We start from the raw sequence: 288,358 nt of genomic DNA, 5'->3' as shown, positions 1-288,358 counted from the left end.
CTTTTTGCTATAACTCTGGAATCAATGAAAATAAATACCACTTATTACATATTGTTGAAAAGTTCTGAATGAGAGCTTATTACTGCAGTTAAGAAAAAGTCCAAAATCCAATTATATTTTTTGGATTCTAAGCTTTTTTGGACACTTTTGGTTCACTCGATTGCAATCAAAAGTGGAGGTGCACAACTAGATGTTACAACAGTCCTAAACCATAAATTTCAATAACCTACGTTTAATGTTTTTTGAATTATACGAGATACATACGCACATAAGCACTAGTCAAAATTGTTCAGGATGATCAAAATGGATATTTCTGTTGAAATTTGGAAACCGAAGTTTTTCGCGATTACAATACTTCTTTTATTTTGTACAAGGAAGTATAAAAATTAATTAAAAAAATGTAATAGATCAATTTTTAAACCATATTTTATATTGTTTAAAATAAATATAAAACTTAATTATTTCAGATTCATAGTTTTTTTATATTCGAATTAGAATGTACACATAAAAATAATCTAAGAATTAAAAAAAATTGTAGCCTTGATCCACATAAAATTAACAAGCAATAATATTTCTAATGGTGGAAAAAAATTATTGGAATGACAACTATAATGCAACTAAATGTTGGAATTTAAATTACCGTTCTAACAAGGTAAAAATAATAAAATATGACATCCTACGACAATGTTATAAATATGTAATTTTATGACATTTTGAGATGATCCAGTTTATTTGAATTGTGTAATGACATAACTGAGCAAGGTAACTATAAATTTGTATAAGCAACGTAAAAAAAACTACAAACCAATAACAGACTAAACGACTTTCTGTTTCAGAAGTATGTGGAAAGTTTTAAAATTCCCCTGAAAACCGCTTGCATATATCAAAATAACCGACATTAAACTTCAGTCTTTAAAATTCAAAGTAAATAGTCTGATTTATATTAAAGTATTAATATAAAATTAAGTCCAAACTTGATATCTATCTGTATGTTTTGTAAGTCTATACACGTACATGTTCGCTAAAAACTAGAGCCGCTGCACCAATCTAACTGGTTCTTTAATGGTTGTTCTAAACTTTTCTGTTATTATGTGGTTGTTAATTATCACGAATTCATCATTAATTAGTACACAGAAAGTCACAAATTTAGTCGGCTGTAAAATATAAAAATGAATTATTTGTACAGATCAAGCTCGGTCAGAAATAATTAATTTGTTGTTCTCGTTATTAAAACTTTACAATAAACGCTAAATTTCATTATATATTTTAGTTTCGCGGTAGTAACTACAACCGGTAGTAACTACTACTTCCTTTATCAACTGATAAAGGAAGTTTTTTTGTATAACTATTTTTGCAATTAGCAAATAATGAAGTTCATTTTTTAGTAACAATATTTATATCTCTCTTCATATATAATTACTGCTACTTCTGTAAACTAGTATGATGAGGTTTGAATGTTATTTTTTAGTTGCGAACAAAATTAATTTAAAATACCTTTAGGTTAGGAGGTTTCATCCACTAAAATTTATGTTGATAATACCGAATTTTGTTAAACTGTTTGTATGGTATACTGCAAAAGTGGCGTAAAAATGTTTAAGAATTAATTTTATTCATTTAAACTTCTTTCTTTTTTTTTTCCTGTTTAGCCTCCGGTAACTACCGTTTAGATAATACTTCAGAGGATGAAATGTATGAGTGTAAATGAAGTGTAGTCTTGTACATTCTCAGTTCGACCATTGCTGAGATGTGTGGTTAATTGAAAAGCCCAACCCCACCAAAGAACACCGGTATCCACGATCTAGTATTCAAATCCGTGTAAAAATAACTGGCTTTACTAGGATTTGAACGCTGGAACTCTCGACTTCCAAATCAGCTGATCTGGGAAGACGCGTTCACCACTAGACCAACCCGGTGGGTCATTTATATAAACTAGACTGAATAATTTATACGAATGAATTTTCAACAAAACCGTTAAAACTTTCTAACAGAATATTAAAATTTTTCATATGCTAATACAAATATAATATAAAACAAAATATTCGGGTATAATTTGGTAATGATAAAAAGTTCTCATATTTCTGAAGACATTTTTACATATGTCCTCTACTTTTTGATTTCAGTCCTTCTTCGGTTTTTGATGATTTTTAAATTAAAAAATACTTTTCAAGGAGGCAATATGATATATAATGCATGTGAATCACCGGACGTGCTCCAACACAAAAATACATATAAAAAGTGTTAAACTTAAAAGAAGCCCGATTTATTAAAATTTTACTAAAATAAATTATAGTTTATTGGCAAACACTTACATAGTAATTTAGCGAACATGTTGAAAAAGATGTCCATCCACTTTTATGAACGTGTCAACAAGTTTGTCCACATTCCTGGCTGTTCTTGTTAGCTGTCCCCAAGCTATTTCCTCGATGGCATTAGTAATGTTTGTCTTAAATTCCAGCAGGATGTTTGGATCGCTCCTATAAACAGTTCTTTTAAGTATCTCCACAAAAAGAAACTTGGACTAGTCAGATCAGGGGATTTTCGTGTACACAATCCCTTAGAAATGATTCTTCCACCGAAAATTCCTGTAAAATTTCCATAATAGAGCAATCAGTATAGCAAATGGTATTTTTCTTTTGCAATTAGCAGTCACGCTTCTCCTCTTGCAATAAGGCTGTGAACTGTTGGGTAATTTCTTGGTAGACGGCAGCGTTTGTACTTTTTGAAAAAAAGGGTCCTATTATTCTTCATCGCCTTGAAACCGTATACCATACGCAACATTTTTGTGGATGTAGGGGAGATTCTAAGAAAATATGCGGGTTTTCAGAATCCCAGGTCCAGAGGTTCTGACTGTTAACATATCCACCAAAGTGAAACTACGCTTCAATTGTGAAAAACATTTGATCTAAAATGCCAATGTTGCCTCTAATGAAGTTCTCGAACCATTGACAGTAGTGAAATCTTTTAGCACAGTCAGCATTAGTTAGCTCATGGAAAATCTGCATTCGTTACGGATAACATTTCAGCATTCTCTTTACTGTATGCGGAAAGAACCTAGTGAAATGGTATTTTCCTGATTTAATCTCCACAAAGATTTATAAGGAGATCCTGCCACTGCCGCTTTAATGTTCTGAACGACCTGTATCCGGCGTGTTTTTGGTCTAATAGCGAACCTGTTTCACGAATTTTTTTAACTAACTGGCGATTCCTTTGCAAATCTCTCCCTGATCTTTCGTCAACGCACAACATGAGATTTCGTCTCTAAATAAGTTTCCATTACGAATACACGCTCTTCAACAGTTAACCGAATTTTAATTAACTACCCACGATTACGCAACCTTGTTCAGTAGCCAATGCTCAACACAGTCGGCAATACTCAAATGTGCAAGCAATAAACAGTCGTCTATAGTCCAGCTGCAATCGTATCTTCTTGATTATTTTACCGATCTAACACGAATACATGCAATTTAATAAAAATATACATTTAATAAACTACTTAATGATGAGGCCTATTTTAAGTGAACGCTTGTAGTATAACTATATTACTTAGTTTTAAAAATGGCCGCCTTTTTACTTTCTTGTACGAAGTAAAGTATCATTATGATCGCGAAAAATTCTGGTTTTCAGATTTCAACGGAAATATCCTTTTTGACCATCCCTGAATCCATTTGGACTAGTTTCGGCATGGTGTCTATACGTACGGTATATACGTATGTATCTCGCATAACAAAAAAAAAATTAGCCTTAGGATGTTGAAATTTTGGATTTTGGAGGACTGTTGTAACATCTAGTTGTGCACCTCCCCTTTTAATTGCAATCGACTGGACCAGAAGTGTCCAAAAAAGCCCAAAATCCAAACAAATTTGGATTTTTTACTTTTTCTTAAATGCAGTAATAAGCCCTCATTGACAGCTTTTTAACGATATGTCATAAGTGGTACTTATTTTCATTGGTTCCAGAGTTATAGCCAAATGAAATTTAAATTAATGAAATATTTGGATCCTAAAAGGGCACATCGGTTCAAGCAGACTTCACCTCCTTTTTTTAATTTTTTTCTTTTAATTTAAATATACTGATTTATTAATAATTATTAACCACAGATTGTAAAAAAAATTACGATAAATATAATTCATTAACAACAATAAAAAAAAAAAATGAAAAAATATCAGACGTTATTAAAAAAAAATAAAATTTTATGTACCTTTCATTTTAAGAAAAATATATATATGAAATTCAATAAGCGAACAAGGAAGTCATTTGGTGGCCACATCAGATTATTTTCTTTTAAATATTTATTACTCGGTATGTCGCAAGGCGCCAAAAAAATACAAATCAGGGGACTGCTGATAACGAAGATCATTCGAATACACAATACACATTTAAATATTTTTTTTGCAAACATACAGCAAACACTAGCTGACTAATGGTTCAACATTAAATAAAAAGTATAATAATAATTTTCAATTAATGAGTACTAAAAATGAAGGTACTATTCTGATATCATTTGAACACAAAAATTTCGGGCGAATATTTTGTTACATATTTGTGCGAGTTCAGCAAACTATTTTTCTACTTTGAATAGGTTGAAAATAATCAATATTGGGATTGGTTGAGTTAATTATATTAAGCGACGTAATTTTACAAAGTGAGCGTTATCTAAATGATGTGTATAATTACATACATTACCATACATGTTACAGACTATAACATTAAAACTAATACTACGATTTAAGAGATTGACAAGAATGGTATTATTTAATTAATATCTTCACGTTCTCTAGTAGATTAATGTAAAAACGTGTTTTCACTATAATGGATTTTTTTTAAATTTCAATATCACTCTTTATAAGAACGTTATAAATAAATAAATCTGCTTTATCTGGAAATTGTAATTTAATACTGAAATCGCATAATTATCAGCAAATTCTTCAATTAAACCTAGTCGATCATTCATCTTGAAAATCAGATTTTTTTTTTCATTTATTTTCGCTTTAATAAACAGTCCTGATGACAAATATTTGTATTTTATTCATCTTCCTTCTGTTAAATAACCAATTTCTTTTAAGTGAATGACAATAAAATAATAGGGTCTTTTCTTTTAAGTTTGCGAATAACGAAAGTTAAAAAAAATATATTTCAAACACTTAAAAGTCAACAGTTTTTGTTTTTTTTAAATAAAAGGAAAATAGTTTTTATACAGAAATAAAGTTTGTCGATACAACCAGAATGTTATGGGGCTCAAATAATAAGCAGGAGAAACATTCTAAGATGACCCTGAATGATACCGGTCAATTATTTACCTTTTAATTAGAAATAGAATTTCAACCCATTCTTGGACGGGTAGCCGAGGTATTTTAACTCAAATATTTTAAAGGTAACACCCTTTGTGTGATAATCATTTTAAAGACAACAAAATGGTATATATAAAAAGCGATGTCTGTACCCAAAATGACGGTGGGATATAGGTTTGATTTTGAAAATTACTACATTTATTAGGTTCAAATAATGAAATGAAATAAAAATATATTTAAACTGAATTAAATTAAAATTTAATTTAATAAAAATTTATTTTAAAAGTAAAATTTATTTTTTAACAAAAAAATTGTTTTTGTTCAAATTTAATGAGTAAATAAAAATATCGTCACTTAATCATGCTGATCAGCTGATCACTGATGGCCTCATTGTTGCAGAAACAATAATATTCAGTCTACAGTGTTTAATTATAATACTGTTAGTTTCTTATGAAAATTTATTGTGATCGGATGGCTAATTGATTTTACCTGCCTTTACCGCATTTGTAAGCCGCTTTTCTTATTTGCATCTTTTTTGTAATTGTTTTTTACTGCATGTAGTTTATCTGTGCAACCTGTTAACACGGCTATCAACATGTCACTTAGTGAACAGTAGAGTGTCAAACTTTTAACCGTGAGGGATGTTGGTGATAAGAATTAGGTCGTATAATGAAGTTTCAATTTCAAAAGGTACAGTGTCAAAAACCATCAAACGATTTGAAAGAACAGGATGCATCAATAATAGAGGAAAACCAGCCTAAAACTGCAAGAAATAACAACAAATTGTTAGAGATTACGTAAGAATTTATCGAGAATCCTCATTCCTGTAATCGACCAGCAGCACGAAAACATAAAATTAGCCAAAGTTCAGTGAATCGAACATTAAAAATTTAAAACCCTTAAAAATGTTGGTCCAAGAATTTAATGAAAATGACTACGAACGAAGCCTTGAGTTTTGTGAGATTATGATGAATAATATTAATGCAGATCCTAATTTATTAAACAATATAGCTTTTGGTGATGAGTCCACAATTTTTTTAAATGGAAATATAAATCGCCGTAATTGTCGACACCGGACTGATACTAAGCCACGCTGTTATCGTGAGACACAAACACAGTTTCCATTCAAATTAAATTAATTGGTGGACGATTGATAGGGTTTATATTTACTGATGAAAATTGAAACGCAGTGAAATATGAGACCTTGCTTCTCGACCAGAACGTACCAAACATTCAATGGCTCCAACTTTAAAAACATTTGGTTTCAACAATATGGTGCGCTCCGTCTCATTTCGATCTTCAGATAAGTGAAATTTTAGGTGCATTTTTTTCCTAAAAGACGGACTGGCGGAAAGGTGAAATAGGATGGCCAGTAAGATCACCTAACTTGTCAACATTGGATTATTTTCTACGGGGCCGATTAAAAAGTATTGTTTATCATAATAAGCCCCAAAATATCAATGATTTACAAAATAAAATTCGAGAGTTAGCACAAAATATCACTAGGGAATCATTGAATAATGCAGTATCAGCCATTTATTTGCAGTCTCGTCAAACAGAAAGAGGGCATTTCGAACATTTATTAAAGTGAAATGTAAGGGAGTAAGCAAATTTTATGCTTGAGAAATAACTGTTTTATAAATTTATTTATTTGCGGTAACAGTTCCTTAAATTATAACGTAATTGTTTCCAAAATCCAAAATTTATCCTGCCTCCATTTTGGGTAAAGACATCTTCTTATTTTAAGATATCTTATTTTAGGTAAGGATATTTTATTTATACCACTTTTCTTGAATTAAAGATATCTTTAAAATGATGTATCACACAATGGGTGTTACCGTTGAAATTCTATTTCTCATCAAAAGATAAAGTAGTTGACCAATACTTTATCCTGAAATTTAGAGTATTTTATGTGGAACGGTTTTAAAGTTGTTGAGGGGTTTCCATACTTTTGACTCGCTGTATAGTCTACATATACTCTTCTTTTTCTGTCTAGCCTCCGGAATCACTAAGTTATTACTTCAGAGGATGAATGAGGATGATAAGTATGAATTTAAATGAAGTATTGTTTTGTACAGTTTCAAGTTTACCATTTCTGAGATGTGTGGTTAATTGAAACTCAAAGAGAATACCGGTATCCACGATCTAGTATTCAAATCAATATCGTAAAAGCAACTGCCTTTACAAGATTTGAATCTTACAAATCTTGACTTCGAAATCAGCTGATTTGCGATGACGAGTTTACCACTAGACCCAAGGGTTATACTATATTATACATTCTACGATCATTCAAATATAAACCAAAAACAATTTTAATAATACAGCGAAAAAAGTATGTTGTTTTATTAGATTTAATTATCTTATTAAATTAACATATAAGAATTTATTTGTGCATCATTAATGAGAATAAAGCTAATATCAATGAGCAAATAGTAAGTCTATGCTGGGAGCTGAACTCCGGAATATGGTGTATATATAATTAATCTTCTTTTATTACTATCTGAAATACCGAAGCGATTATTGAAGATAAAGATATGATCGAGAACTAAAGCGGAAAAGAAAGGAGTGATATTCGTACGTTGCAGTCATATATTATAGAACAGGCGTATGAAGATCTAACGACCTTTCCTTTTCTGCAAAGGAACTGAATATTCCCGTTCACTTTCCACCACACTTCTTCAAGGTCCATTAGTTATTTTAACAACATTACATTTTGATATACACTACATCATAAAATATAACCACAGATATTAAACTGTTAGTCATTTAGAAAAATAACTTTTATAAATCTAAGTTTCGTAGCCTTTCTTTTCGCAAACAAATTTTATTTTAATCTGTGAAGTGATTTTGAGTAGTAATTATATTACTCAAAATCACTTCGCTCCTTTTAAATGTTATAAATGTTTTTTTTTTTTTTGTTTTTTTTTTGGTTCCTGACTCTTCTCTTATTTTATTTTTTTACTCGTAATTTTTCCAATTTCTCCGTTGGGATCATAGAGACAAAAAACAAAATTATGTTTTTACAATAATACAAAAAAATCTAGAATTTTTCAATTAAATTACTTTAAAAATTTTAATTAATTTACTCCCTAAAAGAAATTTATTCAACTGTAAAACATTCTTGTTTTTTACTGTTTTTGCATTTTCTACCGTAATTTTTTATACTTATTTTTTTCAGTTTTTCTATCTTCATTAATAAAGAAATTACAATCTAAGTGTATACTTTGGTGTTGATTTCAGAATATATAAGTAAATTTAAGTAGAGCATTAACTAAATTAAACGAAAATTATCGCCATTAAAATATCAATTCAGGGCATAGAATACAGTAGCAACCGTGAAAGCTTTTCTTTTCCGGCTGTTATATTAGATTATACATTAGAAACTTAACTTACTGCCATACTTCTCGGGCTTAACTTTTAATACCTTCCGTTTTGTGATACCAAAGTTTATAAGTATACGAATTATTATCAATATATGTATATTGATATGTTTGCGTCACTGATATGTGTGTGTATGTTTATATACATACATATATATATAAATGGTGTGTGCGTGCTTTTGTGTAAAAGTATATTTGGCAAATATTTTGCTCTATATTAAAGAAAATTTTAAATTACAATCATAAAAATAATCTTTACTCATAATAATACATTCTTTTTTTGAGAATAAGAATAATAGGCTTATCATCAGATTTTTCAAAGTGTTTTAAAATAAAATTTCATAAAACAGCCTTTAATCTTATTAATTTTAGTTTTATAGAACCTTCTACTAATTGTTAGTGTACGAATCACTGACACGGATTTGAAAGAATGTAAAATCCTCTACAGAATATAAATATCTGGGCTTCAAAATTTCGCAAGAACCAAATAGTAACAAAGGCACTGATCATAGAATTATGCTTCGTAAAGTAGCAATTCGTTAAAGGGTGTAGTGATATGAGTACTTGAATACAGATACAAAAAAAAAAATAATTATTTATAATGCTGTTATTAAAAATGTGATGATAATGGAACAGAAATAAGGGAGGTCTCCAAATGAAATAAAGAAAGAGACAGTGCTGAGGTGGTGGTTCTGCGTGGGCGTTATCGGATATCAAGGTCGAACTGAAGCAGAAATGAAGAAATATGGTGCTGAATAACGAATTGTCTTTCAACAACTCACCAAGATACTGCACTACAACAAATTCAAAAGTTAATTTATCAATCCAGCGTAACGAAACGATCATTTTAAAATAAATGATCAATATAAAATTTATAAATTAGCCGGTCAGGGATCCACCCTTTGGATCCCCGACGTGTTCGTCATCCTAAGGGTTGTGAGAGTATTAAATATTTTATAGATATTGATTTACTTCATTTTATTTCTGTTGCCATGAAGTAAAAGGATTAACTTTTGTTTCTTTAATAAATATCTTTACCCTCAAGGAGGCTAGGGTCTCGATCTCAAGCTTAAAACCTTTCCTGGAATGAAACGAATGTATCCTGAAAATTTGAAAGCAATCCCTCGGTTGGTTCTCACGGGATGCTTATGCAAACAAACACAACTTTTGAATTTATATATAAGATTTACATTTATTTGAGAAAATACTGGAGTTGTTCTGATAACTAAACAGATAAAAATACCACAGTATAACTTAGAGCTAGATAACCCAGGGTTGGATTAACCAGTAGACAAATAAGATAAATGTTTAGGGCCCGTAATTCAAAACGACTCGGCTTCAATACAAAAATAAAAATAATAAATTTAAAAAAAAACAATTATTTTTAATAATAAGGAATGTTATCTTATTTTTAAATACAACAAATAAATGTCATCGTAAGAATTAACAAAGTAATAAAATCGGATTAGTGCGGAACAAGGGGGCTGTGGGGTCCATACCCCAATTGAAGGTTAACAGTATATTTAAAAAAAATAAAGTAATACCTTTAAATTATTTTTAAAAATATAAAAAAAAGTTTCTTCCATTTAAAATCAAATAAAAATATGAGAAACATTGTTTTTTTTCTGATGCCGAAAAAGGAATTTCCCAACTACCCCTCAATTTTTGTTTTGAAGTTGTCCACCATTTATATAAATGGGATCCCTTCTATTAACATTTTGTCTAGGGCCTAGTAGAGGCTAAATCCGATACTGCGGGAACCAAATAGAAACCGCGGGTCTACTAGACAGGTTAATCAGATAGCAATACACTGAAGAATCACTTTTAAATACTTTCCTTTTCAGAGATTTTGTTTTAACTTTTTTTACTGATAATTGAGTGTGTATACGAGCAAATCGAATGTTTGTTTTTTTTAATTTTCAATTTCAAAGGTGCGACTGTATACAACGCAGCAGCTCAATCAATATAACCACTGTTACTGTATGTGTGACGTGACTGGCTGCACCTGTCTCCGGTTATTCAACAAAAAATAAATAAAATAAAAGTAATTAAAAAAATAAAAATAAAAAGAATGAGAAACGAAGTGCGGTCATGTAATTGTGTTTTTCAGGTCACGCTAAGAACCAGGAAAAAGAAATTTTTACCCGTACGATTAACAAGTTATAATTAATATTTTTAAGATGAAGGCCGCCTGTTTTCAGACTCACATTCTTAGATCACTCAAAATTTCGGATTCTGTAGTGAACAAACTGTTTCTCTGAAGAAATTACAATACACTGATAATTTTTATAAAATGAACAGGCTTTAATTTTTATTTATCATTATTATCCCACAAGCATGAGTTTATTGAACACAACGGGGTGCAAGGGTCAGAATCCTCTAGCTAGACAGGAAAGACGGGCGAACCGAGTCATGACCGGCTAATATCCCCTGACTGCCACAGGAAACATAAGTAACCATATATAGAGCGAGCGAAACCGGGACAGGATGCTCTAGTTTTTTTGGCTTGCTCAGATATTTATTTAAAAACCATTTTTTAGGTTTTTGAAGTTCAACTGCTTAAGAGGCGCGACAGTGTACGGCGCGGCGCGGCAGTGCGCAGCCACTGTTACCGTCTGTGCGACGCGACTGGGTGCACCTGCCTCCGGTTACTTGACTAAAAAATATAACATAAAAAAAAAAGATTGACCGCCGTGACGAGGAGATGCTAGTTGACATAGATAAAGATTCAGAAAAAAAAGCATTCAAATTTTTAAAAAAATCTTGATACAACATAGCCTTCATAAAAATAACAAAACAAAATAAATAATTATATTCAAAACAAAATTACCAAACCAATAAAATGTCATTGAAATAAATTAACTAATCTGTTTTGATTGCGCAATATTTTACATCGGTCAAACGGAACGTAGCTTTAAGCAGGTACAATGAACGTACGCAAATTTATAGAAAACGTATGCAACAACATAGAATCCTTCTTACCATTTCATGGACACAAATTAAAAGACCACTAGCATTGAAAACAGTCTCAATATTCTACAGGTACGTGAAAAATGACCACATCATAACACTTGAAAGCTATAAAATATTTAATAAAAAATACAAAGATACATTAAATTATTGAATAAAATCCAAATTACACCACGCACTTTTCGACCACATCATAATACGTGACTGCCTAATTAACAAATTAAAAAAAAAAATTAGTAATAACACTGGCTGACGTCAGAGTGAAAACAACAGATACTGAAAATGGTCGCATAGACAAATGAGAACATTTAAAGTAAGATTTTAAATAAATTTATTACTAAATTTCGTGTGATATATATATATATATATAATTCACTTTCTTGTGGACACGATAACTGTCGCAATTTTGCGCCAATCACTTTCAAAACGTATCTTAAAAATAACTCGATCCAAAATCTTGTTCGGGTTCGTTAATGGGCAAAATCGGTCCATGGGGGGAATGGTTTTATTTTTTGAAAACGCAAAATATCACTATAACATTCTTATTAAGAAACATATCGAACTCGTTTAAAGTTCCTACAATTCTTTGGATAAGGGCCTAAAACTTATCTAAGTAAAGTTTTTTGATATCACCAACCATTGGTTGGTTGGTTAATGTTAATATTAGTTAAATAAAAGCTTTTTAAAAAATAATTTTTTATATGTAATCAAATACATTTTTGTATTTTTTTTTTGTATTTTTTTTTTAATATGCAACCATTGCCGTCTTGAGTAAATTCGAAATTTTTCTTAACTTTAAGATGGAAATCTTTTTTATCCCCTACTTAGCACCGGTGAAATCTACCTTCACCTTACGGCGCGGGCCGAAAAGGATTTTTTTTTGTTTTAATACGAATATTAAGACAGAATACCTTATGAAAGGATAAAGTTTGTACTAATTTTGAGACTGTTTAATTACATAATACAGTTATTTTTCTTCCAGTAAACAAAAATAAATAAAAATGATTTTAAACTTCCTCACTTCATTAGACGTTTAGATCTCCCTACATTGCCGGGAAGTTTATAAACATTGTCAGCTATTTTTTACTTCCTTATGAAAAGAAAACAAATCGCAATAAAATTACATAAAATTAATCTTCCTGCGTAATAATACAAATATTGACAGCGAACGCAAGTACTCTAAATACAAATAGTTAAATGAATATAAATTAAGAAAATACATAGAAATGATTATTTATAAAACACACGGACGCACGTGCGGAAGTAACTACAAAACTATAAGGATGTGTATTTATTTATGTTTGTACATGTGTTGTCCGGTCAATCGAGTTTTTTCTCTTCCTGAGTTAACAGCTTTCGCTTATTGGATAATGAGTTGCACCAGTTCTTTAAACTGCATTAATAATATAATCTCTGTTTAGCACGTTATTTTTATATTTTTCATGTGACATCCTGACAACCAGTAGTGATTAACTCACCGGTCTATCTTCTTATATAGCAAACATTTACTATACGCATTTTAACTAATAACACTAAAGGACTGGTAGCAAATGTCAAACAACAAATAACGGAACTAATCATTTGGTATAATAACATATATGAAATATTATGATTAACTGATGGAGAAGAAATTTTAAAATGTTTGTTGTTTACTATTAAATACATCTAGAATAATTACAAAAGAGATTTCACCACATTTATAAAAAATAAGAATGAAATGAGAGTTTGATTTATACATATTAAAAATATTATTCATTTCGAAACGATATTGAGTTCCATTCAAAATAAAATTTCTCCATTTTTAGGTAATTTCATGAGAAAGTAACCTATTGTAATGGGTACCACGATTTGACTTCCGGAAAATTTCGATATATCTTCGTTTCACATCTCCCACATCCCAAAATCACCGTCAATTCAAAAGTTATTATATATATATTTCACTTTCTTATGGACACGATAACTGCCATAATTTTGCGCCAATCACTTTCAAATTGATACATAAAATATAACGACCCAAAATCTCGACTGAGTTCGTTAATCGGAAATATCAAACCATGGGGGTAGAAATGGGAGGGCTTTATCGAAAAAATAAAGTATCGCTATAACTTTACTATTTAGTAAAATATCGAATTCGTTTAAAGTTCCTACTATTCTTTGGATTAGCGCCTGAAGTTTATTTAAGAAAATTTTTTGATATCACTAACCATTGGCCCAGGGGTTGGAAAAATGGGGTTTCGAAGATAAAAAATAATCAAACCTTTTTTAATAGACAAAGAATCGAATTGGTTTAAAAAGATGGTTAGTCCTCTTAAACATTACCTAATTTTTTGTGTGAAACAAGTTTTGAAATGATCGGCAAGGGATGACCAAAATATTGCTGGAATTGTGAAAAGATGGGGCTAAACATGTGAAACATTTTTTTAACATGCAACCGTTGTCATATTGAGTAAATGTAAAGTTTTTCTTAACTTTAAGAAATCTTTTTTATCTCCTACTTAGCACCGGTGAAATCTACCTCCGTCTTCCGGCGTGCTGAAAGGGATTTTTTTTTCATTTGTTTTTCGTCAAGAAATATGAAAGGATTTCTGTTTAAAATCATAAACTAAGTAAACACAACGCCTTGAAAATTAAAATTATGCAGTATTATATAAAAAATAATATAAATGAATTATTTTTACATAAATTTACAGAGTATATTTAAATAAATAAATACTTTATACAGATTAAAGCAAAGATAGAAATTAAATTTACTATTTACAAAAGGTTCATAATTTTCCTGGAAGAATATACAAAAAAAAACCGTGAAAAAACATTTGATGTTAAGAAGATTAAAAAGTAAAAAAATTTAAAACCTAAAAAAACATAATTTATAAAACAATAGCAGTGAAATTAGGCGAATTTTAATAGTTAAACACAACTAGGTAAGTTATTATTACTTAAATAACCAAAACGTAAGACGCACTAAAAAAGAGATTTAATTTTATAAGAAATATTTTTAAAAAAAGTCCAATACGGGAAGAAATTCAATGAAATTAAACACAAACCAAACAAGGTTTATTTCCAAGAAAATGCAAAATTAAAAACAAATTATTTCTTAAAATAAATAATCTTTAACGTGTTTCAATATAAATTAAAAATAAGCAGGATAGGGGTGTGAAAAGATTTTATTACTTAAAAAGACGAAAAAACAACACTTAAAAAATAAACAGCGGGATTTAGACAATCTGTAAAGTTGCAGACCATTTAAACAGTGCGTTCAAAAAATCGGTATGCAGTATTCTTTAGAATTATGTGATGCATTCTGTTCTTTCGGTGTTAGGTTATTTATCTTTCGGGTTCGTTGGGCGTTTCTCAATAACAAACAAGACGTCAGTTGTTGAGTTGTAATTGAACGTGTTTCGTTTCGTTTTATGCTATTTCGTCCATCGGAATCAACAGTTGCAAGAAAAGTAATGCTTCTATTGATAGAAGAACGCATTTTTCTCGTTGAACACGTCTTTTAAGAAGGTGAAAAGTATAATGATTTAGTGAAGCACAAGTTTTCTGAAAAGTTTCCAAATATTCCTGATCCTTGCCGTAATGCAGTTGGAACTCCTATCGAAAAATTTCGGGCAACAGGCTCTGTTGAAGATACTGACCAAAGTGGAAGGCCACCTAAACTAAACGAACAGAAGATGCTTGATATTTCTGATGCTATGGCTGAAATTCCGTCAAAGTCGATGTGTTAAGTTGGCACAGCAGCAAGATATCGGACTTGCTACCCACATAAAGCTGTAAGAAAAGGACTACTACTTTTCCACTACAAGTAATGTGTGTTCAAGAACTGAAACCTACAGATCACGCCATAAGACTAAATTATTGTCAAACATTCCGTTGTTTCCCCGACATTATACTTTTTACATATAAAGCGAGGTTTCATCTGGGAAGATAACAATTCACAAAATACACGATTGTGACCGATAACTAACCCTCATGAATTCCACGAACCATCTTTACACCAAGCGAAAATTGGATTGTCGATGTGAGTAGAACACGCATTGTAGATACAATCTTTTTTGAAAATATAGTTATAGTGATCCTTATTGTGATGTTAACAAAAGTTTCATTAGTCAGTTAACAAAAGTAGAAATCAATCACCACGGTTTGTTCCGAGAGCATGGCACCGCAGTGCACGCATTTAACAAGTCAATCAATTTTTTACGAAATATCTTCGAAACGAATCATTTCGAAGATTTTGTGTCCTGAAGGATCGCCCGATGAGACTCGTCCAGATTACTTTCTATGGAGGCCAGCGAAACAAGCAGTATATCGTAACAGACCAAGCAGGATTTACGATGTTAAAACAGCATACGTACGAGACATTAACATCTGTTGGTTAAAGTGTTCGAAAACAAATTGAAACGCATGCGCATGCATGTTGTATTGATGTTGAAGGAGATCACATTCAACACCTTTTATAAACTATTCCAGTAACTATAATACTTGTTTCTATAAAATAATGAAATAAAAGTACAAAGTAATAATTAATAAAATTTCCTTAATATACTTTCATAATCAAGTGCACACAACTTTCCGAACGTACTGTATTAACGTTTGTAAGCGACCTGTTATGAAACCAGTCACTCCAAAGATGACGCCAATATTCACATGACCTCAAGCATCCTATGCCAGACTCTCATGGGAATAAGATAAATGATGTGATACTAACGAATCGGGATTTTCCGCTGGTGATCGGTACATCCCGGTGCCTACCTTTTGGTTATAGTTCACTATTTTATGAAGAAAAATCACATAAATAAAAAAAATATATTATTAATATATATTTCGCATACATATATATCGATATATAATAATGTAAAAAATATACACCACGAGACATATACTAAGGAATCGGGATTTTCCGCTGGTGATACGTACATTCCAGTGCTAAGCTAAGGGGAACGGATACACACGCAGACAGACACCACACATACAAATTCCCTTTAGTAGAGTAGGAAAGTTCTTAGGAAAATAAATAAATTACTACTATTTTAATAATCATAAAACAGTTCAATACATTTTATTAAAATGCAGTTCTTCAAGGTCTGTCCTTTCACTCCTCCCATTCCAACATCTTCTCTATGATATACTCACTTTCCCAGGACACTTAGTATTGCGAACACATATAATAGTAAAAATTATTTCAAGGCCATCAAAACCATCCGTATCAGTGACATATTTTTTCGTCTGTCTTAATTAACGGGAAATCAGTTTAACCCTTTCCAATCTCTATATGTTTTTTCATCCTAATGTGTACGTTGCAATCTGCTGAGCTAGTGAACAATAAGCAACCACCCCACCACAAGGCCCAACGAGATGAGGATGATATGTTAACACGTGTAAATGAGGTGTAATCTTGAACAGACTCAGGCCGATCATTTCTGAGACGTGTGGTTAAATCTAACCACCAAAGTACACCGGTATAGTGCCTACAACTAGTGACCTATTCGCAAACGACAGGTAATAACCTCCTCTCAACGGTTATTTCTGTACGAGGTGCTCCACGGTGACACAGTGATTTTAACTGGGTGGAAGTTACTGTTCATGATAGCATTCCATTTCCTTTGCCACTCATCATGAACCACCTTCTTCAGGAAATAGATTATTCCAAGCGACGCAATTGGTGAACGGAGGCTGAAAACAAGCTTCCTTGTCACAACATCGCCTTTGCGCGCTCATTGCCTGAAATAATAAACCATTTATATCATTCTGTAAAGAAAATCTCATTGTACCTACGGAATGCATCCAATAAAAGACATTATATCAAACGATTTCAATTTAAAGTAACAAAGAGAAATTCTTTCTCTATTTTCTCTAGCACTAACTTGCAAATAATGCAAAGCAAATAAATTCATTTAAATATACAAGTTTTTTTTTTGTAAATTATTAAAATTATAAAATATTTAAAACAAAAATATAAAAAGCTATAAATACATGCTTGCAATAAATGTATTTTATACATTGGTAACCAAATGTTTCTATCTCGTTAAAAATTAACTCTAGTGAATTACTCTTAGTATAAACAAAAAATAATGTAATTATAAGACACATACGATCTATATGTTTTTAAAAGTAAGTAAACTTAGAATGTAATGCATTACCGGTTTTTCAACAGTTAACATTCGAAAAACTAGTCAGGATTACCTGACTAGTCTTCTTTTATATTAATAAAAGAAGGTTACACTTTAAAAAAAAAAAAGTTATTTTCCTTAACTTTTACGATCTAATCTTATTTTATGTATAATTAAAAGTTAATGTAATATCTTTCACATATTACATAAATTTTATGATCATCTTTTTTTAGGACGAATTTTTTCATTTTTGTGAATTTAATGCAAATTTAAATAGAATCACCTGATCACCACAAAATAATGATAATTTCAGGTAATTAAAACGAGTGTTTTTTTTTTTTTACAAGACTGCCCAAAAGTGAGTAATGTATTTAGGGTGTATGTACATATGTATGAGTATGTATGTTTATTCCAGCGTAGCAGCTCAACGGCTGAACCGATTTAGATGTATGATCCCGCGTTGGAATCCTTACGTTACCAAGAGTGTGATATATATTTAAATAAATTTATAATGATAGAAAAACAAATTATACTATATATTTAAATACTACACACAAAATTGTCACCCGCACGCTCTTTAATTATCGTATAAAAGTTATACTTACATTAAAGAACAATAACAAACCAACATACTTGGCGTTTATAGACCTAGAAAAGGCATTCGATAACGTAGACTGGAATAAAATGTTCAGCATTTTAAAAAGGTTAGGGTTCAAATACAGAGATAGAAAAACAATTGCTAACATGTACAGGAACCAAACAGCAACAGTAATAATTGAAGAACATAAGAAAGAAGCCGTAATAAGAAAGGGAGTCCGACAAGGATGTTCCCTATCTCCGTTACTTTTTAATCTTTACCTGCATCTAGCAGTTAATGATGTTAAAGAACAATTTAGATTCGGAGTAACAGTACAAGGTACTGACAAATCCTACTTACAAATCCTACGATTTGCTGATGATATAGTAATTCTAGCCGAGAATAAAAAGGATTTAGAAGAAACAATGAACGGCATAGATGAAGTCCTACGCAAGAACTATCGCATGAAAATAAACAAGAAGAAAACAAAAGTAATGAAATGTAGTATAAATAACAAAGATGGACCACTGAATGTGAAAATAGGAGGAGAAAAGATTATGGAGGTATGAGAAGTAGAATTACTAAAGATGAACGAAGCAGGAGCGATATAAAATGCCGAATAGCACAAGCTAAACGAGTCTTCAGTAAGAAATATAATTTGTTTACATCAAAAATGAATTTAAATGTCAGGAAAAGATTTTGAAAGTATATGTTTGGAGTGTCGCATTATATGGAAGTGAAACTTGGACAATCGGAGTATCTGAGAAGAAAAGATTAGAAGCTTTTGAAATGTAGTGCTATAGGAGAATGTTAAAAATCAGATGGGTGGATAAAGTGACAAATGAAGAGGTATTGCGACAAATTGATGAAGAAAGAAGCATTTGGAAAAAATATAGTTAAAAGAAGAGACAGACTTATAGGCCACATACTAAGGCATCCTGGAATAGTCGCTTTAATATTGGAAGGATAGGTAGAAGGAAAAAATTGTGTAGGCAGGCCACGTTTGGAATATGTAAAACAAATTGTTAGGGATGTAGGATGTAGAGGGTATACTGAAATGAAACAACTAGCACTAGATAGGGAATCTTGGAGAGCTGCATCAAACCAGTCAAATATGACTGAAGACAAAAAAAAAAAAATAAAGAACAATGTTTTTGTTTTTGGCAGTCGTTTTTTTTTTTAAATTTTTTATCTAAAAAGTTAATAGCAAAAAGGAATAAATTTAAATCATTAAAGTAACGATTAAAGAAATTATAATGAGACCCAAATTTAAAATACAACTCAAAATTGGTGTAAAACATTCTTAATCAAAGGTGCACTCGTATATTTTCCAGTAACTGAACGATAGATATTGTACTGTAGCAAACACCAATAATATGATTCACAGCCACAAGCTGGCTGGCTACATGAAAATGTTATGAATAATTCACATTCATTTCGATATCATATATTGAGAAGAATCAAATTTATCTTTTACATATCAAAATTTTAACATTTGTTCATGAATTAGATTTCTAGCGATTTATTTTCTTGTCCTTTGTTAAATCATATCCAAAAGCAAGAACCATTTTCGAGGGGTCTGATTATTATAATTTTGATTAAATTTTGTATGACTTTAAATTAAAACAAATTTTATGAGAAAGTACAATTTTTTATTTTTCCAAAAAAGGCAGTAGTGGAATGGAGTTCCAGCACCAGTACACCGTTAAAAATAATAATCATAACTATAAAAAAATTTAATTAATAAAAAAAACCTACATATACAGTAACAAATATATACAAATACATCTATCAGATAGAAGTAATATATTTTTCGGACTAGAATGTAAAAATAAATTTTATTAATGATAAAATAATATTAAATATTACAATAAAATTCAATCATTGTACAACAAATTAAAAAAAAAAAAAAAAAAAAAAAAAAAAATTGTAGTTACATCTAAAAGAGCGATTCCGAGTGTAAGATTAATTCTGCCGATCTTCGTGGCAGGTTGGTAGCGTCTCCACCTTTCATCCGAAGTTACAGAGTTTGAATCCCGGTGAGATACTTTTCATACACAAAAATCCATATGCCGCGGACAAGCTTCAAGCTTTAGCGAAATAATCCAGAAAAAAAAAATGGTGTCAACTTCCAAATAAAAATAAAGAAGGAAAACGTGAGAAACCTATTAACGTCAATTAATTAGTATAAATTCTCAAGAATTACTAGATGAAATAAATATATACATAAACAAATTTACTCGATATATAAACGAAAAACAATTATTTAGTAGCAACAATTTAACTACAATGAAGATTTTCATGTCAAACCAGCTCTCATCGATAAGTACTAATAAAGATCTCAATCGATACTTTACAGATGATCTATAATCAGAACAAACCAGATGATCTCTGGCTTGAATGACAGCTTGGTAGTTAAATCGGTAGATAGATTAATACATTTTCGATAGATTTATCGGTTTGTTTATTCCTTGTAATTTCTACGTGGCTAGGAAATGTAAGAAATTAATTTTTTTTGGCTGTTGTAAAGAATTGGAATTGGTTTGCACGTACACAAAAGAAGGAACAATTTGTAAATGTTTCGAATAATACTTGGAAAGAACTAAATAAATCTCAGTTCAGAAAGATATAACGGTATATTCATACATCTGTGATATAGGACTTGGAAGTGGTAGCGTCTCGGCCGTTTATCCGGAGGTCGCGAATCCCGGTCAGTCATGTAATTTTTCACTCGCTAAAAAATTCCATTTAGGTATCCCACGCAAACTTTAATCTTCTATGGTGATATCATCAAGAAATATACAAACTTGCCTTTCAGAAGAATATTGAAAAAGATAAATGTGATCCGGTAGTACGTAAGCATCAAAATACCGACGCAAAGGTTCTGTGGCCTGTAATCCTTATAATATTGAAAAAATTTGGTAATTATTTAGTTGAGGTTCCCCACCCCGAAATCACAAAAAAAAACTCAAATCGTTGTAAAATCTTTTGAAATGTATTTTCTGACGGAAATGAAGTGTCGGAAAAGTAGATATTTGAATATTGATACACTCGATAATGTAGATTCTCACCTCTGGATAATGTAGAATTCTTTCTTATTCGCTACACTGCTTTTATTATTTATATCTTATTCATTACATTACATTGTTGTCTCCTATACTCACACGGCGTCTCAGTTTTCTGAGTTTTCTTTATAGAATTTACAGCGTTCAGTAAGTAAATAGAGTGAACTACAACGGATGAAAATAAAAAATCTGCTGGACCTGAAATGTATATGTTAAAATTATACATTTACATTTATTACACTTATTGAATTCTCTTAGACGGTTGATAACGTGAGACAATTTTTTTACAATCATGGCATTTTGGCGAAATACAGACAATGTTCATCGTGCAATAACGAAATTAAACTGATTGAAGATCGACACATTTTCCGTTGTAGAAAACGCCTTTCGTGTACTCAACAAACATAAGTAATACGAAAGTAAACCGTTTAACGTAGCCGTTTCGCAATACATCGATACATGATTAGCCACCGCTAGGTTAGGTTATATAAATTTTTATTAATTTTCTATTTTCCGACACCCAAAATACATCATTAAATGAATAAATATAAATTTTGAATGAATATGATATGTTTTTTTGTAATTTCTGGGGGAAGCACCTCAATTTAATAATTACGAAAAATTTTTTCCGTATAAAATACCTAGTTGATATCTGCCACATTTTGATATGTTTCGTTTTTAATAAGCTTTAAGGTTGCAATTAGTTGCTGTGAACATTATTCATACCATTTTACTCAGATTCGAATTCTATACAATTTTTTGTTTAAAACCATTTATATGTATTTTACCAATTTAACTAAGTTATTTTAAGACAAACATAAAAAAGATGTGTTCGACCCCAATTTTGTCTTTTACCTAAACTTCTCAAAGATTACTAAAAATACGGTTCTGGGACGTAATTTTCTTTTTTCAAATTTCCGCTTTTCATACAAAACCACAAAATATAACCATTAATTTAGGTCGCAAGAATTACAGTCTGCCCTAATTTTACCAAAGACGCAGAAATTAGGACCAAATATTTCATTACCCGACACTCAAAATGAAGGGTTTCTGAACCTTTATTTATTCAACTTTCTTTTTAATTTTCATCAACAGAACAAGTCGAAAAACTGTTACTTTTTTCGAGAATACTGGCAATTTATTTTCATTTTTTTATTATTCATTAATAAAAATCATTATTTAGATAAATAAATAAATCAAATGAATAGACTAGAATAAACATAAAATTCTCTACTGAATCCCAATTACTACACACAACATCGATACTTAATTGGAAATAACAAAACTGAAATAGGTACAATAACAAAACTAAGTTAGATTAACAACCTTTAGCACAGAAGGCTTCGTGTACAATTTTGTCATTATTTTTACTTTCTTGTACGATCTTTCAGATTTCAACGGAAATATCCGTTTTGACCATAATTGAATCCATTTTGATTAGTTTCGGCGTGACGTCTGTACGTACGAACGTACATAGTAGCTCGCGTAACTCAAAAAACGATTAGCCGTAGGACATTGAAATTTTGGATTTAGGACTGTTGTAACATCTAGTTGTGCACCTTTCTTTTTTATTACAATCGACTGAACTAGCTTTCTTTTTCGGACACTAAAAGTGTCCGAAAGAGCTCAAAATCCAAAAAAATTGGATTTTGGACTTTCTATTAACTGCAGTAATAAGAGCTTTTGCATTGCAATTCAATGATTTTTGCATTGATAGCAGTTCAACGATATATCATGTGTGACTTATTTTCATTGGTTCCAAAGTTACAGCCAAATAGAATTTTAATTAATGAAATATTTGGATCTTACAAGGGTTCGAATCGGACACATCGGTTCGAATCAGACTTCTCTTTTTTATCTTTTTTTTTAATTTAAATATATTTATTTATTAATAATTATAAACTTATGATTGTAACAAAAACATTTACAATAAATAATAATAAAAAAAAATTATGAAAAAATATCAAATTTATTAATTTATTTCATTAATTTTATGTACTTTTTATTAAAAAAAAAAAAGAGTATGTGTAATTTAATAGGCGTACTAGGAAGTCATATATGGTGTCACATCAGATTTTTTCAAATAAATCAAAAAAGTATAAAATATACACAAAATATTTCCCTCTGGTATTTACTAAAAGAGCTGGGAAATTGAAAAAAAAACAATAACATACATACATTAATTTTTTGCATTTATAACCAAACATTTAGTGTGGTTTGGTACGTAAAACTTGAAATATGGGTAAAAAAAAAAAAAAAAAAATCAAGAAAAGAAATATTATGATTTCTGAAGAAATTTTAAAAGAAGTTAAAGAAAAATATTATAAATTTATAATTTCTTAAATAAACAAATTTTAAGATGAATCTGAAAAGAAAGACATTAAAACAGAATTTACATTTATATAAATCATCCAAGATTTTATAAGATAATTAAAACCCAAGAAGATGATATAAATTATTAAGGGAAAGAATACATCAGAAACAATTAGAAAATAATTACGGAAACTGATAATGCAACAAACAATAATAATAATAAAATTTAACAATTATAATTAAAATTTAATGAGTTAAATAATAAATGAAACACTTTTACCGAGTTACAATCTACATTAAATTTCCTGATTATAATTGTAAAATAAAAATTATAATGATTTCTACTTCCCACACGCGTTAAACCGGTAATACGTAATTTACAATAAATTGTTGGTTATAGTAACATATAGGATAAAAGAAATCTACAATTATATTAATTATTTGAGGAGCAGCTCTTCAGTTAACACAATTATTAACTGTGACAGTGCACTTAATAGCCCCATACATTCTCATTCTAACATAATAGCCTTAAGTCATGAACTTATTTGAAGAAATGGCTTTTACGAACTATCAGTAATATGAACTTTTATTAAAAAACCTTTCTCTTAAAACAATTTAAATTCGTTCGCCATTATTTTTATAAAACACACACACTTCACGTACACCGACCCTAACATAAAACGTTATTACACTGCCGATAACACTTTGGGTATTATTTCACCCAAGTTTACATAAATATTTCCTGGTCATATAACGGGACACCGGGCTAGTCTAGTGGTAAACTAAACCACCAAACCGTTAACGGTTACCTGCTTTACAGCTTATTTTTGAAGTGGAAGGTCCTGAGGTTCAAATCCTAGCAAAGGTTAGTTGCTTTTATACGAATTTCAGTACTAGACACTGGATACCGGTTACTTCGATGGTTGGGTACAATTAACCATACATCTCAGGAATGTCGGCCTGAATTTGTACGACTACACCTAATTTACACATCATATAAGTGATCCTTACATAATTGAGTCACAATGGAGGGAGGGCGGCGTTCCTTATCGTTCACTAATTGAACAGACTGCAACGTACACATTAGGAAATAAATAAAATAAGATGACGATAAAAAATTACAAACAGCGAGATGTTATTTGTGGTATTTGAAGGCCAAAATATTTAAGTTTTATATGACAAGATAAATAACTTTCAATATAAAAACTATCTCTAGAAAATTGGTTGCAATAGCAGTAATAATCATCAGTTTTAATACGCGAATGAATACACAGTTATTTGGAGTCAAACATAGAAAAATTAATCTGTAGGCATTTCAGTTGAACCATGGTGTTTGATCATGCCGTCCAATCAAGTTTCTTGATAAAAGTTTGACGCTTTGAAACGGTCAAAATTGCTTCTCAGCCATGCAATCTTCAAATCAATGGATATAAATCCTCGTTAAAAACGTTTAGTAATGTTCCAACTGATGCCCAATAAAAAAAGAGATAATTCTAAGATTAATAACTTCATACAACATAATTTACAAATGCATTCTGTTTCCTTAATTTGTACTTAAGATATCATTGTAAAAAGATTTTCTTTAACATGAAATGATTAATAAAACCTCAGTTTTTTCTTTTTTATTAATGTGGTTTTAAGTGCAAAGTATATGTAATTAAATTTTATTTTTTTAACTATTTTCTTTATGATATTAAGGACTCAACTGCTATGGTCATTAACACAAATGGAAATTTGTAGCGTATGAAAAATGCAGTGCCTAACCGGGATTCGAACCCGGGATCTTCAGATGAAAGGTCGAGACGCTACCACAAGACTTATCATTTTCTTTTTTTTTGTTGATTTCTTTAAATACCAACCCCGACAGATGACCAAATGTCGTACCTCGTTTACATATTAACTGAAACATATTTAAATTATTTTTGTCTATTTTTTTACTTCTCTTTTATTAATGTGGTTCTAAGTGCAAAGTATATGTAATTAAATTTTATTTTTTTAACTATTTTCTTTATGATATTAAGGACTCAACTGCTATGGTCATTAACTCAAATGGAAATTTGTAGCGTACGAAAAATGCAGTGCCTAACCGGGATTCGAACCCGGGATCTCCAGATGAAAGGTCGAGACGCTACCACAAGACTTATCATTTTCTTTTTTTTTGTTGATTTCTTTGAATACCAACCCCGACAGATGACCAAATGTCGTACCTCGTTTACATATTAACTGAAACATCTTTAAATTATTTTTGTCTATTTTTTTACTATTGAATTAACCTAATATAAATAAATTTGTTTAATTCTTTTTTTAAAATTCTATATGCATATAGAAGTAAAGAATAAGTACTATTATCATTATTAGTCGATCTCCGTAGCGTTTCTATACCTTTTAACCGGAGGTTCCGTATTCGAGTCTGTCAAGCATGGCATTTTTCACGCGCTACAAAATTCATTATCATCCATCACGGTAACTGTAATTGGATGTCAGCCTATTGTTGATGTATAAATAAATAACTAAAATATTCCTCCAGGCGCTACTCAACTATACTGAATCTGAAATTTTTAGTCGAATTGCTTACGGAAATTTTTTTCTGGATTCATAAATGTTATGGTCGAATGCAGAACCTCTCTCTTATTTAAGATAAATCAATGCTAACATATAACGAAAGATTGAGAATTTACCAATAAAAAATACAATAAACCGCATCTCTATTTGCAATCAGGGAACAACTAAGAGTAATTCAACATACGCACGCGCAAGCACGTGGTTGTTTTCACGCAATGAAATTAAACTGATGGCACGCAATTACAAGGTTTTCTTTTATCAAGACGAGAACACAAAGACGCGCACTGTTTAAAATTATGAAAATTTCCAATAAAATTTTGGCGAAAAATATGAAAAATGTAAAAAAGATGTTGAAAAATTTAATTTTCAAGAATAACGGTATGTTTAAAAAATCCCTTTAAATCCCGGAAGGCGGAAGTAGATTTTATCGGCGCTTAAGTAGGGGACACAAAAGATTTCCACCTTAAAATTAAGAAAAACTTGAAATTTACTCAATACGACAATGGTTGCTTGTGGAAAAAAGTTTCACATATTTACTATACGACAAGCCCCATCTTCTTACAATTCCAATAACATTTTGGTCATCCCTTGCCGTAAGGGTTGGTCATATCAAAAATTGTTTCAGACAAAAGTTTTAGGTAACGTTTAAAGTTTTAAACCGATTCGATACTGTACCTATTGAGGGAGGTATCGCTTCATTTACACTCAAACATATCACCCTCATTCATCCTTTGAAATAATACCTGACGGTAATTCCCGGAGGCTAAATAGGATAGAAAAAATCTAGTGTGCTTTGCCGACCTCCGTGGCGCAAGTGGTAGCGTCTCGGCCTTTCATCCGGAGGTCCCGGGTTCGAATCCGGTCAGGCATTTTCACACGCTATAAAAATTATCATTCTTCTCATCCTCTGAAGTAATACCTAACGGTGGTCCCGGAGGTTAAAAAAAAAATAATAATTTAGTGTCCTTCAAATGCAGATGACAGAAAACAACTTCTTCACGATTACTGTCTCCCACTTCCAAAGTAATACTCTAGATTTATTTGACGTTTATTTTCAAAAAAACGAAAACTACTGGAGAAACTATATGAAAATAAGGAAATTATCCAGAACATATAAATAAACCAAAAAGATTAAATGAAGAAATAACCTATTTCCCTTCAATATTCGACTTTTGAAACTTCTCAACAGAAATATAAATCTTAAAAATTACTGAAGTAATTTAATAACATTTTTATAAAAGTTATATTTCCATTCTGTAATAAGTAAATAAAAGTGATAATTCTAATTTCAAAAATCTGATGTAAATTTTTAAATCGTTTTAAAAAAAAATTAATAAATAAAATATTTTCGTGCCATAATTTTACTATCATATAAACAGACATCTTTTTTGTTTGTTGCCGACAACCGCGAACACTACTTAACCAATCATTGCACAATTTTAACTGTATTTGTTTATGACCCCCCTCGGAATGATTACCACAGTTCAAACCTCAAAATCTCCTTACTATATATCATGAATAAAAAAAAAGTATAAACAAATAAATAACCTAAAACTTCTTTTACTAAATTTAATGTCATTGCCTATATCGACCACTGTATATGTAAATACCTACTTCTTCAGACAGTTAAGTGTATTAATAAATTTAATATCATAGTCTAATCTGTTAACGATCCACGAGAATCCATTCTCACGGGAGGAAAGTAGCACACTGTAGATTTTTATATCCTGATTTAAGACGTTCCATTAGTGTTACCACACATATAATCGTTATAAATTCGACTTTTTATTTGATTTTAATACTTTCATAGCGCCTAGGTCGGCAAGTTCACAGTTAGACGAACTTCTACAGTTACTACAATTTATGATCGTAGACGATGTTTATTTATACCAGAACGTTCAGAAAGACTTGAACAGCAACATATACGCTACGCTCATACATCATTATCAAAAAAATATTTCCAATTTTTGACATTTTTATTTTAGTACCGGGCGAAGCCGCGACGAGGGATGCTAGTCATAATTAATAAATAAACGAAGAAAATAGGTAACACATTTGTTAGTTCTAACAATAATAAAACAGTCCTCTAATTAAGGAAAGTCAAGTACGAAAAAGGCAAATGATTAATACTCCATAAAAAAATGTAATTTAAATTAATTACATTTAATTTTATATAGGAGTAAGAAATCTTAAAAGTTATTTCTTTAGAATTTATACGTAGTTTTCAGCATAAATGAATACGATTGATTTAAATCATGATTTAATGAATATGGTATCATTTTGTCTAAAAATTTTAACATTTTAGTCAACAATATATTTGATAGAAGTAATTATCAAAATATTACTATTTAAAAATTTATACGGTCCCAAATTTGAAAATTTCCAATCATTATGGCAGAGTTTAGTGTCTCGGCCTTTCATCCTGAGGTTCTAGATTCGAATCCCGGTCAGACATGGAATTTTAATAGGTTACAAAATTCAATTTCTATATTTTACGTACAACCGCCATGCGTATGTGGTGATATCAGCAAACAAAAAAAATAAATGTAAAATCAGTGAAATATTTATCACATCATAAAGAATTTTATAAAAACATATATTCTAATATTAAAATATTTAAATCTGTTCTTGAGATATAAATCTCTGTATGATCTATGATCTAAAAATCAATCAATAAAAATTGATTTCATAACGATTGAAATCGTTACAGTATGAATAAACCAAAAAAAATGTAATAATAACGAACAAAGAGATAAATCTACGTGTAGATAGAATAAAAGGGCAAGAAAGAATACTGTTTTTGAGGTTAGGGCATCGAATCTCTTTGGAACAATACCATTGTTATTTATCTAGTAAATAACTGTCTTAAAGAGCAATCATGGAAATGTGAATTGATCAACAGAGCTGATATTTGATAAATAAAAACCTAATATCATTAGAACATAACGAATTCATTTTATAAAACCTACAAATATTTAGTATGCATATTATTAAAAAATTTTCACGTATACAAAACAAAATAAAACAACGTAATAACATAACAAAAGATAATAAAATTATTTTACCAAAATAATCAGTAATAATCTTTTACGTAATTTAACTAGTAATTTATTTTTTTCTTCGGAAAAATGATCTTAAAACAATAAAATTATTTTTATGAGATTACCGCTTACCAAAAAAAAAGAGAATAAAAATTTTCCACTTATTAAACGTTAAAAATAATCTTCTGAAGTCGTGCTTTTATTGTAGTCATGCAAACTTTTCACCTGAAAAATAATAATAATAAGTAAATTAAATACGTTATAATTTAATAACGTTAATTATAATGTTATAATTTTGATTGTAATACTTTCAAGATAACCATATTTACTGTGCCGAAAGTGGAAGCGTAGCAATGAGTTGCTTCAGTACTTTGCGTGTATTATTCGTGTGAAAAACATTTCCACCCTTTTGAATTATCACAATTGATTTGTGTTACGCTTATAAACTATATTCATAACATACATTACATACAGACCTACATGCATAATAATATCTTTAATAATATTCTTATACAATGCTTATACATAATAAATTTTTATATAATATTCATATGTTTAATATAGAAATTACTCATTATTCTCTCATTTTATATTCTCTTTGTCAACGGTTAATTCTGAAATTTGTTGAACTGGATATATCTAATTATAATTATATAAATAACCTTTAATAAATTGAGTATTAAAATCACGATATAAATTTTATTATAATGGTTTAAAAATAACAATAAAAACCGTACGTAATGATAAAATTCAATATGAATTTAAGATTCTTCTGAGAATTATAAAGTGAAAACTAAGTAAAATGGTAAATGGAAATATATGGTTTTAGAACAACAATGTTGTTATAATAAAGAAAGAGAAACAAGGAAGAATGGATGTGTGGAGAACTTGGTGATGGTGCTGCAGTATGGGAGAGTTTAGACATTGACCTCGCTCTCGAAAGCGGACCAGAGCAGAGAGATAGGGTACGTTTTCATTAGAGTCAAATTAAATTTGTGAATCTGTTTCTCAGTTTTTAAGTAAATCAAGAGAAAAAATTGAATGTAAGACGTTGTTGCGAACAACACTTGTTTTCTTGGTATTTTTGGTGATTAAAGACTCAATAAAGTCCGAGTGCAAAATCAAAGTTAAATATAGGAAACGTTTTTGTGTGAAAACCTTCGGTGTTAGAGGAAGACGCGGAGATCGCGCTTCCACGAATCAGTTGCTTTAATAGTTAAGGATTATAAGTTATGTTAGGTAGTCGTGGTTGGAAAAGGCCATACACGAAGGCGATGGTAGGTTGTGTAAATACACTGATGGATGTCTGCCGAAGCATTTGCATCGGTGACATCCTGCCAGAGACCAAACTGATGAGACTGTGTTGTGTTACCAAGTTCAGAGGGTCTAAGATAAGATCTCCGGTAAAGACCATCAGAGCTAGGAACGGAGGGGGTGGTGTGGTAACCGGGATCGTCAAAAGGCGGTTCGGAATCATGATGTTCTTATATAGAGGAAATAATAATACATGAAAATAAACCAAAAGAAGTTTTAAAAAATTCCGTCCTCAATATTGCCCCCAAAGCTTTTTTTGGTTCACTTTCACTATTATTATACCTAGGGAGGCATAAAAAAAACACTTAATTTTTTTTTTTCTTCAGTAATTTGACTGGTTTGATGCAGTTCAAAAGATTCCCAATCTAGTGCTAGTTGTTTCATTTTGGTATACCCCCTACATCCTACATCTCTAACAATTTGTTTTATATATTCCAAATGATGCCTGCCTGCACAATCTTTTCCTTCTACCTGTCCCTCCAATATTAAACCGACTGTTCCATGATGGCTTATTATGTGGCCTATAAGTCTGTCTCTTCTTTTAACTATATTTTTCCAAATACTTCTTTCTTCATCAAAATCGGTTAAATATATGTAATTAATAAAAATATACTTTTTTCGATTTTTGGTGAAAAGGGAAATGAGGAAAAATCTTTTTAAAAATGTTAAGTTAAGGATGCACACGAGTACTGAGCTTAATATAAAGTAGGAGTTATGTTTTTATAATTTTGAGAAAATTGACCCCAAAAAAACTAAATACTCCACCCCTGGAGATATTGACCCCAAACAAATTGCCTCATATATATGAATCTCTGTACAAAGCCTTATAAAAATCCTTACATTTATTCTATTTTTTGACTGATTATCATACTTTACTTCTTGTAGCATAGCTGTAGAACTATGATGTCAGGAATCCTTTATTCTGATCATATATAATAATAGATTACATAAATCATGTCAGGAATGGGTAAATAATCCACACATTGGGATAAAAAGGAACTATAACAGCATTTATTTGGATGGATCAAGGGAAATCGTGGTAAATATTTGATCAGAGGAGTCGAGCCGGATGTACGATATATATATATACACACATACGGATAGAGTTCCATGATTCTTTCGTTACTTTGATAATAAATTTCTTCTTCTATAATATTTTTTCTATAAAAATACGTAGAATTTTTTTAAAAAGAAAGTTAAAAGTCTTAACTAATAATCTAAGAATACATTTCTTTTGACATAATCGTTTATTAGAATTTGTTGTAACGTACTAACAAATAATTTAATCTCATTTACCTACATTCCAAAGTATTTTCATCAAATAATTTAAGAAAATTAGTTTAAAAATTTAAGGGGAAAAATTACAGTTCATAATTTAAAATTTCAGAATTTTAAAGTTATGCTCTACCTCTATGAATCATGAGACCTTGCTGATGGCGAGGGGGGGTTGAGTGCTCATATAGAGTAGCTGGACCGAAGTTGCAACCATATCAGAGGTTTCTGTTGATAACCAGACTAAGGAATGATTCCTGAAAGAAGGAAAAATCTTAACCAGAATTCTATACAGAAGAATTGAGAGGAGAGTGGAAGAAGTGTTAGAACAAGTCCGGTTTGGTTTCAAGAAAAATATAGGGACAAGAGAAGCAATTTTAGCGCTCAGATTAGCTTTTTCAGTAGTTTTTAAGGGCATAAGGTCAGAAGGACTTAAACGGCCATAAGGAGAATTTTGTGGTACATAAATTAAAATCTAATAATGTTAAATAAAGATGGTATTCCAATTTATAATAAGAAAGAAAAGGATAGGTGGGTGGAATATATTGAAGAGTTAAACGGAGGAAATGAATTAGAAACTGGTGTTACAGAAAAGTTGAAGAGGATGAAAAGGGAGAGTTGCAATACCGAGATCGGAATTTAATAGAGCATTAAAAGATTTGAATGGCAGAAAGTCTTCTCGAATAGACGGAATACCTGCAGAATTACTGCGCAGTGCAGGTGAGGAAGCGATAGATAGATTATACAAACTGGTGTGTAATATACGAAAAGGGGGAAGTTCCGTCAGTCTTCAAAAAGAGTGTTATAGCCATGATACCAAAGAAAGCAGGAGCAGATGAATGTGAAGAATACAGAACAATTAGCTTTACTAGCCGTGCATCAAAAATCTTAACCAGAATTCTATACAGAAGAATTGAGAGGAGAGTGGAACAAGTGTTACAACAAGTCCAGTTTGGTTTCAGGAAAAATATAGGGACAAGAGAAGCAATTTTAGCGCTCAGATTAATCGTAGAAAGAGATAAAAGAAAACAACATACGTAGCATTTATGCACTTAGAAAAGGCTTTAATACCGCAGACTGGAATAAAGTATTAAGCATTTTAAAAAAAATTAGGGTTCAACTATACAAATAGAAAAAAAATTGCTAACATTTACCGAGACCAAACTGCAATAGCAATAATCGAAGACAATAAGAAAAAGCTGTAATAAAAAAGGGAGTCCGAGAAGGATGTTTCCTATCACTGTTACTTTTTAATCTTTACATGGAACTAGCAGTTAATGATAAAAAAAAATTTAGATCCGGAGTAACAGTGTAAAGTGAAAAGATAAAGATGCTACACGATTTGCTGATGATACAGTAATTCTTGCTGAGAGTAAAAAAGATTTACAAGAAACAATGAGTGGCATGGATGAAGTTCTACGCAAAAACTACCGCATGAAAATAAAAAAGAACACGAAAATAATGCAATGTAGTAGAAATAATGTAGATAAACCTTTAAATATAAAAATAGAATGAGAGCAGATTATGGAGTTACAAGAATTCAGTTATATGGAAAGTAGAATTAGTAAAGATAGACGAAGCAGGAGCGATATAAAATGCCGAATAGCACAAGCGAAACGACCTTTCAGTCAGAAATATAATTTTCTTATATAAAAAATTAATTTAAACGTCAGGAAAATGTTTTTGAAAGTATACGTTTGGAGTGTAGCTTTATATGGAAGTGAAACCTGGTCGATCGGAGTACCTGAGAAGAAAATATTAAAAGCTTTTGAAATGTGGTGCTATATGAGAATGTTAAAAATTAGATGGGTGAATAAAGTGAAAAATGAAGAGGTGTTGCGGCAAATTGATGAAGAAATAAACATTTCGAAAAATATAGTTAAAAGAAGACACCGATTTATAAGCCACATATTAAGGCATATAAAGCCCTGAAATAGTCGCTTTAATATTGAAGGGAGGTAGATGGGAATAATTGTGCAAGCAGGCAACGTTTGGAATATGTAAAACAAATTAAGGATGTAGATTGTGGGATATAAACCTAAATGAAATGACTGGCACTAGGTAAATAATCTTGGAGAATTACACCATACCAGTCAAATGAATGAAGAAAAAAACGTTATGCTCGATTGTCATATATTTTTTTTTTACATTGTTTCTGTACACTATTTCTTTATTATTATTAAGACTGAGGTTTCTTGTAATAGTTTCTTTCAAAACGATTTTTAGATGGGCACTTTTTTCCTGTATTCAGATTTTTTAACACAAAGTACAATTAAGAAATTTAAAACAAATTAAATTGAAAATAATAATAAAACTGAAGAAAGAACGCACTAAAAGTTATAAAACAAAAAAATTATTTCCTTCTACTACGTTCTGTGCCCAAACGTCAACAAACAGTATTTTTTGTCAAAGTTTAGAAAGCTTCAGCAGTTAGGTGCGCAGTAGATGACTACCCGGGTGTCATCTAAAATGGTATTGACACTTTTAATAATACAATGAAAGGGACAGGGTATCGCGACATAACATTATAGATAGGATGAACCCAATCGAAGGTCGAGCAATCAATCCCTACCTTCGCGTCAACAGAGCTTTCTAAACTTTGACGAATAATATTTTGCCGATTTCTACAAATTTAAATTTTAAAAACATGACTAAAATGGATTATTTTTTAATGTGGACTCTTTTTTTTATAAGCCGTCTTATCTTTACAAATTTATTTATTTTTTCTGGAAAAATAAACGTAAAATTGTAACATTTTGCATTTCACATGAATATTTTGCTTTGTTATAAATTTATACATGACAAAATCCAGATAAATATTTGATACAATTTACAATTTATTCTAATAATATAATTTGGTCAATATCGGAGCAAATACGATGTACACCAGCATGAAATATCACAACAATCATCACGTATTATATTACTTCGACAATTTATTTTGTTGAAATGATATATATATATATATTCTTATAAGGTAGACTAACCAGATACTTAGGAATAAATTAAATAATGCTAAATAACCATAAATTCAATAATTCAATTACATAATAGAAGATTTTAACTATGTATACAATAACTAGGTTCACATGTTCTTACACACACACACACACATACACACACACACACACACACACACACACACACACACACACACACACACACACACACACACACACACACACACACACACACACACACACACATCTAAATAAAATCTGTTACAGTCATTGCACTTTATCTCTTATTTGTAAATGCATTCCAGTATTCCAGTCAGATTTCAAGAGAAGTCACTTTATTCACTTTCACTGAATACCATAACAGGGTTGTAAAACTTATACCAGCATGACGTGTGTATATACAACACACAAAACACAGAGTGAATGTATGTTTATTATAATACAGATTCTCCAACGTAATGTATTAATTACTTTTTTACTTTATAATCTATTTAATGAAGACAAAAACTAGAAGACAATTTTTTTTTGTGACTACTTTGTGACCCAAATAGCATTAAATACAATAAAAACCATCTTACTGGATGCACAACTTACCAAGTATAGTGAAAGCCAAAAGTGAAACGATTTATGTTAAGAGATATGATCTGAAAACAAACTGGCAGAACTGATTTTATTGACCTACCATAGAATTAGTTATTTTAAAAAAAAAAAGAATAAAAAACAAGATAAAATAGTTTGCAATATTTGCTATCAGATGGGATTATTATTATTATTATTAAAGGACAATGATTTACATAAACTTTTATGATTTACTGCATGCATTCATAATTATGCTAGTTAATAAACCAGAATCATACTTTATTTACTTTAATCACTAGGATTTATTTTTTGTTAAGCCTTCTAAGGATTACACAAAACTATTTCAATTTTTATCTTTTTTCTTCCACAACTTTATTTTATGACTTTGGACCATTCCGGCCGTGTCCGAACATGGCAATCTCCGGGACATCTGCCGAGAGGATCCTACTCCACAGGGTACAAGAAAAAGGCCTCATGCCGTATTAAACGAACCACCGTGAAGAGGCGGTACGAGAATCAAAAAATGACAAACCAGGCTTAGGAGCCTCCATATCGCGTAACCTATAAATGGAAACCGCGCGAAAATTCCGACCGCGAAAGTGACCGTTTTCACAATTAAATTTTCTTAAAACTATAAAAACCTATACAACACACCACACCGTACCACGAAGAGAACGCAATTTAATTCAATCAGCATATGCGACTCCTTCCGGAGAAGGAGGCGCATTGCTCCCTCCAAATAAGTTGGACCGCGGTAGGCGTATTCCTTATAGCCCATAAGGTGCTGGTATCAAAAGGACTTCAGCGGATGGACTGAAGGGGAATCACGCCGGAAGTACAAGGCTCAAAACCTTAGTCTCCCACGGTCAGACTCAGTAATGCCCGACTTGCTGGCTACAGTCTGGAATGAAATTGACTTCAGATGGAATCTCAAATGGGATGTTTTGTATTACAAATGGAAGCCATATCGAATCAAAGTGAAAATTGGGGTACTAACTTGATTTGATAAGTTTATCAATGAAATTAATCCTCAACCGAATCTGTAAGTTTATCTCAATAAATTTTAATATGCTTTGAATGTTGTGAAGTTCTTTTTAAATTACCCGGTATTTTACACTAATGTCTTCACATTACATGACTTTTCATGTAGGTTTGAAAAAAAATATTTAAAAAGGTTAGTTTTCTTTAGTTTTCCATCTTTTTTTTAAATAAAATATTTCGGTGATAAAATGAAATTGGCTAAGGCAACAGAAAACTAATTTGAGAATATAATAACAACAGTTCAATTAACTGTTCATTTTAACAGCCGTTCAAAATAACAGTTCAATTTTTCAGCCTTATTACTAAACTTCAATCGCATCTGTGCATATATAAGTCGAAATAGTTTTGTATTAGCTAAAATATATTTCATGGACATATTTTAACTTAAAAAAAGCTAATGAATACATAAATGAAAAAAAAAAATAACCTTGATGTTACAAAATAATTTATTTACGTATTACGAAAATTTTGTATACTTTTTATTAGTATCATATAATTATATTCATATAAAAGGATTATCCATTAATTTTTTTTTTCAATTTTATTCGGTCTGATCATGTAATATAAATCTGTAGATTTTTCTTTTATTTCTACGCTTTATTATTAAATAAAAAATTAATGCCTACGGTTTCATATATAGAAAACTATTCTTTTCATAAAATATGTTTTGTTAACACTGCAAATGAGAAAAAATAAATAAAAATAGGATCACAGACGTATCGCGCACGCGAGCACACAAAATATCAAACACTAATTTAGTCCATGTAGCATACACAATATTATAGGCCTGTCAATATTCAAATAAGTAAATGTTACTTGTAAATATATAATAATGGTAATAATATTATTATACATTTTCTCTTTTCGCGCAATTAAGAGTAAAAAATTTTATGCAAGGATTATAAGTTAAGAAAATATTGTACAAATGAATTATTTCTAGATCATTGCTTTACGGTTGGATATTTACGCACGAAATCATTAAGGAATCCTTTTTTATATTTCAGATTAATGTTAAAAAAAAAGTAATTTAAAAGATTATATATTCCATACAAGAACTTAATACAGCAAGATTATGAATGGTCATTATGAAATAAAATATACTCTATTTATATTGTAAGATTTGTTGTACAATAAAGAAAACAACAGGAAATCAAAATTCTCATTTTAGTATATAAAACAACAGAAAAAACAATAATATTGTTAAATTACATATATTTTTGTGTTCAGATATTACACAAGACGAACCGTGGAGAAGGTGAAATATTTAAAAATCTGAAACTTCTTTTAAAAAAACACTTAAAAATAAACAATAACTATTTTTTTTTCAAATCATTGTTTCAATTTAGAATTTTAAATTTCATCCCATAAAAGAATTATTAATAACTGATTAACCCTTAATTTGACATCGAATTCAAAAACCTTAAATAAATAAAAAATTAAATAGCATTTTTTTTCTTTACATTTCAGTCTGTTAATTATCAGGTTAGTTTTATTTTTATGAAAAATGCGGCAGTTAACAAAAATTCTGCCCGTACAAAAAATCATTCTTTATCTAAAATACAAAACGGTAAAATTTTTCTTTAAAAAAGACTGATGTGAACACCATATGACTTTCTTGTACACCTATTAAATTACATATACACATTTTTTTAAATGAAAAGTACATAAAATTTTATTAATAAATTCTGTTATTTTTTTATTTTTTTTATTGTTAATACTGATTATTATTTATTTTAAATTTTTATTTACAAGAGGTTAAAAATTCATTATTAATAAATAAATATATTTAAATAAAAATAAAAAGGAGACAAGTCGAATTCGATCCAGTCTTCCCCTTGTATGATCCAAATATTTCATTAATTAGAATTTTATTTGGTTATAACTCAGGAACCAATGAAAATAAATACCACTTATGATATATTGTTGAAAAGCTCTCAGTGAAGGCTTATTACTGCAGTTAACAAAAAGTCCAAAATCCAATATTTTTTTTTATTTTGGACTTTTTTGAACATTTTTGGTTCAGTCCATTTCAAGCAAAAGGGGAGGTGCAAAACTAGATGTTGCAACAGTTCCAAATTCAAAATTTCAACATCCTAGGCTAATCGTTTTTGAGTTATGCGAGATACGTATGTACAGACATCACGCCGAAACTAGTCAAAATGGATTTAGGGATGGTCAAGATGGATATTTCCTTTGAAACTTGAAAACAGAAATTTTTTACGATCACAATACTCCTTTATTTCGTATAAGGAAGTAACAAATTATTTCATGCAAGTTTAACACTGGAATAAAAAATCTGACAACACAGTTGTAAACAGGACTTCCCGCCAAGCTGCTTTTTTCGGATGTACGTCTTACACACATAATTAAAAATATTTATCATTTTATTTAAACATAATATTTTTTGTTTATTTAATTCAAAGATTCTAACAAAGTACCGTATTTCATTCGCGTGGGTGTGGCGGTAGTAGCGGCCACATTAAATACTTTTTTACACTTTAAATATTATTCATCTGCCGGCCTCCGTGACGCGAGTGGTAGCGTCTCGGCCTTTCATCCGGAGGACCCGGATTCGAATCCCCCGGTCAGGCATGGCATTTTCACATGCAACAATAATTATCATTCATGTCATCCTTTGAAGCAATACCTACCAGTAGTATTCAATAATTATCAGACGTTATAAAAAACATTATTCATTTATTTAATTCTAACTCTCACCTGTGACGTTACAACACAGTTGGTGTTGGAGGCTAAACAAAAAAAGAAAGAAAGATACAGCAGCTGTACGTCAGTGCTACACTAGCACTCCTTGTGGTGAAAGAGGGTACTAATGACACATTGTACCCAGTTAGCCACTAGTTTATTTTTTAGGTGGGGGTGTGATTATGCAAAAAATGTTTTTGAAAATTTTATTTTTTTAATTTTTAACAAATGTACCTACGAAAAATAAGACCTTAATTAGACGAAATCTCGAGACAGTGAGGGCGACCTCAGTATGAGGACATCAATGCCCCATATAAGTAATCTGACCAAGTTTGGTGAAAATCTGTCTAGTAGTTCGGGAGATATAAGATGATTTATAGACCAACACCTTGAACTCACACACATACATATGAAGATCCGGAAAATTTTCATCCGGTTTTTTGGGTTCCTTAGGTGTCAAAACGTAAAGATCCGGTGAAAACCGCATACAGCCAAATTGAACCCATTACCGTGCTTTACATTCTATATCTATAGCAATAGGCGGGAAAGTAAAAATAAAGAAATTACATTCAGATCAAGGATATTTAGTACATCAATTTCACAAGCCGGTTAGTTGGTTAAAGTAATCTCGTACCACATCTAAATGATGAACAGTAATTACGAAAAAATTTATTTGGAATCAAAGCAATTCGTTTTTGCAACTATGTTTAAAAATAACAAAACGTTAAAGAAATCACTGCAAAAAAAATGATATTTACATGCAGATATAGTATATGAGTTATAAACGGTTAGTAAACAGCTCTCTTGATTTCAAACGTCAACTGACTTGTTATCGTAAACTAATATACGTCACAAACATGAAAGATAATTGCGTAAAATTTAACTTTCTGGTTATATTTCAACTAAAAAATAGAATTTCAACAGATCATGACCCGTAATTTTCTACTGTAAAACGAATGTTTCGGTTTTATAATCGGGATAAAAAAATACAATCTATGTCTCTCTTCTACTCAGAGGACGGAATTTTGCATACAAAAAATTAATTAAAAAACCTAGTGTTTTATCCAATTTACAGAAAAAAGTTTCCGTAATTTTTTATCATATTTGTTGCATTATATCTCTAATAGCATACCACAATACTGATTTTAAGTAAATGTGATATGGAATTAAAAATGACCGAAATAAATAAAAATCACTGTATCAAATACCAGATTCTGAATGGTGTTAGCTGATTAGTATAATTTTGAATAACCTCACATAATTACAAACAGGAATTTCTTACAACTCCAATATCATTTCATAATTGTTTATATTAATCTGTTATTATTATTACTTGATTGAGTCTTTAAAATATTATCCTCATACCAAGAAAACAAGTGTTGATCGCAACAACGACAATTTTGTCCTACAACTCAATTTACTCAAAGTACTCTTGTTTTACTTAAAAATCAACAAACAGATTCACAAATTTAATAAGCCTCTAATAAAAAAAATACACTATTTCTCTCTAGTATGGTCCAATGCATAACTAGCATAACCATATTTTTATTATTTTTATAAATGATATCGGGGATCTTTTGACGTGCAATTTTCAGATGTTTGCGGATGACGTCAAAATATATTGTCCGATCAGGAATAGTATGGATCACCTGTTGCTACAATTGAATATTAACAAGGTTGTTGAGTGGGCTGACCCCGCAATTGTATGCCCTTAAATTTTCGAAAGACCAAACATTTGACTTTGTCTCGTAAGACGTCGAGCTCTGTTTTCAGCTATAGGATTGGTATGCACGCTATTGTCGCTGAGACATTGGTTGAGAACCTCGGGATTTTATTTGACACGAAGTTGTATTTTCACGAATATGTTGCTCGGATTGTCAATAAAGCGCGCCAGGACCATGGTCTTGTCCTTTGGATTTGTGGACGGTTTAACAATATTTCCACTTGTAACCTGCTGTACAAATCTTTGGTGAGGAGTCGCTTGAAGTACTCGACCGTGGTGTGGAATAGTACACGAGTTTTTCCCTCTGATCTGGTTGAGGGTGTTCAGAATAGGTTCTTGAACTGGATGCGTTTTAAGTTTAGAGATTGTTTTGTTGGCGCTAGTAGACAGGATATGTTGAGACGGTTAGACCTTTCCAGGTTATCTGATAGAAGAACATACTTTGACTTGGTTTTCTTTTATAAAGCTCTGCACAATAAACTTCCGCGTTACCATGTTGTCTTACAAAACCAGGCAAGGTCAGTGAGGTCTTTTAGACAATTTGTGACACCGGTTGGTTCTACCGTGTCTCCGATTGAGCGGTGTACCAGTGTTGCAGTGGAGTTCCAGGATAAGCTAAGCTTTTGGGAAGATGAGATGACCTTCATTAAAAATTTGTGAGGGTTACGTGCCGATGGATTATTATCCTTGGTGTAAAACTAGAGGCGACACATAAGGTTATAGTTAAAAAATTCGTGAGGTAGTAATGCACACTTTTATGATTTTAAAATTGTTGTTTTTTTAAGGATTATTACTTATAACTTGTTTTATTTGAAATGTATTAGTAATATTGTGTTTTTGATTTTGTATGTTTTCATCTATGTGTGTTTATTATCACTCCATAGCTACCGTTTTTAAAGTTCTAATTATTATTTTTTTGTATTTGACTGTATAATTATTATTATTGTGTTTGGAATATTGTATTTTTAATTTATATGTGGGTTGTTGACTTGTGGCTGTTCTTTTGTGAATTTATGTGATATTGTGCAGCATACAAAGGTTTTGTGTAACTGTTCTGTTGCACAAATAAACAAATTATTATTATTATAATTACTATTATTATTTCCTTGAATATAAATATAAGACCCAATGGCGGCTCGTAGCTAAAATTAGTACGGGTGCTGCTCCAGAAGATATTTTTGGCCATGGTTAAAGTTTTCTGTAAAAATAAGAACCGAAAAAATGAATCAAATAGAATAGCTGGAAGAAGGATAATAACCTAATTCTGTACTTTATCACATTCAAGAATATGGCATGCGGTTTTTAAGCACTGTATTCGGATAAATAATAAAATGTCAATACAGATAATATTATTTAGTACTATTAGATAATAACTTTAATAAAGTGTCCGCTTAAAAATACTATAGTCCAATGGTGCTTAATTTAAATTTCTACGTAGGCAGAAACAAATACATAATTGGTTTTTACTAATTACCTTCTTTTTCGCCCTTCCGGCGTGTTTTTGAACAGATTTGGTAATCAAAGAGCCCTTGATTTCCTCCATCTTCTGATCACTACTGAAAAAAAACCTAAACCGCTTTCATATTCCTTCCACCGATAAAACTAGAAATGGGAACGAACAAGGAACGTTCCATTCAAGCACGGAGTAAAAAAAAACTACCTTCTCCCAGCACGCCAGGGTCAGCATTGTAGGAGCCACAGTGCTCTCTTCCTCGCAGCCTGCGTGCAGCTTCCTATGTGCACAACAGCTAAACATCACGCCGAACTGTGAAGCGCACAGTTCCGTACAAAGATTTTTTTATAAACTGGGGTTGGCTACTGACATTAAGTTTAAGGATTATATATTGTACAAGTATAAAGAAAGAATTAAAGAAAAAAGGACTCATTATATTAAACGTTATCGATAATGTCAAGTTGAAATAGGGGGTGCTGGAGTTCCACAGTGCCTACACGCGAGCCGCCACTGATAAGACCAATACTATAAAGATCTAGGTGTTGAGCTTGAATTCTTTTAATTAATCTTATTTTAAAAGATTTATTTAAAAATTAAACACCCGGTATTTAAAAATAAGGATTCTGCTAGGTACCAAGAGGTTAATTATGTTTTATTCTAAAGCACGGTTACCGCAATTTTAAATAAATCATTTCGTTTTTACGGTACAATAAGTACTACGGCAAAAAAAATTAAAACAATTTTTTTTTTAAATTAAAAACAAACGTTATAATTTTTTAATTAAAATTAAAACTATAGTACACGTAATCCTTTCTAAATTAATTATTTACGTAATAATAACTATTTCCTATATTCGAACGCATTTTTTATAATCGCTTGAATTTAGTTTTAGTGTAATCAAAGACTTTTGTACAACTGACCAAATTTGTTGATCTAAGTAGGATCTTGAGCGAGATTATATTTGAGATGTCTGATCCAACTGGTCCCATGAACACAAACACAAGGAAGCTTGTTAAAACTCAGATTGTTATAACTTGCCTTACGTAAGTTATTTTATCCTTCATCTCTAATAATTTGACAGATAGATACACCGAATGAAACAGAATCCTTGTCGTTTTCTTAAATCAAAATAGTTAGCAGTTTATTCTAAGATATTTCGCAAATCGTTAACATTTAAATCATTTTTACGAATGTATTAAAGATTTGATGTATGGTGAAATTACGGATTTTCTATTAATTGAATTTATATTAAAAAAATAAAAATAAACGTCAAATTAACATTAAAAAAATATTTAAGTTACGCTTTACACTTTTCAAAAACACGGAAGTTCATCCAGACAAAATGTAAAGCCTCAAATCAAAATCAAAATTTTTTTAATGATGCTAAAGATGAAAGAATGATAGTATAACCTGTACAGACATTAATTGGCGATGAAAATAAATGATATGAAAACTAAAATAATGTGGTTTGGAAACAATAAACTAATAAGTATTATATGAAAGAAGGAAAATTTTAAAAAGTGGAACAGTAAAAATATATAGATATATTTAACATATTAAATATTTCAGAAATAAACCAAAAATATCGACGGTTAAAGAAATAAATAACAGAAAAAAAAACAATAATCATGTAGTAAGATGGAGATGAATAAACCCTTTTTTGAAATCTTATATTTGGTGTATACTTCTAAATTAATGTGAAACATTAACACTAAAAAATATAAACTCTAAAGATATTTGAAATGTAGACATAGAGTAAATTTTTTGTTTTGGTTTGTTTTACCTCCGGGTCCGCAGTCAAGCAATTAATTCCCCAGAGAATGAGATGAATTGTAGCGTGTGTGAAAAATGCCATGTCTGACCGGGATTCGAACCCAAGACCTCCGGGTGAAAGGTCGAGACGCTACCACTCGCGTCACGGAGGCCGGCATGGCATAGACTAGACTGGAAAAGATTAAACTGGTAAACAAACCGAGAAATTAAAAAGTAACGAATAAAAAGAGTTCGAACAATTCAGATTAAAAAAACTTTATCATGATAATATTTGATTAAAACAGCACTAAAAGGATCAGTAATAGATTCAAAAATTGGATGTGGGAAAAGAATAACAATTATATACCTAAAAGGAAATAGAAACTATTTTAAAATTTTAACATGGACATGGTGCGCAAGGAACCTGCCTAAGGGTACCATATGATGATGATGAAACTAATCTGAATAGTATTAAATTCCTTAGTCTTACGGTGGACAATTGACATTGAAAAATTATAAAAATAAACTGTTTCTGGAGCATACAATCGAAAAAAAATAGTAGAATTTTGTAGCAATTCTATCCTAATTATTATTCAGCATAATTTAATAAAATAAAATTTATAAAAATAAGAAGAGTATTGAAAAAACTAAATTAAAATGTAAAAGAATAGTTGTTTCCAGAATTATTTTTTTATTTTGGTTTTTTAAAATCGGCGCCAACTGAAATCTAAACTACCACCAAATTTTTAATTGTTAATTTTATGCCATCAAAAAGTGAAATTTAAACATTATTATTTTTTGTTAAGTACGCATTTGTATGATTTTTGTTTTTTTTTAAATAAATATAGACATATATAATAATAAAAAAATCTCCATTCATATTAGAAATAACTCAGTTCACAAAAAACGTAAAATAGAGAAATCTATTGTATAAAAATAAGAAAAATGTTGCAGAGAAACTAGATAGAGAAATCCTTACTGAAAGTGAACAAATGATCCTCTCTGGAATGCTATTAATGTTAAGTTTATTAATTAATTTTCTTCAAGTTCTAGTTAGAAATACTGAATGTCATAATGAAGATTACGTGTATATAATTATTACACTTTAATAACCTAACACTAATAATGACGATGACAAATGAATTTTCAAATCGTCAATGAAGAACCCATTTTGTTTCAAAACAAAATACCAAAGAAAAAATCATAATAGTCTGTAATTAAATCTGCATTAGAAAAAAAAGCATAAGCTTCGTAGTGAAAAACGATTTTTGTTGAAGTTGGTTTTAAAAATATATAAATATTAAGAAATAAAACCACGATTTCCAAAAAAAAAAAATGCTGATAAACATTGCTCTTTAATATAGGATATATATACATACAAAGGGTTCCACGAAGAGGTACACGCTTTTGATTTAGTATCACTCGACCACTCCCCCACCGATTTTATTGAAACTCTACAGACCTTTTAACGAAGGTTCTAGAAATATCCTGTGAAAACAGATGATCAGCTGTTCAAACTGAATAAAACAAGTTAATAACCCTGCCTAACAAAAAATTTTTGGTGATTGCTTCCTTCACTTCATGAGTCAAATCTTACTAATTTGGGTGGAGAAAAACGAATATGACAAAGAAAAAACGTTTTATTACCTCTAGTTTTTGTGATATACAATAGGTGGAAGTATTTTATATTAACGGATTAAGCGAAAACGATACATTTTAATTACATATATCAACAACAGTTGATATATGTATATATCAAAGTCAAAGTATACATATAAAATGTCAAAGTCCATTTGGCATTTTTTTAACGTGTTACGTTCTAAGCTTTCTTAATTGATGGAAGAATACTTGGTAGTTGGTTGGGTCTGAAAAGAATCATGTGGTGACTTCATGAGATCGTTGTCTTTTGGCTTTCCTCTTGTAGGTTCCGGAGCATCCCCGCACACAGACCAGCAGTAATCCGCAAGCAATACTTCATTCCAACGGCCCTGATATCTTTGTTCCATTACAGAAATATCCTGATGGAATTTTTCTCTGTTTCATCACTAACTCCACAACTAGGAGGGAAAATATGTTGTTGTTTTCCACAACAAAGGACATGTTGCATCAGAGTTGATGGTATTTTGGCAAAAGTACTCTCACCGAATGACTATAGTTTTCATTTCTTTTGTTGCCTAAAAATCCATGAAGACTCCCTTTAAGGCTTCCCAAGTTTCCTCTTCTTGCCCATCCAAAATTCGGTCTAACGCAGGATTCCTTTACAAATTGTCGAATTTGTGGCCAAACAAAAATACCTTCCTTAATTTTTGCAACACTTAATGTAGAAAATTTTTTCTTTAGTACATGAAAGCCTGTCCTTCTCGGTTCATACTTTTGATAAAATTTTTCTTCATACCCAGCTTTATACGAAGGGGTGGAGGAAGAACATCTTTTGGGTTCACAACAAGCTTGGCGACGACATTTTTCTCTCTAAAGTTAAGATTTCTTGCAGGCCAGTCTGCTTGAATATAATGTGATTTTCTATCTCTTCTGCCCCACATACATAAAAATCAGCAATATTTAGTGTATTCCAGTTGCATTTCTAAGAGTACAGCGATGATATTCAGATCACCCCAGATTTTCTACTTGTGTTCAGCATATTTGATGTCAGTCTATGAGGATTGCCATGAAGTCTCCTTCATGTGAATTGCATGACCAACAGGAAAAGGAGGACAGACGGTTGCCATTGTGAAATTAAACAACTTTCAAACTAAACTTGGAAAAGTCTATGAATAGCCTCAAATGAGTTTGATCATGATTCAAATTCAAACATTTCATCACGCCATTAACGTTGCAGCAAACAAGTAAATTGTTTTTCTTCACAAAAAAAGAAAGTTAAGATACCTATAACGATGTTTGTATTGCGAGACCCTGACATCACGTTGGAGAAGATTTCATTGCTGCAGTGTTGACCCTAGAAGTTCTGCCTTCTCTCCTTCGACAAATCAAGCCCTCGAATGAGATCACTTAATTCCGCTAGACTCAGTCTTTGCGGTTTATAATTTTTTTCGTCAAAATCAGGATCATGAGATGTGAAAGGCTTATTGGGTTCTTCTTCTTCCACATTGTCTTCATTTTCTACTACTTCAAGCTCATAATTTTGGGGTGGAATAGGAACTGATAAACTATCTGAATATAGAATAGGTCGAATCCTGGTCCTCCCTCCTTAACTTGCATACCAAAAAAATGCTGATAAGCAGTCTTTACAAGTGGTGTAGTTTGTGTTTCTATGACGAAAATATTGTTTCACCACAAAAATAAAAAAATTATTCACTGATTTACACATTTCCGTGGCATTTTTATTTAACAAATTTTTCACTTCAAAAGAACTCGAAAACCAGAAATTCTGCATTGATTACAACACAAACAATATTAAACTCACAGTCATAGCAACAATAATAATGTTAATAACCTACAAACAGCTGGAGAACTGTGTTTTGTCATTTACCAGGCGTGACAACTCTAAAAACAAAATTACCCGCAAACTAAAAATGTAGATCGCGTAAAAAATGACATGTCATCGTATCTCCAAACTAAGAGCTAATCGGTCATTTTTATGGTGATTTTAGAATTCAGCAGATATAAATACATAAGAATAAGCTATTTTTAGGTCCGAAACATTTTCATTGTTGAGCAGTGTAATTAGTCATAACCATGACTAACTGTCTTCAATGATCCTAGTTCAAATTATAATCTGTTTTTAATCATTTTTACCAGCTATTTTGTAATGAATAAAAAAATTGGTTTATTTGACATTGATGTTCTTATTTGAAAGCTGCCATTTTGTTTCTATAAAGTTTAAAATTTTCAATCGACATGTTTAGAACCTTCGTTAAACGGTCTGTAAAGTTTCAATAGATTCGTTGGGAGAATGGGCGAGTGATATTAAATCAAATGCATATACCTCTTCGTGGGACTCACAATATATATACATATAGCCTATGACACCCCCGGTTAACGTAAGGATTCCAACATCTAAATCAATTCAGCCGCTAAAAGCTGCTACGATGGAACTAGAACATACATACACCCTAAATACATTACACTCCTTTGTAGGCAGTCGTGTAAAAAACGAGCAATTCTTTTTATCTGGAAAGAAGTTATTTATACAATGTATTGAAGCGAAAAAAATTAATTATTTAAAATCGATATTGGTTTACTTTATTCCATAAACGATGAACGACTTGGTAAATGTTTAAGCTAATTTGTATATTAATAAAAACAAGTACTTACATAAAAACTTTTGGGAATTTTAAAGCTTCTCTTTTAAAATTTTATACATCAAAAATTAATTATACGAGTATGTTAATTTTATAACATACTTTAATGCGCCTTTCTTTTTTTTTTTTGTTATTGTATAAATTAAGAATTATCAGAAGAAACAGTAAAAAAAAAATATATATATATATATTTATATATATTATATATACATAAAATTTGTAAAAATAAAAAAAAAATCCTAAGTTATTAAAAGTAACTTTTGATTAAACGTTATCTGAAATATCATCCATTACTTTCTCTGTTTCCATCAGAAACTGTTTTCCGTCATCTATGCATAATCATAATGCTTATACTGTAAGTTCTAGGAGGTTCTTGCTAATTTTTATAGTAATTAATATAACAAAAAAAGTTCATATAAACATGAATTCGTAAACACTTTGTTTTTAAGATGCGGCCAGCGAAAATTTTTATTCTCATTTCTGCTATTAAGATAAAACACGGTTATAAAGAAATTCTTTAAAACATTGAAGCAAAAAATGATAAAACCCATACAATTTTGAAAAAGTTTGATTAGAATATAAATATAGTAATTTGTAAGACAAAGTGATGTGCATAGTTCAAGAAGAAATAGAACCCAGCTCTTAGCCAGAACATTTAGATGGATTATCTTATCGGTACTTCCGAGGTTACTTAATACAGATAATCAAATTAACGTTTATAATCTAACGTTACATTAATTTGACACAAAATTATAGCCCCTGTAATTCTTTGTAATTTTTTTTTTTAACTTAATTAATGTTTTTTTTTTTTTAATTTCATCTCATTATTGAATGAATTAACTCTAAATACGTACGAAGGTTATTTTTTTCAAGGTCCGATCGGTCACGAAATTAAAACCACAGTGAAAATAAAAATTTTTTTTGTAAGAAGTACTTACATAGTTACGCTATTTCTCTCTATAGTCGCCACTCCGATTTAGACATTTGTTGTACCGTGGTACCAACTTCCCAATACCCTCGTCATAGAATGGAGCCGCCTGTGTTTTCAGCCATGTTTCTACGCTGGTCGGCAGCTAAATGTCTGTGCCAAAATGCTGTCCTTCAAGCCAGCGTTTCATCCTCGGCTTATTCTTAATCAAACAAGAATAAGCGGAGAGGAATGTTGTCATCAGGCATTGTCTTGCTCGATGACAATCCTCGGCCGCACACTGCAGCTGTAACAAAGAAGCTCCTGCAGTGTTTTCGTGGGGTAGTGTTCGATCACCCACCATACAGCACGGACTTAGCTCCATCCGATTTTCACCTTTTTGCACACATTAAACGCTGGCTAGGAGGATAACATATTGGCACAGACATCTCTAACTATGTAAGTACATGTACCAAAAAAAAAAAATATTTTCACTGTGGTTTTAATTTCGTGTTCGATCGGACCTTGAAAAAAAAAATTCCTCGTACTCTCACCTTGTGATTGGTTAAAAAACAACGAATACGATTGGTTGGAATTTTGTGTCTGATAATAAGATTTACTCTCACCTTATGATTGGTTAAAAAACAACGAATACGATTGGTTGGAATTTCGTTCATGATGATGATGATAAGAATTATCTCACCTTATGATTGGTTTAAAAACAAGTATACGATTAGTTGGAATTTTGTGCCCGATTATGATAAGAATTACTCTCAACTTATGATTGGTTAAAAAACAATGAATACGATTGGTTGGAATTTTGTGCCCAATAATGGTAAGAATTATTATTACCTTATGATTGGTTAAAAAACAACGAATAAGATTGGTTGGAATTGCGTACCTGATAATGATAAGAATTACCTCACATTATGATTGGTTAAAAAACAAAGAATACGATTGGTTGGAATTTTGTGCTCGATAATGATAAGAATTACACTCACCTAATGATTGGTTAGAAAACAACGAATTCGATTGGTTGGAATTTCGTGCCTGATAATGATAAGAATTACTTTCATCTTATGATTGGTTAAAAAACAAAGATTGGTTAGAATTTCGTTCAGCTTATGTATGGTTAAAAAACAAAAAATACGATTGGGTGGAATTTTGTTCCTGATAATGATAAGAATTAGGGGAGGGTTATTTTTTTCAAGGTCCGATTGGTCATGAAATTAAAACCACAGTGAAAATAAAAAAAATTTTGTATTTATAAGAAGAACTTACATAGTTACGCTATTTCTCTACATAGTCGCCACTCCGATTTAGACATTTGTCGTAGCGTGGTACCAACCTTTCAATACCCTCGTCATAGAACGGAGCCGCTTGTGTTTTCAGCCATGTTTCTACGCTGGTCTGCAGATCGTTGTCTGTCCCAAAATGTTGTCCTCCTAGCCAGGGTTTCATGTGAGCAAAGAGGTGAATATCGGATGGAGCAAATTCCTAAATCTGTACTTGATACTAGCAAATTTATAATCTATAATTAATCTCTAGTTGCTAAATATTATAAATATTTGAAATCAAGAACGGTTAGAATAATGTTCTACAGATTAAAAAAAAAATGAACTGTTGGAGTATTTAGTGAAAAACTCTTGGAAAAAATAGAAAAACTTAATTAAAATAATATTTATCCAATCCCCGTAGGAGAAGACACCTGCCTTGTGACGATCCCGGTCACTCCCCCTCCATTCAGAGTCCTGATGGGCTTTACCGGAGGTCGTCTTTTAGACCCGATAACAATCGTCTAAACCTGATTACACATAAAAATCATCAGTTTGGCCTCTATCAGAATGCCACCGATGTAAATGCCTGCAGTCATTTCCATCAGTGTACTTTCACTACCTACTATTGCCTTCGTAGTTCCTCTTCCTACCACACGACTACCTACCATAACATACAACCCTCAACTATCAAATTAACTGATTCGTGGAAGCGCGCGATCCCCGCGTCTCCCTTTATCACCGAAGGTTTCACACAAAACCTCTTCCTATATTTAACTTCAATTAGACTATGCACTCAAATCATTACTTCGTTTAGTTTTTAAATACCAAATACATTATATTCATACCAACTAAACAAGTGTTGTTCGCAACAACGACAATTTCGTCCTACAATTCAATTTACTCAAAGTCTTCTTGATTTACTTAAGAACCCATGAAACAGGTTCACAAATATAATAAGCCTCTAATGAAAATATACTTCTCTCTGCTCTGGTCCGTTTTCGGGAACGAATTCAATGCCTACACCCTCCCCATACCGCACCACCGTCCCCACACATCCATTCTCATCCTAACAGCGAATATCTCAGCTAACCGGAGCTCGATGCAAAAACGCCTCTCTTGGTGAAATAAGCAACAAGACGGGCCCAAGCCAACCGGGCTGCTTTCTACGTGTGCATCTATAACATCAGTCCTCCTCAGCCATCCTCCGTAGGGCTAAGAATCTAATTATCAGTAACTATCTTCCATTCCCTTTCGGTTTTCCAATTAGATGAAAATCACAATTGATCCTCGCAAGCTCTCTAGCTACTTTGGTACGTTCAGCTTCGTACCTGGGGCAGACATATAAGACATGGCGAACATCATCAATGGCTCTACACTCTAAATACAATCCTGAGCAGAATTAATAATTTAAAAAATTGTAATAGTTTATATTTTACATATAAAAATAATCATATATGAAGTAATAGAGGTGAAATTTTAAGATGCTAAATAATTAAGTAGGTTCGGAAAAAGAAAACAAAAATATTTGAGGGCGTTAATACTTAATATCTGAATATAAATGTTAAAAATTAGGATGTAAAAAATTCTACCTTATCTAATTAATGCTATCTAAAACGTTATATTGTTTCTATAAAAGGAAATCTTTTTAATTTAATATTAAATAAATTGGTCATAAAATCATTCAGATCATTAGATAATTTATTACAATAGTAATTGAAGCAATCTAATTTAATAAGGTCCTTTCTTGTAAGCCGAAGTATTGTGCTGTGTAACGCAAAAGTAATTCTGTTGTCTGATTTGATGTAAGTGTATAATTATTTATTTTCCAAATAAATTACTAATCTTTTTTCTTTAGCAAAGGTCATAATATCATTGGTGTAATGTGTTATCAGTGTTTCTTGTGAATTATCTATTCTTTCTAAATGTAAAATAATTAAAATAAATTTTCAAATTTTTGAGTATTTTATTTTTTTTATCTTAATATTTAACTAAGAGATATATGTTTTATAACGTGCACACACACACACACACACACACACACACACACACACACACTCAAATAAAGAAATATAGTATGTGATTTATAAATACATATCAAAAATGTTCATTTTATAAAATATGAAACGTACGATTACTTATGATAATTGATGACATACCATTAATATATATTTTAAAAGAGAGCGTCTTAATAGCAATTTGAGATAACGTTTATGTCATATCATGATTACATATATCCGTAACATTTACTTTCTATACACAGATAAATAAAAGACTTAACTGTACAATATAATTACCTATTGATAGACAAAAATGAAAAATATAGAAAGTTAATACACTAAAATAAAAATACATTACCATACACGCACTTACATACCCATAAGTTTAAAATCACGCACATACATCACTCGAAAACAAACCACTTCAAAGAAACCTTTTGAACGTGGGCGAAATGTAAAGAAAGATTAATACTGTTGTTATCTAACCTATTATTTATCTTAAACCTTTAATTGTACTTTCTCAATATATATCCCAGTTTTATAAATAGATCTAAAATATTAATATTATTTAGAAAAGAAAATTGTAACAGTTCAAACAAAGATTAAAAATAAGGATACACAATCAGTATTTATTATCTTTTATGTATAACCTTTCAGCTATTGGGTTACACCCAATTACAGCTATTTACGAGAAATGAATATTATAAGGTATTAAAAACATACGCCTGATTGAGATTCAAACCCAGAATTTTTCAAATAATAAACATGAGATACTATTATTATTCCAAGTATATTTATAATATTTTTTTATACAGAAACATTAATTCAAGTATTAGATGTAATTGATTTAAAAACAAACGTATAATCACACATATACAAAAGAATTAAAAAAACAACTTTTGAAAATAAAACAAATTATTGGATAAGCCCTTCTATGAAGACATCTGGAACAACACCAGGAAAATATGGAGTGTGACATTGTACTGAGAAGAAACATGAACTTTAATAATGGGCGTAAAAAGACTAGAAATATGAATATGAATGCGTAAAAAATGTAAATTAATAAAAGCATAGATAAATTAAATAATGAAGAAGTGGTAAGCAGAGCTGGAAAACGAAAAATATTTTTTAAAAACTGGAAAAACACTGGTTAAGAAGAAAATGTATACGAACGGCAGCTGTAGAAAATAAGATGAGTAGAAGGAAAACTATAAACAGAGGATATATAAATAAACATTATTATATTTTTAAAATAAAAAATAAATTTAAACAGTAAGTTGGTACAACTGTCAACAGCCTTAATACTAGTAGTAAAAAATTCAAATAACTCAAGTACTAGCAAGTTGATTTATAAGAAATTTTTTATATGACCATGCTATACAACAACATTAGAGCAAATATTATTTTGTATTAACTGATGATGGATCATTAGTGATCGAAAGAGCGCTATTACAAAAAAATATAATATAATTCAATTTAAATAATAATTTACATAAGTTAATCAATTTCTACTACACACACACACACATATTATGCAAGAGATGATTTTACATTATTTTATATAAATATATAAAAACTACAAAAAGGAACTTGATTCGGTAACTAAGAAAGCCATTATAACTGCATTGCATAACCAGGGAATAAACACAGTCTACATAAACTTGCTACAATCGATGTACGGGAAATCAAAAGCTACCATATGTGTCAACGAACATAGAGATAAATTATTATGTATAATATATATAAACTGCTTACTTATATATTATTCGATTCCCTCAAGCGCTTTCGACTACTCTGCCACCTTCAGGAAGGATTATTATATGATTGAAATATATAATAGTATAAAACTTACATATTTAGATTTTATATATATAATTGATCGTCATTTTTAAAAGTTAAAGTCTTAAGCCAAAGTTACTACGTCTTCATTGTAATAATATCGCAGCTGTTATGTTGTATTATTGTCCGTATTGTATTTATATAATACGGGCGTAGTTTTACAAAACTTTTACAGAATGACAATCAACTGGTGTGCATATGATTTAAATATGTGAGTTTTATACTATTATATATTTCAATCATAAATTATAATCCCTCCTGAAGATGGCAAAATACCCGAAAGCGCCTCTTTTGCCGCACTGTTCGTGCGCCCATTGCCTGAAATTCCTATATGGCAATACAAAAAGCTCACTTTTGTATTGCGTCTAGTCATTTGGGAAATATACACTAAATCTTAAAACAGGATGTGTGAATTGAAGTATAATTGTCAGCAATTGTCTGTAAAGCACTCATGGAATTGAGCAAACAAGAACATGTCGAAATTTTGGGCTAACCGTATGTAAAGCCTTATTAATGGCATACAGTTCTGCAACGAAAATACTGGTGATGCTGGGAAGGCCAAACATGTATGTTCTGTTGCCAAACGCAAAACCACAACCAACAGAATTAACGTTTCTACAGCCGTCCGTGTAAACTGTAACATCATAATTCATGCTATTTATAATATTATAAAATTCGTTTTGAAAGATAACCGGATTTGTGTTTTTTTTTTTAATATTACATTTACAAAGATAAAAGCAGGAATTAATGAGAGAAGGCTGCCAAGGACAGTAATAACATAGAGAAACAGTAAGAGCTGGAGGTAAATGTATATTTAGAGCCGAGAAAAGGCGGTGAGTTCTGATGCCTAGCGGAGCAGTAGATCTCGGCTTTTCTTTGTATCGGATCAGATCTTGGTTATAGAACACTGTGTCAAAGATTGGACTATTTCATTACACTTTAATACGACCTACGTAATTGCAGATAATTTGGAAAGGGAATGATCACCAGTTTCCACCAGTAAACTTACCACAGAGCTTCGTCCCAACCCCGTAGGGGAAGACACCCTCGTTCCTAGCTCTGATGGGGTTTAACGGGAATCATCTTTCGCCCTCTAACTTTTTACATCTCATAGTAACATGCCAGACCTCGTTGGGATGCCACCGACGTAAATGCCTCGGTAGACATTTGCAACGGTGATTTTTAAACTCAGCTTTTACCTTCGCTGCAGGCCTCATCCGGACATCTTGAATTTCCTACGTCGTTTCCCTCTGAACTAGCTGACCGAGTTCGCGGAAGCACAAACTCCGCGCCTATTTCTACATTTACAGAGCCAATTTTGTAAATGACTCATAATAATCGAGGCAACAGAATAATAAAAACCCCACCAAAAATGTTATTCGCAACAACAAAATTTAGTCCTAGTTCCCTTGGTGAACTTAATATTCAATTCATACCCCCGACTAACCACAGGGCTTCAACGAAAAGCACCTGTAAGAAGACGAAACTGAATGATGGACTACATATAGCAATCTAAAAGCTGTGGACCGAGTGGACGAATAACCCACACAGCCGTAGTCCAAGCGGGAACGAATTAGAGCTCGGTAGAAGCGCAACACGCTTACTAGATCAGTTCCCCATCGAGTATTAGATAAAACTCTCAGCAAGTCCAACATATTTTCAAAGCTCAACACATTCCTAAAAATCTAACCAGTATGCATGCTTCAACTGGTTCACCAAATAAAAACACTTGAGGGTCAGTATCTTCTCTCGAAAGGAGAAAACGAATGAATTTCGTTTTCTCCGGAGAAAACGTGAATCCAGTCGTTTTACACCACGATTCTAAACGGGTTATTGTATTTTGGAGCAACATCTCGCTTGAAGCCAAAATTGTTGATGTTACGTGAATTGAAAAGTTATCAACAAATAAAGAACACGTAACGGGTTTTCGCACGCAGTTATACTATTTATGGCACGCGCAAATAAGATCACGCTTAGGACACTTTCCTGTGGTATTCCGTTTTCTAGCGTGAAACGTTTTGATATAATCGTTCTAACTCGAACTCGAAAGGAACGACTGCTGAGGAAACCCCTGATAAATGCGAGGAAATTTTCTTGTATACCCCATTCATGAAGTTTATTTAGCAGTGTTCTCCTCCAAGCTGTGTCGTACGCCTTTTACATACCAAAAGATACCACACCCAAGCGTAGGCGAAGTAGGAAGACGTTTTAATTAACAGATACTAGGGAAACTACATGATCGACAGCCGATCTAACTTAGAGGAAACCCCATTGTTCGGGGGCAATTAGGACGTTTCTATCAAGGTACCACACTACATCACGGTTTATCATACGTTCCATCAACTTGTACAGCGTACTGGTCAAGGATTTAAGGCCAATACCTTACGGATATTAGGATGATACCTTATTTTTTCTAATTTTCTTGGAAACTAAACAATTCTTCTGATCTATTTATGGGAACATTTTTCCAACGTAATTCAGAATTAAATATAAAAAATAAATTGGAAAAAGTGTAGATAAAGTTTCCTGGAATTTGAATAAAGCTTATAATTTAATCCATCACTTAATTCTTATGGGTATTTTTATTTTCAAGATGTGGGAACATTATGATACAGCTATTTAAAAGAAGCTATTTAAAATATTTATAAGGTATTAAGAAAGATTGCCTGATCGAGATTCAAACACAGAATCTTTCAAATGAAAGATAGGATACAGTTTCATTCCACGTACACATATAATTCTTTTTTAAACAGAAAACTTAATTCAAATATTACATAAAATTGATCTAAAAACAGACATACTATACAATGTAGGAATTTATATTGTTATATCGTATCACGCAATATAAATCTCATTAATCCACTTTTTTCATGAAAAATATTCTGCAATGATCTGTTAAACTAATAAAATTTTATACAAAATTAGTAGAAATTCAATCATGGGTTAAGGTAATTTGACTTACAGCATCACAGACCTTCGTTAAAAGAAATATAGATGAAAAAAGTTTGATCAAATTAAAGAAAAAATAAACAAATAATAATTTTACTTAGGCATGGCAAAAAATCATGCACGGGTATTATCTTGATGAAATACAAACCCTTACAAGCACAGCATCCTCTACTATCTCCAATCGCCTCAAGTTAATGTACAAAAAAGACACCTATTCAAAAGCAAATAATCACATTCAAAAATAAACAGATTGTTAGTAATTTACTAAAAATGTAGTAATGAAAAAATCATAATAAAGTCCTTGCTCGTACGTCAAATCATTGCTCTGAATAACTAGATAGTAATTAAAGGGGTGCTGAATATTTTGTACCGCTGATTTCTATTTCTTATTATGCTGGTACTGAATTTAAAATCTTTTCAAAATCAATAATTATAATTCACTGATTTCCAGCTACTCCTGTAAATATCTAAAACAAAAAAATGATCAATCAGAGATTACCAGATCTTTCTAGGGATTTCCTCCTGATTCCTTTTAAACATCAGATTTCAAATCTGTTAAATCTTAATTTTCATACGATTATTTATGAACTGGAAATTTACGATGAATATTAAAATAAATAATATTTTTTATTAGAATATAGTTAATGTAATACGACAATAAATAAAGTTTACAAGTAAGATAGAGTCCCGATAGAGGGATTCTTTTGAGAGTTTCCCATTAGAGGGAAGGCATAAAGACCGAGCCCGGTGGGGGGATCATTAACCAACCGAATTGGTCTAGTGATGAACGTCTTCCCAAATCAGCTGGTTTGGAAGTCGAAATTTTCCCGCGTTCAAGTCCTGGTAGTCAGTTATTTTTACACGGATTTGAATACTAGATCGTGGATACCGGTGTTCTTTGGTGGTTGGGTTTCAATTAACCACACATCTCAGAAATGGTCGAACTGAGACGGTACAAGACTAGACTTCAGTTACACTCATACATATCATCCTCATTCATCCTCTCAAGTATTATGTGAACGGTAATTACCAAGGGCTAAAAAAGAAAAAAAAAGAAAGGTGGGGGGAGATCATTAGAGGCATGACGCCTTAAAGACAGAGTCCCGGCTATCTGGCGGGAACTTTGTTCCCGATGAGGTAGTTAGAGGCTATGGCACCCCTCGAAGTCGAGTATGTTTAGTTACAGATCCGGCTCCGAGGGGGAAGGAGAAAAAATAAATAAATAAAATTTACAAAAAAAGAAAAAATAATGCCACAGTATTGAAACAACTTATACTAATATAAAATTTTGGCAATTGGATATACAATTTTTATCTTGTTTCCTTAAATGGTTAAACGGATATCCAAGATGCATATATTCTGCTTCAATCTAATTTTAATCAGTTTATTTATAAACGTAGTCATAAAACTTGTACATAAAAAAATTGATAATAATGAATAGAATTTTTACTTGTTTTTCTTTAACTCAGAATGTTTTTTACATGTTTATCCTCAAATCTTGCATTCTTAATTTAACATACACCCTGACATTGCCGATTGTAGAATTTTACAGTTACTAAGATCGGGTGACAATACAATATTCCACCATTACTTTCGGAAACATCCTCCCCGTACGGGGGTAAATTTGTAAAATGTATGAAAGCGGCAAAAAATGTTTTATTAATTTATGATTATATTTTAATAATAAAAAACTTCATTATTTCCTTACTTTGTGTAGTAAACGTTTGATTGAAAGTTTGTTTTGATATTTTAAAAATATATTAGAAATATCAATTTATGATGTTATCTTTTGATCCGAATTAACCTAAGAATTAAACTCATATAATATATTATAATAATTTGATTAAAAAGTGTAAAACAAGTATTTACAAATTTTCGTAATATTCTTTTTCTTTTTTTTTGGCAGGTTCATGATTAATACATTTATACGTAATAAGATGGATATTTTTGAAGTCTTTTGTAGTCTTCATTCGGTTCGGAAAACACAGCTAAAATATCTCTGTTGCTTTGTTTTATTCAATTGGAAAGTACAACTCAAGGTTGCCCATAACTCTGTGTAATATCTAATATACTTTCGAATTGTATACCAGAGAATAGATTCTTTAGTTTTATCAAAGCCAATATGACGACCTACGCAATGTATGTGACAAACAAATAAACACTATAATGATATAAGACAGCGTGCCTAGAGCTATTTTGAAATGTTCAGTTTAAAATTCATAAAAGACGCGGATCCATTCGACTAATTTTGTAATAATAATGAAATCTGTTTTTTATACAGATTTATTAGAAATATTTCATAAATATAAACATTAAGATTGAAAATTCAAAAATAATGTGTGACAAACAGTATAAGTACAAAATTAATAATCAATCGGCTAAGAATTGAGCACACAGATCCGTATATTTGGCTTCCTCAACAGAACTGTGAGGTATGCAATGTAAAATGGTCCGTAAACCACTTAAAATAAAAAAAGAATTGCGGTGGTAATTAAACCTGATAAAGAAAATACAGGTATTTTAGGTAGATTTTATAAGAAAGCTACCTACCTATTGTAATGGGTACCATGATTCGACTTCAGGAAAATTTCGACTATCTTCGCGTATCACATGCCAAAGACCCCAAAACTACCGTCAGCTCAAAAGTTTATATATATATATATATATATATATATATATGTATTTCAATTTCTTGTGAACACGATAACTGCCGTAATTTTCCGCCAATCACTTTCAAATTTATACATAAAATATAACGACCCAAATATCTCGGTCGAGTTCATTAATGGGCAAAATCGGACCATGAGATTGGAAACGGGGGCTTTTTCGAAAAAAAAAATATATCGCTATAACTTTTTTATTAAGTAAAATATCGAATTCGTTTAAAGTTTCTACTATTCTTTGGATAAGGCCCTAAAACTTATCTAAGTAAAGTTTTTTGGTATCGCCAAACACTGGCCCAGAGGGTGGAAAAATGGGGTTTCAAAGACAAAAACCATCATACCTCCCTTAATAGGCATAGTATCGAATCGGTTTAAAACGGTCGTTAGTCCTCTTAACATTACCTAAAACGTTTGTCTGAATCAATTTTTGATATGACCAACCCATACGGCCACGGGATGACCAAAAAACAGTAAAAACAAAATATCGCTATAACTTTTTTATTAAGTAAAATGTCGAATTCGTTTAAAGTTCCTTTGGATAAGGGCCAGTGGGTGGAAAAATTGTAAGAAGATGGGGCTTGTCGTATGCTAAACATGGGGAACTTTTTTCACAAGAAATTTGAAGTAAATTTGAAGTTTTTCTTAAGTTTAAGGTGGAAAATTTTTTCTATCACCTACTTAGCACCGGTGAAATCTACCTCCGCCTTCCGGCGTGCCGAAAGGAATTTTTTTCTAGTTATTCCTTTTGGTCGTATATTTATTATTGAGATAAAGTTGATTGCTCCTATAATACATGTGTCTCCTAGATTGCGCAGTGTTTTCGTTGTCAATTAAATCTGGGTTCAAATGTGAAAGGTTAGCTCAACCGGAAGGAATGCATCAAACGACTGTTGCGGTTACTCTGTGTTTCTAGTGGGATGAAGAACTCAATTTAGCGGTTTTTTTAATGTGAGATTCGTTACGGAGTACTGGGTGCATAGCGAAAATAGTCTAGTGGTGTTGTTCCTGTTTCAACATTTTTTTATTCAATGTTTGGTGTTTATTTCCTAATTACTTATGAACACTTAACTAGTCGCTAATTACTCTTTTTGTAGATGCGACTATAAGCAAATAAAAAAAATAAATAAATCATTCATAAAACTCCGAAAAAAATTAATTAACATGAAAAAAATTATTAATATCTCCATTCTGATAATGTTACATTTAAAAAATAAATTCTTTAAGCCGATTGATTGGAATAATCAAATTTTTGAAAATGGCCTGAACAATGAGTCGGGTTTCCATGCATACATTTATTTTCTTGTAAACTTATAAAAATATCTTTATTTGAATTTTATATGATAATTATTGATATAAATTACATTTACATACGAGTATATAAATTTAGAAGAAGCAATCTGTAAATGTTTAGTACTCGTATATTGAATTAATTTGTGAACGATCCAAAAAAATGGCATTTTAATAACTAAGCATTTATTTTATGACTGTTTTTTAGTTCTTTGTACGAAGTAAAGGAAGTATTCTGATCGCAAAAAATTTCGGTTTTCAGATTTCAACGGAAATATCCATTTTGACCATCCCTGAATCCAGTTTGACTAGTTTGAACGTGACGTCTGTATATATGTATCTCAAAAACGATTAGCCGTAGGGTGTTAAAATTTTGTATTTAGGATTGTTGTGAAAGCACATCCGGTTCAAATCCGACTTCATCTCCTTTTTCTAACTTTTTTTTTTTTTTTAATTTAAATATATTGGTCTATTAATAATCCTCTGATTGTAAAAAATTACGATAAATAATAATGCAATAATAACAACAAAAAAAATATATCAGAAGTTATTAATGAAATAAAATTTTATGTACTTTTAAAAATGTGTATATGTAATTTAGTAGACGAACAAGGAAGACATGTGACGTTCACATCACATTTTTTAATGTAATGATAGCATTATAATATGTTAACTACAAGAGGACTCGTTATCGTAAAATTAGATTTTTAATTTATAGATAAACCAAATTTAATAAAAGCTGATTATCACGGAGTAATTAATTTACTGTTCTCAAAGTATCTTAATTCTCTTAACTGTTTTACTTCCACAGATATTTGTGTCTTTAATTTATTGAATGACGCTCGTTTCTTTTTTTCCAATTATTTTTATACCCAATTGTTTTCCTGAAGAACGATTCTCATATTAAATTTATATTTATTTTTAATATTTTTACAATATTTAAAGTAAATTAAACCACTGGGTTGGTCTAGTGGTAAAACTCGTCGTCGTAAATCAGCTGATTTCAAAGTCGAAGTTCTCAGGTTCAAAATCCTAAATAAAGGAGCTTTTTTTCGGATTTGAATACTAGATGGTAAAATACCGGTGGGATTCATTGGTGGTTGGGTTTCAGTTAACCACAATTCTAAGGAATGGTCGGCCTGATATTTTTCAAGACTGCACATTTGTACTGGTACAGTTACATTACACTGATAATTCGCAAATGACTTTAATTATTGATTCGACTATAATTAAATTTAAAAAAATTAATAAATTACGAATATTTTTTTCAGTTTTATAAATATTTTTCATGCATTACTATTGTTAAGAAACCACACTGTACTATAAAATAATACTTTCTCCGAATGTATTTTCTCCGAAAAAAATACTGGTGTCGTTCAATTGTTATTTAAAAATAACTCTACAAAATCATACACTACAAAAAAGAACTAATAATATCGATTATAGGACTGGTCTATAATAAATATCTTTTCTAAAATTTTTGTAAAATGGTATTGTCAAGAATTTTGTTTATGTAGCAACCAGGGTGGTAGTATATCTGCCTTTCATCCGAAAGGTTTTGGGTTTGAATCCTGGTCAGGCATAAGTCTGTCGATGGTTTGGATAGTAAAAAAAAATATATATTGACTAGATTAAGATAAAATTAATTATTTTTAACATCGATTAGAACGCCGCTTACATTATATTAAGACTTTTTTTTTTTTTTAATTGCCTTAAGAAATTTATTTACGTTTTATTTATGTTCAAGTTTGTTTTTTTGCCTCCGGAACCACAGTTTGGTATTCCTTCGGAGGATGAGATGAAATAGCAATTTTGTAGAGCGTGTGAAAACGCTATTCCTAACTAGGAATCAAATCCGGGACCTCCGGGTGAAAAGCCGAGACGTTACTACTCGCGCCAAGGAGACCGGCATGTTCAAGCGTTCATTAAGTTCAAACGCACATTTTAAAAATTTTCCCTTTTTTTGTTTTTTGAGAGCAAGTTCTTCTTGTGTTCCTATAGAAAGTATTTTCCATACATCTAAGTTTTCATGTATCAAGTAAATATGTTTTTGAACAAAATTTACATAATAGTTTTTTGAAAACAATTTTATTTTTTATTATACAAGGTCATAATTATAAAAAATCATTTATTCTTAAATCAATAATATAATTATTATTATTGTTGTTATTATAAATATATAATATACCTGATGACATTTTGAGATTCAAAGAATTTTTACGCGAAAATTGAAGAAAATATAATTGAAAAACTTAGTAGTGTTTCTTTTTTATTTTTCAAGACCCAAGGTTTGTCGGATCTTAGCCAGAAGACACATTAGCGTTTCTTGCTAATGTTTGTTTTTCATACGGATAACATTTTTTTTTAAACGCACTTCCATACTTTAAATAAAAATTTAGCATTTAAAATAAGATTAACTTATAAAATAAAACTTACTTAAGGACCTTAGAATTAAAAAAATAACTTTTATACTAATATTTTATCAACTTTTTTTAAACTTCGACTTTTTGACATAATCGTTTAGTAAGTTTTTGTAATTTTTTTTAATTTTACACTTCTAAAATTAGAAGAGAGGATGGATGACACCAAGAAAATTATTGATGTAGTGGAAAGGAGACAATTTCAGTGATACAATAATGATATATACATGGGTACATGAGACGTTTGGGTAAGGAGAGCCTTTCATTGAGAGTGTGAAGATGAATATCTTTCAGGCGTAGAGTAAGAGGACGTTCTTGGTTGAAATGGAGAGATTAAGTTGAGCATTTTATGAATAGAGAGAGGACGTAATAAGTAGAATAATTTGGAGGTTGGGATAGAAAAGGCTCTGAAATTTTAAAAATTCTAAAGAGGTTGATAAAAAATTATTTTTATTTGTCATGGTCATTTTTAAGCCTATCTATTTAAGTCTATTTATTAATAATTTTTTTTTGTCATTAAATATTATTACGAAGCATTCGTCTTCATCTAATATATATATACTATTTATGATAAAAATTGATTCTAGAGATTAAAATCAATGGACAGAAGGATAATAAAATTTTATTGCAAAACTATCAAAGAATAAATAATATAATTTCATAAAAGCGAAATATATATATTTGCGTTAATAAATTCTAACAAAATATAATGGACACACACATACACATATTTACACAAATTGTATATATCAATCATGTTTTACATTGGCCATGAACCTGTATTACAAGACAAGAGACCAGTCGTCGGTGTTTCATACAATGAAATGAAATGATATAAGGTGTACATAGTTGGAAGAGAGGGGTTTAATAGTAGCACATCTCTCTTTACTACTGGAGAGAGAAGAAAAGGAGAGCGAGAGGGTTGGAATAAAACGGATAACGTAAGTGGGGAGAAGAAAGGTATAAAGATCTTTGCTTTACCTACACCTTACACATTTACTTCTTTAGATCTGGATTGGAAGAACGTAACTAACAACATATCAAGATGGTCAGTAAAATATAATGTACATAATATTATAGTGTGGGTACGTGTGTAGTTGTGTGTGTGTATATATATGTAATTATTTATTTAAATGTTTATATTTATTTAATCTATTGTTGAAAGAAAGTTTCTTAAGTAATCTGCAAAAACATCTCTAATTTTATTAGCAAAACAAACATTTCACAACCCAATTTCTTTTACAAGTTTATGTTAAAGGACATAATTCAATAAGTACAAAATTTCATTTAAACATTTTTTTAAATGTATACAATTTTCTTAATTTTGTATTAATTTCCCTACAATAATACCAGAGGTTTATTTTTTTAATTTTATCTTGATATTAAATTATATTACAAAATGCAATTTAAAATAACAATATATATTTTTTTTAGTGACCTTATAATCATTTTGAATTGGATTCACCTTTCAGGTATTTTTCCATTCACATTTTTGTTCATTCATTTCAATTTTTTCTGTTAAAATATGAAATAAAGAGATTGTATTGTTAAAAAAAATTAAATAAAAAATGTCTTTTTATTCTAAAATAACTTAATTATAGCTTAATCTAAACTTGAGATTTCTAGCATTAGAATGCAGATAAAATCGGTATTGATGCTAAACAGCCATTCGAATGGTGAATTAAATGAGTTTAAAAACTGCAATTTATTTCTTAAAAGAACTTTTTCTCAAATTTAATTTTTTTTATAAATCAATCTGTACATACCTGATTAAAATATAATTTTAAATTGCATTACTTACAGATAATTCACAGCTGTGATTATAGTTTGCAATACAATACTACGGAAAATATTAACAATAAACATATATTTTGTGTTCTAAATTAAAGATTTACAAACCCTAGGTTGTTAATTATATTTTTGTTTCGTACAGTTTATATAAGGAATCAGAACTTCCATAACAATATTATTCACATAAATATAAATTTATTTATTCATAAATAGTAACAACAGGCTGAAGCTTAATAGTCATCAAAACAGATAATATAATTTTGTAGGATATAAAAAATTCCTGACCGGACTCGAACCAGGAACCTCCGAATGAAAGGCAAAGACATTATCACGAATTATTGTAATAATAGCAATTTCTAATCCAAACAAGACTCTGAATAATAATTAAAAATAAAATAAAAATAAATTTTGAAACCTGAATAAATAAAACTTACTAAATCTATAAACTTATAAAAATACAAATATAAGTTTTATTTTATAAATCACTCGGCAAAAACGTATTCTGTCATCCGGCATGAATATACAAAATATTACATAAATATTTTTTTATATATTAATATATTTATTTTTATTTAAGGAAAAACAAAGTAATTTAAAGAAGAGATTAAGTAAAACGTAATGCTTAATCAACCCTTAATTAACATTAACAAAATTAATCATTAATTTGTTAATTTTTTCCTGTATTTTTTGGTTTTTTTTTCGTGGTATATGGAATGAGAATTTTCCACCGTATAAAAATGCTATACCTGACAGGGATTTAAACCTGGAAACTTCCGGATGAAAGATGAATCGCTACCATTCCACCAGCTACAGTGATGAACGGAGGAAATGTATCCACTTGAAAGGGCGAATATCACTTTCTTTTCGGCGGGCTTGATACCCTGATATTTAACAATATATTGTCTCTATATGGAGAATGCAACGGTGAACTATTTTATTATCTTCTTTCCTTCTTTTCTAGCATGAGATGTTTGCTATTCTTAGGAATGACTGTAACATTTTGAGCGTTCATTCTATAGATAAGTATCAGGTATCCTACAATCGTATTTTATGGCATCAAATATGCATAAAGATATAAGAATTAAAAAAAGGGTTTTATTTCACTCACGCGTTAAATTCATTTTTTTTCGTTAAATTTTTTTATGAAATTATAGAACATCAAGTATTCTAACTTCATTGAAAACCGAATTTTAATTGTTATCAAACTAAAAATTTAAAAAAAGCAGCATAAAATGTTAAAAATTTATGTAGAAGTTATTTTACTGATTACAAATGTACTTAAGAGAAAATGTTTGATAAATATGGAAAATTTAAATTTTGTTGAACCAAACAATTTTTGGTATAATTTAACTTGATTTTATGGTAAAATAATAACATTATGAAAAAATTACTGATTTTAACGCATTTCCTCCGAAAAAAAAACAAATTGAACAAATTATTACAAATTTAAAAAAAAATATTTCAAAAGGTAATATCAGACTTATTTTATTCAATAAATAATTCAGCGAACATACAGAATGTACTGTTCTAGAGATTCCGGTATTCTTAGGTTGGAGAACTTTTTTGTGACATTTCTTAGGGTCAGACCTGTTTAATTACGAATACAAATCCAAGGGAAAATCAAGAACTATTCTTCTATACACTTGTTACGCCATCTTCGTTTGGATAATTATGACCAACATTCTTGACACCGCGTGTCACGCTCATTCGTTGCAGCACAGTTCCCCGTAGATTACAAAGCCGAATTCTCTCAGACGTACTTCCCTGTCCTGTAAGATTCTGTCACATACGAATACTGTGTACTCTGATTTGTCTTCCCTTCTTCAATAATCGTATTCAGCGGGAGGTCTCAATCTCCACTCGCACAAGCGTGCCTTGATGTTATAATGGCCAAAGCTGATCAACTTGTACCCCAATTTCCCGTGAAGCCATCTCTTCAGGACCGGGATCAGTCTATGGATCCTTTATCAACCGATAGGTTAACAGACCTTACAAGGTCATATACTCAAAGAGCGACAAATGGGGAGGAAGGAATCAACATAAAAGAAAAGGGGTGAGTATAAGAAAGGACAATCTATTCTTGAAAGAACCTCAATACAAAATCTCACACAGAGGAACAATCAAACAACCTCTAAACAGCGGTTGCTCATCAAGCCCACAACGCTTCGAGAAATATGATTTTTTTTACGTGAAACGGGAGCAGAACGATCAACGATTTTGAGTCGGCCATCTTTAAGCTGGCTAGCTGCAACAAAAGAAACTTTTCATCCAAAAATTAAACACCCATCCAAGAACAGGTAAAGATTTTACATGCTCACCAGAAATTGCCTATCTTCGAAACTGTCTGCTCTGTGGATTACTTAACTGGGTTAAGTTTAAACTAAGTGATACCGATAATACATAGTTTAAAGGATTACTCGGAAGAAATCAAAACTTTTAAATGCAAGATCCAAAGAAAACATTAATACAATCCATTTACGACTAAATTTTATTAGGTTAAATTTTATAAAACTGGCTGCAGGCATTCCGGGAGGGTTGCCCTGGTGGGCGGCATCTCAGAATGAGACGCATTTTAGTTACAATTCATTACATTAAGAAGAATAACAATCACGTAAATTAATAAAAAATATGTAAAAAAAAATTAAAACACCACTTAAATTAAACGTACTAAAAGGAAAAATCAATTTTAGGATGTTATTTCAGAATGGATTTGACAACAAGCTTTGATTGTGATAGTAAGATTATGTAAAGTCATAACTTCAAATTAAAAATTTGATGTTTTTGCCAGTTTTTTCTCATGCGTGTTTGCACCCTACTCTTTTATGTCATTCATCACGCATAAAAAAAAAAATTGCCAAAAACATCAATTTTTAATTTGAAGCTATGACTTTCACATAATCAACATATCAAAGCTTGTTGTCAAATCCATTCTGAAATAACATCCTAAAATTATTTTTTACCTTTTAATTTAAGAGAAGTGTTTTAAAATTTCTTTTATCTATTTTTTATTTTCTACTTTTTAGTCTTCGTAAGTTTATACTTTACAGCTGCGCTAGCGCACAGGTTTGAGCGTATTTCAGGTTTAGCGCACAGGGCGAGCGCAATCAAAACATAGGACTAAACGATTTAATTTCCGAATAACCAAAATCCGGCCGATCAAGAGTGTACCCGATGCGTTAAACACTTAGCGCTTGACCTGCTGATACATACGTCGTTTGAATCGTCAAAATCGGACGACCGGTTGCAGAGATATTTCGGTGGCACCTCATCGCACCCCTCCCCAATTTCCGAACAGCGCCCCTGGGGACACTAGCAAATATTATCATCCGACGGGTACCACTGATAGCGGGTGGGGTCAAAAAAGTTTTTTCAAAGCGCTGGGACCGACCGTTTTCGACATATTTGCGATTTTCGACTGAATATTCGGATCCGGTTAAACAGTACTAAATTTTTCCCAAAACTTCGATATATATTTCGCATATATATATATACGGTAACAAGTATACACCTTCTTTCTTTTTTCTGTTTAGCCTCCGATAACTACCGTTTAGATAATAACAAATATACACCTGACCACCACGAGATGTACTAACGAATCGGGATTTTCCGCTAGTGATCGGTACATTCCGGTTTTTAAGCTGAGAGGGACGCACACAGACACACATACAAATTCCGTTTAATAGGGTAGGATATAAAATCGAATTCTACCTATTTGTTACTTAACAGTAGCGTGTTTTGATCCACGTACCGTCCGAAATTCAAACAAATAACCTCATCTAAGTTTGTTTTGCTTGTATTCAAGCCAGAACGGTAAACGCAACTTACAAAGTGAGTTTCAAGATTTTAAATCTAATGTATTAGATTCTACTATTCTATTTCAATCGAAATTATTGATAGGATGTTCTACCTCCCCTCAAAATTATTTTTATGAAAGCTTATTTTTAAATATTAACTCGAAATGCCACTGCTTAAGATAAAAAGAAGCATTAAACAAAAAATCGAAAAAAATATTATAATTTTGAAAACGGGCACCAAATTCTCATCTTATATTCAAAAATATTTTGTGTGAAAATTAAATAGTTATAATTTATAGGCTTTCACTAGAAATTAATTCAAGAAACAAAAATTAAATAAATAATTTTGTTTGTAAAAAATTTATAAAGGGAGTTCAGTTAATTTTTAATTTGCTTGATCGAAAAAAATTTTAAAATAAAAAATTGAATTTCAAAGAAAAATTTTTAATTTTAAATTCGGTAATTCCGGTCGTAAAAGTAGATAAGAAAATAGGTAATCCTATTTAGTAATACAGAAAAAGTAATTAGTCATTAATAAGTAATTCTTGACTGAGGAATATTTTGTAATTTGCCTAAGCTATCCGTTGCTGCTGAATGGTAAAATTGGGTGGACTAAATTAGTTTGATAACTTCTTATGAATAAGATGTACCCCTAATGAATTAATTATAAATTTTATTTTTTATTTTTTTGTCTCTAGTCATTTGACTGGTTTGATGCCACTTTATCCACCCATCTGATTTTTAACATTCTCCTATAGCACCACATTTCAAAAGCTTCTAATCTTTTCTTCTCAGATACTCCGATTGTCCAAGTTTCACTTCCATATAAAGCGACACTCCAAACATATACTTTCAAAAATCTTTTCCTGACATTTAAATTAATTTTTGATGTAAACCAATTATATTTCTTACTGAAGGCTCGTTTCGCTTGTGCTATTCGGCATTTTATATCGCTCCTGCTCCGTCCATCTTTAGTAATTCTACTTCCCAAATAACAAAATTCTTCTACCTCCATAATCTAGTAATTTAAGATAATAATTATAAATTAATTTAATAATAATTATAATTTAATTTAAGATAGTAATTATAAATTACTATCTTAAATCTAAGCCAACGGAACACAATAACAAAACAAACAATTTTTTTTTTACTTCACCATTATAATCCTGGAGGAACCTTTCCATCCCAATAAGCCTTTATTCTCTAATTTGAGATGCACTTCACACCATTCCGGTCACGCAGCATCCAATATACTCGAATATTCAAACATCTCGTTCTTGGTCAACCTCTTTTACATTTTCCCTTCATTTCTACTCTCAATAGGTTTTTTTAGTCTTCTACCCTTACCACATATCCTAGCAACTATTCTTCTTACATAAAGTCTTTGACAACGATAAATCTAACTACATCCTAGTTACATTTTATTTAAAATTTATCGTTTAGCGCAAATAATTTTCTTTTATTAATTTTATTTAAACATTATAAATTTAAATTAATATAAGTAACTATAATAGGTGTAAAAATTTATTCGTAAGGTTTAAAATTATAACCAGTTCTAACGGATTAATACACCGAGTTCTTCATTAAGGAAATCAATGTTCAAGAAACTCATTTATAAGCACAAATAAAATTTAACTTTATAATTAATTTACAGTCTGTAATAAAAATTTTAATTAATAAAATCTTCCTTTTCTGCTTTCTCCATATCATTTCATACAAGATTTATTAATTACTTTTTGTAAACTAAAATTAAATACGTGTAAAAAATATAAATCGTAGATATTACGAACGAAAAGGTTTTCTTACTTGAATATTAAAAGCGTTCTAAATTTAAATATCAATGAATAAAATTTAATAAATATATACCAATAAATAAAATACATTTCCTCGTTATTTTAATTAGCATTCTAATTACTATATATTTTTATCTATCTATATCTTTACCGATAAGTTAGAAGTTTAATAACTCGCTTTATAATACCGGTAAATAATCGAAGTCTAACTTTACACCGAAAACTATACACGATTTCATTTCATTATTGCAATTTTTTTTTATAAAAATCAGAATAAAAAGCATAAAGAAATATCATTTTTACAATGCTTTATTTTTAGATAACATTACGCTGCGGTAAAAGATACGAAAAAAATTTTGTAAAATTTTCCTACTATCAAAAGTCCAGTTTTGCTACTTTTTGGGGCTAAAATTTTTTCAACAAAGGAACATTTTTTTTAGCAATCAAAACAAATATTAAAAAAAATTGATCTGTTTCATTTTGATACATTAAAAATTGTCTAGAATAAATTAAAAAATAATCATTAACCGGACGTGAAAAAAAATTGTATTTAAAACAAAAACTCTTTTAAAATAATTGCTACATTAATTGATTCAGACAGGAAGTAAATTAGTATAACAAACATATAATAAATAGTTCTTACAACGGTTACGGTGCTCTACTGTTCATAAATAAATGCCGGATAATTATATTATTGCGAGAGTTACTGTACAACGCCAGAGCGGTAATTATTTTTATTCAATTGTTTTACTTAACCTTTTTGTAAAATTAGTTGTTTCTAATTACAATATAAATTTTCGGTCTTCTTTGTTATCGTACGCCACTTTTTTATGCAACTTCTTCAGATTTAATGAGCAAATTTAAGATGGAAAAAGTACATTTTTTAATGAAAAATAAAAAATTACAAAACAATTATGTTGACTCCTTATGAGGAATCGTACGTATACCAACATATCCAAACCAAACATTACCTACGCTCGTTTCGCTCGTTAACCTCGTCTAATTAACGTTAAATAGCTTAATATATACGTACATAACGTTAATTAGATGATGTTAGCAAGCGTAGGTTACGTTTGGTTGGGTTATGTTGATATACTAGATCGTGAATACCGGTGTTCTTTGATGGTTGGGTTTCAATTAACCACACATCTCAGGAACGGTCGACCTGAGACTGTACAAAACTACACTTTATTTACATTCACACATATCATCGTCATTCATCCTCTGAAGATTACTTCAGAGGAATCTTACGGTGGTTCCGGAGGCTAAAGAGGCAAAAAGAGCGTTATGTTGATATACGTATGATTCCTCAGTACACGAAGTTAACCCACCGGGTTGGTATAGTGGTAAACTCAACAACATCAGCTGATTCCGAGATCGAGAATCCTAGAAAAAAGTAGTTACTTTTATATGGATTTGAATACCAGATCGAGGATACCGGTATTCTTTGGTGGTTGGGTATCAATTAACCACACATCTCAGGAACGGTCGACTTGAGACTGCACAAGACTACACTTCACTTAAATTTATACTTATCATCCTCATTCATTCTCTGAAGTAATTCCTTACGGTGGTTCCGGAGGCTAAACAGAAAAAGAAAGAACACAGAATCAACATAATCTAAACAAACAACCTACGTTCGCTTTCCTCGCTAACATATTTTTTGTTTAATACATTGTAATAATACGTTTAAATACGTTGTTTTTTGACATAGAAGATGCATAAAAAAAGTGAAAAAATTTGGGGGTGGAGTAACAAAGTACCAAATTTTCTTACTCGGATTATTAAAATAAACATATCAGTTATTTTAACTTCTAAAAATAAATCATTCCGGATTAAAATGTTTTTATTAGGAAAATTACCGATAACTGAAAAACCGTCAATCGAAAAACGCCTAAATTTGTTGAAACCATAAAACAAGATTAATTATTACTGGGTTAACACATCATGTTTATATAACTCCTCTTCTGTTTTATACATGAAAAAAAATTGAAATAGATTATTAAAGAGCAATCAAAAAGGATACTTTCTTATATATATATATATATATATATATATATATTGTTTTTTTTTTTTTTTATAGAACTTTTGGAAATGAAATTACCTAATAGAAAAATTCATTGGAAAATAAAACAAGAGAGTCTGGTTTTCTACTTCGTCTTTATTTATAAGAAATAATTTTGTACTACTCTCGCCTCACATTTTCATTGTTTGGCTAATTCCTTGTACTGTATGCCGGTTGCTTAAGAAACAAAGTAAACAAACATTTTTAGGTTGGACTGTAATTTTAATATTATTTTGAGTAACTTTAATAATCAGACTATAATAACTTTACTCTTCGATTATTTAATATACTGTTTATAAAATAAATTAAGATTCATTTTAATTTTATTATAATTTATGATCCTAATTAAAGTTAATTCTTTTAATATGCAAGAAAGCTGAAACAGAAAAATACGTTCGTTAAATATAATTTGTTGCAAAAATAATAAGTCAAGGTTACGGGTTTAAAGAACTCTTTACGTAATAAAGAAGAAATCCACACGATTTCATATTTGTAGAAGTTTATTACAATTTTTATTTTTACAAATAAATTTTTTATTCGTGGCGCGAGTGCTAGCGTCTCGACCTTACCTCCGGAGGCCCCGGGTTCAAATCCGGTTAAGCATGGAATTTTCACACGCTACAAAGTTGTCATTTTATCTCATCCTCTGAAACAATACCGAACGGCTAAAAGAAATAAAAGAAATAGATTTATTCTACCGACATAACAGAATCAACGGCTTTATGTACAACACCCACAACCGAAACCAGAAGAAAAATTATTGAAAATTTTCTAAAACTCAATATATTCTTTGATAAAAATTGATAGAAATTTTTTAAAGAATAATTTAATTACTTTTATATAAATATTTAACTAAATCGGCATTTAAGCAAAAAGTGTGGCAAAGCCCCAGCATGATTTTTAATTCTATATAACCTTGTTTGAATCTGCACCTCAACCAAATCAACCTGCGAATTTATTGAAAATTCATAATTATCTAATAGAAATTTAAAAAATTATAATAATAATAATAACCAAAGAATTTTATAGACATAAAGTTTACTTCATTTTATTTTTATGTAATAATTTATTTCCTATTATATAACTCTTATAAACATTATATAACGGTAAACAATGGTGATTATGAATTAATATAGTTCCTCGTTACGGAACAATGGTTATACTTAAATTTTGTAAAAAAAAATATATGATTTTAAAGTAGTGACATAATTTTAAATACAATAAATGAAATATACTAAGGTAAACAATGACAATTGCTTTATAGTAAACATATTTAAATGGTGGGAAATAAGCCCGACACACTAATTTATGTCTGTATTGACTTCTATGGGAATATTTTCCTCCCTCACTCTCTCGCCAATAGCCAGTACCTCTATAGAGTTTTATCCTTTTCCAATATTACAATATTTCTACTCGTATACAGTAAAATTTAAAGCAGGGCTTTCTTTTACATTATCAATAATTATTATTATATTTTATAATTCCCCATTAAAAAAATATTATATGTTTGAGAAAAATCTATATATGTATATACTAGCCGGCCCGTCTAGACAAAACCTGGACCCTCGAGGCTCAGGTCAGCCCAGGTGAATTCCGGAGCCAACTCAAGGGCTGCTCGAGGCCTCACCCGGTCAAGGGGCCTAATCCATCGCCATTACCAATTTTCCAGTGAAGCGCAGTGACCCGCAGAGTATGCTTCGGTCGCCATTCCCATCTACCCAGAGGACTCCACCCTCTGGGAAGTTCATCCTCTGGGACTCCACCCACGAACTGACCGTTATCCTCATGTTTGTGAAAATATTGATAAATAATAATTATAGTATTCAGGTTTTATAAAAAATTGAAAAAGAAACTAAATTACAACAAGTAGAGTAATAGTAAATTAAGGCTCATTAAAGGTGTACACACACCTTTAATGACGAAAAATTCCTAACTTATTTCTTTGCCACGGTGGCAAAAATATAATAATGAAGTAAAAGGATTATTCTATTTTTTCCTTAATGAATATTTTTAATTCACAACTTCACCCTTCTTGGGAACGAAGGAATAATGAATACTTTTAATGTCTTAACCTTCAAGGGAGCTAGAGCCTGGCTCGATGGCTTAAAGCCTTCCCTGAAAAAACACAAATGTATCGTGCAAATTTGAAAGCAAACCGTTTGTTAGTTCTCGCGTGAAGTGTTATATATATATATACACACACACACACACACACACACACACACACACACACACACACACACATTTCCGAATAACCGTGATCTGTTAGATCGAGAGTGTACCTGATGTTTGCAGAAGTTAGCCTTCAACCTACTAACAAATACCCCGTTTGAATTTTGAAAATCAGACAATTGTTTTGCAGAGATATCATCATAAGAGCATCCCATTGCACCTCCCAAAACAGTGTTCACCACCTATCTAGCCTCACAAGCAGTCCCCACAATAAGCCCATTATTGTTAAACAGAAATTTTTAAAATTTATTTAATACCATTTTATTATACGTAAATTTAATTCTATTATTTTTGTTATATTATTCATTCGATTGATTCGAATCATTCAGTTTAAACCCAGTTCACACACTGATAGACTCACAGTTCACAGTTCATTAGTTCAATTTATTAAAATTTGTGTTTCATCCGGCAAATCTCCACTAAAACATAGTAGTGTAAATATATATTTGAGAAGAAATATATAAAAATCTTCTTAGTTATGCCAAGAAAAATGGGTAAAAATTTAATTGTAATAGATTAAATAGTTTTTTGTTTACCCCAAATAAACAAAAATAGTATAAATAAAGGCGTATAAAAAATCTACTACAACTTCTTATAATCTTAAATTTCATACTGTACTAGTAAAATCAAGCACAACTAAACAGTACCAAAAAGTACAATAAATAATAATAGGAAATGGGTTTTATTTCAATACAATTTTGGTCCCATTTATTTTTTTTTTTTAATTTTAAAGGAATTTAAAAGATTAAAGGTAAAAGAATTTAAAGTTATACATTAGTTACCAGAAGAAAAAATTCTAGGATAAGACATCACACGAAAATTTATCCGTATAAATGCAGGAAATCTGGCATCATCATAATAACAGAATCAATCTTTAAAATAATCTACAATAGTTAGACAAAAATATTAGTCTAAGTATTTAAATTGTATTATCCATAGAATGTAAGATTTTAATCCATTACCATTATAAATATCTTTTTAAGTCGACGGTAAGACAGTAAACTGCATTTCTTTAAAAAAACTGATAATTTTACAATACCTGAAACATCTCAGGGAGTAGTATCCAAAAATATTGTTGGGAAGTAAGGTAAAATGTCAACAGATAAAGTTATGCTATGTTCTACTGATTATTCTGCATTCACTGAAATTAAGAACTAGGGTGGAATTCATCAGTTTATCGAATACTGTTGGCCTCATTTAATGGTTAACGATGCCAGGAATCAATATTACTTTGAATATAACTAAAAAAAAAATTCATTCACATACTGAAGAGGTTTATCCACACCGCTTAAAGGTATAACAATAAAGCCAATAGTAATAATACTAATTAATGTCCAAATAAAACTGCAATAATTACTGGAAAAAGAATTTTAATCTTCTAACATTTAACCCTGTGTACAGGAATTATGCTTTCCTTAAATACCACTCTCGTTTTCTCTTTTATCCTGTTTAGTCTCTGGAACCAACATAAGGTATTACTTCAGAGGATGAATGAAGATGATATGTACGAATGTAAATGAAGCATATAGTCTTGTACAGTCTCAGGTCAACAATGGTTGACCTGAGACTGTATGCCTGAGATGTGGAGTTAACTGAAACCCAATCACCAAAGAACACTGGTATCAACGATCTAGTATTCAAATCCTTAAATACCACTATGGTATAGTCAAAAACATCTCAGATTATGAAGAAAATTTTTTTAGCTACAAGAAAAAATGTTTTTCATTTTATTTAAATTAAAAAGCCTTGTAATTAAAGTTAAATGTCTACCCTTTTTTTATTAACAATCTTTCATTTGGACAATAGTTTCAAATTTATTTTTTTATTTCAAGCACTTACTCAGATAAACAAAGGTTTACCCACAATTGCAATCATCTTTTTTTATGATAAGAAATGGATTTTTTAGTGAATGGAGAATACAAAGTTTGACCTGAATTAAACTGCAGGATGAAAGGCAAAGATATTATCTTGGTTTATAGATTAAAAGAATTTTATCGTAAAAATATTTCAAATTTCAATTTTTCCTCTTTTCTTTAAAAATAAATCTGAGTTGCACAACAAAATGTTTTTATAAGTAAAAAAAAAAAAAATCATGCCCAACTGATAATACCAACTGATAATAACCAACCAACTGATAATATTCAATCCCATTCAACATGTACAAGTTTACTATTTTTCAGTTTGATTTAAAAATAAAAATGAATACCTTAATTCAAAACCAACAACAATTAAACTTTAATTGCATAATTATACACTAAATTTTCTTTTGCCAGATATAAAGACAAATAAATGCCAATGTATATACATATAATTATTACTCCTAATGTGTATTTTGCAACCTGTTCAACTAGTAAACAATAAGCAACCTTCCCCCATGACCCAATGACATGAGCATGATATGTATGACATGTAAATGAAATGTAGTCTTGTATCAATTCAGGCCAACCATTCCTGAGATGTGTGGTTAATTTAACCCCAACCAGCAAAGTACACCAGCATCAATCTAGTATTCAAATCTATATAAAAGTAACTAATTTTTACTAGGATCTGAACCTCAGAACGTTCGACTTTGAAAATCAGCTATTAAACAAGTGATCTGTAACGACGGTTTACCAATAGTGTAACCCGATGGGCCAAAAGTAATCCTTCCAATTTTTTGCATTTTTCAATATTTTTTAAAATTATTTTTGAGTTAGATTGAAAAGAAAAATTTTGTAATAAATAAATTTTATTGTTTTTCTCTATTCAAACGTGGAACATAAAAAGATTGAAAAATACAAATAAATCTGGATTGATTACTTTTATAAAAATACTTTCCCTCTGTTCTATACACATGAGAAAGTTATATTCTCTATACATATGAGAAAATATTCTTTATATTAAATTTTATATCCCCATAAAATTATGTTTATTCAAATAAAAGAACATTATAATTTAAATTAAATATATATATCGATTTATTATTGATAAAAAAGAAATCAAGTTCTTTATCACATTATAATAATATACTTATTTATTGAAAAAAGTTTTATTAAACAACTGTGAATTGAAATATAAAAATATCTAATAAAAAGATCTATTAAATAAAAATTGCAAAAGAAAAGTACAAGAGAGATTGAATACCATAGGTGAGAAGTCAACTATAGAAATATATTGGACAAATATATAATATATATATATATATATATATATATATATATATATATATAATATTTTTTTCTAAGAATATAATCCAGATGACAGACAGAGAAAATAATAACATAATATAACCAGTTCTTCAATTATTCAGGAGTATAATACTATAACAATAACAATAACATCTATATTTCACTTTCTACCATTTAAACTACTTTTATTAAAGAGAAAAAACTTTTACACAATAATTTTATAACTAAACATTATTATTACACTTAATAACTTAATATAACACATGACAATTTTAGAAATTACTGTTAAGACAATGTTATTAACTCACACACTCTCACTCTCTCTCTTTCTCTCAAACTCTCTTTCTATCCCTCCCCATGATTAAATGTGTGTTTCAAATTTCAAAAATTTCTAAATTATTCTTATAATCAGTAACACAAATACTACACCTACAATTCAACAAATGGTTGGTTGTATTAGATACACCTACCTTTCTGTTTCTGTAAGCAGTGTAACGTTCCATAAATATTTTTTTAAAAGGCCTGGAAGCTTTACCTATACGCATCTCATTATATTCATTACATTTAATTTTATATAATATTCCCCTTAAACCCTCTCCATCATTTTTATTATTACTTTTTCTTAAATATCTTATAAATATTAGTAATTTTTTTCTATTATTTTGTGATATTGTCTTGTTGCAATTTTGTAAAACCAAATTTTCTGTTTTCTCAAAAACAGAATATATAAATCAAATATCATTTCATCAATACCAATATTGACTATATAACAAGAAAACCCCTTTTTTTTAGTATTAATAATAAAAAGTAAGGGGTAATTATAGTGAAAGAAAGAAAAAGGTGCTTTCTCCTTGTAAGAAATGTAAAACATCTTAACTATAATAGATCTATACAAACGAACCAGTTTCTATTGCATCCTGCTTATTAACAAAATACATACATAGAGATTTTTATTAATCTAAAACCAGTTTTTTTATACACAGTTTATTTATGTATGATATAACATATATAAGGCTTTTATTGCCATCCAGTTTGTAAATATATTGCCCATTCACTGGCCAAACACTAGTTTAAAAATGTCATTCTAATTATGAGTAAATTGTTGTTTTTTCTTCTTTCTCACATTAAATATCTTCTCGCCTTTCATAGAAATAATTTTCTTCCTGTTGAATGATTCATAAATCATATGATTTTTTTTATACTTTCTAAATAAATTAAAGGAATTAACAATTTCAATATGTTGAGTTATATTCAAGCCATGTTAAGTTTTATCATTAATAATTTTTTTTTATTAAATTTATAAGGCAAGGAAACAATGTTTTGATATAAAAAATATTGAAAGTTGAGTCTGAGTACTTTATGAAAGCAAACAAAAACTCATTTTTTAACTTATAGTTGGATAAAAAAAAATCACAATAAAAATAGTTGAGTAAAAATTACTACCAACTTTGTGCACTTTGTATAGTTAACCATATTAATTGTGGGATGGATAAAAAAACTTAATTACTCCAATGTTATGTTTACCAATTCCACTTACTGATCCATGAACAAAGGAGACCATCTTAACTCTTCATAATTCTGATCAAAATCCATGAAAATTAAATGATGGAGAGCACATATTTTCAGCAATATATTTAAACATTTTAACTATGTTACTATATAATAATTAGATTTTTTAAATTCAGTCCAGTTTTATTATTTTACTTTTTATGAAAGTGTAATATAATTTAAAGTTTTCTTTTTCAGATACTAAAAACAAGTTTAGTGACCATTATGTTGTTAGCAATGTGTTTTGGACAACAAACACATGTACAACAATCAGCAAGTGGATCTGCATCAGATAAACAAGTTAGACTAGAAGATATTGAACGTGATACTGTACCTAATTCACAACAAAGATCACAAACCTCTCAAACGCAACATCAACAAACACAGCAGCAACAGCAACATCAACATCAACATCAACAACAACAACAACAACAACAACAACAATACGGTTTAACACAACAACAACTGGCTGCATATCAACAACAATTATTATTACAACAATTACAGCAACAATATTTTGCACCTCAACCGATAACATATCCAAGTTATAATGCTTTACCACTTATGATAATACCTGGTAATCATTTAGGGGTCGGATCACCAGCTCTTCCATTACAAGCATACTTCTTACCAGATCCAATCATTTATCAACAACCATCAGCTGCTGCACTTCAAACATCACAACAAGCTGTATCATCGCCTGCTAACTCATTATATCAGGTAAAAATCATTAACATGTTTAATCTTAAAAAAATAACCTAGTTAAATGCTAATCATAAAATGTTCCTCGTTCTGATTATTATAAATTTATTTTCTTTGAAACTCCCTTTTAATCAAATCCGCTTGAAGTAAACTGTTCAATTTTTTTTTCCTGGTTCTTAATGTATAATAGAAGGAAAGTAAAATATTAAATCTCAAACAAGGTGCTGTTTAGAAAGAATGTTTAAAATGTTAAGGTGTGTGCTAGTGTCTGTATTATTATTAGGAACAGTTTAACTACAATAAAATTTCATTGAGGTAGCATTTATTAGATAGACGTAAGTAAATTCAATTTTGAAAAAATCTGAGAGGAATATAAAAGGTAATAAGGAAATTGTTACATCTTAAAGAGGATTGTACTTGAAAAGTTTACAAAAAAATATTGAAAATCTACTTACAAAAAAAAAAAATAAGATTTTATCATCCCTGTTATTTCTTAGGTTATAAAAAATAACTCAAGAAACAACTAAAAATTATACAAATCAAACACTTTTTGAAAAAAAAATTATACAAAAATACCACAAAACTAGGAATTATATGATTATAATTTTTAAATGTTTTATCAATATGAAATAATTTCTTAACTATGCGAAACAAAGGTGAAAAAACTATTCAATCGTTGTACTTGAACAACTCAAATTATACCAACACTTAAAAACAACATTCTGGAAGAACAAATACACAATATAAATTATACACATACTATTTCAAGATAAACAACAAAAATCGTTTAAATTCCATTGAAATACCAGTACAACACCCAACAGCAACATTATCAGTCTTTTGAAATTTAATATAGAGCTCAGATCCAAGTAACATCAGAGCTAGCTGAGAGATCGGTTAGTTTTTCTTAATAACCTTTTCGTTTAAAAAACCTGTATTATAGTTAATTTAAAAATTAACTTCAATAAAAATCAATAATATGAATAAACAGTTTCGCTGTCATATTGGTTATAGATTACATTATAAGATATGGTTAAAAAAAAATTGTTTCAATATTTATGGAACTGCCATTAAAATTCAAGCAGTCACAAACTTTAGATAAATAGGTGCAATTTTATTTGTATGTTTTTCAGATACATTATTTACTCCTTTATTTTTTTCAAAAACTAATATTTATTATTTAATGAAATCTGGGCAAGTTGATTCAGGTTTAAGCTTCACAAATATCTATAATGAGAGCTATTTTTGAATTCCTCAAAAGTACAATAATATAATTAATCCTAGAAATTTATTTTACCTCATTAATAAACAATTGCCAAAGAAAATTTAATATATATCGCAACTCCATTGCATCTGATTTTTTGAAATAATAAAATGTAATTATTTTGTCAAACACAAAAAACAATGCGGCATAACAGTAAATCGATTATTAAGATACAGTGCTCACTTGACAATTATCACATATGTCACTAATTTTTTTCAGCGCTTAATTTTTCAATATGAATTTATCAATATTTTGTCTGTTTCAGGTTCCAGCACAACAATTACAACCGACAGCTCGTTACCAAAGCCAGCTGTTATCAAACCAAGGATATCGTGTACCTCAACAAACACAACAACCGATCCATAATTTTGTATATACATCGACCCCACCACAATCTTCTCAGCCACAAGGACAGCAATTTTTATATCAACAACAACAACAATTACAACAACCATACAATGCATATAATGCAATATACCAACAAAGACAACAGAAGAATTTATATTCTAGCGGTGTTAAATCAACACCAGCACCACCAGGTTTATTGAAGTCTGCCAGTCAATCTTCTCCATTAGCGTATTCACAAGCATTTCAAAACAATGATCAAACAGCTAGCAGTTATATTAATTATAAATCATTTTAAATTTTGAAATTAATCGCAATAAAATATCATACCGTAAATAATTTCATTACTATATCATCAGTAGGATTTAAATTCATTCATATAAACATTAAAAAATCATACGCATTTCTGTAAAAAAAAAAATTTACCTTTTACTAAGGTTACTGCCAATTTTCTTGTCTTCTTTAACTTTTTTCTTTATTTCTTCATTTTATAATCATTTATTTTTTTTAAATATTTTTTTAGTACAATCTTTGCATTAAGTTTTCATTTTTAAATCACTTTCAATGATCTAATTGTAATAAATGTTACCTTCAGATGAGAATACTCAATGTGGAAGTACATTGTAAATTGCCATTACATACTTTTTTTTAATACTTTTTCATTAAGTGAATAACAATGTTATTTTATAAATAGAAAGCACATTTATATAAGCATAAATGATCCACATGAATATAAATTAACATTTCACAATAATCGAAGTGCTGCTGTAGGCAATCATATTTATTACTATAATAATATTTCTTAACAACTTCAGTTTTTTTCCAAATACATTTTTACAATGTTCTTTTGTCAAATTTCAAAAAAAAATTCTTAGGAACCAATTTATTAAACAAAGATCCTATTTTTTGCATGTTATCTTAATTTTATATCCTTCTACGTTCCAGATTATTACTTCCCAATATATTCCAGATGAAATCAAATTATTAAATTATAAAAGGAACACATTCATTCTAGCAAAAACTAAATTTTTTTTAGTAAATAAAACATTCACATTTGTAGATCTATAAATACAGTAAACATTAGTTCTACTTGATGAAAAAAAAAAAAAAAACGTTATTAAATTTGTATGATTATATATAACGTTTATTTTTTATTGACAACAACCAACAATGGATTTTATAAAACAATCAATGCTATGTTGTTTAAATCCATTTTTAAGTTACCATCTTCATTTTTATCTATTTGTACATTTTTTTTTTTTAGTTTATCATGTAACCAACTTATATGCCTAAAAAAAATACCAATTAATAGTGAAACTGCTTTAAAAACACTTTTTTATTGTCGTAAAGTTACCACTTTTAAATTAGTCTCATTTGTAAAGTTCCATGTTTTCTAATTAAATATTCTAAACGTAAATTAATAAAAAATTCAGAAACTTTTTTCTGTAATAACTAAAATTAACTTATAAAACATTTCAGTAATTAAAAGCTCTCATTATTAGGAAATTCAATTTTCTTGCAGAGTAAACAAATTGAAAACAACCAATATATAGAGCAATGATGTCTGAGGGGTAATCTCTCATGGGAGGGAATATTCCACTTACAATTTATACCTTATTCATTACTCTATAAGCTAACATTAAATAAATATATTTAATTGTAATGCTTATAAAAAAAGGAAAAAAATACAGTAAAATCCTTTATATATGTTATCTATCATAAAAGTTGAATATACATTTTTTTTCTTTTTTAATCTCTCTTTCTATCAAAGAGCAGGTTCATGATTATACAACAGCATTTTCTCTATTTCTCTTTATTTAGAATTCTCTATTTTAATTTGTTATCTGTGCCCATATTTAAAATCATTCACTATGTTTAGTTCTTCATTTTTTTTTTGAATCAGCAAGTTAACTAGTTAGATACTCCATTCAATTCAGTTCTCCTTTAAACCTCCACAACTGATATATCCTGAATCCTCAGTTGTTTTTAATACTTCAATAATTTCTTTCTCCACAGTGAATCTATAACCAAATATACTAAAACTTGATGTCTTATTAAATGGCTAAGTAATCTACTATATCTGTTTACAAGATCCTTCCATAAATTTCACTTGTTCATATTAAGATCTCTTAACTTTGTACTTTATCACCTCTCCACATTAACGATGCATTTACTTTAATGCCACAATAAGGCTTTTGAAAATAATTTTCAAAGGCTTTAATCACTTTCCAATTTTATTATTTCTATTGCCTATATATCTCTATCATACAGCATTAAACTCCATACCAATATTTTTAATATCTTTCTGATTTTCAGTTTATATTAGTATACTTCTTTCTTTGCAGAAAAATATTTATACTTTCTTTATAATAAATATCTCATTTAATTAATTTTTATTTTAATTATTTTTGCATTTACTTTCCACAGCATTCATCATATAATATTTTATTTACCCTTTACTCATATTTTCAACAAATTCTTTTACTATATTCATTTTATTTATCTATACGATACTGATAAATCATGACATCATTTTCACTTATTTTAAAATATATATATATTTTTTGTTCTTTCATTTCTTTCTACAACCTCAACATATAATTTACATCAAATGGTATATGAGGTTAATTCAAAATAATTATTATAAAGATCTATTTCAACCACGTAAGGTTTAAATATTAATTTATTTTTAAATAAAATTTCAATACATAATAGGATCTGAACCGAGGATTATAGAAGACAACATTATTTAACACTGTTACTTTTGAAATTCATGATATATTTTTAGCTTTCATTATTTTTCTATTCTAAATCATCATCTACCATCTTTTTTTTTACATTATTTCATCCACGTACTTCATCTTTTTCATTTATTGCATTATACTATAACATATAAATTAAATATTATCATATACACTTTTATCAAATTAATAATGCATTATATAAATGAAACATATATAAATCGAACATCATTCATTCTGAAGTAAATTGTAAATATACTATGAAATTTAATTTTTAAATATTTAAAAATTAAATTAATTAATTACCAAGATAATTAATTTGTAAATACGATTTTTAATATTTTTATTCTGCATTATTATGGTCTTGTATTGTTAACTAGTCTTTTGTAAATATTTTATTTTATTACAACAAATTTTTTTATGTGATAGTTATAAGAAAATATATGACTGATAAGTTTTTCAAAAATCTTTGTTATTTCATTTCTTCTAACCAAACCATTAATGACACCTTCCTCAACAAACCTTCTAAGTTTAATCTGAAGTTTATATTCAGTTGAATTTAATTCAACTAAACTTGAATACAGGTACACAAAGTTAGTCATTTAGAAATATATTACATTCACACAAAGTGACATATAGTTTAAAAAATTATGTCAGTGTTCTTATTTCATTCCTTATCACTGGGGATGAAACTCATGGTTACAATGGGCCTTGATTTCTTCTATTTATCCATAGCAAAATAAACTGAAAAAACATCTTTACAGCTACATTTAAACTCCTGTAATACTTTGCATGGACACAAGAATGTATAAAATCTATTTTTTCATCATATGGATAATAAGAAAAATAATCTTATTAAATAATTAGCATAATTCTAGAAGGTTACCAATAAATAAATAAAGTATTGCTATACCTCTGAAACAATGTTATAAACATTTATAACACCTTTTAACAAAATTCAAAGAAAAAAATATATATTTTCTTCTTAAAATTTTGATTTTTTCAAACTGGCATCAAATTTAAAAGTAACAACTAATTAATAATTAATTTTGCAAAAAGTAAAAATTTAAAGAATTCAACAGTATTTTTTTTTTTGCGGTTATTTATTTAAAATACTTAGTTATTCTTCTATTTAAAATGTTAATAATGTCAGCTGTATAAAATTGAAAGTAACCAATCACCTGAAATTCAAAGAAAAGAAATCACATCTTTATAAAAATTTTAAAAAAAATGTAGAGAAATAACATTAACTACAATCAGTTGTTTTTTGTTTTTTTTTTTGGAGAAAATCGAATTCACGTTATCATTGCTCGGATCAGAAATTAACCAAAAAACCCCCTTCTCAGTTGTTAAAATATTAACAAACTAAAATTAAAACTAAGATAGTAAGAATATTAAAATTAAATAATAAAAGAAACGTAACCATTAAAATAAAACATGAAACAAAACTAACAAAATAAAATTTATGGTTTATTATCATTAAATCTTATTAATATTAATTCTTCTAGGAGTACCAATACATGGTCTAGTACATTCTTATCATATTCCTAGGATGTGCCAAATGTCCTTTAGTAATTTAAATTTGCGACATAAGGTCGCGTAACATATGAAGTCCACAAGGATGTGGTGCACAGTCAAGCAACAGTCACATCGTATGCATAGTGGTGCATTTCCAGATCTGTGTATCTCTGGTATGTCCTAATTGCAATCGACTCAGGACCAATTCCTCTTCATGAATTTTTCTGCGTGAAGAGTCCCATGGTAACAGAGTAACTTTGATGTGTTGGAGTTTATTATCCGCTGAAGCAGTCCAGTCACCTTGCTAACTTCTTCAAAGTGTATGTTTAATGTTATTAATAATATCGGTAGTTGTAACTCGAGGGGCAATAGTAGCAGAATCCGCACGTCCGTTACCCTGGATTCCCACATGACTAGAGATCCAGCAGAAATTCTCTTGTGTGTTGTGACAATTCAATTCAGTGATTGTATTATGAATTTCGGTGATGATAGCATAACCAGATTACAAATCCTCTAAAGCTTGGAGAGTACTACACGAATCGTTGAGTTGTGCAAAAAGGCTACAAAAAGTGTAGGAATTTGTATTATTTATTAAACTCAAGTTTTAAAAAAATCAGTTTTCCTAAAGTTTAATTTGAAATTACCTAAAACTTTTGATTTAAAGTTGTACGTTACTATAGTTTGAAATAATGATAATTATTAACAAAAAAAAGATCTTCAAATGATCATAATTTTTTTTTTTTTTTTGATGAATGGCTTATATATGGAAATGAATATTTACAGCATATAAAATATTTCATGCCTGAGATTTGAATCCAGAATCTCCAGGTGAAATATAATTCTTTGTTTAATAAACTCTTCCACCGTGTTATGTGGAAATAACTTATTTAAAGGAACTTCCTCTGTAATAAAAGTGAAATCATAAAAAAATAATGGGCTCAATTAGGAACTTTTTTAAACTTAGTAAATAATATCTTTTTAATTAAAAAATAAAGTCATTTTTGAATAGAAAATATAAGTATCCAAGAGTGAATAAATAGCCTCATTGAAGGAACTGTTAAGATTGAATAAAATAATAAACCAATCGATCATCAAATAAAAATTAAGTTTGGATAGAAAAATATAAAAAATCTTTTACCGTCATTTAAATCTTATTTATAATATTTGTAAAGTATTTTTAATTATACATGTGTAAACAAGATATTTGCTTTTTTATAAAGGAAAATACAACATTGCGTTAAACTTTTAATCTATTTGAAAGTAATTAGAGAGAAAGTTAATCAAAGTATATTGTCATAGGCCAAGTTTCCAAGCCATTAGACCTAATAAACTATGAAATTACTTAAACAACTTCACCATAACTGTCTAATTACCAGAATGGTTTTAAGTAGAGATCACGTCTTTGAATAAAATATTGAAAGTTTGTATAAAATTTTGAAAGTATCAGTAGTGACCTACTGATACTTTAATGTTAAATTGTTAATCAAATGATTAATTACGATATCTAATTATTTATTACATTGCAATAATGGCTATCATAGTCACAAACTAGTAGCAGCATAGAAAGTATTTACCACACAGTTCAAGGATGATGTCAAAATGGAATCAAATATAATAATAATAATTTCTTGCTAACTATGAGAACTGGCACATCTAGCACTCTGATTTACACTTAGCAAAGAATTAGCTTAGCCAAGAATTATACACTTAGCTTAGAATTTAAATGAAATTGTAAGATGATGAAACTATCAAGTTTATTATTAAAAAAATCTTCATTGAAAATAATGAAAAGCTTGTATAAGAAGATAAAAGTACCTTAAATAAAATTTGTTCAAGCAAAATTTATTAAAGAGCAAAACTTATTATTAAATTTTAATATTTCAAAGTTTTATGAAGGATACAAAATTTCAAACGATCACTATTTGTCTGTGAACTGACAAGTACTATAAACTTTACAAAATACAAACTTATTTGATAAGTTTAAAGTTATTACAAGACAGAACTATTTAATGCTATAACTCATAAATGAATGTCACTGATCGCATGAAAAGAGCAAAAAAAAAAACTGACCACAATAAAACTATGTAATATTTGAATGATGTTTTATGAAAATTAAATAAAATAATGTTATACTAATGAAATTAGGGTAGTTTTGTTTTTCAACAATTAATTTCCAATTCATACTAAATAGTTGCATGTCAGATACTAATTCCAATTATTTTTACCAAATTTTCCAGGGATATAATATGGCTATATGTAAAAGAGTCTCAACTCATAAAACAAAGAAAGTATCAATTATCTTGAAAATTTCTGGTATACTGTACAATTTACTCACATTAGATAAACCCTTGGAAAACGAATTCAGGTTCACTTTTATTAGTACGGAACTAATTCCTAATCTTACCATAATGTTAATAAAACAATAGTATTACTAACTCCTAGAAAAGATGCCTTAAATTGAACTGCAGAACCCAAACAAAATCAATCATATGGTGTTACGTTTTAAATTAATAATTCATATTAAAGTACAGAAACATAATCTGAATGATCTTCAAGATCATGATCTCCAATATCTTCAAACATCTGACAGATCTTTGGAAAACCACATCAACATTTTTGCTAAAATAAAATTTTTATATAAAATACTATTCAAATTAATGTACTGTACAATTCTTTTACTATTTCATGTTGCGTTTTATGTATTGGGCAGTTTTTATATCTTTAGTGCTATTTTTAGATTTTTAATTTATGTGCTGTTAAATTTAAATAGATAATTTTTTATTTTAAAATACAATGATGCGCAAATGATAATTTTTAAAAAAGTTAGGTAATTTTTAAATGTACTGAAATTAATAATGTAAAATAAGAAAAATTTAACAGAAGATTGCAACCTTAGTAATTCTACTGAAAAACAAAAATAAAAATAGTTTTTTTACTTATGAAATTGTGTAAAAAGACGGCGGTATTTACAAAGAGGCCTACTGACTCAACATCAACTGGCTTCAAGTTGATTTTGAAGCAAAATTCTAGGTGGTAGCTTGGAACTTTCTCACCAATCATTTTAATTTTCTTCATTAACAGAAGAGGAAGTTTGAATCATAATAATAAAATAAAAAACAATCAAAAACTATTATGGGTGAATTATTGTTTTATTAACTGTGAAATAATTTTCTTCAAAATGATTTCAGGCACAAAACATACATAACTGGGGTACAAACATGAATAGTTGATATACTTGTTCGATTTATCAAGGTGCATGAAGAAAAGACTCCACATCACATATTATTGTGAATTTATGTGGCATAATAGTTAAAAAGGTATCAACAATTAACAAAAGAGATAAGTCATACAGAAAAGCCAAGACAAAATTATATAGAATTTCAGACGACTGGTATTAAGAAATGATTTATCCAATAAATTTCTTACACAAATTGACTGTAAAAGTTTTATATAGATTAATTAATTTCATATCGATTTCAGAAGTGACACTAGGTATCTAAATAATTATTCCAAAATAAAATACATATTGAAATTTTATTGTTAAAAAACTGTAAAATCATCTACCAGTTGGGATATTAATTTGTCAACACTGATCAATTGTTATGACAGCTCTCCAATTCTAAAAACCTAGTTTTCATATAATTAATCTTACAAATACTTTTAAATTGGATATGAATATTGATTAGTGACATATATTCCAGACAAACTTTTGTTTCTGAGATTCAGTCTGCCATTCTGCAAATGACCAGAAGTAATACAAGAGTGAGCTTCTGCTGAATCCTGAGCTGTATAGGAATTTCAGGCAATGAGCGAGCAGCTAGTGTAGCAAAAGAGGCTTGTTTATAGCTTACTTTTATCAACTGCATTGCTACTAACAATCTTGTCTGTTTCCTGAAGAAGGTAGTTCATGATGACTGACAAAATGAATGGGATGCTACGATGATCAATAAACATCTCCTAATTAAGAACACTATATCATATCACCATGGAGCTCCTCAAGCAGAAATTTAATCGTCGAGAGGAGGTTATTATCTACCATTTACAAATAGCACAGACTAGGTTCATTCATGGATATCTGATGATTCAAACGGATGCATTCATTGTGTTTGTTGCGACTGCCAACTAACAGTGCACCACATCCTTGTGGATTGTATCTGCTATGCAACATTATGTCGCATAGCGACATATATAACCTAGCGGCTAACATACAAACAAATTTAGGGGATAATGAAACAAAGTTATTTCATGTTTTACGACTCCTTAGGGCCACCTGTTTATATTCAAAAATTTAAATTACTGCATTTAAGACATTTACGCCACTTGCTGTAAAGCAGATGGTAATTTTGTTATCTTAATTTTTCATTTTAAATATATTTTAATTGTTTTTAAAATTGTTTTTGTTTTTTAATTAATTTTTGATTGTGAATTTTTAACATTTAGTTTTTTTTAAAACAAATACATTGTGTATGGGTAATGATAACGTAAATTTTTTTTCACAAAAAATAAAATAACATACTTTGATTTTTGAGTGCAATGCACTATTTCATGTGTGGTAAATCTGAATATAAATGAAACCAGATGGGGAACCATAAATGGACTTTCAACATGTATGTTTTTAAATGTATTTTAAATATAAATCTATTTATAATTCATTAACATTTTCTGTACTGATATTGAACAGGCTGCCTGCATTCAGAAGAGATTACAATTTCACCATTATTGATATTCATTTGATGACGTGTGTCATAGATAGATTATACAAACTGGTGTGTAATATTTATGAAAATGGGGAATTTCCATCAGACTTCAAAAAAAGTGTTATAGTTATGATACCAAAGAAAGCAGGGGCAGATAAATGTGAAGAATACAGAACAATTAGTTTAACTAGTCATGCATCAAAAATCTTAACTAGAATTTTATACAGAAGAATTGAGAGGAGAGTGGAAGAAGTGTTAGGAGAAGACCAATTTGGTTTCAGGAAGAGTATAGGGACAAGGGAAGCAATTTTAGGCCTCAGATTAATAGTAGAAGGAAGATTAAAGAAAAACAAACCAACATACTTGGCGTTTATAGACCTAGAAAAGGCTTTCGATAACGTAGACTGGAATAAAATGTTCAGCATTTTAAAAAAATTAGGGTTCAAATACAGAGATAGAAGAACAATTGCTAACATGTACAGGAACCAAACAGCAACAATAACAATTGAAGAACATAAGAAAGAAGCCCTAATAAGAAAGGGAGTCCGACAAGGATGTTCCCTATCTCCGTTACTTTTTAATCTTTACATGGAACTAGCAGTTAATGATGTTAAAGAACAATTTAGATTCGGAGTAACAGTACAAGGTGAAAAGATAAAGATGCTACGATTTCCTGATGATATAGTAATTCTAGCCGAGAGTAAAAAGGATTTAGAAGAAACAATGAACGGCATAGATGAAGTCCTATGCAAGAACTATCACATGAAAATAAACAAGAACAAAACAAAAGTAATGAAATGTAGTAGAAATAACAAAGATGGACCGCTGAATGTGAAAATAGGAGGAGAAAAGATAATGGAGGTAGAAGAATTTTGTTATTTGGGAAGTAAAATTACTAAAGATGGACGAAGCAGGAGCGATATAAAATGCCGAATAGCACAAGCTAAACGAGCCTTCAGTAAGAAATATAATTTGTTTACATCAAAAATTAATTTAAATGTCAGGAAAAGATTTTTGAAAGTGTATGTTTGGAGTGTCGCTTTATATGGAAGTGAAACTTGGACAATCGGAGTATCTGAGAAGAAAAGATTAGAAGCTTTTAAAATGTGGTGCTATAGGAGAATGTTAAAAAACAGATGGGTGGATAAAGTGACAAGTGAAGAGGTATTGCGGCAAATAGATGAAGAAAGAAGCATTTGGAAAAATATAGTTAAAAGAAGAGACAGACTTATAGGCCACATACTAAGGCATCCTGGAATAGTCGCTTTAATATTGGAAGGACAGGTAGAAGGGAAAAATTGTGTAGGCAGGCCACGTTTGGAGTATGTAAAACAAATTGTTGGGGATGTAGGATGTAGAGGGTATACTGAAATGAAACGACTAGCACTAGATAGGGAATCTTGGAGAGCTGCATCAAACCAGTCAAATGACTGAAGACAAAAAAAAAAAAAAAAAAGACGTGTGTCAGAAAACAACTAGGAACTGCACAAATAACTTTGTGGAAAATCAAAAGCAAGTCTCAAAATTGACTAACATTTTATAACTGAATTACACATTTATAATTTAATTGCAAATATGGTTATTATTTACAATGATTACAAATCCTATACAAAAATAAAAATTTACATCTGATTAAATAATGACAATAACATAAAATACGTAAATAATGTATAACATCCTTAAAAAAAAATGGTCTCTTGTATTCTGGAATGAAAGGAAAAATTTCTTAAGTTCTATATTTTCAATAGTACTCTTACTGACCTATTTTTAGGTTTGAAATGTCAAAAGAACAAATACACTGTTTAGCTCAGCAAACTAAGTTATACCATAATTTAAACTAGTAAGTAGAAAACTGAAATTAGTCTAGATCAATATTTTAAACTGATAATGAGGGGTAAATGATATTGCAGGATAAGTAGTGGATGATAGCAGAATGATATATTTCTTTCATCCTATACAAATAGTAGATTTTAATCACAACCAGATTTAGAGATTTTATCACTTCTAGGCACTGTTTTTAAGGTCCTGCAGCCACATCTATCCACCCATCCTCTTTCTTAAAAGCACGACTAAAATTATTGTGCCCTTTTGTTTTTCCATGTATCATTGTATTTTCAATTACTCATGTGATCAATTACGTACTTGCACATTCACTTTTTTTTACTTTCATTACAGTAATATTTATTTATGAACGAGTACTTTTCATTTTAGATTGATATAAATTAAATCAATTATGTATAGTTTTGGAGAGGGTTTGTATAGAACAACAAACTGATTATTAAATTTCACATTATTGTAATTCATTTGCTTCACTTCAAGTAAACTGAACTCTTTTTTATTTTATAATTCATAACACTCTGAAATTTGTTTCTATATTGACTTACTTTTTTAATAGTAGTCTTTGACAGAAGCATGTTTGCTATTAATTTATGTGCTCAACTGCCTTCACTTAGCTCAATGGGAAAATTATAGTATTTTAAGATTTGAGATATTAAAATCCCACCTCATGGCACCACAGAATCTGTTGCCCCTAAGCATATGCAAAGTCAACTAACATTAAATTTGGTGGATATTTTTCTTTTAAGGAAAACACAATAAAAACTTTACCTACCAGAGATAGTTTTGCACCACATTAGACCTCTTTATATATTCCTGAATGTTATGGGTGCACTGGATTTAATTTGATTTTGCATTGGTGTTTAATTAGATTTTGAAAAAGCCATTGTTATAAATTATATATCCAAAGGATGTGTGTGCTTATTCATTTAGATTTTGTTGTTGTGTATTTATATATTTCAAGTTGCTCAAATGGGCCTAAGGTATGTTTTGTCTGATGATGTGCTGGTGATGTCTGAGCATGTATGTATGTAATACTATGGCTTGTTCCAATCAGGTAGTTTACATTGGTGGATTAGCAGTAAAGTACTTCTATCTATTCTTTTTATTCCTGTGAAAACCTGTATCTTGTCTGTTCAATGCAGAACTTATTACAATTAAAGTTTGTTGACCTCAGTTAAATCAAATTTGTCTGACAATGTGAACTTCCTTTTATAATGGTCTAAATGAAATTTTTACCTTGTCTTACTGAATTTTTGACCAATATTTTCAGTGTGATTGTTAATATCAGTATATATTATAAATTTGATCTTATTGTTGATCTTCTGTTTTTTTATTCTGAAATATGTGAAGCAGTTTAACTTTCAGTGTTATGTTTTATCCATTTTATTTACTAAATAAATACTTTACTATGTACGGTTTATATGGTACTTTTAGTGTAAGTGAAATGATATAAATCTGTGTAGAATGGTATTATGTAGAAGATTACAAGAGCTGTGAATGAGTGTTTCAGTTGTGGTTTGAGTGTGTGTGTTTATGTTTTGTGATTGTGGCCTTCTTCCAACTTCTTGGATCTTACAATTAGAAAAGATGAGCACTGAAACACATTCAAAATTTAAAAAAACCCAAGACATAATTTATGTAACAAAAAAAAAGTTATTTGCCTGTGATATACATATTTGATTGTTCTATAACAAGTTCTATTTAAAATCCACACCTTTTCACAATGGTACAATGAACACTTTTACGTATTTCACTCCATCACTGAATAAAATTTTACAGACCATGTCACTGATACAAATCACATGTAATAAAAATGTGAGCAACATGGGAATTTTGTACATAAATTACAAAGGATGCAAAGTATATATACACTTGATAACCTAAAATTTTAGCAACAAACAGAACAATCTATTATTCACAAACAGAACTTAATTATATGCGCTCCTTCAACACATCATAAATACCAAAGATCCTTGTAAACCCAATTCAAACAGCAGCACCACATCCAACATAACCACACAAGTCAATTGTTCTCAAAAGCAATCTAAAGAAGTTTAACGAACTACGAAGCCTAGAGAAAGAAACTTTTCATAAGTTTCATTTTTAAATAAATGGTACTGTAATTGATTTTTCCAAATAACTTGCAAATCATACTGCACATACAGGAACGGAAAATCTGAATAATCCTTAAAGTACATTAATATTACACACCATAAATTTAATTTAAGTGAAGATGAATAAAAAAAAAAACAAGCAAGTATTCTTGACTTATCACAAAAAAAGCAGTACGAATAGAAAGTAAGCAACATCAGATAAATTATAAGTTTTTGAACAATGAGGTTACACAAAAGGTAGTCTCACTAGAAGATCATATAGAAGTCAATAAGTAGTGTATAAAAACTGTGTAACAGTACATCCATAGCTTTCAAAAAAATAAAACAAATCACTTAACATAAAATGTACTTAAAAACCACACTGCCCTATCAAGTAAACATGATGCTGCTTCAAATAAAGGATACAGAAAATTCATACATCGACTCTTCCACTATAAGTTAAAATTATCTTTTACTAACCACCTCATAGGAACAAATAAAAATATATATACATTCAAAGTAAAAAATACAGTAAAATTTTAAAAACAATTTAATTATTCAATAAATACAAAAATACCGCATCACAGCAGATATTAAAAAAAATTAAAACATAACAATTAATGAAGTCTTTGAAGTCTTGAAGTTAATAAAAAAAATAATAAAAAAATAAAAAATCTAATAAAGTTTGAATTTAGTTGGATTTGTCACTAAAATGGATTATTTTGAATTATTTTTACTAGTGGAGAATGTTAGACAATTTGAATGTTAAGAGTGAGAGAAAAGGCTGAAAATGAGGAAAAAAAAAATTTACTTGTACAGTTTTTATAGACAGTATTCACAAGAAAACCTTACAAATACTGATGTTTTTTTTTTTTAAAGTAGGTCGGTAAATTTTATCTTCGATTTTGTGGATTAGAAAAAATTCGATTTTTTTCTAATAGAATTCATAAAGGAATATGTAGGCTAGAGACAGAGAACATTTACTTAACACATCACTAATTAAAGTTATGTAATGAATAGAAATATACATATGTATGCAAAAACACACACACACACACACACACACGCGCGCGCGCGCGCGCGCGCGCACACACAATGGTCATGGAAATAAAATTAAACTTAGCAGTAATTTTACAGCACTATCAATCACACAATTAGCTAGATACCTTTAAAGAATCATCAGGTAACTGATAAAAAAAAGAAAACAACTAATTGATAAGATCAAGGATTGTAGATTCCACAAATTCTAAACCTATATCAACAACATACTACATATCTCTACACAAACATACAATGTAAGAAACTATCTGTGTATTAAAAGAAATTTTAAATAATAATATGTAATCAATAAAATTCATAATAAAAAACAAATTATAATGATAACACAAGCTGCAATGGAGTAAAACAATTTCAGGCGTAATGAACACTGCAGTAAACTATCCTTAATATAAATGGGTACACCCATTTTTAGTTTTTACTAGTAAAATGCTTTTATAATACTCTCATAAACAATGAAAACTTATAAATTATATCATGAGCAATCCAAAGTTGACATCATCAAACTTCTGTATAAAAATATAACTCACAATAATATCATATTCTGTTATGAACAAGTTACATCCTAACATAACAATGTACTCTAGAACATGAACTTAAATCACTCGACTTAATAGATGTTTCTAAAGAAAATAATAAGCATATTTTCAAAATACAGTGGCATTTTTTTTTTTAAATAGTTAATTTTCTCAGAACAACAAAACATCAAAAATTGATTTTTATAATAAAACAATTAAAAATATTAAAAGAAAAAAAGAAGAAATTCAACATTGTGTGTAAATAGAGCTGCCGTTCCAGAATATTTGAAGAGTTACAATGCAGTTCTTTGATCAATAGTCTTACTGATAGCATAGATAAGGTACATCTTGAAACGATTACGAAAATACTTAATGTGTTGTTATATATTAAACTTTTTCTATGCTGGCAAAGAATTTTGTTAAATTTTGTGTATTAGTAGATTTTTTATCACTGAAGTGATAAAAAAGTTTATTGTAAGATTTTTAAATGCTATTTCATCAAGTAATCTTATTTTATTTTGTTTGTGATTCTGAAAACCACAATATTTTCTAAAAATTATTCTTTGTATGAATTTTGGTATTATCAATTCTGGTGTTATTGTATTTTCCATCAATATGTGTTTTTGTATTACATTTTGTATTTAACATCTAAAACTCTGCAATTGTTTTGTAACATCTACAAATTAAGGGTGAGTAGTTATTAACATGCTGAATATTTCATTATCTTTAATATATTTTGATCATAATCATATAGTGTTCACATTCTTCAAAATTTTCTCCCATCCCCTTGGTTATTTTAATACTGGTTTATAATATAAAAAGTCAGATTTATAAAAGAAAAATAAATGCGTAAATTAGCTGGCAAATTAATCTGAACACATGTTGTTTAATAAAAAGTAACTTTATTTAGAAATAAAATAATACCAGTACAATTAGTGAATATCTAGTAATTAATATGCCCTCCTCTCTCCTTTATTCTTTTTTTTTTTTTTTTTTTTTTTAATACTTTTATTTATAGTTCTATCAACAATTAAAATCATTAGTGACTTATTGTAACTGTACTGGTAAATGTATAGTCTTGAAAAACTCAGGTCGACCATTCCTGAAATGTGTGGTTAATTGAAACCCAACCACCAAAGAACACCGGTTTCCACGATCTAGTACTCAAATCTGAATAAAAGTAACTTAGGATTTGAACTTGAGAACTCTCAAATTCAAAATCAGCTGATTACAACGAGTTTGCCCCTAACTAGAGCACCTGGTCGGTTTCCTTTATTCTTGATCACTTCACATATATTATTTGGCATAAATTCTACAAGTTTACAGAACATTTTTTTTTAATTTCTTCAACATGAAACCATATCAATATTATTACATTAACGAGGTCAGTTTTTGTGATTTGTTTTTTAACTATTACACAAAAATTTTCAATTGGGTTTAAGACTGGGGAATTACCTGGCCGAGGGAGCACTTTAATTTTTTGTTATTTTCAAATTTTTTCCAATTTGTTTGATAGTATGGCATGGTGCCAAATCTTTTTGAAACACTCTGTTGCATTGTGGGAATTTGTTTGAAGTTGTGTTGCAACCCTTCCCTTCAGAATCTTGATGTATCCATCACTTTTCAACATATCATCTAATGGAAGTAATGAACATGGGTCTTCAAATGTGAAACAACCACAACAAATTTTTTTCTGGGAGTGTTTAACTGAATATTGAATATAAGTCTTGTTGCATTTGATATATAAATATTTTTATCTGATTCTTTTCTAACATACGGAATCCTTTGACCCTGAACATAAAAATTTGGCCAGTCAGAAAACATATCATTTTCCAGTCTTCTTTGGTTAAGTTAGGAAGTGCTCTAGCCTACAAGCGCCTTTAGGATATTGCTAATGTTAAGAGCTGTTTTAGCTTGCCGAGAAGCTTTCTGTCTAGCTGCAGAAGTCTGTATCAACAGTTTTCACATGTAAATCTCTCTTCCACTGGCTGCTAATTCTCAATTTAAGTTCACAGCACGTAATTTTGGATCAAGTTTACTTTTTCTCACTAATAACCGATCCTGTGTTGGAATATTCTTTCTTTTACGGCCACCTTTCCTTTAAGGTGAAAAGGAACCAGTTTCTTTAAGTTGTTTTAAATTAATAATCTTTGTCCCTAGTCCAGCACCACATTCAGAAGCTATTTGTTGTTGTGTCATACTGGTATGCTCAGAAAGAAAAACAATTTTCAAATGCTTTCTTGGAGTTATGTCCATTATTATACAATTATATTCAAGACACACAGAACAAAATATACAAAATATGATTTTATAATAAAAAATGAAATAAACTTTCACAAAACACTATTAATAACATGAAAATAAAGAACATAACCAAAGAACAATAACCTCACATGATTAAATAGACAACTTAAAAAATGGGTGTGGTGAAGCAGTGTCCCACTTCATAGAAAATTTGGTATGTTCAGATTAATTTGCATACTGCTGTAAAACATTGAAGATGACTTCAGACAGAAAAGGCTTTCAAAAATAGCCTTTCTGTTTAGAAAGTTAACAGATTGGGGCCTATCCAAATCAGTTAAATTTTGATGATATTGTTCTACAGCTCTACATCCCAGCAATCATCTACTTATCATTGAATTCTAATAAATATAACACATTCTAGCTCAATGAATCAATGATATGATATAGCTGTACAGTAGAGTTTCAGTTCATGAACTAATTTCTTAGGGATTCTGTAGGTATCACAGAGGTTTTCATATAATCATATGTTTCATTCACTTATAATAAAAGTTGACAGATAAGAGAGGCAATGGCATAAGAATAGAACATAATATTTCAGTCACTTAAAAAATAAAAATCACATGAAATACTAGAAGGAAATACCATCCAGAGAGGGTAAAGACCAACAGTTTAAACATTTACAAAATATTTAAATTGGAGAACAAAAATAACGTTTTTTTTTTTTTTATAAATTAACATCAATATGGTTCAATAATATGATGTAGTAGATATTACAGCAATAAATCTTTTGTTTAGTACATTGACTGTAAAAAATAAATGTTTGCATTAATGCTGTAAAGAAGATTTGTTTTTTCTGGGCGAATAACGCTTTCTTGTTATCAAAACCCAGGTCAAAATAATAACAAACGGCACCTTCTCAGATATTAAAATATTAGTAGAATAAGATTAAAATAATGATGAAACTAAGATAATAATAGAATAAAATTGAAATACTAGTAAAAGAAACATAACAATTGGAATATATGTATCACAAATAACATGAACTTCCTCTCGGTGAATTTTCCTGGATGAAGAGTCCCATGGTAACACCATATTTTTTGATGTGCTGGAGTTTATTATATACTGTAGCAGTCCAGTCACCTTCCCATCTTCTTCAAAATGTTTAATTTTATTAATAAAATCGTAAATAGTAACTCGAGTGATGGAAGATGGTAGGACAGGTGCATCTTTAGCAGCAGAATCTGTACGTTTGTTACCCAGGAATCCCACATCATGGCTAGGGATCCAGCAGAAATTCACTTGTGTTGGGACGATTTAACTTGATGATTGTATTATGAATTTCAGTGCAGACTACAGAGTAAAACAGAGATATTTAAGTAAATAACATCTGATAGTGGATAAGGCAGTTGTTTTGTCCTGCAAATTATAAATTCATTAGAAAATTATACTACTCTATAATAAATTTGATAAAATTTTGGTTTTATTAATATTTATAATGGGTAATATAAGTAAACACATTTCATAATGGAAGAAACACATAATGATTTAAGAAAATGTATGAAGTAATGATATAAGTAAAATGCAACTAATAGCCAAAGTATTGTTCAATAAACCATTTTTTGCAAATTATAAAAATTAAATACTTTCACTGAATGCTTTTAGTACTTTTGTTTGACAATTAATCACACCAATTAATGCCATTTAGAAACAAAAAAGTTGTCACATCGTTAAAAGAATTTCAAATATTAACAACAGTGTAGTACTATTTATTTCACAAAACCAATACACGCCTTACATAAAACAGAAATATTGCAAAACAATTATGTATTACCATTTGCATAAACAAGAAACTGCAGGCATCACCTACAACTAGTGCTATCTTTAGTCCATTTTACGAATTAAGTTAAGAGTTCAGAAATTTTGTATATAATTATTTATTTATTTTTTGGTTGATGAAATTACATAGAAGCTTTTGAAGCTTGTACATGGAATATCAAAATTCAAAATTGAATTTTGTGGCGTATGAAAAATGACAGGAATGCCTGACAGGAATTCGAACCCGGGATTTTAAGTGTTTAAATTAATTCACTTTTTTGCTTGTAAAAATACGTTTTTTTTCTTCTTTAAGAAAGAAAAATTTCAATAGATTTTTTTCTTTTACTAATTTTTATTCCAATCTTAGGTTTAAATTTTAAATGGAAAATATTTCACATAATTTTTACAACTAGACGAAACTTTCTTTTACGATTCGGATTTAACTTCATTAACTTTCTTAACTACTGAAAAAATTTTCTGACTTTCATAAAGAACAGATAATAAATGAGATACAAAAGAAAAATACGTTTTTACAACAATGATGATGAGGCCTAGTCATGTCGTATAACGATGATTGTGTTTTGACAGCTCTATCTCCCAGCGACCATTTTATTGGTGGGTTTTAATTAAAATCACATTCCAGCCTAATGAATCATTGATGAAATAATTAACAGGCAATTTTGTTAGGAAAAAATATCGGAATACGATTAACCTACCTATTACATTGTATTATTACACTACAATAATACAATACCACAAAAAAAGAAGGAAATTACCTCCACTTCTCATAGTAGAGCAAATTTTTTGTTTAATTTAAATAAAATTTTCTCGTGATTTATATAGAAAAACGAAACCACAAAGACGTTCCTTTAAACAATTTTTTTTTTAAATCCATGGATTAGATCCATTTGATATGGCATGAATTATATTAATTAGATCTATCCAAATTAATACGAAAAATTAAATCAATCTGGTGGTTGACGACAAACAACTGACACTTAAAAACGTTGTACAAAGAGTATGATGAATATTTGACTTTGTAATACTTAAATGATGAACAGTATTAGAAGAAATTATGGGCAAAATTTTGTAAAAAATATTAATAATGAAAGTTAAAAAATATTCAATTATAAAAATGAGATATAATCAATAGTGATTAAAATATACGTAATAACAAATTACCAAGACAGTTTAATTTTTTTTTCAACAGAAAAAATTTACCAAATTACGGTTATTTTTTCTACCTTTTTTCATTTAAAATAATTATTAATACATCACATACCAGTAGGGATCTGTTTACGGTTAAGAACCACTGAACCATTAACAGAAATAATGCCGAAATCAATAACATCATTGGCCACAGATTCACTTAAAACCCTAATTATAAAAAAAAATCTCAAAAAAAACGTACTCACTCATGCATCTTAAGAATATAATAAGGAAATGAACATGTAGTGTATCAAAATTAGTTTCCACAGTGAAAGTATAGTTAGCAGTAAATCTAAAATAAATTGATAATTTGCGAACGCACTTCCATTATGTATACAGCAATCGTGTTTAACTGATTATCTCTAATCGAATTGAATTGTTACGCTTGAAAACTCAATAACATACGGATTACGCACACTAATTTCTATTAGATAAAACTACTAACCAAAAATGAATAGTTAATATATTTTGATGCAATCAGCTGAATAACCGTAATTCGTAAAGTTGTCGAATATTTTACCATAAAAATGGTTAATATGGCTTGATCATTAATTTACAACTATTAATTCTTATTTGATATACTAAAAATCTTCCGATTAGAAATTTTAAGATTTTAATTAAGCCGAATCTATAGTTTGACATAAAAAATAAAGATAGTAAATTCAACCGTACAAGTGATGCATTCAATCTGCTTAAAATAAGGACTGACTATTTCTTGAATACGATTACGTTCAGAGGAAGGAAATCTTGAAATTCATAAGATTTATATACGTCACACTCACAAATAAAAACTGAAGAACATATATTTATTATAAAACAATGCATTGGAAGAACTAGCAGGAAAAATAGGCCTAAGAATATAATATGAAAAGACTAGAATTACGGCCATAAATCCCCTGGTATAGAAACACGTACATACGGACATACAGTCGAGCTAGTTGAACGGTTTAAATATTTAGGAGAAGATATCACACATGACCTCAAAGAAAAAATAAACTGAAACGAAAGATCAATGAAGCTCAATTATGCACAAAATACCACCAAAACAACATATAATAAAAGATGCATCTCAATAAATACCTAACTCAGGCATTACAAAACTGTAATCAGATCTATAATATCATATGGAAGCGAACTACTCTTCAAACTAAAATCCAACATTTCCTACTCAGCAGAGATGCAAAGAATAGAAAGAAGAATTCTAAGAACATGCATAAATAAATCACGACTTACTGATGGGGGAGAATGGAGACTCATACCAAACTGAGAGGTACATAAAGACGTAGAACCAGCTCTAGACTTCTTTAAAAAGAAAAGAATCTCCTTCTTTGGACACATAATAAGAACAGAACAGAACAGAACATAATAAGAACAGAACAGGATCGTCAGGAAACTAGTCGAGAAATACTGAAAAATATCCAAAACACCGACCTGGACGGTAATCAGGTATATTGATTGTCCAACGGAAAAATAAAACTGTTTTGAAATGATTAAAACTAACCTTATTTAAATTTTTTTTAAATTAATTAAACGATAAGAAAGCATTTTTGAAAGTATATGTTTGGAGCTTAGCTTTATATGGAAGTGAAACTTGGACGATCGGAGAACCTGAAGAAAAGATTAGAACCTTTCGAAATGTGGTGCTACAGGAGAATGTTAAAAATCAGATGGTTGGATAAAGTGGCACATGAATAGATGTTGCGGCAAATTGATGAAGAAAGAAGCATTTGGAAAAATATAGTTAAAAGAAGAGACGGACTTACAGGCAACATATTAAGGCATCCTGGAATAGTTACTTTAATATTGGAGGGACAGATAGATGGGAAAAATTGTACAAGCAGGCAACGTTTAGAATATGTAAAACAGATTGTTCGGGATGTAGGAAGTACGGAGTATACCGAAATGAAACGGCTAGCACTAGATACGGAATGGAGAGCTGCATCAAACCAGTCAAATGACTGAAGCATAAATTTTTTTCTCTAATCTGCACCTCCCTCCAGTTCACAACACTCGTGCTCCTCAAATCTCCTGTCACGTCCTTCAGCCATCGATTTTTGGATTTATCCATTATTTTTACGAGTAGAATACGTTATGAAAGTACTGAGGTAATGTTGCGATACATCATTTATACATTTCCATCTCTAAGTAAAACCTAAAAAAAACTTTTTATTTTTGTTACATTTTGTGTAGTTTATACATATGTAATGATAATTACACACCAATTTATTTTCATGCTACATATTTATATATTATTAATATAGGATAGTAAAAGTTTAATTGATATATCAACACATTAGAAATTATTTAATAATGAGTTTGTTGTATAGGCTTACACATAATAATTTTTAAATAGCAATGAAAGTTCTCTGTATAATCTATCACAAGAAAGCTTAAAAAAGTAATTTGTTAGGAAAGTAGTTATTTTTATCGCTATTATTATTATTATTATTATTATTATTATTATTATTATTATTATTAAAAGAGTGTAGGTGGGCGGTGAACAAAATCTCCTATAATTATTGTTTGAGTTTTATTAACTGAAGATTATCGCTTGGATGACCATAGTGTGAATAAATATACCTCGTGCAATATTATATTCTTCTGTTTTTTTTTTTCAATAAAAGCTTGACCTAAATGTAGAACATTGTTTCGTATTACCACTGAAACTTGTCGACATTATAAATTATTTTTTCTTAAATCATTCGGTTACACAGATTTTACTTTCCTGGCATCATGTGCTCTGTAAGAAGGAAACTATGGGAATTATCATTCAAAATATGGGGTATGAGGTTTTTTCTCGACTCAGGAATCATCTCATGACTCAGGAATCCCCAAAAAAAGAAAAAAAAGTGGGAGGTAATGTTCGTAATGTGTTGGGCGTATTTGAAGCTAAATAAATTTAAACTGGATAAACCGATTTTTAAGAAATAGTACTACTCTGTGCATATGGAGCAATTTCTGACTAAAGCTAAAATTTTCGGATCAACATCACCTGGGATGAAGTAGATACCTTTTAGGGTCAATTTTCTCAAAAATTTAATCCCACTTAAGCTTAGTACATGGGGACTTTTTATCTTACTATTTTTTTTTTAATTTGTCCCAAAATTGCCCTTCACCAAAAATCGATTGCATATTTTTTAACCGAATTTTTTAAAATGTTTTCTGAGGCATAGTAGTAGCGCAAGTGACTCCCAAAAAAATACTCGGGACAATACTGGGAGTGCGGGGGAAAAGATAATTAAAAATTTAGATTTTTTTGAGTTTAAAAATTTTTTTTTTGTTTATTTTCATGTAATATTATTTTTCCACTACAATAAATAACCAATACGAGGAAAGTATTACAATTTTGTTGTTATATTTTATATTAAATTACGTCGTCAAGTTTTGAAGAAATGAAAAAAGAAAAGAAAGATTTTTGTTTTGTTGTGGGGGTGAACAAAATTTCTTAATGGAAGTTTCAAAATTAAAGAAAAATTAATATAAAAAACTGGATATCACAAAAATCTTTAATAACGGTTTAGGGTTAGGGGTTTGTCGTTTATATAATACATTATTTATCTAGTAAATTTTACTGTTTAGCAGTCGAAATTAGAGGGAGAGAATTTCCTTTTTGAATATGATGTCTTTTTCCTAATATTTTTCACATAGGTAATTATTAAACTTGAAAAAAAAAACCTAATAGAGATCTAGCTCCCTTTGAACAAAAACAAAAAGCAAGACACCTGCCTCTTGACAAAATGCAAAGAAACTGCATAGAGTAACATCAAGTGTGAACCAAGACCAGCTCTAGAATTCGGAAATATATGTTTAATATACTTTAAATTTTTAGCAAAAGGATATATCCAGCTGAATTGCAAACTGTACAGCCGTAACTTCTTTAAAGTTAAATTAATTAGGAGTATCAACAATCACAGTTTTAGTAGAAAATATATGTACTCAACGGATTGAAAGTATACCACTTTTCAATAAAAATTGGAAGCGACATCGATGAAGTTGCTAAGCAACGCATAATGTCAGCCAACTCTACATCCGTATCACTTTAGATCTCAAGAATACATTCTTTCTAGTCACTATCATTAATATAAGAAAAAATATGGGTGAATATATTTAAACTTAAAATAATACCAGAAAAAATTTTCATAATTTTTCAAAACTTGCTTTATACTTTTTAGTCATACTTTAATAAAATTATTATCATACATTGCACGAGTTTAATTAGTAGGTTAATTTGGATTTCAAAAGATAACAACATCATATATTGAAATTTATAATATATTTATAAAATATCAAACAAATTTTCAATCAAACAATTACTGTACAAAGTAACTAAATAATGGAGTTTTTATTTAATTTACTTAATTAATTATCACAATTTTCGACATACGTTTTTATAAAAGATTTCTCATATAATCCATCTCTAATAATGCATCATTATTTCAAGGTTTTCGTCCTGTTGTCCAATTCGTCGATCTTAAGTCCATCGAGAGATCTAAACCGCCTAGGGCTGACATAGGCTTGACCTTCAAGTCAAGTTTTTGTCATTTTGTTGATTTGTCATTTTTTTGTTCCATTCCAAATTTGTTTCATTCAACGGTTTTGGTTTTTTTTTTATGTCAAACAGCTATCGGATTTGTCACTTTTTTCAAGTTTTGCAGATTTTCCAATTTTTTATACCCGCACCCTTAATTTACCCGCATACGAGGAGATGTTTGCAAAAGTAATGGTGGAATATTGTATTATCATCCGACCTTAGTAACTGTGCAAAATTTTATCAGTCGGAAATGTCAGGATGTATGTTAAATTAAGGATGCGAGATTTGAGGACAAATATGAGAAAAAAAATTCCTTTCGGCACGCCGGAAGGTGGAGGTTGATTTCCCCGGTGCTAAATAGGGGATAAAAAAGATTTCCACTTAAATTTAAGAAAAAATTCAAATTTACTCAATACGACAACGGTTGCATGTGAAAAAAAGTTTCACATGTCTAGCATACGACAAGCCCCATCTTCTTATAATTCCAGAAACATTGTGGTCATCCTTGCCGTAAAGGTTGGTCATATCAAAAATTGTTTCAGAGAAACGTTTCATGAAATATTTAGAGGACTAACGATCACTTCATACAGATTCGATATTGTGCCTATTAAGAGAGGGATGATTGTTTTTGTCTTCGAAACCCCATTTTTTCACCCCCCTGGGCCAACGGTTGGTGAAATAAAAAAACTTTACTTAGATAATTTTAAGGCCCTTATCCAAAGAATAGTAAGAACTTTAAACGAATTCGATATTTTACTTAGTAAGAAAGTTATAGAGATGTTTTGTTTTATTCAAAGACCTCCCATTTCCTCCCACATGGTCCGATTGGTCATTAACAAACTCAACCGAGAATTTGGGACGAATTATTTTTAAGAAACAATTTGAAAGTGATTGTCGCAAAATTACGGCAGTTATCGTGTCCATAAGAAAGTGAAAAATATATATAAATGATATATAAACTTTCGAGCTGACGGTGGTTTTGGAGTCTAGGGGATGTGAAACTCGAAGTTATGTCAACGTTTTCCGAAAGTCGAATCATGATGCCCGTTACAATAGGTAGCTTTCTTATGAAATCTACCTAAATATGCCGATCGAAATAACTCGTTTAGAGGGAAAAAAAGAATTGTTACCTGGACTTTTATACGTGGAAATGGTAAAGGGGCTTTTAATAAACGTAAAAAAAATAAATGCGCGAGCAGGGGTGGTAGAAGGTTGATTTGGGGGTTGAAAAGAGGTGAAAAATGTATTATTACTATTTCCAGCGAAAGTAAGTGAAACAAATTTTATTTAAGACAGAAAGACATAATTTCACCAAATTTCATCAAAATTAAATTATTTTGCAGAAATGAAAAATAAAAAACGAAAAAAAGAAGATTTTTCGTATTTTTCAAACATTGAGAGTTAAAGAAAAGCAAGTAAAAATTATGATATTACGTATTTACTTATATTAAAAAAAAAATCTAAAAGGAATGAAAATATATTTTTATAATGAATAATAGCAATATGTTTGCTAACCGACGGATTATGTCAGGCTACGATCATTCTTTTCCCCTTGAGACCTCAAGCACGCATTCTTTCTAGTCACATCATTACTTAAAATAATAAATCATATTCTTCGTGAAAATTTACATAAAACATATATATATATATATATATATATATTATACAAAAAGTTTACTAATTTACGAATTCAATAAAGTAAAGAAAGTTTATCCTGTTAACAAGACCAAATTACAAACTATTCTTATTTAAAAAACCTAACAAAAAAAAAACTAACTGAAAGTGATGTTGACAGCGGCTCATTTATTTACTATAAAAATGATAGACATATTTACACATGTAATAAGTACATTTTGTTAAAACGAAAAAAAAAGATTTAAGAAGCTTGAACACACAAAAACCCAGTTTTGCACGCTTTGTTAAGCTTACATTAGTTAAAGCGACGACAATGTCCATCCACTGATTATTATGAAAGAGAATCCTGTCCTGTCCTCTCACCTCGAACCGTCGAGGGAAATCAACTTTACTTTTACTATTATAATCATTATCATCAGCGGCACGGCATCATTATCTACAACTATAGAACCAATCATCGATTCTCGGACCACTATTCCCGTTATAACTCAATTTTCATCACTTTCCATAATGAAGTCGATAATATTTATAGTGGAATAACTAATCTATTGATACGCTTCCTGTTAAATGATTATTACCAAATATACCGGTGTAATATTATTATAAAAATTGTATAATAAAATGTTTCTTATAATATTTTTGTTATTTAAAATACACAATACCTATTGGTATTTTATGTATACGATTTCCAATGTATTTAAGGCTTAATAATACGATTCACAATTATAGCAAACGGAAAAAATCTTTATTTCATTTTCCTTTCTTTTTTTTATTTTAAGAACTGTATAAATCCATTTCATTATGAAAATTTTCTTTTCTATGGAAAAAAAACAGTACCGATTTTTAATTATATTTAACCAGATATATGTTGGATATTTTAAACTAAATTTGATATCCGTATTGAACTGGTAAAAACTTCTATTCTAATAATATACTCTATTAAAATTTTAATTTTTTCATTATTCTAGTTCCGTTTTTCGATGAACGGTATTCTACGTACTTATAATTTTTTAAATAATAGAAAATCTCTAAGTAGAATAATCATTGTTAATATTATTATTATTACTTTCCTGGTTATACATCTATTACGACTATATACAGCGATATATTTTTTCCTGGGCGTTTAAAGCAGAGTGATTCCACCAACGAAATGGGTAAGTTTAGAAGGAACAACAAACTCTCTCGCAACTCTGACTGATGATGTAATGCAAGATTTTACAAAACTAACCATTTTTTAAGAAAACTTGACCTTCCCGACGAATACAGCAAGAATATTAAAGGGGAAAGTACAGTGATCATGTAAAAAATGGGACATCGGGTTTTTTTTTGTAGATCTTTACTTTTTAATGACAAACTCTTTTATCTAAACCAAACAAATATATATATATATGTATGTATACATATTTATGTCGCGTCGTACTGCTTTTGGGCTTATATCTGAGGATTGGCCGAACCGATTTTCTTCAAATTTGGCTCAAATATTTCTATACGTGGAGATTGATCAATTTTTTACTTCCTTGTACGAAGTAAAGGAAGTATTATAATCGCGAAAAATTTTGGTTTTCAGATTTCAACGGAAATATCTATTCTGACCATACCTGAATCCATTTTGATTAGTTTCGGCGTGACGTGTTTGTACGTACGTATCTCGCATAATTAAAAAACAATTAGTCGTAGGATGTTGGAATTTTTGGATTTAGAACTGTTGTAACATCTAGTTGTGCATCTCCCCTTTTAATTACGATCAGTTTAACTCTAAAAATGTCCAAATAAAAACTCAAAATCCAAAACATTTGGATTTTGTACTTTTTTTTAACTGCAGTAATAAGCCCTCATTGAAAGCTTTTCAACGATATATCATAAGTGGTACTTACTTTCATTGGTTTCAGAATTATAGGCAAATAAAACTTTAATGAAATATTTGGATCTTACAAGGGGAAGGCACATAAGTTCGAATCCGACTTTTTTCTTAAATTTTTGTTTAATTTAAATATATTGATTTATTCGTAATTATTAACCTCCGATTGTAAAAAAAGTTGTACAATAAATAATAATTCAATACAAAAAAAGACGTTATTAGTGAAATGAAATTTTATGTAATTTTCATTTAAAAAAATGTATATATGTAATTTAATAGGAGTACAAGGAAGTCATGTGGTGCCCATATCAGATTTTTTTCAAAATTCGTTAAGGGAGTGGGAAGATCGCGAAAAAATCAATTAAAATTTTTTCAAATGTATCTTAGAAAAAACAGCAAATCTTTATCTACATATATAAATAATCTAAAAATATTTTTTTCATAAACTAAAACCCCCCTTCTTAAAATTGAAATATATATGCCCTTTTGTTCTATCTCCCGTCGGTTTAAATATTTTTTAAAAACTTCTTTGAAAGTTTATTCTTCATATATAGTGTTATCAAGAAATGTCTAACATTTTTTTTTTGTTTTTAATAGACCTCGGTCCTAAAATGTAGAAAGTTTTTTGGAAAATTTATTTTTCTTATTTTAGTCTTAACTGAAAAGGGTGTTAAATTTAGAGAAAACTTCTTGTAAGCAAATTTGGTAAGCTTATATGAATATGTTGAGAAAAGTTTTTCTTAAAATTTATTCCTCCAAAAAAGATTTATTCTATTTTTTTTTTTTGCTGTAAACTTTAAAATTTGTATTATTAATGGCTGGAAAAGTCGTGCAATATTTTGCCACCTTTTTTTGAATATTCGTTTAGAATTTGAAACGATAGTTAAATAAAACTGAAAATTATAAATTAACCAGTTAGAATTAAGAATCTTGCAACCATGCCTCGCAATAAGTTCTTAATAAACAAAATTAGTCGATATCATGAAATGGGTAGGCATATGTTAAATTTTAGGGTATTTTAATAAACAATAATGTTAAAGGTATATACAGGTGATTCAAAGAAACGGGAAATTTTGAAAGTTGATAAGGCTGGCGCCACTTGATAAGTGGCGCCAGCCTCTCTAACCTAACCTGCCATTTAGTTGTCATGGATCCTTGGAGTGGTGCGCAACGTGCATTTGCTATCAAAGCATTTTACAAAAACAATGACAGTGTGGAGGGAGCGCGTAGAGAATTTCGCCGTCATTTTAATCTGGGACGGCACGACCGTGTTCCATCAGCACATGCAATTGAAACATGGATATCTAGTTTTGAGGAAACTGGATCGGCAATGAAAAAGAAACCTCCAGGCCGTGAGCGACCCGTCCGTACACCACAGAATGTTCAAGCTTTACAAGATGATGTCACACGAAGTCCACATCGGTCAATCCGTCGTCTCTCAGCATCTTTACAATTGCATAGTTCAAGTGTTCGAAGAATGTTAGTGAAGGACTTGCAATACCATCCATACAAGTTGCAGATCGTCCGGGAACTGAAACCGAACGAAGATAAATGATAACGAAGAGTTTGTTCACGAACTGTGGATGTCAGACGAAGCGCATTTCCACCTCAGTGGATTTGTTAACAAGCAAAATTTCAGATACTGGGCACAAGAAAATCCTACGCAGCTACACCAGCGTCCGTTGCACAGCCAGAAAGTGACCGTGTGGTGTACTATGTCATCTTACGGTGTTATAGGCCCTTATTTTTTTGAGGATGACAACGGTCTTGCGATTACAGTGACGTCGGCTCGTTACGTAGCCGTGTTTGAAACTTTTGTTGTGGAACAACAAAAGAGATTTCCACCGATTCTTAACACAGCCTGGTTTCAACAAGACGGAGCAACGTCACACAGCACAAATATCGATGGCAGCTGTACGCCGATTGTTTAGACAACGTGTCATTTCACGAAACGGTGACATTAGATGGCCTCCCAGATCGCCTGATCTCTCAGCTTGCGATTACTTTTTGTGGGGTCACCTTAAAAGCAAAGTGTTCCACAGTAGACCTGCTACAACGGAAGAACTGAAGACAAAGATCCGAGGAGCGATTGCGGAAATTCCAGTTGAGATGTTACGTCAAACCATGAACAATTTAACGAAGACGCTTTGTGAGTGTTTACGTAAAAGAGGAGGTCACCTGGAAGATGTCATCTTTAAAAAATAAACTAAAATGTATGTATCCTAAAATGGCAACATTTGTACAATTACATGAAATAAAATTCATTTTCTAAAAAAAATTTTTCATTAACGTTATTTAATTTTTTAAATTTCCCGTTTCTTTGAATCACCTGTATAATAAGAAGAAAATTTTAGTACATAATTTATAGGTCTTTTACACTTTTTATTACATAAAAGGTACACAAGATGTAAAATTTTACTAGTAAAATTGTATCATTTTTAATTTTTCAATTCTATTATTACAATTTATCTCTAATGTAAAGACCGTTTCCTTGTAAAAAAACATTATTCTGAAAATTTATAAATATTTTTTATTTCTCTTAAACTACATACCTTATACTGCTTCTGCATTGTGGTGGACACCATACTGCATACTTTTTTTGTCGTGTCCGTATCAGCATTTATATTAGTTTATATATTAATTTTGCTTCACGTCGCAAAGTGTGTGGTGTAAGTGAGAACTTGTCAGATCTGTAACCATGCACACATCGGTTCGAATTCGACTTCACATACATATATTTTTTTAACTTTATTTTAATTTAAATATATTGATTTATTTATATTTATTAACCTCTGTAAAAAGTTTTGAATTAAAATGAAAAAGCACAAAAAATTCTATTTAACTAACAACTTCTGATTTTTTCTTTTTTTTGTTATAACTATTGATTTATTATTTATTGCAAAACATTTTTACAATCAGAGGTTAATAATTATTAATAAATCAATATATTCAAATTAAAAAAAAAATGAAATGAACTCTGATTTGAACCGATGTGCCTTCCCCTTATAAGATCCAAATATTTCAATAATTAACATTTTATTTGACTATAACTCTGGAACCAACGAAAATAAGTACCACCTATGATATATAGTTGAAAAGTTCTCAATGAGAGCTGATCACTACAGTTAAAAAAAATTCCAAAATCTGGGCTTTGTTGAACACTTTCGGTCCAGTCTATTGCAATCAAAAGGGAAGGCGCACAACTAGATGTTACAACAGTCCTAAATGCAAAATTTCAACATCCTACGGCTAATCGTTTTTGAGTTATGCGAGATACGAGTTTGAGTTGTGCGTACGTACATATGTACGTACGCACGTACAGATGTCACGCCGAAAATAGTAAAAATGGATTCAGGGATGGTCAAAATGGATATTTCCATTGAAATCTGGAAAACCTAAATTTTTCACGATCACAATACCTCCTTTATGATGTACAAGGAAGTAAAAAACTAAAAACCTAGTTGTCATTATGTAATTAAATAACATTGCATAGTTTAAGAGAAAAAATAATGAGTAACAAAGACTATTCTCTTTTTTTAACTTCATTACGATGTAGTTTATTAACCCCTTCAAACTCATTGGTTAAGATATAACGGCGATTCCTACAATATCGTGCATGCACGTACACATAAAACACATCAGTAAACTGATTTAGCTGTAATCTTTATGAATTATTGCACTATTTATAAGGACAGTGAAACGCAGTGAAAAATAATAAAATAATAGGAGATTTATTGTGATTTATGTTTTATATATATATATATATATTACGACTGATTCGCTAACAACTTAAGAAGTAATAGTTACATATATAAAATATAAAAATATTTAACTTTAAAAACATTTCTTGCGTATCGATATAAATTTATAAAGCTTTTTTTAAATATTTTAAATAATTCTTTAAAAGCAGATTAAATTTATGTTTGCATTAACACTTTCACTTAACATTTTATAAGAAAAAATAATATTATTACACAAAAAGAACTAACCTCCATTTGTTTACTTCGATGCGATTTAATTTTTATGATTTTAATTGTAAGCATTACAGAGATCTATTTTCAAATAAAATAGTGTTACCTTTTGTTAAAATATATTCAACTGGAAAAAGCAAAGCAGCCTTAGTTTTCAACTAAAGTGTTCAAAAAGTGACGGAATCTTAGGGAAAAATGAGTCGACTACAATAACTGTTGAACGTGGCCTCAATTATGCGATCCACATAATTCAATACGACATTGCAAGCTATTAATACACGTAACGTTTGTTGAGGAACTGCAGCGACACATCGTTTAATTTCACTCTGCAATTCATGAGAGGTAGGAGGATGAGTTTTGTAAGCAGCATCCTTAAGGCAACCCCACAAGAAACAGTCAGTAGGGGATAAATCCGGAGTCCGAGAGGGCCATAACCCCCTTTAAAATTACTTGTCCATGAAAGCATTGATCCAAGAAAGTCATACTGTTGTTGGCTGTGTGAGCTGTAGCATTATCCTGCTGAAACCTTTTGTACTCAAGCCGTTTTGCAGATATAGTGTTTATAAATTGTTGAACCATCTTCTTTCTGCAGCGCTCACTGTTCACTGTGTCATGAAGATTCATCTACGTGATATTGCACCCACTTTTTGTTCCTGCAGAGGAGACTTGTGTAGTTGATATGGATTTTCCGTACACCAAATGCGGAATTACACGTATTCATCAAGGTGGAACTATGCCTCGTCGGATCGAAACCAATTATCGAGTTCTTCTCAATCTGTCGTTACAGATGACATGAACCGCCGACAGAAAGCTACACGTTTTCCAGTGTCTGTAGGTAAGTGAACAACACTAATTGTGTACGGATTTATCTTTAAATTGCGCAATACCGTGTGGCACTACCGCGTTGATCAACTTTTCTGGTATTACCATTTACGGTCGACTTACTTTTGGCTACATCTGCCACATTCCCTTTCTCTTGGAAGTTGTTCTGCCGCTTTTTGGAGAACTTGTTTTGTGCATCCACACCGTATTTTCTGTGAAGGTATTCTGGATCTGGGCGTAATTAAAACAAACAAGCGAGCTAAAAATAACAAAAAAATTTTTCACGTCCACTTCCGACACAAGATTTAAAATTTGTTTATTTTTTTTTTTTTTTTGTTCTGAAGTGTTTTTTATTTTTAAAAAACCCACAGAATAAGAAGTAATAAAAAAATGTAATTTAATCAAAACATGTTTTTTCCGATTATCAAACATTAGAAAAGTTATTCTTGTTCATTATTCCCTCCCCACCGCCCTAATCATATCCAAATAAATCTTAATACCTCGTAAAAAAAAAATAAAATTAAATCTTGCTTCATACCTAATTATCAAATTAGAAGCCATATAAAATCATTAAACCTATCAATAAACCATCCGATATCAATTTATTAATTCATAATTCATTAAGCTTACCAATATTAGATCAATTTATTGTGGCAACATACAAACTAGACTGAAATAAAAAAAAAAACCAGTGACTTACAAACTAAACACATTTTGTAGATTAGAAAAAAAATACAGAATATCAGCAGATGAAATGCAATTTAACAATTATTAATGAAAAATGAAATAGTGTAAACTTTATTATCAATACTGAAAACAGTTCGTTATTATATAATGCGCGATAGTAAGTTACTTTCGTTTAATATAAAAAATTCGTCATACAATGAAAAATATTTATCTTTAATAAGTAAAAAATAAAAATATAATAAACATTAAAAATAAAAAGATATGTAATACTTTTATAGGTAAATATACCTTAATTAATATTACTGTTACATAGGCACTAAAAACGATCCCACCGGCTTGGTCTAGTGATGAACGCGTCTTCCCAAAATCAGCTGTTTTGGAAGTCAAGAGTTTCAGCGTTCAAGTCCTAAAGTCAGTTATTTTTACACGGATTTGAAAACTAGATCGTGGATACCGGTGTTCTTTGGTGGTACTGAGACTGTATAAAGACTCTACACTTAATTTACACTTATAAAATCATTCTCATTCACCCTCTGAAGTATTATATGAAAGGTAATTACCGGAGGCTAAACAGGAAAAAGAAAAGGCACTGAAAACAAGAATACGTATAGTTTACATTTTTCATTCTGATACTTTTCTGGGAGTGAGAAATAATAAGCAAGATCTGTAAAAGTTTAATAAAATCGGATCAGCAGTTGTTACACATTTTAGTTTAATGAACATAGAAAAAACTGTTTTCACAATTTTAGAAATAATAATCTGATAAAATTACAAAAAAAAAATCTTTAAAGATTTATTTCATTACAAAAAATAATTGTACAAAAATATAAATTTCATTATATTTTTAAAAAACTAGCAATTTAAATACTTTCTTTATTAAAAAAAAGGGCAAATAAATAAAAAAATTGAGGTCATATTATTTTATTAAACTAAATCCATCAAAAAATAAACAGTTCATTGTTCTGTAACGGCTACCGTGTAGGTGGTTTTAAAAAACGAACAAATTAGATCAAACAATAATGTATCACGCAAAAAAAAAAAACATTCCGGATTCAACAAGCGTAGGCTGCGTACATTGTTAAAACATGATCTATCAACATAAACGTTATTATCAATATACTGTGTACATCAGTGTCACTTATTTGACATGGAAATTACTTTCTCTTCTAGTTAGTACATCCTATATCATTTTGTTAAAACATTTAAGTATCATCCGCATTCCTAAAGATAAATATATTTGCCGTTATTTATTTTTCTTTATAAATTGATCTTAAGAAAACGGGCCTCTGAAAGAGACATTAAAAATACAATACTATAAGTTAATCAGATTTATTCTTTCGTATTGTACCATATGAGCTGACAGTTTTACCAACGTAAAATTTATTTAAAAAAAAATTTAAATCCTGTAGCGTCTGTAATGACAACATGATCGAAGCGACTTGGGTCAAGCAAGCCCAATAATGTTTTGTTACACTTAATGAACGAATGAACGTTATAACTACGTAAATCCTAAGTTGAATCAAAATAAAACTTCATTTTACTAATTATGTAATAAAATGATTATACCATATAAACAGATAACTAAAAGCTTTTGTATTATATACTTTAAAATTTTTTGTTGGTTTTACTTTTAGGTAAAGTACAAGTACTTTACCGATAATGTAATTAAAATAGGCTAAAAAAAATCATTAAATCGGAAGGAATTGTAAATTTCGACTGATTCGTTTATTTTTTAATTTGGATATCGTCTAGGAAAATTTACATCTTCTATAAAAGAGTTCAGGAGTTGGACGAGAAAAATACATTAACTCCAACACGAGCCAAGATATAATCCCAGGCCCTCATATCTTTAAAAGGTGACTATGAAAACTTTTAAGATTTTTGGTCTAGTCAACCCCCAAATGGTTCATAATTATTAAAAAATATCTTTTTAAAAAGATTTTTTTATAAACCCAAATTATACGTCTTTTTTATTAAGTGTATATACAGCATGATTTCGAATTGCTCGGCAATCTCTCTGGAGATAATTCTGTAGCCAAAAATAAGAAAAAATATAAAAATTGGGTCAGAAAACGATTCGTTAGCGAGTTTCGACTCGTGAAACATTTATCCCTGTTTTCTGCTCCCTCTGTAAAATTAAATCCTATTAAAATTCTTGGGGTACAAATCGAGGGGTAAATCAGAGGTAGGTTCTTTATTTTTTTTTTTTTATCTAAGAGAATGAATAAGAGTGATCCCACATATCTTTCTCATTAAGGTTTTTAAGAAAAACGGGGTAAAACACGAAAAGGTTTTGTCGGAAAATACAAAAATTAGGTTTGGAATAAAATAATCTTGTTAATTTACCAATAAACAAACAAAAATATCTTATTAAATTTGTAGAGAATTTAATTCTGAGTAAACTGATATAAATACAGTCTATTAAAATTAAACAAAAATTTGTGAAGTTCAACTTTAATTGGAAACATAACATACAAATTGGATTGGAAAAGTGATACGATTAAAACAGAGGAATTTTCATCAGTATTTGAACAACATAATGTAATTGAAAACAAATATAAAACTTATCAGTAACAGAAAAGATTAATAAAGAAATAGATTATAAAAAATAAAAATCACATACTTTTTGGTTTTTTCTAAAAGTAATTAAATATCAAAATGGTTACTTGATAAGGCTGCAACAAACATTTCTTCACAACAGTCTCTCAAAACAGCCGCCATTCATTTCAATGCAGAGTTCAGCTCGGCAAATCTATGCTAGCAGAGCACGTCTAATAGCATCATTATTATTCCGAATAGTAGCTACTTCAGCGTTGGCATCTCTCACAAAAGTTCATGACAAGCATCGAATCGTTGTGGTTTAACCTTACCTGTTTCTCAAATTCACCTCTCCAAAGTCTCAAATGTTTACGATCCGGTACACTTCAATCTGGATAATTTTCCCGGTATTCATGCGTAGTACTACTCAATCCATTTTTATTTATTTTACCGTAGTTTAACAACATGTTCATCAACTCTTCAAATGAAAACAAATTTATGTTATCACCCATTGTGAATAATGGCCGAACAATGCGGTTATTGTTCGCTCAAATGAATATTCAAATTCTAGAGACACTAAAATTAATTGTTTATCAGCTATTATTGCCAACCTATTAAGAAATATAAATTTTTAATTTGTTTTCGAAGGATGTATTTCAATTTTATTTTTATAATTTTTAGCATTTGTACGTAAATTGTTCTTTTAGGAAAATTTCATAGAAAAACTAAATATTGTAATGGGTACTATGATTCGACTTCCGGAAAATTTCGACATATCTTCGAGTTTCACATTCCCAAGACACCAAAACCACCATCAAAAGTTTGTATATACATTTATATATATTTCACTTTCTTGCACGCGATAACTGCCGTAATTTTGCGCCAATCACTTTCAAAATGTTCCTTAAAAATAATTTGTCCCAAAATCTGGTCGAGTTCGTTAACAGTCAACAAAATCGGACCATGAGGGTAGAAATAATCTTTTTCGAAAAGAAAAAGCTATCGCTATAACTTTCTTATTACGTAAAATATCAAATTCGTTTAGTTCCTGCTATTCTTTGGATAAGTGCCTTCAACTTACCTAAGTAAATTTTTTTTTATCACCAACCATTGGTCGAGGGGGTGGAAAAATGGGGTTTCGAAAATAAAAAAGTCATATCTCCCTTAACAAGCGCAGTATCGAATCTGTTTAGTGGTAGTTATTCCTATAAACATTACCTAAAGATTTTGTGTGAAACAATTTTTTATATGACCAAACCTCTTACGTCAAGGGATGACCAAAATGTTGCTGGAATTGTAAGAAGATGGGGCTTGTCGTATGGTAAACATGTAAACAGTTTTTCACGTGTAACTATTATCGTATCGAGTAAATTTGATGGTTTTCTTAACTTTAAGGTGGAAATCGTTTTTAGTTCCTACTTAGCAGCGGTGAAAAGTACCTCCGCCTTCCGACGTGCCGAAAGGTATTTTTTAAATCGTATCAGTTTTCCGATCCGGTTAAAGTGTTTCTAATTAAAGTTGAACTTCTTAAATTTTTGTTTAATTTTATTAGATGTTATTTACATCCATTTTTTTCAAAATTAAATTCTCTACAAAATTAGTAAGAGTTTTATTTATTTATTGGTAAATTAAAAAAGTTATTTTATTCCAAGTCTAAAAAAAGTGTATTTTCCGACAAAATCTTTTTGTATTTTATCCCGTTTTTCTTAAAATCTAATAAGATAGAGGTCTGGGATTACTTTTATTCAATTTCTTAGATAAAAAACCATAAGAAATACACCTCGATTTCTAGCTCAAGAAATTTAGTACAGTATAATTTCACCGAACAGCAGAAAACAGGGCTAAATGTTCGCGAGTCATAACTCGCTAACGAACCGTTTTTTGACCTATGTTTAAATGAACTTTTTTTCTTTTTCTGGCTCTAGAATTATGTCCCGAGAGTTTGTTTTGCAATTTGAAATCACTTTGTATACACATTATTTAATACATATACACACACACACACACACACACATACACAAAAGAACAAATTTTACGCCTGCTTTGTGTTACTCGATGTTCCAATACCCTTTCCTTACAGTCCAAAACACAATCCCAAAAATTAAAAGATTTTTGGCTCGATTAACATATTTTCTCTTTCATAAACACTCTATAAACCTCCCGAGGATAAAGTAAAATGTAAGTAATAGAGTAAAATGTGATAAACTATCACATGTGTGCTTCAAATGTGATTAAATGAAATTAAAATAACATAATTCAAATAACGCCCACATTGTGAAGTTCACGATAATTGAGTAATGTGCTTCAACCATAACATGAACTATAAATTTCCACGCATAAATACAAATATTTTTTTAAAAATATTTAACCAACACAGCAATATTTATACGAAATTTTTATTTTGTGTTATTCACAATAAGGAAGAATTATGTATATCTTGGTTTAAATCATTCCTTAAAAATTCTGAAAATATTTTTCAAAATTGTCACAATTTATTTAGACAGATCGGCAATTTTAGAATATCAGACAGGTTTATTTTTTAGAATTTTTCCGGAATAAACACGCAAGTAAAATTTTATCACCTAAAAACAAAAAGAAAATATTAAATTTGAAATCTAATAAATATGACATTTACTTTAATTGTAATTCGTTAACAAGAAAAAAGTAAAAACTTTTCAAAAAATTCATTCAACAATCAAAAGAAAATTAAACAAAAAAAAGAGAAAAAATTACCAAGTAACTGAAAAAGACCAGCATGAAAACAAAATCTAAAAATAGGTGTTTTCGACCAATCATCTCTACCTTTCACTCGAGCGTCCTGGGTTCGAATCCCCCGGTCAGGCATGGCATTTTTTATACGTTACAAAATTCAATTTTCATATTTCCATGCTTAACCAATTCATCAAGCAAAAAAAAATGCGTTTACTATTTTGATAATAATTATCTAATAGAAATAGGAGGTTTCTCTTAACTGGTTTACAGTATATTACAGAAATTATTTATTATTTTTGTTTACACAGTACCTTTTTATTAACATTATAATGTTATACTATTAAGATAAGACGTAATTGATACGTATTTGAATGTTAGAACAAAGTCAAACTTTACACCTAACTATTTATCTAAAACCAGCTGAATGCGGAATTGTTACAAACATCACAGTTGTTTCTTAACTAAATTATTGCAAACCCCAATTATTTACAACCTAAAATTGAAAAATAAATGAACTTTATGAAAACAGATTAAGGACTTTTTTTTTAAACCCCTGAAACCAAAGTGTGCGACTCAGCGTCCTGTGAAACCGCGACGTTTTTACAGGACCGCTTCGAAATATTAAACAATTTTCAAAATTTTATTTCCATTTTCAAGTCAATGTCATAGGAAGCGATATCTAGCAGGTGGTACAAACTCAGTTAATATTTGTGAAAGTCTCTGTGAATGGTTACACCTGGTAACCATTCCCGGCACTATTCCTTCGATTGATTTAGAAGTTGCTGAAATTTTTTGGTACTTTTTATTCACATATTATGGAAAGAAATCTTACATTTAAAACCCCTAACAAAAAAAAAAAAAAAAACATAACTAGAAAACCCGTACAAAATGAGACTTTTGTGTGTTTCTACCTTTAAAATTAGAAACTCGCGAAAAAGGAGCTAAGTCCACCTCCCGGGAGGATTTTCATCCTTTAACAGCTTCCAAATTTTACATTTTAATAAATGCAAATATCCATTTTGACTAGTTTCGGTGTGACGTCTGTACGTACGTACGTAAGTACGTATCTCGCATAACTCAAGAACGATTAACAGTAGAATGTTGAAATTTTGTATTTAGCACTGTTGTAAAATGTAATTGTGCACCACCTCTTTTGATTGTAATCGACTGGGCCAAAAATGTGTATACAGTCAGACCTGTAAATAAATTGGGATTGTGGACTTTTTCTTAACTACAATAATAAACCTTCGTTGAAAGCTTTTCAATGATATATCATAAGTGGTACTTATTTTCATCAAAATTAAAATATAAATAAATTTCATGTCCTTTTTTTTAATTTTTTTTTACTTTAAATATATTGATTTATTAATAATTATTAACCTCTGATTAAATAAAAATATGAAAAAAATCCGAAGTTATTAGTGAAATAAAATTTTATGAACTTTTCATTTTAATTCAAAGATATTTGCAATCAGAGGTTAATAATTATTAATAAAAATATATTTAAATATAAAAAAAAGTTAATATATGAACGAGTATATGAAGTCGGATTCGAACCGATGTGAGCGTAGTTACAGATCGGACACGTTCTCACTTATACCACATAACTACTTGAATGAAAGGAAACAAAATTAATATATCAACTAATATAAAATGCTGATACGGACACCACAAAAGAATGTGATGCAATGTGGTGTCCACCATAATGCAATAGTGTAAATGTACACTTTATTAAATAATTGGAAGATCGTATCTCACTTTCAAATGAAATAAGTTTAAATGAAGTGAAGCAAAAAAGTGTTTATGTAAATTTAATAGGCGTACAAGGAAGTCATGTGATGTCCACATCAGATTGTTTTTTTTGTAACCAATCTAGGTTTGTTATTGCTTCATTAGTTAATTATAAATAATCAATTATTTTTTTAATGGAAAGTTGATTTTTATAATACAAAACAAAGTAAGAATTCCGCTACATTTAAAAACTTTTTCAACATTTTTGTGAAATTTATTTGACATTCCTTAACAAACATCCTGAATTGTGTTATTTTTATAAACGTCAAATACATAAATAAATATATATCTCTCCTATTTTTTGTTGTTGCCAAAACAGATTTAATAAAAATTCTTTTTTAAAAGTTATTTTTGGCTAATTTAATAAACATTTATTTATTATAAAATACCTTCAGTATTTTTTTTTCTTTTTTGTTTAAATTATTGAAGAAATAAACGGTACTTTCCATTTTAGAATGTAAACAGTACTTTTGAATAAAATCCACGAGTAGAATTTTTTTAAAGATGAAAAACTATAATAAATTAAATTGCTAGTAAATATGTTCAAAGAACTTTAATATCATCTACTATTATTCCAGCACGATATTTTGTTTTTACTTACATCAACTATTGTTTTGTTACATTATACATTCTAATCAGAATAAAATATATATATTTATATATATATAGTGAGTAGAAAATTGCAATCTAGTTTTTTGTTATAATTTTATACAAATAAAAACTACTAACAACCATATTAATAAAAAAAAAGAAAACTAAAAAAAAGAGTCATTTAAGCAATGTTAACATACTTGACCATCATAGAGCATAAAACATTATGATTTGTAATCATGAATAAACATTACAAGTTATTTCACTCAAAAAAATTAATGAAAACCGGTATATAATTAAATAGTTAGGTCTAATACTTTTTTCTTCAAATAAACTTCCTTAATGCACACTTTCAAGAACTAATTTATACATTAGTTCTACATTACAAGAACAGATGTAAAAAAATTAGAATCTTAAACTGTTTTTAAAAGTTTTTAAATGTTTTTTTTTCTTTTTTAAAGTCTTTTAGGCTATCTGTATACCGATAAATTACCTAACCAAATAAAATATCTTTTAATTTGACTAATTTCCTGCCTTGAATCCTTTTATACATGTTAAAAATTATGAAATTCTTTTAAGTTAAAAATTCTTAAACCTTAAAAGCACAGTTAAAATACAATTTCAAAATATACAAAAGATTAGCTCAATTTAGAGTACTGATCCAAAAATAAACCCCATTTTACTAGAAAATAGCTATAAAATATCTAACACAACATAACTCATTGCGTCACTCCCACAAACAATAAATAAAAATAAAATTAAAGATAATGGAGACAGAAAATATATATCACATTAACACACATTCATGTAAAGTTAAAAAGCAGTAAAAATAAGTATATTTTTTATTTTATTTTTAATAAATTAAATAGATAAATAGAAAAAATCTGATGTGAACACCAGATAACTTCCTTGTACGCCTATTAAATTACATATAATTGAAATCACATATGTTTGAAAGTAAGATACGACCTTCTAATTCTTTAATAAAGTGGACAGTTACACAATTTCTAAAATATTAGTTTTTATTAACATGAGATATTATTAGTTCAACAATCTTACATGAAATATTAGGATAGAGTTAAAGTCCCTTTATTACTCGTATTACTAGATCAGTATTATTTATATCTTCGTTTATTGCTGATTAACAAAAGTTTCAGATTTCGTATAAATAAAAGTTAATAATAATTAAACTATTCCATTTAGTGAACTTCTGTATACTAGTTAAAAAACGTTAATTTCGACCTTACGGTATAAAATATTCAGTTTTTATTATTGGGTTACTTGATGAATAATCAAAAATGAAAAAACCAATCATACAGGAAAAATAAAGATAACATGAAGATATATATCTAAAAAAAAAACGAAAAGATGAATATCAAGAGGAAGAAAATGTTAAGAACAAGTGAAGAATAAAAAAATTACGAGAAGATGATAAATATAAAGAGGAAGAAAATGTTAAAACCAAAGAAAGAAAAACCAAAAAAAATAAACAGGAAGAAAATGTCGCAAAGAAAGAATAAAAATATTAAAAGAAGATAAATATAAAAAGGAAGAGAACATTAAGACCTAGGAAAGTATAAAAAGATTAAAAGAGGATGATGAATAAAAAGAGAGAAAATTTGAAAACTAAAGAACATGTACACAAATTAAGATCAGAAGAATTATATCGAACCAAAAGAGCGATTAAATGATTGACAACAAAAAACAAATAAATGAAATGATGCTCAACTCCGACTTAGGGAGAATATTTTAACTTCATAATTGGCGCTCAGTTGCAAGGACATCAATGGGCTTAATACCAGAAATAACAGGATCTCTCTTTAAATTTTTGAACAGTTTTAAAGATAACATTATAATAATTATTCCTGTTAAGATATTTATTTCTTAAAATTTAATAAACAGACGAAAATATATATGTTAAATAATACACTGGAATGTAAAATTCAATGTCCAGATAAAACCTCTTCCTTCGTATACAACTTCAAATAATTCATGCAGAGTAATTTAATATGAAAATTAATCAGAAACACTGATTTTTATAATAATTAGAGAGATGTAAAAAAAATCTCACGAAGCTTCAAATACAAAAAAAACTACACTAATAATTATGTTATATTACATGTATATATATATATATATATATATATATATATATAATGAAAATAAAAATGAATAAAAATCTTATGCGAATTAATAATATACAACCGATACAATCAAGTTTCACTAGTGATAAGAGTTTAATCGGTATTTGGTATACGGGAAAAAAGGAGATTAAACAAAGAAATAAATAAATAAAAAGGCGGAGCAAAACTAGGAAAGCGAGGAGGAGTGCACCGAACAGTGAGCGATCAAAGAATAATCACTGTTATGATTTAGTGGCTGTTTTAACGATGTATTATACATGTGTGGTAGTCGTGCGATGCAGTTACACTTGCGTAAACAACAAACCACTTTCATAAAAAAAATTTTAAAAAACATCTGTAAACCTGTGTAGGTATAACTGTATATATACTGGAGTATCTACTTATTTATTAATAATACACACGTAACCTACATGAATAGAACGACGTAGGCTGCAATAAATTAAAGTGGATTGTAGGATAATTGCTATTCTCGTCTAAGCTAAAAATAAAAACAACAGAAAACTTACCGAACTATAACATACTATATAGTAAGAGTTAATATTATTTTTCTATCCACACCTCACTACCTATGTCATTGATTTAATTAGAACATAGTATTAAACATATACTGAGATATACTCGTATTATTATACTAATCTGATTACAATCTTGTAGATGAATTTATAACTTAATAATTCGCAACATATTAACGATAATAAATCTCGAATAATTTTCTTCCCCCAATCAGTTTACTGTTAACCTATAAAATCTTACAATATTACTGAAATATTATTGTTAAAAAAAAAATAAAAATAACAAAAAAATTATGTTTTTGACTATTTTTAACTTAATGCGATTTTACGTTTGCAAAAAACGAACAGACATTTTTTTATGTTAGCACAATTAATTGGTTAATATAGAACTTTCTTATTATACTAATCAAATTTGAATATTTTTAGACGAATAATTTTCCCTTTATAAACCACTGTAATTACGAAAAATGTCGGTTTTCAGATATTAACGGAAATATCCATTTTGACAATCCCTGAATCCATTTTGACTAGATTCGGCGAGACATCTGTACGTACGTATGTATCACGCATAATTCAAAAACGATTAGTCGCAGGATGTTGACTTTTTCGATTTCGTATTGTTTATCTAGATGTGCACCTCCCATTTTGATTTCAATCGACAGAACAAAAACTGTCCAGAAAAGCCCAAAACCCAACAAAAATTTGGATTTCGGACTTTTTATTAACTGCAGTAATAAGCCCTCATTGGGAGCTTTTCAACGATATATCATAAGTGGTACTTATTTTCATTGATTCCAGAGTTATAGCCAAATAAAACTTTAATTAATGAAATATTTGGATCTTACAAGGAGAAGACACATCGATTGAAAAGGGATTCCTGGGGAGGTTAGGGACGGTTTGTTAAGGCCGGAGTCCCGGTGAGGAGACCCTTTGGAGCAGCCCTATTTGAGGCATGGCAATTAAAGGACAAAGACCCGGCAGATCAGGTGTTACTGCTGAGAACGGCAAAGCCAGGTCCAGTTTGGGTACCTGTGATGTTAGAGGCTAAAAGGCACTCCTCCCAAGGCTGAGTAGTGCCTGATAGCGGGGACAGTCTTGGAAGATAAGGGGTTACAAAAAAAAAAAATGGTTTTAAAACAAGGTGCACAGGATAGTATCAAGGGCTCCATGGTTCGCTAAAAACGACGAGGTTCACGGGTATTTTGGAGTGCCATGTGTACGTGCGGAGATAAGGAGAACCAGAAAGGAGTAAATTTGAAAGCTGGACACGTGTGTGAAACATCTGGCGCTGAATTTATTTGACAATTGTGAGGAAGAAAGATGACTGAGAAGGCTACATGTACTGGACCTCGCGGGTCTTTGAGGGCATACGGTTATTATATTAAAAATAGTTAAATTTGCCTTTATCTGGCTTTAATGTTTGTAACTTACTTGGATTACTTTAATATTTTGTGACTTTATTATTATCATCTGTTACCTACGTTATCAGTAATCTGTTTTTATTAACTAATTTCTTCGTTTGTGTCATGACAGGTGATGCATATTATTAACAATACATTTGAGATGGGACAACTTTGGATGATCTGATTCGTTACTCTTAGCCAAAAATTTTACTTATGGTCTCAATACTTTAGACGACCGATTGTAAAAAAATAAATTGTTCAAAAAAAATATTGTATAATTTGGAGAAGAAAAGGTATTGTACACATAATATATCGTTCATAAAACAATGATGAGCTTACTAGTAATTTTCTTGTGGAAGTAAGTGAATATCCCCTCGAAAATAATGATTTTTTAATTAACACAAATGTATAAAATTATTTATTATTTTCTTATACTCGTTATCAATCTGTGTTAGATTATGAAAGAATATGTTATTTCTTCTAATTTAACTGCTTATTCTTAACTTTTTCGTTTAAATTAACAACATATTGCTTCTTTAAATCAACCTTAAAACTTTAAAGAGAAAAGTACTGAAACAATCTATTCCTACACAGTCTTTTTAATTGTTATTCTGCACTGTTGAACATAAGACAAACTGCTGGAGAATTATTTTATTGGGAGATTTACTTTACATTACTACATATAGCGTAAAATATTTATTAAATCTTTAAACATTAAATTTTTTAAGTGGTTCTTAATATAAAACAAACATACCACTTTATTTCCTTTTACTTTTTAAATTAATCAGACTGAAAATGTTATTTATTACTCGGTCAATACAGAAAAAGCTTCAAAATTTGGCGCTCAGAAAAAATACTTTTTTTATATTATTTTTTACGCTTTTAAACGTGTGGAAATTCAAGTAACATTAAAATATTAGCCAATAATAAGAACGTGTCTATTTTTTATTCAGTTTTTAAGTAAAAGCACTTAAAAAAATGCTTTTACTAAAGTCCTATGTATTACATTATTTTTATTAAACATATATTTAACGTATTATATTTCGCTAATATTTTTATAATTTTATAGCTGTGAGCAGCTGTTAGGATTATTGATATAAAAGAAAACATTAAGGACTTTCTGATACCTGTGTCAATACTTTTTTTCTGTTAATCATACAAGTATTACAAAAATTTATTTCTCCTTAGATGGCAGATATATGCGCATTTCGAATATGTGAAAAGTCGAGTTATGTTGAAAAGTAGTGAAAAAAGTAAATACATCACAGGTTTTATTTTAGTTAATTGATTGAATATTATTTGATTTGAATATCAATTGATTGAATAGTAAAAGACTTTAGAAATGAAATAAAATTCTATAATTTAACAGGGAATTCATCAGGAATATAAAGCGAGTTATACGTTTTACTAACTTATAAGTAAATATGTAGTCTCGCCTAATACATCAAATAAAATTTCGATATTTTAAATTTATTCCGATACAATATTTTCATACATAAAATTTAACACGTAATACAATATAAACATATCACACAAGAAAAAATTATATATACAGTTCCTTTATAACATGACCTTTACCGGAAATGATACTATGAGAAAATATATAAACGGAGAATATATTATAATAAACTATTACAGCGTTAAAAAGTTGATTATTAATATTAAAACAAGACTGGATAAACTGGCCAGGTCTGTAACATTTTACGTAAGTACGATGACAATCATAATAATGATAAAAAAATGCGACGCGTTAATACTCAAACACGAAACCGATGAATTTCAACAAAAATATTTTTTTTAAATACAGGAAGTAATTTTTAATACAATAAAAATCCATAAAATTGTTATAATATTTAAAAAAATAATAATAAACAGAATAGTGAAATTTTTATAAAATTATTCTAATAAAATTTTAATTTTTAATACGCATGAAAGTTTTTTTAAAAAGCCTACTATTAAAAAAGTCATTAATAAAAAAATTCATTAATAGCTCTCCTAACTAAAAAGTAAACATTAAAAAATTGAAATGTCCTCCAATATTAAACCAAACTGTTAGATTACGTAGTCAAAGAGATGATTTGTGTAATATCTGTTTTGTAATACAGTATTTCTGGCCCAGGTTCATATTTAATAAAAAAAGGATAAATTATTAGTTAAAGGTATTTGTATCTAATTTATGATTTATTGTTGCAGTAATATAATTTTTTTGAATCAACCGTCTCTTTCTTTTTCTGTTTAGCCTCCGGAACCACCATAAAGTACTACTTCACAGGATGAATGTAGATGATATGTATGAATGTAAATGAAGCTTAGTTTTGTACAGTCTCAGGTCGACCGTTCCTGAGATGTGTAGTTTTAATTGAAATCCAACCACCTATGAACACCGGCATTTACGATCTAGTATTGCAATCCGTGTAACTTCCTTTACTAGGATTTGAACCTTAGTACTCTCGACTTCGAAAACAGTTGATTTGCGATGACGAGTTCACCACTAGACCAACCCGGTGGGTAAATTAATAACATCACGGCTAAAGAATGTCACGTGATATTGTGGTTAAAAAAAATATAATTGTAATTTCACTTCCATTCATTTTTAAGATAGTTCACTCGTCAAACAAGTAATTTTTTAAATAAATTCGATCACACTGTGAGATTAGGGGGTGAAATTGAATTTTCTTTACGTTTTAAAGATATGAGGAGTACGAAAATACAATTTAGTTAAAATATAATTTCCTTATATATACAGAGTATATCACGAAGTTCTTCCGGAACTTTCATAACCTATTCGACTCGTGAAAGTAATGGAAAAAGTTCATATAAATATATGTCCTAAAATGCTTCTTTTGTGACTTTTGTGGCTAGTAAATAAAGTCATACTGAAATTTTTAGGACGTTCCTTAATTGGCAGAATTAGTGAATTTTTATGGTTTTTGGCCTGAAAAATCGAATAAAATAGGTTTCAGAACCGTATCTCTTTTATATTATGTATGTGTATATATATATATATATGAGATACAACCGTGTATATATAAGATTTATGGCTCAAAAATCTCCAGAACTACTAGATTAATTTCATTTAAATTTAAATATGCTGTAGTAAGTGTCTATCGTTGTGCATATGAAAATTTCATACATACTGGTTGAGTCGTTCTTCAGTTATGACCCAATTTATGGAAGAAAAAATTTTAACGGGTCAAGATATAAGATTTGATAGAAGAAAAAAAGGAGACAAAATTAACGAAAATTAGGTCTTCTTGTACAGATATATGTTTTTTATTTGCCTTCAGTCATTTGACTGGTTTGATGCAGCTCTCCAAGATTCCCTATCTAGTGCTATTCTTTTCATTTTGGTATATACCCTATATCCTACATCCCTAACAATTTGTTTTACATATTCCAAAAGTTGCCTGCCTGCATAAAGTTTTCCTTCTGCCTGTTCCTCCAATATTAATGTGACTGTTTCAGGATGCCTTAATATGTGGCCTATAAGTCTATCTCTCCCTTTAACTATATATTTGCAAATGCTTCCCTCTTCATCTATTTGCCGCAACACCTCTTAATTTGTCACTTTATCCATCCATCTGATTTTTAACTTTCTCCTATAGCACCACATTTCAAAAGCTTCTAATCTTTTCTTCTCTGGTATTGCTATGGTCCAAGTTTCACTTCCATATAAAGCGACGCTCCGAACATATACTTTCAAAAACATTTTCCCGACGTTTAAACTAATTTTTGATGTAAACAAATTATATTTATGACTGAAGGCTCGTTTCGCCTGTGCTATTCGGAATTTTATGTCGCTCCTGCTTCGTCCATCTTTAGTAATTCTACTTCCCAAATAACAAAATTCTTCTGCCTCAATCTTCATTATTTCTACTACATTTCATTACTTTCCTTTTGTTCTTGTTTATTTTCATGAGGTAGTTCTTGCGTTGAACTTCATCCATACCGTTTATTGTTCCTTCTAAATCTTTTTACTCTCAGCTAGAATTACTATATCATCAGCAAATTGTAGCATCTTTATCTTTTCAACTTGTACTGTTACTCCGGATCTAAATAGTTCTTTAACATCATTAACTGCTAGTTCTATGTAAAGATTAAAAAGTAACGGGGATAGGGAACATCCTTGTCGAACTCCTTTTCTTATTGCGGCTTCTTTCTTATGTTCTTCAATTATTACTGTTGCTGTTTGGTTCCTGTAAATGTTAGCAATCGTTCTTCTATCTCTGTATTTGAACCCTAATTTCTTTAAAATGCTGAACATTTTATTCCAGTCTACGTTATCGAATGCCTTTTCTAGGTCTATAAACGCCAAGTATGTTGGTTTGTTTTTCTTTAATCTTCCTTCTACTATTAATCTGAAGCCTAAAATTGCTTCCCTTGTCCCTATACTTTTCCTGAAACCAAATTGGTTTTCTCCTAACGCTTCTTCCACTCTCCTCTCAATTCTTCTGTAAAGAATTCTAGTTAAGATTTTTGATGCACGGCTAGTTAAGCTAAATGTTCTGTATTCTTCACAATTATCTGCTCCTGCTTTCTTTGGTATCATGACTGATGAAATTTCCCCTTTTTCGAAAATATTACACACCAGTTTGTATAATCTATCAATCGCTTCCTCACCTGCACTGCGCAGTAATTCTACATATATTCCGTGTATTCCAGGAGTCTTTCAGCCATTCAAATCCTTTAATGCTCTCTTAAATTCAGATCTCAGTATTGTTTTTCCCCTTTCATCCTCTTCGACTTCCTCTTCTTCCTCTATAATATAATTTTCTAATTCATTTCCTCCGTATAACTCTTCAATATATTCCACCCACTAGTCGAGTTTACCTTTCATATTATATATCGGTGTATCATCTTTGTTTAACACATTATTACATTTTAATTTATGTACCCCAAAATTTTCTTTAACTTTCCTGTATGCTCCGTCTATTTTACCAATGTTCATTTCTCTTTCCACTTCTGAACACTATTCTCTTTAATCCCCTGTTCTTTTGCTAGTTTGCACTTCCTGTTAGTATTTCTTAACTGTCGATAGTTCCTTTATAAAGCAGTTATTACAATAATGGAAATTCTTTTCCAACAGTTGCTATTTTCTACGTCAGGGGTGCCACAACTTCAATATTAAATAGTTTTAGTTTATTCTTAAAATAGCTTTTCTTTGTTGCCATTTGTCTCTTTTATTATTGAACGAACCACGAATATTGTAGGTTGTTTAGCTAACAGCAAGGATGATTGTCGATGTATGAGATTATAAGGAATTTTTTTCTCTTTTGTATTTTACAATTTTTTGGTTAATATACGGTGTTAATATCATCCTATTATAATGTGTAATCACCCTATGTAACTTAGAGTGTGACCTCGGGATTAAAACATTATTTGAACAACAAGGAGGCAATGTCAAAGGAAGAAAATAACGTGTATAAAATATTCCGTTTTAGGTTAAGTCTATTCTTCTGTATTTTTAACCGACTGCAAATAACTATTACATATTATTAAAAAAATCCCTTTCGGCACGCCTGAAAGCGGAGGTAGTTTTCATCTCCGCCTAGTAAGAGACAAAAATAACTTCTCCCTTAAAGTTAAGGCATTGGCAGCTGCAAGGCGTACCAAGAATTTTCAAAAAGTTTTCAAGTTGTTTTGCTAGGTTCAGCTAATCCTGGAAAAGTGGATGAACTAAAAATCTTAGCGATGTATTATCTGATAAGAAATGGTTCTGAATCTGTCCTCCAAGCGGAGTATCTTATTTGGTGCAAGGAGATTGTAATTAAATTCAAAATGCGATCTAGAAGTGACTAAAGTATTGGATCGCTGCAATAAAGAATATTTACCGAATATCAAGTAACTCTTTTAAGTTTTAGCGACTCTTCCGGTAACAAAATGTATTAATGAACGCTCGTTCTTCACAATGAAGGAATCCAAAACGATTGCGTATAACAAGTCGGGGATGGAAGATTAAGTTCGTTAGTTTCTTGGTCAGTGCATAGAGATATTACTGTTAATCCTGATCAAGTTTTAGATATTACAGCGAGAAAGAAAAATCGACGAGTAGCTAATAATTCATTAACTTTTATTGGAGGGTAAATGTATGAGTGTGTATCAATGTGCATTATGAAAAAAAATTATATCTAGCATTATGATTGTTATTTTCGTAGTAAATGATGTATTAAATCTAAGCATATGTTTTGTATTTTTTCAAATGCAGTAAAATATAAAAAAAAACTGTTTCAATAATAAAATGATTTTCATTATTATTATTTTATCATGAGCATCAGTCCCCTTAAATCATCGGTAAAAAATTCTAGCTAGGTTCGTGAAAATATATATATACACATATGAGAGAGAGAGAGAGGAGTAAGGAGAAAGAAGACGTTTCACTAAATTGCATATCGTTCAGCTATGTAGTTTTACTGCTTGAAAGTGTTTTCTTGGCGTCTGTTTAAAATTATCAATAAATTACATCTACGTATGTACCTTAAGTATGTTTTAATTTAATTACACCTTGTAATAAGATAATTTATAATTATTATTATTATTATTATTTAAAAAGAATGCGTATTATTATTATCATACTGTTGTAAACGATATCGTGATCTTTTATACATAATTTACAAAGTTAATTCAGTTATTAAAATAAATAGATGAAAAACTTTAAACCAATACATCTCTTTTACTTTTCACTTTTTATTTTTTAATGTTTAAACGCTACTTCCAAGTAAAAGGATCATTATGATTTATCGCTATGTCCTTTATATAATTTTATGACCGTTAAAAAGTGACAAATAGATGTTATATGATATTAATAATAACATACAAAAATTAATAATTCTATTATAGTAATAAAATATGAGCATTCAATGAATAAAAGAAAGTAAATTTTATAAAGTAGCATTAATAATTGCATTAAATATTTAATTAATATTTAATTACATTAATTAATTGCTTATTTGTTAGCTTTAAATACATAATTAAATATTAATTGTAAATAAATTAATTAGCTATCATTACGCTAGAAAATTAATTCTGTCAATACCAACAGTAATAAAAATATCTTCAATAATACATCTTTCAAAAAATTGTATTAATATTATGATACTCAATTAATCCGTCACTCAATACCTAACTGTTTTTTTTTTAAATTATAATAGTCAATAGCGTAGGAGTATTTTCATAAAAGTTTTTATCAATCACCTACTGCTAAAAATTTTACGATTTTAATCACATGTAGATTGTGAAAGGTTCATTATCATTGGTCTTTAAGCAACAAATATGGGCGGTCAAATCTTCTAGTGTAGGTAAATTTAATAAATGGTGGTAGCATTATTATTTAGTTACTTCAAATGACCCACTATGAGAAGCTAATGTTTAATATCAAATTCCAGATTACAGGACTAATTATCGGTCCTAATTGAAAACTTAATCCCAATTAAAAAAAAGTAAATATTTTTAACAAATAATTATTAGTATTATCAATTTTGATTGTCGTTCTTATTTTTAATTTTACATGTTCTCAAATTACTTTTTTTTCTGATTGATAGATTATATCCACCTTGGTTAAATTTTTTTCGTTTGTCATTTTACAAACCCGAATTATTTTTACGTCTATTTTCCTACTTTCCACCTAATGAACTCAGCCCTAAGGAAAATTCAGAAGGAATTACTTACTCTTCCACTTCCTTCACCTTTTTTTTGAATGACCTTAACCAACATCGTGGACACAGATGCCACGTTCGTTCGGTCTACAGCATAATGTCCTCCTCTGGGGTAAGTACGCTGAATTTTCTCCCCGGCATATTTCTCTATGCTGCTGGAAATGATCGGACACGAACACCGTATGTTTTCCTCCCCGAAATAATTATATTTGCGGAAGATTTCTAAGTCCGCACGTACAGGTATACCTTAAAACACTAGTCACCGGTAAGGAACTACGTCAAGTCGTATACCAGGTACCAGTATTTCCGGTCCAGTTATCTTTGAAAGTCAGGGAAGCCGTCTTTGAAGGCAAGATGTCCCGAATTCAAGCGTCTGAAGCACTTTGCTTCCTTCTCCCGTCTGGCAAAACGGTAGCTACCTAACTTTATTCGGATCCTGCCCGTATGAGCAGCATCCACGGGCAGCACCACGGTTGCCTTTTGAAAGTTGCCGAAGGACGACCTGAGGAACGTGACGTCACAAAGTGCATTCAAGACAGCGTCTAAGTCCATCACCCGGACGAAGGCCTTCTATCGTCGGTCTTCCTCTGAAGATCATATCAACTTCCGCGACCTTTCCTTAATGATCTCACAAAGTGATTGTCATTGTTTTATTTTTTTTTTTGCTTTACACATTTTCTGAAAAAATAAAATTAACTTGAAATTTTTGTGTAATCCATATTAGTCTGCCCACTAAAATAACTTTTTCGTCATTCTACTTGTTCCGTTCTGTTGGTTAAAAAAATAACTTAATTGAAGAAATAATTAATTTTATCAACAGATAGTAAGACTATATATATATATACACGAGTATGTATTACTTTTATTACTTAAGGTAATAACTTACTGTCTAATTAAAAAACCCTCTTTTTATCAATGAGATTAAAGGAATTATCCTAACATGAACCATAACATTCAAATTCAACAATAAATATCATTTTATAAGATTATGATATATTACGTTACATTTACTTACAAAATATTACGTTAATTAATTTTTTTTTTGTTAAGAATTAGAATATAAATACTTACAACAAAATCAGGATCAGCAATTATTCTTCATTACACAGTGATTCTGAAACACGACGTTCTGTTACACCTGTAAAATTTTATAAATTATATCACTAACTGTGATCATCTTACATCACACACACACACACACACACACACACACACACACACACACACAGAGAGAGAGAGAGAGAGAGAGAGAGAGAGAGAGAGAGAGAGAGAGAGAGAGAGAGAGAGAGAGAGAGAGAGAGAGAGAGAGAGAGAGAGAGAGAGAGAGATACACACAAAAGGATTGAACCCTAATTAAATAATTAAATATAATAAAATATATATACTCGTTTATGTATTTATTTATTTCCTTCTACCAACAACAATACAAGCAACACTCTGTTTAATGTTGCTTATGATTTTTGAATTTTGTAGCGATTAAAAAATGCCTAGCTAAACTGGATTCGAACCCAGAATCTTCCGGGTGAAAGGCAAAAAGCAACCGCTTCGTGACGGAAATCGAGGAGTAATAAATATATATTTACTATTATGAAATATTACTTTATTATTAAAAGACACTTAGTAATTTTATTTTCTTAAAAATTTAATAAAATATTAATGTTTTGAAATTTATGTAATAATTTAGTTTAAATAGATGCATGACAAAATATTCACACGTTACCTTAGTGGAGTTACTTTAATACAAATATAAATCTAATAGATTATAATTATAATTCTATTTTACATAATTTCTATTTTTTTTCTCCCTTCTCGTAAATTAAATATTATTCCCTAGTTTTACCAATATCTTGCTTGCAGATTTATTCATTATTCCATAACTGTTAAACTAGGACTGTCTTAAAATAATTATTTATAACTATATTTTTCAACCACTATTTTCTAATCGGGTTTTCTTTCTTATATTTTGTAAAAGACTCGGAAATAAAAAAAAAAAATTGTATATGAGAAAATTATAACACTAAGTACTAGAAAATAATAAATAATAATATCAGTAAAAAAATAAGTAAAATCATGAAATATTTGAAAAAAGTAAGATCACGTTTTCTGATTCAAAAGTCAAGCAATAGAAACAAGCCAAATAAAAGAATTTTTCATTATCTAGACCAACATAGATTTCATATTAATCACACTACTCCATTTCATTCGTAAAGAGTAAATTATAATAACGACAGTAACAAGAGAAAAACATGAGATGTGAGAAATGACATCGAGAAAATTATTAACAGATAAAACTAGTCACATTGACTCAAGACTTCATGCTTCTTTAATCTTACTTCAAACTGATCCGGTTTCAAATAAAGACCATTGAAATTCATAAATTTCAATTTTACAATTTGATATTTTTAGGCATTTTACTTCCTTGTACGAACTAAAGGAAGTATTTCAATCGCGAAAAAATTTGGTTTTCAGATTTCAACAGAAATATCCATCTGACCATCCCTGAATCCATTTTGACTAGTTTCGGCGAAAATCTGTACGTACGTATGTATCTCGCATAACTCAAAAACGATTAGCCGTAGAATGTTGAAATTTGGGATTTAGGACTGTTGTAATATCTAGTTGTGCACCTCCTCTTTTTATTGCAATCAACTGGAACCCAAAAAAGCCCAAAATCAAACAAATTGGATTTTGGACTTTTTCTTAACTGCAGTAATAAGCCCTAATTGAGAGATTTCAATAATATTTCATAAGTGGTGCTTATTTTCATTGGTTCCAGGCTTATAGCCAAATAAAGTTTTAGTTAATGAAATACTTGGTTATTACAAGAGGAAGGGACATCGATTCAAATCAAACTTCATTCCTTTTCTTTTTAACTTTGTTTTTTAATTTAAATATTTGATTTATTAATAACTAGCAAACCCAGAAATGCTTCGCTATTGCTAGATTTGAGTATATATGTAAATTAATTAAACACAATTGAAAGTTTGATAATACATTAACAAAATCGAACATTATAGAACTTCTCCCCTTTTCCGCTTTTCCCCATTTTACTTTTTTCCATATTATCTTTCTCTTTCCACTTTCTATTTCCCCCTTTCCTCTTTTTCTTATTTCCCATTTTCCCATTTTTCCCCCGCAAGATAACACACATACCAGAAACATTGAAATTGAATCGTAAAATATTTAGTAAAGCATGTGCTGCTTTTACGTCCGATATATAGCGCTGTTTAAAAAAAAAAAAATGTTTTTACCTGTCACAGGTGTGACATCTTAGGTATATAAATAGTAGGTATATAAAAACATGTGCCTATTCCAATGCAACGTTGTGTCAAAATTTCAAAGCAATCGGTGAAGACCTTTCGGAGATTTAAGATTTTTAACAAACGAACATTTACATTTTTATTTATATAAATTATTAATCTATGAATGTAAAAAAATTTACTATAAATAATTCAATAAAAAAATTAAAAAAATAAATTCATTATTAAAGAATTGGAGGATCGTATATCACTTTCAAATGAAATAAGCTTAAATGAAGTGCAGCAAAAAATGTGTATATATAATTTAATAGGCGTACAAGGAAGTCGTGTGGTGTCCACATCAGATTTTTTAAAATCAGCATGAGGCACAGGATGAGATGTACATTACTAATAAAAATTCGCTTTAAAAAAAAATTCAAATTTTCTACTAAATAAGTCATTTAAAATACTGTACATTTGTCCTTTAAAATTTAAAATACTGTTGTCTTATAAATACGAGTATTATTACAAATACTCCTTAAAACAGTAAGCCTACTGTTGTTTTTAACACGCAGATACATTTTCGCTTTTTTAAACTTGTTATTCTATTTTAAAAATTTTCAATAATTTAAATTAAAATCAATTGAAACTTTTATAAAATCGTCCTATTTTTTTTTAGTCAAAAAATCTTCAAATCAAAACAATATTTATTTTGGGGAGGGAATGAAACCTGAACGATTTATTCATTCTGAAAAGTTAACGCGACAAATAATTAGAGTAAAAAAAGTTTTAAATGTATTTCTCTAACAGTTAACAAACATTATTTTAAAAAGAAATATGAATATGAATACTAGCACAAAAAAGTAAACAGTATTCCTGTAAAAGATAATCCTTATCTCTATATAACTTATACATATTTAAATCTTCTTTTAAATTTAAGAACATAACTTTCTAAACTAAATAATTTTTTAATAAATTTAAAAAGATTTTTTGTATAAATTATTTTGCTACCTTAAAAATAGGTAAAAAACTGTAACTTACAACAACTTTATGTACGCGTATTTATGAGCATTCACTTTCACAGAAATATGACGTAAAATATCTTGCTTAAAAATTATAACAAAGAAAACATTGGTTCGACCGTTCAATTTTTTTTTTTTTTTAATTTTAATTATTTATTAAAGATATACTTATCCAAAAATAATTTTGTGTAAAAAATAAAAACCTATAAAATTTGTTACAAACTCTATAAATACCTATGTATATAAAATAACATGCGAGTCATTCACAAATCAACCCCCAGAAAAAATAACTACAGATAAACGTATGAAAATTTGTATCATGTTCTTCTTACAGTGTAAGTGCAATAAATAGCGTGGCGCGAGTGGTATTTTCCCCATTTCTGTCTCTACTAAACGATATATTCATTATATGTGGGCTTGCAAATATTCTTCAGATAAATATATCCGGCCTCCGTGGCGCGGGTGGTAGCGTCTCGGCCTTTCATCCGGAGGTACCGGGTTCTAATCCCGGTCAGGCATGGCATTTTCACACACGCTACAAATCATTCACCTCATCACCTCATCCTCTGAAGCATACCTAAACGTGGTCCCGGAGGTTACAAAAAAGTCAATAAGAAAGGATTTTTTAAATTCCGAGTTTAGGAATGGAATGGAATGCAAAGTTGGCGGGAGTTTATAGATTCTCCCTACGGATCGCAGAACCTGGACAGTGTCCCTTGCTGCTGGATGATTCTATCGGGCGTATTTTTAAAGGTTTATTTTATATGACTGGTCTAATTTTTCAATTTGTTGTCTTATTTTATATTTTGTATTTTTAAGGACGGATTTAATTGCATTCCAATACGTTGTTAACCAGCGTTATCAAACCCATTTTATGGGCCGACCGCGGAAGGCTAGGCTTATGAAACCTGTCCTCCCGACGTAATTCCCCTTCAGACCGTCCACTGAAGTCCTTTCGGTGCTAACGCTTCATAAGCTAGCAGGAATACGCCACAACGGGGCACTAACTGTATGGAGGGAGCAATGAGCCCCCTTCTCCGGAGGGGTCGCAGTTGCTGATTTAATTTAATTTAATTGTAAGTTTTAAGTAGAAAGGAAAGGTTAAGTAGAAGCTCTTCATCCACTTCTGTGATGGCTGCCTTTCAGGACGCATCTCTGCTGGGCTCTTTTCCGGACTCCTGTCCGTGATGTTGGGTCGAGTAGAGGGTCTTCCTTCTTTTCTTCTTCATCTTCTTCCTCTTCTTCTTCCGATGATCTCTTCATTCTTCTTTGGCCTGCACTTTCCGAGAATTGGCAGTAACCGAAGTTACATACCGTTAACCTTGGAATTCCCGTGGCCCCGAAAGGCTGAACGGGGGAAAGTGCAGGTTTCTTCTTTCTTCCATGCTGTCAGTGGCGCTGCTGGGCAGGTGACTGCTGGGCTGGTGATGGCTGCTGGGCTCGTTCCCTCATTCTTCGTTCTTGAAAGGAAAGGGAATAGGGAACTTACAAATGTAGTGATACCTATTCGCGATCGCGGTTTTGGGGCGGCAATCGCCTTTTGAGAAGAAGCAAATAGCAGGTTCTTTACTCAACATAATATTAATCTCCAGACACACGTGTGTCCCGGAAGGGTTTGGGGGGACCGCGTGGCCGCAGTGAAGAAACCATTTTTTGTTTATTGTGGTGGCTGCTGTGAGTATCTGCAACAAAAAAAAAAAAAAAAAATTATTTTCTTTTATTATTTTGGGATGGCGGGATTAAAATGAAAGGCGTTTCCCTCTCTATTTCGGTGATGCTTAGCCAACGACCAAGACCAAGTGGGCACGAATCGCTCCACACGTCTCTGTAACAAAAGAAATAGATCACACACGCGAAAAAAAAACAAAAAAAAATGCTCATTCCCGACGCCAAACGGGCGTTTGCTCTTACCCTCAATATTGTGGCAAGGTGGTTCTACGTTTGCAGAGTTGTCATGGCGGAAGTTGTATCCGAGTTTAAAGGATTAAAATGAATAATAATGAAATTTACTATTTTTAATTTCTCTGTAGCAAATATAGATATCAGTTTGATTTTTGGTGTGTGTGTGTGTGTGTGTGTGTGTGCGCGCGCGCATGTAATCTTTATATGAATATTTAAATGTAATTTCTAGATTTTTCAAAATTCCTAGCTGAAACAGTTAAAATGGATTATTGTTTTTTTTTTAACCAGACTTTTTTTGTAATTTCTTGGTAACAAATGCAAATATCAAACTTAATTTTAGTGTGTGAAATTTTTATGCGAATAGCTAAAAACAAATTTCGTAATATTACGAAATTCAACCTTCAAAGGTAAAAAAATTTAAAGAAGGATTGCAAATTTTCCCCATTTCTGTCTCTATTAAATGATATATTCACTACATGTGGGCTTGTAAATATTCTTCAGATAAATATTTAAAAACCGTTTACGGGTGTTTTTTAATTTCAATTTTTTAAGGGTGCGACAGTGTACAGTGCTGGGTTCAACCAACACAGCCACTGGTCACTGTTACTGTACTTGCGATGTGACTGGCTGTACAAGTCTCCGGTTACTTGACTAAAAATTTACATTTTTTTTTTTTAAATTGAGAAAACGGATTACGGTTACTTCCTGGTAGTGTTTATCGATTAACACTTAGAAACGGGCAAAATACATTTTTATCCGTACAAAGAACGGATAACCAGCTACAACTAGTATTTTTAAGACAGAATCTGACTATTTTGAAACCGCATTCTTCAAATAACTCAAAGTTTCAGATCCATTGATAGTTTTTAAAAATTGAACAGGCTTTAATTTTTATTTATCATTAACATTCTCATAAGCATGACTTTAATGAACACAGAGAGGTCTAGATAGCAGAGACCCTTGGCTACCGAAGCAAGCAATGACCGGCTAAACATTCCCTGACCGTGACGGGAAATAATTGATGAAAAAATAATTTTATAGAAAATATTTTTAGAACTATTTAAAACCGGAACTCAGTGTATTTTGTAAAAAAATTATTACTCTGCAATTAATTACAGAAAAAAAAATGAATAAATAAATTGTAATTTATTGCTCTGTAATAAATTTCGATTAGAAGAACTGAAATTCTATCCCATTTCGACAAAACTGTACTTTAAAGCTTTACTCACTGAGGATGTTCTTAATAAGTTTTTTATATTATCAGGGCGCACAACGAGATGTCGTTATCAGCGCCCGAAAAGTTTCAGATCTTACAGATCTACATAATTATAAAATTATGATGTGTTTGAAATCATCTACCATCTTGGATCCACCGCATTGAATCAAACCTTTTTTTTTAAATATGAAAAGAACATGTGATACATGATTTTAAATGTAATTTTTTTCGAAAAAACAAACCATGGTGAAAATCATTTCTCGATAAATATTTTCGTTTTTGAGTTATAAGCAATCAAAGTTTCAAAAACGGAAAAATCACTGTAAAATAAAACGAAGTAAAATGGTCCGTAATAGCGTTTTTATTTCGTATTATTTTCAGAATTATATCCAATAACAAAGTTTAAACAGTTAATATTGGAATTAGTGAAACACTAATAATAACAACCTTTACAATTTAATAATAATAAAAGAGTATCCCTCCATTTTGAAATATGAGCCGTTTGTTTCCATACTGTAATGTCGTCGTATATATTTAATTAATTACAGCTATTTCTTCTTCTTTTTCTTTTTAGTTTCCGTATGTAAGGTATTAATTAAAGAGGGTGATGTTTATGAATGTATATAAAATGTAGGTCTTGTACACTCGCAGATCAACCGACCATTCCTGTAATGTGTGGTTAATTGAAACCCAACTACCAATGAACACCCACCGGGTTGGTCTAGTGGTAAACTCATCATCGCAAATCAGTTAATTTCGAAGTCGAGAGTTCTGGGTTCAAATTCTAGTAAAGATAGTTAGTTACTTTTATACGGATTTGAACACTAGATCGTGGATACTGGTGTTCTTTGGTGGTTCGGTTTCAATTAACCACACATCTCAGGAACGATCGACCTGAGACTATTCAAAACTACATTCACATCATCCTCTGAAGTAATAATACCTTACAGTGGTTCCGGAGGCTAAACAGAAAAAAAAAACAAAACACCATCTCTAATATTCAAACCCGTATAAAAATAACTGCTGTTACCAGGATTTGATCCTAGAACTGACGACTTCGTAATCAGCTCATTGGTGATGATTAGTTCACCAATCCGGTGGGTTATAATTATAGTTATTTTACACATCCGATGTATTAATTAAACACACTGGAATATATTTAATGTAATTTATTAGGGCTATGAAATAGGGATTAGGCATATGAATACTTTTAGGCTTATAATAAATTAACCAAATGGAGGACAAAGAATGCTTTACGATAAATATATATTTTATAAAATAATATGTAATACTTCCGAAACAAAATTATGATAGCAATAAGGAAGTTTTATAACTATTATGATTAAAACGGAAAACTACTTTTAAACTAATAATTTATCAATATCGTTTTTAGCAGCACTAAATTAATTGATAGAAATATAATTTTAACTATAAAATATTAGATAAAAATAAATAACTTTTGATTATAAGTAATATTTTATTACGTTTTACATCTATATAAACTGGAATGAAAGATAAAAAGGTAGGACTGATTCTATTTGAGAAAGTTTTTAATTACATTAAATTGCATTAGTTATATAATTAGTTCATAAATACGAGTATAACGTAAGTATTTATTTCTCCCAACAAGAAATTTTCCTACGATTATACAGACTGCAAGTTTTATTCTGAACAAGTTTATTAGAAATCAAAAAGAAATATATGCGAAAAATTTGTGAAAAAAGCACACCATGACAAAACCCCACACTGAATTTATATTTAGTTCAGTCGTTATATCTGTAGAAAGAGTAATTCGTAAGATTTGAATACATATATAACATAATTAAAAAAAGAAAGAAAAACAACTATACATTATTAGCGATTTTTTTTATTAAGGAGCGTACAAATATATATATATAAATTATGCCCTCTCCGTGGAGGAGTGGAAGCATCTCGGTCTTTCATCTGGAAGTCACGGGTTCGAATCCCTGTCAAGCACGGCATTTTTCTTACGCTAAAAATTTTAATTTTCATATTATCATGAACAAGCTCCATCGTAAGCATCTGAATTTAATTAATTCATCAATAACAAAATAACCATATCATAAAGAATTAGAAAAAAATAATTAAAATCTTAAAATTATGAAACTTTCAAAACTACAAAGAAATAAAAACAAACATAACTCAAAAACCATTAGCCGTAGGATGTTGAAATTTTGGATTTAGGACTATTGTAACATCTAATTATGCACCTCCCCTTTTGATTGCAATGACAAGGCCGAAAATGTTCAAAAAAGCTCAAAATTAAAAATAATCTGAATTTTGGACTTTTTCTTAACTGCAGTAATAATCCCTCATTGAGAACTTTTCAACAATTTATTATAAGTGGTACTTATTTTCATTGGTTCCAGAGTTATAAGCAAATAAAATTATAATTATTGAAATATTTGGATCGTACAAGGAGAAGGCATATCGGTACGAATCAGACTTCATTTTCTTTTTTTTTAAATATAAATATATTGATTTATTAATAATTATATATATGTATATGTAATTTAATAGGCGTACAAGAAAGTCACGTGGTGTTTACATCTGATTTTTTTTTTGGGGGGGGAATTTTGGATGGGTTCATAACTCGAACCACCAAGTTATGATTATAGTAACAAGAAGCAGGCTCAATATAAATTTACGTAACTAAACTGAACGCCTTAGCTGTGCGAAAAAGGGACTTTCCGGTCATCTGATCTAGAATCTCCTGATTTTTTTTGTAGTATAGAAAACAAAGGAGTCTATCCAATCCAATTAAGATTCGAGGAACATCTTAAGTAATACATAACAGTGATATGCACGTAAACTAATGAAGATGTAACGTTAATGAAGGTAATTCGTAACAATTTCTTACTTAAACAACGTATTGTCAAAGAAGAATAGGATATTAAAAAAATACGGTGATTACATTTCATAATTACACATTGTACTTTTTTTAAGTAGAAATTATATAATTAATTAAAGGATATTATATAATAAAAATATATATTTATGAATTTGACAATTTTTACTATTTTATAGCGTCATTAATTACACAGATTTAGAGTTTGAAAATATTTTCGCCTTTTGATAAAAAGGTCTTCAATAAGAAACGGTATTTTAAATTCCGCGCAATTTTCCATCTATAAAATCCTAAACCGCCATATTTCATACCTGTCTTAGTGAGACAAGAGGTTATTAGAAATGTCACGTTACATGTGAGAGCAACGTTTATTTATTGCAAAAACTCGTTAAAAAAACGGAAGAGTTTAGAGGAAAAATGAGAAAATTACGTACTCATTTCGGTAGACACAATGCTCCAACTTGGTTAAATGCTGAAGGGTTGATTAAAATAATTAGAACATACATATTCGCTTAAATATGATACACCGCGTGAGAGTTAACGTTCCTGCCGTTCTGCACAAAACTTTGTTGCAGTGAGAGATTGTAAAAATTAATCCTAAAACTTCAATACGCCATCGAGCATTGAACATTCATCAGTTAACATTTCACGGGTTACAATACAACGAATGCTAACAAAAAACTTTCTTTTTCATGCATCCAAAATTCAACTAACGTAAGATCTGCTTCCTAGAGACCATTAACAATGAAGAGACTTAGTCAATCGAGTTTTGGAACATAAAGAAGAGGATGAAATTCAGAGGAAATAAACTTTTAGTGACGAGGCCTATTTCCACCTTAACGGCTTCATGAATAAAATATCGAATTTGGAGGTAGTAAAAAATGCAAGGGTAGTTCACACGCATCTATGCATCTACAAAAATTGACAGTAAATTTGGGCTGGGAGAGTGATTGGGTTCTATTTCTTCGAGAACAACGCTGGTGTAACTATTATTGTATTTGCTGTTCCTTATAGTGTAATGCTCAAGAATTTTTTTTTGTCAGAATTAGCAGATAATTGACGTGGAAGATACGTGGTTCCAGCAGAAACCAAATACAAATGGTACAATAAAACAATCAAATAACTGCAACCCAGATTTATAGATCGTGGAAGCTTTCGTCTTGAATATTTGAACTGGTCATCGATCCCAAACTTTGCGATTATTTCTTATGGGGATATTTGTGTATGCAAATAACGGATCTTCCTGGAGTTGAAGAACGAAATTCGCCGCTGGATTGAAGAAATTGACATACAGAAATGTGAATATGTACTTGAAAATTTTATAAAAACAGTCGACACCTACCGACAAAAAAAAACATTACAAAAAATTAAGTACTTTTGATAAAAGTTGGGTTTGTTCGATGGTATTGTCAAATAGGCTTGAAGCTTGTGCGTGGAGTATGGAAATTGAATTTTGTAGCGTATAAAAAATATCATGCCTGATCGGGATTCGAACCCGTGATCTCCGGATGAAAGGACGAGACGCTACCGCTCCACCACGGAAAACGGTTCTTATTGAGACACTGTACATTTAGATGCGTCTCTTGAAATTTGTTCATTTGTAGAAATGTTTTTGATCTGGTTGTGAATCTATGTCAAATTGGCTCAAAAAAAAAGAAGTCAAATTACTTTAAATTCACGTAATATACTTTTGTAGTGTAACTACAAAGCCTACAGATAATTTTAATTATAAAAAAGATATATAGAACATTAAAAAAAACTTCCCAAAAAGACGATAATTCTTTTAGAGAACCGGTATTAAAAATATTAACTTCAGTCGTGACCTACGGATTACAGACATAAAATTTAACCCCAAAAATAATAATAGATAAAACGAGAAAACATAAAGAAAAATAAACAATTTTTTGAAAATTAAAGATCATGTGAACGCTCAAACAAAAGACGACAAATACATAAAAACAATGATTAACAGTATTTTTATCTCGACTATAGGATGTTAGGTATCTTGTGAAGGATGAAGGACCAGTTGTATGACATTGAACAATGAATGAAATTTGTTACAATCAGGAAAAAAGTGAATAAGAAGGACACAAAATAGACATGTTTGGTGAAATTTAAAGGAGACATACAAATATAAACATGTGAAGTTAATCGGCTGAAAGAGGTGAAGATTAAATAAGACTATAAAATTTGCATAATAATACTATTATAGCTGCAGCAGCAGTAGCAGTAGTAGTAATAGTAACAATAATAAAATAATATTTTACATTTTTAAAAAGATATTGAAATAAATATAAATATTGAGAAGACTTTCTTCTTACATTTCGTAATTTTGTTTTACATATACCGCAATCAAATATTAAATATACATCTCTTATCTCATAATGCAATTATAAAAATATACTGACCAAACTATGACAGTAAGGATAACACACACACACACACACAAACACATACACACACACACAGAGGGAGAGAGAGAGAGAGAGAGAGAGAGAGAGAGAGAGAGAGAGAGAGAGAGGGAGAGAGAGCTGTTTTGATCGAGGCATCGATGGAATCGTAAATCGATGGAATCGATGCACATCATTTAGCTCGTAAAATACAACAAAACGGTTGAAGCATTTACAGAAACATATTAGATGTTTATAACAGAATGTAAAATTAGAGATGACCTCCCGAGTTGGTTTTTAGGCTTTTTTTTTAATTTTTTTGATTTCATCTTTTGTATTATATCTTTATTATATTTTCTAATTATTTTATTTATAGTTTTTAAACTATATAAGTTTAAATATATGTTATGATTAATTCGAACCCGAGATCTCCGAATGAAAGGCCGAGATGCTACCATTTTGCCCCGAAGATCGATGAATTTTTTTTTTTGAGAGTACGCTTTGTTAATTAAATTAAATTACCGCAATTAAAATCATTGAAAGGACAGAAAAAAGTAATTGAAATTAGTTAAGTTAAAAAGGGTTCAATATGTGTTGACATTAAAGAAAAAAAAATTACCTTTCTCTGGTTTATCTACCCATTTATCGTCATTGTTTTGACCTTCTTTTCCTTATAATAATGATCTTCGCTTCCGAATTGTCGATCATTTTTATATTCTTTCTCAAGCTCTAAAAAAAAAATTCCTTTCTTTCCATGATCAATCAATTATCAACAATAATTGTGTTACTACTATTAAAGAATAATTCGAAAAACGCTCGGTTCAAAACTTTGTTCTCTATCCTAAATAACATTTTTTAAGAACAAATTTATACATATATAATCTGTTTTCTAGGAAAAATTAATAGGTTGAATGTTTGTAACAGAATTAAAGGAGAGAAAGCCCTAAAGCAATTCCTCCATACAGTTTTATCTGGATGGCATCCTGTAACAGCTACCAACAGATGATGATGGAATGAATTTTGTTTTTATAACGTGTGAAAAATGTAATGCCTGACCGATACTTGAACCCAGAACCTCCGGAAGAAAAGCAAAAATGCTACCGTCCGCTATCACGAAGATTCTCATTACCTTAATAGTTAAAATAAAAAAGTAACTTATATGAAATATGTCTTAACTTTAAAAAATATATAATAAATAAATCTATATAATTAATACTAAAAAAAAAGAAGAATCAATGTCAAATGACGTAAGGAAAAATGGTGGCGGTAGTAAAGGTAAGGAGTATACTATAATAGTATACGATAGAAAGCTTCTCTCCTTCTACTGGAACGTGATATAAGACGCCGACACATCAGCTGGAGAGCGTTATAATTTTACCAATAGTGCCACAGGATAGTCATGTGCCGGATCAAAATAAAAACATGCCGAATAAATGTAAGTAATTAATTTTTTAATTACTATTTATTAAATATCTGATATTTAAAATAATATTCATAAATAATTTATTTTTATTATATTACTGGCTATTAAATACTCGTACGTTTTAATATCAGTTTTAAACATATTAAAAAAAAATGGTTAAAACGTTTTGGATTCTTAAATATATTTATAAGTATAAACATACAATGTATTAATATTAATAATAATAAAACTAAATTAAAATAAAAGATTTTAACTTTGGTTTCCGTAAAGCAACGAACCATCACATGAGTTAAAAATACAGTGAACGTAGTATTATAGTATATATAGCATTGCAGTATATAGATCATTATTATGTATATAGACCATTGAAATAAAGTATAAAAATAATTTTAAGTGCATTTATATTTAAAATTATTTATTATGTTTATTTTACATGAATTTGATTTTTTTCTTTTTACTTCCTTGTAAGGAATAAAGGAAGTATTGTGATCGCAAAAAAATTCGGTTTTCAAATTTCAACGGAAATATCAATTTTGACCATCCCTGAATCCATTTTGACTAGTGGCGTGATGTCTGTACGTACGTATGTATCTCGTATAATTCAAAAACGATTAGCCGTATGATACTGAAATTTTGGATTTAGAATTATTGTAACATCTAGTTGTGCAACCCTCCCCCCCAACCCTTTTGATTGCAATCGACTGGATCAAAAGTGTCTAAAAAAGGCCAAAATCCAATTTATTTTGGATCTTCAACTTTTTTTTAACCGCAGTAATAAGCTCTCATTGAGAGCTTTTCAATGATATATCATAAGTAGTACTTATTTTCATTGGTTTCAGAATTATAGTCAAATGAAATTTTAGTTAATGAAATGTTTGGATCTTATAAGGGGATGGGGCAAATCTATTCGAATCGGACTTCATCTCCTTTTTTTTATTTAAATATATTTATTTATTAATAATTATTAACTTCCGACTGTAAAAAAAATTATTATAAATAATAATTCATAATAAAAAAAAAATATATATATATATATATAGAAAGCGACCGAGGACGCACAGATCAAACCAGCTTGAATGAAACAACTGAGCAACGGGAAATGCAATTAGGTTTGGGGGCGCAGCTCCCATGTCGGTAAATTAAAAAAAAAATGGATTTTCTGTTATCAGATAACGTATATAAATTGCATGAAATTTTTTCTAAAAACATTAAGCTCTTAACTTGGAGTAAAGTTGATAACGTCAAAAATTTTTCAGTTGAAAAAAGAACTTTGAAAACCTGGAAAACCAAAGCGCCGAGAAAAGCGAGGCCTGGCTGGGAGGTCCGGCGAAGCCCGGCCGAGCGGCTAGTTAATAATAATAAAAAAAATATATATATATATAAATTATTAATGAAATAAAAGTTTACTTTTCATTTAAAAAAAAAAATGTTATGTAATTTAATAGGCGTATAAGGAATTCATGTGGTGTCCACATAAGATTTTTTTTTACAAATCTGTAATTCTACCACCGATCTTTAAAGTTATTTTTTAAATGAGGAACATCATGAAACCAAGAGAATACTTCTCACATACAGTACATTGCCCTATAGATTGATTTCTTCTAAATTGAAGTTCAGTGAAATGCTAATGGGCTAATCTTATTTATTATTATTATTATTATTATTGTTGTTGTTATTATTATTATTATTTATGATAACTCATAAAGCCCATAATTCTTTGTGAATGAAATAAGCTGAACTTTGAGGAATTTTATTTAAAAATGTTCCTTTATTTTAAATTTTCTTGATGTAATAAATTATATACTTTTTTTGTCTTCAGTTATTTCACTGGTTTGATGCAGCTCTCCAAAAATCCCTATCTAGTGCTAGTAGTAAAATTTATATAGATAAACTTTATACAATTTTAGAAAATAGTTTACCCGGTGACACTTAGTACTATTTTCATTTAAAATAACATGTAAGTGAAACATTTTATATCTAAAATACATAATACGTACGAAGTCATTGAAAAAGGTTGTAGCAAATTTAAAAAATCGTATCTCAGAAACTAATAGAGGAAATCAAACGAGTACTGTTTTAAAAAATTCATCACCCAAAAAGATTTTTTTTTACGTACCTTAGAATGTTTCAGCATGAGCTCCACTGTCTGCAAACATTAAGCGACTTCTTTCCAGGTCCGCTGGATCATCGCAGGCGTAAACTACGGCAATAGCAGCGGTGATCCGTTGTCTTAAATCTTGTACAACCCTGATTTTTTCACTACAGATAATGTTTTTAACATATCCCCGTAGAAAAAAGTCTACGGGTATCAAATCTGGGCTCCTCGGAGGCCAAAGCACAGGGCTTACCAATCCAACGATTAGGAAATCTTTCATTGGGTGCGTGTCGAACGGGTAGGCTAAAGTATGGGGGCGTTTCCCCGCAAGTTAACCAAACTGAACAAGAAAGCAGCGTTTCTGTAATGTTTCAACAAGATGGTACACACTTGCTATTGCAACAGTTACCCCTGCGATGATCCTACGGACCTGAGCAGAAGTCGATTATCGGCTAGATGTTTGCTGAGCGACCAACAGAGCTTATATTGAAACATTCTAAGGTACGTAAAAAAAAACTTTGTGAGTGGTGAAATTTTTAAAATAATACTCGTTTGATTATCTCTAGCAGTTTCTAATATATGATTTTTTAAAATAGTTGCAACCTTTTTCAATGACAAGTATTTTAAAATAAAATAATTCATTCTTTTATGCTTTTGGTGATCGATTAAACAAGAAAAATACTCGTATTAACAAACGATTTTAACCTACAACTATAAAAAAATTACAACTTTCTTTTTATTTAGAAAATTATTTTTACTATAAAATGAATTACTTTTATAATAGTAAAAGAAATTCAGTTTAGAAGAAATGCTTTAATATATTTTTTATTGATGAATTAATTCACCATAGAAGCACACAAAGAAGCTTGTACAACGTAATATGAAGATGGAAATTTTTAGGATATGTAAAATGCCATGTCTGGCCGGGATTCAAATCCGGCATCTCCGGATGAAAGGCTGTGAGATTACCACTCCGCCACGTAGATTGGCATCCACGTGGATTTTATTTTATTTTTTAGAACATTTAATTAAAATACTTAAAAAAATATAATTAATATACATTATTTTTTACCAATGCTTTATCATCAGTTAAATAAAAAATATTGAATACTCGTGTCATACTCAATATGACACGAGTCATATTTTTTTTTTTTTTTTTTTTTTATTAACCTTCGGGACCACCGTTAGGTATTACTTCAGAGGATGAGATGAATGATAACTTTTTTTTTGTAACGTGTGATGCCATACCTCACCGGGGGACCTCCGGATGATATTATAGTTTGAACTACATTATGTTTATTGTATAGAAATAAAAAATAATTTATATAGTCTATAATCTATGTAATTCTCTACATCCACGAATAATTTTAGATAAGTATGGTAAATTTTAGTTTTCTAACTACATTTTGATATGTAGGGTTAATTACCAATCAAAAAGTTTATAAAGATTAAGATTTTAAAAGTCTGAAATTTAAGAAACGATTTTATATTAATAAATTTTATTTTTATAATGTTGATGAATGCAGTGGTAAGGAATTTACTATAAATATAAATAATAACCTGCTAGTATGGACTTCTCAAAAGATAAGCTGTAATCTAATCATTTTCTTGTGAAAGTTGCTCTAACTTGACCGTACCTATACAAAAATTTGTCACGATAATGCTTTTATTTATGTTTTTGTAAAAAAAACGCGTCATAATGAAAATTGTTTTTCTTTATCACATACTAGCTGGTCATGGTTCGTTTCGTTCATTCTTCCCGTTTAACCAGGGGATTCCACCTTCCTAGACTCCTGCTGTGTTCGTTACCCTGATGTTTGTGAAAATAATACCGATTAATAAACAATTAAAGCCTAAAAATCTCTTTCCTCCAACGTTTCCCTCATTCTTAACATATAATCTGCTATTGTAGACGAACATGTTTCCCATCTGGTTCCTCTTTCCTAGAATACCTTACATCTTGGTAATATTCCCAAGGTAGAGGAGCTGAAAATGTTATAAAACGCATAGTCTGTCATTTTAGGTCAAAAAAGATGTTAGGCTGTCGTCCAAGACCAAAAATTCACCAACTTAACCCCCAAGTGGTCAAGAGCCTCAGAATTATGGTTTAAAACCTTCCCTGTGACAAAACGGATGTATCCTGAAAATTTAGAAGTAATCGCTCGGTTGGTTTTCGCGTGAAGTTGCAAACGGACAAACCGCCATAAACTTTCGCATTTATGTTATACTTTTAACATATAAACACACCAGGGGAAAATAATAAGTTGTGAAATTTTCAGAGAAATCGGTTAAACAGTTTTTGAGTAATTAGAGCACACACAAAACGAAGATTGTATTTTACTTATGTAGAAATATTTTCTTACTCTGCTTTCAATATGAATAATTATAATAACATCCTTTGAAAAGTGATAAGCAACTAGAAAAGCATATTTAAAAAATACGCTAAAATATACTAGCATAATCAGAAAAGTCTAGTATACAACTAATAAGGCCTATATTTAGTGATTTTTATTAAAAAAAAAAATGTTTTAGTGGTTATAAAATTAGATGGGCTTAAATTCGAGTAAGGTATAAGTAATCTAAAAATAGTACTTTCATTGGTTTTTTAGCATCTTTTTAATAAAACAAAATAATAATGAATTTAAATCGCTCACTTTTACAGAAAAATGTCTAAATAATAAAGTAAAACTACCCTAAGTCATTTATGGTGAATATGAAGCGAGTTTTAAAAATTCAAATCTATAGGTAAACATATTGCGCGCGATTAAAGTATAATAAGTATTTGTGTGGGTTAAAATTAATTGATTTTTATATTAAATTATAAACTTTAATATAATGATAAATTAATACTATTACGTGTCTTACTTGAAACACGTTGTAAACTAGTTCAGCTTTTCTCCTGTCCTATTACATCCGTTAATCATAATAATAAATAATCTATACTTCCTACACTAACTAAATTTATTGATAGTTCATGTAACTAAATAATTAAACAACGAAAATGAAAGTTTGAAGGAAATAAAAATTAAACGATCGTTAAAACAATACTCGCAAAATGAAAATATCCACTAATAAAATAAATCATAAATCTTATGTATACTGTTGTTAAAATACCAGTACCATAAAGATCCTAAAAATTAGTTAAAAAAAAAAATTAAAATCTACAACAAGATGCGCATTTCGAGAGTTAAACAATCATCATCAATAGATGAAAAGGAATTAACCATTTTAATAAAACGATAAAAAAAAAATAATATAAGCGAAAGAGTATTAAAAAAAATGTATTTTTATAATGGAACATCCTAACACGCTTTATTCCCCCTCATTTAATTGAATTATTAATAACCCCTTAAAATAAATAAATAATTAAACCAAACATCCTAATTCTCAAATGTTTATAAAAAATGCTGTTATTTAAACATTTCTAATATTTTACAAATTTAGAAAATTGTTTACTGTTTAATTCCTTATATTCATGAAAAGAGAATTGATATAATTACAACTTTTTAAGTTTTTCTCCTTTTATACTAGCTTCTAGAACTGAAAATTCGAAGTTATTCTTGAAAATTCTTTAACATTACGTAAGCCTTTCGCAGTTCTAGAGAATTCATATTCATCTTTAAAAAAAAAAAATTAAATTTAAATTACCAAAAAGATTTAATTTCTTAAAAAAAAAATTATACCAATAACTTTTGAAATGGCAAAAAGGCACAGATATTTTCAAAAATTAACAACCATCCCCGGCTTAGGAAAAATAAGAAGTGACGTGGTTTTTTGTTACATTCTTTACTCTTTACAGAGTCTATATACTTTCCCATATCACTATGTTAAACCTACACTGAAACACTGTGTGTATGTGTGTGTGTGTGTGTGTGTGAGTGTGAGTGTGTGTGTGTACACATACAGCACAAACCTACGAAAAATTTTACAAATGCACCTTCTATCTGGATCGAATTCATTTTAAATGCCACTTAAAACTAATCCTATCGTAAAACATAAAAGATGAAAAAATGATATTACATTCATTGATCGATATCAAAAAAATTATCATCAGCTCTTGGGTCGTGATATTTAGACAGATTTTTAAAATTTTATAATTTGTACTTCGTCTTATTTTTTCTAAATTAGAGGACATCAAATTAACTCGGAGATATGACCGACTGATTAAAGTATTTATCTTAAATATTAAACGATTCAAAATGTTTTATAGCCTTCACATTTTAAAAAGTTAAAAAAAAATGATTTATACAGAAAATAAGACATATTCACTTTATTATAATATTTAAATTAATATAAGAAATTATGAAGAAAGAAAAAATATCAAAAGATAAACATCTTACTAAAATATGTCTGAACTTTTTTTGTAAATTAAACAACCGTTCTTTTGGTGATTGTATCTTACATATGTGAGATGAGAAAATAAAAATATTTTGAAGTATAAAACAAATCTTAAATAACAATTTTTTCCTCGACACTATGTTGAAACCCTGTCCAGTCGATAAAAGTTCGGATAACCAAGCTATACTATATTAAGAAAATCTAACTTACGTTTTTTCTTTAACAGATTGATGGTAATTATTAATTACGGGTAAATCATGGAAAATTAAAAAGAAAATCATGTAGCCGAAAATATTTCAACAATTTTCTCTTTAACATTAATATACTGTGTTTGTAATCCACCTTAAAATCAGTTGATCTAAAAATATAATTTACGCTTTTGATCATATACTATTCAGCATACGACTTTTTTCATATCTTTGTTTTATGTAAAAAAAAATCTAAACATTTTTTTAGCTTCATCCATTTACTGAGGTTTAAATAAAATCAAACATCAAATACCACCTGACAGGATATAGCTATCCAAGAGGAATTTTTTTGTTTTTACCTTCTCCCGGACCGGATCCTGCAGTAAATATTACACAGTCCAGAGGAGTGTCCTCTACTCTAATGGGCCTCCACGTCTCAGCCCACCGGTCGGATCTTACTTTGCGCCCGCCTCAAACCCCAGAGTAGGATCCACCAGGCTCGACTATGCCGTCCCTGGGTCCCCACTCCGAGAGCCGGGACTCTTTATGCCAATGCCTCTAACGGGGGGACACCCCAGTAGGCCATCCTCGCCGGGACTCGGTCTTTTTCGCTCGGAGGTGCGAAGAGTTCCCGTGCCTCATCGCTACCTTCCACTCGTGCAAGTACGTGCGAACGGCAGCTCCGCAGAGAGCTCATCCCCGAGCCCCCGATCCTTCTCCTGAAAGACCCTCGCCCCGAACCCTGCGATGGTATCAAAACTCTTGGGACTATGGTGGCGATGATGTTCACGCTGAGAGGTCCGGTAATCGATGAGCAAGCAAAGCGGTATTCATCCCACAGCGAGCACCAAAACACCACTTGTTCTGGGGTATCCGGGTCGCCGCAGTAAGAAGGGGTCATCCACTCTCCTCCTACTACACAGGTAGGTGCGGTAGACCCCATGGCTGGTCAGCAATTGCGTGAGCCAGTAGTTCAGCTCACCAAACCTCCGACCGGCCCACGGCTTTATATCCGCGATAAGGCGGTGCGTCCATCTGCCCCTGGTGAACGTATCCCACAAAATTATGTCATATTTACCTTCTTAAACACAATTAATAAGTATCACCCCGCCCATTATATCGATCGTGTCCAAAATTCAACGACATCAATGCTCCCGTAGAAATATCTTAAAACAAAATTTAATCCAAATTGATTAGAAATAAATAAAAAAACAAGACAACATTTACACATACATAGATAAATACACTTTCGTTATATTCAATGCTAACAATTGTGTTTTTTTGGTTAGAGGTCATGAAGCGAAAACATTTGCAAAAACTTCGACATGGAAAACTTGACCCAATTAGCACGTAGTATACGTTTACTGGGCAGATGTGCAGTATGTATGATTGCATAATCCGGAATATTAAAAATGTTATGAGTAGGTTTAACTAGACTTCGTAAAATATTTATTTTTCTTTTTATGAGGTTACTGGCTCTCTGCTATGGTCATTAGCCTAAATGGAAATTTGTAGCGTATGAAAAATGTCATGCTTAACCGGGATTCGAACCGGAGACCTCCAGATGAAAGGTCAAGACGCTACCACTCCGCCACAGAGATCAGCTAATAACCTTTTACTGATTTTTATTCTTTCGTTCTATTTTAGCAAAATATTTGAAAGATGACAAATTAAGGCACGTGCTACAGAAACTGAAAACTTTTTTTTGTACTGGAGTTGCTTCGTAGAAGCAGCTCATATTTTATCCACCTTATAAAAAAATTGGTGTTGATCACACGATACTCGTGGAAAATCTATCAGTTTCCATTGTGTGAGCTTTATGAAGCATCACTTTAGCAGAATGGATGGTTGATGTTTGTAGACAATAAACTGACATATTAAAGTTAGTTCATAACGGATAATTCAAAACCAACTTTACAACTTCAATAGTATATAAAACTTTATTGAAATATCTTACAGCTTTGGTTGTGGTCCCATTTCATAGGAAAACACATCAAGTTTTGACTCACGTAGTTTATTAGTACCGAATTCGGCTACCATCGTTGTCACCAGTGTTGTTTAAAATGGATACATTTACTGGTGCCGGAACGTACTCGCCGTGTGTTTTCGTTTGACGATTTGCAGTCAATAACTGAACTGCAGTTTAACGTAATTTTCGTAAAGAGTATTGAGGGGCCTTCCCAACATATGTAAAATTTACTCTTAACATCAAACCTTTGTTGAAACAGCTTCCATACATAACGGTTTGTTCTTCCAGGAGGCAACCGGTAAATGGTATCGTTTATATGGATATCCTTCCAAATTTTCTAATCCCTCACTTAGACGATGATGACCAAAATGGTCGCCCTTACTATCAGCAAGACAGAACACCACCTGACTATCGCCTTGAAGTGCGAGATTTTAATGCTTGATTCCCAGGTCGGTGGATTGGTCGTGAAGGTCGAATCGCATGGTCACCTTGCTCCCCAGATTTGACCCCGGTAGATTTTTTTCTTATGGGGTTTCAATAAAGATCGAGTTTATATAACACTTTGACTACTGATTTTGTTGAGCTAAGACTTCGAATTAAAGCTGCAGCTCCAGAAATAACGTCTGACTTACTGGTTACAGTCTGGAATTAAATCGACTTCAGGTGGGATGTAAGTAGCATTACAAATAGATGCCACATCCAACCAAAGTGAATGTTGAGTGACAATCTTGATGTGTTTTTCTATGAAATGAGACTTCAACCGAATCTAAGTTATTGCAATAAATTTTTATATCTTTTTAAAATTGTGAAGTCCTTTTTGAATCACCCGGTATTTATACGAAAGTATAGGGTAAGAACATTTTTCTTAAAAAAAGTCGTCCGTAACTTGAGGTACACCAACCAACCTAAGTTATGAATCTCTTATCTGTTCTAGTCCTAGTCTGTCTTGTTCTGTCATAGTTCAATATGCCAGCTAGATAATTATCATGTAACGTTGGTCATATTCTTTTAAATTATGTACATTATTACGGAGAAATTAAAACTAGTAAACAAAATCAGGACATAGTTAAAAATATACATTCTTTTTAAATTTTAAAAGAAACATAGACTGACATTGAAATTTTTAATTATTTTTTCTATTCTGCCTTTTTGTTTTTAAATCGCTCTGAATTTAAACAAATCTCATATTTCTTATCTTAAATTTTTTTCCATAGACAAGTACTTAACGTAGACATGAATTTATTTATTAAATAAAATAAAACAATTTTTTTTTAGCACATGTCTTTTCATTACAATTTTATAATATTTTAATATATTTTTTGGTGATTTTGAATAATGGATTATTTATTGTTTTTGAATAATTTTGTAATAATTATTTTCTTTATAAAAATTTCAAAGTAATGGCTTTATACTACTTTGCAATTTATGAGCTATAAAATTTTTAAAATTTTTTTATCATTATATAAACTACTTAACATTAAAAAATCTACGTGAAAGTTTAAGTAAATGCTAAGAAAGTAAAAATTCATAATAGTATTCAGTTATCTTACGTATTCAGTTTTCTTGTTGTTTTATCATACGTTATCTTATAATGTATTTATTTTTTTTTATTTCCCCATAATGAAATTAATTTTTTCTCATTTTTTTTTGATTATGAATTTATTATATTTTATTTGATTTCAATGTAAACTTAAATAATTTTACATTCTAGTTCTATGTATTTTTTTAACTTAATTTTTCAATTTTAATTTTACGTTTTTTTTTATTTTTATGTATCATGCACAAAAATCATGTATTTTTATTTAGTTAAATATTGTATTTTTAATTATTCTTTTATTAATCATCCTATTATAATAGCAGCAACTCGAGGGTAGTGCTAAGGTTTCTTTTGCTACCTGCGTCAAGGATAAATATGTAAAATTATATTGTATACGTAATTTTCAATTGACAATAAATAAATAAATTTTTTGAAAAGTTGCATACTTAGCTTTATTTCTAATATTTTAGAAAAATTTGCTTTTTATTTCACTGAACCTTTTGGTTGATAACGTTTTTGATTTTTCACTTTTTAACCCTCATACGTAGGTGAATTTTGGATAAATAGATTCTAGATTTTCTTTTTTTAAATGTATATCCATCCTATTTTACATTATTATGAATGAGCAGTTGATAAAATTTTGGGAAAACTAAAAACTCCAGAAGTAAAATATGTTAAATTTCTTTAACATAAGATCGAATAATTTAGAAAAATAGATGTAACGAACTTGCCAGTACACATTTTTATTGCTCTTGAAATAATTGTAGGATTAACATTATAAAAATGATTGAAATAAAAAAAATTATGAAAAAGTAAAATAGTACTATTATTTATTTCCCTAATGGAACGTTGCAATCTGGTCAACTGTGAACAATAAGCAACCACCCCCCTCTCCCACGACACAATGAGATGAGGATACGTACGACATGTAAATAAGGTGTAGTCTTGTATAGACATGTGATTAATTGAGCCCCAACCATCAAAGTAGACCGGCATCCACCGTGAAGTATTCAGATCCATATAAAAACAACTAACTTTTACTAGGATATTATTAATAATAATCATGTCAAATAATTTTCTAAGGTAAAAACAGTACATAAATTTAAATATATATATATTTTTTTAATAACAAAAAAGAAATAAACCTAATAATACCGTATTTTTTTTCTTCTTCAGTAAACTTTTTCTATTTATAATTTGTATTATGATTACACTTTCACGTAATTTTTTTTTTACTAAAACATGTCTCCTCCATTGATGTCAACGGTAACTGAACAGTGTGATTGTTATAGTTCAAATCATGACAAAATCTCTTCCACTTACTTCAAGACTATACTTTCACAACAGCTTAAAATTTAAGTTAAACAAATCAATGAATAAACGATTTATTTTATTCTTTTATAAAAATTATATAAACGGAACAAAATTTATTTTTTTATACATAATTAAGTAAGTAAAAAAAACCTATTGTAACATTTTCTTTGAAAGAACTTCTTAATAGCTTTTACCAACAAATATTTTTAAAAAAAATCAATGTATAATTTTAATAATTTTATTTATGTAATAAAATTTGCAGATATTTTAGAGACCCCCATCCGGTCAAACAAGTCAAACGATATTTTCTGGAAGGAATTTTAATTTTTATTTTAAAATAATAATAATGTAAAAAAAAAAACAAAATTTTAACTACTTTAAATACAAAATAACCAAAAACGACATTTTAGTATAATGTTCCTTCATTTTTTAGCTTAATATAATTATTTATATTACGTTTATTTTTTGTGGAGGTGTGTTTTAAGAACTTTAAAACCTTGCTTTTTAATTCAATTTGATTATATATCTCCCATTAGAATTTAATTAAGATTGCATCCGAGTATGTGACACCTTTCTATTCAAATGAATGTTAATATTTTTTGTACAAAGTTACAAATTAATTTTTAAAAAACAGTAAGAACATACCTCATTGATTTACATGCATCAACCTCGTTTCAGAATCGACACCACTTTAAATACACTTGCTCATCCAGTAAATTCGGTAAATCGCTGTGCACTGGAATTATGAAATTGAAATGACGAATCTTTCTTAATTATTACTTTTTTATTTTTATTTCTTTATTTTATAGAAACGGATATTACAATAACTGGAATAGTTTTTTATAAAAGGTATTGAAAATTACCTCACATATCAATACAATATTACATACGTTTCAATTTGTTTTCTAACACTTAGCTGATATACTGAAATATCTCATACGTATGCAGTTATTGAGGTTTTTAGTTCGTCAATCGTGCGTGGTCTGTTGTGATATATTGCTTGTTTTGCTGAACCCCATAGAGATATATCTGGGGTAGTCAGATCGAGCGATCGTACAGACCACAATATCCTCAAAATCACCAAAGACATTTCGTAAAAAAGTCATTGACTGTTAGCTGTGTATGCTGTGGCACCATCTTCTAGGAACCAACCGTGATTGATTTCCACTTCTGTTAACTGACCAATGAATTTGTGAAAATAGCAAAATAATGATCACTATTATCTGTATTTTCAAAAAATATATGATCCACAATGCGCGTTCTACTCGCACTGACTGAGACTCCAATTTTCGGTCGTGTGATTCATGGGGTTTAGTTGACCACAATAGTGTATATTTTGTGAATTAATATACCCTCCCAGATGAAACCACGCTTCATATGTAAAAAAAACGTAATATCGAGGATACCTATGGAACTTTGGTCAATAAAACATTTAAACCATTGACAATAATTTAATCTTTTGGCATGATAGTAGGTTTCACCTACAATGATTGTAGGTATGATTGTAGGTTTACACTTTTTTGTGCTGTAGCAAATCCGATATTTTGCTGCTGTGCTAACTTACGCATTGACTTAGATGGATTTTCGGCGATAGCATCCGAAATATAAAAAAGCTTCAGTTTGTTTATCTTCCGCTTCGATCCCGTCTTCAGCAAGAGCCTGTTATCCCAAATTTTTTGATAGAGTTCGAACTGCATTGCGGTGACGAATACCGCAATGCAGTTTTTATTTGGAAACTTTTCAGAACATCTGTGCTTCACTAATTAGTATCCTCTGCCGAAAGAACCATTATTTCTTACAACTATTGATTCCGAAAACGAAAAAACGATTCGAAGCGCGTTCAGTAATAACTCAACAACTGACGTCTAGGTTTATTACTCAATAACGCTCAGTGAACCCACAGGGCAACCAACCTAACGTCAGAAGAACATAATGCATCATGTAATTCCAAAACATACTGCACAGCCACTCTCCGAACACTCTGTATTTGAATCATATCTCTAAAGTTCTTTCTTTTTCCTGTTTAGCCTTCGGTAACTACCGTTCAGATAATACTTGAGAGGATGAATGCGGATGATATGTATGAGTGTAAATGAAGTGTAGTCTTTTACAGTCCCACTTCAACCGTTCCTGAGATGTGTGGTTAATTGAAATCCAACCATCAAAGAACAACGGTATCTACGATCTAGAATTCAAATCCGTGTAAATATAACTGGCTTTACTAGGACTTGAACGCTGGTACTCTCGACTTCCAAATCAGCTGATTTGGTAAGACGCGTTCACACTAGACCAACCCGGTGGGTTATCTCTAAAGTTCTGCACTTGCCGAACATCACTTAATTTGATGAAATGCGTGATTCATCCCACGTCACTAATTTTTTGGGGTTTTTTTTCTGTTCAACAATGTTTAAAACTAATATTAAAGGAAATATTGTTTTGATCAGTATTTATTTCAAATTATACTAAAAATAATATGTTATATCTTCTCCGATAGATTCGAAGATTGATAATATGCTACATAAAAACAAAAAGAATTAAGGGTTACGTTTAGTCTCACTGCATTTTCCAATTTTCTTTTCTCTTAATGTATGTAATTTAATTACTTTAAACTAGTCTTAGAAAACTAAGATAAATTAAACAAATATCCTTCTTTTGACTACTTTTTAATCTAACGCAACATTACGCTAATATTAAATAACCTAATGTGTGTCTTTTAGAGCCTAAAAATCAGCCTTTTCTCATTTCCCTCAATTAATTGTTTCTCTACTTTTCATCCGAAGCTTCCGTGATCAAGTTTCAGTCAGGTTTTACATTTTTACACTCTACAAAATTGTCATTCATCATTAATTATTATTAGGTGTTACCTTGGTGCTGATATTTACGTAAATAAGATAATTAAAGAAAAATAGCTAATTCAGTCACAAATGATTATTTTTTAAATTACAAAAAGTGAAATTTTCATTCTGATAAAATGACCAAGAAAGTGATTAGTAATACAAATAATCATTAATATGTCTAAAAAAATTAAATAAAACTATTATTAAATAAACCGAACAAGAGCGAAATTATTAAATTTTAAGTTATTATGTTAACAAAGTTTGTAGATGAGTTAATAACCAAAACTGATTATTCGGTTCGTTTTTAAATGTTCATAAAATTAAGTTTCCAGCACACATTTAATAATATTATACATTGATAATTTAACTATTAAATTGTAATATAATTACCTAAACCGAGTTTTGATTGAAATTTATATATTTGAGAATTAGTGCTTCCAAAAATTTACAATAAAAAAGTAAGAAAAGATTTCCCTTAACGACTACGATATCCCGTACTTCCTTATCTCCGAATTTCTTGACAATTAATTAAAAACAGAACATAATTTAACAGAATCAATGTCTCATAAAACTGGTAAAACACATCCTAACAAGTCTTAAATCAATCCTTTCCAAAGGTGTTCATTAGGGCAGGTCCTGTCACGGCTGCTGCTCTCCACCTTGTTCTATACTTTGCTAACCTGTTTATTTCAGCAAATTTTTCCTTTTCCATAATCCCATCCCTCACCATCATTTGAAATCTCTTCCTCTTTCTTTCTTCCATTCACCAAACCTATCGAACAGCTTCTTCTCATACAATGTCCCAGCCAGGAATGGTCGAACTGAGACCGTACAAGACTACACTTCAATTACACTCATATATATCATCCTTATTCATCCTCTGAAGTAATATCTAAACAGTAATTCCCTGAAGCTAAACAGGAAAAAGAAAGATCCCTTTTCCATATTCAATCACATTTAGCATTTTTCTGTTCTCCCCTTAATACCTTTTCATTGTTACATGATCATTGTTCTATGCTGTGTGACATCTACCATTCTGCGCCATACCTACATCTCAAAAGCCTCAATTCGTTTTCTGTTTGGCTTTCTCATAGTCTACGTTTCATCTCCATAGAGCACTAAATTCCAAATAAAACATCTCATTAATCTCTTCCTTAACGCTAAGTTTAACTTTCCACACACCAATAGTCCCTTTTTATTAAATACCTTTCTTGATATTCTTGTTTTAACTTCTACTTTGCAGGACAGATCATCAGTTATAAAGAGCTTCCTATGTAGTGAAATTTCTTCACCTGCTCTAAAATTTCATTTCCTATCTTAATCTCAATCCTCTCCTCTTTTCCACCTATTACCATGTATTTTGTCTTTTTTTCATACCCTAACTTTTGTAACCTTCATTTAAGTCATCAATCATTTCATTTAATTTACTTGGGCTCTCCGCGAGTACCGCCATGTAATCAGCAAAAAAACGTACACATTTTTTATTCTTCCTCCGATCTTTATTTCTCTTTTCCCATTAAGAAAACATTTAATTATTTTTTCCAGATATATATATACTAAACAGTGTTGGAAACTGTTTTTTTTTTTTTTATATTCCACCTACTCCTCTGGAACGGATCTACAATCAAGTTTGACTCGCGCCAGAGGAGTGTCCTTTACTCTAGCTCGCCTCCCCGCCCGCCGGCTGTATGTCCGGCACGCGGCAGGTCAGTTCACCGGTTAGCTCTTTTATTTCGTAGGTGGAAATTCCACCTACGACAAGCCGTCATCAGCGAGCGGTTTCTTCTTGACGAGCTTCCTCATCTTTCTTCTTTATAACTGCGGTTATAAACGACGAGATCACATTAAAGTTATCCTCGTTAAGTAGCATTTTATCCACCACATTCTCCGTAGATAATGGCCCTATACGTCTTACACAGGATTGCCTGCTTTCAGTCCAACGGTTACATTCAAATACTACATGTTCAGGGGAATCATAAGCTCCACAGTAAGGACAGTTGTTGTTATCTACCCTTAGTCTCGCAGTGTTGGAAACTTGCAGCATCCTTGCGTTACTCCCCTTCCAATCCCTATTCTTCCTGTCATTTAGTCACCTATCCTCACTTTCATTCTCTGGTTATAGTACAACCCTTTTATTAGGCATCTCTTTCCAGTCAACTCCCTCCTTTTTCAAAATTAACAGTAATTTATCCCATCTAACTCTGTCAGACGCCTTTACTACACCGACAAATGTTATATTATCCTAACGGATTCTTTCGTATCAAAAGAATTTCTAACGAGGAAATTTTATTCCTAATTTTCTATTGTAAATTTTTGGAAATACTACTTCTCAAATATATAAATTTCAATTAAATTATAACAGTATGTTTAAATTCAACAATGTTTAACAAAGAGAAAATAAACAGTATACAGCACAGTCCGTGAAAGTTGTAAAGTACATGTAAATGCAATTTATAAAAATACTGAACACTGACAAATATACAGCAGGTAATAACCAGAAATTTAATCACAATTACAATTTTACATTTTTTAAATGTATTTTATGAATTATAAATTATGTAATTAACAATTAATATTTGAAAAAAGAATTTTATTTAAATATGCATTTAATGAAATATATAATAAATAAATCACATAATTCAAATTAAACGTATTATTTATATTTTATTTAATAGGGATATTTATTTTATTAATGAGATAATATTGCATAATGTATTTTTGAATAAAATATAGATAAAAAAAGATCCAAGAACAAAAACGTTTACTACGTATAAAATTTTCATAATTAATCTTATATACGCATATTTTTAATTTTGGGCTAAATAGCTAAAAAGCTCAGGATTTTTTTTTACTATACTTTTTTAATAAGAAGAGGCTATGAAGATTTTTCTAAGAACGTTTAAATTAATTATTTTATTTTAACTGATTATAGCAACATTTATAAAAGATTTTCCTGGAATTTGCTTCGTTATATCTGTTAAGAAACAGAAACAGCACAAACTAGATTTCGGTCAGTTATTAAATTTTAAATATGCTCTAGGCATGCTCGCTAACATTTCCAGGAAGTACCGTGTGGAAATGTTATTTAGTTATTCCTCGTATTATTTACTTTTACTTCATAAGAAACTTGTAAAAATGTTTATATTAATACCAGCTTTTGAATGTGGTATTTCCGGTAAAGCGTTAAAGTTATTTCCGGATTATATATCGTCTATTCTTATTTTGTACTACATTTCATTTTTCAGTAGTTAATAAATATAATTTCCAATTGGAAAAATATTTTTACTCCCAATGGGTTTTATTTTTCGGGTGTATATTTACTACAGAAAACTTCATTCTTAGTTCCGTTCCTCTGTAATTTTTAAAATTAGTTTATTACTTTATTGTATTTTGGTGAGAACTCCAAAACTGGGCAACCAGGCTTGCCCTCAGCAATAGTGTCGCTAACAAGGATTATTTTTGCATGCGCGTAAACCAGTTGCAAGGTTACCAAACATTTCTGTCAACAGAGATTCAAAAAAAATTTAATTGTTTTCTTGTGACTGTTAATTTCCTAGTGGAAATTCCACAAACTTGTTATATCATCAATTTAGGGAACCGTCCGTGAATCAGAAATTCTGAAATACGAATCTTTAAAAACGTTTAAAGGTTTTTTTTTAATAAATAGCTTTGTTACAATGTAATTTATACTTCCGTACTCATTATAAATGTTATAAATAGCCAAACAGTATAAGAAATATATAATTGTAAATGTTTTTTATTTTTTCTTTAATTTCCTTCACTGTCTTTTTTATTTTCTTTGACTTATATTCAATAAAATTGTATTCTTTTTAACTACATTACGTAAAAGTATATTTTTTCAATAAGAGAATATCTTTTTAATCAAGATGCATTATCATTCTGTTATATAAATTTTATTGTTTATAAGAATATCAAATATTTAGAACAAAGTTTACTATAAAATTAAAAGAAATTTATCAACAATAGGAAAGAGATAGTGTGAGAGAGAAAAATCGTATTGAATACTCATATTGTCTAGATCTGTGTAAATTATTCTTTTGCAAATCATTTTTATGTAAAAGAAATTATATAAAATTATGGATAAAAAAAGAAAAGAATTTAACAGCACAATGAATTATATGGAAAAACCAAAATCAATTCATAAACATAATGTATACGACTTCATGCTGTCACATTGGTAGAGTGTATAATAAAACTTGTGTTTACAGTAATGACTGTAAACTATAAATTCATGGGTACATTCAATTATTTTCTTCTGATACTTATATATTAATAATTTTGTTAGTTAATCGTACATTAATGCGGGGGGTCCCTTACTTAAAATTCAAAATTGTTACCAAAAATTTAAATTTTACGTGAATCCGCGTCAAGTCAAACATTAAACATATCCTAACCCTACTAAACTATATTTGTATTTATGACTGTGTGTACGTCCCCCTTAGCTTAGCACCGGAATGTACCGATCACTAGCGGAAAATACCGATTAGTCTCGTGGTGGTCAGGTGTATACTACTTATAATAATATATTGATATATGTGCGAAATATATATCGAAGGTTTAGGAAAATTTAGAACTATTTAACCAGATACAAATTTTCGAAAGAAAATCGCAATCTTGAAAACGGTCGGCCCTAGCGCTATGAAACATTTTTCCACCCCTCTTGAGGACACCCCATCCGCTCCCGTAGTACCCGAAGGATGATAATATTTTCAAGTGCCGGGGCGCCGTTCGGAAACTGCTGAATGGGTGTTGATAGGGTGTCACTGTAATATCTCGAGAACCGCTCGTTCGATTTTTACAATTCAAACGGCGTACGTATCAGTAGATCAAGGGCTAACTTTTTAATCCATCCGGTACAATCTTGATCGACCGGATCTTGGTTATCCGCAAATTAAATCGTTTAGTCCTATGTTTTCATTACACTCACCCACCGTAAAACGTACCGATCCGATCTCTCGTTAAATACGCTCAAACTTGTGCGCTGGCGCACTTGTAAAGTATAAACTTATGAAAACCAAAAAAGTACAAAATAAAAAATATGTAAAAAAAATTTTTAAAACACCATTCTTAAATTAAACGCACTAAAATGTAAAAAATAATTTTACGACGATATCTCAGAATGGATTTGACAACAAGGTCTGAGGATATGTAAGATTATGTAAATGTCATAGCTTCGAATTAAAAATTTGATGTTTTTTACAAATTTTTCTTACGCGTGATGAATGGCCTAATGTTGCAAACACGCATAAGAAAAAATTGGCAAAAACATCAAATTTTTAATTGGAACATATGACTATCACATAAATCATATATATCACCATCAAAGCTTGTTGTCAAATTCATTCTGTGATACCGTCATAAAATTATGACGGTATGACGGCCATAGGCACGCCCTCCAACTAGTAGAAAAATAAATAAATGTACTTTATTTATTTGTGTACTTTTTGTTATGAGGAAAACAACTGTATTAGTTGAAATGTATTATTTATATTTAAAAAGATAGTTGTACAAATACTATTCTAAAAGTGACTTCTAATAACTATTAAAAATAAACCGGCTACCATAACAACAAGACGTACGCGCAGTATTGCCACTAGTAATAAATATGTCTTGTTATCCATTTATCTGCTGTCCGTTTCTGTTTTTTGTTAAAGAGAGAAGGATTGATGAAATATAGACAACTAAACTTACAAATTTCAGATTTTCAAAGCGATTCCATGAAAATCATAGCAAACAAATGGTGCACGAAAGATAGTGAGCGTTCTACATTAAAATGTAGTACTACATATTACATAAAAAATTTATTTAATAATTCATAAAGAAGATTTTCAACCACCCTTCTTATAGCAGCTTGAAATTGGCGCTTATTAATTACATATAGTTAGTTATTAGTTAAGATCTGATCTCAAAGTTGAAATAGTATTAAGATAACCGTTCGAATGTGGGCAGTAACATTATTCGTACATAGATAAATATTGCACGCAGCTATTTGGATCATATAAATTTAATATAAAATCTGTTCTTTTTTGCTTTATTTTTCTTTTTTTTTACCTATATTTAAAATTTTTAAATTGCCCTTGTATTTGTTTAAAAATAAAAAAAACTGTAGTGTATATTAATACAAAATTACAATTTATTATTTTATATAACGTAACTCAGTTTACAGATTTAATATGTTATATAGTTAATTCAATTTTATGTACGTAATTAAAATATAGAAATTAAATTAAATTTTTGTCAGTAGATATTTAACATATAAGTTAATACTTCAATAATTTAGAACGAACTAGTAATGCTTCGCTACTGCTTCAGTGTGTAAGAAATAAATAAATTTTGTATTATATAAAATAATAAAACAAACAATGCCAATTCAATATTATTGTATTTCAATTAAATAAATCAAAATCATCACAAAACTATGGGATATACGATGTTTTTGGAGATTCAATTTGGCACAAATATAAATAAATCGCTAGGTTTTCTTACACGGGAGCATGCACCGTATAACTGACCATGAGAAAAACATGGATTTTCTAAATTAGGGCACACAGAGAACGAAGATTGCCTTTTATTTATATAGATTCACGACTATATCAATCGATATTAGTATATATAGATACATTATCATAACAATCGATACTATCACAGTCATTCCTGTACGTAACAAATATCTCATGCCAGGCTAACAACGAATATGTGGAACTGATAATGTGTAAACACTCCTGGGGCAAATAATAATAAATTGTGAAATTTTCAGCGAAATCGGTAGAGTAGTTTTTAAGTTAGTAGGGCACACACAAAACGAAGATTGTCTTTTATTTATATAGGTTTTGTTTATTCTTCAAAGAATTTTATTCTTATTCTTCTAATTTAAGAATTAGATTATTCTTTTATGCCTCAAAATCAGAGAGAATCAATTCGTTACATCCTATTAATTTAGACAATCGCCTACTATATTTCTGATAAAAACACATTGTTTAGAGTTTAAATATTACAATATATTGTAATTATTTTATCACTATCATTAAATCTAGATCAGAATAAATTATTCAAATGTCTCCATCTATGATAAATATAATAAATTTGTCATTCTTTTATTTCAATAGAAAGAAATCAGCTAGATAATAAATTTTTAAAAAAACTATCAAAAATAAATAAAATAATACAATGAAATCTATTAGAGTAAGATTAAAAGGAAATTGTTTCCACCGTATCATTGTAGAATGAAATAAAAAATTTCAGTCAAACAGAAATCGATAGACAATAGATTTTTTTATCCAACCATCTTTAAAAAAAATCAAACGAAATCACATAATAACTAAATATTTCTAACATATTTAAAACTAAAGACAGCAATATAAAAGCAGCACCTCATGAAACACTTTTTTTCGTGTTTTTTTTTTTATTATTATTATTATTTATCTTTTGACGTAATTAAAGGTAAATAATTATTCTTCTAAATAAATATACATATTTATATATATTGATATTTTGCTTCTTGTCATTGATGACTTACAGAAAAAATTAAACACCATAAAAATAAAAGATGTAACTATATCCAATAGATACGGAGGTAAAGTGGGAGGTACTCCAATGATAAAGTGGGAATCTCCTTGAAAGATATTACAATAAGAAAATTATTTCCCGAACCAAAAAAAACAGAACATCTGTACATATATCTACTAAAACTTTTTAAACAAATTTACATGACAATATTTAACGACAATAGTAGTGTTTTACATAAAAAAACGCAATTTAAAATCAAATAATACCCACCATTAATTTTTGAATAAACATAATAACACAGATTTCGAAAACTAATTTTATACCTTTGCAAACATATAATAAAATTTATAACATGAATGCTGCTGAGGAATTTGAAAATTTATAAAATAATCTACAATGGGGAAAAACATAGTAACATTTAAAAGACCAGACAAATTTTTCAATTTAATTCTTTCTACGACATACAGCCTTCAGTATAAAGAAATATGAATAATAACACAAGCAGGTTCGCGATTTCTTGGTATTTTTAATATGCACACCTTAATATAATTTAATTTAAATACACAATTTATTTTCAGAATTTGAGATCAATCTCTTTTTTACAAAAATAATTATTTAGGAGAAACTATGACTTTATTTACATGGAACTCTATGGACTATTCCACCTTTAACGTTTATGCAAAAAATGAAATCAAAACACATTCTGTCAAGCCTAAACATTAATTCGATCATATTTCTACTACATGAAGTGTCTTTTTATTTAAGAAGACACTTGTTAAGACATTTGTTTCTATGTACAATTCTACGTCTAAACATATTTATGTTGAGCTACTGATTGTTGCAAACCATTTATACACTAGATCTCAACAAAAGAGACGTGATAAACCAAATGTATCAAAATTTATAAGGTAGATTTCATAAGAAAGATACCTAATGCAATGGGTACCACGATTCAACTTCTGGAAAATTTACACGTATCTTCGCCAGACCCCAGACCCCAAAACCATCGTCAGCTGAAAAGTTTATATATATATTTCACTTTCTTGTGTACACGATAACTGCCGCAATTTTGCGCCAATCACTTTCAAATTGTTCTTTAAAAATAACTCGTCCCAAAATCTCGATTGAGTTCGTTAACGGGCAAAATCGGACCATGGGGGTGGCAATGGGAGGAGGCTTTTTCGAAAAAACAAAATATCGCTATAACTTTCTTATTAAGTAAAATATCGAATTCGTTTAAAGTTCCTACTATATTTTAGATAAGGTTCTAAAACATATGTAAGTAAAGTATTGTTATCACCAACCATCATTAGCCCAGGGGGTGGAAAAGACGGAGTTTTGAAGACAATAAAATCATCTCCCTTAATAGGCACAATATATAGAATCGGTTTAAAGTGGTCGTTAGTCCTCTAAACATTACCTAACACTTTTGACTGAAACAAGTTTTGATATGACCAACCCTTATAGCAAGGGATGAGCAAAATATTGCTGGAATTGTAAGAACATGTAGTTTGCCGTATGTTAAACATGTGAAACTTTTTTCACATGTTTAACATATTCATAAATTAAATGTATATTCGTAAATTTGAAGTTTTTCTTAACTTTAAGGTGCAATCCCCTACTCAGCACAGGTGAAATATACCTCCGCCTTCCGGCGTGCCGCGAGAGATTATTTTTTTAAATAGTATTCTTAATAGTGTTTCGTATCTACTGAACTCTTACTGTAGAATTCGTTGTAGGATAAAACTAATATTTCTTGTATTAAAATGTAGAAAAACTGGAATCGGACGAAGTAATCCGCATCGTTACTCGATTTATTTTCAATCGAAAGCACACGGGACTTTGACCATACTTGACCGGTCTGCCGAAACAGATTGTATAATTTTCCATAGAGTTTTATGTAAAATTAATGAAATTTCTTATTCTGAAATGATAAAGAGACTTTATTTATAGGAAAATTATCGTAAGAAAGTTTAATCCACAAAGCTGCGTGGACCATAAAGCCATATTTCCTCATAAATAATCTTTTTTTGTAAAAAAAAAGAATGATGACTTATTTTGAAAAAAAATCCGGAGACAAATTTCTCTTTTAAAAAAGCGTGGTTGCATGAGTGAATAGTGTTAAATATAAATATTAAATAAATAATGATAAATATTTGACGGGATGTGTAAAATTTTGAGGCTCAAAAATCTGGGGACTACTACATCAGCTTCATTGAAATTTATTTTTGCATTTTAAAATTTTATGAAAATTGGTTGAGTCGTTCCTGAGTCTTTCATGAACGATCAGGATCACCACTTCTGAAGTCAGAATATTTTTAGAGTGTGGGGTTTCGATGCGCTCCAATAAAAAAACAAGAATGTTAATCGAAAAACTGTTTTGCGCAGAAGATTACATTTTTATTCAGGATTCGTAAACACAAGTGATAATACATCCGAAATCATTCTTATTAATTTAATAAAATGAATTTGAAGGTACGGAAAGTATGGAAAACCCCTATTTTAAAGATTATATAGGTAGCGTCGCCGCCTCTCAAGTTGTCAAACTTGCCAGAGGGGACGCTAGCGACGCCCCTCGATACGTAAACGATAAATATTTATTAATCTTAGTATTAATGTGACTACAGCTCGGCTGAAATGCTACGAACGTTAATTTTTTATAAACGAAATTGTTACTAAACGTTCGGTCACACAATCTTTAATACAATCTATATAACAGAAAGTAGAGAGAGAGAAACAAAAACTCAAACTAATCAACAGAAAATTCTACGAACAACAAAATTTGATGATAAAAATCAGTCCATTATTATTGATGTAATGAGGTTTGAAATATTAAAGTACAAATAAAATAAAATCTTATTTTTAATTATTAGCATTTTGATATTGATTATTAAAATCATATATAGAAACTTAATTTCCACGTAGGATAATAATAACAGTTAAACTTATCATTATCACGTTCTTTCTCTCTCTCAATTAAAAAAATATTTAGAAAATTAACTGTACAATGATGTAAAACATAACCAAAGAAAAAATGAATTTAAATACTGAAAATCTGTTCACGGATTCGACTGTTTTACGGATTTAACAATTTTGATAGAAATTTGACCGAATTTCTGTTGAAGAAAATAACTCATTAAGTTATAAAAACATTAATATACTAGTATAAAAGTAATAAAGAGAGAAGGCTAGCATAAATGAGACGATACACTAATATTAAAAATAAACTATAACGTAACGCATTATTGTATATATATAAAATACAATAAAATTTAATGTATTTTTATTATGTAGTTATTATAGTTTAGTAAATTTTTATGAATAAATAATAACAATGTTTAAATAGTTTAATGATTTATTTTATATTAGTAACATTATTTTTATTATTCTTTTTAAGTTTTAGGAGCAACTACCATGATCATTAACCCCTTTCCACATCAAATAGAAAAAAATCTGATATGGACACCACATGAATTCCTTGTACGCCTATTAAATTACATATATACAGTTTTTTTTTTTTTTAATGTGAAAAGTTCATAAAATTTTATTTCATAATATCTTTGTTATTATTGAATTATTTATCGTAATTTTGTTTTACAATGAGAGGTTAATAATAATTAATAAATAATATGTTTAAATTTTAAAAAAGTAAAAAAAAGAAGAGGAGACGAACGAAGTATAATTCGAATGTGGAAGGCACATCGGTTTTCGTTTTTTTTTTTTTTATTGTTATTATTGAATTATTATTTATTGTAAAACGTTTTTTACAATCACATGTAATATATGAATATATGTTAATAAATCAATATATTTAAATTTTAAAAAAGTAGGAAATGAAGTCGGATTCGAACCGATGTTGCCTTCTTCTTGTAAGATCCAAATATTTCATGAATTAAAATTTTATTTGGCTATAACTCTGGAAAATAAGTTATCATTTATGATATATCGTTGAAAACTTTTCAATGAGGACTTATTACTGCAGTTAAGGAAAAGCCCAAAATCAATTTTTTGGATTTTAGGCTTTTTTTGGACACTTTTGGTCCAGTCAATTGCAATAAAAAGCGAGGTGCATATCTAGATTTTACAACAATCCTAAATCCAAAATTTTAACATCCTACGGCTAATCTTTTTGAGTTATGCGACATACGTACAGACGTTAAGTCGAAACTAGTCAAAATGGATTAAGGGATGGTAAAAATGGATATTTCAGTTGAAATCTGAAAACCGATTTTTTTCGTGATCACAATACTTCCTTTAATTCGTACAAGGAAGTAAAAAAAGGAAGTTTCTTTTCCCTCCGAGTTAAAAACTCTAGCGACATAGTTACTAGACTAGTCGTGTCATAACAGACCATGCGTAAATAAACATATCAAAGGACATTATAAAACCCCCAAAGAAATACAACATGACAATGGTGTAAAGAGACCATACGACTTAAAAGAAATTAAAAAAACTTAAAAAAAAAAATTGTTGAGGTTATACCACATGGTAACCGTGTGGTACAACCTCAACGTCGATGAGTCCTACCATCGTAGAATTCAGCAACCGTGATGATTGTAGGTCATTGACGGTCTTCACAAATAAACCCACAGCAGTTTTCCTAGTCTCTTTTATTGGTTCTCCTGCAGCTTCCGTGATCCCGCGAGCTATCACGGAAGGGTTAATTATAGACAAATCCCCTTCTTCTTCTTCATTAGATATCTTGAAATTGATCGAAAGCTCTTAGGTCGAAACTTAGTTCGAATCTTCTTCTCTGTCTCACTGAACTCGACACTCTTCATTCTCTTCGCTTCCGAAAACAAAGGTTCTCCTGGGCGAGGGTCTTTACGTAGACCCTCTACCACGGAAGATGTTGATGTTAAAGCTTCCATAACCTATAGTTTTGTCAGTCAATATGTAATAAGAGGCGGGCGAAGAGACGGTTGGGCGAATCTATGATCCGGCCTGGGTTCCCTCAGTCAGCAGCCTCCCACAAATTTAACCCGGGCCGGGAAACTGCCTGATCCACGACACCGATATTCCAGGGCTCACACGCGCACGTGCGAGCAGTTAGGGTATCTGAGCCCTTATTGCTGTAAGGTCTCAGATATCCTTACCCATAAGAGCCGAAGTGACTACTCACTCTGAACGGGGGAAGACTTTGGGAGAGCTAAGTTCGCAGTGTCCTACTCTCAACCCGGCTCGACAATCAAGAAAGAGATGACGAGCACTCCCCGTCCGCACTACGCTCAGCGTCAGAAAGACAAATCACGTTAAAATCGAGAATCACAACCGAAACCAACTTGGGACCGTCAATCCCGTAATACACGGAGAACTCCTGAGCAAAACGATCGCCCCGTTGGTCGACATAAGTGAAGTTTACCATCTCGTTACCCGCCCCGGACGTGGGCGCAGATCTTATGGATGGACGTGGAATTGGGTTTTTCCGGAACATTATTATTATTATTATTATATAGTGCATTACTAACATTTTAAATCTAATCAAAAACATAAAAGTTATTCAGTGATTAATAAGAGAAACAAAGAATATAAAATAATGAAAAAAATATTAATTATTCACAAACATAATTTATACTTTTGAAATAATTACCTGTAAAATTTAAAAACAATCATTTTTTTACAAACACATTAAAGTTAACTTAGTTTTATAAAGATAGATATTCGATATGTCCAATAGTTGATCCTTATCACTAATAAGGACTGATAAAATACGAAAAACATTTAGTTTCTATTTTAAAGACGTGCTCTAGTTGTATCGGTGCAAGACTATATTTGTACACTATTTTGTAGACCAGTTTTCCATTCGGTAATCGAAGTGTACAGAATCTATTTTGATGTATCTGATAATGAAACAATGTTCTGAAACGCGTCGCCGTTATGGAAATTATTAAGTTAAAACATACGTACAGAATTTCTTTTAACCAACCACTGGTATTTTTAGATCGAGGGAGCTTCCAGGTGTTCAGAAATATACAAATCTGAACATATATACTTTTTTCTTTTATTTAAAAATATAATTTTTCCCTATGAGAATGAATATTTGTAGCGTGTGAAATGATGGCATGCCCGACCGGGATTCGAATCCGGGACCTCAGGATAGAAAGTTGAGACGCATCATATTGTTTTTATTGACAACAATGTTGTTGTCGTATGTTTAAAAGTCGGGAAAGTATATATTATTTTTTTTTTTTTAATTGATTGTAAATTTGTTATTTGAAATAGTAATTACATTCATTAATCGATAAAATAAATAGTAAATACTTGTAAAGATTTTTCATTACATTCAAACAATTACAATGAATTACCACACAATCACAATTGCTAAATCATTAAATTGTGTACTACTACAACTGAGGCATCATTAAAAGGAAAGACACTTAAATAACCCTACCTTTTTGTTTGTTTTTTTTTTTATATCAGAAATCCATAAGATTTAACATAAGCATACGAAGATACTAGAAAAAATAGAGGATGAATAATTAATGTTCAAGGTTACCGACACACATATATAATAAAAAAGTATACCGCTGTGAAAGTTAACTTTTAATTTCCTTGCCCTTTCTGTTTTTTGTTCCTTTTTATACTCTTTCTTATTTATCTATTTCTTTCTCTTTTTCATTCATCATAAACAAACCGCAACGGAATAAGAAACTGTTAATAAACTCATCGTTAAAATAAAACCATTTTACGTTATCTAACACGTGATGTACACTGATTATTATCTTTGTAAAACGTTAATTACCGTGCAATCTGAACTAACACAATTTCACTTATAAATAAAATAAATTTATGTACGTATATAGGTAACTGTTTGTGTATAAGCGTGTATGCATGTATACGAAGTACCACAATAGTCAATATAAGTTGATTAACCGAGCGAAAAAAACCAATTTAATATTAAAACCAGATTCATTCACTTCAATTAATGTAAAATTATTAATAAATTAATCTTAATGAACGTTAATAATGCATTAATTAGAAAATAATTAGTAACACTTGATACCGCGTCCACTTTAATAAGTTCAAATTTAAAAAAATAATTAATTTTTTTTAGTTCTTATGATTGTTTACTTCATGAAAATTCATGGCTGCACTAACAAAAGTCCGTCAATTCTGCCTTTCTTCAGCCAACCCGATCTTTCTCTGTTCGTTTAGCTTCCGGGAATTGCCGTTCAGATAATACTTCAGAGGATGAATGAAGATGAAATGTATTAGTGTAAATGAAGTGTAGTCTTGTACAGTCTCAGTTCGATCATATGTGTGGTTAATTGAAACCCCCACCAAAGAACACCGGTATCCACGATTTAGTATTCAAATCCGTATAAAAGTAACTGCCTTTACTAGGACTAGAACGCTGGAACTCTCGACTTCCAAATCAGCTGATTTGGGAAGACGCGTTCACCACTTAGACTTATCCGGTGGGTTGCCAACCCGATCTAGCTGGGGTTGCCTACAACCCGACTTCCACCAGATCAAAACTAATATTATTACTTACCCAACATCGTTTAAATCTAATCAAAAGTCTCATTCCACCAGGTCTACCAACTAAAACCCTAGCACCTAAGCAACTACTCTTTCATTCCCAATACCGTAACGTGTCCTACCTAACGCAATTTAATTACAACCGTTAACCAATCCTGGTATATCCGAACTCGAATATAATCTAAGTGTGTTCGTCAATTACAGGACCAAATATTCTTCTCAGAATCTCTATTTTCAAAAACTCTAAACTTCTTTCATCCACTAACTCAACGAACAGTAAAATTATTAATATATCCCCATTTTAATTCGTTTATATAGCAATCGAGAGAACAAAAACTTAATCACAGAATAAAAACACGCGTTACCCGAATGCTACTTTTTGTAATTTCCTTAAAATTTTCACTACGGTTTATTAGAATCGTCCCCAGATATTTAATTTCATCGACTCTTTCAAAATACCTCCCATATACCCGAAAACTAACCATATAATTTGAGTTCCTTCCGTTAGCATTCTCTTCTCACATTTATACCAATTTTTTTTACAATTCAAAAATAATTTTGGCATTCTTTCAATCTGCACTTCTACTATCGCAGGTTCAGATCATCCGCATAATTAAACAGTGAACCAGGAAAGTTAATATATATCGAATTTTTGTTTCAAAAATCTTATGTATCTTAGAGAAATTCACTATGGAACCACCAAAGCAATTTCCTGTGAAAAATACACAGCTGAATACATTAAAACAGAAATAATAAAAAATAACAAAATTGTTTTTTTTGAGAACCTTTTAATTTTTTCGTAATCTTAAGTTATTATATTGTAACTGTGCAAATTTTTAAAAAACAAATTTTAGTTATGATAAAAAATATCAATTTGCCAAACACGTAGACATAATTCAAATGTAATACTAATAGATTTTTTTGGCCTCCCAACTTGAAGAAAAAATTGCAATATTTTTGAACTGGAACCGTAGTAAAACATTGCCAAAAAAGTCGCTAATATAATTATGAAAGCTTCCATGTGTAATTGAAAACGTTTTGACAAAAAAGGTCTATATGTATTGTACTAAAAATAACAGATTTAGTTTTTTTAAATTCATAAAATGTTTTTGTTATGTTTTGTTCAGTTTTCTTTTTAATAATAAAAATTGATTATTTTTTGGTTTAAAGTTTCATTTCATCAGTTTTTGAAAAACTCTATAAGTTTGATAATAAAATTACAACACATTTATTAGTAATTTAACAAAAATATTGTACTTCAAACTAAAAAAAAAAGTTTTTCATAACCGAAGTTCTCTTTTAAAATACCCATATTTTTTCCCTAAATTTTAAGAAATTTCAAGTTTGATATCGTAAAAATAATGCGATATGCAATTCTGTAATCTATTTTATTCGATTATTCAGGTCAAAAAACATAAGAAACCATCAAGTTTACCCCTTATATGACTCTTTAAAAATTTCATTAAAACCTCATTTCACCGGAAGAACTGAAATTCGAGCTAACTTATCGCTATCCGTAACTTGATAACAAAGCGTTTTTGGAATATGTTTGTAGGAACTTTTTCTTATATCAAGGTTTAGACTCATTTTCCAATTTGTCTCCCTTTCCTCCTGAATCACTATGAATATTTTATTTTAGAGACGGGGAATAAATTTGTTAGAAATTTTTTTTTTTAAATATTCATACACGAACCTTAAGCTAAAGTAAAGATTTATCTAAATATAACACCCCCCCCCCCCCCCAATAAAGACTAAACCAATAACGTAAACATTTTCTCTATTTAAGGTCCGGGGCTTATAATTTTGAAAAATTGCTGGCCATATATTTTTTTTTGGTCTACAGTCATTTGACTTCAAACCAGTTAAATGATTTATTTCATCCTCTGAATCAATGCGTAACGGTAGATCGCATTTTTTAACGGAGGTTAAAAAAAACTCGAAAGTGATATTTTTTTTTTTTGTCTTCAGTCATTTGACTGGTCTGATGCAGCTCTCCAAGATTCCCTATCTAGTGCTAGTCGTTTTATTTCGGTATACCTCCTATATCCTACATCCCTAACAATTTGTTTTACATATTCCAAACGTTGTCTGCCTGCACAATTTTTCCCTTCTACTTGTCCTTCCAATATTAAAGCAACTATTCCAGGATGCCTTAATAAGTGGCGTATAAGTCTGTCTCTTCTTTTAACTATATTTTTCCAAATGCTTCTTTCTTCATCTATTTTCCGCAACACCTCTACATTTGTCACTTTAGATCGTCCAAGTTTCACTTCCATATAAAGCTACGCTCCAAACATATACTATATATATATATATATATATATATATATATATATATATAACCTGTATTGATTTATATATGCAATGTAGGTAACAAATTTTCCAAATAAAAGGTTTTTAAAAATTTATCTGAAGAAAATCGAAATTGGTTCTTCGCGATATCGCCCCACCCCACAAACAATTTTGAAAAAATTAATATGGTATTTTAGCTAAATTTGAAGAAAATCAGTTCGGTAAATCCTGAAATACAAGGTCTAAAGTAGTGCGATACACATAGGTACCGTACATACTGTTAAGTACGGACATATGAGTAACGTACAAATGAGTCTTTGGTCTAGATGAACCAGTTGGACCCTAAAACTTTAAAGATTTTAAAAAACCTGATACCCCATTTTCGATAAAATCACCATAATTTCCGGTTTAATATAGCTATTTTAGCTATATAAGCCAGGAAAATACGTAAAGGAAATAACGCGCTACTAGCAAATAAAAGCATAATAAATTAACAACTCCATTACTTTACATAGTTCAGTACAAAAATTATAATTTTTTCCTACAAACAATGGGTCAATCAGCAGTTGTAATGGTGTTACACAATAAAATATGTGAACAATAATTTCGCTTACCAACCAATTAATTATTATGTTCTAGCGCTTTCGGAAGTTATTTTTTCATCTTCAGGAACATCTGATAAACTAGTATATAAGTAGTATTCACATATTAATTTGATTATATTAAAATAAAAAGAAGCTCGTGTGTACTTATGTACGCATGTAAGAAGTTATACTTCTTTGGCGTAAATAAAAAAAAGAATTTTTTTACGCATTCAAACGATCGATGACGTAATGATCGCTGTCATATAACAAAGTTCATCCAATATATTTCGATCAGTTTAGTTCCATTAACTCTTCAGATGACGATTGAATAGGCACAAGGGTAATCAGCGGCTTATGTTATGAAAAATATAATACAATAGTTTTATTTTATAATACTGAATTTTATCAAAAATTTTCTTTTTTGTAAATTTAAAATTATTTATGCAAAATCAAGAATTTATCTAATGTGTGCTATTTTCTGTCACTAAAAAATATAATTTTACTCATAAAAAATAATACATAAATATAACGTCAAATCTTGAAACACAATTTTCACAAAAAATAAATAAATAAACAAATATACGCTGCCATATAAAGTTTTATAAATATAAACAACAATATTCAGAGTTTAAAATATCCGTCTCAGAAATCCGTGTATATAAATATATATTTATTACGACTCAATATCTGTTATGTTTACAATACGTGCTAATCAGAGTTAATTGCATTGAACGACTGACTGAATTAGAAACTACACGCATGTGCGTGCAAACTGATCCACTTGGGCCTGCGCAAATCTTCATGGTGTGTTACATCGGCGCATGCAACTTCCGTAACTTGCTGATCAGTTTATCCTAACGCGCCAAAAGAAGTATAAGTTCAATAAAATAATTAGATTTGTAGATTTTAATTTACATCATATTAATATGTGAAGTGAATACTTATATAAAAGTTTACCAGATGTTCCTGAAGATGGAAAAATAACTTCCGAAAGCGCTAGAACATAATTAATTATATAGGTTGGTAAGCGGAATTATAATTTATATGTTTTTATATTATATATACCAACGGGACTATGCTAAATAAAATTATTCTGAAATAAAATATATTTTTTATTCTGAAATAAAATATATTTTTTATTCTGAAATAAAATATATTTTTATAATGTTTTCCAGTTTCCATTATTAAAAAAATTATTAAATTAACAATTAAAATTAATAATTTCAAAGAAAAAATGTATTTTAAATAGGGTGATTATATCGCAACTAATAATAGCTGCAGATGAGAAAACGGCAAACAGGATCTACTGAAGCAAGTCACTGATGACGATGAATTTATTAAGCTATCTTTTTAATAGATTTTTTCTATTTAAATTCAACCTTCATTACACTTACTTCAAATTTTTTAACAGATATTTGAAACAGATCATTTACTTTTTTTTAAAATAATAATAGTAATAAATAGTGTAAAAGTACAGTTTTAGGATTTAGAAAAAAACCTAAATAGAAAATAACAAAGAAAGAAAGAGAAAAGAAGTAATTATTTAAAAAATAAATAATAACTTGATTTAAAACACATATACTTTAAAAAAAAAAAAATAAAGAAAATTAACGTCTTAATAATTAGGAACTAGAGGGATTTAACTTTCAGTTAACCTACACTCATGTATTCAATATTATTATTTTTTTAACTTATTTATAGCTACACTAAACAAGTAGGATACATCTTTTGTGTTAAAACAAATTGAAAGTTTGCTGGTCATCATAATAATAGACTGACTCGCTCTCTATTACGCTAGCCATTTCAATAATACATTGTATGAATCTACTGCGGGTCAATTTTGTTGCTACCTAAACATAATATATTTTTTTAATAGTAAATCTATATACATATATAAATCTATTCATAATAATGTAAAAAGCAATAATAATAATAACAGTAATATTATTGGAAAGTGTATGAAAGTTATTCACTTATTACGAGTTAACATTTAAAAAAACGCAATATGCCATATATGATTTAGCAGTAATTTTAAAAACTAATTTATACGTTTGTTTAAAATTTATCTAAAAAAATTATTATTTTTTTCACAAATTTGGTTCATGAATATAAAATCAATTTTAAAATTTAAAGGTACAAAAATATTTGTTTATATCAATAATAATATAAAAAATTATAAAAGTTCTTTTATTCCGAGTAACATTATGAAATATGATACAAATGATTGTATTATAATTATATTTTCGAAAATAATTACATTTTTTCAAAACAGATCTGTCTTTATCATTTAGGCTTATTTTTGATCATAATACACAATTAGTTACAGGATCAATATTTAGGCATCCTCTACCCATTAGATTCATATAAGGAAATTTTTTCTTTGTTTAACCTCCGGAACACCGTAAGGTATTACTTATGAGGATGATATATATGAATATGAATTAAGTGTAGTCTTGTACAGTCTCAGGTCGACCACTCCTGAGAAATGTAGTAAATTGAAAGCCAACCACCAAAGAACTCCGGTATCCACGATCTAGTAGTATTCAAATCCGTATAAAAGTAACTGCCTTTACTAGGATTTGAACTGTAAAACTCTCGACTTAAAAATCAGCTGATTTACGATGACGAGTTAATCAACAGACCAGCCCGGTGGGTTACAACTCGTTCTACACTAACCTTACAAAGGATCTAAAGAGTCAAATACATGCATTACTAAAGAACCGAAAAACTGGAAGATATGCGACTAATTTACCATTGAAGAAACTGCATTACAAGATAAATTAATCAATAACCTCAGGAGTCCATCCTTACCATAATCAACTGGGAATTCTGAAGGTATTTACCCAGATAAAGAGTAGCACATACATGATAAACGATTTTGCATTGACCAAGTCAAACTCAAAATAAAAAATTGGAAAAGTTTACTAAATCTTGAAAAGAAAAAATTCTGTTAAATGTTGACTAAATGGAGGTTCAGATTTTATTTTTACTTTCCCGTCTAGCGCTATAGCAGTAGAAGGGAAAGTATTGTAATCTGCCCAATTTGAGCACATGCTGTTTTTACATGGTCTTGACGTTTTGACACCAAAGAACCCAAAACACTGTATGGAAATTTTCCAGATGATTACATGTACGCGTGTGTTCGATGTCTCATACCTTCGGGACCGATTAAACTTTGTTAGATTACTTCTTTTCTACGGAGCATTGATGCCATTAAATTTTCAACTTAAAGGTCAAGGGGGTGAGGCTATAGAACAAGGTTACATTCAATATCTCGATATTTCTCCTAATTAAGGTCATATTTTTTTATGCACATTTTTTAATAATTAAAAAATAATATCTGCGAAAAAATATTTTTCAAAATCGCACTTCCACCCCAGAAAAATGCTCCGAACTACTGGCTAAGTGGGTATACTGCGTCAATAGTACCTTCAGTCACCACAAGGAGCGCTAGTGTAGCACTCACGCACAGCTGTACAAAAAATATTATATTTGAATAAAACAATAAATATTTTAACTTAAGTAGTGTGAATATGTGTGTAAGCCGTACATCAGAAACACGTCACGCGGCAAAAGCCGCGTTCGTGCGTTTGTGTTTTCAGTTTCAACTGAAAACAAATGTTTTTCAAAGGAAATATTCCTTGCTAAGTTTCTCATACATTCTTATACGATTAATATCTCATATATATTAGCACCTCGTCGCGGTTTTACTCGTGCTTTATGATTACTTACGTTTCCCGTCGCAGTCAGGGGATGTTTTCCGTCTAGCCAAAAATAAATTTGTATTTTCTGGACCCCTCCCTATGTTCTTAAAACTCATATATGTGAGAATAATAATAAATAAAAATTAAAGCCTATTTACTTTATAAAAACAATCAGTGAATTGTAATTTCTTCACAGCAATAGTTTGATTAGTACAGGACTCGCTAATTGGTTTTTAGATTTCCTGTCGTGGCTTCTTTACGAAATACATAAACACAAAATTACAAACAAAGTTACCAAATCTCATTAAAAATTGATTCAATAGTGGTAGCATAAAACGGGAAAATTTGTGTTTTTTTATCCCTTAAAATATTAAAATTCAAAAAAGCGAATATGGTTTTAGATATTTATCCGAGGAGTATTTGCAAGCCCACAGTGAATATCTCATTTAATATAATCGGAAATAGGGAAAATTTTCAAATCATTGTTCGAAATTTTTTTACCTTTTTTTAACCCTTTTCCAGGTTGAATCTCAAAAAATTTAGAAAATGTCTTTTTTTAAATATTCACACGAAGATTACTCACAACAAAACTTAAGTTGATATCTACATTTGTTACCGAAAAATAAAAAAGAGTAAATTTCATTGTTACTCCATTTTAACCATTTGAGCTCGTAATTTCAAAAAATCCCTTCTTAGTGTGCACTTACACCGTAAGTGCATAAACGTGTATAAAGATTTTTTATCAATTTATAGTTTTTGTCGGGTATTGATTTTGAATGATTCACTACATGTTATTTTATATACATATTTTTTTTTTTTTAAATCTATGAATATAATTTTAAAAATTTCTTACTTTTAATTTTTTTAAATGTTACTTTTCTTAAACTATGGATTAAAATAGCTACTTGTACAATCTCTAGTTATTTAATTATTTGTAAAAGTTTATTTTTATACGAGTACATAACAGACTATACATGTACAATATTACTACTTTCAGCGAATCAGATTTTTCGTTTTGCTGATAGAACTAATAATATTTTTATATTCGTACTTTTTTTCAGATAATGTAAATAATTTTTTGTAATAAATTTAAATGTTTTATAATATAATGTTATATTTCTTATTATTATATTATTGTTATTAAAGTAAAACTTGTATTTCCGTCTAACATATATTTACTCATTAAAATTTTTTATTCATTAAAATTAAAGTAAATATTTTTTTTTAAATTAAATAAAATTTGTAAGAAATATTTTTCTAAAAATATTCACATATATATATATATATATATAGGTTACGCTTAAACAAATTGGTCAAGAAAATTTTTCTCTAAATCTAACCCCTCTTCAGTAAAGGCTACAAATACGAAAAAGAAAATTGTCTGCAATACGAACAAAACAACTTTCTGCATTTCAGGTCCGGAAACTATAATTTAAAAAAAAATTGTAAAAACAATTTAAAAAATTTTTGAAAAATATTTTAACCAAAGGGAGAATTTTAAGAGTGGGGAATTTTTTTTTTTGAAAAAAAAATTTTTTGGGATTATTTATATGCATTGCAGGTAACAGATTTGCTGTAACAAGTTTCCTCTAAACTGCCTCAGAAGAATATAGAATTTCTTTCCGCGATATCCGCCGCTCCCTACAGAATTTTGAAAATATTAATACGAGTAATTGCCCCATATATAAAAATATTCAAACCAAATTTGAAGAAAATCGGTTCTATCAATCCTGATATATAAGACCACAAGCAGTGCCACACACATACGTACGCACATACATACATACATACATACGTATGTTTTTTTTTTATATAAATGAACTAGTTGGATTCTAAAATCTAAAAATTTGCAAAAAAAATCGACACCCCATTTTTCACATATCATCAACTTTCCTCTTTAATAAAAATACAGATTTTCTATCTATATTCGGCAGGAAAATAAAAAGTAATAATCAGCATTTTCTTTTTATTTTCAGTAAAAAAATGGAAGCAAAAAGTCTCTTAAAAAATTACGTTTAAAAAGTAAGGCCAAATGAAACAGATTTAGAATCATTTTTACTTCCTTGTAGGAAGTAAAGAAAATATTGTGATCGCGAAAAATTATGGTTTCCAGATTTCAACAGAAATATCCTTTTTGACCATCCCTGAATCCATTTTGACTAGTTTTGGCGTGACGTCTGTACGTACGTATGTATGTATGTATGTACGTACGTATATATCTTGCATAACTTAAAAAGGTTTAGCCGTAGGATGATGAAAATTTGGATTAAGGACTGCTGCAATATCTATTTGATTTCAATCGACTGAACCAAAGTGTCCAAAAAGTGCTCGAAATTCAAAACAAATTGGATTTTCAAACTTTTGCTTAACTGCAGTTAAGTCCTTATTGAGAGGTTTTCAACGATATATCATCATAGGTGGTAATTATTTTCATTGGTTCCAGAGTTATAGTCAAATAAAATTTTAATTAATGAAATATGTGTATCTTAGGGGAAGGCTAAATTTAAATAAATTGATTTATTAATGATTATTAATCTCTCATTATAAAAAAAAAAATTACGATGAATAATAATTCAATAACAAAAAAAAAATATTAAAAAATATCAATGTTTAAAATGAAATAAAATTTTATGTACTTTTCATTTTAAAAAAAATGTGTAAATATAATTTAATAGGCGTACAAGGAAGTCATGTGTTGTCCACATCAGGTTTTTAGTAAATTTATGACTAAAAAAACCACTCTCTCCTACAACATTGTTATTTAAATGAAGAAAAAAGTTTTTCAACTATTACAAACAAGTTTTACACAGGAAGACCATTCCATTTTTTATGTGAAATAACTTAAAAAATAATAATTAGATGTAACTGATCATTTGTATTTAATATTTATTCAGTAATATTAAGTTGGGAAGAGCATTCAGTAATAACAAAAAAAAATTCAGCCAATTATTTTTTGCCTAAGCTCAAAAAAACTGGGAATAAATGAACGTAGAAACAAAAAAAAAACTTCCGTTTTTCAGGTTGACGGATTATAAATGGTGATAACAGAGTGATAAATTTATCTGCTTTACACGGTAGCTTAAATATTCAAACAAAAAGAAACTTTTCAAACGAAGTGAGGATCTATTTTAATTCGATCTTCTGTTCTTGGACCGTTTGTTAGTGACGAAGTTACAACCAAACGCATTTTCGAATTTTTACATTACGATTTTTTGCTTTATTACCCACAACGACATATGTAAGGTTTTTTTTTTATTAAATTCTTCGTTTCAAAATGGCAGCTGGAATCTTTTATAAGTATATGGATGGTAGGTAACGGTGGAAAGGATATTTTTATCGCAAATCTACAGCTTGACACGGCTTACCTTCCTGATGTCAAATAGTCTGTCTCCTATAGTCTCAAAGGCATAAGATAAATATTTATACTACAAAACTTATTTTTTTATCATTTTACCGTCAAATAACTTATTTACAGAATAACTTTAAAAAAACTAAATAAAAAAAGAAAAAATATAGAGATATGCCAATATAGTTGACCGTTCAGCGACGTTCGGTTCCCTGGAAACAATGCTTACAATTTTGCTAATATAGTAAGGCTATTTTGGCGGTGGATAAAAATCTTCCACAACTAATTACGACTGGCAATTCAATTTTTTTAATTTATATTAATTCTCATTTTACCAATTTAATTTCAATTTGTTAAATTCCATACAAAATGAGTTCACTTCAAGAAAATAATAACGTATAATATTCAAATGATAAATAAATAATATCATTTAAAATTTAAATAAATCAATAAATACATAATAAATAAATACAACGGATGGATCGATGATTAGATCACATATAGAATTACGGATTTCCTTTAAACAAAAAAAATTATCAGCAGTAAATGTTTACTGATAGTTTGTCATTTCCTGTTAAGATATACCGCTCTTATAATATATTATATGGTAGTGAACAGACCGTGACAACATCTTTATACAATATACATTTCGGTGTAATCTTAAATTGAAACTTGACTTTAGTATTAAATTGGAAGGTGCGGAATGGAAGAATACACTACACTGTATTCGAGAAAGTAGTTTAGTTTCGTGACAGGTATATCATCAGACTTCTAAAACGAGGGGCAAAACATTTTAATCATCGTAATGCTCTGTTTAGTGAACTTCCTGTCGAAACGTTATATTAACCAGCCAACATAAATGACCATGATATTGTTAGTTCGTTAAGGATATTAGTTCACTATAATTTTCACTAGGATTATAATTATTTTAATAATACGTAAATTTTAAAAAAATTATTATCTTAAAGTTAAATAATTTAAATTAGTTCTAGGTATTCAAAATTTACAATAAAAATAAATAAATTTAGAAAATAGTAGTACACTTGAATTAATCGATCTGTTTCCTTCTTTTTTTTAAAATTTAAAAAATAAAAAACGAAAATTAGCAATCTTGATTTAGAATATTTTCATTGGCCAGTTCTCCAGGTTTTTAGCTAGAGAGATGCATAAAAAAATAATAAATATAAATATATAAAGTGCTGAAATTTAATAAAATTTAGTGAAAACAATTTTGTTTTATGTGTACAAAAAAATTTAATTAATTGTGTCCAAATTTATCGAAAAGTACATTAAATAAGCAATTTTCCACAGCGCCCGTTTAATGACAATACAGTCATAAAATGTTCAATCATTAATTTATTTATTTACGTAAACAAAGTATAGGCTATCCGAAGTATTCAATTCACTATTTGTCATATAATTTAATATTTATTTCCTAATTATTACTTAACAGTAATTAATTTTAAAATTAAATTAAGACATCAGAAGACTCAATCTTCAATCTAAATCGTAAATAATTCACAAATTTTTATACAGAATTCTTTTAAACTTTTATTTTTTAACATAAATGATTAATATAGATTTTTGATAAATATTACAAAAAAATTTTATAAAAAGAATATCAATTTTCGTTATTTTCCCAAAATTTTGGTCTCTAATAAAATAGATATACCTAAAATGATGTAAATACAAAACTGTATTAATGGCAGAAGCACATATACTGTTCCACTCAAAAATGGTTTGTTTTAATCAATACTTACACTAAACCATACGCAAAATTAAGACATGCACGAAACCTCATGAATCATAAAAATTCATACAATAAACTTAAAAGACTGAGTATTTGTTATTTTTTAATACTTCAAGTAAACTATTATTTTCATCTGATATTCAAATTTCACGAAAAAATTAAAAAATTTATCTTCTTTGGTAACATTTGTTTCTATCGGGGGAGGGAGGAATTTCAGCAACAAAGATGGGTGCATATTGATTGACACCGATACGTATTCATTGATTGAGATACACAGACGGGTATGGGTGCTAATTAAATAAATGCCGACTAAAAACGTTCTGCGATTTAGTCACTAACATGATATCTAAAATAAAACTCCTAATACTTTGAGTATACCATTATAAGAATTTTATATTTTAGAAATGGATAATCAATTCGGTTCTCATCTAAAAAATCTATAACAAGTTATAAATCTATAAAAAGTTCTGCTGGATTCGGAATAGTATATATATATATATATATATATATATATATATATATATATATATATACTAGCTGCCGTGGGCACGCCCTCCGCAGCTAGGCCATCTTGGCAGACAGCGTCTCCAAATATAAATTTTTTTTTTTTCAATGATGAAAATTGATATCGAAAGTTAAATTAGAAATTTAACTCTGCAAATTGATACTAACGAATCGAGATTTTCCTTTAGTGATGGGGACATTCCGGTAACTACGTTTTGGTTATAATTCACTATTTTATGAAGAAAAACAATCACATAAATAAACAAATCCCTTTTCTGCACGCCGGAAGGCGGAGGTAGATTTCACCGGTGCTAAGAAGTAGGTGATAAAAAAGATTTTCACCTTAAAGTTATGAAAAACTTCAAATTTACTAAATACGACAATGGTTGCATGTAAAAAAAGTTTCACATGTTTAGCATGCGACAAGCTCCGTCTTCTTGCAATTCCAGCTTTATTTTGGTCATCCCTTGCCGTAAGGATTGGTCATATCAAAAATTGTTACAGACAAAAGTTTTACGTAATGTTTAGAGGACTAACGACCAATTTAAAGATATTAAATACTGTGCCTATTAAGGGAGGAATGATTTTTTTGCCTTCGAAACCCAATTTTTTTCACCCCCAGCGCCAAAAAACATTACTTAGATAAGTTTTAGGCTCTTATCCAAAGAATAATAGGAACGAATTCGATATTTTACTTAATAAGAAAGTTATAGCGATATATTTTTTTTTCGAAAAAGCCTCCCCATTTTCACCCTCATGGTCCGATATTGGCCGTTAACGAACGCGACCGAGATTTTGGACGAATTATGTTTAAGGAGCAATTTGAAAGTGATTGACGCAAAATTACGGCAGTTATCGTGTCCGCAAGAAAGTAAAATATATATATATATATATATACTTTTGAGCTGACTGTGGTTTTCGAGTCTGGCGGGTGTGAAACACAAAGACATGCGTAAATTTTCCGGAAGTGGAATTACAGTAACCATTACAGTAGGTAGATTTTATAAGAAATCTACCTAAAAAAAAAAAATTATCAGGTGCATTTCCTGTACTTTATATTTACAGTAATGTTTAGTCGAGCTATCTAAATCTGTCGTGATTATCGTAAAGAAAAATCATTTTATTCTAAATCCAAGGGAAGATTAATTTTAATATACTTTTAAAATTTTTATAAAGAAACCCTTAATGTCTTAATTTGATATGGGTGAAGAGAGTACGTCTAGATTACTGCACCATCCCATAGTGTCTGGTAATTATCCTGGATCATATCCCATCTTTCAGGCAATAATATCAACAATTGAAAGATATTCGTTAATATTATATCAGACTTGCGGGAAATAGCTAGAAGTTCTTCGCTTTACATCCATAACGCTTTTTTATTTGATACGAGTATAATGCAGTTCCAGATGGGTATCTGCATAACAAAGCATCTGTATATAATTCTGAATAAATCTATTGAATTATTATTGGATACTTAAACACCAGTACCAATTTAGGAATATGTCCTTTGATTGATGTACTAAAACATTTCAGACATAAAGTCTGGGTGGAAGAAGAAATAACTTATCTTTAAATATCCATTCAAAAATCATTTTATTATCGCCCCTGGTCACAGATCTAAAGTCAGTTTTGTTTGGTAACTGTTACAATTAGTAAACAGACTTGAGTTCTGTATCATTATCGAAAGACGTTGTTGTAATAAATTTTCGTAAAATCGGACCATGGGGGCTGTTTCGAAAAAAACAAAATATCGCTATAACTTTCTTATTAGATAAAATATCGAATTCGTTTAAAGTTTCTACTATTTTTTGGATAAGGGCCTAAAACTTATGTAAGTAAAGCTTTTTGATATCACCAACCGTTGGCCCACGAGGTTGAAAAAACAGAATTTTGAAGACAAAAAATCATATTTCCCTTAATAGGCACAGTATTGAATCGGTTTAAAGTGGTCGTTAGTACTCTGAAAATTACCTAAAACCTTTGAAACAATTTTTGATATGACCAACCCTTACAGCAAACGAAGACCAAAATGTTGCTGGAATTTTAAGATGGGGCTTGACGTATGCTAAACATGTGAAACATTTTTCACATGCAACCATTGTCGTATTGAGTAAATTTGAAATTTTTCTAACTTTATGTAGGAAAACTTTTTTTATCCCCTACTTAGCGTCGGTGAAATCTACCTCTGCCTTCTGGCGTGCCGAAAGGGATTTTTTATTATTTTTTTTACATTATCTTTTCTTAATTTATTGATTTAGATAAAAGAACAGTCATTATAAATACAGATTTAATAACAGTTCGGTATTTGATTTTCCCAGATTCATATCGGATATACCAGAAACAGTACCATTAATTGAATCTCAATGATAATACTATATTTGTATAACATTGGTACTCGAACCAAACATAAACGTTAATATTTGAACATGGTTAATGGTTAACCTTATAAACAACCCTAGATAATACTAATCACATTATGAGTTGGGAAAAATATTTTTAAATATAGAAAAAATTCTTGTTATTTGAAAAGTTATTATTTAAAAAAAAAAAAAATTATAATCGAATATTATAAGTCAGATCTACACCTTCTGTGAATATAATAAACAAATCATTCACTACTTGATTTAAATTTCTTTTGAGGTCAGTGAAATCGGTTGAACAATATTTTCGAATGAATTTTTCTTTTACTTTTGCTATACATATCCGTAAATGTATGAGTGACATTAATATGTTACACTTAAGTAAATAGGAAAAAAAGGAATGCGCTTTCATCTAAGCAAGTTTAATAATATAATGAATGCACATTGGGAAAAGTAATATAGATGTAACATAATTGTTAGTACAATAAATTCTGTTTTATTTGAAACAACGACACCATTCTTTATGACATTGAAATAAAATGTGTGAAGGTATGCCTTCCATATTACAAGCGATTAAAAGCTACATAATACATCATTTTTAACTCACTGCCTGGCTTCAAAGAATCACCGGTTTCTTGTGCAACGGTTTTAAGGTCGATGCGTAAAGATGCGAGCGCAAATTTTCCTATGTATTATTTTAAAGCTATCTATTTTAATTTACTTTGATCGTTGGCATTATCTTTTAAATTAAAATTACACAATATATAAATTTCAGTACTCGCAACGGTTTTAATAAACTCGTTTGCAGTATATAAAATACTATCTTTTTCCAATTAGATTAAAATGAAAACTTTCTATGCGTAAAAACTGCATACATTTCTTAGATGTTCCGCGCTAATTAATCTTAATTTACATGCGCTATCAACTAATTGTAAAATGCAATATAACATTAAATATTTTGTGTTAATTATTTTTTTAAATTTAATAAAATTGATTAATAATTAAAAAATACAACAGCTTACAGAATTAAAAAAGCTTTTTCTTTAACGATATAAACTGTAATTACCGTGGTTAGAATAAATTTATCCCATTAGCATTTCCAATTTGTGCAGTTTTTTTTTGTTTTAATCGTGCCATTTATACAAAATAATTCACGAAAAATGTAACAAAAATTCAGAACATGATCTACTGGTGAAAATCAAGAAGATTCATATATACTAAACGTAGATTCGGAAACGCTTCGTTAGCGAGTGTTGGTTAACGAATTAGTCCTGATTTCTTCGCCTTAGTAAAATTAAGCAAGACTATAATTCTTAGAACCCAAATTAAGCGGTAAATTTATCAGTTTTATATGAAATCTGACCTGAAAAATTATAAAAATGGGTTCCGAATTGTATTTTTAGTGTTTTCGATAAATCTATGCTAAAATAAAACTGGGTTGGAAAAGCACACTATTTTTTTAGTTTTGTGTAAAATAACTTTCTTAAATGGATGATAAACACATAAAGGTTTAAAAAAAAGTTATAGAGAATTTGATTCTGAGTAAAATTTTATGAATAAGTCCACTGAAACTAAATGCAAGAATTTCAAAACAATTTTTGATATGTTTATCAAAAATTAAACGAAACAAAATTTTCAATATTACAAAACAAAAAAATAATTAAATATTTCAGAAAAATAAATGATCGAAATTAAAAAAAAAAACAAATACAATAATTTATTAGACAACTTAAAAGGTAGTTAAAATTTAATTTTATATAAATTTGTCTAAATAATTTATTTCATAAGCTGGCAATACTAATATGGCTGATTCCAACAATCAAGTTTTTGGTATTGCATTTGAACATCAATATACATTTAAATACGTTAATGGAATAGTGCGTGTATGTCATGATATAACAATGTCTAATAAATCTGCCAATGAAGAATACGGAAAAACATTTTTTTTTCTTTAGTTTTGATCTTCAGATAACCAAATTAAATCTGAGATTAAATAAGAGTAAGCAATCTTATCTTTTCTTTTTTATTTGGTTTAATGAAAACTAATAAAATAAGAAGTAAACTAAATTTTTGGTATAAGCAAGGATAGTGCTTTTCAGAACTTATGCAGATTTCACACTAGTGCTTAATTTTTCATACCTTTTTCAGCTCCATTTTTTATTTTCCTAGCGTCATAGCTTTAGAGATATGCTGCAAAAAGGAAAGTAAGGTAAATAAGTCAAAAAATGATTTACCCAAATGGGGAGTAATGATCCTACGTCTATACCTGTGTTTGCGTGATTGAAGCTTAACTTTAGACTGGATAAACGATTTTGATGAAATTCGTGTATGGGGAAATTTGTTGGTAAAATTTTAAAATCAATATTTCCAGGGGATGGGGGTAGATAGTTTTTTGGGGTAAATTTTCTCAAAATTTTGTAAACATAACCCCATTTTAGATTAAGTTCAGTACATGCGTGCATGATCTTACCATTTAAAAAAAAATTTTGCCCAAAGTTCCCCCTTTCCGAAACATCAAAAAGCTATCCCTAAACCCAAAAGAAGATAAACGTGTTTTTGCATAAAGATAAACCATATTCTCTTTGCATTTTATCTTTTTTTGTTTTTTTATTTACCTTTTACGTTGTATGTAATTTTATTTATGTTTCATCTATCAATTAAACATAAGTCCATTTTATATTAATTCAGTACATTCGTGCATGTATATCTTAACATTAAAAAGAAAATATTTTCCACTTTTTCCAAAAATTAAAAAGTTATCTTTTTATTTATTGCATATATTTCAACTAAATTTTTTTAATGTCTGTAAGCTTAGTAGTAGTGCAAAGAATCCAAAAAACAAATCTCTTTCGGCACGCCGGAAGGCGGAGGTAGATCTAACCGGTGCTAAGTAGAGGATAAAAGAGATTTCCAGCTTAAAGTTAAGAAAAACTTCAATTTTACTCAATCCGATAATGGTTGCATGTGAAAAAAGTTTCACACGTTTAGGATACGGCAAGCCCCATCTTAGAATTCTAGCAACATTTTGATTATCCCTTGCCGTAAGGTTGGTCATTAAAAAATTGTTTCAGACAAAGTTTTAGGTAATGTTTAAAGGACTAATGACCACTAACAGTTCGATACTGCGTCTATTTAAAGGAGGTATGATTTTTTTTTTGTCTTCGAAACTGCATTTTTTCCAACCCCTGGGCCATTGATTGGTGACATCAAAAAACTATACTTAGATTTAGGCCCTTATCTAAAGAATAGTAGAAACTTTAAACGAATTCGATATTTTACCTAATATGAAAATTAAAACGATATTATGTTTTTTCGAAAAACCCCGCCTCCTAATCCCACTGCCATGGTCCGATTTTTCCCATTAACGATCTCGAGTGAGATTTTGGGTCGCTATATTTTATGTATCAATTTGAAAGTGATTGGCACAAAATTACGCCAGTTATCATCTCCACAAGAAAGTGAAATTTATATAAGTATATATATACTTTTGAAGTGACGGTGGTTTTGGAGTCTGGGGGATGTGAAACCCAATGATATATCGAATCGTAATTTTCCGGAAGTCGAATCATGGTACCCATTACAATAGGTAGCTTTCTTATGAAATCTATCTAATTGTTATGCAGTAAAATACGACATGAACTCTCTTTAAGAATTATCTCCTAATAATGGTATTATCTGAATAAATAAATGTAGACAGCAAAACCACAATCAAGTTTTAATAAATCGGTATTAAAAGAGTTATTCAGATGATCCCGACTAATATACGGTAATATCTATTAGTCTAATTAAAAAAATAAAAATAATCGCATAACAAAGATTCATCGGCTGTAACATAATAATCTTCAAATAATTTACTTTGATCGAACTGGATTAATTTATTTATTAATTATGACAAAAACTTTATTAATTAGATACACGGAAAAATTAAATTAAATTAAAATCGTAGAAAAAAAAGAAAAGTAATAAAAAAAGAATCAATCAAAGCGATTGACTGACTGAGCGTCAATTTCATTTTTTATCGATTGATAGAAAACCAATTATTCTAATAGAACAGTCACAGTAATAATAATAATAATAATAATAATAGTGACAGCAAGAATTGTGGGAGATGATGACTAAGCTGGTGATAAAAAAATGAAGTGAGAAAATTCACGATAGATGATGATATTATGAAATGGAAAGCGACAGCAAAATTTTCTTACGTGCGAAAAGAAAGCTTGGTGGTTGGAGGTGGAGATAAAGACCTTGACAGTATTCCTATAAAGAAAAACTATGGCCTACCGTAACAAATTGACGTAACCTGGACAACGTTAAAACATATCTACTAAAAACTGATATTAAAATATATTTATTGTTTAATATTTTTATTTTTATTAGAAATAACATCAAATTAATAACAACTGTTGTTGTTATACTAGTCGCTTTGAATTCGAGTTAAAAAAAAAATGTTATATTTTTCTGGCACTGGTTGTTTATTCTTAAAGTGGAAAAAACATAGATACAAGAGAAAAAGATACCTAGGAATTTTTTGGGGTGTGTAATTTATGATGATGTTTTATTGTAAAATTATCATTATATATTTAAATAAACCAAAGCAAAGTTAAAATTTTTTATTTACTATTTTATTTAATAGATTTGCTTAAATATTTTTAATAGAATTTTTAAAAAAGATTTCAAAAATCTTTATTTTTAATTTTAATTTTTTTTATGTTTACTGTTTAAAATGGAAGAACGTAAAAAACTTCAATGAGAAATATACAACCTAGTGACCTTTTTTTTTTTTGGGGGGGGGTGAATATGATTAAATTTAATTGTAGTATTATTATTAAAGTTAATTATTTAAAATTTTAATAATGTAAGTTTAAACCAAGAAAAAATAATTTTTTTAAATTAAATAAAAACAATATTTTTAATTTTTTATCGGCTCCCCGACTCTTAATATTGTCCCCAAAGTATTTTTGGAGTCACTTGCACAACTACTATGTCTAGTAAATAGACATAACAAAAAATTTGGTAAAAAAATATGCAATGAATAAAAAGATAGCTTTATTCGATTTTTGGGAAAGGGGAAAAATTTTAGAACAAATTTTTTTTTAAATATATGCAAGCATGTATTATAAGCTTAATATAAATTGGTGGTTACGTTTAATCGATAGATGAAACCATTACTTGATGAAAATTCATAACAAAAAAAAAAAATATGTATTTTATTTTCACTAAATTATTTTTAAAAAATCATAATATCTGTTTTGATATACAGTACCTTCCTCAGGTGTTACAAACAGAATAATAAAGTTAAAAAAGTACATACAATAAAAAAAACCAAAAGAGATAAAATGCACAAAAATGGTTTTCCTTTGTGAAAAAACATGTTTATTTCTTTTTGGGTTATGTTTGCAAAATTTTGAGAAAATGACGCCCAGAAAAACTACCTACTTCCTTGAGATATTGACCACAAAAGTTACCCAAAAACTAGCTCCATATACACAAGTCTCTTTACAAAATTTCACCAAAATCAAATTCTTCAATCAAAACGTTCAAAAAGCCAACATATGTACCTGTTGTTACCCATTTTTTTTTTGGTCCCTGGGACATGAAAAGTCAAGAAATTAAAAAATACCATACCCCAATTTTGACTGATTACCATACTTTCCTCCTGGTAGAATATTTATAAAGCTATGATACCCGGAAAGGAAAAATAATTAATAAGATTATTTTTTGAATTTCATCAACGTTACTTTAAAGCAAAAAAAATTTCCAAAACAATCTCTTTTAGGACTTACAAACTGAACTTTTTTTTAACATTATATTGGTTTTTATCTTTAAAGAGCTCTAACAACTAAGGGATTGTCTTTAAGGGAGAATATTTAAGGGGGAGTCAAATAATCATCTCCTGAAAGTCAAAACAAAAAAAATTCTATTCTACAGACTACAATGCAATTTAAAAATAAATTTTTTAGAAAACAGTAACGGAATAAACAAAATTATATACAATTCGAAAGTTTAATTTCAACAAATAACATATGGAAACCTAAACATAATTCAGGCTCTTCATAAAACAATTATTTGTTAGCAAAAGAAAGTGTTAAATATATAAATCTAAAAATCAAAAAAACTGTTTAATGGTATAAAAGAACAAGATTATAAAACCTAAAAACAAACAAATGTTAATAGGTTATAATGAATAAAATATATGGTTTTCAAAAAAACATGAATACATATATATATATATATATATATATATATATATAATAAATTAGGTATAACAATGCAAAATGTTCCTACCAAAAATCGAACATGACCAAAAAATGGGTTAAATTTATAACATTTTTGAACCAAACTTTTTCCAGACACCAGCTAATTTTCAAGTAATAGCTATTTCAGTAAGTAACAATTATTTTTTTAAATAAACTAAACCGGTACACATCTGATTTCATAAGCTTAGTAAAAATATAGGTAAAAAAACTTATTATAACTAATAAGGATGAAGTGGTATTCGTAAATAAAAATATGGTGCAAAATACAGTACGACCCCACTTCAAAAGTTCAAAATAACGTAGATATATTGGTTGTAGCACATAGTGAGGGATGTCCAACAAAAAAAGACTTATCAGATATAAAAAAAACACCATTTTTCTACTTTTTAGTATGTATACAGAAACACTTTTTAATTTTGTATATATATTTAGTAATAAATTGAACAGAATAAATAAATACACTAATACATTTAGCTCTGTGAAACTCCAATATATAAACTCCAAGCAAACGAAAATAACTTTTTATAATTGTCTTAAATGTAAATGTTAATTTACACACATTCACATTCATTTGTGGTGCTAACCCACTAGGTTGGTCTAGTAGTAAATTTATCATAAATCAGCTGATTTTGAAGTTGAGAGTTGTAAGGTTCAAATCCGAGTAAAAATAGTTACTTTTTTACGGATTTGAAAACTAGATCATGGGTACAGGTGTTTTTTGATGGTTGGGTTTCAATTAACCATACATCTCACAAATGGTTGATCTGAGATTTACATTCATACACATCATTCTCTGAAGTAAAATGAAGTCAATGTGTTTCAGTGTGATAGAGTTGATAAAACAGCATGGAAAAAATATTTTTAGTCTTGAAAATAATTTCACTTAAATGCTTGATGTAAACTTCTTGTTTTAATAAAAAATATTAAAAAACACATCCGAACACAGTGGGAAAAAAGTCAAGTTTTTCTACAAATACAAACATATATTCTGTAAAACGTGAGAAACATTGCTACCAAAATGAGAATAACCAAAAATGAGAATAATGTCTTTTAAGTTCACAAAACAAGAGCAAGTTTTTATGCCTTCAATGTTTGTGAAAAAATAATAATTCTTCTGCTTTCCAGATAGCATTACATTTGAAATTTCATAATTTTTCACAACTAATCTGTCAAAATTTGTATAAGTTAAACATAAAATTTGAAAAACTATAAGCACTGAAGATTCTCTTTGATCACGTAGGCCAAGTAGTTGCACACTTAAGAAAACAATCTATTGGCTAATGGGCTTTGTACTAGTTGACAAACAAGAAAACAATCTATTGGCTAATAGGCTTTGTACTGGTGGATAAACATCAATCACAAGAAAACCTTCTGTTATACTGGAAATAGCCACAAGTTTACAAAATATTCTAGAGGAACTAAAGTTAAAGTGTTATCGGCCACTGATTTCTTGAAGCATTTAGAAAAAATTATTTTGACAGAAGGATGGATTTTTACGAGGAATTTATTATTTACCATGAAGCAGATCCTAATTTGTCTAAGTCACAATATCATCTAATCAAATTAAACAGTCATAGTGTTTATTAGTCTGATGAAAATCCTCATGTAATAATGGAGAAGGAAGTAAACATATCTCAAGTTAAATGAAAGGTGTAGTATCGCAAAAAATTAGTACTGAGACCAATTAAAACAAGCAGATTCATACCTTAAGAAATTATGAAATTGTTTATACAATCATGTATTTGACATCAGCCATTCCTATGTTTGGCAGCAAGATGAGTCACCTCCTCACTGTGCTTCATCTTTTAAGCTGTAGAAAATTTAGTTCATTTAGTAAATGGGCAAATCTTAATTGGAAAAAAATGTGTATTTAAATGTTTAAATGTTGCCACAAATGCATAAGAGTGCAAGGACAATATTTGGAACATTTCATCTGATGTTTATTAACATACATTAATAAAAAGCTACTTTTAAGTTATTTATAACTGGATTCTCATTAATAAATTGGGAAGCTGACAGTCTACCTTGTATACATACAGATTAACAAAAATCTGTTGTAATCAATTTTTTCTATATAAGTTATTCAGTTTTCTGTAAAGTAGAATATGAAGAAAACCAATTGAAGAAAAACCCAATAGAAAATGTTGTGAATTTAAGGTTTAAAATAATGAGTTATAAAAACTGTCTAAACTGTAAAAGATGAAGCCCTTGTGTTTAAATTATTATATTAAATAATGAAAAACAAAAATCTTGTTTGTAACTTATTTAGGTGCCATAAATCACTTAAGGTTCTAAACAAACAAGAAATTAGACATGAGTCATTCTGGAAAACAATACATCCATTCCAATGAATAACAAATATACCATAACAAACTGAGGAGGAGAGTAGTTTCCTGTTTTCTTCATCAGTAAACATTTCAACCTATCAACATGATGAACCCACTAAAATAAAGGTGATGATAAACTCTAAGTCCCATTTTCTTTGAACCTGAGGTATTAGAAGAGCTCTGATTCTCTTGAACTTCAGAAGTTTCATATGCATATGGAAAGTAACCACTTTACTATAATATTTTCTATAAATATGCATTGTAAACAACATAACTGTCTAGTGAAATATCATCCTTGGTTAGATCGTTACTGCCATAGAAACAGAAAAATGTATCCTCTGAATCATTCCTCTATGAGTGAACATAATACAATTAAGATATTGCTTAACATTGAAAGGGAACAAAGATCAAAGAATACTGTGCTTTTCTTTGGTCTTCAATGCCGATGGTTGAAGTAATTCCTCTTGTTAGCTATGGAATAATACACCTACTTAGTTGCTCTGACTTATACAATGTCTAATTGTACACCAGTTCAAATTAATATTATATATAAAAGATGTTCACAATGTAGCAAATCTCTTGGGTGAAGGATGTAAAAATATAACAAACATGATTTATTTAATTCATAAAAATGGCTAAATGTTATTTCAATAACATAACGTGTTTGGCACACTGACGAATAAAAATATATTCCTCAATTTTCCTATTTTTTCAGGCAAAGGATATTATTGTACTTTATAACAATTATGCCATTATTAAAAATGATTATATATCTTACCCCGTTATCTTAGCTTACCTATATTTATTATACACCTATTGCACTCACTACATGTTCAATCAGATATTACAATAAAAATTATCTTTGTAAAAAATAATTCAAAATTTATTTATGAATATAATTAATATAATGTAGAAGATAAAACACAGAGTAAATATAAATATATATAATGTTTCAAGGTACAAATATATTAAACATTTCATAAAATTCAAGTTTTCCAACAAAGCGATAAAAGTTATCCATTCAATTTCAATAATTTTTCTACTTTTATCTTCTACCTTAGTTGTTAAAATTGTGATCTTCATCGGTCATTTTCTGTAGATTATAAATAAAAAATTGTTTTTTTTTTTTTTTAATGAGAAACACAAAACTAATTGCTTCAATACTATTCTTTTTTTTTCTTTTTCTTTAATATGAATCACAAATAAAATTTAACCTATGAGCAAACTGAATAAATTTAATACTTCTTTGTTTTAGAAAATTCAAATCCTTGATGAAAGAAATCAGATTTTACTGGCTTTCCCAGTTCTCTAATATGTCTCGATCTATTTTTCTCTTCCTCCCTGCTAGATGACGGATGATTTTTGCTTGTTGAAGGAGCTACTGCAACTATAGTATTATCAGAACTCGTTCTATCTACAAGAAGAGATGAACGTCGTTGTGACACATTTCTTCCGATTAAGCCCATTCTCCATAATATAACTGCCGTTACTTTTATAAGTATAGTAATTAATAAAACTCCGGCCACATTATAATACTTTCTATCAACAAACTGAAAGGTTAAATAATCAGCTATCATATGCTGTAATTCTACAAACCCCATTTTTTTTTTTTTTTTATTTATTAGTTTACTTGTGCAGGATTTAATTTTATTTGTCAGTTATGATTATTCACAAAAGCTACAGTAATTTACATTACTCAAAATTTGGTCTGTGTTTTAATAAAACTTAACTGTGTATGGTAAATTTCCTTTAAAACTTACCGATTTTACCACAATTTAAGCGTGAAAGAAAATTATGGCAAAAAATTTCATTTTTTGAAATATTTCTTATTGTTTTTAATATTTGTGATTTTTTTTACATGTTATATTAATGTTAATTATTTTTCATTATAAATTTTACATAAATGTTAACATGTGAATATTATATTTATCAGTAAGTGTTCTGTACAAGATTAAATGTTCTTATTACTATGGAAACAAGAATTTATGAATTATTAGTGTTTATTAAAAATATTAATTCTTAATAATTTTTTTAATTTATTAATTTATCTATCTTATCATCAAAAAAATAAAATATCAAATTAATTTCAAAGAACTTTATATATACAAATATGGCATTTACCAAGGATCATTATATAAATTGTGATCCCATTATATAAACTCTTAGGGCTGAAAATTTAGATAAAAATAAAATATATAATCTAGATTTAGCACAAAGTAAAGCAAGGTATGGTCAGGATGTGTAACCTAGATAGTGAATGTCATTTATCCAAAAATATTTATTAAATGAAATGATTTATATAATTATGTGGTAATTACAAAATTGAACTGATTTACAGTTATCTACCACACATAATTTAATCACTGCAAAGTAAATGGATCAATAACACATTTAATTTGTTAATTTATACATTTAACCAGGTTTCTATTGCAACATTTGACAATTATCAGTAAAACTGTCCAATCCTTTGAAATTCCTTTCTTAGATAATAACCTTTTAATCCATTATAAAATTTACTTCTTCAAACCCAACTGATGCAATAATTAAAACTTCACGCTCCGTGAAAACAAGATGGGGTAGCAGAATGACTATAAGTGATCTGACAAAAAATAAAATATCCAAGTCAAGCTTAATAAGGAATATAAGGAGTGAAGTAGTTTCCTCTAACCTCCTTTACTGCCCAGAATTTGTTGTTATTATCTATCAGCATGCCAAAATCATCAAATGCAGATAACATTACGCCCTATAAGAAACAATGGCATGTCGTTTAACAAGGAATAGCTTATATAACAAGCACAATTTCTTCTGAAGAAAACAACTGTGATGCTACTTCTGTAGAAATAACTGCTGTTGTTTCTTTTAGCTATGGTGCTTTACAAGATATGTTACAGACAACAAAAAAAAAAAAACAGATAGTGTAAAGTACCAAATTGTTGTAACTTATCAGTGCTCTAGAAACTCTGCTTAATATTACATTAAATTACACACTTCCTCTGCTCACTGAATTTCAAACTTTTAACAACATCCATTAATCATATTAAGCTTTTTAGCCTGTTTTAATGATCTGTAAATAATATTAATGTTAAATAAATGTTTTACTATATAAAAAATTTACTTCAAAATACGAAACAAAAATATTCAAGTTTCATAGTAATATAATCTGATGTTTAATAAAATCTTACATAATCTGTTTTCTTAGTAATGAAAAGATAAATCAATAAATTAAAAAAGTGTAATTGAATTTTAAGTAACCACCTAAAATGAAGAAAAGTTAAAAAAATTATTTTAACAAGAAGACAGAAATGATGAATTGTATTTGTTGGGATAGGAACAACCACTATGAATATAGTGAATGGTTCATTATTGACAATTTACACAAGCATACCTTTTTTTCCTGTTTAGCCTCTGGGAATCACCATCAGATATTACTTTAGAGGATGATATGTATGAATGTAATTAAAGTGTAATCTTGTAAAGTCTCAGGTCGACCATTTCTGAGATGTGTGGTTAATTGAAACCCAACCACCAAAAAACAGTATCCACGATCTAGTATTCAAATCCATATAAAAGTAACTAACTGCTTTTACTAGGATTTGAATGCTGGAACTCTCGACTTCAAAAACATTCAAAGACACGTTCTCCACTAGACCAGCCTGGTGGGTCACACAAGCATACATAGATGAAGAGTAATTAACCATATATGTGATGTTATTAACCAAAGAAAATAAAGTCCTGTTTTAACGCAACCTTTTGGAACTTCATCTGTTTGTGTATGTGACATAGTTTTACAATTTTTATCAAACTTAATATTAATGTTCTATTAGGTGAAATGATATATGTAAATGAATTTTTATAAAATGTTCCATTTTAAAATAGCAATTACTGTCGTCATAGGTAGGGGTGATGAAGAGCTGTGCTGTGGAGGGAATTTTCTAGCATTAGATTGGGAAACCAAACTATCATTACCATATTGCCTTCCTTTCATCCTGATGCAACCTATTCCTGAAATCACATACTGATTATAATCTCTTAGCAATTATGTATGACAATCACTCTTTCAGATTTTACTCCATCTTTAAATCTATAATTCTATATGCTTTCTCAGTGCACTATATTAAACATTTGATCTTACTTTTCTTTTTATTAATTTATTTTTATTGCTTTCCTCTCAGAAATCCAATTACAAAAAAAAATAATTTATTAAAAAATTCAATAAAAAGGAATATAGGTAATAATATAGAATTCCTATGAGTGGAGGCTGATGTTCATTATTATTTTTTGTCGTTAGATCATTATGAACTTTTTCTTTATTTTTTTTATAATATCTTTTAAGTGTCGCTGTATGGACATTACATAATATAGTATGGACACATTATTGAAGAAAAATTAACAAATCATCTGACTATCCCATATGAAAAAAAAATAAATGAAAAAAAAAATAACAATATACAATAAGGCTAAGGACTCAGTTCTCTGATTAAAAATTTATTTACTGTATTGGAAAATCTAGAAATAAGTAATTTTTTATGCATTATCAAACAGGGGGGTAAGATTCTAATCCTAAATAATAAAGAGAAAATGAGCTGTGTTGTTTTGCCATATCTTCATTTAAGTGTTAATACATCTGATCATACAGTCCAATAAGGATCATACATCCAATAAGGAGCTGATAAAAGAATAACAGAGTTTAGAAAATAAATATAAATCTATTTCATAAAATAAAAGGAAACACAACATAAGAAGTTTTTTACCAATAAATTATTACAAAACTGATATAAAAAACAAAGACTTAAAGTATTCTTATTTTAAAATTAATTATCTTTATTTTAATATGATTATTTAATGGATTACTGCTACAAAGCAACAGCCATTGTTAGCTTGGTGATATTGAAAAACAAGACTACAATTTTTTACAAAGATGAGGATCGTACCAAACTTAGGAAAATGATTATATATATTAAACAGAAGAAAAAATATCCAGAGATATAAATATGAAAATTTTTCATATGTCTTTCACATTCTTTATACTTGCATGTCTTTTTTGAAAAATTAAAAAATTTTCTGAAAAATTAATAACTTCTATCCACTTAAAAACTTAAAAACTTAATTCTACTTCTTTGAGTAGGATAAAAAGAAAAAATTTACTGCTTGTATAATGTTACTTGTACAATAAGTGTTGAAAACTTTCCTCAGCCTGATAATTCTTTATTTCAAGAAGATTAATTAACAAATTTTTAAATCAGTAGGTTGAAATTCTTTGTAAAAGTTTTAAAATACACAGTCTTATTTTTATGAAATAAAATAGGTGGCTGTGCAGTTTTTTTTTATTTATTACAAATACCTCTTCTAATCACATTATTTTTTACAGGTTAAAAACATGAACAAGTTAAAATTTTCTTAAGACTAGTCTCATTTGAGATACATTACCCCATTTGAAATTCTCTACAATCCTTCTTCAATCAGGTGTTTTTTAAATTTAACAGACTCAATCCTCTTAATGCACCACATTCCATGGTGTTAAGTTTGGCCTCACCAAACAAAAATACCATAAATGATTATAAACATTACAATACAGTTACTTATATTAGTTATTTTAGACATTTATGCTAAAAATTACAGCAGGAAAAATAGAAGAGAATATGAAAGAAGGCTTGTTCAGCCTGAGAAAGGAGGGCATGTGATGCAGATAGAGGTATGAGGATGTTGAGAAAAATATGTTGACTGGAAGAAAGCATTTCCACTGGAGAATGTTATTGAAATTGGAATGAAAGGTATAAGGAAAGATTAAGAAGCTTAATATCTAGAGGAAAAGAACTGTTGAAAATATTGAAGGATTACAGGAGTGAGATGGATCCAAACAAACTCTAGAAGAAGGATGCCTACCGCTTTGTGTGGAGTTTTGTTTCTATACAGATCTGAAACATTAACAGTAAAAAAGGTTAGAGAAGAAGTAACTAGATAATTTTTAAATTGGTTATAGAGAAAATTAAGAAAGTAAAGCAGACAAGATAAACTCTGAAATAAAGACATACTGAGAAGAGTAGCAGCGCTACTGAATTTAATGAAGATATTGATGAAAAGGAAAAATTCTTGGTTGAGCCATACCCTATGTAAAAATTGTTTTCAGGGAAGGACCTCAAAGGGAAAGTACAGGAAGGAGAGGAATGGTGGTAGGAGGGGATTAATTATAGATATTATGAAGGGAAGTGAAAAGAAACAAAGAAGAATACTCAGAACTTGAAACCTATCAAAATCAGATTTTTCAAAGAAAGCTTTAAACCACTTCTCTAATATAAAATCTCAAGAAATGCCAACATAAACATAGTAAATACACTGGTGTTTTTCTGATTTTATGAATATTAGCAATTAACACAAGTGATAAAATTAAACATGTTAAAACTCCAAGAAGCCATTTGAAGAAACATATCTACTGCAACATCCCCTGGCAGCTTAGAACTAATCTAAGAACCTACTCTTAGGTGATGATACCTATAATAACCTTTTGATAACCACATCAAAATCGGCCCAGCAGTTTTACACTAACACATCTACTGCAGCACCCCCTGGTCAACTATAATCGTAAAACATGTCTAAGAACTTGCTCTGAAGTGATACCTATTTAATGAAAAAAACCACATCAAAATCAGTCCAGTAGCTTTTGAGGAAAATGGTAACAGACATACACATACATACACAACTTCTTACTCCAAACGCATATACAGTCTCTGACTGTAGCGCCCCCTGGTGGATTATAACTGTACAACATATCTAAGAACCTCCTCTGAAGTGATATGTATGTAATGCAAAAAACTGCATTGAAATCGGTAGTCGTTTTTGAGGAAAATGGTAACACAAATGCGCATGCACGCACACACACACAAACACAAACACACACATACACAAAACCTCTTACCTCAAACATTTAGAGCATCTTCGTTCCATCGTACATAATAAATATTTAGTTATTTCATAACTAAATATAAGTTATACTGAACTGTAGTTTAGTTTTTATATTCTTACAACACACATTACAAAAAAAGTTTTACTTTAATATGATAATTTTCATAATATTGCAATAAAAATTCTGTCAATTTTTTTTTCTAGGTATTACAAGGTACATTTGTACTTGGGTTAATACTACAATCAACATTAACAGCACTGGCAATACAAGTAGAACAAACAACACAGTCTACCAAAATAGAAGACAGAAAATCTGAAGACAGAATAGGAGATAATATTGCACAAAGTTCTTCAAGCAGTAGTAGTTTCAGTACTGTAGTTTATCATGATCCTCCAAAACAAAGATATATTAAATCACCACAAGATGAAGCAAACCCAGCTCAATCAGCTGAATCCTCTACTACTTTCAGGTATGCATTTGAAATACTTAGTGTTATAAACTAATATTACTTTAGTAGTACCTTTATGCACATGCTCAACTAACTTTTTTCTTACATTCAAGTAACACACCAACAACCTCTATGAAGGAAGGTTAACATCTCTGCCTTCAAATAGAAGATCCTGGCTTTAAATCCAAATCAGGCACTGTAAAATTAGCATTTCATATTATAACATACTAGCTTAAAGCATAGAGTGGATTAATCATCTATAAAAGCAATCTTACAGAAGCAAGATTCAACAAAAGTCTGGCAAGATTCACACTTTAAAAGTTAATGAGCTTGATTTACATTACATCTAAAAATTTAGATAATTAGAACAGTACTGTTAATTAAAAACAACGAAGAGACAACCAAAGACAGTATCAAAAAAAGCCATTACAATGAAAATATAATTGGATCAGATAGGCCTTGGACAGCATTAGATCAATAATCAGCATTTTGTTTAATTTCAGACAATAATTTCTTTAAAAATATTTAGTGTACTTAAAAAAAGTCTTACTGTGCACAGTAAAAAAACAAAAGTTTATCTAGATAAGTATCTAGATTATTATTACACTCCCTCCATCAAGTGGGTAATAAAATGATAATGTTTATAGTAATAAACATAATCAATACTAACCCATTAATGAGTGGAAGATGGGTGGATAGTTAGTCGATGGTAGGTGGTATTTTTTGAGTGAAAGGTGAGTGGAAGCTCTGAAAAAATGTAAGATAACATTTACTGTACGCATTGTTCATGAAGAGAATAAAAAGCTCCATAGTGAAGTTCATAAAATAGTTAATAACGTAAACGATTTTAGATTTTTTGAAGAAAGAAGCTATAAAGTTAGGAAAATTAACAAACATTTAAATGTGAAGAAAAAACTGCTGCTTGTGAGATTTCAAGATCACAAGTTCAAAAACTCATAGAAGAAAGCAAGATCTTCTTAAATCTAAATCACAGACTTGCTCATTCAACACACCAAAAAAGTATAAACAATCTTCAAAACCAGTTAGTCAGTGGATTAAACAGTCATGATCAAGGCATTGTAAGAAGAATGAGTTTGATATAAAACATAATAAACTGCCTACATTTGATAAATTATGAGAAAAACTTCAAAAGAGTATCCAATTTAAAGGTTCTAGAACTACACTAGCAGCAATCTTGAAAGAGCTAGGGTTTAAGTGGTGATAATAGTTAATAATGTTGATAATATTTAATTATTATTAATAGTGGTGATAATAATTAACCGATGATAATAGAAAACTTTGATTGTGAAAGAAGACATATATTGGAAGAGTATAGAATATTTAAGAAAAATGACTGACTACAGAAGAGAAAATTCTTCAATTGTTAATCTGGATGAATCATACATTTTAACATCCCATTTGCCATCAAAATCGTGATTGGATGACAGTAGTGCAGGAGTAAAAGTGCCGATTAATAAAGGTTAATCATACTTCACACTGGAGGAGAAATGGAGTTCATTCCAAATCCAATATTAATTTGGAAACTGAGTTCAAAAAGTAGTGACTATCACTACAGCACCAACAAAATCAATTTCATGAAGTGGGCATCTGAAAAATTAGTTCCTGGTCTACCTCCTCAGTAAGTAGTTGTTATCGATAATGTGCCACATCACAATTCACTTCTAGAGAAACCTCTGAATTCAAATGATAGAAAGGTAGCAAGATTAATTGGTTAGAAAAGAACAATATTTATTCTGTTTAATAAAGCAATTTAAAACCACAACTGTGACACAATTAAATCACATAGAAATTTAAAAAAAAGTACCATTTTGATGAACTATTAAAAAAACATAGGCATTAGGGTCTGCAACTTCCACCTTACCATCCTGATTTAAATCCAATCGAGATGGTATGATCGGCTCTGAAAATATATGTTAGTAGTAATAACAGGACATTTTTAATATCAGAGATTAAAAAATTAGCTGAAGGAAAAATGAATGAATGAATAAAGATGATTGGAAACCATATTGCGAACATGTATATAGAAAAAAAGCTGAAACTGAATATAAGAAAATGGAACTGCTAATCGACAAAATGACTGATAATTTATCATACATCTAGGCAGTGGTAGTCAAAGTGACTGTTCTGATGAAGACAAAGATGGTGAACTTGCACAGGAACTGGACATATAATGTAAATTTCAAGTAAGTGTTAATAATAATAATAGCACAATCAATAATGAACATAATTGTACAAAAAAAAGGAATTAGAAAATTTTAAATAATGAAAAATTCTAAATATTGTACAAAAAAGGAATATACAATTATAATTGTAAATCTAATTTAATGTGAGAGTGTGAAAATTATTTATTTTTCAGATTCAGTAGTAATGCAATCTCAACCTTCTCCAGTGCAATCTTTTATTTTCATTTGAACAATGAAAATTATACTACACATTGCTTGAATTTAATTAATTTTCTTGACTTCTTGAAAAATTAAAATAACTAGATTAATGATTAAATATTTCCTATTGTAACTAATCTCAGTTGTTAAGATATTCTGTGGTCACAACATCTTTCAAAAGTAAATTAATAAAATTAAGTTTGAGCTGAATTCTAAGTTTTTAAAATTTATATAGACAATTGTGAACTTTAAATAATATTTTTTATGTGTCTAGATTGTGCTACAAGATAAAATAAAAGAATTTTGTCAATAATTTAATTTGATCACATGAACTACTACATTCTCAATTAATTGATTTTATAGTACTGAGGGAGTGTGCACTTGAACGAATTTAACATTTATTAATAAATGGTAAAAAATAGTTCGATAGCAATTCAGTTTTTGTTCCTGCTCAGATTCCTGGCAAATTTAAGTTTTAGATTCCTGCTTCAGCTTCGAAGAAATGAAGTTACTGTAATAATTTTTTAATGTTGCTATATTAGCAACATCTACCTCAATCAATCTACCTGGAATATAGGGAGAATCTGCAAACTAAAGATTTATAGTCTACTTGTTCAAACCTTGTAATCTTCTACTTATCACTCATTCTTTTTTCCAAAAAAATACCATAGGAATTGTGTTTACTACATTTTTCATCCATTTGTACCCTATTCTGGCAGAGTTTCAATTAAGCACACATCTCAGGAATGGTCGACCTGAGACTGTACAAGACTACACTTCATTTGCATTCATACATATCATCCTCTGAAGTAATATCTTACAGTGGTTCTGGAAGCTACAAAAAAAAAAAAATCTGAGTTAGGTGCTTTACACTGATGTGAATTGCGACATTCACATCGGTGGCATCTTGACAACAGTCAAACTGGAATATGTCTTGAAGATGACCTCCAGTAAAGTCTCTAAGGGCTAGGTATGGAGGGGGGTAGTGTGATGGTTGAACCTGTCACATGGTGGGTGTTTTCTCATTCAAGGTCAAGCTGTAATGTATAGGTAAAATCATACTCTTCTTTAATGGCTACTTCTGTCTAATTTTCACTCCAAATTTACACCATCCATTTATAATATGAAAATTTTCATTAATTATAATCCAAGAACAAAATAGACTTTACAATTTTAACTAGTATAACTTTAATATTAGTAATAATAATTTTTCTTTTTTCAGGTTATACCATCCAAAATTAGAAACATATTTAGGTAATATAAATCCAGCATTAGTACAAAATCTAATGAAACAACAGCCACAAACTTTTGATTTATCAAAAACTAAAGTAGACCAACAGACTTCAAACAATCAATTTCAGCAACTACATCATCAACACAACCAATTTCAACTGCATCAGTTGCATAATAATCATAATTATAATACAAAAGAAGAACCAAAAGCTGAAGAGACTGTAACAAAATATTTATATCCACCAAAAAAGTATAAAAGTGTGGAACCCGGAACACAAACAGTATTTAATGTTGGATACAGTATTGGTTTTGGTGGCCCATCAAACAGTGATAAAACACAAGGATCTCGATTAAATTCAGCAACAATTGACAATGAAGAGGTATGATGGCATCCTAATACATATTTTTTTTTAAATTAAAGGCAGTTAAAAAATCCCCTTTAAATAATGTATTAAACAACTATACTTCTTTAATAATAAGTAGCAAAGATACCTAAACTAATTTTTATATATAGTGAATTGTCAAAATTATATCAAAAAAGATCAATCTCTTTCCACCTCTGAAGCTATTATTACATATTAAGGATTGATGAATTAAAAAAAATTTAAATACTACACCATTTATGTAAATTCATTTTGAATCATTTTAAAAGCAGACACTCAAATTAGTAAATCGTCATACAACTCAATTTATAATTCCTGGCTATATATATCTAAGTCTGCAACATACTTCCTTTTCCAAAAGTAATAATGAGTAAATAGATCTTTTTTAAAATTTCCTTTTCTTCAAAAATAACTTAACTACATTTCATGAAAAGAAAAATTAAATTAGATTAACTGTTTTCTTATTTCAAAATAAAAACAATTTTTTGGTAAATTTAAATATTTTTGCAAAATATTTCTTCAAAACACTAGAACAGAGTTTTTACTTTTATAAAAAAAATATTATACCTACACAAATTCACTGATTAGCATCGCAATATTTAAACTTTTTTGAATATGAAATAAAAAAAAAGCAAATAAAAATGAGATAAAAAATACTGTATAAATGGGATCTAACTTGAAAGGATAATAATTACAATTGCGTAAGTATGTTATGGAATAGTATACTCAATTTTTCTCATTTTTTTCATATAATGCAGTATGTCGTTTTATTGAAATATCATTCAATGTTTCAAAAGCACACTAAATTTGACAAAAACAATGAATACTAACTACTTTAATGTAACCACTTCCTAACTACCTTAATATACATGCTCATAATTTTTTTTTTTACAAAGATGACATTTTCATTTACTGGTGATAACACACGTGAATAACTGGTTTCAGCTAGGTATGTTTATAAGTTAGCACTGCCTTCTAGAAATTATTTAGACTAGTACACGATGAATTATTCATTAATGACTAGTTAACCCCTATGTGGAAGAAAATATTACTATATTATCACAGAAAGAGAGAACTTATTAAAGTTACTTAATAAGTTATTTATTAAATTGGACAAAAGATTTTATGTATATGGACTTTGCCAAAACAAATGCCATTACTTCTAATTTAATTATTTACGGTAATATTTACTGTTACTTTCAAAAATACTAGTTATTAGTTAGTTATATTACATATAAACTGATTTTTTCTAGTTCTAAAAATAGACAATTCATTTCAGTATTATTTATTTCTATTCTACATAAAGTGTAATGTTATGAAAATTTGAGGTTACAATTTAACAAAATTATCAGTAATAAAAAAAAGTGACATGTTATTGTAGTATATAAATGGGTTTTATATGACAAATATAGGATTTAGTTATTGTAATAATTTTGTTAGTGTAAGTTAACATATTCGTAAAGTAACTGTAACAAATTTTAAGAAACGTTTACAAAGTAATAAGAACAAGAACTGCTCCTTTTCTAGTGAAACAGTTAGCTTTGCCTAGCTATAAGTATTTATAAAATAAAAAGAGGTAAATTTTACAAAACGAATGAAAATATATACTGACATTTGATTTTAATTTTTTTAGGTAGTTACTGGTAAGCCAAAACAATCATTCCGCATCAGAGTCGAAGGTAAAAATTCATATTGGAAACAACTATCACCAGGAGTAGAAATGTCACAAAATTTACCAGATAATCAATTAGTAACAACATCACCAACAACTCCAAGAAGTCATTTTCAATCGTTACTTGATTTACCAACAGAAGGAAGAAATACTTTTGATCACAATCACGCACTTACACAAAGTAATCCATTTGATGTAACAAATGCTGTTGATCCATATTTTTCAACACAGCCATTAGCGTTACCTTTAACATTTCCACTTCCATTACATGAAACAATACTTCTACCACAACCAGCTCCACAAACCCTACCAGAAACAACATTACCTCAATCGCTACAAAGTTATAGCAATGAAATAAGAGCGGCGCCGACAACACACAGAGAAAGTCGCAAACAACCAAAATTTTTGGATACAAAAGCGACTGGTACAGGAAACTTTCAAGCAGTTGATACAGCACTTTTACCACAGGTTAGTAAAATTTCAGTAACAAAAATTTGTTTAAGTTAATTATTGATGTGTTTTTAACATATCCTAGAGAACAAACAAGTATAACAGTTGATGAGGATAAATTCCATGCAATCAAACTAAATGATACCTCAGAATACATTAATACATAGCTAATAAATTTCGTTGAAGGCACAATTTCATCAGTTCAATAGAATATACAACTCTTTAATTTCTGTAATGATTTTTTTTTTACATATTTTCATTTTTATAATTTTTACATTTCGTAGAAGTTAGTGTGTGTTGTTCATTTAGAATTTTTATTATGGTATCTTTAAAATTTATTATGTTCAATATGACCATTTGCACTTACTTTGCAAATTATGAAGTCATATCAGATTTTTCATGGATATTGTTTTATAAGTTCCTGATAAATATACTATTTAACATACATTTATTATTTAACAGATAATATTATCCACTAACTTATTGAACCCAAATAATTAATAAATGATCAACTTAGTACTTAGCAGAGTAAAAATATCTGAGTGAGTGAGTTGTAATTATAATAATAAAATATGGGTATACCAAACAAACGTTAATGTAAACTTAATAATTTTTTTAATATGAATATATATATATGTGTACTAGTAGACTTATGCAGCTTCGCCCACTCTATATGGTTACTTGTATTTCACATTCCAGTCAGGGTTCACTTCATTTGCCCTTTCCATCAAGTCAGAGGGCTTTGTATGTGGGACCTCACTGTGTTTATTAAACTCATGCTTGTGTGAATAATAATGATTGATAAAAAGTAAATCCTGTTTAATTTATAAAAAAATTAGTGTATTGTAATTTCTTCAGAATAACAGTTAGTAAATGACCTGAAACTCTGAATAATCTAAGAATGTGAGTTTCAAAATAGTTAGTCTCCATCTAAAATATATTAGTTATAACTGGTTACCTGTACGAAGTACGAGTAAACACCACTAGGAAGAGACTGTACTTAGTTTCTCATTTTAATAAAAATTTTAAATTACTTTTATTAAATGTTTTTTAGTTGAGTAACTGGTGGCAGATGCAGCAAGTCGCATAATACATACAGTAACAGTAGATATGTTGGTTGAGCCACTGTGCCATACACCGTTCACATCCCTTAAAAAATTTAAATTAAAAAAAAAAACAAAAATAGTTTTTAGATATTTTTCAAAAGAGTATTTGCAAGTCCCTATCTAGTGAATATATCGTTTAGTATTGTCGGAGATGGAGAAAATTTGCAAGTATTGTTGACTTGATTTAATAACTACAATTTCCAATTTCTGAAATTTTAAAAACTTTCTAAAGTTGATTATGATATTATATACTATCATGCTTTTACTCAGTTGATACATTTTTTTAATAATGCTAATTTATTAAAACTGATTTTTCTGTATATTTAACATCAACTAATAACATTAAAACTGTTATTTTATTCTATATCATTTATATTAATTTACCATGTGCTGACAATTATATTAATAAAGATTAGAACTTTTTTTTATTCATTAACTTTTTACTTTGTAATGCAATTCTGATAAAGATTTTTTCATAGTTTTCTTTGATCTTTCCTGGGAAATACTGGAACAGATCCTGTTTGTTATCTGTAAAATAACATACATCAAACTTTCCCCAGATGACTTACTTATGTATAAGAATGTTACACTCTGAAGAAGTACTTATTTACTGATTAACTGAACCATCAAACACTTAATCATTAATTGTTGATAATACTTTGATACTATCTAATTACAGTACACTTTTTGGTTTTCTAGGTTCATGCTGCTTATAAGTTTAAATATATTTTACATACTGAAACAAGATATTAGTTTTCACATTCATTATCTGAAATTTGATATCAATTAATATATACCAGGATACTCACAGATACATAATTGTATTTTAATTTTAATAATAATTTTTTTGAAAAAATAATTGTTTTTTTAATTTTCTTTTTTATTTTTTGTTTCAGGACAATTTCTTCCCAACTATAAACAACAACATATATAGTTCCCAGACAGATAATCTTTTGTTACCAAGCATGCAACAAGTATTAATATCACTTGGAAAAGACGGTCAGATGGTACCCGCATATTTAATACCAGTTGCAGCCATGAATCAATATCCATTACCACAATCATTTTTCCCACAAAACTATTTACCTCAAAGTCAATCATCCAATAGTGGAATACAATTTCAAGAACCGACAACTTCATCGACTATAGGTGAACCACAAGTTGATCAAAAACCATTTAAACCTTCTCCATTACTAAACATTGAATCACCAACATCGCAACAAACAAGGCAAATACAGAGTGATATACTTAAACAACAGTTTCAAACTGTACCAAAAAGTTTAATAACCTTACGACCACCGGCACCAGAAAAGCAGCAACAACAATCCACAAGTAGCGCATCATATCAATTATATGAACAAGATAACAGACCAAAAGTTAAAACAATATTACAAATACGACCAGCACAAATCCCGGTACAATTAAGACCATCCCGTGATTTGGCGTCGGAACAAAGTATGTTAAATGCTATTTTATCGCAGGAACTTTATAGAAAAAATGCATCACCAGGTAGAGTATCATTACCAGTGATACCGCAAACTATATATGGAGTTAGAAATTATTAACATTACAGATGTATAATAATTACATTTTTTTTTTTCAAAAAGAACGAAAGCAAGTCTGTAGATTACAAAAATGGATTATAAATTACATAATTACAGTTATTTAAATAACAGAAAGATAATTATAAACTTGTAAATAAATAAATATAATTATTTATGCAATAATAGTAATACATACAAACTTAAATAATCTACAGACAATAAAAAAAATGTACAATAGATTATAAATATTAATTAATAAAAACAGGAAATACCAAAGTAATAAGAAAAACAAAGAAATTAAAATGTTATAAAATTTAACAAACTAGAAAGATTACATGGCACTAAATGGATTATATCTACCTCATCGGGTTTTTTCCATATTAATGAATTTGTTTCATTTTATTTGTATGTAATCAATTCTTACTACGCTCTTTTACAAGAATTTTTTAATAAAAATTTGAGTGTACTCTGAGAAAGTATTTAAAAACTTTTTTCCATTTCTAAATATTTAATAGTTGTCTGAACAATAAAACCACCCATTTTGTACTGAATTTAACAAATTGAGCTTTAAAAAATAATTTTGAATAATAAACTGAAAATTAAAATAAACTAAGAAAACAAAATACAACTTGACAGTCATATTATTGGTTACGGAATATATAGCCAGTGCCAAAAATAATCTTGAGACAATGGATAGTCATCAGTCATTCTGATGACTATCCAGAAGGAACTTCATTACATACTTTTTTTGTATTTTTATAAGTTCTAATGATTGCAAATATTATAATAACATACAACAAAGTTAATATTTACAAAATAGTATGTACAAGAACACTCAACATGCAATGACTTAGTGAGTGGGGCTAACAGTCAATGCTCTTTTCACATTAATTGCACTGGCCACCATTTTCAAGCAGAGAATTTTATAATAATTTTGTTAAGCATGGCCTGTTGGTATAAGTATATAATTATGGTTAATATACAAAAAACCGTTTACCAACAATTGAATTTGCCGCATTCAATGCTATCGGAATTAAATCCTATCTTCAGGAACTCTTATATTTGTTCTTTTTATAATATTAATTAAAACTTCATATGTAAATTACAAAAAATCATGACATTTGCTTTAAACATAACAGTTGGTCTCATATGTTTTAAAATAATGTCAACGTAAACATCCTGTCAATTTGATGGCCTCAACTGTTGTGACCACCACACTGACAGGACATTTACGTTGACATAATTTTATAACGTAAGATGACCAACTGTTATGTTTAAAGCAAATATCATGAATTTTTTACAATTTTACAAGTGAAGTTTTACTTAATATTATAAATACAATGAATATGACAGTTCCTGAAGATAGAATTTAATTCTGAAAGCATTTGAACATGACAAATTCAATTGGTGGTAAGCGTTTTTTTTTTTGTTTTTTTTTATATTAACTACAATTAGAGAATTTTATGAAAAATCTTTCAAGTTATTCATTATATACCAAGAAATCTTACTGCAAAATTTGTTAAAAATCATAAACAAGTAGGCAGAATGCTAAAATGTTGCACAACAGTAAGACCTTGCTTCATTTATTCAAATAGTCTTGTTACAAATCTTAAAAATAAGACTTCTTTGTAAACAAAATTATTTAATATGTTCATAAAATCTATTTGAAATCATATTTGGAAAATATTCAAGAAAGTATATATATTTTTTCAAACTTTGTTTTTATATAGTCTGGATGGAGAAAATAATTTTATCAGTTACAGTAAGTTCAGATGAATAAATAAATTTTCAAATAACTCTAAATTAATAATCATATTTTAATGATGAAGTACTGTATTATAACAAAAAATTATCCATTTATATTTATTACTGCAATAATAAATCACTCATCTAGGTTCTAGTTAAAACAATAAACAACATGATGGTTTCACAATACCTCAACTGTCTCAGGTAGTAGCAGTGTGAAGATTTGAAGCAGAGGTATGAAATGACTGAAGCAGCATTTAATTACCCAAGATTCCTTAGATTATTGAAATTAAACAACACTGGGTGCAAATTCCAGTTATACTGTAAGTGAATGAGCATAACAGTGAGATACTAATAAGGGAAAACCATCCTACTGAACCAATCGTCGGGTAGGTGGGTAGTATCACTGATAATCAGCTACAGTTAACGATTACAAGCTTTATTCAATGCGCAGTATCTAAATTTAAAAAAAACTGTACTATTTAAATGTTAACAATAACACTCATTAATTCTATTTCCAGGCCACCAATTGTATCTGGTTCAAATTAACAATACATCTTGAACATACAGTCTAGGATGTATTACTGCTACATATCCATAATCACTTAAAAGAAATTTACCGGAGTTACTTTGAGGTTCTGCTTAAAGAGCTGCAATAGATTATCCTGGAGACTTTTGATGTACTATAACACTCCACTACACCTGACTAATAACAAAGGACCCGAATAAACATCCAGAAAAAATCATCATTAACGTAAAGGCAATGCCTTATTGAAATAGATATTTCACATCGTAATACATTACATTTTACTGAATACGAATCCATGTGATAGTAGTATACCCATGTGATAGCAGTGTATTTTATCACTAAGTATTGAGTTAATACAACCGTATTAGTGTTACATTGCTTGAATCAGATCAAGATTTTTACACAATAATAAAACAATAAATAATAATATAATTTTTTCTAAGTTTTTAAAAATAAGATGATTGATATTTAATAAAATTGATAAAAATACGTACAGATTTTTCATAAAAAAACGATAAATTTTAATTGTTCTTTGTGATATCTTCTGCAGAAATGAAAGTTTCTAAAAAATTTTTAAAAAAATTCAAAAATAAAATATATTAAAAATAACAAACAGTTTTGGCATTAGTGTCATCAATACTGCATTTGTCTTGAGCATACTGAAATTGAAGAGTAACCGAGAGTAAGAAATGTATTCCATTAGCTTTGGTGTCCTACAAAGGGTGTCAAAAAGTATGGTACAAAGGGTTTGGACCTGTTTTCAGGAAAATTGTGGACATTTCCAATACTTGTTAAATATTTTTTTACCGTTCATCCATAAAATTTATAAGTACACAAATAACATTAAAAAATAAAAAAATAATACAGAGTAAAAAATTAGAAATTCCATGAAAATATTAAAATATGTAAATAAAAGAAATGCCAAACCTAGCTGGGAAAAATTATAAAGTGAGATCATTTTATCATAACACGTCATTTGTCTTGAGCATACTGAAATTGAAGAGTAACCGAGAGTAAGAAATGTATTCCATTAGCTTTGGTGTCCTACAAAGGGTGTCAAAAAGTATGGTACAAAGGGTTTGGACCTGTTTTCAGGAAAATTGTGGACATTTCCAATACTTGTTGTTCTAAGACATTACCAGTTGTGCGTAACTACATTCCACGAATCAAATCAAATGTGAGTGTCTGTATTATAGTCTATAATGGAATTATAGTATATAGTGTATAGCGATGTGCACGATAAAATTATCACACTATATAGAAAAAATTCGTAAAAAAAATTAATAGATTAGATAAATAGCTTATTTTGTTATATTTAAATATAATGAAGTTTAATCAAAATGCATTTATAATAAACATAACAAAAAGAAGTCTCTGAGAATCAAACATACTGAACATATTGTACTTTACATAAATTTTAATCAATTTATTGACAATTATAACAACCAATAAATATGCTGTTAATTATTTTTAAAAATTGTCTCCATTTTTTTAAACAGTTTTTCTTAATATTTTCATATCTTAAAATGATGAAAACTAATTAAATTTTAATACAGTTTAAATTTTATGAATCTCACCTTTCTGCTAAAGATGCCACCAAAAATTTATATTTAATAATAATTACCAATTTCAAAAAATAGTATATATCTAATACGAACAAGTCAATAAAACTTTCATCCAGTGAACATAATCTGGTTTTTTACAGAGTGGCAAATTCTTTTATAAAAATTAGTAATGAGCAGTTTTTATTCACAATACTAAAGTGTTTAAAGAAAAAAACTAAATGACCAAAATATTTGTACCACTCTGCGTTTCTGGATGTGTAATTTTTATAGATAAGGAAAATATTACATCCTAATTATTAATGTATATATTTATACAATATTCTAAAAAATAATGATATTTAATATTATTTATGACAAATTAGCAATATTATTTTTGTTAATAATTTTTGTTTGTAAAACATGTAAATAAATTTTTTCTAAAAATTAAAATGTACATTTTTTTATCACTTCCATTATAAAACTTATCTATGAAGTCCATTAACTAAAAACTTATTAATCGAAACAAAGAAGTACAGTCCATTTGGAAGCTACCTGTCATGAAATGTATTTGTTAAGTTTATACATTTGCCTAACAATTACAATTATTTTTTCCAACTTGAAGGAAAACCAAAATCTATTAAAATTTTAAGAAAAATTTGTAAACTTTTTGCAAGTCAGTGCCAAATTAAACAAATGTAACACCTAATTTGATGCTGTCTTTACAAGAAAATAATAAATAAATAATTTAAATTTTGTTTTTTTTAAACAAAAAATATTTTCTGTTTTGTTTTCATGTAAAATAAAATAATCTTCAAAAATAATTCCAGTATGAAAAGAAATTGTTTACAAGAAACACGAAGATCCACTGGGGGTGGATCCTACCTATCCGGGCTTCAATCGCCCTGGCCAGCGGACTCAGCAGCAGGAGCCGGCCCAATGTGGGATTCTTGGGCAGAACCACACCGGTGAAAGACGACCAACACTACAGGGCTCTGGGAGCCACCACTGCCTCGCTGCAGTGGGGACCCAAATATTAATGAGGGGAGGCACATCTGATTTCACTGGACGAACCCCAACTGCCGATTATAGCCGAGTCGGCTTCGCCGGAGACCAGCATCCAGACCCAACAGCTCTTCTCAGAGCAAACGCATAAACAACCATTTTCAGGGTCACCACTCCAGAAAACTCAAATAGCCCTTCTCAAGTTTACCATAAGATTTTAAGGTGCCACGTGCCGTCAAAGCCATTCGACGACAGAACGTATATATCTCACATAATTCAAAAACGATTGGCCGCAGGATGTTGAAATTTTGGATTTAGGACTGTTGCAACATCTAGTTGTGCACCTCCCCTCTTGATTGCAATCGACTGAACCAAAAGTGTCCAAAAAAACCCCAAAATCCAGGACTTTTTTTAACTACAGTAATAAGCCCACACTGAGAGCCTTTCAACAATAAATCATACGGGAAATATATTTTCATTAGTTCCAGAATTATAGCCAAATAAAATTTTAATTAATGGAATATTTGGATCTTACAAGGGGAAGGCACATCAGTTCAAATCTGACTTCATTTCCTTTTTTTCTTTACCTATTTAAATATATTGATTTATTAATAAATATTAACCTCTGACTCTGATTATAAAAAAAAGTTTTACAATAAATAATAATTCAGTAACAACAATGAAAAAATATATATATATAAATTAGAAGTTATTAGTGAAATAAAATTTTATGTACTTTTAAAAATGTGTACATGTAATTTAATAGGCATACAAGGAAGTCATGTGGTGTCCACATCAGACTTTTTTATATAAGTTTTCATAACAAATATTTTTTTTTCGATTCCCTGATGCAAAATTTTATGAATATCAAAATGACATCAGACTATTTATTATTATGCTATAACAATTAAATAATAAGTAATGAATACTAAAAAAAAAAAAAAATTAGTATTAAAAGTGTTTGTCATAAACTTTACACTCTGCTCTTCCCCAAATGTAAAAGTCCAAATGACAAAGAATAGCAAGGCAAGACACTTATAAAAATTATTCAATCAATGAATTAACTTCCTTCTCAGGAGGTTTATCACCTGTCAACCTGTTTGGACTGAGGGGATCATTTTGCTATTAAATAAATAATGCATCATTTATTTTGTCTACAATATGCTCTCAGATGTGTAAAAAAAAAGGTAAGAACAACTATTCCCAGGATTACACTTCTTCCAGATATTGTACCCATACTCCAATCTAACAAACATTTCATTTAAATTGGTTTTTGGAATTCCAAAAATCTGTAGATTGAATGTCAACATCTCATTTTTAAAGAACAGTTTTCTCAACACTGGAGATCAACTCCATGGGATATGCAGGAATACGAAAGGGGATCACAATATTAGCCTACAACTTTACATGTAAACAATAATGAAATCATTTTACAAACACAAAAACCATTTATTATAAAAATTTTACTTACAGTTAAAAGTAAACATGTAAAAAAAATAATTAATTAGATGGTGGTGTTTGTTTTTAATTCAAACGTTTTTCCATTTGTGGATCTATCTTAGAAACACACATAAACAAATTTTTCTCAAGAAGATTCCAAGTTTAGTTTTTAGCACAACCATAAACAAAAAACCCCTTTCATAGAGGTAAGATGTGACGAAAGGGATTAATATTTTCAATGGTTCTGTGAATTTTCATATTCACTTCGATGAGCAAGCCAAAATGTATTTAAATCTTCAGATGTGAATTGTAGTTATATCGTTTTCAATAAATGGATTCAGTAGCCATCCCTTCGAGAAATAATTTTTATCTTCCGAGAAATACTTTATCAACTGAATTTTTAGCTCACCCAAATTGTGGTGAATAATAGTGTCTTCATCAAGATTTTTCTCAATGTAATCGCAAGTGAGTGAAAAAATATCCAAATTTTTGTTTGGAAGGCAAGAAATCCAGATATCAAGCTTCTTAATGAAAGCATGAACTTCGTCTTTCAAGTCATTTAAATGCGAAAGTACATCATCTAACTAACCCAACAGCAACATATACTTATTATTTTGTAAAATCATTGAAAATGATGTTTATTTATCTGGAAAAATATTATTTAATTCATCTTGCAAATCCAACAACCAGGTTAACACTTTCCTTCACAATAACCATTTGACTTCTGTATGGAAAAGAAGAAATTTTTTTCTTTTCGCCAATTTCATCGCATAGTTTAAAAAACAACCTATTCTGTAATGGTCAACTTTTAATAAAATTAACTATTTTTACAGTTTTACAAAGAATTTGTTTAGATTTTCCGGCATATTTTTTGTGGCAACAGCATAGCATGTCTGTGAAGGAAGCAGTTTGTCTATTTCGCCCTTGGTATAAGACAAACTTTTAATTTTTTTCAGTAATTCATTGTTCTTTCCTGTTATCACCTTTGCCATCACTACATATTACAATACTTTTTGTCCAATCTACGTTATTGTTTTTAGTAGCCTCATAAAAACATCAAAAAGACATTGCCTTGTTGCAAGATCAGGTATTAATTTGCAAAACAACATATTTTCTTTGACTGATTTGTTCCTATCACATTCATACCTCACAAACCTGAGAAATGTTTGACACATCTATAGATTCATCAAATTGGATATTAAAATTTTCACTTGAACTTACTTACTGAATTATTTGATTGTGAGCATCGACATCCATGTCATCAATTCGCCTTGATACTGCATCATTAAGAGCTAGAATGTTTTTCAATTTGTTTGCTTCTTCCACGCCTATTAAATCACTAACCATATCAATTGCAGCAGGCAATATGAGGTTTTCTGCAATTGTATGGGGTTTAGACATCTTAGCTATTCTTAATGCTAAGAGATAAGATGCTTCAATTTTACTTTAATCAGTGTAGCTTGATTTACAAATACAAGCTTGTTGATTTCTCAAAGTAACTAATTTTCTTTCGAAAATTTCCAAGGGTTTGCTTTTATGATCCAGATGTTTAGTTTCAAAGTATCAAATTAATTTTCATGGCTTCATGGTTACATCAGAGGGAACTTTAAAGCAAACAAAGGACTGTGGCTTTCCATCCAATGAGGTAAAACCATAATTTAAATAACTGTCATTGTACAATATTGTCTTTTTACCAATCGATTCACTGAATGAAGATGGGTCACTTCATTTTTTTAACAATTTATCTAATTTGCATCAGAATCTAATTGAAAAAAAAAAAAAAAACGTTTGACCGCACATTTAAAAACCAAAACTTCAATCATAATTATTTTCAATGAAACTACACTTTTAAAAACTTAAATAACGGCACCTGTTGCAGGCTTTAAAACTAAACTGATTTCCCTTATGTTCTGCAATCCCTTACACCTCTTTTATACTGCTGAGAGCATGATGTGTTCTAACGTATCATATGCATGTATGAACAAGACACTCTCAGAACGAATATTATGAAAGAAGACCAAACTATAAGGAGCATGTACATATCAAGTTTAAAAGTGTAAATTGGTCATGTTTATACACTTCATACATTCATGTTAACACCTATTGATATCAACACAGCTAAATATAGTTTTAGCTAGGTTTCATTGGGTTGTGGTTGGGGGGGTTCCAAGTATTCATTATAGTATATATATATATTTTAGAGCATCTTGGAAGTTGAAAATCACTGCTATAGACTACATAGCCCAAAATAACTTCATAATTGCTTTTTTGAAAAGCCGGGAACTGAAACCAATTGATACCACATTTGGCTCTAAGAGTCTGTTATATTCTATTGTTGAATCGCTTCATTTTATTAAAAAATAGTTTTCTTAGTTCTTTTTCTGGACTACTTTTTGTGTCATTGCAAACAAAGGGCTTCATTTTTTTCTGTTATGGAAATTTTTATAAATAAATCAGTTGTTTGCCCAAGGACATATCATAATCACAGTTAAAAAAATAATATAGACTCATGATCTCTTTGGTGTATAGACATATTTTAAGCACATTATATAATCAAAAATTAATGAACATTTTAAATTATTTACTATATAATTCTGTTATTCCCTTTTACTGTTGTTATTACTTTTACAGTGTATACTATTTCATCAAACAACAGTTCAGTTCTCAAATTTATTTTAAAAATAGAGAGAGAAGACTAAGAATGAGCTGTCTTATTTGCAGTTCTTGAAAATATATCTTAACTTATTCTGCTACTAGGTGCATTTTGATAAAATATTAACTATCAATGATGTATAATGTAACACATCTTTACAAAACAAGTTTTAACGTTCTTTCTCAAGTTTTAATTGAATATACTTTTTAATCTCTAGCACAAATTTTCCTAAACAACTCTCAAATTTTTAATTTTAAAATTCAAGAAACAAAATATATTTTTAAAATTTTACTGAAATATGTTCATAAACATTATTTGTTTATTGAATACATATTACATGTACTGATACACATTCAACAAATTCAAACTGTCAATATTTGTATGACAAAATGCTACACTACCCATGTTACTTAATGCAAATTAAAAATTATGGAACACTATACAATGGATTGCAATAACATTTAGTTAAATTTACTTTCAATCAGGAAAATGGATAAAGAATTTTCAAGTGATGTACTTTTTGAAGTATTAGCAACTTTATAATTATAAATTATTATTTAAGGAATACTGATTTTAAAGAATAAGATATAAAACATTAACAACCAAAATTTTAAGAAAAATACTCTTGAAACTCAAAAACTGTAAAAGACTGCAGCTAAATATTTTCATTTTATTTACAGATATTTAAAAAAAAAAAGAAATAGATCCATACAATATAGTTTATGATGGTTATCACCATCCAACTGTGGGAAAAAATTCAAGCAATTATGAAATATAATTACAGAACAGATCGCAATATCCTAGTTAAATTATTCTTAATCTATTTATCCTGAATTTTATTCCAACAAATTACCAATTGGTTAATGGTGAATTGATAAACCTGTTTAGAGTTATTGAGTGTATCAATCATTATTGTCTGTAGTTATTAGATTAATTCAAAATTGATAAGAACTGAATTTCAGTCTATATCAAAAGAGAGTCAAAACAAGTAGTATTCATTATGGAATGCAAGTATAATAATCTTTATAATCAAAATAAATATATAAATAAAACTCAAAAAATGTATTTTTGCCTCTTCCTTTATAGGTGATTGAATAAGATCACACACAATCAAAAAGTATCTTAGTTACCTAAGGGGTATTTTAAAGTATGTGCAAAGATTTATCTACTTTTGAGATATGGGAGCCACCAATTCATACAAACTTATCCCCTTGACCAAATGTGACCATGGTGACAATACCCCATATATATAGAAATCGTCATGCCAGATTTCATCCAAATTGTTCCAAACAGTCTGAAGATATCAAGGAAAAAATACAACACATGACCATACATACAGCATTCTGCAATTTTGTAATGTTAAACTTTTACGTTTGGTTACAGTGGAGGGTCATGAAATATCAAAATCTGCAAAAAAAGACTTGACAAGCAAAATCTGACTCAATTAATGTACTATGTAACTACACAGCTGTAGTGTTACTACAAAGCTGGGAAAGTAAAAATAAGAATTACTGGATGATATTTAATTACTTTCTAAGATCTGTTTAATCTATATACTTTTATAATTTATATTACAAAAAAAAACCACACGCAATAATTGATATTTGAAAATAATGAAGAAGAATTTTAATAAAATTTAAGATTAACTTTTGGATGATTACACTACTAGAGGCCAAATAATCATTTCCTGTAGCACTTGAATCACAAATAACTATTGAAGGATTACAAAATATCTTTTTGAAATGGTCTTAATTTAAGGAGCATACAGATGAGGATATATAGATTATTATTACTAAATTCTATATATTTTATCCAATTAAGTATGTTAAAAAAACTTTTAAAACACTGCGATAATAGAATCCAGTATAAGTTCAAGAAAACAGTAAGTGAAATTTACCATGCACTTAAGATAATTAGACAACCTATTATTCAATATATTAAGCATCACTTCAATAATTTTTTTTTTTACACTAAACGAGATTATAAATCCTCAATTAATCAAATGTCTTTATTATCGGACTTTAAATAACCAGAATTTTACAGCACTTATTGATAAAAGTTTCATGAGATAAACAAAGCAAAACATAACAGTGATGTTATTTGCTTGGTATAAAATATAGATTTAAATATAAAAGAAGTTAATAGACATTTATACAAAATTTGACTTTTAATAGAAAAATAAGTTAAATAATAAAATGAAAGAAAAAGCAATCGATGAAAGAGATTTCAATATTAAAATATATAAGTTAAAAGTACAATTTTAAAATTAAAGTAGGTAGAAAAAAATTCAAAATGATGTTACAAGAAACATCAGACATGAAATATCAACTTTTGTGGCAGAGTAGTAGAATTTCACCCTAACATCAGAAAAGCTTTGGATTCAAATCCAACAGACATTTAATTTTTATAATTTAAAAAATTTTGTACGTTACATTCCTATGTACAAGGTTCAAAATTGTGTGGTGAACACAAAAATCTAGTTATTAGTTTATTCAAAATTAAAAAGTTTTTTAAGTGATTACACAAGTACAATATAATAAATACTAACACAGATTAAAATAATGCTAGAAACATGATAAAAACCATTTAAATTTTTTACTCCATGATAGAAATAGAATGGGTAAAGAATACAATCATATAATAAAGTAGCTAAAAATTTAATCCAACAAATTTGCATTAGTTTACTTTCTTTTTCCTGTTTAGCCTCAGAAATTACCATTCAGGTATTACTTCAGAGGATGAATGAGGATATGTATGAATGTAAATGAAGTGTAGTCTTGTACAGTCTCAGTTTGACCATTCCTGAGATGTGTGGTTAATTGAAACCCAACCACCAAAGAACAATGATATCCATGATCTAGTATTCAAATCCGTATAAAAGTAATTGCCTTTACTAGGATTTTGAACCTTAGAAACTCGACTTCAAATTCAGCTGATTTGCAATAAAGAATTAACCACTAGACCAGCCCGGCAGGCTACAATGTTTAGTCTAATTTTATTTACACTTCATTCTATTAACATGTGCATTCAGTAACTTACACATATACTTCAATAATGTAACATACAATTAAATTTAATATGAAACATATTTAAATATATTTTTAAACATAAGTGAACAATGTCTTCATTATTATTTGAACCAAGGATTTATATGTAGGATAATTACTGCTAACCAAGGTATTAGACCAAGGCAGAAGTTATTCGAACATACTTTGAAATTAATGAGTAGAAATAAAGGATAATACAGTGTCTTGATTTAATTATTACATATACTTATTATATATGTAATAATATTACACATACACCATCATATTATAGGTGCTATCTCTCGGTTTTCAATAACGCATATTCTATTGTATGTGTGAAAACTGAGTGATAGCACCTTTACTTTAAATCAAAAAGGTACTAAATTCAAACCCAGTCAGCCTTATCATTTTTTTAAATATTAGATAGGAATGTTCATCTATCTTTCAGAAAAAATGTAAAGGTGAATGTTAATCTAAAATTGAATTTGTTTCACAACAAAAATAAAATAAAACATACAGACCACAACAACTAAAAAGTATCATATAAATAATTATATTCAGATCATATATTATTGAAGTAAAATATAAATTAGATCAATCTTCAGCACAAGAATACACTATTAAAAACAAAAATCTAATGTAGACACCACATGATTTCCTGCTACACCTATTAAATTACATATACACAATTTTTGCTGCACTTCTTTTAAACTTATTTCATTCAAAAGTGAGGTAAGACCCTCCAATTCTTTAATAAAGTGGACACTTACACAATTACTAAAATATTAGTTTTTTTTTTAACATCAAATATTTATACAACTAATTCAACAATCTTTCCTCAAATATTTGGCTTTTTAAATTATTATGATGTAACCATCAATAAAATGACAATAAAAACAAAATAGGAGCAGGTTACTAAATTTCATAAAAATATTTATCAAGTAGACTGAAACAAATATACAAATAAATAATGTATTTATACAAAAAAGGAGTACCAAGTAAGTTCAAATCAGGACACCGATTTGAACCATACTGTGTGTGTGTGAATGATTGTATATGCATCTTTATCTCAAACTACTAACACGCAATATTCAATTATACTGAAGAAAAATGCGCCTAAAAATTTCCTTAGCATTTTATATTAGTTTATAGATAATTATTAACCTCTGACTGTAAACGTTTTTGGATTAAAATTAAAAGTATATAAAATTTTATTTCACAAAGAACTTATTGTTTTTTCTTCACTATTATTTATTGTTAAAACTTTTTTTTTTAATAATTATTAATAAATCAATATATTTAAATTAAAGAAGTTTTTTAAAAAATATTTATATGAAGCCGAATTGATGTACTTTGTTCCTTGTAAGATCCAAATATTTCATTATTAAAATTTTGTCTGGCTATAACTGTGCAATCAATGAAAATAACTACCAGTTATGATATATCGTTGAAAAGCTCTCAACAAGGGAGTATTACTGCACTTAAGAAAGTCCAAAATCCAAATATTTCAATATTGAAATTCTGCTTTATTTAGAGATCTGACTGTATACACATTTTTGGCCTAGTCGATTGCAAACAAGGGGAGGTGCACAGCTAGATTTTACAACAGTCCTAAATACAAAATTTCAACATTCTACGGCTAATCATTTTTGAGTTAAGCGAGATATATACGTACCTACGTACATACATACAGACATCATGCCGATATCTGTAATTTTTCACAATTACAATACTTCCTTTACTTCATACAAGTAAGTAAAAATGTAAAATAGATAAAATAAAAAATATGAAACTCACAAAAATATTTACAATAAGAAATCGCTATCGCATAAAATTAAACTGAGACCACATCAAACAGTAAGAACAAAGGCGCTGTATGGTGTAGAAATGTTGAACATGTCAAATAAATTGTAACTGGAGAAATTTCAAGCGTTGGAAAGGCAAACTGTAAGAGGAGGTATCCTTGAACCAAGGAAGGACAAAAAAAGGAGAATTCAATTAAGATGGGAAACATACTTCACATAATGAAGAAACAATGATAGTTTTTTTGGACATCTAAATATAATGAATGATAGCAAAATTATTAAAAAGATTTATAATTTATTATCAAAATACAAGGTGACCACACATTGGTTGAACAATACACAGAAGGACATCAAACAATTGAAACTTAACATGCAAAACGTTAAAGGACACTTTTCAGGGAGAAATTTAAAACACTAAAAATAGCCAAAGTTCTGATGGACAGGAGGACAAGAAAATATATAAGAATACCAGAAAATGTAGTAGAATTTGGGAAATTAAAATCGTTAATTCTCAAAAGGACAGGAGAGAATTTAAAAGGAAGAGAGAAAGGGTACTCCTAAATTGGTCAACCGTGTCCCTAAAATGGGACATTCAAAAAAATAATAAATAAAAAAATTAAAATATTGTTCTGTTACAATGACTAAAATATTGCATTGATATGTTGTACTGTAAAAAAATAAAACGTACTATTTCTAATATTATATATGTGTACATTGAAATAGTGATGATAGATAGCAGCACATATATTATTACAACCAAATTTCAAACTAAAACATGTGTAAAAAAAGTTTGTCATAGAATTGAATTAAAATTATATTTTTTATAATGATATCAGAATAGATTTTAATAAATCAATTTACTACAAAAAAACAAAAAAAATGTTATAAGCTTCTTTTCTTATTACAAAAAAGACTATTATTGAAGAAGTTTTTCTAAACCATAAAATCTACAAAAAATAAATTTATTCCAACTCACTTTCTAAGTATTTGGAAAGATATTTAAATTTTTTTTTAGAACTATAAAACGTAATCTTCCTTTGCACTATTTGAAGAACTGTACTATATTCCAACAAAAAAGAAATTTCATCATGTTTAGAAAATAAAATTTATTTCATTTTTATAAATGTCTAAATATATTTCATTACACTGATTTATGAACAAACTTATACCCTCATTAAAATAAGTACTGCAACAAACTTATAAGTCAGAGTTAACTTTGTATGTTTTTGTTTATTGCATTTGGCATGTTTAATAAAACAAAAGTAAATCATAAGCTGTCAATAAACAACTTATATTTAAGTTAGATACTTACACCAAACAAAACTTTTACTGGAATAAAAAAAAAATCAATACTTATTATTAAACCTGTAAATAATTTTTTTTAAAAATACAACGACCGTACAGTAAGAGTCTCACAGACATTATTTCTTCCGCTCAAAAAACAAAAATTTCTGTAATATAAATAAAACTGTTTTCAACAAAACGATACTGATATCAAAAAAGGTAAGATACTACATCTCTATTATCAAAATCTGTTATTAATTTAGAATTTCCTTTAAAAAAAATACATGTTAAACATATAGTAGACAATAGATATACATACAGTAATAGATAATAAACAATGTTTAAGCGTTCCATATAATAAGCAAACAAACAAAATTTGTTACAAAACTCTTACCAGCCCGATTTCATTTACTAAACAACGAATAATCATAATTGTATTATTTCTGTAAATGTGATATGTATTACATAAATGAAATTGGGCCAGTAAGAGTTTTATACAAATTTTTCTTTTTTTATCAGAAATGTAGTCTTTCCTTTTCTGATATCAGTATCGTTTTGTTAAAAACACTTTTATTTACATTAAAGAAATTTTTGTTTTTTGAGATTGCAAATTACAATTACAAATTCATTGTAATTGATTTGGATATCACTCCGTTTTGTTAGATTATTCTTTTATTTTTTTTATGAATTACTTTTTGTACTCTTATGGATTTATTATTAGAATTTATTGCCTTAGAACAAAAAAAATTACACAGCCATTTTTTTTTGTTGATAGTTATATCATTCACTTCATACCATATTTTTCCGTTTTTAATAAAACTAGTATAATTTCTTCTAAACTAATACTTTTATTTTTTTTTTTAAAGTGATGTGAATTAAAAAAATTGTTTCATCTTCAGTATTTTCATTTAAAAAAGAGCATTTACTATTAAAACAAGCTGTAGTATATTTTCTTTTAAATTTTATTATTTCAAGTACATTATCAAGTTTTTTGTACTACCTAGTGCTAAAGTACTGCTATCTAGCGGTGCTATTTGTAAAAGTACATTAAAAATATAACATATTCGAGTCCTGCAGTTCATCTAATGGAAAAAAGTTTTCTAACAAAATTTGAGGTATTTTTTGAAAGTATTCTTTATTACTATTCTAATTGAACTGAAATATAATGTTTTCACGCTTAATTTTTCCCCCATTTTCATTTCACTGTTATGTTGGGTGATGTTTAGAACTGTAAATGTAGTTCATTGACTTCGTCGCCTCTTACCGACAAAGTTCTAATGAACTACACGATAAGCAGCTTAGTGTTACACATACCCTAAAGAAAAGGCTACTTGAAATTATTTAAAATTCAAACTACTGAAAATAGTAATGATGTATGTGTATTTACGATTAATATAATATTCATATTAGAATAAATAGATTCATGACAAAGTACATTCATGACAAAAATATGATTAGAATAGATTCATGACAAAAATCTCCAGATATCTGGGTCTAGACAGAAGAGATTCTCAGTAAATTATAATTAAAGCTTATTAAAACTTACTCACCTATTTCAATATTATAAAAAATATAAGTTAATGTTATGATTGTCATTTTTCTATTCTTTAAGCATAGAAAAAATGTTTGTGTAAACAAAGAAAAAATTAAATAAATTATAACTTCTAATTAATTAATTAAACCAATTAATTATCTAATTTTGAGAAATATTTACTTATGTATAACTTTATTATAACAGATAAAGGCTTTTTTTGGACTTGAAGTCCAAGAGAAAATGGAGTTTTTTACTTGTCTCGGCAAGCAGAACAATTTATTTAAAATGTAATGTTTAAATATTAAAAAATTCAATTTTCTCTGATTTTAATCACTAAAGAAAGTCACAATGGGTGATGAGTCATAACATTTATCTTATTACTGAACTTGGAGAATGAGATTTTTTTATTTTTAGCATCTGGGACCACTATTAGATATTACTTCAGAGGATGAGATGAACGATTTGTAGCGTGTTAAAATGACATGCCTGACCGAGATCCGAACCCGGGACCTTCGGATGAAAGGTCAGAGGTTTTTCATCAAACGCTACCACTCGCACCACAGAAAATGAGATTGCGGAAAGTGGAAAAAAATATTTTTGAAAAATATTTAATTGTACGCATGATAAAGTAATAAAACATGAGGGCTGATTTGGAGGTAGTTTAATTCTACATATAAAATAAAAACATACAAATTTAAAAAATATCACACGCACGCAAATACACTCAAATGTTTGGGTAGAATGAATATAATTCATTAAAATTAATAATTTACTATTTATTGACTTATATGTCTAATAGTTTTAAGACTTTCATAAAGATCTGCAAGAAAAATTACAATCTTCAATTACTTATATTTGTTATTACTTTCAAATATTAATTTCTTTTAGACAATTTTATTCAAATCAAAAAATATTTTAATCTGTAAAATATATGAATGAAGTAAGATGTTCTTACTTTTTTTATAATGAATAATGCATTTTATAAGGCACTTACACCTACACCAACACCAATTTTATTATTAAAAACTTTTCGGTTGTATCTCTTATGGTTTCGGTTTTAATAATTTTATTTTTATAGAAATATTTATATCTTTTGAAGAGATACACAAGGTCACTTACAAACTTTCCGTTTTAACATTAGACATAAGCACTTATATTACAAACAAAATTGTAATTCTTTTTAACAATTGGTTTTCAATATCTGATACTTTTGAAAGAAATTTCACCTTTTTGTACAAATTCAGATCGATGCGCTTTTGATTTAGTGATTTTAGAATTAAAAGTATTTAGATTAATCATTACAGATAATCTAGTTTATTCTACTTAAATAATTTATTTAATTTTAATCATAATTTTTTAAAAAATATATTTTCGTTTTAAGCTTTAATTAATTTATACTCTGCAAAAATTACGTTAAGCTGTTCCAAAGCCTGAAACTAAAACCCACAGTGAACACATTCTGCACCAAATAAATTTATCCATTTTTAACAACACTGATGACAGCACTGGTGGCTAAATTTGGTACTAATGAAATACACAAAACTGGATGTATTTTTTTATGAAATGAGACCTAAACTGAATCTGTAAGTTATCTAAATAAATTTTTATTTGCCTTTAAAGTAGTGAAGTCCTTTTTGAATCACCCAATATTTTTAAATTGTTTATTTTAGACAATGTTTATTAATTTTTTTTCAGTACATTACAGATTATTGAACTAAATTGTTGCACTTTTAATTTAATTTAATTTAATTCACTTAACTGATAATAATAAAAAATCTGAAATGTTATTGTGTAAGCAAAATGAGGAAATTTTTGTTTATTATTAATTAATAATTAATGTTGCTTGATAATTTCATATCTTAAAATTGTATTATGTAGTAAATTAAGAGTTACCTTTTATAGTAACTTATTCTTACTTACATATTAGTAACATAATTAAAAATCTCCACTAATTACATAATTTTTAATAATACGGATATTATTTAGCTGACTGGATACATGATCTGTTATTGTTAAATTTTTAAAGGTCATATGATTTCTTTGTTGTTTACTTTCTAAGCTTGATAAAATAAATACTTTCCGTTAATACTAGCTAGAAAATAACATTTTTTTCTTTTTTTACTTCCTTGTATGAATTAAATAATAATACATTGCGATTGCAAAAAATTTCGGTTTTCAGATTTCAATGCAAATATCCATTTAGAACATCTCTTAGTCCATTTTGACTAATTTTGGCGTGATGTCTGTATGTATGTATCTCGCATAACTCAAAAACGATTAGCCATAGGATGTTGAAATTTTGGATTCAGGATAGTTGTAACATCTAGTCGTGCACCTCTCCTTTCGATTGCAATCGACTGGACCAAAAGTGTCAAAAAAAGCCCAAAATCAAAAAAAAATTTGATTTTGGAGTTTCTTAACCGCAGTAATAAGCCCTCATTGAGAGATGTTCAACGATATATCATAAGTGGTACTTATTTTCATTGGTTCCAGAGTTATAGCCAAATAAAATTCTAATTAATGAAATATTTGGATCTTACAAGGGGAAGGTACATCGGTTCGAATCCTACTTCATCCCCTTTTAAAATTGAAATAAAATGTTATGTACTTTCAAAAATGTGTATATGTAATTTAATAGGCGTACAACGAAGTCATGTTTTTAATATAGAAAAACAAATATTTCTATCATCTGTTCTCACTCGATAAATAGAAAATACAGATAAAAAAAGGTAAAATACTTTCCTAGCATTGGTTATTTTTTGTTACATAATGGAAAAATAATGATAAATGCATAAAAGTTACTTAAGATGAAATTAATGATGAAATTTTATTGTAAAATTACAATTATATGTTTAAACAAAAAAAGTTTCAAAAATTAAAAAAAAAAAATATTTTGCTCTCCAAAATCAGCTTCAAGAAATTATTTTGATTTTTCTATCATGTTAATTGAAAGAAAGTGACCAAAAATTCACCTTAAAATAATCTACCGAGAAAAGGTTTCTAGATTTATTGTAAGTGGTGAGGGGGGGGGTTTGATGAAATTTTATTCGAATATTATTACTAAAAGTTTATCACTATTAAAAATTTAAATAAATCCAAAAAGTTTTGAAAAATTAAAAAATCGATATCTTTAAACTTTTGTCGGCTCCCCGATCCTCAATATTGTCTTAAAAATATTTTTTTTTTGAGTCGTTTCTACAACTACGCCTTTCTTTTTCCTGTTTAGCCTCCGGTAACTACCGTTTAGATAATACTTCAGAGGATGAATGAGGATGATATGTATGAGTGTAAATGAAGTGCAGTCTTGTACAATCTCAGTTCGACCACTCCTGAGATGTGTGGTTAATTGAAACCCAACCACCAAAGAACACCAGTATCCACGATCTAGTATTCAAGTCCGTGTAAAAATAGCTGGCTTTACTAGGACTTGAACGCTGGAACTCTCGACTTCCAAACCAGCTGATTTGGGAAGACGCTTTTACCACTAGACCAACCCAGTGGGTTTCTACAACTACGCCTAGGAAAACAAAAAAAAAAAAAATCGGTTAAAAAATACGCAATAAATAAAAAGGTAGCTTCTTTAGATTTTTGTGTAAGGGGAAATTGTAGAGTCTTTTTTCTTTTGAAAATAGTAAGATAAACAGTGATAAATAGTAAACAGTGAGCTTAATATAAAGTGGAGTTATATTTGCAAAATTTTGAGTAAATTTACTCTCAAACCTCCCATCCTAATCCCTGGATATATTGAAGCCAAAGTTTTACAAACAAATTGTCCCATATACAACAGTCTCTGTACAAAATTTCATCAAACTCAGTTTATCCAGTCTAAAGTTATTAAGCTTCAAACACACCAACGCGTATACATACGTACGTATGTAAATAAGTCTTTTGTTTCTTGTTTACGGTCTAAGTGTAATGAAACTTTGCAAAATAAAACAAACAAAAAAACCGTACCCCACTTTTTGGCCGATTACCATACTTTCCTTCTAACAGCATAGGAGCTATGCTGTTCCCGGTTTCATAGCTCTGGAGCAGAGCTATGAAACCAGGAAACTAAATATTGATATGTAATGGTTCATTTACTTTAAAATGTTAACAGTAAAGATTCCATCAACCGTAAAATAAGGGAATAAATTATGATAACACCATAAAGACGTATATAAGATATAATTTTTTAACACGATCTAAATTTCTAAAAAAAATAAATATTATAATACATCAACAATTTATATCTGTATATAAGCGAGTTATAATAATAGTGCAACGTAAAATAAAAGATATAAAAAATATTGAAAACCATTACATCAAGTTAACACCTAAGAAATATTATCTTATAACCGACTAACAGGCAACAAATTTAAACGGGGTAAAAACCGGAATTAAAACAATTTAATGATGATATTACATCAAATGTGAACTTTAAAAAATCTAGATAAAAATAATGATAAATTATTTGATCTTTTTACCATATCTACCTCTTCTTCTTCTTCTTCATCGTCTTTCTTAACGTCGTTAATTTTCTTTCTACGGCTGTGAAAAATAAGGTTTCTCCTTTCTTTTCTAGTCCCATTATCCTTTCTTTCTTTTGAATATTTATTTATCCTATATTATTAAAAACGAAAAGCGGAAGATTAAATAAATAAAGTACACTATTAACCAAAACGGATTGGTATATACAATTCGAACTAAACAAATAGAAAGAACAAAAGCAAAAAAATACACTATATAAGTTAGTATTACAGATAAGAATTACCGAAACGAGGAAAAATGTAAAAATATCCATGTCATATTAATTTCAATTTCGGCATTTTTTTTATTAAAAAAAACCGAATTTCTCAACTCCACTGTATGAACGAGAGTCATTTAGTAATTAAAGACCCAAATTGCTCCGAGTTCACTTTTCAGCATATTCTCCAGCAACATTAATACACTCGTCCCATTTCTAAATCAGCTTATTTATACCTGCTCCAACAAAATCTTTGTCTTGATGCCGGAGTCAATTTAGCATATTTTTTTGACATCGTCATCGCCAATAAAATTATTAACAAATATCGCTTCTCTGAGTGCATCAAACAAATAGAAATCCGAAGAGGCTTGATTGTATACTTGTATCTGGAGTAGCTGAAGTAATAGTTTCCGATGCAATTTGTCGACGGTTTTCTGAGTTACCTGAGCCGTGTATGGTCGAGCGTTAGCGAGAATGATACCTTTGCGCTGAAATCCAGAACGTTTTCAACATTACTGGGTTTCACTTTGTTGATTAGCATGTTACAGTAATAAGGAAAAGTAAGCAAAAATTATTTTTATAAATCAGCTTCTAAGAAGTTAAGTTAAAACGGACTTGAAAGAGAGTTTAGAAACCGGAAAAGCTGAAAATATGAAATCTGAAGTGGGTTTTCTTCTTAGGTATTAACAACCGCTAAAGTCAACTCAAGGTATTAACAAAAAGAAAAAAAAAATATTAAAAATTAAAAAAACACGTCTGCCAAAAAAAAATTGCTGACAAGCATTGCTCTTTAATATATGATGATAAGACAGCGTGCGGGTGACAATTTTGTATATAGAATTTTTATTATTTAGGATAATTTTTTGCCAAGTTTTTAAATTTGTTTATTCATGTATACAGTATTTTATCTACAGAAATAAAAATTTAAGTATTTGTTCAAAATCTTATCTCAGAAAGTTCTTCACCGATTGCTTTGAAATTTTGACAACGTTGCATTCGAATACGCGGGTGTTTTTATATACCTACTATTTATATACGTAAGATGTCACGTCACACCTTAGGTAAAAACATGTTATTTTTTCAAAAAACAAAGCAACACACGCTATACTTAATATTTAACTATTCCATTTCAATGTTTCCGATATGTGTGTCCGCTACAGACTAAAAAACTACTGGACCGATTTACGCGCGGGGAGAAGGGAGAAAGGAAAAGATCGGAAAAAGTGAAAGGGAAGAAGGAGAAAATTGAAAAAAGAAAAAAGAAAAAAGGGGGAAACGGGGAGAAATGAAATGGGAAAAGAAAATGAGAAAAGTGGAACGGGGAAATAGGAAGGGAGAAACGAAAATAGGAAAAAAAGAAATTGGGGAAGGAAACGGGAAAGTGGGAAATGGGGGATGGAAAAGGGGAAAATTGGGGAAAGAGAATATGGTAAAAATGGAATGGGAAAAACTAAAGGGGAGAAAAAGAAAAGGAAAACGGAGAAAGGGTAAAAGGAAAAAGTTAAATTTTGTGAAGTTCGGAAATGTTAATTTTGTTAATATTTTATCAAACATTCAATTGTGTTCATTTAATCTATATATATATATATATATATGTATTTATGTTTATTTATTTAGTTAGCCTATGATTGATAACGTAAGGCCCAACGCGGGGTCATACATGTAAATCGGTTCAGCCGTTGAGCTGCCACGGTGGAACAAACATATATACATACACTCTAACTATATTACACTCCCTTTTAGGCAGTCGTGTAAAAAACACTAGTAAGACAACTTCACACGTATGAGACACGAGGTTTGCGAATCTTTCAGAATGAACCATTGAGATGCGATTTATTCAAAAACGGCTCATTCATCTGATAAATCTTTTAAATTTATTGCAACATATTCTGTGTGTGTGTGTGTGTGTGTGTGTGTGTGTGTGTTTTATATATATATATATATATATATATATATCTACACATACACCCTAAATACATTACATTTCTTTATAGAGCAGTCATTAAAAAAGAGATGTCCATAATTTTTATTTATTTTTTAATTCAATAATGGCCTGAAATTAAAAAAAAAACTAACAAAATATAATAAGACAATAAAAATGTATAAGCATAATTTTCTAAAATCTTGACCGAATGAGGGTTCGTATAATATATATATTCGAACTAGCTCTACCCGCCACGCTTCGCTGTGGCACATTGTGGTTGCATGGATGAGAAATGAGAAACAAAACAAAGCATACGTTTCATAGAAGTTTAATTTTGCAATACTTGTGGATATACAATACTTTTTGTTTTTCGACTGTCTGCGTAGATATAAAGGCTATCTGGTTTGCCGACTCGGGAACACGCAACATTTGAGAAGCAATCCGCATTTCTTAACTGCAAGTCGCGTGCCGTTGCAGAGTTTTGGCTGATTAATATTCCGCAACAGGATAATTGTCATTTTTTGATCGAACCGTTGCTAGAATCAATCTAATGAGGAATGTTTTCCCAGTTCCTCCTGGCGCATCCAAGAAGAAGGTCCCCCCAACTCCGTCATTTATCATTTGCATTATGCGATCATAAATGCCTTTCTGTTCACGCGTTAATTTGGGAATGTTTGATTGGACATATGACTGAAGATCACCAATGTTGTAACTCTGTTCACGGCGTAAATCCACATCAAATGAAGGAATCGCAGCTCGGGTGGGTGCTGGCATTTCCAATTGACTAAGAACTTTATTTGCAATAGCTAAGCACTTGTCTTCAATATTTATCAATGCTTCGTTGTAAATGCCTTCTGTAAATTCCATGGTCATATTGGTATTTTCTAGGCGTACTCTATTCAAAATATCCTCAGCCATATGCGATCGATACCTTTCCCATAACTCTGTAGGAGATGAAGGGAAGCAAGCGGTCAATATAATTCCGAATAATGCGCGAATTTGGTTTGGATGTACAGTGTTGCACGCGTCATTAATACAATTATCCCACTGTTGGTAGTTTTCTAATAAATTCAGAGCTTGGTGAAAGGCGCAGCTCAATCACGACACGATCACACAAAAGTACCTGGATTAAAGTGAATATTTAATTTAATTCAGATTGTATAATAATCTGAATCAGATGCAAGTGGATACTTTTTTTTTTTTTTTTTAATAAACAATGTAATTGGGAACAGGTATTGTTTCACATGTGGCCGCGGTTGTCGTTAGCTAGTATGGCGAGTGTTCCCCTCACTTCCGGCAGATGACGCGGTCACTGGTACACAGCTGACCGTTAAAAAAACTGTTTTCTCGCGGTCGCGGGTATGACTGATGCGAAAAATAGTTAAAAACAATCTTTGATGCGGGTTAAATATCGTGCTAAAATTTGAGCTCAATCGGTGCAGAACATTTTGAGTTTTTGAAGCGTACACAAACGAACTTAACATTTTTATATATAACGATTTTTGAGATGCGTAAAAAGCCCTTAAGCCGAGCGAAAAAACACATAAATTTAAATGCTTACAAAAGCAGAGTAATGCTTACAAATTGCAAAATAATCAAACGGCGTTGATTTCAGATGGTAAAAAACTGCTAACGTAAGTAGAAGTTGTGCTGCTTCAGTGTACAACGTGATTCTCGAGTATGAATCTACTAATGAATTACGGTCTCCAAATAAAACAAAACCCCGCAGGTCAATTGAGAAAAAGGTGAGATTTTGATAAAAATGCGATTCGTAAAAAAATTACACGAATTTGAATGATTTAGAAATAGTTTAGCGGTGTATTATATCCTTCGAAAGAGAATTCGGTTATAGTCTTCGATAACGCTTCTTATCATTAAACGAAAAGAATTCCAGCCGTGTTATAGAAAAACAATGATATCAAAATGAAGCAATGCATAACGGTGGTTTCGGAGGTTAGAAAAAACAAAAAAAAACGAATACTTAGTTGTGTGGTTTCAGTGTTACTATTTGTGAATTTTGTTCTTTGCTTTTACATAGCAAAGAACGCTAAATGACCAAAAAACGATTGTTTGGTCATATATAAAAAAATAACCTAACAAATGTTTTTTTGGTCACTATGTAGGGATATTATTTTCTGTGTATTTGGTTATTTCGACTTTTTTTGTTTGCATAGTCTTAAGTCTATCTGGGTTATAAGAAAGTTGGGTGTTTTAATTTATTTACTGTAAGTCATCCTTCTTGGTGGCTTTTCTTTTTGTTTTGTTGTTTATTTTTTTTTTTTTTTATAAAATACAGATGTTTTAGCTGTTAAATATAATTCAAAGAAATTTGTTACTCCATCTGATTTATTAGCTTCTTATTTATTAAAAAACTGTACAAATTAAAAATAGATAGATAGATTTATTAAAAATAGATGAAAACAATCTTTGATGCGGGTTATATATCGTGCTAAAATCTTTTTTTATCGTGTTTTTTTTTTTTTTTTGTTATTAAAATACAGATGTTTTAGCTGTTAATATAATTCAAAGAAATTTGGTCGTTGTGTTTGACAGCGGCCATCTTGCATTGATCTGATTGGTTTTCCTTTGTTTACATTTCCAAATTAAAAATAGATAGATAGATTTATTAAAAATAGATGAATACAATCTTTGATGCGGGTTATATATCGTGCTAAAATTTGAGCTCAATCGGCGCAGAACATTTTGAGTTTTTGAAGCCGTACACAAACGAACTTAACATTTTTATAAATAGAGATTACGTATTTGAATTCAAAATTTGATTTCGTAACTTATAGTTCACTTCAATAAATTAACAACGCAACAAAATCTAAATACTAACTATCGAGTAAAATTATTTCTTTTGATAAATAACTTTCCAACCAGATAATTTTTTTTTCAAAACATACCACTGTAGTACTATAAAATGTGCTATGAAATAAATATCCAGCACATTAAAAAATGAGTAAATTGTACACATTAAATAATAACTGTTAAACACCAGTTAAAAGGAAAAAATATAAAAATATATTCCAAGAACACGTACGTATATACAAAATACGATACTTAGCGGCTATCTTAGTTAATATATATATCACGTCAATAGCAAACATCTATTTAATAAGTGAAAGTGCTTAGATACTTAATACCAACCACTATTTATAAATTGTGGTTATTTAAGCAAAATATTTATTAGTATTTAAACAGTATAAAAATAACTAATAAGAAGAAAAATATGTTAAAATGCTAAGTAATAAACAACGTACGAGTAATAAGCAAAAATTGCAAACCTGTAGTAAAATAGTTAAAATAATTCCGTCTTTCCATTAAGTACGAGGTTTTTTCTGGTCGTTTTTATAACATCCTTATAAACGTGCAACAGATGAAATTACTACTCTTCTTACGTTTTTATTTCTTCAAAAAAAATTATTTATTCTCCGATTAAATAGACTGTATTTAATACACCGATAAATAGTTTATAATAATATTTAATAAATCTTACTCGTGTTCTTCCGGTTACGTTTTACCTATTAACCATAAAATACGTTTTTTTTTTTCAAATTTGTATTGATAATCATTTACAATTTTGTAGGAACCTTAAGTAAATTATATCACATATATACATATTATAAAGGAATCTCCATTTAATTTTCTCAAAAATTATATACTAGTATTATATAAAACTTGTGAGGGTAGGACTTAGTACGTACAAAAGGGTAGTTTTGAAGAACTATTCTATCATCGATAATAAAGTAGAAAACAATTAAGAATCATATAAATAGCAAACTGATGAAACACTTAGAAAAGAAAAACAAACCAAAAAAGAAAAGACTGAAAATTAAAGTGAAAACAGAAAGAGAGAGGAAGGGAATGAAGGATTGATTAATGCACAACACTCAGCGGGTATAGTTACACTAAAGAGTTACTTCTGTGTAGCCACTTAAAACTTCTAACATCCTCACCGTTGTCCAGAAGTTTACTGCCAAGTGGTTAAATTGGTCATTTAGTTCATATCTCAAATTGGAACGTTGTATTTCTTCCTTGACATACCGTAGACCCAAATGATCGTGGATTTCACCGTTTTTAACAAACCACGGCATCTCAAATATATAAACCTCGCTAGTTTTTTCTGAAGCCATTTTATGATTTCAACATTTGACTTACATTCCGTGCCCCATAGTTGAAGCCCATATTTGTCCATATTTGTTTCAAAATTGCCGAGTATAAAATTAGCTTATTAGAAAAAGATTACTCGGATCTCCTGCCCAACAACAAGTACATTTCCTTGAACTTCAGAAGTTGCTTTCTCTTCTCCCGCATATGAACCTTCCAAGTCAAACGATGATCCAGGTGAAACCCAGGTACCTTATACTTTAAGTAAGCGGAATTAAAATGCCATCAAGGTGGACCCGTGGGCAATCTCCTCTCCTCATTGCAATAATACATGGCTCGACTTAGCTTCAAGTACTCGACCACCTGCTGATTAGATTTAATAGAATTGTAAATTAATTGAACCCAAAGATGGGTTGTCATCAACAGACTGAATAACTGAATAGCCGTATCATCGGCAAAAGAAGCGATAGTTACTCCTTTTTCAACCTGAAGGTCAGTAGTGAAGATAAAGTATAAGGCAGATCCCAAAGCTGAGCCCTGCGGAACCCCCGACTTAGTATCTAAGAACGAAGTTAATCCTTCGATTACATTTGACCTTGGAGAAACGCCCGTACAGGTAACTACAAAAAACACCAAAGATTAAGGAGAAAAATGTAAAATTTCCTTAAAATTTTAGCGTATTTGAAATAAAATGTTAAAGACAAAGCATTTGTCGGCTTTTTTATACGTTTGTCCAAAATTAGTAAACGACCAATTATTGTTCATCCACAGGGACGTGGGACTCGTTGTAAACAACAGACGCTTCCTAAAAATTACATTAAAACTATTTTACGCCTGAAATTTCTACCAACTCGCAAACAAGCTGTAAAAAAAAAAAGAAAGAGCCCCCAGATGTGTACATTAGAAGATTAACTGATCTGTTTTCAAATTGTATCAACTACTAAGGAACATTAGCGACTATATTGACTTGTTAAATTATCTTAGTAAATTATCCGGACCCTAGCCGGAATCAAATACAGCACCTTCTGTATATTAGGCAAACATGGTTCCGCCTTTGCCACCGAGGCAGATTAATTAGATTCATTTTAATATAAAACGCACTGACTTATATAACAAAATGAAAAACCGTATTTTATATAACCTTTTATAATTTAATAATCCTTATTTAATTAATTAATTTTATAATTTACAGTTAAAATACTAAATGAAAATGTTACCTCTAAATTTGTATGAATAAATGCAAGTGATTTATTGTGGAATAAATATTTTTCATGCAAGTAATATAATGACTTCTACAACAAAACACTGAAATAAATGCAAAAAATCCCTTTTTCAGTTATTATTTAAATTTTAACCTTTTTATAATCAATGCAAAATTAAAAATAAATACAAGCAATAAACAAACCATTAAATTTGTTCAGATTTCAAAAAATTTGAAATTTAAAGAAGAATTTAAGAATGATTTAAACATTCAATATAATATATATAAAAATCTATTTATAATTTAAATTTTCTAATTCATTAAATTTACGATAAAACTACAAAAACAGTTTTGTATATAAAAAATGAGCGCTTGCAAGAAACTAAAATTTATAAAAAATGCATTATAATAAAAAAAAAAAAAAAGGCAAAAAAATTGCAAAAGGATTGCCACTAAACATGAATTAAGGACCTATTACAATGCGGAAATATATATATATATTTTTTTTTACTGTAAGTTTTTTAAAGTAAATTTCTAAACTGTTTGCTTTCTTTTATAAATGCTATCTATTTTTTTTTTTTTTTTTTTTTTAATTATAATGAAACCAGGCTAAAAATCATTAAGGTATAAAAATTCAAAATTAAGCAATTTGATGAAAGATCATCAAATGATCAAAAGATCATAAAAAATATTTTTTCAAACCGTATAATTACGTTAACAATATAATTTTTTTTCTAAAAAAATCGTCAATTTAAATTGTTTGGAGGAAATCTATAAATAAGATACTGCCAGAGAAACTTCATAATAATAAAAAAAAGATTGACTTAAATCGATCCATTTGATAAAGAGTAAGTTTGACTACATACATTCTGTTATATATGCATTTATAAAATCAATCACTCTCCAATTTGTTATTATCAAATAAAAACTGATGGACTAAAAGATAACAGTCAAATACAATAATTAATCACAGTTTCTAGCGCATATAAAATACCGAATTCTTTCACAAAGTACTTAAAGCGAAGCCTGATTTTATCTCAGTTGTACAAAAAACAAATACCTAAAGGCTGAAGTACTTTTATTTCTATTATTATTGGCAGTTACAAATTTGTTAAAGTATATACACGAACTCCTATAAAAATCTGTTACGTATATAAAATCTTTAGGATTACGAAATGGCAAAGGTGATGGGGGCGGAAAACAAAAATCCAAATAAAGGAAAGGGTTTTAAAAATTAAATTTTATTCAAAATAATCTGAATATATTACGATTAGTAGTAAGTATTAACCATACATTAAATTTTGGTTGCATTGGAAATTACTAACTCTTACAGTTTTGTTGAGATCCTAGAACATAAAAAAAAATTAACAATAATAATGTTTAATGGAGAGATTATTTTTTAAAGGTTATTGTCGTATAGGATTTCCTTTGTTAGTTACGTATTTTCGGTCTTGCTTAAGACTCTGTAAGATGTGTTTTGTTTCGAGTTCATTAATTAGTAGTACACCGGTGGGAATGTGACTCGTGGCATTCGCATCGGTGGCATCCTGGCCGAGGCGGACTGGAATATGTCAAAAGCTGAGGTTTCGAATATGACCACCGGTAAAGACCATAAGGACTCGGAACGGAGGGTGTCTTCCCCCTACGGGGTCAGGATGTCGTATAGGATAAATATATTAACAACAAACTAATAACTCACACGGAAACCTAAGTGTCAAAATTCTCTACCTAAGTTCGAATTAATTTTCAAAAATAAAAATTTAAAAGGTAAACCCCGTTTTTGTAAAAGTGGTTCTCGTTACTACAAACCTAAAAAACTTCTTTTTCGACACCGAATTTTGTGTTTTACGTCGGGCATCTTAAAAATTACCGGAATTACAGTTCTATGACCTGTTTTATCCTATTTTGCAGCTCAAATTCATAAGAAACCACCAACTTTACTTCTTAATTTGCGTACGAAAATTACAGTAAGGCTACTTTTTATTAGAAGAGCTAAAATTCGACAAATCTTTCGCTAGCCGTAACTCGAAAATAAAGCGTTTCCAGACCTATGTTTATTGAACGTTTTTTATTATTTTCACCAGTAGAATATATCCTGAAAGTTTTTCTGTTGCTTCGTGGGACAACTTGTATATTAAAAAAAAACATTTACAACACATTTCAGCCCCAAACGCTTCATTGTTTTTCTCTTTCGTTTCCTAATTCAGGTATGAGTGTTTAGAACTTATTTCCAGTCCGTCCAGACTTCTACTGGACGGATCAAACTGATTTTTATTATCCTGCTATAAATGGCTCGCAGATATGTCATCAAGCATTGACGGACCTTCAAAGTGATTTTCCTGAGAGTAATAACCTAGGAAGATTATTAAGGAAGGTTCATTCCTTAAGGAATAAATGAGGACTTTTTTTAGGATTTCTCAGAGCAGACTAAGTTTGCGGTCCGATGACGCTCGATGATATATCTGTTTTTCATTCTGACAGAATAACAAAAATCAGCACGATCCATCCACTAGAATGCCCAAACTGAGTGGAAATAGGTTTACATTTCAATGTTTTTAATATATTAGATGGTTCCGAGAACTGTAACTTTAAAATATTTTGAGAAAACTCACGTAAAACACAAAATCAGATTTTTTAAGTTTGGTGTACAATAATTTATTTTAAATTTCAGATTAACAAATTTAATTTTGAGAATTCATGTAAAGTAAAAAAAAAACAAATATTAATTTGAAAAATTCGATTAGATTGAAAACATAAGTGGCAGTGGTTTTTAAGATTCTCAATAACAATAATAATATCAGAACTATGATCGATACTCAATCGGTGAAAATTTAATTGATTTGCCTTGAAGATAAAATTAACTAAATTTTACTTCATTGGCTTCTAATGATATTAAAAAATTTCCACCATTAAAATCGATGCACTTCTTAACTCGTTTCTGAACATCATGTATTGCTTATCTCACCTCGTCTGTTAATTTCAAATTTATAAACCTCACTTTTCATGAAATGAGATCTGGATATGTTCGTGGCCAATTTTTTTCTTTTACCCACTTTTCGAAGAAAAGTACGGTATTACTTACGGTCGCACGGTGGGATTGGGGTGAAATTGAATTTTGTTTTAGTTTTGGAGTGTGAGCAGAACGAAAATACCATTCACTTAAAATCTAACTTTCATCTATACAGAGGCCAATCTACAAAATTTGGCTCGAAAATTTTCAAAACCACTAAATCAATTTCATTGAAATTTAGAAATGCTACAGTAGTTAATTTGAAATTATTCATGTGAAAATTTGATAAAAATTGGTCGAATTGTTCTTCAGTGACGCTCAATTTAAGGTCGACAACAGGCAACATAAACTCAATTTGAGGTAACTGGTATATTTTTCATACGCGCTTATGCGGTGTCACAGTATTGAGCAAGTTCAAAATTTATGCTTGTGTATAGGATCTACTCATTAATCGAACATATATAATGAGCGTCAGAAATGAAAAATCGTTCTTTTTTTTGGACTGGACAATTAATCCACCAAAAAAGGATATAGAGAAATTTTTACGTGAAAATATGAAAATGGATTTTGTTGCGTATGAAAAATGTTATCCCTGACCCGAGGATTCGAACTCGGAACCTCCTGATCAAAAGCCGAGACACATTTCCACTCCGCCAGGGAGACCGGCAGATCCTCCACGACAGATCTATTCGTCAGCAAAATATTAATTTAACAACTCTATTAAATGGTGTGTACAACGTAGAGGAACTTCGACGTGTTCAAAATACATGTCTTTGTTTTAACAGTGTGACAATTTCCAACAGAGAAAAAACCGTTCGGTAAAATTTCTAGGTAACGTTTTTCTTTAGATGAAAGTGTCAAGATGGTGATAAAATTTTATGTTGTACGTTTTTTGCAAAAGCTATTACACGCAATTTTGAAGTACGATTATTTTTTTAAAACTTTACTCATATGAGATTTTTCAACATGAATCTATTAGAAGAAAATATTATACAATAAGAATTCTTTTTTTTTTTTATGTCCAATTATTTTTATTCGACTTTAGAAAAAAAAAAGAAGAAAAAAGTTCCCAACAATTTGATGATATATATGTATACTTTAATATTTAATGTTTGATTTTTGTCTGTTACATCGAGTAAAAGATTTTTCTTTTAATTTTTCAGGGAAATTCCCACAGGGCTACCGTTATATTCCTTCTATGTAAATATAGTGAAATCTAAAAATAAAAACTTTAAACAAAAAATAATATGTTTTACAAAAACGATTTAGAAATATTTCTCATTGTTAATATTTTTATTGATTACTAGCAGACCCGGCAATGTTTCGCTATTGCTAAATTTTATAAATATATATATATATATATATATATATATACATATATATATACAATAAAAAGTTTGATAAAACATTAACAAACTGAACATTACGGAACTTCACAAAATTTAACCTTTCTCTTAATAAAAGTCAGAATGTAACTAAATCCAGTTGTCAAAACAACACTACCTACCGGATTTAATTCAAAGTACTCTCTAAACACAGTAGTCTGTTCAAATCCCCTTAACTTTCTTTATACTGGTTAAACCTTCTCCGGACAACGAGGACCATTTTTCAAAAACCCGCACATAAATCGGTCTAGTAGTATTTTGGTCTCTAGCGGACAAACATACAAACATTGCTTTTTAAATATATAGAAGAAGAAAGGCTGTTTGTTTGTTACGAAAATATCTCGATACCAGCGCCACCTAGCGGATGTTTTTTTTGTAAACATTTTTCTTTTCACGTAACTAATATATATTCTGAATATGAGCCAAATCGGACCATAAATACATTTTTTTCGAAATATCTCGACCCCAGCGCCACCTAGCGGATCCACACTAATTCAGAAACCTTCGCGGGCGTGCGCACAATAACTCAACAAAGTTTCATCGCAATCAGATGAATGATATAGGAACGCATATGGTACAAAAAACATTCATATATATATGAAATGTAATTTTTTAATGTATATATATGTAATTTTAGTTAAACGTGCGTTTCGACGTGAATTCGGAAGAGATCCACCACACAAAAATAGCATAACACGTTGGTTCAAACAATTCGAAGAAACTGGATCGGTTAAGAAACAGAAATCAACCGGCAGACCAAGCGTACCAGACGAAACAGTTGAACTAATTAGACAATCGGCAATTAGAAGTCCTGGGAAGTTCATCCCCCGTCGAAGCGTCGAATGTATTCCAAAATCAACAGTTCACAAAGTTTTACATAAAAAACTGAAATTACACGCTTATAAAATCCAGATGCTGCAGGAATTGAAACCCGATGATGGTCTAAAACGTTACAATTTCGCTGTTGAAATATTTGACAGAATAAGTGAAAACGAACAATTTTTAGATGATATAATTTTTACAGACGAAGCTACATTCCATGCGAATGGATGTGTTAACAGATACAATTCACGAATATGGGGCTCTGAAAACCCACACGCAATTATTGAGAAACAACGCGATTCGCCTAAAGTTAATGTTTGGTGTGGTGTGATGAAAAATCGTGTAATAGGGCCTTTCTTTTTTGTTGAAAAAACAATTAATGGAGTCGTGTATCTTGACATGTTAACCAATTATTGCTTTCCTCAGCCGGATGAACTCGAAAACATTCATCAACTTCATTTCCAACAAGATGGTGCTCCCTCGCACTTCAATGCATCGGTCACGGACGCTTTGAACGAAAAATTTGGAGATCGATGGATAGCCCGGCAAGGACCCATACTTTGGCCTCCAAGGAGTCCAGATCTGACACCTTGCGATTTTTTCTCGTGGGGGTACATCAAAAGCGTTGTTTGTTACCAAAAATTCGCGACCTAAACCACTTAAAAAACAGGATTAATGAAGCAATGACAACCATTAACGAAGAAATGTTTGAAGTCAAGTTGAGTATCGTTTGGACATTTGTCGAGCGACTAAGGGCGCACATATTGAAATTTATTAATTATGTAAAAAATGTTTCAGACTACAAATTTGAAAAATAAAAAACATAAACTGTAAATAATTCTGTTTTAATTTAAACCATGTTCAAAACCGCACCATTCTTTTATGATAATTCTGTATATAGAAAATATATAACATAAAAACACACCGATTGCCGATTAAAATGCATTTTCAAAGAATAACTGCTGTAAATCAAAATTTAAATTATTTATAAAGTTTATAAACAACTATTTCTTTTGTCAGCTGCATCGTTATGCAACAACATCCGGCAGTAACGGTTCAGTGAAATGGTCAATCGGTGCGAATACGTTGTTCTTCACTCAGCGTGATAATAATCTTTTGTATTACACTTATTTCTTTACTTATGAGTTAGTTAGAAGCCTTGCTTCATAAAAACAATAAAAAATGTAGGATTATATTATACTACATCCAAATCATTTTATCATTGTAACCTACGCATATTTCATTTCATTAAAAAAATAAATAAATAAACTAAACAAATTACGCTTTGATTACTTGTAAATCTCGGTTTTACATCCGTGTAAAATAAAAAAATAATGCAATTTATTTAACGTAAAAATAACTTTTAATCTTCGCCATAATGACTGACAATTTTTTCCCGCTTTCAAGACAAAATTAGGAAATTTTTTGATTAGTAACTTTCCACTTAATAACTTTTTTAGTGAAAACATTATTAAAATATTTTAAAAAAACTAATTCGCTTTGATAAACTGAATAAGAAAATCTGTATTATTTTGCTTGCCTATTGTAATATTATTATCACCTCTGATTACTATTACTAACATTTCTTATACTATTATTCGACTGATCAAAACCCCCTGTAACAATTTTCAGACGACTACAGTAAAAGAAGATGATTATCAATTATACGTGCATATATTACATTAAATCTTTTTAATATATGATTTTTTTACTTTTTACCCTTTACCTTTTTACTCTTTACCAAATGGACCAATTTCAATGTTTCGTTATTATTTTGTATAGAAAATTCTCTAGTGATATTTTAACTAGGAGATTTTAAATGAAAAACTGTATTTTTTTATACAAACAGTGATGGTATCTATTTATTTTTCATCCTCACTGAGTATAACTGGACTATTATAGAAAATGTTTATAGTTACTTTTGTTATTAGCTTAATTATTAATTTGTTAAGTTTTGTTATTAATTAGTTTTTACTAACTTCATAATGATAGCCTGATAAGAGTAATATTTTTTTGACTATTCACGTGAAAATCCAAGATAATTGTTAATTTGGAAAAAAATCCAGTTTCTTATTCAAAGCAATCGTTACCTCATTCTCTGGAACAACCTTTATACGAGTTAAGTTGTTTTGCTACGTTACCTTTCTTACTTTTAAGAATCAGGTTTCTCGCTTTTACATTTACTGAAAATTAAATTTTTACTTCTTTGTACGAAGTAAAGGAAGTATTGTAATCGCGAATAATTTTAGTATTCAGATTTTAACGGAAATATCCATTTTGACCATACCTGAATCCATTTTGACTAGTTTCGGCATGACGTCTTTATGTACGTATTTATCTCGCATAATTTAAAAACGATTAGCCGTAGGATGTTGAAATTTTTGATGTTGTAACATCTAGTCACCTCCCCTTTTGATTGCAATCGACTTGACCAAAAATATCAAAAAAATGTGGATTTTTTGAAATTTTCTTAACTGCAGTAATAAGCCCTCATCGAGAGCTTTTCAGCGATATATCATAAGTAATACTTTTTTTTTTTGGTTCCTACGTTATAGCCAAACAAAATTTAATTAATGAAATATTTGGTCTTACAAGGTGAAGACAATTCGGTTCAAATTCAACTTCATCTTCTTATTTTTTGTAATTTAATAATTAATAATTATTTATTAATAATAATTAGTTAATTAATAACCTCCGATTGTAAAAACGTAATAACTAATAAACGTAATAGCAATAAAAAAAAATATCATAAGTTATTAATGATATAAAATTTTATGTACTTTTCATTTTATAAAAATGTAAATATGTAATTTAATAGGCGTACAAGGAAGTCATGTGGTGTCCATCTCAGGTTTTTTTAAATTTTGCAGCGCCTTTGGCAGGTAAATAAAAATTAAAAATAAAATCAAATTAAAATAAAATAACATAAAAAATAAATAATATGGAAAACTAAAAATATTAATAAATACGAGTATATTAAAAATAAAAAACACACACACACACACACACACACACACACAGAGAGAATGACTTTCTGTAATGGTGGACAGGCTATACTTTTTCGGATTCTAGTTTTAAAACTCAACAAAAAAATATTCTTAGGAAAAATGGCAATTTCTCCTGTTCTCCCCGTCTGCCATTTTATTATTTTTATATAAAAATTTATATCTCATGTTCGGATAGACGAATCAAATTAATATTTGGTAAGCGTCTTGGAAAAAGTTTTAAAATTAGCAAAAAAATCAGGACATAAATACCTTACCTTCGCAAATTACAAAATGGCGGCCATGTTTATTTTTCAATCCGTCATTTGCTAAAATATTAAGGCTTTTATTTTGAAGAAAACAACTTTATTTTTATTTAAATCCGTTAACAAATAATCGAGTTACGGGAGAAAATTGATGGTATAATTTTGTGTAATAATTATTAGTCCATTATTGTGAGAAAATTATTACTTAATTTGATACTAATTTACAATACTAGAATTTACAGAAAATAAAAATAATTAATATTTCACCGAACTGAATATAGAGTGGTGGACATGAAAACAGACATGTAAAATATATCTAACAAGTCGGGGCTCGGTCTCCGACACTCGAGGGCCGACTCTAAGCCTCCTCCAGGGTCGATTCCCAGGGGCTTTGCGGGGCCTCAGGACCCCCACAGCTCGCTTTGCTCGCCATTACCTTTAACCAGAGGACCCCAACCTCCGGGACCCCCGCATTGCACGCTACCCATCATGGTTTTGAGAATAATACAAATAAATAACAAAGTATTTATGCTTTACAGAAACGTGAAAAAGAAACTAAATTACTACAAACATAATAAGTAGTAACCATAGTAACTGAAGTACAAACACTTTTGATGAGGAGAACTTCACAACTTTGCTATACTGACAGAAATATAATAATGAAGTAAAAAAAATGTTATTTTTATCTTTAATGAATTTCTTTAATTGAAAAATTCACTCCCAAGGGGACTAGAAACTCGTCGACCTATGGGTTAAAGCCTCCCTGACAGATATTATGAATATATCCTGCAAATTTTTTAAACAATCGGTCAGTTGGTTCACCCGTGATGTGAGAAGATACAAACAGACAGACAGACAACAAACAAACTTTCTGCTTTATGTATAAGATATATATATATTAAAAAATAAACAAAACTAAAAAACTGCACTATCATCTAAAAAACTTATATATATGTTTTATTTTTCTTTAAATTTTGATTCTTTCGGCGCTACATTATTAAGAGTTAATTCTTAGCGGTTGATTTTATAAGGGATTCTTTTAAACAATTTAATAATATTATTTTAAATAAATATACATATATATATATATATATTTGTGAGCGAAATTATATTATTCCTTTAAAATGACCGTTAGCTAAAAATTTTTAGCTAAATTTTTCTGAAAGACATTTAAAGACAAAAAATTACCTTACGCTCAGACAGGTATCATAATTATTAGACACAGTTATACTTAAGATGTTGTTTTTAACGTTTTGACATAAATAAAAAAGTAATAAAAAAATGTTTCATTAAATTTTCTTCAATCGTTTAAAAACAAATATCAGTAATTACATAATATTTTACAGATTATTAGAAAAAACTGAGGAATCTAATAAAACCAACCTCGATTATTTACTATTATTATGAAGCGATTCATTAGGCTTTAAACTTATGAAAAGTCACATGTTAATAGTAACACAATAATGAAAATTCAATTGTATTTGATTGAAAGACGATTTTTAATAAAATAAAGCCGGGTTCATATGTAATATTCAATTAGAAAACACGTTTTGGTTTAAACTACACAACTACGTAACGAATTTTTGTTTTTTTTTAATAAAATTTTGCATCATCAGTTACATAAAATTAACAAAATCCAACTTCCTTAATATATGGTCTCACCCACTTAGTTCCACTTTTGAAGACTGGCACAAATTTCTTTCCTATTTTAAACTTAATCCATCAACCTAATTTTTCACATCATTTTGTATGAACACATTTCAAAGCCCACTTATTTTATTCCTGTGGTCAATATTTCGCTAACATAAAACGTTGCACTCCACATTAATATTTTTTATACTACCAGGCATTTTTTCTTTATAAAACCTCTCTTTGTTTACGCCAACCTGCTACTAGTGTGTATTTCATTCTTAATTATTTTTAAATCTACTAACAATAGAATTCCATAAATTTTTAGTAGATTACATTCGTCTGTCATAATATTCTACGTCTTGCTGACCTCCTTCCTGTCGGATTTCATTACCTTTCACATTTAAAAACTGACGACTGTACGCATTAATTTGAGAGAGAGAATGAGAGAGAGGAAAGAAAGTTTTATACCTATTTTTTTTAAACTTTTATTATTATTTATTAAAAATAAAAAAATAAATGAATAATAAAAAAATAAAGAAAGAAGAAAAATAAATTTTCATCTCCTTTTTTTTAATTTAAATATATTGATATATTAATAATTATTAACCTCCGATTGTAAAAACGTTTTTAAAATAAATAATTCAATAATACCAAAAAAAATCAGAAGTTATTAGTGAAAAAAAAATTTATGGGCTTCTAAATATGTGTATATGTAATTTAATAGGCGTACAAGGAAATCACGTGATGTCCACATCAGTTTTTGCTATATGTTTTTGATAAACGAATCGTTTTGAGGGGTTTGTAGCCTGAATGATCACCCGATCTGACTACCCCAATTTTTTTTTTTTACGAGGGCAGCAAAACAAAATTGTGTGTCAACAGACCACACACGATTGCCGAGTTTAAACTGCAATAATGGGTATACGTAAGTATATCAAGCTGGTTAAAGTGTTTGAAAACAAATTAAAACATGTGCAGTGTTGTAGTTTTGTTGGAGGAGGTAATTTTCAACAACTTTTATAAACTATTCCAATTACTGCAGTATTCGTTGTGGTAAGTAAGAAAGTTTCGTCATTACATTTCTATAATTCCAGCGCACAGAAACTTTCCAAACGTACTATATAAATATATAAATGTGTACAGGTAAATATTTTCAATTTTATAAAAAAAGTTTTTTTGTCTTAAGTCACTTAACTGGTTTGATACAGCTCTCCAAGATACCTTATTTAGTGGCAGTCGTTTCATTTCGGTATAGCCCCTACATCCTACATCCCTAACAATTTGTTTTACATATTCCAAACGTTGTCTGCCTGTACACCTTCTACTTGTACCTCCAATATTAAAGCGACTATTCCAGGATGCCTTAATATGTAACCTATAAGTCTGTCTCTTTTTTAACTACATTTTTCCAAATGCTTCTCTCTTCTTCAATTTACCGCAACACCTCTTCATATGTCACTTTATCCATTCATCTTATTTTTTAAATTCTCGTATAGAACCACATTTTCAAAGCTTCTAATCTTTTCTTCTCAGGTACTCCGTTCGTCCAAGTTTCACTTCCATATAAAGCTACGCTCCAAACATATACTTTCAAAAATGATTTCCTGATGATTAAATTAATTTTTGATGTAAGCAAATTACATTTTTGATTGAAAGCTCATCTCACTTGTGCTATTCGACATTTATATCGCTTCTGCTTCGTCCATTTTTACTAATTATACTTCCCAAATAACAAAATTCTTCTACCTCCGTGATATTTTCTCTTCCTATTTTTATATTCAGTGGTCCATCTACATTATTTATAGAATCATCTAAAAATATCTAGAATCATCAAAAATTATTGTTATCAAATTTTTTGCATTATCTATAATTGTTCAATTACAGATTTGTGTGCATCCTTCTCTAGCGAACAATTCCGCAATTAATTTGAAATTTTATTAGAGTACATGATATGATAAAACATCCGCAAAATACTCTACGCAGAAAAGCGTGTTCTTTTGAACACAGATTTCTGACAAGATAAAATTTTCTTTATAAAATTAACTTATTTAATTTCTTTCATTGACTGTTTGATTACTAATTATGGATTAATTTATATCTTTTATATTAATTTTAGCAAATCAACCGAATTTAAAAAATAAATAGATAAATTTATGAAACTATCCCATTATTTTTACCATGGTATACCTACAGGAAATTTATATTTGTATGTTCCCCTGATACTCCAAACAGGATGAACGAATTTTCAAGTAAATAGGAAATCAACCTCCACAATAAATGATAGATAAGAGAAATTAATATTTAATGAAATGAAGATTTAATGAAACGAGAACAGCACGAGATAAAAGAACAATTTTTCTCAAAACAGAAAGACCAGAATTAGTTAAAATTCATTACTTGAGATTTCCAGTAAAGAGAGATTGAAAGTTTGAGAATTATTTATAAAATCAATAATTATGAATTAACAGTTTAAATTAATCTTAATAGATATATACTGGAAATGGTTGCACGATTAGAATCCTACAAACAAGTATTTAAAACAAAAAGTAATTCTCATTATTTTTGTTTTGTTTCCTTTTTTAATCAGTAATTTTTGTTTCATCATTCTGTATCTATTAATTAAAGCCTAACATTTTTTTTCTTATTTTTCACATGACGATTCAGTTCAATAATCATGAAACAATAACAAAATAAATCGCACGGATAATTATAGAAAAAAATTTAAAAAAACTTTTCCAAAAAATTTCGTTTTACCATTAATCGTATATACGGTCAAACCTAACTGATGACTCGATAAATTTTGGCAAGAAAGTCAAGGATTTTCACATCACATCACAAGTCAAGGATAACAGTTATTTTGTTATGAAATTAAATGTTAGCGATACTGTACATAGTTTCACTGTAATAATAATTAAAATATTACCAGAACACATGTTTTATACAGAGTGTTTAATGAAGTTCTCCCGGAACATTCATAAATTATTCTACTTGTTAAAATAACGGAAAAAGACATGTCCTAAAATTCTTCTTTTGCAAGTTACGGCTAGAGAAAGATTTCGCTCGGATATTAGCTATCCCGGTGAAATGAAATTTTTAGGATGTTTATTAAGAAACAGAATTAGTGATTTCTTATGGCATTTGACCTGAAAAATCAAATAAAATTACCCAGAACCGTAACTGCATTAGTTATTGAGATATTTGAGGGAAACTAATAAATAGGGGTAAATAACCATGCTTTTTATGTTTACAATAACTTTGTAAAATGGATAATAAACACATAAAACTTTTAAACAAAACTTGTAGAGAATTTAATTTTGAATCAAACAACTATGTAAGATAAGTTGAATAAAACAAAGAACAGTTAGAAAATCTGGTGTAGACACCATATGTCTTCCTTGTACGCCTATGAAATTACAAATATACATTTTTTTTGTAAATGTAGATAAAATTTTATTTCATTAATAACTTCTAATATTTTTTTTTATTGAATTATTATTTATCATAAAACTTTCTTTACAATCGCAGGTTAATTATTAATAAATCAATATATTTAAATTAAATAAAAGAGATGAAGTCTGTTTCGAACCGATATGCCTTCCCCTTGTAAGACCCAAATATTTCATTAATTAAAGTTTTATACGGCTATAACTCTGGATGAATGAAAATAAGTACAACTTATGATATACCGTAGAAAACCTCTCAATGAGGGCTTATTACACTACAGTTAAGAAAAATCCAAAATCCTAAAAGGTTTGGATTAATCTTTACAAAACTACAATATTTTAAGAAAGAAAGAATTTCTAAAATTACTCTACTTGGGCGTACGGTTAGAGCATAAATAAAAAAATTACATGCAGGACGAAATGAGGAAAATTAAACTAAAATTGATTAAATAATTTAACAGATTCAATTGCACAAATACATGAGCTACCATACTAATCATTTAAAAAAAAAAAGAGCAAAACGGAATTCACGAATTACAAAAATTGGGAAAAGGCGTAAAACTTTAAGGGTAAAACTAGGGGTAATTACATTTTTTTTTAAACATTTATGGCAAAAATAAACCTAATGAAATAAATAACTTTTTTTGTGCTAATATAGATATTACGGTAGCATTTTTTTACAATAATTCTTTAGTATACATAAAAGTATCATTAATCATTAATAAATTTTATTATTTTTTACAATAATTATTAGCACAATCCAATAATTAAAATTAAATAAATAACGAAATTAATACTGCTAAAATAAATACATTCTGCGCTCTTTCTGATGAGTGCTAGTTTTTCTATCTTTCATCCGAAAGATAAATCTCGCCAGGATTACCATTTTTCATATGTTTTATTCATCTTTCATTAGCAATTGTAAATTTAGTGGTTAGCCTGTAGTTGCTAAAATATAAATTTAATTATAATTATATAGAAACTTTCAGTAATAAACTGGAAAGTGTGCATGAAACTGAATTTTTAAAACCAGAATATATTACGAAAAGACTGTTAGAATCGGTTTAATGCCTCGGTTAGGTGAACTAATTCTAAATCTTAATTTCGGTGGTTATAATTAAAATAAATAATAGTCATTGTTCAACCATGATAAATGTAATTTAATATAACCTTTAAATTTTATACTAAAAATGTTACGTTGTTGAATATGCTATGATTTGATGAGTATGTACATGATGATAGTAAGAAGCGTAGATAATACCAGCTGGTAACATAGGCCAGCCGAATATAAACAAATTTACTATTACAAATGAATAAGAAGAAAAAGACAGTTTATTATTTTTTTCTTCCTGTTTAGCCTCCGGAATCACCGTCAGGTATTACTTCAGAAGATGAATGAGGATGATGTGTACGAGTGTAAATGTCTTGTACAGTCTCAGTTCGATCATTCCTGATATCTGTGGTTAATTGAAATCCAACCACCAAAGAACACCGGTATCCACGATCTAGTATTCAAATCCGTATAAATTTAACTGCCTTTACTAGGATTTGAACGTTGGAACTCTCGACTTCGAAATCAGCTGATTTGCGAATATGCGTTTACCACTAGACCAACCCTGTGGATTACTTTATATATTTATTTACCTTTACAAATGAATAAGAAGAAAAAGAGACTTGAGTCTTAACAAAATAAAGAAAATTCCTTCCTATAACCAAAAATAGAATTTATTTTTAAAAACTAATTATGAAATTCTTATAAAAAATTGAAAATATTTTACAAACTAATAAAAAGCGAAGAATCTTACAAACACATTTCCCGAATAATTAAAAAAAGCTTTTAATTTTTACAGCAACCAACTGATTCGTGTAAACAGAAAAAGATTTTAAACAATTAATTCCATAAATGATATTTTAGAAAGAAAATTATTTAGGAAAAAGGTTTATAATTTTGAATTCTGACAATTGAAAGAAAAAATAAACATCACAGAGGAACATCATGAAAGACTAAAAATTACAATATCATAAATGCAGAAAAATGCTGGAAAGAAATTATGCTAAGAAATATAATGCTATATTAATACTAAGAAAAATGAAATGAGATAAATAATTGGCAACAAAAAGAAAACAAGTTAAATAAATTAAATAAATGTTATCTTATATGTATCTGAAGAGGGGAGAAAAAGAATATTCCAATAGGATATTGTTCCTATATTGTAGTATAACAAACGGAAAATAAATAAAATTACTACAAAAAATTAAATTCTACATATATAATAGGAAACAAATAAAATAAATCTTTAATAGGCTTTCTATTTTGCTATACTCCTACAAGAAACGTTTTTGAAAAAATAAAATTCTGCACTGATAAATTTTACATTAAAATTTTTTATTTATTTATAACATGCACATTTTATAATTACGAAAAAAATTATATTACAGTTTGAATTTGAACGATGCTTGTCGTCACCGGCAACTAAAGGACAACGTTTAATAGTTATTACTTGGTTTATTTCCTTTTTTCCATACCTCCTTCATTTTCAAACTACGTCGTTCCCTCCTTTCTTGCGGACCATTTTTTACTGTTACACTCTTTAGTTCCTTTCTGAAAACCTTCCCAAACTTGACCTTCTTTCCCAATGTATCTCTGCCCCTTATATCAATTGGATTTATCCCAGCAATCACGAGATCTTCTTTAACCTGTGTGAAAACCACTTAATGTTCGTTTTGGTTCTATCGCTGTTTCCGAAAATCCTCCTCTTCAATTTGTTTTCATTAATTTTAGCCAAGATCGCGTAGAAGACCAATCTTCTTTTTCGAATGATATCTGCGAATTTATCTATACGGAGGTAAATTTCTTCGTTCTTCTGTAACCTCCAACCCTCATTAGTCTTCTCTGGTATCTTTCTAAGTATTTTCATTTAAGCCAACTCAAATTTATAAATCCCAACTAGGTTAGACGTTACAAACTTTGTAGTAGACTTTACTGTGGCGTAACGTCGAATTTTCCCCAAAGGTACAGGGCCTTCTGCAGTTATTTATTCTATTTTATTTCTCTCTCTATCTAACCCATTTGGTTGTATTAATTTGCCAAAATATTTGAATTTCCCCGTCTTCTTAATTCTTAAGAAAGATTTCTGAAGTAAAGATTTGTTAGTAAATATTTTGGTGTAGGCGTAATGTTGTTTTATCGATTGATAACCTTAAAATTTATTTTTTCAGCCGTCTCCAAAATATTGATATGAACAAATATAAAAAACCCGTTTGTTTGAAAATAATTTTACCAACTTTTTCTCTAAATACCAAAAAATTAGTAGAAGTAATTCAAATTAAATGGTTTCGTTTTATTCATTAAAAGTAGACCACATACACTTTAAAATTAATGAAAATAAATATTATTTATTGAAAGTAACGCCAAATTATTTAATGAGCTAAAACTCAAACTTTTTTTAAAATAATCTTTATCTTCTACTTATTTAAATTATCTACAATTTATTTTAATCAATATTTTAAGAGAAAAAAAACTTTGAAAATTTCATATATTATTTTACGAGTATAATTTTTTTTAATTTTCAGATTATAGAGCTTTAATAAAGAAAAAAAAATTGAAAACAAATATTATATAACTTAAAAATACATACATTATTATAAAATGAGGTAGATAAAAGAAAAACATACTTACATAACATTAATATCCAATAAAATTCAAACAGATGTTCAATTTTTTTAAATAATTTACTTTTTAATGTTAAGTAAAATTACAATTTTATAATTCACAAATTTTTCATACTACCATTACAGAAAACATTTCATTTCAATTAATTTAATTAAATAATTAAACAAATATTATAATATAAAAACATACTAGGCAATTGAATTATATTAAATAATTCTTACTTTAATCATATATAACATTAGACAATAATAAAAAATTAATAACATACCTCAATAATAATAATAAAAATGAAATGAAATGAAATTCTTTAGTAATTCATTAATAGACTATAATTATTTTTTTTTTATAGCAAAACAAAAATCTGGCCGTAAGGACCAAATAATTAAATTTAATTAAAAAATTAAAGAAATATTATATAACATAATAAATTAAATGATGAGCCCTATTACAATTAATATATATTTTCAAGGGGACAGAGAAAATAATAAACAACAAAGAATGTGTCCAAATTATAGAAAAAGAAGAAAGTAACAATAAAAGAAAATATTACTGAATAGTGGTGAACTTAAATTATTTATTTCCTTTCTCCAATTCACCTACAATTATAATAACAATACTAAAATAACAAATGGGGTTGTTTAATATAAGCTAGACGACGCATATGTATTACTTTTTTTTTTTAATTTGTATTACTATTATTATTTCTTATTATATTTAATTCATATTTCAGGAAGTTTCATCTTCTTTGCCTTTTTTTCTCTCTCTTTAAATTAAGTTCTACCTTTATTAATAGATTTATAGAAATCATACTATGACGTAATATTAACAATGATAGGTAATGTATTTATCTAACTACGATCCAATCATTTTAAAGAGAATGTGTGTTTAGTGAGAGCCTATACTTACAACTCTATATACAGCAGAATGGTATTAAAAAATATAATTTAAAACTTTAAGGGAAAGGATAAACAATAAATATATAATGGTATTTCTTATTGGTATATAGTTTAGTAAAATGTAAGAGAAAAAAAAAGAAAATTTACTGATGACACAATATAATAATTAACCACAATATTGTTACCCATCATAAAATGAGATCAATTAATAATTAAATCTATTTCTTTTTTTATTATTACTATTATTATTATTATAACTATCTATACACCCTTCCCTAATTCTTACCACCACCATACGTACCCATATTTGATTCTAAAGATTTGATTCCAGTATATATAAAAGGAACACTGAGCCCATTGTATCATCAAACACATCAGTTCATCTGATACAGTTAAACAATTATATATATATATATAAAAAATATATATAACATTTTATTAATAATAATTTTCTAAATTTTAATATTATTATATTTACAAATAGTAATATTAAATATTTTTTTAAATATTTTATTTCGTTTTTTATTCAAAAAGGAATATTATACAAGATGTACGCCAAATATATTGTAAGTATTATTTTATAAAATTTTATATCTACTTATATAATAATTTATTAAATAAAAAAATAATATTTATAAAAAAAATTGATTTTATTTAACTTTCAAAAAACTAAAATAAAGAAAATTAAAAAAATAGCACAAAGATTAGGCTAAACAATACAATCAGAAATAAATATAATAAATTAAAATTTTTGTTTTTCTTTTACTTCAAAGCAAATATTAGAAATTGTCTCTCTAAAGTTTTGCTTTCCTCAGAGAAGGAAAAATCAGGAAAGGATCTTAGTAAAAATATTAGAACCCATTTTTAATTATTTTCTTAATTAAAATAAAGTTGAATTAATTAAATATAATCAGAATATAAAAATAATTTTTAATTTTATTACTTAGCAGTACCCGTAACATGAGGTAAACTTTTTTTTTTTTTTTAAATAAACTTTTGTTTTCAAAAATGTTATCTTTCAACTCATGAAGCTTACAGAATATTCTATTAAACAATTTTTTGTTAAACAATTTCAAAATTTATATTTAAAGTATAGATTAATAACAAAAAAACCTAGTTTGCAATTACTGATATACTCATACTGATATACTCGTATATTACTGGTACTGATAAACTCGTATTTTGGTCGTCAGGATTCGACTAACGGTACTATCTCTGTAATACTCAGTAAATGTCTGGATAAGAAAAAATATTGAAATATTATTAGATTTAAGTTACTGTAATGTACTGTAATTTCGAATATAAAAAACTTAATTATTTTTAAATAATACATAAATTTTCTATTCTTTTATTAATTTTTTTTTCTTATTTTTTATATAAAAAGTAACCATAATATTTAATAGGCCGACATCCTTGGCTAAGTAGTTATCGTCTCAGCATTTCGTGCATAGGTCCGAATCCCACTCAGACAAGGCATATTTTCATACGCTACCAATTTCCACCAGGCTAAGGTTCATAGCGGCTGATGCCCGCTATTTCATAAGCAGTATTTTTCTTTCAACCGATTACTTTTTCTTTATTTTCATCGGATAATATCTTTTCAATTTTTATTTTATTTACATTAAAATTAAAATAAAAAGCGTATAAATTTGGAGAAAATGAGTTAAAACAAGTAAAATAAAATTTCATGAAATTAAAATATATGTATATACTTTTTTTTTTTTTTTTTTTTTTTGGGGGCGGGGTAAAATCGAAGAATAGATGAATCGGCCTACTGCTGTTTTACGAAAAACTTCTAAGATCAATGAATTAATATCAAAGCTTTGAAATTAATATATATATATATATTTTTATTATACATATTACATACAATACACGTTTTTTTAACTGGTAACTACAACAGTTTTAATAAATTTAAATGATGAAAAAGTATCTTACTTTCTTAACACAATACAATACATAATTTTTTTTAATGCATTATTGAATTTTTATAACGATTTCACTACTAGTTTGTACAAAACTATTAGATAGACAAAACAAACGACTATAGAATCATATAAAAATTTCCATTTAAATATCCATAACAAATGTTAAAATGTTTATACGGATTTTAATGCTAGACCGTGAATGCCGGTGTTCTTTGGTGGTTGGGTTTCAATTAACGACACGTCACAGGAATGGCCGACTTGAGTCTGCTCCAGACTACATGATTACCCTTACATTACACACTTCCATTGTAAATACGACAGGCCTGACAAGCCGGTAGCCGTAATTACATTTGCCTACACACACACACACACACACACACACACACACACACACACACACACACACACACACACACACACCCAGATCCGGCAGAAGCTATATATATATATATATATACATATTACTATGAAGCTAACAACACCCCAATGAGATATATTTTTATCAATCCCAAATTTATTCTTCCTGTTTACATTTAAAAACAAAATGCATACGTCTTAAACAATAATCTAGTAAAAATTAAAAAATAATTAAACTCATGAATCAAACTTTATGAAAGAATGGTATTAAGGTAAAAATATAATAGAACACCTCATTTTAAGACAACGGTACACAAGGATGCGATTGTGGCTAGAAAGCATTAACACAAATGTTTTTCACGTTAGTGTAACTGAGGTGCATTAATGCTGGGTTAGTTGAAGCATCATACATTAGGTTAGAAGTTTAACCGGTGTACAGTGGATTCGAACAAGTTTATACAAACCTATGATCGGCCACAGAACTGCAGAAAATTAAAGATATTTATTATTAAATATGACTTTAATAGATAAAATAACAAGAACATTAATTTACTATATACATATCATCCCGAGATCCCGGATTTGAATACCGATTCGGTATGGCATTTTTAATATGCTACGAAATTTCTACTTTCCTATTTCCCCACGCACAAGCTTCAAGCTTATGTGATGAATTAATTCATAAAGCAAAAATTAAATAAAAAAATTATTGTTTTCAGGCATTTTTAATGGTCGTTGCTGTTGGAGCAAGTATGCCAACGGAACCGAAAAAGAGAGGAGTTGTAGGAGCAGGTTTAGGCGGTTGGCCTGGAGCTGGAGCTGGATTAGGTTTAGGTCTGGGACCATGGGCATCACCTTCTGCTGGATGGCCGCTTGGATCTGCTGGAGGAATACCGGATTACTCTTCTGCTGGATTTGGTATTGTTGATTCTCTGACACCATCACATTATACAAGTGCAGTGTTACCATCAGATCTTGGTGTTTCAAAGGTAATATTAAACAAATGTATATGTATATATATATAATTCTAATAATTTTTTTTTCAAAGTAATTTACGAAAACAAATTTATTTAATCATGATTCATATTCAAAGATTTATTATTACAACACTAAATCAGTATTACCAACCTCTTTCAGCAAATTATTAAAAAAGGAAAAGTAATATGGCTAATAAATTTGTTTACACCTATATAATTACACAATCTCTAAACCGATTTTTGTGATGCAAATATCAGACTTTATATTAATTAAGCAAATAAAAATGTATTTATAAATATAACTAAATAGCGGAGAGAAAATGCCATTTTTTGGAAGAAAGCAGATTTCAATAAAACTACTCATAAATTCCTTTGAATTAAAAATATATAAAAAAAAAAAACGAAATAATTCCAATTAGTGAAAATACAGCGTATAATAAATTATTTCTCATGGAAAAATTATATTAATTACTTATTTTAAGAGAATTAATACCAGTCTTTCTTAAAGCTATAAGTCTAATAAATCACCTGATATAAAAAAAACCGATTCAAAGTAGCTTTGGTCTAAGAGCATTCACTAAACAGCCAACCCGTGTAGTGAACAGATGAAGGGTTACTTTCTATAGTTAGATCTGGCATGGAGTACTTGTTATTCTTAAAAATACAATATACATGTTATTGTCTCTAAACAAAAAAAAAATTATTTATACTTTTAATAAATTATTTAAATTATGAATTTAATAACGATCGATTTTAATGTAGGTTTTTGTATTCTTTAAACACATATCAACCTAGTTGATGTAAAAGGTAACAGCTAAGACTGATAACAATCAGATCAACCAGATGTTACGTCATCTGCCATAATAGTCAGATGATAACAATCATTTACCTTTGATCTGATAAATAGATACACACACACACACACACACACACACACCATATATATATATATATATATATATATATATATATATATTTATATTTATATATATATATATAAAACGCTAATTTTATGGAGAAAAAGTAGTCAACATTTTTAAACCTGTATAACAATTTGCTTTTCAAAACTGGTAAACTTTTAATGTACATAAATAGATTCGAACCTTACCTTGTACCATTGCATTATAAAATCAACTATACTCGTCATTTATTTTACTAAAAAATATATTTTGTTTGTTTATTTATTAATCGAAATGTTTTTTAATTTTCTAAATTATACCGAGTAAATAAAATTTTCAGGGTCACCTTTCAAGTGTCGCTGCAGCAAATGCTGCTGAGGTAGGAGCTGCATTAGCACAAGCTAAAGAAGCATCAGCAGCAGCTGCCATCGCACAACACAGAGTACAAGCAGCAAAAGAAGCAGTATTAGTTCAACAAAGAATTGCTGCAGCAAAAGAAGCCGCAGCAGCGGCTGCTATTCAACGTTCCGAAGCAGCTGCTGCAACCGCTGCTGCCATCCAAAGGTCAGAAGCCGCTCATGCTGCTATTCAAAGGTAAGTTTATAAAAATATATATATTATATGGTAAAAAAAAATATATAATAAAAAATTAACTAATTAAATAATAAAAATAATACATTATTTCACTAAGGGAAAGAAAAATTCTTTTAAAAAAAAATTGGTCAAATCGTCATTATACGTTTACACGTTTCTCTGTTTCATGGGTGAAAAGATTTTTAGAAAATAATTATTTGTAGACTTTTAAAATAATATTGGTAGAAAAACGGCTTACTGCATGAAAAAATGGTAATCGCTTAGGTCACTTCAATTTAAAGTTTTTATATTTCGTTTGAAAAAAAAATTAATATAAAAAAAAATTCATAAAGTTTAAAAAATCATACAGTAAATACTTTACAGTTAATAGTTAATTCGTAAATTATAAAATCCATATAAAAAAAATACAAATTCAAAAAGTTCTTTAATTTTTAAACTTCACTGGTTAAAAATTCTTATTATATCCATGTTAGATAAAAATAGTAATAATAATGGTTTTTTTTTGTTTTCTTTTTAAATATAAAGTAAACCAAGCAGAAACTAAACACGAATAAATTAACTTGGGATAATTTCTTAAATATATTTTCCGTTCAAAAATGCGTAAAAATTGAAAATAACTTCTGTATTTGTTTGTGTGAATGTTATTGAATATTCATAATACACGAAATCGGATCATACCTTTGACATTATAATTTAAATATTTCTGTTAAACGTATATATAATATGAAATGATGAGACGATTTAAACATAGAATTTATGGTGTTTTGAGCATATTTAAATCTTTCAAGACTTAAGGGTTTTTTTTTTAAGAATATTTCCCTCCATTTTTAAGGATCTGTTCATATTTTCCTTATTTATGCTTAAAGTTTCAATTTTCATGCTTATTTATTTTAAATATTTCTGTATTTTATTTTATTAGAAAAGGAAACAACATATCTCTGTTGATTGTTTTTACTTCGGAAGGGGTCACATTATAATAATTTTCCTTTTTTGTTTGCGTTTGTATCCTGCTATTTGAAAAAATAATTCTTTTTTTTATTTTTTTTATTTTGGTATTTTAATTTTTTGGTGTTCGAGTGCCAAATCTGGTTGCTTCATTAAAACTACAAATATATTTATTGAATATTAATCTTATATTTATAGAAACTTTTGAAATAGGGTTTTTTTGTAGCTAATAACACAACTTCGCGCTTATTAAATTTCACAGTTTTCCTACAATTAAGTATTTTTAATAGTACAAACACAGATAAAGATTCCAAAGAGACTTAAAAATATCTTCCTAAATATTTTTTTTTCATGTTTAAAATCTATATTAAAATAAAAGAAAACAAAACAAATATTCTATGAATAACAACTGTGTATCACACTCTCTACCTTGGCCTATTCAAAAAAAAAAATGAAGGTTATTAATATTACATTCATTAGCTATATAATTATGATTTCGTTTTTGGGGAAAAAATTATTTCGTTTATTTTTTGTAATATTCACTTGACTATCACTTGAACACTATTCACTTGAACAATCTTATGTAGGCTCTAGAATATAAAAATCTACATTTAAAAAAAATAATTTATAAACAATACAGTTTTGAGAATTATATATATTACAAATATAAAAACCAGAAGATTATTTACTTATATTAAACACACATTGAAACAAACAACTACTACTGCTATGTTGTAAAGTACTTTACAACTTTTTTTTATCAGTCACTTAATACAAAATAAATAATATATACACAGGTGTATCACGAAATTCTTCCGGGACTTTCATAACCTATTTTACTAGTGAAAATAATGGGAAAAGGTTCATAAACAAATGTTCTAAAATGTTTCGTTTGTGAGTTACGACTAGTGAAAGATTTCGCTCGGATTTTAGCTACTCCGGTGAAATAAGTCGTAGTGAAATTTTAAGATGTTAATTAAGAGCCAGAATAACTTAGAGTAACCTCATATATATTAGTCATGAGTTTTAACCTAAATAAAGTTCTAGAACCATAGTTAAATGGTCTAATATTATAGATATGCAGTAGTATACACATATACGAGTATGCAGTAGTTTTTATAGAAATCTGGGATGAAAACCAATAAATTGGGATAAAAATACTGTACAACAAAAATTATTAAATGGGTAATAAACACACCAAACGTTTAAACAAAACTTGTAAAGAATTTAATTTTGAAGAAAGTGGTGTAACATAAGTTCAATAAAACAAAGAAAAGTTAAAAAATAATCTGAATTTTATTTAGAAAGTGCCTATACGTACCAGTTTATAATAAATATTCTAAAATAAGCCTACCATTTTTCTATTTATTCGATTTTGCAAGTCGAAAACCATAAGAAATCACCAATTCTGCCTCTTAATTAACGTCATAAAAATTTCAGAACGATTTCAGTTTCACCTGGTTAGCTGAAATCCGAGTGAAATATCTCACTAGCCGTAACTTGCAAACGAAACATTTTAAGATATGTTTATATGAACTTTTTCCATTATTTTCACGAATAGAATGGGTTATGAAAATCCCGGGAGAATTTCGCGATACACTCTGTATATATAAAAGTATATATAATGTTATTAATTGATATAATATGTACTATTTTAAATAATAATTCAAAATTTCCAGTCCTGGAATCTGGATGAAACATTGACAAGATCAAAATAATCGTACACAAAATACACAGAGAGAAAAACAATACATTTTAAAGGTAGGTAAAAAAAACAATTTATATGAAAAAATATGTGAAATAAAAAAAATAAAAAAATAAAAAATAAAACGTATTAAAGTTAATTAATTAATTAATAGAAAAGAAGTAATTTTTTGTAATCAAATATACATAAAATTTAGCATTGAAACAATTGAAAAAAAAAACAAACAAAACTAGAATACATACATTTCTACAAACACGCATAAAAATAAACATTATTACACGTTTTATAATACAGTAATTTCTCTGTAACATTTTTTTTAACAATATTACAGCCTACTTCAAGAGAAAAAAAATTATTAAGAGATTATTTCTCGATAGCGAAAAACAAGTGGAAACCAATAGAAAATTAATCAAGATTACGTTGAATAAAATGAACACATCCACACAGGGATATTATACTTCTCGGAATTTTTCTTGACCTAACAAATTTTATTATTTTCAAATACAAATATTTAATCAAATTTATTTAAAACAAATGTTATACTTGAAAAAAGAAATAAATATAATAAACAGAATTTACATAAAACCTCAAATAATACACACATTCTCAAATATAGAAATATTTTTAATCTTTTTTTTAATCTAATTACATTTTCATACGAAGTAAAAAAAGCAATGTAATCGCGAAAAATTTTGGTGTTCAGATTTCAACGGAAATACCCATTCGTACCATCCCTGAATCCATTTTGACTAGTTTCGGCTTGACGTCTGTACGTATGTATGTATCTCGCATTAACTCAAAAACGATTAGCCGTAGAATGTTGAAATTTTGGATTTAAGACTGTTGTAACATTTTGGACTTTATCTTAACTGCAGTAATAAGCTCTAATTGAGAGCTTTTCAACGATATATCATAAGTGGTACTTCTTTTCATTGGTTCCAGAGTTAAGGCCAAACAAAAATTTAATTAATGAAATATTTGGATCTTACAAGGGGAAGAAGGCACATCGGTTCGAATCTGACTTTATTTCCTTTTTTTTATTCTTTTTTTAATTTAAATATATTGATTTGATAATAATTTTTAATAATAAATTTAAATATTTGTTAAAAATTTCACGATAAATAATAACACAATAAAAACAATATGGAAAAAATCAGAAGTTATTAGTGAAATAAAATTTTATGAACTTTTCATTTAAAAAAAAATGTGTATATGTAATTTAATAAGCGTACAAGGAAGTCATGTGATGTCCACATCAGATTTTTTATTAATTTGATTATGTTAATTGTTAGAAATGATATTTAAAATAACGTTAAAAATATAATATTTAAATGATTTTACGATAATTGTAGGACTGGGTAGATTATTAATAAAACTGGGTGGAGATACACATTATTTCATGATCTTTTAAATTTAAATAACTGAAATGATTAAAAATAAAATTATTTATTAAAAAATCTAAATTTTAAATCCAATAGTTCAGAGGCTTGCCGTTAGAGAGCTTATATGTCTCAAGTTATAAGGTTGTACAATGTAAACAACATATACACGCGCACACACACACATATATATATATAAATAAATACGTATTTAGCAGATGAAAATGTAATCATTAAAATTATGTAATAAATAAATATTTATTTTTATAATTTATTAATTAAATTTCAATTCTTTTTCTTTTACAGACACGAAGCAGCAGCAGCAGCCGCATCAGCTCTTCAACGTTCAGAAGCAGCCGCAGCAGCAGCTGCAGCAATCCAAAGATCACAGGCAGCTGCAGCTGCAATTCAAAAAACGGCAGCTAAGGCAGCAGCTGCTGCAGCATCAGTACAACATGCTGCACAATCAGCACAACATGCTCCAGTACACTCTTCCGCTCCATGGGGTTAAAAAATATCCTAACGATTAACCAAATGTTGTTTTTATAGTTATTATTTTATTATTATATTTTTAATTGATTTATTATTATTATTGTAACATAATTATTAATAATTGTTCTAACTTGTAATGTAATTAAATAATTGATCAAATAAACTGAAAATTTGATTAAAATTTTAAACTGTTTATATATTTTCTTTTTATAACATACCTATATAAAACATTAAAACATAAAAAAAAAATAATAATTTCAGAATAATTAATATACTGAAAATAAATAATTAATAACTAAAAATAAAAAAAACAATATTTTAAAATAAACCGTGTGAATTTTTGCGGCATTTTGGGCAGGCATATATTTTACTTTTCTCTCTTTCTTCAGGAAAGTTTAAATATATATTCTCTTAATTAAATTTAAATAATAAAATACAACTTCAAAAGAAAAAAAAATACAATAAACTGTTAAAAAAACTATTTTTTTTATTTTTATTGATTAAGATACAAAAGTCGACTTTTAAAATTCATAAGTAATTAACAACTATCAACAATTTACATATTAACCCACACTTTAGCATCTGCTTCGTTATTTAAAATCTATTTTAATTATTCCAATTTTTGGCAAATTCAGATCCAATTTTAGTTTTTTTTTTTTAAATTTGATTTTTAAATAAAATATTAATGGGCCTAAAAAAAACCATCCATTCACAAGAACAGAAGGCGAAAAATTATAAACTTTATTAAAATAGAAAAAAGATATATAGTAATTATAAAGACTACAAACCAGCTAGAAGGCTCTTTTACAGAGCCTTTTATAAGGCTCATTTTACAGCGCAAGGATATTATTTCAACCTAATTTTTCCTAAAAATGTTTCTTGAATTTAAAATGATTTAAATATAAAAAAGATACACAGAGCTAGTAAAAAGTATGGAAACCCCTCAATAACTTTAAAAACCATTCCAACTAGAATACTGTAACTTTCAGAATAAGGTGTGACTACCTTTTGACAAGAAATAGAATTTTATTCCATTCTTGGGGGATGGTTATAACTCGGCTATTTTAAACTGTAACACCCTTTATATGATGCATCGTTTTAAAAGTCTCTAAGACAAGAAAAATGGTGTAAATAAAAAGTTGGTACGATGTCTGTATCCAAAATTGAGGCGAGATATTTTGGATTTTGAAAAAAATTACATTAATAATTTAAGAAACTGTTATCCCAAATAAATACATCTACAAAAATTTTATTGAATGGATATTATAAAATAAATTTATTTAAAAAAAAAAATTTATTAAGCATAACGTTTGCTTATTTTCTAAATTTCATTCTAATAAATGTTCGAAAAGTCCTCCTGTTGTTTAACATTGTGCTAGGAACAAAAAATAAATAAAAAAAAATAAAAAAAATAAAAAAAAAAAAATAAATAAAACTTAAGAATATTTTGATTGTAAAACAATAATACTGCAATATTTAATGATTCTGTAGTGATAGTGATTCTCTAATTCTATTTTGTAAAAAATCAATATCTTGGGCTTATTATGATTAACAATACTTTTTATGTAGCCCCATAGAAAGTAATCAGATAGTGAAAAGACACCTCTTTGTGACAAGACCGGAATTGTGACGATTCCGGTCGTCCCCCCTTCCCCGTTCATAGCACTGATGGGCATAAACGGAGGTCGTCTTTTGACCCTCTAACTGATTACATCTCAGTCATCAGCCAGGCTTCAGTTGGGATGCCACCGATGTAAATGCCTCGGAAGACATTTACATCAGTGAATTTTAACTCGGCCTTTGTATTCGCTGTAGGCTTTTTTCGAACATCTCCCTTCTCTTCTAGATCGTTTCCCTCTAAACTAGTTAACAGAGTTCGCGGAAGCACGAATCCCGCACCTAATCCAATACTTGAACAAGCTAGAAGTAATTGTAAATGTTTCGTACTTCGGAAATGAATGAGTTTAAAGGCAGCACTAAAGCATATCATAAAAAGTGTTGATCGCAACAAGACAATTTAAATCTAGTTCCCTTAATCGGTCGCATCTGATCAACTTAAAGCCTCTAAATAGTAATTGCAATTTACGAACTCCGGCCAGGTCGTGGAAAAGTTGGGAACATCCCAACCCCCGTAGGGGAAGACACCGCCTTGCTGATTCCGGTCGTCACCCCCCCCCCCACACCGTTCCTAGCCCTGATGGGCTTTAATGGAGGTCGTCTGTAGACCCGCTAACTGATTATATCCCACAGTAATAAGCAAGGCCTCGGTTGGAATGTCACCGATGTAAATGTCTCGGTAGATATTTACATCGGTGATTTTAGCCTTCGCCTTCGATATAGGCCTCTTCCGGACATTTTTACTGTCCTACTGTACACTGGAAAGCGGCTACTTCCGTGACCCCGATTTCTCGGTTCACGGGGTAGTTCACGCGTGTCCCCGCGCCTAGTTCTACTTTAGTAAGTTACTAGTGACTGTAAATGTTTATAACATACGAATCTAATTGGTAAATATAATGCACATCACCAGCAATGTTGATCGCAACAACGAATTTAGTCCTAGGTCCCTTATGTTTTTAAGTTGCTCAATATAAATAAGCCTTCAATTCATTTTACTATAGACTCCGGTCTGATCTACCAGGGAGAGGAGAACAGACCTCCTACTTCCACTCAGCTCCATCGCAGAGTTCCGCGTGAGGAAGTTTGGGACAAGGTTTTGAATGTTTATAACGTTACGGTCGATAAAGCAAAGCCTCATATTTCACTGCATTTAAATTTCATCGGTAAATATAGGCCCTATTAATTGTCCATCCACAATACCTGCCCGTATATTTACTTTGACTGGTTAGTGTGTATGTGCCTCACGATACCAGCCTGGATTATCAGTCCGATATCGACTATTATGATTATTTACATTGCCGTATAAAAAGAAAATGTTGCCTCATCGCTAAAAACTCTGTTGTTTAATAAATTAGGATCTGCCGAAATATTGTTCATTATAATTTCACAGAACTCAAGTCTTCGATCGTAGTCTTTTTCATTAAGTTCTTGCACCGGACGAATTTTTAAAGGTATGAAATTTTCACTTTTAATGTTTGAATCGCTGAACATTGTCTAATGTTATGTTCTCGTGCCGCTATTCCGAGTCGAGAAATGAGGATTCTCAATAAATTCTTGCATGATCACTAACGATTTGTTATTATTTATTGCAGATTATGCCTTATGCCTCTCTGGTTTCCCGCTGTTATTAAAGCTCCCAGTTTTATAAAATCGTTTGATAGTTTTTGACACTGTACCTGTTGAAATAGGGTTACGATTACTAAATATTGCTGTGAATAATTCACAAACCTCATTATACGACCAAAATTTATCACCAAACCACCTCATCATTAAAAATATGACTCTCTTCTGTTCACTAAGTGACATGATGATACTAATGTTAGCAAGCAGCACAGAAAAAATTAATCCAGTAAATAATAATTACAAAAAAAAGTAAAAAGGATGTAAATAACAAAAGTGGCTTAAAAATACAGTAAAGGTAAACAAAATCAATTACAATAACTGATCACAATAAATTTTTATAAGAAACTAACAGTGCAGTAATGAAATATTGTAAATGGAATATTACTGAACAATGAAGTAAGTGTCCTTTTTTCAACAATGGTAAGTGACCATCAAAGCTAATCAGCTTCATTCGGTGACAAGTTTTTATTTATTTACTCATTAAATCGGAACAAAAACAATTTTTATGTGTTAAAAAATACATTTTTTTAATTTTTGTAAATTTTTATTTTAATTGGATTAATTTTAATTTAACTCAGTTTAATTTCTTTTTATTTAATTTTATTATTTGAACTTATAAAATTTAGTAATTTTCAAATTCCAAATTTTATCCCCCCCCCCCCGCCATTTTGGGTACAGACATCGCACCAACTTTTTATTTATGCCGATGTTCTTGTCTTACAGAGATGTTCAAAATGATGTATCACACAAAGGGTGTCACCATTTAAAATATCTGAGTTACTACCCTTGGGCCACTCCCCAAGAAGGGATTGAAATTCTATTTCTCGTCAGAAGGTAAAGCAGTTGACCGTTACCTTATCCTGAAAGTTACAGTATTCTATCTGGAATATTTTTATGGGTTTCCATACTTTTGATTCTTTCTGTATATATAATTACCCTACAACAACCCAATAGTAAACAATAACAATAATAAAACGTGAAAAAGAGCTTTAAATGTTCTATATAAATAACAATAAATATACAAATCGAATTGAGAATCTTTTCCTTTTATGAAGTTGGTTTTAAAATTCAAAATGCTTTGAATAAAATATTTTTTTTTTTAAATATTAAACCACCGGGCTAGCCTAGTGGTAAAGTCGTCATCGTAAATCACTTGTTTAAAATTTGGTTTTCGAATTCGAATGTTCTGTGGTTCAAATCCTAGAAAAGTTTATTGCTTTTATACGGATGTGAATTCTAGATCTCGGGTACCGGTGTGTATTTTAATGGTTTGGGTTCAATTAACCACACAACTCAGGAATGGTCAGCCTGAGTCTGTACAAGACTACAACTCATTTAACGTCATACGTATCATCCTCATTGGTCCATGGGTGGGGGAGGATTGATTATTGGTCACTTGTTGAACAGATTGCAACATACAAGTTAGGAATAAAAAGAAATATTTTTAAAAAATTAAGTAACTTATTTGTCATTATGCTAAAACATATGATTTTAAAAGAAAAATATTACCTTTTTATTACCGCCTTCATTACCTCTTTAAAAATAGAATTCCATGTGTCAGAAGAAGAAGAAAAGAAAAACCATGAAAATAATTGAAATGTTAAATCTGTAGATTATATTACTCATATATAGTGAAATAAACTTTTTTATTATCAAGTCCCATACATAGAATTAGTAAAACACAAAAAAAAAATATTTTAATTCGTAGACCAGATGATGAAATACGAAAAATTTTCTTTAAAAAGTATTTTTATTTTTTATTTTTTGTTAAATTTGCTTTATAACTATTATTAACGCATTCCTTTGAAATTACATGGAAAGTTTAGTTCAAAATAATCTAATCGGGGCTAGTAAAATATTGACTGACTTGCCATCGGTAAATCCACTGTTATATCTGATTTGTAAAAAATATTTATTCTTTTCTTTAATGAAAATGAGCTGCATAATTTGCTTCGAAAATTTCTATAAAAAAGAAATTAAATAATCTCCACGTAATTTACAACGATTTATTTTTAATGAATTTATTTGTCCATTTATAGTGTCTCTTTATAAGCAATAAAATATATTCTTTTTTTAACAAATATTTCATTATATTTTCATTGCCCGTGTAACTAAATTATAAGAAATTTCACTAAGTAAACACTGGTTCCTTAACAAACGAACAACCTTAATTAGAACTGAGACAATGGTCAATTTTTGTACCTTTAAATATAATAAGAATAAGTATCAGTAATGTGTACCATTTATTATTAAAATTATATGCATACTGAATTATGATTTTATGATTATACCTGTTGTCTAATATTATTTAATATTAATATTAATACTAAAAAAAAAAAAATTAGTCCTCCCCAAACATCGATTTGAATTCTTTCCTCATTTTTCTTCATCTTTCCTACTGTTCTGCCATTAGGGCAGGCTAGTAGGAAGGAGCAGCCTATCATGGCTGCTCCGCTCCATGTTGTTCTATCCTTTGCTACCCTCTTTGTTCCCGCATTTTTCCATTCTCCATAATGCCATCCATCATTTGAAATCTTTTCCTTTCCTTCCATTCACAAAGCCTTTTATCGCATCTACTAATAAACACTTTCTTCTCATACAACGTCCTAGCCATTTTCTTTTCCTATATTAAATCGTATTTATTCCAGTTCTCTCCGATTTTCCATAATACTTCATTTGTTATACGATCTTACCATATAACATTTTATCATTCTGCGCCACCCCCACATCTCAAAAGCCTCAATCATTTTCTGTCTGTCTTTCTCATAAAGTTACGGTGTTTTTTTTTCAAGGTAATTTTACTGTAAAGATTATTAATACTATATTAAATGTGATTTAAATTAGACTATTCAAAATGGTAGTTATAAAATCGAATTCGATAAAAATAAGAAATTGTTCTCTTTAAAACCCACAATTATTTTTACAGTCAATTTAAAATTGGCTAGAAAAATAGTTTATGGTGGTAATAGGGCCTTTATTGGGAGTTTCTTTATTTTAATTCCTCTTTTTTTTTAGTCTACCAGTAATATTTAATACGATAACATTATGCCAAGAACGATTCTTTCATAGAACTTTGTACTATTTGTCTACGATTAGTGAACATATTATTTTTAACAGCGAAAAGTGATTTTAACATTTAAAAAGTCAAGATCTTATAATCATTTAATTTAACTCATGACTGGTCAAAAATATACAACTGGAAAAATGCATTATGCAATTTTTTAAAAATTCTATTAAAAACACGGTAATGCATTAAAAGTTGAGTAGTTGCAATTATTAAAATACAAGAAATATTATAAAAATATTGCTACAAATATAGCAAACGATCATGATCCAACCAAAAAAACTGTAAGTGAATACTCTTATCTTATATTTAGTTGTAACCTTATCGTATGGTGTTGGACAAGGAATCTTGTAACGGGATTTTCGTTACGGAATGATAGACATTCTCCTTACATAAAAAATAATGCTTAACATGCGACTTTTTCTTGTTTCAAACGATAAAATAGAAGCTTAAAGCCGAAATTTGGAGAGAACATTGAAAAATCCACGCTGAATTCCATAAGCGGACGATAAATCCAGGATTATTTCCAACCGACAAAAATTAACAACCGATGACTTATGATATCCAGAATTATTGGATTACCCATGAAAAATGGTAACTTAAAGGAAACGATGGTCATATATTTTTAAAGTAATTTTTCATATTTTATAGCCAAATTTCAGTAACCTTTGGATACCATCTTATATAACAGAAATTAAAATCCCAGTGTGGAGTCACGTCAACATGTTGCCCTTCTTCCGCAAACAAGTAAAACCAAAATTTGCATACGATAATAAAACATTTGACGTATAAATTTTAATATTTATCATTATCTGTTGTTTTTTAGAAGATTTATCATTTTTAGTAATATTTTATAAACATGTACCATTTTAATATGACAAATATATTAAAATGAACTTGATTACATAAAAGATACATTTACATTCGGAAGCTGATTATTTTATTTTTCTTTATTTTTATAAAAGGAAGATAACCGAATGACATTTAAAGGTTACAACCTTTTCTTAGGTAATCTGTTAATAAAAAGATTGTTTATAAATTAAATCCTGTTAATAAAATGACTGACGTTTACGTAGTAGATACCGTTATTTAAATTTTAAATAGCGTTATAGTTAAAATAAAGAATCTTAAGTTCACTGACATGAGAAAAAAAAAAGAACGGATGAAATATAAATAAAAAAGAAAGAATACAGAACTGACCTTGCACGATGTTAATTTAAGTACTATTATGCAATGCTGTTCTCCTCCAGATAATACAACCGAACCGGTTTTATGCTTTCTCTAATAGCTTAGCGGAGACTAAAAACGGGAAGTATCTCTACTTTCGTTTTCTTAGATCAGTATTACGTTTAATTGTGATTATATCCTTTTAAAAATTAAAGAATGAACTTTAATATCCCGTTCGTCCTTTAAAAGACCAAGTTCAATATAACTTACATAAATAAAAAAATTAATATAATATTTAAAACAGGGATTATCTATCAAAACATGAAACGTCTTCCTGAATTTATAAAAACACATAATTTTTTGTATTAAAAAAACTACTTTACACAGATAAACATCTTTAAAATTGAATAACCAACTGTTATTAATAAGCGAAGTAAACAGAGGGAAAAGACCCAAAGAAATTTATTACTTTATAAAAAATGTACCAATACGGCAAAAAGTGCCGGTTTGTTTATGAATAACACATAAAAAAATTAAATTAATATTTAATTAATATTTCAAATGTGTAGAAGATGAATGAACATAAAAACAATAACTACGTCATTTTATAATTAATATTCCTTATTTGGTAAATTTTTAACAATTTTTTAAAACTATTTTCAGCATAATTTCCGATAACATCCAAGCATTTTTAAGGTCGGAGGATGAACTTAATGATCCTCTCCTTCCAAAACGACCACATATTTCTTAAACCAGTTGATGACAATTTAGTAAAGATAGTTCCCGGCCAGCATGCGTTTTTCAATCAAAATTTCTTTGAATATCGAAAAAACTGACAACAAGGTTTTTATAGTTTCCTAGTATTGATTATTTATTCTTATATAATGGAAAAATAATAATAACACATTTTTTAATAATAACTAAAAAATTATATTTTTTACCATTTCTCAGCTCCCCCATAAAGAAAATACAATTTTTTTTGTCTACGTTTACTATGTTAAATGGAAGAAAATAAAAATTCCACTGAAAAAAGTGCAAACAATGTTTACCTAAAATTTATTTTTTTGGGGGTGGGATGAATTACGATGAAATTTTATTGTAATATTGAAAGTCTAAATAAACCAAAAGTGTTAAAATTTCTAAAAATCGATATTTTTATACTTCTATCGGTTCCCTTACTCTTAATATTGCCCTCAAAGTATTATTTTGGATCGTTTGAACTACTGAGAGTCAAACGTTTTTAAAAATGTTAAGATAAGCATGTACTGATATACTGAACTAATATAAAGTCAGATTGTTTCCAAACTTTGAGAAATTTAACCTTCACCCCTTACAGATCTTGTTCTCAAACATTTCCTAACAAATTGCTTCATATACAGAAGTCTCCGTACCAAATCTCATCAAAATCGGTTAATCCACCCAAAAGTTATTAAGCTTCAAATACGCCAAGATACGTACTTATCTTTTTTTTTTGGGGGGGGGGGGGTAAGTGAGCCCTGAAACATCGAGAAATCAACAAAAATCCCTTTCGACACGCCTTAAGGCGGAGGTAGATTTCGCCGGTGCAAAGATTTCCACCTTAAAGTTAAGAAAAACTTCAAATTTGTTCAATACGACAATGGTTGGATGTGAAAAATATTTCACACGTTTAGCGTACAACCCCATCTTCTTGCAATCGCAGCAACATTTTGGTCATCCCTTGTCATAAGGGTTGGTCATATCAAAAATTGTTTGACAAAAGTATTAGGTAATGTTTAGAGGACTAACGACCACTCTTAAACAGATTCGATACTGTATCTATTAAGAGAGGTATGATTCTTTTTTGTCTTCGAAACCCCAATTTTTCCACCTCCTGGGGCAATGGTTGGTGATATCAAAATCTTTACTTAGATAAGTTTTAGGCCCTTATCCAAAGAATAGTAGGAAGTTTAAACGAATTCGATATTTTACTTAAGAAAGTTATCGCGATATTTTTTTTTTCGAAAAAGCCCCCATTTCCACCCCCACGGTCCAATTTTTCCCATTAAAGAACTCGACCAAGATTTTGGATCGTTATATTTTATGTATCAATTTGAAAGTGATTGGAGCAAAATTACAGCAGTTATCGTGTCCATAAGAAAGTGAAAAATATATAGACTTTTGAACTGACGGTGGTTTTGGGAACTGGAGGATATGAAACGCGAAGATATGTCGAAATTTTCCGGAAGTCGAATCATACCAACCATTACAATAGGTAGATTTTTATGAAATCTATCTAAAACCATATCCCATTTAGACTGATTACCATAAGCTATGCTGTTTGGGCTATTACAGCAGCATAGCTCTAGAGCTACGATGCCGGGAAAGTAAAAATGAATGTCAAATGGCGCTAAATCTGGAATGCATGTAAAATGGTTTAAATATATCCATCGAAAATTTTACGATTATTCTGCCATGTTTTCAGCAAAGTATGATTGCGGGTTATTGTGGAGCAGACACGCAGACGATATTATTTAACGAACCCAATATTTTTCAGGTTTTGTTCTGCCTTTCTTTGTTGATGGTTTTTACCTCGAGCAAATTAATCAGAAAAATGACTTTCCGAAAAAAAAGAAAATCCAATTTCTGTGATGGAGCAGAATCAACGTGTAACTATTACGGCTTTAACAGTAGCTTTTAAGGGTCATCTGCATTTTGGTTGGGTAGGCAAGCAGGTATAAAATCATTTATTTGACTAAATGAAAAAAATAACAATAACACGGATAATGAGGAAACTATATTCTTCACTCTCCTTACTAAGACTGCCTTACTTTAATTATAAAACTCAAAATAGATAATTTCTTGCTTTCTTTTTTAAACAAGTTTTGAGAAAGAACATTTAATAATCGGCAAATGAATTAGGATAAGCAATGAATGAGATTTGTGAACAAATAGCAAATTATAGGGCAGTAATTTATTTTTCAGAGTGATTTAGCCTGTATTAGGAATTGCAATTGTAATTATTTTGTAACATTGATGTGACCATATCTAAATAAAGGTTTCTTCCACAATTACTTTAATGGAAATTGTTACCTTTATTATTATTATTATTTTAAGTAAAGATTTTCTCTCTCTCTCTCGCTCTGTGTGCGCTCGCACGTGTTTTGCGTATGCTTTTACATTTAGTTCAAAATGAAACATTAGGATGATTTTAACCGATTGAATACATATTAATAATATAAATTGATGCTCAGAGTACTTTTCTGGTAAGAGAATGTCTTGTCACTGACGCTTTTAAGGAGTTCCATGTTTTCCTGTACATTCCAGGTTATTACAAGACTGTCCAAAAAGGAGTGCAATGCATTTACGGTGTATGTAAGTTTTTTTCACCGTAGCAGATTAACGGCTGAACCGATTTATATGTATGACCCCGCGTTGGAATCCTTATGTTACCGAGAGTGTCACAGACTATGTTTTATATATATATATGCAGGTAATTCAAAAGGAAAAGGGAATTAATCTGAAAAGTGATTCTGAACTCGAAATAAAGTATAAATTTCATATAAACATACGTCCGAAAACGCTTTGTTATAGAATTACGATTAGCTAAACATTTCGCGCGGATTTCACTCCCCCCCCCCCCCAGTGAAATTTCAATATATTAGGGGTAAAACTGGATGTTTCTTGTTTTTTGACCTGAAAATGGAACATAACGGGTCTCAAAATTAAACTTCCCGTAGTTTTCATGATATTCAACGTAAAAAACAAAATTCGGTGACTAAAAACGTTTTGAATTTTGAAGTACAATAACTTTGTTAAATGTCTACCAAAACCGTAAAGTTTATCATCAAAATGTGCAGAAAATTGATTTAATAAAATCTACGGAAAAAAACTTTTAATAATTACAAACTTAAATAAAATCTTATGAATTTGTAAAAATTAAAAAAAGGTGTTTTTAGTACAATAAATTAAGACCTTTGAAAAATTAGAATATTTTTAATTTATTTTTAAAAAAATACTCACTATGGTTTATACTACGATAATTTATGTGCAGTTTTATTTACTCTGACTGTATAAAAATAAGTGTAATGTATTTAGGGTGTTGTATGTATGTTAGATCCACTGTAGCAGCTCAACGGCTGAACCGATTTAAAAGTATGACTACGTTGGAATCCTTACGTTACCGGGAGTGTCATAGGCGCAATATATGATACATACACACAACACACACACACACACACACACACACACACACACACACACACACACACACACACACACACACACACACACACACACACACACACACACACAACAAAAATATTAAAATTTAAAAATCTCCCAATAAAAAATCATGGTGCGTTTTTTTGTTTGTTATATGTACTCGCATTTTTATTTCTACTGCCACCTGGCATAAGTCACTTACCAACCGGGTCAGTCTAGTGGTGAACGCGTCTTCTTAAATCAAATGATTTGGAAGTCGAAAGTTCCAGCGTTCAAGTCCTAGTAAAGGCAGTTATACTTTTATACGGATTTGAACACTAGATCGTGGATACCGGTGTTCTTTGGTGGTTGGGTTTCGATTAACCACACATCTCAGGAATGGTCGAACTGAGACTGTACAACACAACACTACATATACACTGAAACATATCATCCTCTGAAGTAATACCTGAGCAGTAATTCCCGGAGACTAAACGGAAAAGAAAAAAACAACAATGGCATAAATCACTTTCAAACTTTCTAGCCTTACTATTTACAATAACAAGAAACATTTTTATAACAAGTATCAATATAGGTGTCAAAAATAAACGCAGTAATAAATTCAGAAAAATTACTCTATTTTTTTATTAGTTGTCAAATTTATAACATTATTTCGAAAATTAACAATTAAAGATTACCATGAAATGTATAATAGGATGTCTGATAAATGTCCTCCAAAACGCATTTGACACTTTGAATTATTTTCACAAAATTCTGGAACAGTTTTTGCCATAACTGCAGCATAATGCCATCGATAATTCTTCGAATTTCTGTTTTCAATTTAGGAATCATTCTTAATTTAGCATAAATTTTGGATTTAATAAATCCCCAGAAGAAAAAATCGCACGAAATAAGGTAGCATGATTTTGATGACTTTTTTGTTTAACCTCCGGATCTAACGTTAGGCATTGCTTCAGAGGATGAGATGAATGATCTGTAGCGTATGTGAAAATGCCATGCCTGGCCGGGATTCAAATTCGGGACCTCCGAATGAAAGGCCCAGACGCTACCACTCGCGCAACGCAGGCCGACGTGATTTTGATAACTGTTCAATTTCACTGCTACGCAAGATGAATCCATAAAAAAATTAACTCTACAATAAGTAAATTGTTTCACTTGTCGAAACCACATATGTCATTCAAAATCATACCGTCGAAATTAAGCCGTAATATAATTAAAATTACTCCAATATCATCTCAAGATTACGTTCACCATTGACAATCCTTACGTTTTCGGCAAAATTTTCAAAAAAGAACGGCTCAATCACTCCACTTGTATGAAATTTTCACCAAACTCTAACTAGTTAGGTATGCATGCGCTGTTCTTCTACGTCTCAAACAATTTATAATTTTGTTTTTGATATATACCCAGAACGAAGAAAATACTCTACCTTACTAAGGATGATTTTCTTAGCAAAATCGCCTCCCACTTGTTGATTCCCGAGCACTCAAACAACGGACGCCCGAAGTGTCAAATAATCAGTTTCTAAGTTAGCTGAATCTTGGACTTCTTTTTAAAATCCGCTACACTGTGCTTTTTTTAAATGAGGTTACTGGACACTTCTTCGCTCTTGATTTCGGATCAACTACCAGTAAGAGATCGGTCTGTTTTATTATGTCTCAAACCGAACCGGTTTTTTTTATATTTTTTAACTACCCTTTCTTCATATGGGGCTTTTCTCTAACCAAAAATACCTCATAATTACCACACACAAAAATACCACACAATCTCACCGAAACATTCTCCATACTTGTAATGAATTTTAACGATCTACACTCGCTCCTCCGTTGTGTAGCGTCCCGTACTGACTAACCGAATCGTGTTTATTATAATATGCGATGTGACCTAGCAGTACGCTACTAATCCAGCAGGAAAATAGCGCAAAATTAAAATCTTGCATTAATTTTGTTAACATCCGGTATTATACAACCACATTACGTTTTTTATAATCATAATTGTGATTATAAGTATAAACATAATTTGTAATGAAAATGACTTCGGAAAAAATTCATTGTAACAGTAATTTTCTTGTCAATGATAATAATTAATTAAATAATTAAACATGAAGCGGGTTTACTTATTAAAATTAAATTGGTCAACGGCAATTTAAAAGTAATCTACTTTCTAATCATATATCATTAGCGGAAATCCGTCTCCCCACCTAACAGTAGTGGTTACAATTGAATAAAAAAAAAATCACGTTGTAGGTCGTATTCGTAACATATTAAAGTACATATAGCGTCATCAACAGTCATTGATGTTAGTTGTAGCCACATCACTGTAGGTTCAACCAACAGTAATTTCGTCTTTTTTGTTAAAAAAAAAACAAATGATTTACCAAAATTTTTAATTTCTTAAAAAATTACTTTAATTCAAAACTACCGGTAGAAATGTTATTTATATAGAAAGTACACTACACACATTTTCCTTTCACGGAAAAAATGTTAATATAAGATGAAGAAAATTTAAGAACTCGTAAAGGAATTATTTTCCATAATATCGTCCTTAGATATTTATTTACGCAATTTACAAGCATAGATAAATATCTCGGCAGTAAGAAATATTATTGAGATCAAATTCAGAAATTATTTATGAAACTGGGAAGTTAACTTTTTTAATATTTTTTAAAGAATACACAAGAGTGTATTGAATGTGCCTTGTGTATTTGAATGTTTTGAACAAAGAAAATTAAGCTAGGTTATGTTAAAGGAACTGTGAGACAAATATCCCTGGTTAGCTGGACGGACCCTTCATTTTGAAGAAATATTTTTCTTATACTTCAATAGCTCCCGAGAGGATGATAATCAGGCCGAGATCTTGAAAATCCATAAGCTCCAAAAACCAACCCGACCAAAACCTATCAGACAGTAGGTACGATAGCAGGTAGCAGGCAGCTGCCTGCTATCGGACAACTCCATACACCACTTAACACATAAATATTGTATAATTACAAGAACTAGGGAACCCATCAGATGCATTTCATCCAGACCAGTCTCGGTTCTAGCACCGTAATGGCTCAAAGAAATTGTGCCGGGAGAATGATGTAAACAACCAACACTCCCACAGAAACCACCCTTCTTGCACTACAAAAAAATCATCTAAAAAGATTTCTTTCTCACTTTTTCTGTTTAGCATCCGGAACCACCGTAAGGTATTACTTCAGAG

General features: G+C 29.4%; 1 protein-coding gene across 1 annotated transcript; it reads left to right on the top strand.

Moving 5' to 3' along the window:
- Positions 1–148,970: 148,970 nt before the first annotated feature.
- On the top strand, positions 148,971–273,520 carry LOC142331713 (uncharacterized). The gene is made up of 8 exons (XM_075377753.1): positions 148,971–149,052; positions 208,556–208,821; positions 212,425–212,815; positions 214,452–214,958; positions 216,943–217,596; positions 267,230–267,499; positions 268,727–268,980; positions 273,316–273,520. Exons 1-8 carry the CDS (start codon positions 149,017–149,019, stop codon positions 273,518–273,520), a joined length of 2,583 nt encoding a protein of 860 aa, XP_075233868.1. The 5' UTR covers positions 148,971–149,016.
- Positions 273,521–288,358: the final 14,838 nt, after the last annotated feature.

The sequence above is a fragment of the Lycorma delicatula genome, chromosome 10 (assembly GCF_047948215.1).
Source record: "Lycorma delicatula isolate Av1 chromosome 10, ASM4794821v1, whole genome shotgun sequence".
Taxonomy (NCBI): Eukaryota; Metazoa; Arthropoda; class Insecta; order Hemiptera; family Fulgoridae; genus Lycorma; species Lycorma delicatula.
The sequence above is the reverse complement of the archived record's forward strand: the minus strand, read 5'-3'. Positions and strand labels throughout refer to the sequence as shown.

Coding starts and splice junctions, on each gene's coding strand:
- LOC142331713 (XM_075377753.1), top strand. CDS start 149,017: ATGTGCCGGATCAAAATAAAAACATGCCGAATAAAT. Junction 214,959..216,942: donor ATACAGCACTTTTACCACAG/GTTAGTAAAATT, acceptor TTTTTGTTTCAG/GACAATTTCTTCCCAACTAT. Junction 217,597..267,229: donor TACCGCAAACTATATATGGA/GTTAGAAATTAT, acceptor TATTGTTTTCAG/GCATTTTTAATGGTCGTTGC.